Here is a 271,442-nt window from a genome sequence, read left to right on the forward strand (position 1 = left end):
CATTTTAGGTCAGATGTGAAATAAGCTTGATAGCATTTTAGTTCCTACAGGGAAAAGGCTGGTTGCAGTGTTGTCAATTTTAGTTACCTTTTAATTCTTGCTTGTACAAAGACCTTTGTGAGGAAAGATGATTACATTTCTAAATTTTAGTGTTTTAAAACACATTCTCTTTGTATTTTTAAAATAATTTTTGGACTCGGAAATTGAGGTTGTTTACCGAATTTATATGGTTAATATAAATAATATTGGTATATATGGACTAGCAGCTTTGAGATAGGTATTTACAGTACTGTATAAATCTGCAGTTGTTTAAAAAACTGCAATTGGATTCTGCAAAAATTTTATTGGAAAGTAATATTACTTCTTTAACTATATAAGAAGATATCGCTTTTCCAGTGAGCTTTCTTCAGTTTATTACAACTTGAGAGTGAATGTAAAACATTACTAGCTCCAAAGACACCATGTGATCATGAATAATACTTCCATAATGCTAACCAAGCAAGCAAAAAATGGAAATGACCTCAGCATCTAGGGTGTATGGGCATAGCTTATGCCCAGGAGCTTTGAAAATCTGAAGAATGGACATCTATTTAGAGTTTCTGTGAAACAGTTATTGCCATTTTTAATTCTACCACTGCTTTACTGACTCCTTCTCATTTTTTTTCTCCCTTCAAACCCCATTTAACATATGTTTATGTAAAGCAGTGCATTTAGCATCAGGAGCTATACTTTCTTGTCAGTGATATGCCTCCGGTGATCATTGTGCCAGAAACTAAACATTTCTGAGCCTACAGAACTTATCATAAAGTTATGATTTTTTTGTTCATAGCATTTATTACAAAGTTGATTTCCTGTAGATTTCTTATGTGTTTTTCTGGTACAAGAGTTTTATTTATTTTACTTATCTCCCTGCAGCTTAAAGAGTGGCATGAGCATCAGCTGGGATTACATATGAGTCATGCTTACAGAGGTACTTGGAATGGTATGGGGTTGGTATTTCCTAATCTGATGGTGGCTTGCTGTCTTGATTCTGTAGGAATGCTGACCACCTGTTACTGTTTTTCAAGCATAGTTTACCAGCACCAACTTGAGAAATAATAACTAAACATAGACTTCTCTATCATACATCTCTCTGCAATATTTAGTATAACCGCACCAGTCTGGTGTATTAGGGAAATGTTTCTGTTATACTAACAGAAAAGCATGAAACCACTAATTTCTTCTGCGAGCAGCTCATGGAAAGCAGTGATTATGCTTTCGTGGTCAATTTTTTGAAATTTTCACAAAATCAAGGAGATCTTTCAATGTTTAACAGAGAAAAATGATTGCTTCCAGGAATTTGAGGTCTATCTTCATCTGATATGTAGCAGAAATCTGAACCCTGAATCCAGATTTCAGCCAATTGCTTTCATTTACAAAGGAAAAGAAAACACAGTACAATAAAGGAAAATGAGAACAGTGATTTGTTACCCTCATTTGGATCTGATAAAACAATCCAAAGAAACTACCATCAAAATCAGTATCTTTTAAAGGTATATTCAACAACACCACCACATACTTCAACAGAAACAAAAATATTTTAAAAGCTTTAGAGTGTTCCCGGTATTTCAGCTATTTGGTTTTATGTGTGTTTCAGGAGAGATTTTATGCAGGAGAAGTACTGTTATCTTTTCACTGTATATTTAAAAGCATTTGTCTAGGAAAAAGACAAAAAGTTATTTGGATGAACATTTGCTTTCAAAATACACCACCACCCCATAAACATATAAGTTAGGTTAAAACAAATACTTCAGATGCATGAATATACAGACAGATACATACACACAAATATGCAAGCAATGGAAGTAAACTTAAATCCTATGTAAATTCATTTGTCATTTACTATAATACTGTCATAGAACCTCTGCATGCTTTCTAATTCAACTTAATGATGATATCCTACTGCAGATCCAAAAGATAAACTGACAGAAGGCATACCAAGGAAATCAGTGGGAAACAAAACTGCTGCAAGAAGGAAGATGCTGAAATCAATAATGCTGAGGCTGCAGTGGTCCTGCCCAACCCCAGGCTGATATCCCTTAGGATGGGAAAGTTTGCTTATTCCAGACTAAGCAAGGCATACAAGTACAAATTGAACCTGAAATATGCAATTTTAGGTAGCAAGGGGGAAGAAAGACACTAAGCTTAAATGAGTGAGAATGTAGACAGATATTGCGATGAGCAATCTGCTCACTTCAGTATAAAAATGAAAATAAGTGGGCTAAAGGGAATGTAAGAGAACTTTCTGTGGAAAAGTAAAGCAGAGAGCTTATTGTTTTATGATGTGTGCTACCTGTGAAAACAATGCAATACTGGTCTATTCAGAACCCGTCCTGTGGTCATTTCAGTCACTTAGTTATTCGTAAGTTCCTGGAGGAAAAAACAAATGACAGAACCTTACATGCACTGGAAACGTTAACATGCATGAGAAGTCAGACCAATACGTCTAATAATATTTATGCATTAGTAAGGCTGTGCAGTTCCACTGCTAAGGGAAATATAAGCAGTCAGATTTATAATATGTAGGTTTAAAGAACACTTGAAAGAGCCTGATACTCTTTGAAAAAAAAAAAATAGCCATCTGCAATTTGTGACCTGCCCATCACTATTTAACTTTTGAGCAGAGTCAGAACAGTTGTTTTTTTTTTTATTTTTATTTTTCCTGGTGAGTAAAGGTAGTGATTAAAAAGCCATTTTGAATACTAGTGTGGAGAACATTGTGCCACTAGAATTGTCATGATATATGTATGTCGTGCAGTGCAAGGTAGGGATTGCTGTCAGAATGACAGTGGAACTGAAGCCTAAATTATACTCTTCATTATTTTCATAGTTCAGATAAGACAATTTTATCAGGAGAAAATTTGATGAAATAAAGGGCAGTAACACCAACTTGTTCTGATGGAAGTTATCTTCAAACACTCCGAATTTGGAAAATATTCCAAATAAAGCAATGGAAACTTACACTAAACTATTCTTGCCTATTCCTTCAAAAGCTTATTGGGATTGAGGATGATGTCAAAATAGCCTGGTTACACAGAATAGGTACCTGGTCTTGATTAGTCTTTGAGATTTGATTTCAAGCTATAGTATGATTCTTCCAGTTAACTATTTATAAATGTGTTTGGTTTTTTTTTTACATGAGCTCTTTACATGCAGAAATACAAATACATTCATATAAGTTGCTCTGTCAAATCTTTCTAAACTTAGAATTTATCAGAGCAGAGAAAATTTTATCTGTCAGAGGAAAGGAGCTATATAAAGGGAATAATTTGCAGGAAAACAAGCTAGTTTCTTGAAGGAATTTCACAAATCGAACAAAACTCTGGAGAGGAAGGGTAAACTTGAACTTTTTCTTAGAAGCTTAGCAGTTCTTTGTTGAAAGTACATATGAGGGAGGTAGATCAAGGGAATTCTGTTCACATTTACACCAGCTCTTCAGAATCTGTTGTTTTTATTAAAGTTAAATGCAATAGCCTACTGACAAAATAACAAATCCTTTTTGGTTCTGCTGTACAACTTTGGGGCCCTTGGGACCTTCTTTCAGTGCAATGAACACTGTAAGTGGCTATAAATCTTTTACTTGACATCTGTTTTAATATTTTCCTTCTTTTAGTACAAAGTTTAATTTAAAATTTCTAAACTGGGAGTATTTACTAGTCTTTGAGCATATACAAACAAGTATATAAGTGAAAGAATTTAAAAAAAGAGAGGAGAGGGAGAGGCAATACAGTGGTAACAAATATTATTTGTATAGTACACTATATATAGAGAGAGGAGAAGAAAAGAGAATAGGATACAACTGCAGCCAAGCTTATAAACCTAATATTAATTCAAAAGGGTAAAAGGCATTAGCTACTGTTCTTACAAATCAAAAATATTAAGGAGGCTCCAAACAAGTAGAAGAGAGCCTGCTTTCTCACGCTATGTGCACAGTGCCACACTAAGTGAACTCAGAACATACTATCGGCCGCAGGCAGTACTGGTGTCCACTGAATCCCGCCAGCCTGTTTCTGTATAGAGATCAGTGCACATGAAAATGTTTTTTGTCCTTGCAATATAAAATTTTTCCTTCAGGCGACTAGGAAGAAAATGCTCTCTGTCCTCCAACAATAAGAAAATAGCCTCAAGGCCAAAATGTCACCTTTAGCCTTTTTAAACTTTCTATGAGCACTTAAAAACTATAATAGGTTTTATTTGTAGCCAAGTCATTTGACATGATGCAGTAGCACTGAAACTAGAACTCCAGGATATTCTATCAATGCTGGGCACAAAGTCAGGAGTTCAAAAAGTCACTGTTACTACTGGATATGAAGGCAGATGGATAGAATATATATTTTAAAATATATTTACATATAAACTTGTGCATACATACATGTATGTACATAGATAGTATCAAATAAAAATAGTCCAGTGAAAGATACTGAGATTCACTTACTGACAGGAAAAGAAGAATGTGATTCTAAAACATGGATCAATATAAAAAAAATACAAGCATTTTTTTCTCCTATATGAAGTGGGCTGACCCAGATGTCAAGTTCAGAGGCTCTCCTCTTGATAATCACCAGGAGATTAGCTGATTTTTTTTAGTGCAAATGTCACAGTATACCAGAATTTGAGATAGTTTCTCTACAGTCTACTTTTATAATCTGCAATGGAAAGTAGCTCTGTATTAATTCTACATTTCCATGTTCTCATAGAAAGGGAACACGTGAGCCTTGTGGAACTCCTGGAGAAAGGTGGAGGTTTGCCCTTTTTGGAAGAAATTGAATAAGCTCACCACCCAGTGGTTCAGGATAGATGACCTTACTTGCTCTAGTAGCTGATGCCAGGAACCCACTCATTGCAGTAGCTGGCACCACAGGGCCTACACACCTGGCATGACTCCAGGAGGTGGCATCAGCCTTCTCTCACACACACAGCAGCTGGCACATAGTCCTTGTAGCAGATAGACACCCAGGAGAGAGTACACAAAGAGTTCAGAAAAGATTTTCTGAGAAAATATAAGATGGTACAGGCTGTGGTGGTCAGCCACAGGGCTCAGTTTACACAGGCACACTGACAAGCCCTGTTTTATATGTGATCAGCCATCTTCTATCTTTTTTTTTTTTTTTTAAACCATTCCCCTTCTTTATTCCTCATGCTCTCCCTTTCCCCTGCACACAAATAGATTTGCTGAGCTCTGCAGTTACTGCACCAACCTAGTCTGGTCCACCTCCAGTTAATTATCAGCTGCAAAGGTCATCCTTTCTGGAAATGGTGCCTGTAGCTTGTTAGCCAATGAGCAAGTCTGTAAGGTTGTTTTTTTTAAAAACTTTTGGTTAGCCCTGAAGTCATCAGGCAGCTGGATTTGATGATCTTTGTAGGCCCCTTCCAACTGTTCCATTCCATTTTGTATTCTATATGAAATATTTACAATACATTCAAAAAATTAATTATAAAAATGACCCGTCTGCTGGGCAATGAATTACTCTGTATTGCATGAGCGGATTTAACATTATAGTGTGGCATTTGCCTTACAGAGCAGATAAACAGGTTAAAATAGTGCACTTTTGAGGCAACATTTTATTCACAATGGTCACAGCTCAAGAAATCATGTGTGTTTGTACATGAATGTGGGGTCTTTTAATCCTGGAATGTAAAAATCTGAGAAATAAAATATGAGTCATTAGGTGGGAAAAGGGGACATGAGCAGTACAATAACATGATATTAAGGTTTGTTTGGCTATTTCAATTTTAACTTTACAAATTAATACTCAGTGATTGAAGAAAAAAATTCCTCATCTTCCTTGCCTAATCCTAAAAAAATAATAATAATAATAATAATCATCCTGCCCTCCCAGATTAGAAAATGATTACAAAAGATGAGGACAATATGGATAAAAGGGAACACAGGTCTTTCAGGACAGTCTGTTCACTGGGTTAAGAGAAAGAGCGCCAACATGATGAAATTAAATTGTTTTCTTTTTTAAAAAATATTGGCATTAGCTATGAAAAACAGAATTCTAGAATGAACATTGAAGATTTAATTATTAGTTCATTTTTCTTAAGAATAGCATTATAGTCTTGCTCTAGGGACTATGGTGAATCTGAAAGAAAAAGGAAAAATGTTAGGGCTTTCAGCTTATCAACGCTTCATGCTCTTTATTTATTTTATGTGTAAGTCTGTGGCTTCCTGCCACACAGAAAAAGAAATGCAGTAGCTATCAGTAGCTCAAGGGCTGTCAGACTGCACACCATCTATTGCAGGGCAGTCAAAGTGACAAGAAAGCCATAGCCTACCAGAGGGTGAAAGGAAAAAGACTGTAAGAAAAGAGTGAATTAAAGAACGTATAAGAAAAAAAAAATGGTTGAGGGATTAATATAAGTTCAGCAATGACAAATGAAATCAAGAGGCCAAGTATTTCACTACCAAAAAATGAAAGAGGAGCAACACAGTCAAACTTAGCTGTTAGTAGCCAAGAGACTTGGTGCTACTGAAAAAATCTGAAAGCAAACACTCATTTGATTTGGCCACTGGATGGCCAGCACTGTTTAAGAGGGCCAGACAAATGTAGTGTGCAGACACAAACATGAAAAACAAGCTAAAAGGAATCATGTGAAGCATCATTATTTCCTAGAACTGGTTATATTGGTCAAGTAGAGCCAGTAGTTGCCTCTAGCAGCAAAAACATTTAAGGGAACAAACCCTTTAGTGAAATTACATCAGTGGTGGTTCAATTACATGAACATTTTCAAGACTGCCTGTGGTAGCAAAAACTACAATGCATATGCCTCTAGTTCCAGCCAGATATTACCAGTATATATTAAAAAAAAAAAACCAACAGAAAAGTGTGAAAAAGAAAAAAAAAGTTGTCTTATAAGTCCTATAAAATGAAATGAGAATCATGAGAATTATTCCCAGAAATCAATTATTCTGTATTTCACATCTATATTTACTGGTGTTTGTGAGTGATTGTGTCTGTTTTCTTTTTTCAAAAGCCACTGTGACATTAGTGACAAAAATATAGTGGCAGAAATGAAGTTAAGAGGTCAAGTATGTGAGTTTACTATCAAAAAGTCCAGCAGCAAGGAGGATAACAAAAAAAACAGCAATTAGAAATCAAGAGATTTCATGCCAGTGAAAAACACCTGGGAAGCAACCTACCTTTGGCATTACTGACTCTGGAAACGCTCTCTCTTAAGTAAGTTCCACGTTCTCTTGGGGAGCAATAGAAGGTGATGATACTGCCTTCTACCAGGATACAAACATGCTCATAAAGGTATTTGTCAAGACGTACTTCAGAAGGACAAGTAGCTTACACTTTCCAAAGATCACTGAAGTCTCCAAAAGGAAATCTTACTCCTTCAGCTGCTAAATAAGAGTGAGGAGGAGTGGACTCTCAGTCTGCCCCTTCCAATTAACCAAGTGCATTTCTTGCACCTGTGCTCCCTGAATTAGCCCTGCCTTCTCACCCGGTACTCAATCACTGCTTCAGGCTGTGACCTAGTAATCCCCATACATCTCTTATAAGCACAGTCATAATTAATGCTTAGGGGTCTATCAGTGATGTTGGAGTCAGATCAATTTGGATTGAATTAAATCATTTAGCTTTTTGCAACACACTAGAAAGTAAAGCAAAACAAAAGATATTGTCAAACACTGCACCACATTTTTGTAGTTGAGTGTGAGAAATTGCCCTTTATTTTTGAACATATGTTTTTTTTTTTCCTATATGCTCTATCGTCGCCATTCTATTTTACTGTCCTTCAAATTCAATGTACAGGTTTTTGAATTATTTTAGACTGTAGACATAATTTTTCACTTTCCCAAATAGGCTGCTTCACTGACAATCATTACAATAATTTTTGAGTTGTAATCGCAATTCATGAAATTAGAAAAAAAACCAAAACACTTTCTTTTTCATCTCATGTTTATACTTTGCCTTCAACAGATGCAAACTAACCAGATGCAACAGCTTCTTTTATGACCACATTTGTCAAGTCATAGCTACAACTAAAGTGTTCTTTGAATTGTTTCTCTTCATCAAGTCTTTGTTTTTATTCTTTGTGAGTGAATAACTACCGTAGGCCATTCTGCTTTCCTGTCCAATTCTATGGTTTGGACAATTAAGATAAGTAAACATGAAAGAGAATTGCTTGAAAAAAGATCACAAATAATTATTTTGACAAGGAAATTGGAAGCAAAAGAGGCTCTATCTTTAATCAAAATTGTCAGTTTGATGCACAAGGAGAAAGACAATACATCAGTGCTGCAATAATGACCTTAAAATTTCTTTCTTTGAACTGTGAGAACTTTGCAAAATTTTTGAATCCTCCTCGAATACTCTCTCTAGATTCCATGCTGAGGAGAAACATAAAAAATAAATAACATCTTGTTAATTTACTGTATTGTCAAACCTTGTTAAAGTAAACACATACATTAAAAATATTACCTCTTTTTTGATGCTGTGAACATTTTATTTCTCTTTCCTCCTTTCTTTAGAGAAGATTGATATCCAGTAAAAAAAAACTGGATTAAAATATTAAAGATTGATGTAGAATTTAAACAAAGCAATTAGTAAATGCCAGGAAGAGAAGTTCAGGGATTGGATAATTGATGAGAAGAATTGGTAAGACTTACAATTTATATGCAGAGCCATAATATGTAAATGCAATAACCAAGGGTAAACTAAGAATAATAATTGCAAACATTTTCTTCCACTTGTGTTTTGTTGTTGTTTTTTGTTTGTTTGTTTGTTTCTGGTTAGAATGCTGAATACTAAAGCAGTTTTTATGTAGAGAATATTTTCCAAATTCTACATTTTTTTTCCATGCATTGACATACATAATATGATAATATTTGTTGCTATGAAAGGCAAAAGAAAACTTTTTTTTGTTACATTAATAAATTGTGTTTCACAACTTATGAAGCAGAGTATGGGAAAATCACCTCAAACTTGTCTTTGCTATCAATACATCTGAGTGCTTTACACATTTTTACATGAGATAAATGAGTTTAAATATGATTTTTTTCCCTCCTCCTTTGTGATCTTGACAATTGGCAAATATTAATCAGTAATCAGTTAAATTCATTTCCACTTCATGTCAGTTCATTCTATTAAAGGAAGTGCTTTTAATCAGAAATTGTATCAGAGATTCTATCGCTGGTGCTGTTAACATGCCTTATGAGCTTATAACATTCTGCAGACTGTTCTAAATAATCCTGGGTTCTGAAAAAGCAATTCTGATGACATGCAGCCTGGACAGAATCCCAATGAAATGAGTTGTAGTAATTCTGCTGACTCAAGGAGCTATATCGTTGCTGGAGACTGTAAGCTGAAATTGCAAAATTTCTTTGTTTTGGCTCCTTTATGGAAACACATGAGAATATCTTTATGAATGTCAGCAGAACTGGGCTAATGGTCCCCAGGCTGGGAAATCCAGACCAATGGAATGTGGATCACATCAAAACCAGGAAAAATTGTGTGGAAGTAGTGTTGCCAATCACCATATATAATAGCTAACAAGCAAATATACAGGCCAAAACAAGACAATTTATCTGAAACTACAAAGTAATCCTCACAAATATGTAAAGCTTTAAAAATCAGACATAAAATACATCCTGCCCAAAATTTATGGGCCTTGAAATTACATCCAAATAAAACCACAAAGTAAAAGCTAAAATGAAAATTTAAACTCATCTCACTGAAAACAAAGAATACAGAATTCAAGACCAAAAAGGAGTGCTGCACATAGATGTGAATGCCAAACTTTTAGATTTTTAGTTCATGTGGTGAACTGACAACTAGACAGAGGGCAGTATTCCGAGCAGCTGCAGGTGGGGAGAATAACTATGAAATACTACTAATAAAATTTGTCTTGCTAAGTTATTAAGAAGTGACTTCAAGCAGTATCTCAGTTTCAGCAGAACCAAGTCTAGTTAATAGAAGAAATAATAGCTTTAAGCCACCACTGTTCTTTGATTCTCAAGAAATGTCATATAAAATTTGGAGCAATCTGGAGTACATCCCTACTTCTAGAGTTCAGCAACCCAAAAAAAACAGAACTGTATTTCTCACTAAGATTTAAAGAATAAACTTATCACTACTTGTCACTCCTTTTGTGTCCCCGAAATTCTAAGCGGTGGTCAGGGGAGCAAAATCCCTCCCAGTGCAAGAGTGGAGCAAGTCCAAGACCACCTCATGAGGCTGAATGTGTATAAGTATCTGGGTCAGATGACATGCATCCCAGGAACTGGGATGATATGTTTCCCAACCATGTCAGGACCTGGACATCCTTGAAAAGTGGGTATGTGACAATCTAACGATGTTTAACAAGGCCAAGTGCAAGGTATTGATCTTGGGTCAGGGCAATCCAAGATATGAGTACACACTGGGAGAACTCATTGAGAGCAGCCCTGCAGAGAAGAACTTGGGGGTTCTGGTGGATGTAAAGCTGAACATGGGCGAGCAGTTGCATTTTCAGCCTGGAAGGACAACAGTATCGTGGGCTGCATCAAAAGAGGGGTGGCCAGCAGGGGGAGGAATGTGATTGTCCCCCTTTACTCTGCCCCTGTAAGGCCCTATCTGGAGTACTGTGTCCAGGTCTGGTGCCCCCAGTACAGGAGGGATGTGGAGCTGATGGATTGAGTCCAGAGAAGGGCTATGAAGATGATCAAAGAGCTGGAGCACCTCTCCTATGAAGACAAGTTGAGGGAGTTGAGCTTGTTTAGCTTGGTGAAGAGAAGACTCCAGGGAGACCTCATTGCAGCCTTCCAGTACTTAAATGGAGCTTACAACCAGAAGGGCAACTGACTTTTACATGGTCTGATAGTGATAGGACAGGGGGAATGGCTTTAAACTAAAGGATGGGAGATTTAGATTAAATATTAGGAAGAATTTTCTACTCGGAGGGTGGTGAGGCACACTGATACAGGCTGCCCAGAGAAGCTGTGGCTACATCATCTCTGGAGGCATTCACAGCCACACTGCATGGGCTCCTGTGCAACCTCATCTAACCATGCCAGGCAGGTTGGAACTAAATGATCTTTAAGGTCCTCTCCAACCCAAGCCATTCTATGATTCTATGAATCTATGCTTCTACTCTGCATCTTATTGTTGTCATTAGAATTCATTTAATCATAGAATCATAGAGTGGCTTGGGTTGGTTGGGACCTCAAGGATCATCAAGCTCCAACCCTCCTGCTGCAGGCAGGGCCGCCAACCTCCACAGCTAATACTAGACCAGGCTGCCCAGGGCTCCATCCCACCTGGCCTTGAACACCTCCAGGGACGGGGCATCCACAACCTCTCTGGGCAGCCTGTTCCAGTACCTCACCACTCTGTTGGTAAAGAGCTTCCCCCTGATATCCAACCTAAATCTTCCCTCCTTCAACTTAAAACCATTTCCCCTTGTCCTGCCATTATCAACCCTTTCAAAGAGTTGATTCCCCTCCTGTTTGTAGGCTCCCTTTAGGTACTGGAAGGCTGCAATGAGGTCACCCTGCTGCCTTCTCTTCTCCAAGCTGAACAAGCCCAGCTCTCTCAGCCTGTCTTCATAGGGGAGGTACTCCAGCCCTCTGATCATCTCTGTGGCCCTCCTCCGGACCCTCTCTAACAGCTCCCTGTCTTTCTTGTACTGGGGGCCCCAGACCTGGATGCAGTACTCCAGAAGCTACAGACACTCCCTGCTGGCCACCCCAGTAACAAGAAGCAACTGATCTCATAGTTAATATTTAAATACTCATGTGATAATACACTAATACTTGGGCTGTAGCAAATCTGCCGTTTCTCTTTCCACTTTGATAAACTTAATACCACTACAAGAGTTACTTTTTGCTCTCTACATCTTTCATACTCTGTCTCCCTTTTAAAAGTTGGGTGAATCTTCACTTTCAAGTTGTACAAAATCAAGGTATGAAACCTGTGGAAAGTATTAATTACTACATATATATATGTAAGTTTTGACAGACAGTCACTTCTTGCTTTTCAAATACCAGTAGGACCAATCTCATTCTACTTTTTGTGTCTAAAAAGCCTCAAATGATAAATTTTTGAAATTATGAAATCTGTATAATGATTACATAATTCTTAGTGTTTCTGATTTACTCCAAATTAATCATTTCCCACGTGAAAGCTCAAATGAACATGCATCTTTGGGCAGTCCCATGAAACTGTAAATATTTCCCATAAGAGTTGTAGAACAAACCTTCTCCATGAAAAACTATTCCATAATGTTTTAATATTTAAATTTGCCAATAAGCCTTCAGCAAATGAAAAAGACATGGTAAAAATTTGGATTATTTCCCTGATTAAAGCATTATTTTCCCTCAAATTCTAACAATATATCACTTCCTAATTTTATTTAGGAAACAAAATAGTGCAGTACTGTTGTAACACCATCACCATCGACATTGTTCTTCAGTGAAAACTTCAAGCTTACTTTGACCATTCTTGGTTGAACTTTAGAAATCATTATGTGGCTCTGCTCCTACCTCTGTAAATATGTTATAAAAGGTTTTGCTTACTATCTTTACAAAAACAGTAATAATCTATATCTAAGCGCTGTATAAATTTTCAAATTAAATAATTATGTTTTCAGAGCATTTAAACAAATAGCTTTAAAGCAAAATCTTACCATGTTTATATGTGTTTTTTCTTTCTGGAGATCTAATCATACTTCAAAAAATATACAAAGAAATCAAATTCAGGTCTCTATTCCTTTATATTAAAATATATTAATATTTTTCCAGATAAATATAGACAATAATTTTCAGATCACTCCTGATAGCTTGTGGGGAAATTAGGAAATTACATGATTTTTTTCATAGCAATTGTCTTGCAAAAATTTAGTATTACTTGCATTAGTCAGGAGAGAATGAAGATTCCTGAGGGAAAAGAAAAGCAAAGACAGCTGGAGTGGAAGACTAGGTTTAATGAGTACTTTATTTCAGCTGCTGTAAAATTTCAGGCAATTACAAATATTTATAACTTCTAATTTTGAGAATGTTATATTAAACTAGAACCACTGTGAACAGTTTTGGGCCCCAAGTCTAGCATAGCTGCAGAACAGCTGCTAGAAAGTTGCCCTAAAGACTATACAGCCCTTCAATCCATGAAACAGTGGAAGTTCCAGTGCTTCTTAGCTAACAGAGGTTTCAACTGAAAAACTTACCATAGGTGTGTCTGTGCATGTGTGTTTATTAACACTTACGTAGCACAGAGGAGGCTTCAGGGAAAAACATTGCACAAAATGGCAGTGTAGGTCACTGATTGTAAAGGTAGTTATTCAGTTGTAATGGAAAAAAACAAAAAGGGATCCCCATTATATTAAAAATGGTACCAGGAAATATTTAGATTGGATATTAGGTATTTTTTCACAGAGAGGGTGGTCAAGCATTGAATAGGGCTGTCCAGGGAAGTGATGGACTGTTTAAAGAGACATGTGAACATGTCTCTAAAGGATATTGTTTAGCAGTAAGGAGTCAGGTCGATGGTAGGATTTGATGATCTTGGGGGTCTTTTCCAACTCAGATGATTCTATGATTATATTCCTTTTTCTCTTATGCAACTCTCTGTGTCTTAGCCTGATTTGCCATACACATATCCCCAACACTTTGGGCATAGCCAGAAAATTCCTCAGCGAGCACTATTGTTCAGGAAAATAAATGCAAGAACTCTGCACTGCATTTGCTGAACCTGATTTTTAAGACCAAAAAACATAGTTGTGCAGGTTCTCCAGTAATAGAATCGTAGTTATACTACTCAGCTCATGGACAAAATCTCAGGACAGGTGATATGTTGCTTTTTGTGTTGAGCCTGAGTTGCCTCACGCCGCCTCTCTAACTGGGTATTACCAGAAAAACCCATCTGTACTCAACATGCTTCCTTTCTTTACATATACTGCCTTTGTGGTATATAGTGGCACTAGACTTGAGATAATCTCTCTGTGCTTATGAAGAGGGAAATAAAGATCAAATATTTAATTAAGAGTTGCAAAGATTGGTGGGTGATGAATCTTACTGTCTCCAAGGTACCAGCCACTCCAGTATGAGAAAAGGAGAGGAAACATTGATCATAGCCAGCCAGATAAGGTGCACTAATTTTTTGGCAGCCTAGAGGCCCAAACAGCTCTTGATGTAGTCTTCCACTCATCTCCCCAGAGCAGGTCCCACTCACCAGATTGCAACCTGCTCTGAAGACAAGGCAAAGGAGAGACACACTTGACTGCTCTACCAAAGCCTGTCATGAGCATTTCAAGAAAGGGCAGTGAGCAACAAAGATATAAGGAATGAAACTCTAATTTCTTTTTCTTTTATGTTCACTAACTAGTGAAATTGAATAGGTTTCTTCATTCTCCACATACATATAACAACCCTGCCTTAAAAAATTATAATCAAAATGTCAGACACTCCAAAATTTGGAAATGCCAGATTAACTTTATCATGAAGTGTGTTTGTCTTAATAGCCTCTGTATTTTGTTCCTAGAATATGCCTCCTTCATGCAGTATCCAGGATACACGCCTAGAAGAACTGCATTAGAGTATGGAACACAACAGCTTGTGGCATCAGCTAACTTTAAGCATGGACTAGTTTAGGTGCATAATGCTCCCATTTGTTTTTTCTGATTGAACTGTGAAAACCACAAGAGAAAAGCATATCACATTCATCTCTTAAAAGCGCAGCCACATACTGGTGGACATGATGGTTCCAGCTATGTGTATCATGGGATATGGCTGTGAAACTTGATCTAAGAAAGGGAAGGGGAATTTCTACTGTGTCCAGTTCTGGGAGTTCTAGATACAGTCCAGTGAAGGGCTACAAAGATAATTAGGGGCCTGGATCATCTCCTATGTAGAGAAAGGGTGAGAGAGCTGGGACTGTTCAGCTTGGAGTAGAGAAGTCTGAGAGGGAATATTATCAATGCTTGTAAATATTTAACAGGCAGTTGTCAAGTGGATAGAGCCAGGCTTTTTTTGGTGGTGCTCAGTGACGGAAAAAGGGGCAATGGGCACAAACTGGAAAAGAGGAAGTTCTATCTGAACATGAGTAAATATTTATTTTGAGGGTGACAGAAACTTGAACAGACTAGGTAAAGAGGTTGTGGAGTGTCCTTTTGTGGAGATTTTCAAAGCCCATCTGGATGCTTTCATGTGAAACCTACTCTAGGGAACATGCTTTAGCAGGGGGCAGGTCTAGATGCTCTCCAGATCTCCAGCCCCTACAATTCTGTGATTCTGTGTAACTTAATGCAAGTGAAGTGAATTGTAACTCTCAGAGAATTCATATTGGGTTAACTAAATTTGAAAAAAATATTTCTACTTGATGCTTTTGAAACTGCATATTAATAGCATTGTTTCACTGAATTAATGCTAACTCTTTTTTAAAAGTCACTTACCAAGCTAGTAACTGGTGCAATACCACAGAGGTGGAGATAATTAATTCACTGGAGTTGTGCTAATTTACATCAGGCATCTAGGGTTTCTTCAAAAGCATGTATATGTAACAGTATATTTTTCTGGTATTTAATTTTTGTTTCAAACATTTTAAATCTTTTATCACATTAAATATTTATAACAAGATGTCACATCTATCTGTCAGCCTAGCATATTTTAATCATGTACATTATTTCACCTTTGAAATAAGATGATGTCCACGCAGAACTTTGTCTTGTCCCAAGTCCATTCAGCAGAAATGACAAAAATAAACAATGATACTCTCTTAGATACTCACCATCATTCAATGTGTGACCTGAAATAAAGCTGATAGATGGAACTGCCATTGATGGGTAAGTGCCCTCTGCAAACTAGAGTATCCTCTATTTTGTCAGCTATTTGATTTATTTCAGCTTGTTCAGAACCTACATAATACAATTTTCTGTCAGTCAGAATTCACTAAATTAACCACAGGCACTTTGGAAAACAAATGTGTGTGCTTAGCCATACTTCTTTCTGTTCTTTGGGAACAGCGAAAAAAAAAACAAACCTTATATTACTGGTGCAGGATTTGTCTCCTAACGATGAAAAATTGTGCTTGTTACTGTCTGTGGCAGATTTTCTCTCAGTTATATCACCCTCAGTGCCCCTGAAGTGGAAAAAAGTGGAAAAAAAAAAAAAAAAAGAAGGTCATCTCTGAATTCTGATTGGCTGAATCATTACCAGTTTGAAAGCAATAGTGCTGGAACCAGTAGAATATACAGAAATATGACATAGAGGGAGGGGAGACAGAGACTGTTACGGTTTTCAGGGACGATGATTTCAAATTGATACATGATATAAAGATGGGATCTAGCAAAAGAATAATTGTATTGACTTCTGTAGTGGATTTGCAAGATTTGTGCAACATGGTCATAGGACAAGTCTGGTGCCTTAGAATACACCAGTGAAATTGTTCAGTAGACTGTGATTTGGTTTGAAGTTGCTTGGCATCGAGACATTGGGACTTCAAGGCACCTCTGTTTCTGGGAGTATTTCCCCTGACATATTTGATTGTTTCTGCAGTAGAGTTATTGAAGCATGTCCCTGGACACACTAGCAAACAATAAAATACGCTGCTCTAGAAAACTGTAGAGCAGCTCTATGATTTCTGCCGCTGACATAATTGTTTACATCCTGCATTTTCTGTCAGAATTTCTTTGCTAGTAGCTACAAAGTATTACAATTAATTCTTCTTTGCTAGAATTGCTATCCTATGCCACGCTCTAGAGATGCTCTCACACTCTATGCATGTACAGTCCCAGTTTAACAAGCATTTTGTTGTGTAAAGAATTTCTTTTGAAGACAGAGCATACACAGTCTGAGCTCAAGCAAGAGAGCACAGAAAGGGATGAATCGAGACAGCCGAAGGTGCGTGCCCTTGGAATAGCATCCACAGAATGCCATCCATTATACAGCATTGCTGCTGTAAGGCAAAGTCATGACTGCAGCAGGTCACAACTTTTGGGCATCCACTTTGCTGTCATTACGGCATTTTACTTCTCCAGTTTCCTGATGTTTTCCAAGAGAAAATGGCGATCCTAAACAAACTGTTGTCGGAAGCAGTACTCGCAACTCAAATGCCAGTGTGTGGGACCAGTAATACTTTGAAAAGCAGCAACAAAAACTGGAGAGATATTTAGAAGTGGCTGTTCCTTCAGAAGTCCTAGTATAAAATTCACAAGGCAATATCAGAGCTTTAAACCGTGTTCTATTTCAGCTGCAGAATTTGCAGTTGGAAATGGTAAGGAAATTTCAACTAATAGAGAGACAAATGTATCCTTAGAGAATTTCATTTGAGGTCATTGGAACTATTCCAAGATTGATTTTTTCTTACTGTCTGTGAAACTTAAAGAAGTAGCCATGTGCATAATGATGAGAGAAGTAATCACTAATTTCTGAAAGCAAATGTGTAAGGACATCAAGTAAAAGTGAGAATGGAACAGATTGTAAGGCAAAAAAAGTTAGAGGAGACAGATGTTGAATATGAGAGGTTTAATTCTTCATCACGTGTCTGTCTGCTGTTCACTTCTGGCCAGAGTATATTACATGAAATGGCGACTATATGAAATAGGGTGCCTTTATATTCCCATTTTGTAACTTTACATTAGCCAACAATGCAACTAGAACTTTAAAAGACTTAAAAAAAAATATGCTGAAGCACCTCTCTACAACATTTATAATTTTAATTATAGTCAGATGAAGATTATATAAGAAAACATACTTGCAATCATTGAAGAGAACCTGTAATCCACAATCAGAAATAATGTGTGCTCAGCTACCCATTTTTTTAAAATGCAATTATGACATGATGAAGTAAGCTGAATTTTTAAACGTTAACCTTTAAACCATGTGACAGTGCTATGCTTCAGTTCTATTATTTGTGTTTTTTTTTTTAATTACATGTGTTACCATCTCACTTTGATTATTTGCTTAAACATATTTCTATAAGAGTACAATAAATAAATGAATAAGTAACGTATTCTAAATTATCAAAATCAGAGTCCAGGTCTAAAAAATTCCTCTTTTATTTTGTGTGTATGTGTGGTATTTTTTTTTTTTTTTTTGTTAACTTCAGGTTTGAGATAGCTTTCTCCCAGTTTTTGATAAGCACCTTGGAAGGAAGAGAGGAAGATTGTAAGAAAATGCTGTGTTTCAGGTAAAAAGATAATAAATTTTTCATGTTTTGTTGTCATTTCATCCTTTTGAAAGAGCTTTCAATGCATGCTGAATAATGTTAGGGCAGTGAGCCATGAATGGCTTTCCTGCAATGGAGACTGTTTTTCCTAACGATACATTAGATTCATTCCAACACAAAAAGTAAAAAAGCAATTTTATTGTCTTTTATTCTCAGTGCTACAGAAACGTTTGGGAGAGGGTGGTCACAGGAGAACTTCCTTTTTCGATGCAATATAAAGTAAGAACCACAGTAATTTCATAAACATTTCTATATAGTATTCTAACTGACATTTCAGTTAACGTCAGTGCATAGTATACAGATAAAAAAGCTAAGGACTGGGGAATGGTACAAGGTCTCTAGATTGAGCTATAGAAAAGAGAAAAGTAAACAGCAGTAAAATAGACAGATGCAGGAAAAAAACAGGGGACTTTCTATTAAAACACTGTGTTGGAATAATGGCTAAGGAAATGCGAGAATAAACTTCCAAACAGCATTACTATAAACAACTTTGAAGCTAGAAACATTAGGCTTCCTCTGACAGTGTGCAAATCTGGAGGTTTCTGTGCCATATTTACAATTGCAAGTTAGAGAAGAGAAGCCTTCAAATAAGTGAAGATTGAAAAGGATGTTTTGTATTAGCAATTTCATGAAATGAAGTTTTGCCTCATGGGCAAAACGTAATTAGCATCTTTCACAACAAGGACCACTCACTCTCTGTCTAGCACTATCCATCCATCATGTTTGTTATTGATCATTCTTTCAGAGAAGGAATAGCAAAAGCAATCTAATACCCTACCTTAAAACATCTGGGAGATAAACTGATGGCTTGATGGAATTAAAGTCATGTCAGCCTAGTTCCATGTAGAAATTCTCTGGCTTGACAGGGTATTCCCCTTTTCCTCCAAAAAAAAAAAAAAAAAAAAGAAAAAAAGAAGAAAAAGATGTAAATCTTTACTACTCTGAGTATGTACTGTGTTAAACACATAATAGCATTCAGACTGTCTAACCTCAAACTTCCATCAGGCCAATAGTATGATTCTATGATTCTATGATTCTATGACTTAAGTTAGAAAATTCTCCTGTTAGGTTTCATATATCTCTTACTCATAGTATTTTTTCCAAGAAAAATAGAGTGTTTATGCAGCACATAAGCAGATGTGGTAAGCAGATATCTGGGTGCGAAAGAATGCATTTCCATTGATGCAGCATCCAGATTAAGTGGTGATGTTTAACAAATAATGCTTCAGTAATTACACAGACTCAGAAAATTCTCAAAGGCTTAAATTATACTTTGAGTTTGTACTATGGCTGGAAATGTTTTTGAATTGATCATGGCTTGGCTTTGAGTCAGCTGTTTTTTGTAATCATGGAAAATAATGAGAAGGGATCTATTTTTCCATACTCTACAATGCCAGTGCAAATGACAAAAAGTAGAAGTATCAAGGATAAATAAAGGCTTATATTTTCAAACACAGCTTGCTCTTGCTAATATATTTTCATGACTTTTGTTGCCTTCCTTAATGGGAGTCCATGTTGTTAGACAACAGCTTTCTCAAAGGCCACTATCTTTGATCAACTTTTCTTTTTGCCAGAGGCTACTGAAAGTGGTTTCTTTACTATCCCACCAGATGAGGACAGGGCCAAAAGAAACACTTATCTGAATGAGAGAGCTCACCACTGTTTTATGTTGCTAGTAATGATTTCAGCTGACATAAAACAGGGAGGTAAGGTCAAGGGACAACTCTTCATCCCTTGAGGGGCTGAAAGGAAAGAGGTTGCCTTTCTTGAAATCTGCTTCCCCTTTAAGTATAAGTGGTTTAAACCTCTAAAATTTACCTGCGATATTTTGTCACTCACAAGGTGGTTGTCTTCTTTTCCTCTGAAGATTTTTATTTATCTATGGGTGAGAGTTAGAGACCCAGGTGCTTTGTGGCTGGGGTCTACTACAGGCTGCCTGATCAAGTAGAGCCTGCTGATGAAGCCTTCTTCCTCCAGCTACAGAAAGCATCATTCTCCCCTCTGTTGGGGGACCACAACCACCCTGACTGGAAAAATAGCACAGCGAGTTGCAGGCAATCCAGGAGACTCCAGGAATGTATCGAGGATAACTTCCTAAGCCAGGTAATAGACAGCCCCATGTTGCTATCCCCTCCCATGGCTGCCCATTCTCCCGACCCGAGGCTGTCCGTGCTTGCTCGGATGGAGTCTCTCAGTCACCGATGTGGTGGAAGCAGATCTCGTTTATTCCCTGGGACGCTCCCGGTATTATACCCGTACACCCGGCCACACCCGCGACACGCGCTGGTTTCGTAACTTCTGTCTAATCACAGCCTTGGTCACGCACTGTGCATGAGGCTCCGCGTCCAATCACAGCCTTGGTCACGCACCGTGCACGAGGCTCCGTGTCATGGGCTGCCCGCCCTCCTTCTGGTCGGCTCTTCTGTCTTCTACATCCTTCTTTGACCGCATCAGTACTTTCCTGACTTTCGGAGCTTCCGGGTTCATTCGGTCACGTGTGCAGGCGCAATAGCTATTCTTGCGTAGCAGCATTGAGTACTAATGAGCAGCTATTGCTTAATAAGCAGCCGTTGCAACCCACAGCCCCAGAAGGGGGCGTGCATGCTGGAATTGTTGCTCACCAACACAAGTGAACTGATTGGTGGCATCAGGATCGGAGGCTGCCTGGGCTGTAGTGACCATGCCGTGCTGGCATTCACACTCTTGAGGGATATCGGATAGGCAAAGAGAAAAATCAAGAAGCTTAGATTTAGCTAATTTTAGGAAAGCCAACTTCCAGATCTTCAGGGAGTTAGTCAACAAAACCCCCTGGAAATCTATCCAAGGACAAGGGAGTGGAGCAGAGCTGGCAGAACTTTAAGGAAGCTTTCCTTAGAGCACAAGAGCTCTCTGTCCCTAGGTGGAGGAAGTCAGGAAAGGAAGGCAAGAGACCAGCATGACTTAACTGGTCAAATTGGAGATCAAGAAGAAAATGCACAGGTAGTGGAAGTGGGGACAAGTACCCTGGGAGGAGTATAGGGATGCTGCTAGGCTGTGTAGGGATGGGATCAGGAAGTCCAAGGCCCAGCTGGAACTGAACTTGGCAAGGAGAGCAAAGAGAAATAAGAAAGACTTCTATATGTACATCAATCGGAAAACGAAAGTCTAGGGGGGCATACCCTCACTAGTGAGCAATACAGGCAGACTAGGAACAATGGACTAGGAGAAGGCTGAAGAATTAAACTACTTTTTTTGCCTCAGCCTTCACTGGTGACTGCTCTACACACAGTCCCTCAGTGTATGGTTTGGAAGACGGGTAGCAGGGGAGCAGTGCTCCTCCTGCTGTAAGTGAAGTTCAGATCCATGACTGCTGGAGAAACCTGAACATCTGTAAGTCGATGGGTCCTGATGAGATGCATCTCTGCATCCCAAGGGAATTGGCTGACATAGTTGTCAAGCCACTCTTGATGATATTTGAAAAGTAATGGTGGTCAGATGAAAACCCTGGTGACTAGAAAAAAGGCAATGTCATACTCGTATTTAAAAAAAGTAGAAAGGATGACCCAGTGAACTACTGATCTGTTAGCCTCACCGCTGTGCTGGGAAAGATCATGGAACACATCTTTCTGGAAGCTATGCTAAGACACATAGAAGACAGGGAGGTGATAAGGGCGAATCAGCATGGCTTTACCAAGGGAAGATCCTGCCTGACCAAACTTGCTACTTTTTATGAGATGTAACTGTGTCAGTGGACAAGGAAGAGCCACTGATGTGATCTATCTGGACTTTAGTAAGGCCTTTGACACAGTCCCCCACAATATCCTTCTCTCCAAATTGGAAAGATACGGATTTGGTGGATGGGCTGTTTGATGGATGAAGAACTCGTTACAAGACTGTGCCCAGAGAGTGGTGATCAATGGCTCAGTGTCCAGATAGGAGCAGTGCTCCTTAATATCTTCATCAGAGACACTGACAGTGGGGTTGACTGCACCCTCAGCAAGTTTACCAACCTGCGGTCGACATGCCTAAGGGATGGGATGCCATCCAGAGAGACCTAGACAGGCTTGAACAGTGGTCCCAGGATAAACTTATGAAGTTCAACAAAGCCAAGTGTAAGGTCTTGCACCTGGGTCATGGCAACCCCCACTGTTCCCCACTAACCCTGCTCCTAAACTGAGGAATGTAAGGATAGAGCACAGCACTGCCGAAATGGGCTTGGGAGTACTGTTGGATAGCAAGCTGTATGTGAGTCAGCAATGTGCCCTTGAAGCCCAGAAAGCCAACTGTAACCAGGGCTGCAAAAGAAGCATGGTCAGAAAGTTCCGGGAGGTGATCCTGCCCCTCTACACTGCACTGGTGAGACCTCACTTGGAGTACTGCATCCAAGTGTGGAGTCCTCAGTACAGGAGAGACATAGACCTGTTGGCCTGCATCCAGAGGAAGGCCACAAAAATGATCCAAGGGATGGAACATCTCTCCTACAAGGACAGACAGAGAGAGATGGGGCTGTGCAGCCTGGAGAAGAGAAGGCTCCAGGAAGATGTAAGTGCGGCCTTTGAATATCTAAAGGGGAGGTGTAAGAAAGAAGGGGATAGACTCTTTAGCAGAGTCTGTTGTAGCAGCACAAGGGGAAATAGTTTCAAACTAAAAGAGGGGAGATTTAGATCGAATGTAAGGTAGATGTTTTTTGCAATAAAGCTAGTGAGGCACTGGCACAGATTGCCCGGAGAAGTGGTGGAAGGCTCGTCCTTGGAGATATTCAAGATTAGGCTGGACCAGGCTCTGAGTAACCTGATCTAGCTATGGATGTCCCTGTTCATTGCAGGAGAGTTGGACTAGATGGCCTTTAAATGTCCCTTCCAACTCAAACAATTCCGTGATTCTTCAAATTCTTCCACTGACAAACAGGCTAAGAAACATAGCACCTACTTCCTTTTCAGACAGATCATGCTCATAAAGAATTCTCCCAACAAGGAATTAGTCAGTCAGAATTCTGTCCCTCAGAAAATATTCAGCTTTCACAGCATCTAGAGTTACTTTCAAAATTACTTTCTTCTGAAATGCTGCTGGACATATCAATAATGTTAGTATTTTTACATCTTTGCTTAATGAATTAGAGGTACTGGTATTTAGAGGCTTCAAGCTCTTTTTGACTAGCCTCAGAAACATGTTTCTTTTAACCAGAGCTCTTTTATGTGAAGATAAATCTTCTTATATTCTCAAATTGAATAGGGAGGATGGTATATATATTTTTTATTTGGATGGAAAACTCTGAAAAATAATTAAAAAAGTGATAAATAGTAAAAAGCAGATCCTAGATTTTATTTTCATGCTTTAACATACACATAAATTAGGTGAAATAAAACAGTTTGATTAGAGAGTTATTCAATATAATGAGAAAGCATCTTTCTGCATATTCATGCATCTTTTCCCCACTTATGCTACTGGGATGCAATTCATATATAGAATTGTATCCTCAAAATGACCTAGTCATGTAGAGCTTGAAAAATATGAAAGGTTATGATGATACATAGATTTTTTTTTTAGAGGTTCCAATTGGTTACAACAGAAACATTTCTAAGAGTCCAATTCTAATGACCTTTTGTCTTTCTTTAGTTAATAGTCATTATATCATGTCCGTAGAAAACTCAAGAGAATTTTTTGGAACACAAGTAATATCTAAGCTCTTTACTATTGATTGATAATGCAAGTTTGCTTCGTATCTCTGTGTTGGCATATTTTGATATCGAGAGGAAAAATATTTGTATGTATTTTAAGGAGACAGTATATAACAGTACAATCCATGCTCCTTAGATGATGAAGTAGAACAAAAAGATAAGATTTTCTATAGAGGATACTTATTAATCAAGATGTTTATTGTGTAATAAAAAAAATAACTAAATAAAATAGACTACGCTATTTTTAAGTCATTGGAATGGAGGTGGTAGGATTAGGATGTAAAATGTTAGCTTCTAAAAGGTGAATATCCTGGGAGAATTATCCACAGAATCTAATTAATTTTCAGAGACTGTATGAAAACAATATGTCATCATTTTTGTACCAAGGCATCTATTACATGCTGCACAAAATCAGTTGTCATAAATGTGAATCCATATGACAATCCCTTCCCTCCAGACACAGACTGAAGTCTAATTTGTATGGTTCTTAACTTCCTGTTGCTCAGTGAGCTACAGAACTGTGGAATTAAGATTGTTCAGCTTACTTGGCCTAAGCAAACTTCATTTTATCTAATCATAACAGAACCAAGCAAGTCCATGACTTAAACAAATGATCTAGAATAGATATGGCATAGCACATTTGAGAAAGGTCAGAGTTGTAAATGAAATCAATAGGTTCTTTTTAACAGTTTCAAGGGAATGAAGTAGTTTTCATAATCAGTATATTTTTTTAAACCTTTTAAAGAAACAGTAAGCTAATGCATAATGAGGAAGGATAACTCAAATAGTGAGCTGAAAAATACTACAAATATTGGCCTTGTGCAGTCTACAAGGTCTTTCCTGAATATACAGACTTAACCTGGATATCTACTAAAAGGGACTCTCATTATTCTGTTACTCTCAGGAGCGATCACTATTACAGTGAAACCTTGCCATCTGTTTAATCATATTTAATTCATGTAGCAAAGGCAGTGTAACAGAACAATACCTCCTGCTTCCTACCAAGAAAATGCTATCCAGAAAAAAAAGGTTATGAACAGGGCAGAGAGGAAAGCATTAAGTTCTGAGTTAATAAACAGGTTTTAAGCGTCTTTTGTGCTCATGTAAAAAGTAAGGAAGGACTAGCAATATGTCTCCAGTGGTCTTGGGAGCTAAAAGAGAATTGTATTACAAAAGTCTGATGTAAATCAGCTTCGCAGACATTACTGTAATGGAGAAGCAGTAGATGCTTCAGCTCAAGACATGCTCCACAAATGAATGTAGCATGTGAAACACAAATCAGTTTTCCATTTCCTTTTAAATTCTAGAAGGTTGAGAATGTTTCAGAAATCAATCTATGATTGGTACCTTCTCTCTAGAGAGACTGATTTCCCATCAGGTGAACACTGAACTCTCTTTAATAGAAGATGAATAGGATGTAATACTGTTGTTCCCCCTGATTTATGGTTTTACCATTAAATAAAACAGAAAACAGACTGGAATCACTTCCATGATGCTGTTTTCAGCATGCTCCCAGCAGATGCTTGGCCAGTGACAGCCAGCATGCCCTCAAGCATTGCTCTGATGCCAGCGAGGAAGAGCTAGAGCCAGAGGAGAGGCTGAATAAAGCTGAGGGGGAGAGAGTGTGAGTACCTGGCTGCAAGTGATACTGTTCCATTTGGCCTTACAACCAAGTGTAAATGACTTGGGTGTGCTTTGCTTAGAGATGTTGAATTTTTTACTATTTATCAGTCCCCAAAAGGGTGTATAAATGAAAGATGCTGTGCAACACACTGTGTCCACTCATCACTATGTGACTGATAATAAGTTTCCTGCAGGCTGCCCAAACTTGCAGAAAAACATATTCAGGCATATTGTGGTGTGTGTTAGTCTAGATGTCATGCATAGGAAATTAGAGATCCTTAGCTCTGGAAGGTAGGTCAAGGTGTTTCCAAAACCCAATCTTCATGCTCTCTATACATGTAGATAAAGATAACCTTGATCCTGAAATATTGCCAGTCTGTCCCCTAGATATACATTTGTCCACAAATAGTTTGCCAGATTTTCTGGAGGATATGCTATCAATAAGTCCTGAAAAGTAGCCTGGTCAATCAATAATTCAATTCACTCATACCCTTTCAGCATCAGTGTCCTCAATTCTATTTAAAAATTATTCCACCGCAGGCTTTTTGCAGCTAAAGAAATGTAAAAGAATACATACATTTCTTATTCTCTTTTTAGCATTGCTAAGATTTTTTCCCATCTTTTCTGTTAAATGAAGACTCTTACTCAATGTAGCCAGGACACATCTATCCATGTAATTAAAACAAGAGAAACAGGTGATCTCATTTTCCTTCACTTCATGCACTTAATGTTAAAGAAAAATAGAATTACAAAGCAATTTATTAAATTCAGTTTTTGACACTCATTCATGAAAATCTAATAAAAGAGTGACAGTGACTATAAGCTCAGAAGAAAATTTTAATTTTCAAATGCAACTGCAAAAAAAGGATAACTAAAAGAAAAAATCCTCAAAAATGGCAGCATAATATATAAATATTTCTACTTATTTTATCACCATACCAAACAAACAAGTAAAAAAGCCATGTCTGCACAAAAGAATTGCCAAAAAATTTTAAAATGCGTATAATTTAAACCTTTAAAGCATATGTACTCTGCACTATTTTTCATTTTTATAACCATGAACAATAATCTGGATTCAAAAGTGGACAATTATGGATTCATGTTAACTAAAAAATCAAAACAAATCAATACTACTATTTATGCAAAATATCCTCATTTCAATCTTTCACATCAATCTAAAAAAGATTTTTAGAATTATGAAATGAACTTTACTGATTACGTACCCCATCCATTGATTTTCTATGTTATGTGCTTCACATCTCAGATGGAAGGAAATCTGGAAGCCAACTGTCTTTACCTATGGCTTATGCTTTTCTTCTGACTTTTCAGAATTTTTAAGAGGCTGCATAGGAGAAATCATGCTGATGCTGAGCAGTTCAGATAATCTAGAATGTAGCATTTGCAAATCAGATTAACATAATACATGATAAAATATAAAATAATAATATGATAATAAACTAAAAAAATGATCTTTATATTATACAGAGATGATTTCATAAAAATATTCCCAATAAATTTGTTTTTTAAATAGCATTGGCACATTTACAGAGCACTATATTTTCATAGAGTGGTGTATATCTCATTTTAAAGACACCTTCTACAATAGATACGAAACTACACTATCCTGCACATAATAAAAGTAATGTTTTCTTCTTGAAGAGAAAAACAGAAGGAATATTCCAGTGAAAAGAAAAAGTAAAGCCAAATATTCAGATTTGATTTTGACGAATTCATGAATAATTCAATGAATTCAAGTAACAGAACATTTAGTAGCTGCAGAGCTAGCTGAAAAGGAGATGACAGCTCAGAATATTTCATAACTTATATAAAATGCTTCAAAAATAATTACAGTTCCCTCTGATTTTGTTTTGTTTTGTTTTGTTTTCTGAGTTATATATTGTGGAATAAGAGGAGAAAATAAAGTTTTCCACTTAGTTTTTTTACTGCCAATTGGTTGCCTCTAAGTGCATTAGGTACCAAAAATAAAAATTTGACTGAATCACCAATGGACTTTGATGTTATCAAACTTATATATAAGATTATTACTCTGCAATGTTTCATGTACAAACCAATGTAACCAATTGTCACTATTGTCTGGGACACACACTGAACTGGTTCTCAGAGTTTCCCCATCATACATAAACAGCCTTGAAATATAATTGAAGTGTTTAATAGCATATTATTTTTCTGATCAAAAGAGAATAATTCTGGATTGAAATATGAAAAGATCCCAGTACATACCGTAAGCATTGATACACTACATAAATGCATTAAGAAAAATGGTACATCTATTTATACATACAAATTTTCAAATATTGCAATGTCACTATAAGGAGAAAATTCAGACCAAAAAAGTTGAAAGAGCTATCCAAAATGTTTTCCATCAGCTATGATTCTAGAACAAAAAAATACTTTTTTCCTTTTTCCTAGAACTTCAAGGAAATCACTCATGATGATTTGTGGCTCAAGATCACGGCTTTCTCTCAAAATTTATCTCTAGAGTGCTATTAAAATATAATTAAAAATTGCTTAGTATTTTTTAAAGAGTAAACACAGTTTTCCTTACACTACAATTCTGTTTTTTCTTGGTCATGTTCCAAACCATGGTAGGCCATATCATTTTCCTTTCATTTGTTTGTTTTTGTGGTTATTTTTTTATTTATTTTTCAGCTTGATTCAAATTATTATGTTTTATAAGATGCAGACTTGGCAACTCTTCTCTGACTGTGGATAAAAAAACATAAAAAGTAAGTATAATCTTCAATGATAATTTGCACTTTCTGTGAACACTTTAATAAAGGTATAATGTGGCTAATAAATTATTTCCAGGAGGAATATATTTATGACTTTGAAGTCAATTACTTTTAACTACTCAGTCAACTTTAGTCAACTTTAACTACCCAGTACTGAGTCAAACATCCATTATGTGACTAGTTTGCTAGTATTGATTTGGGCTTGAGATATATTCTTACTCATGCTATTACATCTCTCATTTATGTGATTAATGGCAATGTTTACTTTCTGTAGCTTTCTGCATCCATGAATCCTATTTTATTTCTCAAATTCCCTCTGGCTTCAAAAGACATACGTTTTTCTGCAGGAGAATTAATTCATATCAGTCCTTAAGTAAAGCTTCTTGAAAAATGCACAGAAAGGGATCTTACTGCTGGAAATCAGGTCCGCTGCTGTATGACTATCTTGTAGGAAACTATGTGAGGTCTGTAGTTCACTTGTACCTGTATATATAAGTATCTGGAATTATGGTGCTTCCCTAAAAAGATGCTTAAGTAGATAAAAAAGCATGCTACTTAGAATCCATCAAAAGATCTTTATGATTTTGAAATTCATAGTTCTCAGAACAACAACAGAAAAATTTCATAGCACATCTTTCCTTCAGCCCAAGACCAGTTAATGTTCTGCAAGTGTTAAACCCCTCTCTTTTACTGTTTGTTTCATAGGTCCTGTCCTGTCCATACAAATAAATAAAACATAGTCAGTCTTGAGAGGGTATCACAGTTATTGTTTGTAATGCAGTCAAGATTGTTGTCTGCTGTGACAACTTGCTGAGTCATTGACATGGTCCTTCACACAGCCATGGGCAACATCATCTAGCAGGCTGCCATGAATTGCCCAAACACTTTGTCCTAGATAGAACATGCCAAGGACTAATCCAGAGAAGCAGTTCTGATGTTGACCTCTTCTTTTGGGAGGCATGTGGATGTGAGATATGCCATTTTTGTCTCAGAGACAGTGAACAGTTTTTGGCATCTTTTATTTACCACTACACTCAGACACAGGGACCAACCATTGTCCTTGAAGAGATCTGCTGACTCCTCAGATACTAACAATGAAAGTATAAGTGTGGTTTCACAGAGGTTTTGTACCCAGGAGACATTCCAGTCTCAATATCCTACTACTTTTTGACACAACTGTTTGTGAATGTATTACAGTTCTATAAACTGGTAATGAAATGTGATCATAGCTACAAGGTTACCACAAAGATAACTGGGGAAAAAAATGAGTTCTTTCAATGATTTTTAAAAAGTTGTGCTGCTTGCAAACTGCAGTCCTCTAACATGTAAAGTGATGGCTTACATGTCGAGGTTTTTGCAGCAGGGTGGCGCTGCAGGGGTGGCCACTGTGAGCAGAGCCCAGCACTGCCCCATGTCAACTCAGAGCTCTAACTGATCCAAAGGGGACCTCACCAGAGCTGAGCCACAAGTGTTGCTGGGGGTACTCTGGGAGAGCAGATTTCAGAAAGGAAAACAATGCCACAGAAAAGCAGCTGGGAGGGAAGAGTGAGAGACGTGAGAGAACAGCCCTGCAGACACCACGGTCAGTGCAGAAAGAGGGCAGGAGGAGCTCCAGGCACACAGCAGCAGCTCCCTGCAGCCCAGGAGAGGCCCACGGAGGAGCAGGCCGTCCCTCTGCAGCCCGTGGGCACTGTGCGGAGCAGAACTTCCCGTGCAGCCGCAGAGGAGCCCGGGGGGCAGCAGTGGATGTGCCCTGAAGGAGTAAGCAGTGACACTGGTGTCAAAAAGGAAGGTAATTTATTCGTATTTATGATGTATTAAATATTTTGCAATTATCTAATTTATTCCATTGTGATAAATTCCTTCTTATCAATGAAAAAAGGAACACTGTGCCAAAAATCAGACTGATTCCTCTTTTAAGGTGGAGGTCATATGAATTTGTACCAGATTTGGCCAGAAAAACAGAATTCTAATTAATTAAAAATTCTAAGTACTGAATATTTCTTTTTTGCAGAGTGTAGGGAATGGAAGGACTCCTGAAAAGAAGTGTATACTGAGAATGTAGCTCATGACTTGGTGCTTATGGCTGCAGTCTACCTAGTGCATGGCTGAGGTCCAGCACCTGTTATGCAGTATTTCAGTGAATGTGAGTTTGTTGAACAACTCCCAGAGCGCGCTAAATGTTTTAGCTGTTGTTGCCAATTAGAGATCAGTTACCCTGCTGTTATTCAAGAATCCAAATGTCATTTTCCCATTGGGCAAACCATAATAATTGGTACTGCACACCTGTAGAATGAAGACACAGAGGTTAAAATCATTTCAGTACCTCTTTCCTATGGTCAGCTCTACAGTTGTTGTTAGTGAAAGAATTCAGGCCTTTTGTGTTTCTGTCTCACTCCAATTTATAGGAGGGAGAGGAGGTTCTTTTAATATATGTATACCCGACGGCGAGATTAAGACACAACAGGTCAAATGTTAGCCCAACCAGTTTATTGCAAACCCTAGTTGCTTAGGGAGATGGGAAAGGGAAGGCGGGCGATAGAAAAGGAATAGGAAATAAAAGCAAGGAGTCCTTGTAGAAAGCAAGAGAGAGAGAGTCACCACCATGGGTCCAGCGTTGTTCGTAGTGCCTCCACTGATCTCAGGAACTTGTCCAATCACCACAGGGGATGAGAGAAAGCCAGGAAGTTTCGCAGCAAGCAGGCCCTGGGGGGTTCTTTCCTAAGAGGTTTCTTTCTCTTAGAGAATTCCTCCATCAAAGGTTTCTTTTCTTTTGGGAGTTCTTCTCCCCCAAAGGTTTCATTTCTCTGGGAGTTCTTCTCCAAAGTTCTTAGTTTAGTGGGGACATTTTATCCCCCGTTTCACGGTTCTTTTTTTTCTTCTTCTTCTTTTTCTCTCTGTTAGTGTGACACACCTGGGCCAACAGATAAGCCAGCAGGGAGTGGTGCCTTCATTGCCATGCGCAAGCATTATCACCTTTTGCAGTGGTCAGCTCCTTCAAGCCACACCCCCGAAAAAGCCTGCTTGTCCCACTTCTGCTTATCTTTACAATCACAAGCAGAAGCACCCTGGCATGGTGACACCCACTGCTCACCCCCCTAGATAATTCGCAGTTGTCAGTTAGAGTCTTATCACCAAAAAGGCCTCATGAAGCAGGTTTTTGTTTTTGAGGCAAAAGAAAAAACAGTTCTCGTCTTCCACAGTTTCTAGTCACTTGAAAATTTGTCTGATTATATTTGAGTACTATGAGATCTATTACTGGAGAGAGTGAGGGTTGTGGAGTTAGTTAAGTCTGAATCTCTGTTGGCTAGGATCATTTCGAAGTACACACACATCACAAAAAAAAGGTCATTAACCTTCTCTCTTTAGAGATATTCTACAAGAATTGAGTCCATTCTGCCCTTGTGAAGGGCAGAAAGTCTCTTTTGCCTCTATGAAATGTTGTTGTGGTACAACACACCATTACCTTACTTACACTGCTTAACTAAATGTTAAGAACAGCAGCAGAAACAGTTTCTTCTGTCTGATGATTCACTCCCATCTGAGATCCAGAGGCACTGCAGAAATATTTTTCATGCATTATACAAACTCAAAAAATTGATTTATATCCCAAAAGATGAAGAATTTCAGATACTATAGTCACAGACACCTTTTAGCTACAGACTTATAATACTGCTTTCCGCTTGCTCTGCTATAAGTTATTGTTATCCTTAATTCTACAAGTTTAGATACAATATTTCTTGGAAAAAGTACCTTGGAGAACAGGTATCTTGGAAAAATATGATGAATGGTTGCATTATACTACTGCAACTGGAACACACTTTTACTGCATGCAGCTCTGTTGATGGACAACGGGAATAATTCACTTTCTATTAAATATATCAGTCTAAGCTCATACAATGAGCTCCAAAGAATTTGAGGTCCACATGCCCATTCCCTGTTACAACACAATGTACTTGTATTTCAATTGAAATCATTTCCAAGTTCATTGAATAGCATCTTAAAACTCTGAAATCATGGCATCAAACACCTCATCACCCACATAACTTATCATGAGTTCATAAGAAGGTCTGAGGACTTTGTTCTGGTTGGGAAGACAAGCAAATCTAGTCAAATGAAAAGTTCTTCATTCCTATACCCTTCTTAGTAGCCCTTGTGTCAACGGTTTACGGGCGTAAGGAGATGGCCCTGAGAGCAAAGAACAGCGGCAACAATCTGAGGAGAAACAAACTAATTTACTAAATAAGATATCGGAATGCAAAACAACACATTATAACAAAATATAATTACAATTTAAACTGATAAATCCAATACAGAGAGAGAGAATGTCCCAAAATCAAGGTAGGCCTTAGGCCTTACTCTACTACCGACGATAAGACGGCTGGAGACCGAGGTGCTGCCAAGACGAGAGACGGCGGAAAAAAGGGACGAGGTCTCGTGATCTGCAAGTTTTTATACTGTGAGCTTTTATCTTTTCCCTCCGGCTGGAAAATGGTAACAGAGGAGCAAAGTGCCGTGGGGACTGTAGTAGTCCTTCTCTTCTGAGAACCAGGTACATCCACTACATGATGTTATGATGTGGAATACCAATAACCGAAAAATCACAAAACCATGACACCTTGACAGCAACTTTCCAATTTAAATCCTATTTTCATGAACATTGGCAAGTAGCATTGTACATAGCATTACAGATATTATAACTATTTATATATATATATATTATATTATATATATTATATATATATTTTATATATAATATATGTATTTATGAACAGCAAAGAGGTTTTGAAATTTGTTGGTTGATTCCTTGCCCTTGGCAGTTCAGACTTCATATATAACAAGATTTTGAAGAACGTGGTTAGTTCCTAAATACATAAATTTGGATTTTGTACTGCTGCATTTCGCTGCATTTGTATTACTTACATTCATCTGTCTCTTCAGAACTCTTTCATGTCTATACGGTATGATCATTTGGTTTGTCAAGTCTATCTTTGTGTTGTCAGTATTTTGTAAGAACACTCTAGATTTTGTTCTAAAACCATAAACAAGTCTATAAAACAAGCAAGACAACGGAAACAGTACTAGAGGAAAACTACTGGTAAATGCTTTTTACTTATCTCATTTGAGTTTTCAGTTATCTCATATGCCTGCAGGAGGGTACGCAGGGAGGGTGCTGTTGCTGCCCCTTCTACCAGAGGTCGTAACCCACTGGCAAGGAGCTCCAGTCATGGCACCCATTCAGCAGAAAGCAATGTCCTCTGCATACCCTGTGCCCTATCCAGCCCCACAGGTACCCAGACAGAGCTCCCATGGGAACATGCAGCGGCTGCTGCCTGGGGACTGGTTGGGCATCTGTTGGTGGGTGGTGAGCAATTGTGTTGTATATCTCTTGTGTTGTAAATGTATATTATATTGTTATAATTACTATTACGATTCTCCTGTTTTCTTCCTTTTCTGTCTTAGTAAATCGTTTCTATCACAACCCATGAGTTCTACTTCATTATATTCATTTCTGATTCTCTCTCCCATCCCACTGCAAGGGAGAGTGAGCAAACATCGGTGTTGTGGTGAGCTGCTGCCACAACAGCTGACCATGGGGAAGTCTGCTGCCTCCCTGGGGCCTGACTAAGAGATGTTACAAAAGTCTCTAACTTGGTACGGCCCTCTGATTATTATCCATTATTGGATTTTCATGTCAGTGGCAATGAAGCAGTAAAAAGAGGTCCAAGAGCAATCAAAATTTCCATTTTTTTAAATTTACATTCAAACAATGTTGTTGCAAAACATTGCAACTAAACTATACCTTAATTTTGTTGTGCTAGGTGATGTCAAACCTAAGTTTATGTATGCTGTAAAAAAAAAATTTGTATTTTATGTACTTATATCCACATACGTACTGTTGATCTAAAGGTTTGTTACACATTTCTCATTGATGGAAGCTTTACCTGAGTAAGAGTTGAGGCTGACAAGAGTTTTGTAAGTATAACAGTTTCTTTATATTCAGACTGAGACGCATTCACAAAGTTTCACTCAGCGCATCAAACTGATTGATATCAGTGCCTTAAGTTATCATACGTGTAATCAGTTTCTAAGATTGTGTGGAAGCAGAGTGGTTGCTGTGAAAGGAAGTGAGCTGAGATGTTGTACATTCCAAATACAGTTATATGTTTACCAGGTCCTTAATTTTTTTCTGGCCTTATTCTATCCTGAAGTGTTACAGTGCTATGCTCCACGAGGTAATTTTCTGTCTGTAGGCCTTATTGTCTTTCTTAGTGTCATACCTTTGGCCAGATGGCTTTGATGCACATCAGAGGATTGTATTCCTACATCACTTTATTAGGATACTTTGTATTTGTGTTCTGCACAACACTTTTTTATTTTAATTCAATATAAGTATATTACAAAAACAATATGCAGTAAAAGACTTAAGTCAACAATAACACTAAATGTTAAAATTTAGGACAGAGAACATAGAATTGCTACCTTAAGGAAGATTATAAACAATTAACTATATACTGTGATACTTCAGTAGAAAATATGTAGATCATTTTCTTGAGGGCACAAAGCCTTCTCTTTTGCAGTATATCTTTTCCTAGCGTGTATAAAATATATATTAACTAAGAATTGGTAGAATATTTTCACATTAAAAAACAAGATTTTCTTGGTGGTTTTTTTTTTTTTTTTTCTGAATGCCTGTGTGATTCTGTCTCTTACAGCCTCTAAATCAATATACTTGCATTAGACTGATATGCTTTTAAACTTATAGCATAGATGGTTACTACATTAAGGCTTAATTAGAAACTAACACTAAGAAGATACTTTCATTTAAAAATATATGGAAAGTTTGCTTTTGGCCAAATCAATGAAATAAAACATTGTTCCAACAGTGCTTTAAGAAATTATGATGAAAAAAAAGTAAGAAATGCTTGTCTTTTGAGATTTTAGCTTCTACTTTTTATTGTCTGGATATTAGTTAGGATTAAAATCTTTTCTTGCATCTCCCATAGGACAGTGCCTATGGAAAACAGTTACATTTTCACCGACCAATTTCTTTTTCTATTGGTGAAATGTTTTACTATGGAAAATCAGGCCTGGAGAAATGGCAGTTATAGATTTTGAGTTATACTATGCATTTTCCCTACAGGATCAGCTTATAAAAGATTTTTTCACAGCACAATAAACAAACTTTAGTCATCTTTTTCATGTGACTCTTCGAGGTTTTCGAATATTCATATTTAGAAACTGGCATATCTAGATACATAGGGAAGTGTACCTGACTTACCCAGGAATTGTCTCTGCCACCCTGATTATTTTTTCTCTCACACTTCCAGAATTTGAATACTTCTTTTAAGAATTTGAAATTTATTTCTTGCATTTCATCACAACATGACGGGTCTTGGTAGTTGTTATTGTGAAATTATTGTAAAATTAACTTTTAAATTATGCAGTACCTAGTGTTATGAAGAAAAATAAAGTTCTCTAGTGTTAAGGGTGGAGCTGAAATACACATGGTCACTCATGCATTTTTCTTTTGTTTTTATATTTCTAAAAAGAAGAGATATTGGAACATTCAGAACAAAAATCATGAATATCATTGACTTTCAGCACAGAAAAATCTATGTCAGATTAGGACAGATTCAGGACTCAGATTAGTTTCAAAGTAAGTACCAAATAGTACAATATAGACACAGAAAAACTTTAAGTTTTGAGAAAAGTGACGTGGAATACTTAATCTGATTTCCTTATAAAAATTCTGTTGCTCAGGGTGTTATGTGGACACAAGAGTAGCGTGTAGGCTTTCAGAATCCAAGAACTACTATGTCAGGTTCCATAGGAATAAACTTCATTTTACTGAGACATTTGGGAGGACAAAAATATAAATTAAATAATAATAATAAAGTATTTAAAATATCATTGCAAAATAAGTTCTGGGAAAAAAAATCACTGTTTTTCTTTTCCTTTATTTTTTTTCAAAGTTCCCAGGTTTTTCATAATAATGAGAAAACCAGTAAACTATCACTTCAACTTTCTTACAGATAGTTTTGAAATGTGGATTCTACTTTTATCTTTAAAACAAACAAACAAAACATAACAATTATACTTAAAATGATCAAATAATGCTGTTACATGCAACTTGTATGTTCTACTAGAGTGACAGTCACAGAACAAAATCTGAAATTTAGTTATCAAATGAAATTGTAATAATATTTTGTTGTTATTTGTAAGGAGGAACTACTGTAATAGTGTATGGGAGGTTGCACATGGCAGAAGTACTAGCTTTCTGCTTTTGTAGTTTCCATAATGAAGTTACCCTAGAAAAGCATTCTCTATTTTTGGTCTCCCAGAATCCTGAGAATAAATGAAATTCCGTCAGTAGAACAAAGTTGTATATTGGTATTGATGTACATCAATAAATACGTTAATGTAATCCACTTACGTGTTTACATGGGACTTGTGCTGCTTACATTTACTGTACAGTTTCAGAGAGCAAATTTTTGTGAACAGACAGTCTGCTCCAGAATCTGTTACACTATCTTATACATCTTAGTATGATTATATTTATATCCACGAAACCAGAAGTTTCTTACAGGAACATTACCATTATAGTATTAAAAATATGCCTCAAGCATATGAGTACAAAACTTAACTGTTTTTAGGATGCAAATTAGATTTTTCTTTTTTACATAATCACAGGTAAACCAAAAGTAGCTGAATATATATATGTATATATTTTTGGTAGAGTACACTCCTCAGTTTCATTGAAACATTGAATCATTTCCACATTCCTCACTAATCTTCCAATAGCACTTGACATAGACATGTCCTGAGAATGCAATAGAAGTACAACAACCTAATACACAGACATAATAAATATGCAAATTATATATAAAATATTCTCAAAAAGTATATCCAAGGTAAGAGTAGAGAAGTTGCACAGGCTTCATGATTTAATTTACTTTCATACAGGATTCTGCTAGGACAAAAATATTGAAAAATGAAATTGGCTGCATGGAGTGATTTTCTGCTCCAAGACATTGCTGTGGTTTTCAGTTTAGAGTCACACAGAACTCAGTACGCAATGGTTTGGAATAAATACATATGATACTCTGTATTAGAAATCACATATAAAATCACTTCTGCAAATTAGTTTAATCAATGTCATTGTTACCAGCCTCAGTCCAGTGTGATGATCAAGTACCAAAATTACTGGAAGCAGAGATGGAGAAGACAGAGAGAACAGATATATGTGGTATAGTCAGAATTATACAACAAGGAATTAGAGTATTCTACCCTGTTTTTTAACTTATGTATTGATTGCTTTTTTTTTTTTAATGTTAAAATGCGGTGAATTATCCCTAATTTTTCAAAATCTTACCTGCCTTTCCACATGTTTCCATATATGAAAATAAGGATAGAAAATTAAAGAAAGAAAATAGTAACTCTTAATTAAAACATTTGTTTCTTTATGCTGAGTTATGACTTTTGTGTTTATGTTGTACAAAGCTTAATTTGAGTTCTTGTTTCCTGAGAATTCTAGGGTGATTTTCAATTAAAAAGAACTGCAAAAATAGTCTTCTTTATAACATGTTCTCAGTTCTGGTTCTGTTTCCCATGAGCATATATTTTTAACACGGTTAAATTCTAATAGCCATACAACTCACGAGGCTCCCTTTTCCCTGGGTCCATTAAAGGACTCCCATTCAACACAGAGTTCACAAAAAAGTATTTTCTATCTCTCCTTTGATTTGTGTTGGAATGTATAATGGTACAAACTCTGAGAATGTTAGTGGCTTTAATTAACAAAATATGGAACATTTCATTTATTATCACTGATAATTATGGTGATTTTTAACTTTTGGCTCAGAACTACATGGCACCTCATTCTCATTAGTGAGAGTCCTGTTTAAGTTTCAAAAGTGTTCCCACAGTTTATTATACTTTATTATACATTTTAATTTCTTTCTTCTCTTAAACACAAATATGCAAAATAAGCGTCCGCAACAAACAGAAAGAAAAATGAATAGTAACAGCAGATTTACAGAGTTAACAAGAAATAAAGCCTTCCAGCTTAACTTGTGTTTCTTGCTTTCTTTTTTTTTAAATGAAGATAAGGATGCATTCTGATCTTGGTGAATAAACTCTCAAATTTTAACACTAGAAAACTGCAGTAGCTGCAATAAGATTTCATGTTTCCCCTTCGTACATCCAAAACACTTTTCCTCTTTTGTATTTAGTAAGTTACTGTTGCTGGTTATGTGTTACGTGATACAGGATTTAATAACTGAATAAAGCAAAGTTACTATTGTAAGCCATAATACAAATAAAAATAAAAACAAAAAAATTGACCTGTGCCTCTTGATGAAGTAATTTGCAAGTGATATCTACTATTTCTACAAAAGATGTTTCTGATGCTATTTGCTGATGACAGCTAATTGAATTTTAGGCTTAATTTGGCTGGACAAACTGCATCTTCTAGGATAATCCTTGCAACTTGTGAATATTTTGGAAAAAATATGTAATCTAAAATTTAAAATATTTCCTTAAAAGACGAAAATAAAATAATAATTGTATAAATTTATAGTGATGTCAAAGAACCTTTGGAATTTTTGTTTTTAAAGGTTAATATTTCAAAATACATGTCTGAGTTATGTCAAAAGACAAAAACTCTTTGTGTTTTTGTTTGCTTTACTTTTAAGGGAAGACATCTCAAAGTATGAAATCTGAGATCCTCTTTTATTCTGATTTGTTTTCCTAAAGAATTACAATGGCACTATCTACTATGGCTTTTTTTGACATCTAATCAATGCCATTAGGACGTTACTGAACAACAACAGTAGCCTTCAATAACACGTTGCCATTTCAAATCTCAAAGTTATGGCTCTTAAATTCTGTGTGTCTGTATATATCAATGAAGTAGTGCTATGTACAATGAGAAGCTGCTGAATCTATATTTTATTGACTATCTGGCTAGAAGGTCAGCATTCATTCATTGACAGAAATATTGTATGTTATATATGTACCATAGCATTTTATTCAATGTGTTCAGTGATGGACAGTATGTTAATACTTCTTCATTTTAGAATCTATTACTAGGAATATATTCAAAGATTAAAAGAAAAGTAGTGGGCCTTTATTTGTCCTTTTCTTATCTTCATTTTCTTCTTTTCAAATGTTAATAACTTTAAGATTTATTTTATTCAATCTCAGCATAAGCTCATCCGTTGCCCTTTTCTAATTACGATCAATTGGCTTCTGAAATGGCATTGCCTGGAAAATATCCTGTTCATGATTAAAGCAGACAACTGAATCACATCTTCACTAGAGCACAGTTATTTTCGTTGAACATAATGACAACATCCCTTGAAATAATGATTGATTTTTAGATCTTTTTTTTTTTCAAATTAGACAAATTATTAATATATTTTTTATTTCAGTTGAATAAAATTCCTTACCTTCTCCTTGAAGTCATACAATAAAAGTTCTGTACTAGTAGAGGGCATCAAAGAATCTCTGTAGTTCCTGAGAAATCATTACTTAGTGGTATATTTTTAATTTAGTATTTGAGGATTCTTTTCCCTTAAACTGAGGAAAATTACCCTTAGAGGAACCTTTAATTGTCATAAGATTTAGGCATGAACTCATGGAGGCAATAGGACTTGGGGAATAGAGAGGTAGAGATTTAATGAAAAAAAAATATTACAGCTTTTAATTAAACTCTGATATCACTACTCCTTGAGACGAAGCTCACATCTATTCAAATGCACTTAAGACATATTCCAGTGTTCACTTGATGGAACAGGATAAGAACACATTCTTTTGAAATATATCTTGAAAAGTGTTTGTAAAAGTACTCTAAAGGGAGGTTGAGACATCTCTCAGAAGGGTAGTATTTTATTTAGGAAGGAGGAAGTATAAGACAGCATTAATTTTATTTCTATATCCACTACTAAATGACCACTCGACCACTTTAATCGTTCCTTCCTATCTCTCTAATCTTTTGAATGTTTTTGTACCAATATGAAATAATATAAACATTTGTTGTTTTAACTAAGATGTAACACAACTTACCAGCTGTGAAAGTCATTTGTAAGTCTTTCTCTGTTTATTATTTGTTTGTTAAACTAATTGACATGCAATACATACAGTATCATCTCTTAAAAAGAATAACAAGATGAGATTTTTAATTCTTTTTCTAGAAGCATTCCACTATTTTAGGCACCGATCATTGCCTCTGAGAGACTGAGGATGGCTCAATGGTTTGGAACCAGCTTTAGGGTAAGTTTTCCTGATAATTTTTTCAAATATTTATCCTTAGTGACTTTGAGCAAGCCACTTCTTCTGCACAAATATGCAGTCTTCTCTGCCCACCAAGGGGAACGTGAAGGTGAATGGATGGGAATATCAGTAGAGAGCAGATATCATAGATGTATGTTTAAGATCAGGAAACATTCTAGTATTATGATGAAAAGGTCATAAATTAACATTCTCTGACATTCTCAACTGCAGTCAGGGCAATTATGTATTATTATATCTTGGATTTCTTTCAAGTGACTAATTTATGGGTATGCTTCTTCACAGAGACCTCTGAAGTTTTCTGTGTAAGTAGTTGCTGAAATAAATATTTTATGCACTTAACAGATGCAGATGTAGCTGAATTTTCTCAGGGAACAGGGAGAAATTATAAAAAACTGAAGTGACTTGTCTGATTATTGCAGTCTTCCAATAAAACTTAAGCACCACAATTAAGAAGAAAGCACTTGAAAATAAAATATGGTCAGTAATATGATTACAAGAATCATGTGGCATAGAGAGAATTTCCTCATAGAAAGAAAACATACTGTATCATTATTCTGAAATAAAATACTAGAATAGGTTCAATGATCTATCTGTTGCCACTATGAGCACTGGAATAGCCAGATATATCACACCAACTGGGAATTATAATACAGAGAAGTGAAGGACAAACATGTACTAAAGGTTTATACAGAAGTGCAAGTCAGATCAGCAGAAAGTAGCTCCTAGCTGTTGATTTCCATCAATATCCTTATTAGTCTGGCAAACTGTTACCACAATGATGTTCTCCAGCACCAATTAAACAATATTTGTTTTTCTTTCATGTTTAGAGATAGAGAGGGAAGGACAGAATCCTGGTTTCCTCAGTAACTCATGGAATTGTTTGACTTGATTTTTAGCCACAGGTGGTACTGTAGGCTTAAAGAGATTTTGCTCAATTGCTGAAACCCTAGAGTTTCATCTCTAAAAGACCCTTATTTCTTATGGCTTGTCAGAGAAAACAAAAATTGCTTGTATGTAGAGGTTAGATAAAGACTTTTATCAGTAAGTTGTTTTGTGACATTACTGTATTTTCAGGCACTTCAGTGTAGCCATAGAAGTACATTTGGCTGTTACAGCATTTAAAAATCAATAATTATGCACTTTCAATTTCTATTGCACACACTGACATTTTCAGTACTGTTATGTTACACAATGGGGTGTCATGAAGGTGCTCCAACTCCAGCAGCTAACAAATTCCTAGGAAAACATGATTCTTATATAATTGTAAACCTTTCATGTTTTTCATTCACGAACTTTACAAACCACCATCTAAATCTAAGCAAATTTTAAATTAGACACAATGTCTTCACACCAATTTCCACAGCAGGGATACCAGTTATGGAAATAATTATTTCTTTTTTCTATGGTCCTACACAAACTCAATGAAAAAAAAAAAGAAGAAAAAACAACTATATGATCACTGAAGCAGATTTAGAAGGAGTATGCAGTATATTAGTAGGGAGAGAAATATATTGTTAGATTTAACTACAGTATACCACTCTGATAGAAGTAGGAAAACTGAGAAATAGTTATTTGTGCCTTGCTGTATGAAAAAAAAAAGAAAAACAAAGCAAAAAGCATTGACTTCCATTTCAGACTCACTGTCTTCACAGAACCTTCTACGAAACTCTCTCCTTTGCAATGTACATTGTAATTTTCTTTTTTTTTTCCCCACAGATTAACTATGGGCTACATCAATTAGAATCCATCTTTTGCTTTAGAAGATGGCAATTAAGACAACTGAGAAGAAGAACAAACAGCAAAATATTCTAAGTTGGTGCACACTGCAGTACACATTTCTTTGGCCCTTACTGAAAATGTCAAATACATAGAAATAATGCATGTAGTGTTTCCATGCATGTTATATGTACTTCCACTGTTTAATTTTCCTGTAAGTCTTTTGAAGTCTTTAAGTATTTTGCTCCTTTTTTTCCTTTAAGCCTTGTTGCTGCAGGTAATCTCTCTTGTGTCTTCACTCACTGTCTTGGTGGAATCTCCAACAACATACAAGGAACTTTGCCTGGTCCCAAATTCTGAGCTCATTTTCTTCTGTCTCTTTAATCTGAAATGAAATTGTTTAAAAAATAAATGTGTGATGAGAGCACTAGGTGGAAAAGCCATTTCAAATTTAAAACAATTGCAGATCAAATTTCTTTTAAGAAAACATTTCAGGGGGAGACCTGTAGAACTTAGATGAGACTCAATCTTATAGTATTGTTAACTTTATAGTGCGTGCTGGATAATTTTCAATTGATTCTTCAATAAACAAAAAAAAAAGAGCACAAGGTTTTAGAGCAATTACTTGGAATTGTCTTTCACAGGGAGAAGCAGGCTACACTTGCTTGCTTCCCTTCTGATGACTCAAGCCATTATTTATTGACTGACAGTTCTGAACTGCAGTACTATTGATATTCAAGATACATTTACTGCACTCACATCTAACTCCTGAGTTGTTTTATTTGTTGGGTTTCTTTTTTTTTTCTTTTTTTTTCTTTTTTTTTAATGGAAGAAAGGAATGTGGAGAACAGTGAAGAATATCAAAGATATTTTCAATGTCTCATTTACCTGAATTCTAGCCACTAGTCCATTGTAAGAGGAAGTTATTTACAAAAACATGGCTATTATACTGTTCATCATTAAAACATAGTTATACTAAAAATATATCAGTTTTTATAAATCTTCCTTTGATAAGCCACATTTTCAATAGCAACATGCATCAGAACAAGAATATTCATTCAAGCTGGGAACCAAAAACATGTGTCAACACTCAGAGCACAGTAAACAGATATTCAATAGTTCTGCATAGAACAACAGTTTTACCAAGATTTACAAGCTCGGTCATTACCCGAAGTAGCAACACTACAAACTGATCCAAGAAGACTGCAAATAAAAGCAAATAAATTCTGGCAAACCTAAATTGTTTCTTTTTATTACTACATAGGTCACAGAATTGCAGGAGTTGGAAGGACCTCAAGAGATCATTGAGTCCAACCTCCCTGTTAAAGCAGGAACCATACACAGGTCACACAGGTAAGTGTACAGATGGGTATTTAATATCTCCATAGGAGGATTCTCTACAACCTCTCTGGGCAACCCGTTCAAATGCTCCATCACCCTTACCATGAAGAAGTTCTTCCACATATTAGTACAGAACTTCCTGTGTTCAAGTTTTAGGACATGACTCTTTGTCCTGTCACTACACACCACTGAGAAGAGCCTGGCCTCATTCATTTGCCTCCCACCTCTGTTTAGATATTTATAAGCATTTATCAGATCCCCTCTCCATCTTCTTTTCCTCAGGCTGAGCAGACCCAGGTTATTCAGCCTTTCCTCATATGGGAGATGCTCTAGGCCCTTTATCATCCTTGTCGCCCTCTGCTGGATACCTTCTAGGAGATCCCCATCTTTTTTGAACTGGGGAGGCCAGAACTGGATACAGTATTCTAAATGTGGCCTCATCAGTGCAGAGTAGAGGGGGAGGATCACCTCCCTTGACTTGCTGGCCATGCTCTTTTTAATGTACCCCAAGATCTCACTGGCATTCTTGGTCACAAGGGCACACTGCTGGCTCATGGCCAACCTGTTTTTCACCAAAACCTGCAGGTTCTTCTCCACAGAGCTCCTCTCCAGCAGGTCATCCCCTAACCTGTACTGATGCATGCAGTTATTGCTCCCCAGGTGCAAGACTCTACACTTGGTCTTGTTAAACCTCATCAGGTTCCTCCCTGCCCAACTCCCCAGTCTGTCCAGGTCTTGTTGAATGGCAGCACAGCCTTCCGGTATGTCAGCCACTCCTCCCAGCTTTGTATCACCAGCAAACTTGCTGAGGGTGGACTCTACCCCATCATCCAGCTCACTGATGAAGATGTTGAACAAGACCAGAATTAGCTTCCATCCCTGGGGAACATCACTAGTTGCAGGCTTTCAACCAGACTCTGTGCCTCTGATGACAACCCTCTGAGCTCTGCCAGCCAGCCAGTTCTCAATGCACCTCATTGTCCACTAATCTATCCCACACTTTCTAAGTTTCATAACAAGGATGTTGTGGGAGATGGTGTCAAATGCCTTGCTGAAGTCAAGGTAAATGACATCCACTGCTCTCCCGCCATTTACCCAGCCAGTGATGACATAATAGAAGGCTATCAGGTTGGTTAAGCATGATTTACTCTTGGTGAATCCATGCTGTCTACTCCTGGTAACCTTCTTCTCTTCCAATTGCTTGGAGAGAATATCCAGAACAAGTTGTTCCACTGTCTTTCCGGGGACAGCGGTGAGGCTGTCTAGTCTGTAGTTTCCAAGGAAACAACCACAGATGCAAAGATACACTATTTGATAGAGCAAATTCTCAGCTATAAGACACTATTTTTCACCATAATCACCACCATTGGGCATGTCTTTTTGCCAGCAATGAACAAGAGCCTGCATTCCATGCTCCTAAAAATCTGCATGGCTGTCCAGAATGTGGCTTATTTTCACTTTGCTGCTGCCACTGCTGAAATACACCACCCACCACCTCACTGTGTTCACAGTCACTGTTTGGTCTCCATAAACATTCAGCAAGCATCAGTGAATGTCAGTGGGCGCCATTTTTCCACATGGAGGAATTCAATTACACATTTTGCTCCATACACGCTTTCATGTCAGACACCAATTTGTCAGACTGCCCCTCTGCTGTCATCTGTCAAACTGCAACAAAATGTAAGGGAGTACTGGCTGGATGGCTCAACCTCTACTGCCCTACCACCAGCATCTGCCTCTGATGTCGTGGGCCAACAGAATAAAATAGGAGGTATTACTTTCAGAGTGGCTCTTGTAATTTATATCTCATCCATAATTAATTGAAAATTTCCTGTGTTTTAAATATACAGGTATACATCTCAGATTCTGTCCATATCATCTCTGCACTTTCACTGAAATGCTATCACAAATCACAGTGCAATTCCTATGGTTTTTTGTGTTTTTCTTACGTAACTTGATCAGGTTTTCAGAAAAGGGAATTCACAAACCACATGATTAGTCTTGACTCTAAGAATTTCTCTGTAGCTGTAGCTCAGTTCCTGTCAGTGAGAATGGGTCAATAATGCTACTACACATAAACATCTAACAACAAGTCATTTGCTTAGAAAACATGTAAGGTAATTATTTTTAGAAAAAAATAGCATCACATGTAAAAATTACTCTGGGTCAAGCAAGCTTAGTATGAAGCTTGTACAAACACTTGTACTAATGTATTAAAAAAATCAGAGCTATTACTGCAAGGTGATTGTTTACAATGGCACTGTAAACATGATGCTGCTGTCTACTGATGAACATGTCACTAATCTTTACAGATACAAACTAATTGCCAAGCCCTACATCAGTAAGAGTCAATAAGCTGGTAGATTCTTCATCCTGTTCGTACACAAGACTAGGCGGATCAGAAACTTAGCTGTCAGTACTGAGTTTCACAGGATTTTTTTTAAAACAAATTCTTTGAAGCAGCACTCCTTTCAATTACTTTAATTTCATAATGTCCAATAATAACTTTATTAAAAATTCTAGATAAGTCTTATTAATGATTTCTTATTATTAAAAGTACTTGTGAATATATTAGTGCAATGTCATTTATTGTTCCCTAATTTTCTATTCATTTTGCTAATCTATAATATTTTAATAGAACCTAAAATCACTAAAACTAGCATCTGAAAGAGTTTTAAATTAAAGAAACTAAAAATATCTAAAATATATTAACCATAGTGAGTGAGTATTAGCTTATTTTTTTCCCCTAAGAACACACATACTACATTTTTAAGGAAAATCATGTCACTTATTTTTAAATATTTCTTCATTAAATTAGAAACACTGAATCTGGTGCTTCTGCATATATTGTTTATCTACAATCTGTAAAACAGAAAGAGAGTTTCTTTCTTACTTCTACTTCCTAATAAAATTAATGAAGGTATGCATATCATGAGCTACTAATCAAGACAGTCCATGAGTACACAGACTGGTATTTCTGAATGCTTATGCAAAAGAAGACATGCTTGCCAGAACTCACTAGCATGTAGACAATTTTATTTAAAACAAGTCCCAGTCTGTAATGAACCACAATACTTTAGAGTGCTTATTGACAAACTAACATACAAGAGATTTCAGTCATTTACAGACTGGTTTTAAGCAATTTTCAAGCCTACGCACTCCTGACAAGACATAAGTGGAGTACATCACGCATATGTCAGAAGGATTTGGCACAGTTGTTTTACTCTTTACATGACATAATTCCTCCAAGTAGTTTTCTGCTATTGTACCTTCAATATATGTATTATTTGCATTATATGTGACAACAGTAATGAAAGGCTTTTGGAGTTTGTGTGACTATGTGCTCCAAAATATTGTCTACTCCTGATGGAGAGATGCTGCAATGAGGTCAAGACAGTAGCAACACAATTATCACAGCATAAACTTGTATTCCCATTACTGTTATTGCCAGTATAATAAATTCAAGAGCTTATATGTAAATAGGCAATAATAATTAAAAAAAAAACATGTTTAAGAAAAATTAATTCTATAAGATTTTATACCACAAGATAAAAATATTAAAGCTCTACATTTTCCTACCTCAACATTAAAAACATGACTATACTAAAGCTATGAATGTATCTGGGGACATCTAAGGCAGGTTTGCACTACTTAACTTTATAGAAAAGCACAGGCACAAAAACAGCATGGAAAGCTATCCATGTTAACAGGCTAATGCAAGAAGCCTCATAAAAACTGGGTGAAATGTTCTCTTCATATATCTATCAAAATTATTAGTAGGATGTCTGGAGTTTCTCATCCCATTTTTCTAATCACAGAGAGATTCAAGACTCCTGAACTGTGAGTTCTCATTACACCACTGCCTACTGTTATGTTTTTAAAGATATCATAGTATTGGAATTATGAATACTGTCATATTTTTTGACAGTTATTTATATTATCTGCACATATTGTTAAAAAGTTCAAAGATCTAACACTGTATTTCACCCAAACAATTCCAGAGTCATATAAAAAGATTGGAAGGGCCTTAAGGGTGTAGGAGGAAGAGGGAGGATTGTTACTACATTCAAGAACAACTCGTTATTCTGTGTTTAAATTTAGCATTTTTAAAAAAATACTTATTCTACACAACAGCATACATTTCTAGAATATTACATTTATATTAAATGGCTGATACTTTGCGAATTTGGTAAAGTTTCTGTCTGGGATATGATTATGAGAGTTACTCAATTTACATGTTGTTTCTAGGTAGAAGATGCACCATAAATGCAAGGGACTTTCCCAATGTATATTTTTTTCTTATTTTACTTTCTTATCTATGTTCAACAGAATCAAACTGAGCTGTGCTGTGTGAAGAAAGCTGAGAGAAGCTAATAGTTCAGTAGCAGGTTAGTAGCTGATGGCCTACTTTGATATCAAAGTTACCTTAAATGGAGAATAAACACCACAAACAACAAGATAACAGAGATAAAGGAAAAAAGAAAACCTGTCCTCAGAGAAAGAGGGGAGGAGGAAACATTACTTTGCAGTTCATCCAAACATTCACTGCAGACATAGTAGAATTTACACTGCATGTTAAAGATACACTTTCAGAAACATCAGTAAGAGTGAAGAAGAGAAATCCTAATGATATTTTATACTAATATTTATTAAATTAATATTTCTAATGTGCAGAAAAGTTTCTGTAAATATTTTTTTTATCTCACTTAGCTATTATTCACAACTCTGTTTAAACCGAGCAAGAGATTCAATCTTGCAGGTGGTTTGCTGCAGATCTGGATAAATCCAATTAAAACAAACGAAAAAACAAACCAACCAACCCCCCCCCCCCCAAAAAAAAAAAAAACCCAAAAAAACAACAACTGAGAAGACAGACTAGATGAAAAAATGAAATTAATATTTTTTTATTAAAAAAAAAAAATAAGGAAATCTTTTCCATTGGTATTCTGCACCAGCTGGCATTGACAACATCTGGCAGCCCAGAAGGGATGGAGCAAGAAGTTCTTCTCATCCACGTGGTGTAAAGGGAGCCAGGTGAAGTGGGAACCACTTCTGCTCCCATCTGCTAGTGCTCCCTGAGGCAGGCAGGAAGCATCTGACTGCACGTTCCCACAACGGTCATGCAAAGCACGGTCAACTCTGCAGTTGTGTGAGCAGTTTATTGGGCCAGAAGAGACTGAGTCAAAGGCCCTTTGTACATGGAAGGTCTACAGAACTGTGTTCAAAATTATTTCCTAAGAGGGATTAAAATTGTGGAAAAGCCTAACAATAAGATGAATATGCAATTGTGCTAGGAAAAAAGAGTCAAAATAAAATGTATGTCTTCTGAGATAAAGATAAAACATTTTAAAGTCTTTTTCTTAACAGCAGAAAAATAGAAGGTACTATCAAAGTCAGCTAACAGAATCATGGAAATGCACAGGCTTATAAACAGGGAGCATACCATATGTCCACCAATATCCACTACAACAGGAACATTAAGAAAGCCATTAAGATAGTGTCCCCATTGTGCTCAGGTATACAATAACATATGGCATATTTCCTGCTTCACTGTGCATTTTCTTCCTTTTGTTGTTCAGCACCACTAATTTAGAGCTCAATTAATATAGTTCGTGCATGTATTTCTCTACACAATATTTAAAAATCTTCATTTCTGCTTAAAATATTTTTAATGTATCTGTGTAAGAAGTATGAATATAATGTACGACTTTTCCCAAATCTTATTTAACTGGGAGAGATAGAGAAATCATTTTAAGGTAGCTACACATCATACTAAAATTATTACTAATTTTGTCCACACAATTTGCTGTAATGGTGCCACAGAGAAGCACTATAAAGTTGTTGTGTTAGTCAGCGAAGACTTCCCAAGGATAACAGGGGGATATCTCAAAAGTGCAGACTAGAGGTAAAATAGTAACTGACTAATGTAGCAGTGATAAAATATAACAAGAAATACAAACAAAATTTTTCTCCACATGTATGTGTGGAGAAAAGAGGGAAATCATGATGTCTGAGAGCCTTTTGTCCTTTGTGGATATTTATATCCAAAATTCTGAAAATTATAAAGAAATGTCAGAATTGTCATAAATAAAATGTAAATCATTTGAGATATACTGTTTCTCTCTGTGGTGCTTACAAATTCTGCGTGCCTTGTAGCATTTATCACCCATGACAGTAGGATTATGAAGTACTCTTTGGAAAAACATGTATTTACAAGACTGGATGGATAAATGAGGGCACTCTGATAGGAAAACAGATTAGGAAGAAGAAAGGAAATCATGAAAAACTGTAGTTTGTATCTTCATAATATAATCTGTGCATGAAATAACACATTTGTCTATTATCTTTCAATTATTTTTTCTTCTTGAAAATCATGCACATATTAGGATTTTTGTAATTTTATTTTTATTATGAAAATCTTTTTTGTGTGGCATATTAACTTTCAGGATTCTTCTGAGTATGAATTTCCCTGGTTCATTTCTGAATACTGTGCATTAGAATGGCTACCATAAAAACTTCCTTGTAAAAATTACTTGTAATATTTTCTCTGGAGTGAAACATGACAAAATACCTAATTTTTTCAGCAAACTTACACTACTGCAAATGGGAAATAGCGATTTGCAACTGAGTCACTGTAGTCGTACAGATCAGAACCTGAAAGTAAGATTTCAGGAGACTGAGTAGTTCATGCCATCTGGCAAGTCATTTAAGAAGGGCAGAGAAGAGCACTGTGCAGTGAGCATAAGGACTCCTTAAAACTGTTATTCATAAATTCAGATTTTGTTACCAGTGAGGTTTTCCAAAAGAAGAATCACTCTCATTTATAAGATAACAGTTTTACTCTTCCAGCAAATAATAAAAATTAAGATGACCTTTTAAAATGCCTGATTTAGCTTAAGCTATTTTTCCTTAATTCTCAGATAATCACATACTTCTGCTCCGTTGACTTTGCATAATAGCTACTTTCTTCAATTATATATTTTAGAATGTGATCACACCAAGGCTATGGCATGCATTCATCAGAAAAAAAAATTGCTTTTCTTAAGAAAAAAGTTCAACTATTTGAAAGGAGATCCATCCAGTCTCCTCTCACAAAAGGAAACAAGAAATAATTTAGGTTTTTAGAGAACTGACAGTAACCTCATGACTTTTCCGACTTTGATTTCTAGAATAACCTAAACCTACTAGAATGAACCAAAAATATACATATCATCTGGTTTAAAAGGGAAGAATGCAGAGAAAAGCACATTTTTCACAACGTATCTTACAATGTGTTTTCTCCATTTCCATCACTATTTATGGCTCATATAGTTGTATCTATAAATATTTAATTTCTTGCATATTACAGTAACAGATCTGAAAATGTCCTCATACATACATACAAAGGATACTTAAGCTCCTTTTTATTTATTCTTACACATACAGTAAGGCTAAATAGAAATCCTTTCTGACATTCTTCTCTGCAAATCATTGTGATTGACATTCATATCACAAGCACTCAAAATTTAAATTTAAATTTAAAAGTAAAAATTGAAAAAAAAAGATGTCAGAAATACTGAATAGTTATCAACTTACAGTGCAGTCAACTTTGTGTTTTTCATATAATCAGATTAACACAGAAAAAAAGACATGAACTTTTAGCAAAAAGACTCCTTGTTAAAAAACAAACTAAAGCCTACCTGGGAAAAGTAGATGTTTTAAGTAGATATAAGACTTATCGGTAGGTAGCATGAGACTTATTTGTGCAATGTGCTCTAATGTTTCTTGACAAAATGGCTTCTGGCTTTTCTAGTCCTACAGAGAATGTAGCATTAATAATACGTACACTTAATTTTCCTCTATGAAATATAATTTACATGGAAGGCTGTTTTTTTTCTTTTCTTTTTTTTCTTTTTTCCTTCTTAATAGATGAAAAAAAAAAAAAGGATAAGAAAGTACACTTGGCAAAACCTCTTTTCTCATTCCTCTTATATACATTAATTCACTTTCTTTGGTATTATTTTCAACTATGTAATCTTCAGACCAATGAAAAGCATGATCATCTTTCATCCCAGTAATTACATGCTTGCTAGCTTCAATTTAGTTCCATTTACCCTTTCAGAATTCTTAACTTTTAACAGTTGTTCAACATGCATCTTCATTACTTCTCCTTTACTTCTTCCAGGTATAAAAAGTATTCAACTCTGTAGCAGATATATTTTTTTTCCCTTATCCGCTTTCTATTCTCTGCCTAAATTTATCTTGAAATTTGACTCCATCTACAGTGATCTTAAGAATCATGCCAAGTCATTTCTTTATGTACTTTTTTTTTTTTTACTTTGATAACATTACACTAATATTTAAACAGAAAATAAAGTTCTTTTCAAAATAGGGGGAAAAAAACATGTATGCTTAACAACATAAACTATTTAATTCCTGAAAAAAACCTACTTTCAATGCAACATCATCAAATATTACACCTCCTACAGGAAATACTTCCTGAATACACTACTATAAATTGCTTTACAGTCACAGAATGAAAATTATATGAGAGCTTTGGGAAGCACTAGAGAGTTCTGCAATACACCGTGTCCTGCCTTGGACCATTGCTCAAAACACACTTTTCGTCTTTGACAGTATTACAGTCTGATATCTCTTGAACTGTCTGTAGTAGAAACAAACACTGTGCATCACTGCAGTACTGTGATTACAAGCTCTGCAACAGCAAAAGCATTTATTTTTAAACTTGTAAGGTTGAGAGAATGTGAACATGCACATGGCAAGCACTTACTCTGTCCCCTTTCACTCCTCCCAACTTCAAATTCCAGCATGATAGAGGCTGCTATCTCACAAACTGTTAAAGATATCATGCAGCTAGAAAATTATCTAAGAGGAAGTTCAAACCTCAGTTTTCAAACATCACAAAGCACAGATCTCTATCTCCATGGTTTGTAAGGTTTTTGCTGTGGAAATCATGTGGGAACTGACTTGGAAATAAGCAATGATGGTAATCTGCTGATGATGAACATTCTGTTATCTTAGGACTTATCATGTCTGATAAAGTATTCCAAGTGCTTTTAGGACAATTACCTTATATATGCAAAAAAAAAAAAAAAAAAAAAAAAAAAAAAAAAAACCAGGGAAAAGCAGTGATTCCTAAATGACAGTAAAACAGACCTAGCCAAAGACAACCAATGTTTTATCTACCAAAGTGTTATCATTCATAGTTTTGGTTTCATACTGGAAACATGAAAATAAGTCAAAGTTAGGTGTCTGTTTTTTCCAAAAGAATGACTTTTTTGGTAAGAAAAGATGCCTGAAATCTTCCACATCTCAATTATATCCATACATTATCTAATTTGCAATAAAATTCGGGACCAGTTAACTTATTGTCAGACATATATGCACATGATGGGGGGCTCATGCCCCTCTTTCAGTACAGTTGGAAGTTTAAGCTTTTTAAGGTACAGGCATGGGGAAGATTGTGAATTTCTTTTTCATCATTTACGATTCTGGGCAGTCTAGTGAATGCATTGCACAACTCCTTTCCTAAGCAATGTAGTTTCACTACTAACATGCAAAGAAAGAGGGAAGGAGCATGAGGAGACAGCTTCCCCTCTGTCAACCTCACTGAGAGTCTCCAGACATTTCTGTAGAGCTGCAGCCACCTTAGGATCTCTCTCTGGGTCAGCGCATCAGCTGTGTCAATGTGGTAGCTCCAAGGAGTGCTAGAATGTGCCCTGTGGGATATCATCACCATTGCTGAGAACCATGACGTACTTCTCAGCAGATCATCTGGCCATTTCAGTGCAAAATGTTGCACAAGCTGCTGCACATATTTGCTGCCTTTGTTAATTGTGCTCTCCTTCTGACTTCAGTGCCATCTAGTTTTCATATTAGGTCAACAGCTGTGTCATGCTTAGTTTATCCACTGACCTAATGATTCTGCAAATCTCACTCATATCCCTCTCAGCTCTTTTCTCAAGTAGAGTCCAAGACTTTAAGCTCTCTCTTTCAAAAGCTACTTATCCATAAGTTTGAACCATTCGGAAGCAGGAACATATCCAACTGTGCTTTTACTATTTATGCACAAACATTAAAAATTGTATTTATATCTAAGATGTAATATTAGCAGTTCAAATTGTATACAATTGAAGGTTAATTTTACATGTCTTGCCTTGAGTATTTTCTCTTTTTCTTCTGGGTAGATCAGTTTTATTGCTGTTGATATTCTCTTTCTGGCTATCACTTTACAATTATTTAGTATTTCATATCTCTCAATCTTTCACAACTTCCGAAGATCAAATATGTCAGACTACTCTTAAGACATTTGAAAACCTCTACTACTCAAGGATATTGTTGCAATACCAAAAAAATGATGTTTATATTTCTCTTTATGGCATCAAAAATTAATAGATTATTGGACTAACATGCTGTGAAATTCTTCTGTGAAGAGAAATAGAATCCAGCATTTTTTTATATTGCTAAATCAGGCATAACTTATTCCCTTTATTTCCTGAAAATTCACAGCAGGTGTTTTAAAAGAATCATCATTCCACTGGGATCAGAAATTACAGAAGCAGGTTGAAAAAGTGTCTGTACGGTAATTATCATAGATTTTAGGAAAGTCTACAGGATTTTATAAAAGGTACAGGATCCACATGATCATTATAAATATTTTTCTGGAAAACATGTAAAAGATACCACTACATGCATGTGTGTCCATATAAATTTAAAACATAAAGCCTTGCTAACTGGAAAGAAATGTCCGGACTAATAGGCATGAGTTTCTGTTTCACACAAAATCAGCACTAACGTCTCAAAGTTCAAGAGGAATGAGCACAGACTTTATTCTTTTATATTTCAGATTGTGATTTATCTCTGTAACAGATGGGCATAATTATGACTTCAAGGATGAAGCTGAAATACAGTTTCACCTTTGGAACATATGGAACTATCTTCACCATTACATTTCATTGCAATATTAATTTGTTCATGAATTTGATGAATTTAAGTCATTCAGACAACTATCACACATTTTATTTTATTTTTGACAAGGAAGCTGGCCTAACAAAATCTCAAAATAACATCTCTCTATTTCTCATTTAAGAATTTAAGTCCATTAAAGTAGCACTGGAGTCCAACAATGCTTGTTATAATACTTGGAACTGGAGGCATCAAAATTCTCTTGCACCTTTGCTATATGTGATATATTTTCACACAACACATCTAATTGGGCACAAAATTTGCAGGATTGCTTCTCCAGCTCTACCTTTTCCCATCTTCACATTAGAATATCTCATTTTTCAAATCTTACAAAAACAGCCTAGGCTGGAAGTTTCCTCTTTAAAAGAGGCCAAGACACTAGAATGTTAAAGTAGATCTTCTAGATATTATGAATTTAATTAACCACTCAAATGATTGTTTCCAGGACCTTCTGCAAAATGCATTATTGCTTATAAATCTCAGCAGTTGGTCATACATCACTTTCTAATTAGTGCACTTTCATATTATTTGCTTCATTTTTACTTCTCTATTGTATTTCTTTGCTGCAGCTGTATCAATTAATTTTTTAATTAATCTGAGTTTGTGTACTTTGCAACAAATGACAAGCTTTCAGATTGCTCAGTTTTGGATAGAAGTAAAAATTTTTCCCCTAGCTCCCAAATGTAAATTTTTTTAATGTTTCTGAATAATACCAATTTGTCTATTTAAAACTGGAGTGCAATACGAATATTCATCTAAATTTAAGAATTAACTTTGTAAATGAAATATCATTTCAGAAAATGTAACATCATCAAAAATGTATTTCTGTGTGTCCAGGAAGCAATCTGGCTTACATTTTGAAAAAATGTATTTCTTCAAAACCAAAATACTGCTCATCTGGTTTCCCCATATTAAGGTCACAAACACAGGAGTTTTACTGAGAAGGAGTTTTACTACAGCTTCAACTGTAATGAGAAAATAGCTGATGATTTTTCTCAGATTGTATTGGGTGAGATGTACTAGAACGTTGATTGGTAATGGTGTTCATCAGAGGTCTGTATGAGGCTTCAAAAACTTTCCATGTCTTTTGTTTGCTGTTACCTTTAAATGTGCCTCCAAAGAGGGTAAGAAGATCAAATCAATTTTAAAAGCTTTTCAAAAGCTTCTTTTAAGAAAAAATAAGTAACATCCTTTTTTTTTTTTTTCCTCCCATTTGATAGTATGCGCACATCACAGTAGAAAGATTTCAAGTGTGTAGATGATGGATGACCAAGCTACCACCTTAAAAAAAGTGTATACAATAATGCAATACTCAACTTTTTGGAAATATATTTCATATATATATATTTCATATATACACTTCACATACTTATCTAAAATTGAGAAGATAGTCTTTCTTCTGGTCTCAAGAATAAAATATAACTGAAATGTGTGTTGAGAAGTGATGAGTACATCTAAAAGATTTAATTAAAGCTCTCAGGAATAAAGAACAGAGCTACTGACACAGAAACTGACATGATTAATTATCTGTTGAAGAATCTTTAAAAACTGGAAAATACACAGACGAGCACAGAGAAAATGTTTTAGAACGCTTACTGGAGACAATTAACTAATCTGAGCCATGAGACATTTTAAAAATGTTCGGTATAAGATCATCCACTTACTCTGATACCTTCAGAAAAGCTGTAATTAGAAATGATTTCTTTCATAATCAATATGCAAAGAGTGTGGATCTATAAAAAATTTGTTTTTAAAGTTACATTTTAAGCTTACAATATTTTCTATTAGCAGAAAAACACCCCACAGCTAAATTACCAAGCTAATTATTCTATTAATCATTCTAAAAATGTTATTTGTCTTTGGTGACAAAACAATTTCAGGAAAGATCAATGATGCATTCTAAGAACAATTATGGTGATGCTCTGCTCTTTTTGAATCCTATATTTAACATAATCACCCACTAGTTCAGACTAGTTTTCAGAACAATATTTTGTAACAATACATAAGAAGCAATATGTGTGAAGCTGTGGACATTACTATGTTATCAGTATCAATAAAATAAAACTAGACTTGGCTAATTGTACAGCTAAAACAGAAGCTTCTCTGTTGAAGTAAAATCACTAACTTGAAATTTTTGATTGGAGAAGTATATAAGACATTCTCTTTGCAAAACTTATATGTCTCAGAGTTCTCTTCCTACACTTATTGTACATATCATAATGTAATCTCTCATGTTCATTGAAACAGTATCTTGTGATTCCTGGCTGCCAACATAGCAGGTCAAAAGTATGAATATTTTAATCTGTAGATCAGAGAGAGTGTTGCTATGGTGCTACAAGTTTAGAATCAATCAATTCCCATGATGTGAATCACTTCCCAAGATCTACTGATTCACAGCTCTTTAAATTTGTCACCTCCACTGTGATAAATCCATAAATATATCCAGCAAGAAATAAAATAAATTTAAATTAAATAACTTCTCAGGTTACTTACTATCCCTTCTGCAGCGGCAGCAGTATTACATGCAATTCTTTACACTCCTGCTGAGGGGAAATAATCCTTTTTTTAGGAGACAAATTCAACATAAACTTTCAAACACAAACCTTTAGCAACTTTGCTGAAGTTCAAATTTATTATTATTTATTATTTTTAAGCCATTATATCCTGCAGGATATAATACTGTAGAATATACACCAATCATATCTCATATCTTTTGGGTTTGGTGAGTTCCATATCTCAAGAATCTAGTTTTAAGGCACTGAAACCTTCACCTTTTTTTTTTTTTTTTTTTTTGAATTGCAGAATCTGCATAGATACATCTTTATTCTTACCAGAAAGATTTGTTCAAATGACTATTTCAAGAATTATTCTATGCATTTATCACTTAATGATGTAGGTGAACTAACCTATTATATAATTTAAAATGTTTTATTCATTCCCCTTGAGCATATATGTCTGAAGAAATCTGAGCAAATCCTCATTGAAGGTTTTTATCTAGTAAACACAGAACATGGCAAAAAAAGCAAACTCAGAGTAATTAATATCTAAATGTTGACTGCATAGCAATGTTTGATGTCTATTAGGGAAGGTAAGGGTTCACTAAAAAGTTAAACAAGATCAAGACTGTTGCCCCCTTCATAAGCATTTAAATAATTGATTTTTCATGCACCCTGAAAGCTGGGACCTTATTAGCAGATGACAAATTTCACCGCAAGAAATAAAAACTCACATATTCCTTTTAAACCATTCTTCCATAGAGCTAATAATAAATTCTATGTAAGTTCATGTAATCTGTCTGACACTATTTCGTCCAGGTTGTGGAAATAAACTTTGTCAACAGGGTAACATTTTGTATTTATTTTCTTACCACTTCTACTAGGAGCATGGAAAAGGTTTTTCTCACCTTGCCCTGTACACCTCTGAAATAGTTCACCTTAGAATTATAGAATCATAGAATCATTTAGATTGGAAAAGACCTCAAGTCTAACTGTAAGTTTAAACCTTTGCTAACTTAAGATAACTAAGTTAACTTGTGTTTGCCTATCTATATATTCAAGTATCTTTCTGATGCCCAGATTTTTTCTTGGTTTGGGAATATATCTTTGATAGCATTCTCAGGGCCTACTTTGTCAGTAGCCAAGAGTGACTATCACTGCAGAATCATTGAATGGTTAAGATGGGAAGGGGCCTCTGTGTCCATCTGGTCCAATCCCTACTCAAGCAGGGACACCCAGGGCAGCTTGCCCAGGCCCATGTCCAGGTGGCTTTTGAAGGTCTTCAAGGAGGGGACTCCACAGCCTCTCTGGGCAACTTGGGTCAGTGCTCTGCCACTTGCACAGCAGAGTATTGATTCCTGTTGTTCAGACAGAACATTCTTGTGTTCTGGTTTGTGCTCACTGCCTCTCACCCTGGCATTGGATGCCACTGAAAAGAATGGGGCTCCATTTTCTTTGCACCCCGCCTTCAGTATTTATAGACATTGATATGATTCCACCTGAGTTTCCCCTTCTCCAGGCTTCAGTGACAACTCTCTCAGCCTCTTCTCATAGGAGAGCAGTTCCAGTCCCTTCATCATACCGGTGTCAATCTGTTGTAGTACATCCATGTTTCTCTTGTACTGGGAGGCCCAGAAGTGGACACAGCTCTCCAGGTGTGTCCTCACCAATGCTGAGCAGAGGGAAAGGATTACTTCTCTTGACCTGCTGCAAATATGTTGCATAATGCAGCCAAGAATACTATCACCCTTCTTAGTGGCAAGGGCACATTGCTGGCTCATGCCCAGTTTGGTGCCTACCAGGAATCCCAGTTGTTTTTCTACAAAGATGCTTTCCAGCTTGGTGGCCCCCAGCATGTACTGGCACCAGGGGCTATTCCTCTCCAGGAGCAGCTTGCTATACAATAACATGAAAACTGTGCTTGTACAACAAAATGGGTTCCATTTGTTAGAACAAAACAATTCAGAATAAGCTTGAGACTACAGCTTGTATTCTAGACAGATTCTTATACTTACTTCAATATTTTTGGCTCTGCATTATGTGTCTTTTGGTCTTTAATTCAAGTCAGAATTCATTCTGCTATAATATTATGACATATAATATACATATATAGTATGAATATATATTCATATTCATACTGCTATAATTAGGGGTAATTAAAGAATGTCCACACCCTCTCCTAGACTGATCTAGCCTGAAGAAAAACTGCAAGAATAATTCTTTCTTCTTCCCATCCCAAGCAAAAAAAAAAAAAAAAAAAAAAAAGGAAAAATGAGTGGAAAAGCCAAACTCATCCTTTGTTTTTGACATACTGTAACTTAGCAGTTACAGTAAAGTCTGTACTGACAATAATCCCTCTCTTCAAATTATTGCAAACTTTTGTCAATATTAATTATTTCCTAATGCATTAGGTAATAACACTGTTCTCTCTAGTCAGCAATTAATAGTACTTCCAGCCTCAGTGACCTACATAGCTAGTCATACTAAACAGAAGAGAGTTCTTTGTGCTGACACTTTTTCTCTCACCATATTTGGAAATCCACAGCTAGAACAAATAGACTTTACCTACTGTTACAGAGTTCAGCAAAGGAAAACAAACAAACAAACAAACCTCCTACCAATATGGTAAGCTGACAGATATTAGGGTAAGCTGAAAAGTACATTTGTAGGAAAACAGCAGACTCTGCTGTGGAAAGAAAATGAGGCTTGCTGAAAATGCCAGCTAAAAATTTTTAGGAAGGTCCAGCAGAAGTTGTAGAAGACAAGATGATGCTGTGCATGATACCTCAGCATTTATCAATCACATTCTTCACTTTTTAATTTTTTAAAAAAATTTTTAACAAGGAAATTACAAAATGTTAGTTCACTGTAGTGAAGTCACACAGCCACCTTCTTAGGTGCTCTATGAAGTAATTTATACCTTTATTTTCAGTGATGTGCCATTTTAATGAACCTAGAACAGTCTGAGAAGCAAAACATTTATATCCAGAGATAAAGCTTGTAATACCTCTAAATTATTATTTGTTGCAATTTGGGATGCTATGGTTTGCTTTGGTTTTAATTTTTGTGATAGCTGCTGTCATTTCCAACATACCAACCATGAATAATAGAAGCAGACTAGAATTGTTGAAGTATCTGCATTAAAAACAGCAGCTAGAACTAGCCAGAGAAATGTCAAAGAATAGCATACCTATTCCATTATTAACGTGTCTATTCAGCAGAGGATAAAATGAATAAGTATCAAAACAGTAATGTATCTAATACTGTTCCTTGTCTATAATACAAGTATTGCACACGCAGGCATACAATACTTTTTGTTGAGTTTCTAGGATTTTTATTATATCTAACCTATGCTATAAACAATAGATGCTGAGATTATAGTGTGCAGGATCCAATCACCTGGAACTATATTTCAGACGTATGGAAATGTTGATGCTAAAGGTTACACTCTCAAATGCAGTAGGAAGGCTTAAAAGAGATTGGACATTTGTGCAGATAACCAGTCTGTACAAAACATTTGGAAATGATGTCCAAAGCTCTTAATTCCAAGATTAAGGCTAAACACAGTTTATTATGCAGATAGATTATTTCCTATCAAGCTTCTGCATATCTAAATTTGTTAAATGACTGATACTATCCAAGGGGTGGGGGGAATCATTCCCCTAAAAACATGCTGGTTTAATTAGCATAGACATCTTTTGAAGAGCCATCACGGGGCCTGAACAAGGCTGTGATATCAAGCACAAAATCATTTTTGGAGGAAAGTAAGTAACATTTTTACATCTTATTAGACAAAGTACTAATCCCACTTGTTCTGTTTATATGATGTATTGGATTTTCTAAAAATATAAACCCTGCACTGTTATAAAATAGAACACTTTCAATTTAAAGGACTTTGATGTTTTATCTGATTTACTGTGGGTATAGATCTTGGAGAGCCATCACAAAGATCCTGCCAAATTCAGAGGGCTGGAGCACCTCCCCTGTGATGAGAGGCTGAGGGTGTTGGAGCTGTTCAGCCTGGAGAAGAAAAAGCTCCGGGGAGACCTATAAGTGTCCTTCTAGTTCCTAAAGTAAATCTTGGCTCTACTAATTTTCAGGGGATGCAAGTATGAGCAATGCATATACAATTAATTCTTTTAAAATCCAATGTATAGATTTCAAACTACTATTGTACTCTTAGTTTTTAAAATAAGAATTGTTAAGCTCTTATTTGAAAAGTCCAAATTAATGAAATTTAATTGAAACAGCCAATAAGGATAAAATATAGCTGCAAAATAGACTAGGAAACTGAAACATCTGAGAGATGTTTCATGAAATAAAATGGTTAAAATTTCACATGCTAAGTTTCTGTTGGATACTACTGACATGTAAGGTTTTTAAATTAAAAAAAAAATAATAATCCTTGAATAAAGGAAAATCAGGTATTTCAGTCGTACTTGCATTTGTAGTGAAAAGATGAAATAACTGGGGAGGTGCTTCTTGAACTTGAACTCTAGCTTTTAATCAGGTTAATTATTTTGGTTTATTTTTAACTCCACTTTTTAACTGGTGAGAGTCTTGCTCGCCACTCTCAACTTGCCCACACAGAGGGCTACAGCGCAAGCATAGTATCTTATCTGTGCTAGGCATGTGCTTTCTCTGCCAGTGTCAGGCTTCACACCAGTACGCGTGCATACAGTCCAAGCAAATAAATCCAAGAAAGAGACGGAAGGTTATAGAATTAATAGTGGGGATGGACTCCACTGACCCTAGTAGTAAGAGCTTTTTTCTGCCAATGGATATAATGGAACATATATATAAGTAATTACACATACCTCACTGTTACTCACATTAGAGCTCTAAAATGAATTTAATAAATGTAAAGTGTTGTGGTTCTGTTGTAATTGACTTAGTATTTACTGCATGGGCCATGTTCAATAATCAACAATTTATAAGGATTTATATGCCAGATCCTTTATCAGTAATGAGCTTTATTTGACCAAATATTATTAAGTATCTTAATTAAATCTTCAATGATGGAATTTGTTTCTTAGGCAGTGCCGTTTTACTGCAATCCATTAGCCTGTTACTAATGTATGGAAGTGAATTCAGAGTGCATAAGGCAGCACACAGAGCTGGCAATGCTTTTCTGCATAGTGGTGTTGCTATTCTGAGATCTGGATGCTGGTGCTTTTCAAATAAAATTTTGTAATTGCATAATAAACATTGAAGTAGCAGAGGAAAAAAACTAGATAATTTTTTTCCAGAAGAAAGTCTCATGTACATTCAGATTTGTTTGCCTCTATTGAGATTACTATAGTTTGTTCAGTAGTTTAAGAGATTAAAAGGATAGCCACACCATGAGTTTTGTCAATTTAAAGTACTACAGTAGCAATATTGCAAGCAAATTGGGAAAAGGAAAAATGAAACCATTCTTTTTCTCCTACACCATTTGCACCACTCTTCCTCATATACATATCTACAATTTTAGAGTTCTGGTAGAGTAAGAGTTCAACAGCTAGTTGAAACGTCAATATCACAGAGCTTGGATCTGCATCACTTTTAGGCTCATCTGCTTTGGACTTCCAACTCTTGACTCACGTGATCTTTTAAATTGCTTTGTCACAAGCTATTCATCCAGTGTACCTATAGATATTAGTCAAGACTGAAAAGTTGGAAACCAAACTCAACTGAATGAAAAAATTCTCAAAGGAATTAGAGCAGTACTCAAATGTGTGTTATAATACAGTACAAAATACAGATGTGTTCTGGGGAAGATTATGTTTCAGACTCTGTATTTGCTTTTAGAAATAGTTCAATAAGAAAACAATGGGCATCCTCCTTCAAGATCAAATTACCTCTTTTGAAGACTGTAAGTCACAGAATTAAAGAATGGTTTGGGTGGGAAGAGGCCTTAATGATCATCCCTGCCATGGGCGAGGACCGCTCCTACTAAATGAGGCTGTCCAGGGCCCCATCCAATCTGGCTTTGAACACCTCCAGGTATGGGGCATCCACAGCTTCTCTGGGCAGCCTGTGCCAGTGTCTCACCACCTTCACAGTAAAAAATTATATTCTAATCTAAATCTATCCTCTTTTAGTTTAATACCATTATCCCTTGTACATTCCCTCATTAAGTGTCACTCCACATCTTTCCTGAAGTTTCCCTTTAAGTACTGGAAGGGCATTTCCTGGAGCCTTTACTGCACTAAACAACCCCAATTTTCTCAGCCTTTCTTCATAGCAGAAATGCTTCAGCCCTCTGGTCATCTTTGTGGCGCTCCTCTGGACCTGCTCCAACAGCTCCAAGTCTTTCTTTTGCTGGGAATCCCAGAGCTGAATGCAGTGCTGCAGGTGGGATCTCAGGATTAGAGGAATTATCTGAGGATTAGCAGGGAATTATCACCTCCCTTGACCTGCTGGCCACCTCTTTTTTGATGCAGCCCAGGATTTGGTAGATTTCATGACTGCAAGTATGTACTGCTGTCAGTTTTTCACTGATGAATCAACTTTGTCGTTGTCTCATTCTTTCCATTCTGATTTCATCAGTGGCCATATAACTGTGTTTTATTACACAGTGCAAAGGATTTCATAGCTTCATGTCCTTCTACCCTGCAGGTTACATGGGAAGGATGCCAAGATTTTAGCTCCTGTAATCACTTTAGACTTTAAGCCAGAGGAGGTCATGGAGGCTATTAAGAAACCTGCAGTTTTCTGAAATTAATGAAAAATACAGCTGTGCAATGAGTATAGTTTTATTTCTGTGTTTAGTAGATTAGAAAACAACCTCCTGGTAACAAAGGGAATTGCACAACAAATCCCCTGTGGACATCAGTAAAACTGTATCCATAAACATTGAAAAGCTCTGCTCCAGTGGGATAGCATGACTGAACAGCTCATAGACAACTCTTAGAAGGTTGCCTGCATACATAAAAAGATTATTTTAATATCAGTTTGCTTAAAGAACAGTTTATCCTTATAGCAGTCATTGTACCCGGATCTGATATTAATAGTAATCATTTAAACCCTTTGTCAATCATATACTTCTGTGGCAAAGAATGGCCTGGATGGACTATGAGTTCATATGTTATGGGCAAGACATACTGCTGTGGGAAGCTTACTTGTCTGTCTTTTTTAAATATGAAGACAAGAAGCAGAAGAATATAGAAGTAACATGTTGGAAAGCAGATAGATATGGCATCCAAATGTACATCGCACATTTCAAAGGTAGGATTACCTGAAGGGCATGTGATGTCAGTATAGTATACCCAGCAGGGATTCTCTGGAGAGGTAGTGTTAGATACAATGTTTCTAGGTAAAATAACACAATCTAAGTAAAGGAAAGACGATTTGCTGTAAGTTCAGGGGCTTCACAACACAATTTGAGAAACACCAAAGACATGGAACAGTCTTTGGAACAGAAAGTAGAATGCAGGCATTACAGCCATGTGGATGTAGTAGAGAGAGCAACAAGGGATACAGAATTATCCATCTGCAGCATACAAACATCTTGTGGTGTACAGCATAACAGAGAGCTGCTCATATCCAGTAGAAGTTTTCTTCCTTTCTGGAAGCTGTTACCATAAAAATGGAAATATATGTAATGTGACTACCAAATTAGTGAAATACATTGCTGAAGCAAGCTACCTGCTATTCAACTAACAGAATCTCCACTCCACGCCCTGCAATTCTACATTTGTGTCTCTATAAAAAAATTGTATCTCCTCTCCAGATTACGTGGCATTTTTATTTCAGATGCAGTGAGCCACAGATTCAAAAACACTCTAAACTTACAAATGTGAATACAATCTAATCATCTTGTGCTTTGAACTTTATATGTATATATGTACACATATTTATGTGAAGTTTGTGGAAGGCAAACTGAATGATTACAGAAATTAAAAATCAGGGACTTTAATGAATGGAGAATGCAGTAAGACCCACACTGGAACAGATCAAGGCTCATTGGTGCTGTTTGGCACCAAGAGAGTGCATTCAAAAAGAGAGGTGGAGGAAGCAGAGAGAGGCTATGCTCTTTTCCATGGGCTGTTTCATCAATTTGGCTTCAGCCAGATAATGCATCTGCAGTCTGAGCAGAAACTATTAGAATATATCACGAAGACGGAACAACTGAATGCAGCGCTCATCTCACTGCTGTGCCAGCAATTGAGATTCCAGGTCTGCAAGGTGAGTATAAGGTATATCCCAGAAAAAGCAGTACTGCTGCCAGATGCAGTAACCAACTTTAGAGTACCACACAGATGGCTCTTTGGAACAGAAGAGACATGCTTACATGCTGTTGTACCTTTGCTTCTGGGTCTGGGAGGCCTAGCAACCTGAGGCAGAACAGACCAGGATGAAATGCTACAGACAGCAAAACAGTTTATACTCTTGAGATTGTTTATACCACAAGAAATCAAGTCATAAATTAGCTGTTTAGGATTTTGTTTAAAAAGAACCAGGCATTAACTGTGGAATACAGGAACTGGCATAAGGGAAGGGGAGGGGAAGGAAGGGAAGGGGAGGGGAGGGAAGGAAAAGGAAAAGGAAAAAAAGGAAAAGGAAAAGGAAAAGGAAAAGGAGAAGGAAAAGGAAAAGGAAAAGGAAAAGGAAAAGGAAAAGGAAAAGGAAATGATTTTAGAACAATACTTGGGAAGCCAAACTTGAACCATGCAGGAAACTGAAATATGCAGAGTGACTGACAGCAGAGGACGCTATACTTTGTATGATACTCAGAACGTGTCCAATTGTTCTGCTTTCTGACCCCTCCAGTTTCTCTAAATGTGCACAGATCAAAATACTAATAAAGTCAGAGAATGAGGCTAAGGAAAGACTTTAATTTACTGTATTCTCTGCTCATTTTTGTCCTTGCTGACTCTTTCAATAATTAATTTTTGCAATAAAGTCTTGACCTGGTAGAAATGTCCTACACAAAACACAAAGCTCATAAATTGTGTAATAAAACATAGTAAAGGAATATGCAGAATAAAGGATTGAACTCAAAGCTTTAGCACATTAACAGTGAAACAATATGGTCATGTTTATTATGGAAAAAAGGAAACAATAAATAATATTTATGTATAAAATTGTTTATTTTTTATTATTCTCTGTTTTTAGTATTTTTTTCATAGATATTCAGTAACAAGAAATTTTAAATAAGACAAATTATTATTCTCAGAGCAAGCATTTCAGATTTCAGTTTACTGGAATTCCTTTGCTTCCTGTGATTTAGTTAGATATAGACCTGTTATATATTTGTAGAAACAACTGAAATGAATTATGTTTTATTAGGAGCTGATTAATTAAAGAAACCCTTAGTAAGGATGATATTCTGTACAACACTTTCCCACTTCAGCTACAGCATTATTGATATAGAATACAGATAGTTAAGGTTTTACCAATATTTTCTCACAGAAGACTTGGATTAGTTCATGTCACAATTAGAGACATACAAAAATGTTCTGATAATTTGAAGAGAAATATTGTTGGATAACTACTGCCAGCATGGTGGCCAAGAATCATTAACAATCTGGTGCTTATTTTTGAACAGGTGTACAATTTAATTATCAAAGCCAATGGGCAATATTAATGCCAATTTCACAGAAGCAAAACACTGCTGGAGGTTCTGAGCCAAAAAGTGAATAAATATCTCATTTCAGTCAGACAATCGACGATAATCAAGAGTAGTCAACAGTGCTATGGAAAATACTGCAGGCAAGAAATAGAAATGGTACTTTAATTCTAGAGTAAAATAAGCAGTACTTGTCATACTGACACATTCCTGCCAGAATATTTTGCCCTTCATCAACCCCTGAAATATTTCCAGATCTCATGCAGAATTACGAGGGGCAAGATATAAACAGGCAAGATCCACATGATTATGACATTATTTGGATTATTTTCCTTTTTTATTTAGTTTTCTTAAGATAAAAACTTCCAAGAGTTTTGATTTAGAATAGTTTCTCCAAGAAATCAAACTTAAATGCCTAGAAGATGCTATTTCCTTAGAAAAAAAAAAAATGCTTTTCTAGACTTAAGTTCTAGATGTTGATTTTTTTAAGGTTTCACAGAATACATTTTGTCAGCTATTTCAAAATCTAACATGAGCAGCACCACCAAAGTTTTTGTACCAATGAGATATCAACTGTAATTTGTTGTCATATTTCAGACAATTTTTCTCTTTAATAAATTGTTGAGCAGCTAAGAAATACACGCTTCAAGTAACAACACTGTGACTGTCTCCTGATCTTGAGACAGCATGAGTTTGTAAGATTATTTTAAAATACTTTGATGTGCTGTAGTTTAGCCACTAGTTGCTACTTATATACAGCCATGCTTTATAAGAAAAACAGACATTTTGGATAAATCAGCCTGTTTTAAATATTATTCATTTGTTGTTTAAACAGGAAAATAAATATCTAGTAGCTCTAGCCACTATTGAGATGATGAGTTCACCCAGAATTTATCAGAAAACCAAAATCTCTCATTTTCTATTCTTTCTCAATTATTTTATCATTCAAAATTTATTTTTAATGTATCTTGAGATATAGAAAATGTTTTATGGGAACCCTACTTTTGTTTGCTATTATAACCTTTATTAATCAAATTGGCAAATCATATGCCAACCTCTATAAATATCTTATTATGTAATTAAGCTTAGAAGGTACTTTATTGCACTGTGGTAGAGTGGTTGTGATTATTTTTAGAACACCGTATCATTTTTTTGTGTGTGTGCTATAATTACATTTATTCAAAATACTTTTCAGACTGAATATGATGAACTTTCCCACGGATCTTTTAAATATTTCTACATAAACTCAAATAAAGCCTGACTTTTTTTTTTCCAATGACCTATCTTAAAATTGATTTCCACAGGGTTTATTTTTTTTTGCCAAGAACCTATCACTATTAAGTCACATTTGATTAAAAAATAAGTCATTAGACATTTTTGGGGAGCGTAAGATATCACCACGGAAAGGCAACAGCAGAACTGTCAAGCAGCCGGTAATATAGTATGTTTTTTTAAAGATACAAGAGGACAACGAATAGAAAATTCTACTTCTTTGATGTGATGCAAGTCTAATTCAGTAACATCTAACTAAGAAGAGTAACAACTCTTTTTCTAATACTAACAATATTAACATGAAATAAAGCCAGCACCCTAGCCTTTCCAAAAACATTTAACTCTGAAGGACGTAATCTCAATAATGTAATCAGACTGTCTGGCAGTTAAATACGTAAATGCAGCTATTATAGTTTAGGAAGAAAAAATCAACAACAACCCAGAGTGAGAAGCCCAGCCTTCTCACTCTGTAGGCTGAGTAGTGTCACTCCTGACAGTAATTATACAGTGCTTTGCTACATGATGCACATAATTTTGTGTTTAGCTGATATTTGTAAATTACAAAAAAGCCAACACAGCAACTACGGGTTTGAGTCATACATTTTAATCATTGTTTACTTCAAGCATTTGCAGCTCGTATTAATTTTAAAGAATTGCATGAGCACTACATTTTCATTCATCAAACATTTAATTAAAATAGACAAAAACAAACAAACGAAAACCCTAGTAAAGTGACTTTATGTATGCATACATTATATATGTGCTTTGCAGTACTTAGACTTTGACTGTGACCTCCAGCACATTAAATCACATAATTCTAGAGCTTATTTAGTGGAAAGTCACAAGTATCTGAGAAAACGCTGACTGAAAACTCAAGAGTAATAGCTGATTTTGCAAGCCTATAAGACTACCTACTGTTCATCTGAGAGTCTTTTGTAAGCCAACACAATATCACAGTTTAAGAGAGCTAAACATTTGACTTTTCACACCTAAAAATATACCTTTTCAAATAGAGTTTTTCGGTGTGTTCAAATTGCTGCCTACATATTACAAATGGGAATTTCTCAGCACTACTAGGAAAATCATTGCTACGATCTGATGAGATTTCTAGATATCTCTAATGTAAAACAAACAAACAACCCCACAGAACAACTAAAATCCCTGAACATCACCTTCACTGCTAGTGCTGTGAGCGTTAAAGATCTTTTCTTTTGAAATAGGATGAAAACTATGACAAGGTTAATGTATGCTATACATAGTTCCTACTCAAATTAATTACGATTTAATCTCAAATCATATCACATTTCAGAATGTATGACGATCATTGCATAAAGACATGTTGAAGGATGCTATCCTGCTATAACAAGGCCTGTTACTAAGAACTTCTAGTCTTCGTTCTGAGAATCAACTTGGGCCAGAGTGTTGATCTGTTTGATAGTAGAAAGGCTCTGCAGAGGGATCTGGAGAGGTTGAATTGATAGGCTGAATTGACAGGCCAAATCCAATACCATGTCATTCACCAAGGCTAAATGCCAGGTGCTGCACTTGGGTCATAACAACCTTATGCAATAATATAAGCTTGGAGCAGAGTGGCTGGAAAATTGTGTGTCAGAAAATGTCCTGGGGCTGCTGGTCAACAACCTGTTGATAATGAGCCAGCAGAGTGCCCAGGTGGCCAAGAAGGCTAAGGGCAGCCTGGCCTGCATCAGGAATACTGTAGCCAGCTAGACGAGGGGAGTGACTGTCCCTTTATACGCGGCACTGATGAGACTACAACTCAAGAACCGTGTTCAGTTTTGGGCCCCATCCATAAAGGAAAGTGTTGCTGGAAGGTATACAGAGAAAAGCAACAAAACTGGTGAAGGGACTAGAAAACAAGACTTCTGAGGAGTGGCTGAGTGAACCGGGGCCATTTAGTCTGAAATAATAATTATCGATGTCTTAAAGCTATTCAAATATGTTTCCCTTCATCATCTAATTTCCTACCGCTGAGAGGATAGAAAATATCCAACTCCTTTTTGCTATCAAAAACAAAAGCTCAAGAGATGAACTGTCTCCTGCCTATGAATTAATCAAATGAGGAAAAATGGCTGACGTATCTGCCATTCAATTAATTTTAAAGCCCTTGTCCTGTGCAGTGAGTATTTCCATATGTGATCTATTTCTGTTTGTTTACATCTCATGTAAGTCTCTTCAGCATTACATTCCTAATGGCTAAAGTAAAGGAGATTTGAAGATAACCCGCTGTTAAAAGTACCTGAGATTTGGAGATCTGAAAATAACCTGCTGTACCTCTAAAATACATGCTACTAATTGATTGATAAACTACACCTAGCCTTGGGTTACAATTTAGTGAGAAAGATTTCTTGCTTTCTGCACTCCTAAGTATTTTTATTTGGATTTTAATATGAATAATTTCCCAGCACTTTTACCTATGAATTCTTGCAGTAAAAATGTACCATTCTGAAGAAACTGGTTATAATAATTGCCATTATAAATTCAAGCTGAAAGTCCCTTCATTAATGCTTGTTTCAATTCATATAGAGAAACCAGAGTTTTCACACTGGTGGCTATTCTAATTAGAAGGTAACAAGAATGAGGGAAATAAAACATGACACAAAAGGAAAAGGCTTCCTCTCAACTAGAGAGATAAAAAGTCTTGAGAAAGACAGTGATTTCAGGAGAGTGTTAGATAAAATAAATTGGAACCTAATTTTATGCTAGTAGAAATCTACAATACTCTCTGAAGAGTGGTTTAGCCAATATTTCTTTGTATTTTCTTGTATTTTGATGCTAATGCATCCTAAGATTTCAATCTTAGGGAAAGTATTTGTTAGGGTTTCTTTTGTATTTGTTAGTATTTTATGCAGTGACACAACTAACACTGTAGAATTAAATCTCGTATTATTATGCTATATAGCACTGAATCTGTTTAATATGTACAAATGTCAATTAGGTATCTGTTTTTCCCTTCCTCCTTCTGGAAGCATAATTACTAGAAAAAAACCTGTAGGTTTTCTTTTCATAGTCTTTCAGGTTTCTCCTTTTTCCAAGTGCAAATAATCAATCTGAATTATTTAGATGACTGCCTGTGTTATAAATTAGAAATGCCAAAGGAAAGTAAGGTTACCAAGCTATGAATATGATAGCAGTGTTGAAATATCTAGCTAGATGTAAAATTTGGATGTTAGGTCTTTCTCTGCAGAAGATCAGCGCTGTTCTGAATATAAATATTGCTTGTGGGAAACAATATATAGGACTGTTCAAATTCATTATTCACTTATGCCTTGAAGAACCATCTGACCTTCCTTTCTTGTGTGAACACTTATTTGACTACACAATTATGGGCTGAAGCAATTTTTGACCAGCCATGATAAAAACAAACAAACAAAAAAACCCAACTCAAGTTCGACTTACAAATATTCCCATTTTAGCCTTCATTTTCTGTTTTACCCCAGGTTCTTTCTCAGAAAAACTTTCCATCAGCCCAAGTTCATGCCATTACTTTATGTTCTATGTATAGGACCGCTGCATGATCTATTGTTCACTAGATACAGAATGTCTTCCAAACCTTATGCTAAAACAATGAGAGCTCTTTTAATTTAATACCATGTCCACGTACTACTTCCTAGAGTAAAGGTGTGCTTTCTCCAAAAATCTGTAACCCCTGTTTTTCTCCAAGAAGACAAGTAGATTTTTCCATAGTTACAAAGCCTAATTGCATTTTTGGAAATTACTCCATTTGAATTCTCACTTCAAGAAAGTTAACACTGCTGAACAAATCTGCCCCTGCTGAACTCAATGACTTCAGAAGTCTGGGATTTTAACATCTATTTTAACAACTGACATTTCCACATTACCTTCTCTCTTTACTCAGCCTGGTTCTAGGATTAAAAAATGCCCTTTATACTTTACCAGATTGCATACATTCCTTCCATGCGTAGATGGAGGTCTTTAATTTTTTTCCTTTTTTTTGTATGGTACATTTGCATTTAAATTGCTGCTAAGGAATATGGGGGACACACATTACTATTTAATTTTTATTCTCTTACAAAAAACTCATACTATCAATATTCAATTAGTGTGCTTCCTTCACTATTAGCACAGTAGTACTGTGAGTTAATTAGTCAATTTAATAATATGACTGTTCCTTGAAAAATAATTATTAAGCAGAAAATTATGGCTTATCAGCAAAATATTAGCTTTTCTTCTTGAAAATAATTTTAAATTTGATTTCTCCCCATAAAAGATCATTAGATGCCTTTAATTTTCTCATATTTTTCCATTATGATAAAAGTGGACTTCCATTATTTTTCCAATATACCCTTTATGGTTTATTAAGAAACCTTAGCAGAAATAACATTTTTACTCAGAAGTTATGCATGCTCATTGAATGCTGATGTAAGTATGTGGCTCCAGTTTTATAAAATCAACAGAATTTTCTGAAATTAGCAGTTCAAGTACTAAGTGGATATTTTTCATATTACCTTTTTTTTTTATTATTTGTATCCATTTTTACAATGGATACAAACCAACCTTCATCTACTCTGATGAAAATTGTCTAGAATTAGGAAGGATCAGCATTTCAGTAAAATTAATTTTAAACTTCCGTGAAAATATTCCTATTACCCTGTCTTATCACTTATGTTTGCACAGTTCTTCACATCTGTATTTTTAAAAAGTCAAGACAGCAAAAAAAAAAAAAAAAAACCCTTATGATAATACATTAATACTTAATAGCTTAGTGTTCATATTCATTTTTTCCTCATCTTTTGTTTTATCATTAAGCTTTCTGTTAGATTAAAAACTACAGATCAGTAATACAATCATAGAATAGCAGGGTGATATGGACTGGAGGGGACCTCTGGAGATCATCTAGTCCAACTTCTTGCTAAAGCAGTGTCAACGGTTTACGGGTGTTTGGCCCAGTTCCGTGACAAATGGGGCTGGGGACCCACGGACCCACACCCTGGGAAAGGGAAAAGGGAAAAAGGGTAGGGAGATGGGCCTGAGAACAAAACAGCGGCAACAATCTGAGGAGAAACAAACTAATTTACTAAATAAGATATAGGAATGCAAAATAACACACTATAATACAATATAATTACAATTTAAGCTGATACATCCAATACAATGAGAGAGTGTGTCCAAAATTAAAGTAGGCCTTACTCTAATACCGATAGTGAGACAGCTGGGGAGCAAGATGCTGCCGGGACGAGAGAAGGGCAGAAAGATCTCGTTATCTGCAAGTTTTTATCTTTCCCTCTGACCGGAAAACGTAACAGGGGAGCAAAGTCCCCTGGGGAATGTAGTAGTCCTTCTCTTCTGAGAACTAGGTATGACACTACATGATGTTATGATGTGGAATACCAATAACTGAAAATCATAAAACCATGACAAGCAGGTTATACAGGAAAGTGTCCAGGGAGGTTTTGAATTTCTGCTGTGAAGGAGGCTCCATAGGCTCTCTGGGCAGCCTGCTCCACGGCTCCATCCCCCTAAAAATAAATAAGTTCGGATGGAACTTCCTATGTTCCTGTTTGTGTCCATTGTCCTTTTTTTCTGACTCTGGGCATCACTGAAAAGAGCATGGCATCATCTACACAGCACCCACCATTTAGATATTTATAAGCATTGGTAAGATCACTTCTCAGTCTTCTCCAGGCTGAACAGTCCCAGGTCTCTGAGCCTTTCCTCACACAGGAGATGCTCCAGTTCCCCAATCATCTTTGCTGCCCTCTACTGAATTCTCTCTAGCTCCCTGTCTTTCTTGAACTGAGGAGCCCAAAATTGGACACAGTAGTCCAGATACGGTCTCACTAGGACAGAGCAGAGTGGGAGGAGAACCTCCCTCAACCTTCTGGCCACGCTCATTTTATTGTGTCCCAGGACATCATTGGCCTTCCTGGCCACAGGAGTGCACTGCTGGTTCATGGTCAACCTGTTGTCCATAGGGATACCTAGGTTCTTCTCTGCAGAGCTCCTCCCCAGCAGGTCAGCCCCTAACCTGTATTGTTATTCCTACCCAGAGCCCTCTCTGCCCTTGACCTTGTTGAACCTCATAAGGTTCCTACCCAGGTCTTGCTGAATGGCAGCCCAGCTTTCTGGTGTGTCAGCCACTCCTCCCAGCTTTGTATCATCAGTGAACTTGCTGAGGGTGCATTCTACCTCTTCACTGAGGTCACTGATGAAGATGTTGAACAAGAACAAGACCCAGTACCAACCACCAGAGAACACTACTAGCTACAGGCCTTCAACTAGACTCTGTGACACTGATCACAATCCTCTGAACTCCGCCAACCAGTGAGTTCTCAGTCCTCACTGTCCACTCATCTATCCCACACTCCTTAAGCCTACCTAAAAGGGTGTTATGGGAGACAGCGTCAGAAGCATTGCTGAAGTAAAGGTACACAACATCCACTACTCTCCCTCATCTACTGAGTTCATAATATCATAGAAGGCTACCAGATTGGTCAAGCATGATTCCCCTTGGTGAATCCATATTGACTACTCCTCATAACCTTTTCTTCCACTTTCTTGGATATGACATCCAGAATAAGCTGCTCCATCACCTTCACAGGGATGGAGGTGAGGATGACTGTTCTGTAGTTTCTTATCTCCTCCTCCTTGCCCTCTTTGGAGACTGGAGTGACACTGGCTATCCTTCAGTCCTCAGGCACCTCTCCCGTTCTCCATGACCTCTCAAAGAAAATAGAGAGTGGCTTGGCAATCACTTCTGTCAGCTCCCTCAGCACTCATGGGTGCATCCCATCAGGGCCCATGTGAAGTTTGCCTAGACAATCTCTGACTAGATCCTCCTCAGTCAAGGAGAAGTCTTCCTTTTTCTGGACTCTCTCTGTTATATTCAAGGTCTGGGATCCCCAAGAAGCAATCTTCGCAGTGAAAACTGAAGCAAAGAAGGCATTCAGTAACTCTCCTTTCTCAGTGTTCTCTGTTACCAGGTCATCCACTATATTCAGTAGTGAAACCACATTTTCCCTGGCTTTCCTTTAGCTATTGACATACTTGAAGAAGCCTTTCTTGTTGTCCTTGACCTTCCTCATCAGATTTAATTCCTAGTAAAACTTATCCTTCCGTGGTGCATCCCTGCATGCCCTGACAATGTTCCTATAGTCCTCCCAAGTGACCAGACCCCTTTTCCACATTTCATAAACTTTATTCTTCTATTTAAGCTTTTCCATAATACCCTTGCTCATCCATTTGGTACTCCTGACATCTTTGTCTGATTTCTGACTTTAAGGAATGATATGATATAGTAGTTAGTGTCTATGCTATGCTTGTATGAAGCTAAAAAAACATTACCAAATAATAAAATATATATTCTTTTATACATAACAGTATACAACTCTTTCCTCTCTGTATTTCTTAGACTCAGCTACATTCAGAGCATTTCACAGGGAACAATAGGAGTAAGTTAAAATATAAAATAGAGGTAATAACACAATCACATACCCGTTCTTGCCTTTTTTAATTTTAAGAAAGAAATTTTAGAATTTTAATAGCATTTTAATAGTATTCCTCTCTTTTGTGCTTTTTCTTTTAGTTTGCCTTTCTGTTTTCATTACTTTCTGTATTCTACTTTCTCAGCAAGGATAAATAATGGTACAAATGAAAAACAGGAACATTTACAATAGTAAGCAAACTAAGATATAAAATGCAAAATGTTTCCTCTTCACTTGGGTTTAGAAACTGTTTATATTTGCCAAACAAATTTGCCATGAAACTAGGTTTATAAAGTCTCTAGCTTCAATATTAATTAGTTAACAGTAATGGAAGAAAACTCACACTATTCAATACAGAATTAACTAAGTATTTCAATACTATTAAACCTGATTAAATCAAAGAATTTTAAATGGGTAAAACATGGTTCATTCCTCTGTGACATATAAGTGTGTTAACTGACTACTGGTCATGGCCCAGGACTATTACACTGTAATCAGATTCTCTCAGCATACTGCAGACTTTTTTTGTAATAATATAAATGAAATGCACATGTTGAACTGTCCTCATTTTATTCTTTAGTAGCTCAATAGAAAAAAAATGTATATACCTAATACATCAATAATTTAAATGTAATCATACATACCTTAGTTTGCATCAGTACAACCTAAATTTCTAAACTTTACTAATACTAAAATAAATTTCAAGCTTACTGGCTTCGGTTTATTGCCATCTAACTTTTCTATCACACATTTCTTATGAAAATTATTCTAAAATGCTGTTCTGAAAGCAAATTCTTCCTAATATATGAAAATACTTTTTAAAGGATACTATGTTATGTCTTGTTAACTCAAAACAGGAGAGACACTAATTTGCTTAAAGCCAACACTATGAAAACATAAACACCATTCATAATGTGTAAAGAAGAAAAAAGACTGCTTGAGAAGAACACGTTAGGTGCATACAGATTCTGCTCACTACTGATCAGTTTCAAGTCTTGAAGGAAACAACAATCTAATAAATTGCAATGGATTGTCATTATAATGAGAGTAAACAGTAAAATAAAACTACAGGATCTTAATTTTCTGGAACAGATGCATGCTCTAATCAAACTAAACAACACTAATTATTATACATAAATTTTTATAGCATCAAGATACAACGAAGTATAAATGGAATTAGTAGAATAGCAGCTACAAAAAAGTATTTCTTCCCCTTGATAAGCAGACAGCCAAAGATGCCATATAGTAGAAAAAGCACAAGAAAATACATACCACAGAAAAGATCAATATAAAGTATGCTGATACTATCAACAGAATTGAGAATCATAGAATGGACATTTTAATGTTTAGGACTACAAATAAAGGGAAATATGGATTTCTGTTAAAGAGAACTGAAGAATAAATATATACCAAGAAAGAAGAGTAGAAAATTAAATGAATAGTTTTATAAATTAATACAATACATAATTCTGGTGTTCTGTAACTCAGCAAATAAACCAGAAAGGCTAACAGATCTTTAACACAGCATTTAGTGAAAATATAACTGCATTTTAAGTTTTTCCTCTTCTTTTTTTTAACCTATCATATGTCAACTAAAACCCTTGAAAAAATATTAGTTCAATAACAATATATATTTAAATTGTTTTCTAGCTCACTAACCTCATACAAGCTTAGTGCCAATTGTTCCTCTTGATGATTAATAGGAGGAGGAAAAGATTAACAGTTTACAATGAATATTATTAAATAAATATCATTTAATCCAACATTATGATAATTTTTTCTTTTCTTACTGAGTTCAAGTAGTAGGATCAAGACCTATGTCATTATTAGCCATAGCAGGATTGAAAAACAGATGAAACACAGTAACCACGTAACATAATAGTTACAGTATATGCAAAAATTTAGATCAGGAATATTCATACTCAATAAATATGTAATATAATAGATGGTATTCGGGAAGTTACAAGTCTGCAAAACATTCAGACCAAAACTGTGGAATAATTATTTTAACAGAATTTCCAAACCGATATCATGAATTAAAGGCCTAATACAATCTTTGTACACATAAAAGGAAAATCAGATGAGAGAAATAGCATTTTAACTTTTGAACTTGGCAACCACTGTAATGTTCTCTCCATGTCTGATATAAGACCACAGCTATGATGTTAAATAAAAAACAGGACAAGTAGAAGAGTCAAGAACATGGCTGGAGTATTTGAAAGAATTGGGGAACAGAAATCTTAGTTTATCAGATGAGAGGCGGAAGTGGCCACAACCTGTAAGAACCTATGTGTTCTTAAATAGAAGTTTGACTTTAAGTGCAACAAGATACAATACTGATTGAAAGATATAATTTGACAAATAGAAAATATATTTATTTTTTCAAAAATCAGTAAGGTAATTTATCTTTGGAATTTTTGAAAATTCACCAGTTTTGGAGTTATTTATTTTTGTCAAGATTTTTAGTTTATAAAGGGAGCATTAACAGGAAAAAACTGTATCACCAATGGTTTAGAGTTTCTAGTGGCCATTTTGAGCTGTACAACCCAGTGAATAATTGTGTGAGTTTAATCCTGCCCATTAAGTTCTTAAACTTAAGTAGTCCATTATGAGTTTTACAGAAGTTTCAGAAAACAAGCCTTAACTGTTGTGCAAAAAAAGCAAACTAAAAAAAAATAAAATCAACTGAAAGTGCTTATCTTTGAGATATTACTATAACTTCTTTAATCTTCTCAATTTTAAATGTTTTAGACTAGAATAGCCGTAGGTACTATTTCAGAATTCTTGTGAAAAATGCAGTTCCATGTTTACCTTCCTATTCCCTAAGTTTGCTACTTACTTGCACGATTAATCCAAAGAATCTCTCCTAGTACTGGTATTCTCTCTAGTATACAAAGTCTACAGCATTTGTGTGTCAAATGACACGTACTGCGCATTAAGCTAGGTATGCTTGGTCTACCAATCTTCATTTAAGGTACAGTAAAGTAATTAACACAAGGTACAAAATACTAGAGCCAACTATGTTTTCATTTATCTATTTATTTGATAAATATTGATATTTAACAAAATAAATAATTACTAGTGATCAAATTACCACTGATTCTATTCTTTAGCTTCTCTAGCCAAGACTAGGGCACTGAGGCCCATCAAAGGGATGCTAGGCCAGCTCCAATGCAGATAAATTCTCATTCCCATGAGTTTTTTCTGTTCTCCCCTAGAGTCAGAGAAGCCATTGAAGAACTCTCCCCATCCTGCTAACTCTCAACATCTGAAACTGTCTGCACAGAGTTCCAGCCCATTCATTTGTTTACAAGATGCATTAAAAATACCAGCCAGAGATATTCACTCTTTTTTTTGAAACTTTCTCATCATTAGGAATAAACATTGACAGGGGAAAAGGGAAAAATCATAGGACATGTTGTTGTATGTTGTAATTTTGTATAATTTGAATAATTATTTGAATTATTACTAAAGAATTAAAAAAAACACCCTTCTTCCACGTTCATAAAAGTGTGAAAGGTAAAATGGACATGAGAAAGATGTTTTCAGCATTTCCTGCTTTGAATGTTTCTTCTCTTGTATATTCTACTTTAGTTTGCCATACCTTGACTGAAAGTAGCTATTAGCACAAAAATGTAACTAAGTATGAAATCAGTTTGCTATCACTGTTCAATTCTCATTTCAAAAACATTTGTACTACTGAAAAAGAAGCATTATGTCATTCAGCTTAGCATTTTAGACATCTCAGTCACAGTTCCTCTTATTAATTTTGAATGACAGCTACTAATGAATGGCAACTTCACTAAAATGGAATGGTAAATATATTTATGAAAATCATGTAATCATTCTGCAGATGAAACATTTAGTCTTGGATCACATGGAAAAATGATATTGTAAGCATCTATGATTTGGACAGCTGCAAAAATGATGTCTGTATATTTTGACTGTAAGTTAATTGTTTTGTTCAGAATATAACTCCAGGGTGGTTTGCTTTGTGTTGTGTTTATTGTTTTGTTTTGTTTTCTTTTGTTTTTGTGCTTTTCCCCTTATAGACAAATTTACTTTGACATGAGGTGAGAAACTATTTTGACCATAGAAAAGTCTACATAATGACAGCATGTATCCAGCTTCAGCTCAAGTCCATACCTACTCATCCTGCTTCTTCTCTTAGTCTTGGAGACACAGATCTTCCTTCACTTCCCTGAGTGCAGAGGAAACAGTATTAACCTTAATCCCATTTTATGGAATGAGGTATCAGTTCCTAACAGTTTCAGGATCTCATATACAAAAGAAAATTTTTATTTTATTATCACAAATTGTAGAAATAATGGAAACACCTTTTCACTTAAAGTTGCTCCTTAACCTTTTATAGCACTGGACCTTGAGGCCTGACTATAATTCTTTCTTTCAATATTTTCCATTAATCATTGTCATAGCAAGTACCAGTGAGAAAAAAAATTATCAAAATTATTCATATAAATAAGTAAAATATTAAATGATGAAATAAGTAGATGAAAAACCACAGAAAATTGAAAAAATAAAGAAAATACCATAGTTCAAGATTGGATTATAAGATTTAAGGCATATCCTCAGCTAAGATAAAAATTCATCACTTTGACTAATTCAATGTCATGTTTCCTTAAATCAGACATGAACTTATTTATTTGTCTTTTACCCTTTCCTTTCAGAATTCTCTTAAAATCTTAGCTGTAGTAAGGTACCTGCTATCTCAGCCCCATGGGCAGGATTTCCACCCACCAGATCAGCTGCCCAGGGCCCCATCCAACCTGGCCTTGAACACCTCCAGAGACAGGGCATTCACAACTTCTTTGGGCAGCCCCTGTCAGTGACTCACCACTCTCAGATAAACAAAAAGTCTGGATTGATATTAAAAGAAGAAATTTTGATGATTAGTCATTTGTAGCTTAATTACCCCTACAGATTTTACTTTAAATGTTTTCATAGATAGAGGCTGAAACCATGAAAAAATTAAATTGGTTTGAACAGTCATGAAAACATAATTTGATTATCTTAAATTTACATTAGATTCAGATCTTCATTGCTTATTAATTTCTGAAGGAGAATGGATTTAGATTTCCAAAGACAAGTGGCATTAATAAAAATCTGCCTTTTTTTTTTTTTTTTTGCTCAAAAACTAAGTTTAGAATCATTATTTAATTCTCATCCTCTTATGGAAATTCTGAACAGTTGATTGACATTTTGAGAATTCTGTTAACAACGTTGCCTTCTATAAATCCAATTATTTTTAATGTTTACCAACAATTCTTGTCTACTTTTATCATTTCTGAGGGTGAAAACAAAGAAAGAGTAACACAGACACACAGTGCCCTAACTTCTACTACAGGCATAGAACTCCCTTTGCATGGAGAATCAGAGAGCACTGAAATCTTCTGATGAGTACAGCCTGAACCACTCATTCCGTCCTCTTTCCAGCAATCCCAATAAAATAAGGAAGGAGCCTGGGAAAGCCTGGAAACACCTCGAAAATTATCTGCAAGTTTATTTAAAAAAAAAAAATAAAAATCAGTGATCACTCATCTTGATTAGGGGATAAGTAAATGAAAGGAACTACTTAAATAAGGTATCATGTAGTAAGCATACCTTTTAGAATACAATTGCATTTAAAGTTCTTTTTGACCCACATAATGGCAGCAGTAACAGAATTTTCTCAAAACTGCTTAGCTACCATGCATCCATGTGTTGTATCTTCTGATAATATACTAGCCTTAGGTTCCCCGCTGAGATGAAAAAATAAAAATAATAAGAATAAAAAATTATCAAATTATTTTATAGATTTATCTGCAAGAAAAAAAAAGAGGTTGACCTCAGTGGAGACATTATTTGGTATCATCTTTTCTACAATAAAGAACATTTTTGTTACTACCATAAAGATACAAAAAAGAAATAGCAGTGAAAAATATTCATATACAAATAAAATGAAGGAATCAGAGTTTTCTTGTCTCACTGACAAAAGATGAGAACGAATACATGCTCAGATGTATGGTTTATGAAGGGAGAACATGCATACATTCTAGAACAAAGCCAAGGTAAAAGGCTGAGAAGAAATAAATTTGTATTATTTGCATCCTCATGTACTAGCTTACTGATGAACCATGATCCTAAAACAGAATTTTGGTTCCAGCTTGTTTAGATGTGCTTTGGATCCAATTAGTTTATTATGAAAGCCACTAGAATTTTGAAGATGTGATGAAAAAGTCTCTTCAGAAAAAGAAAATATCAATAATCAAGACTCTTTTAGGTGACAATAGAAAAATACAGAGGTTCTAGCAAAGTGGTGTGCAATTAAAACTCCCCAAAAGTCATAAAGCATTATACTGGAAATAGACAAGGTTCACAAAGCACTTAGAAACACTTCACGTTCATAAGAGAGGCAAAAGCAAAGCTAATTTAACAGTGAAATACTGGATTGATACGTTTAAACAATGAGACTAAAATCCATTTTTTGGAAACACTGCTTTCTTGCACAAAGAAAAGCAGAAAATATGGATAATCAATCTGTACTGTGCAGAACAAATATTGAACTTGGAAGTCTTAAGTGCGAAAGTAGAAACAGTATGATCTTACAGCAGTTTAGACATATTATATTCAAACTGTTATGCCATAAAGGGCAAAGAAACATTGGCTCTATATACAATAAGTAGATCTACATAAAACTAATGATCTACAAAACTTGAGATTGGAAAGCTACAACAGCATGAACTGAAGCTGTCTTTGCAATTATCAGTACAGCATTTAATACTCTACGAGGAATGTCATTAAAAAAAGAATGCAATAAAAAATGCATGTAATAATTCTAAAGCAGAAATCTCCACTAGAAAGGGGGAAGGAAAAAATACACAACAGAACAAACAAAAACCCTACACATAAATAAATTAAATGCAATAACACAGTGCAAATAAATAATGTTTTCCAAGGTATAAACACTTTTTCATCCTTGGAATGAAAGAGCACTCTAAAATACACTGAAAACACTATATAACTCAATGTTATCCTTTTACATCCATCCGGTTGTCATTATAAAGAACTACTAAAAGTAGGAAATACATATGAATTGGGAAAAGATAATAAACAGAAGCATGATAATCCATGAAGTCATGAAAATCAGAATAAATCTGAATTAAATCGGAAATTTTAATTCTGAAGAGTTCTGTCATGAACAGGATTTTTTTCCCTGGCATTTATAATTCACAAAAGGATACCATAAAATACATAAGTCTTATGGATTCAGACTTCTTACCTTGAGCAACATTACCTTAGCAATATTCATTACCCTTAAGGGTTTGGAAAATATATACTACTTGTAGGGAGGCCCAGAAAGTCAGCTGTTGGATACATACATGCAGATAAATTATTTTGGAGGTTAGAACTCAAGTTTTAGATCTAGATTCAAGTCCCTCTGTTTTTGTGGAGTTGAACCCATATTTTCCATGTAATGGAACTCTAAGCTGTGAAGTAAATGTTTTAGTAAAAGTAACTAGCATTGATAAATTGTGTCAGAAGTTTGATTTTATAATGCACAGATTAAAACGAGGGCAATATTTGGCAGAAACTTCAGGCTAATGCTACTCACTGAAGAGTCCAGAATTTTTTATTCTGTCTCATGAGAAGTTCAACTTAAATAAACAGAAATGGGTAAGGAACTTCAAGTCTGCTTCTTTTCCCAGAACGTTAAGAAAAAAAACAAACACAAACAACAACAACAACAACAAAAAGCCAACAAAAAAACCAACCAGGCATATCAGGTGTTGCATAATTTTCTTAGTGATTAAGATCTGGAGTAAATCTGTTAAATAAAATACTTCAGTTAGTTTGATACAAACTGGACTAGTCTAATGCAAATTAGAGTGAAGCATCTATAGTTATGAACTTTTCTCCTCAAAGAAAGACCTAATAGGTCTTTCTCATTGAAAGACCTATTACAAGAAAATAAGGAATGACAACATAGACTTTGCAAAAAATTAAAAGTTAAGGCATTAACTTTTTAAATGGAAAATAGAAAAAGTCCCTGAGGAAAAACTGTTTACAAAAGTCTTCAGTGATTTGGACAGAATGGACACTCTGCATGTTACATTCCACTATGAGTTTCTGCATTTCTTTTCTTAGACAGAATTTTACAGGCGTTCAGTAAACAGTTTTCCTAAGAATGGTAAAAGAAAAACTGCAAAACCACTCGTATCTTCCTTCTGCTTATCAGAAAATTTTCAGTGATAGTACTTAAAGTAAACTGTGAATCAATTACAGTCCGCATACTTTTTAAAAGTGCATTAATCAGAGGATTGTTTTAGCTGGTAACTATTGCCTGTTCGTCCAGAGGCACAGTCATACATGTCATTATAACCATTAATATGCATGTTTCAGCAACTACAGGAAAAGCACGTGTATCTGTAGGTGTGTCACAAGCAATCTTTGTCTGAAGAAGTATATGCGTATGCTTGATAGAAAAATCAAGTTATGTCTCTGGGTTTTCTTATTCTTTTTGATAGATGCATTGATGAAAGCACCAGCATTGAATGCAACTCTTAATTGTCATTTATATAACTAGTAGTTTAGTAAGACGTTTTAAGCTTGAGCCCGGTGAAGGTGGCGAGAGGGGAGAAAGGTGGGAGGGTGTTGAATCAAGGTGTCCCTCTGGTGCACGTCCTATTTACTTACATGGGCTTATACTTTTTATAAGCTGTTCCTTACTCTAAGGAAAGTAGTCAAAATCTAGATTTAACCGAAAAACTGAAGAACGTTATAGAAAAAAGTATAGTGTAAATTCTAAATACCATTTTATAAATAATTTCAACAATATAACAAAGCTCCAGCTAAAAAATAACTCCAAGGTACGGTCATATGTAAAGTTAGGCTTGTTTTTTCCAAGCAAGAACACCTCAATTAATCTTCATGACTCATTAGAAGATGCTGCTTTCCAAAGCAGCTAAATGCTCTTTCAGTCAATAGCAAAGAAAGTATAGCATTTGTAGGATCAGACATATGAAATACTTGCAATTGTAGCATAAGAGCAAATATAAGTTTGAACATTACTGGATTAGCTTGAACATTGTGTTGTCTTATAGTGCAAGAAAGCATATCAAAGGGTTCAAACCCATAAGGTTCTGAAGTGTCTTCTCTCCATGCAATTCTGCTAACAATAAATATGAAAACACTTTGATGCATAAAAGATAATGAAATAATAAAAGAAATGGAGATGAGTAATAATTAGAATAGTGTTAGTAATGCTAATGTAAGCGCAGCATCACTGCAACCATGATTTCAAATCATTTTGTTATATTTTAGAAAAAGTAATTAAGATTTAAAGTACAACCTGACCATTCTTTCATGAGGCTTGACTAAATCTGATTTTTATTTTAATTCTTTTCTGACGCAAAGAACTTGGTTCACAGACCATAAAGTCTTTTACTTTATGGACTCTTCCCAACCAATTCTCTCAACAAAGCTGGAAAAAGTGTATTAAAAAAAAAAAAGGAAAAAGAAATAAACAAAAATAAATTTGTTAACAACGCTTATTAGACATAAGCAGGAATAAAAAGATTGTGGAATACAGGAAGTTGAACCACTTTTGTATGGTCCACGTTAAACATAACACTATTCAAACACCTGTATGGGCAGGACTTCAAAAGCTGAAACTAAAATATGCAAAGATACAGGAGCAACGCTCTACTATAAGAGTACATCAAATACTAACAGTAAATTATCCTGAAGTTCAGTTATCTCCCAGATGAAGCAGCATACCAGTCAGTGATTGCAGGTGCATTTCATGGACTCTGACCCTGAGCTCAAGGAAGAAAAATATTTTAGAACACGCTTAAAAATATATAAATGGCTGGCTATTAAAAAATGGGCTAGTTGGCAGAACAGTGCCTTAATGAGAAAATGGGCATAAAAGTGTCTCTGGATGATTTATTATCAGCATCCATTCTAAAATGAGATAAAATGCCTGGAGGGATACACAGCCTCCTCTCTGACCTTGCTGAGATAAGTCATTTGAACAACAGGATCACAAAGCAGATTCCTGAAGGATACAAATAATATATTTATGATTTACTTTACTTTATTTAATAGAAAAAATGGTTAGCTATTGTTATTGCCCTTCCCTGTGAATCAAAGTACTTTGGAAAGTTAGTAAGACTATATGGCACCACAAATTATTGATACATAGCTTCATTAGTATTACAGGGAAGGTTTCTACCTTCTATCAGTGAAAAACAAATCTAAATTTTGAGTAGATTATTTTTTCAATCAGGTGAGCAGAGTTGTAGCAAAGAAAGAACATAAAATTTAGCCATAGAGAGAAACTGAGCCCCTATTTAATTTTCTAATATTATCAAGCTGACATTTATTCCTCTTAAATCCATGGAAAATTTGGTATCAAAATACAGTGGGTCTCCTCGCTAACTGAAGTCCACCTTACATAGATAATACTAAGATAAGCCATACTGTAAAGCCAGAGGATAAGTTAGAAGGAGCATAAACACCTGAAATGTGCTAGATTGGTTGAAGATTTACACGTATAAGCTGTTCGTATTCTTACATTGTGTAAGTATACTAATCAAGATAAAAAGCAAGATATGCTATGATTTTGTTAAAAGTTTGACTCTTTTTGCCCATTGTCTCCAAATTGCCCACATACAGCAATGGCACAAGATTTACCCCATTCAAGTAAAATACTTTGTTATACACCTTGAACAGAATCAAGATTTAACTTTTCATAATGGGAATTACAGTTGAATTTAAACCTCAGCTGTTCTAGATATTATCGAGTGGAGAATGAGGAGTATTTCATAGTATAAAGACAAGAAACTAAAAAGAAAAAGAGAAAATGTGGAAGGGGAAGAACACGTCCAGAGAAGAATTGCTTGATCCAAGCTCTACTGCAAAGTCAGTGGCAGAGAATGGCAATCCCAAATGCTAATCTAATCATCAGAATGGTAAACCAGAGTAGTAGCACTCACATAATCTAAGGGAACCAGTCTTTAAAACAGTGCTTTCAATATATGATGAAAGTGTTCTGGTGTCAAAATGCAACTTTCTCATAAATGTTCTGATTCACATTTTTACTGAGAAGATGAAGGATGTTTTTCTAGGTAATGCTTACCTTAAAATACTGTCTAATCTTAAAATACTAATACCTATAATACTATTAATTCTAATCTTAAAACACTAAGACTAAAAGGAAGAAGGTAATGAGCACTTTCAAGATCCAACTTAAAATCCTAGTTAATACTCTGAATACTAGAATACTCTGATTCTGGCTACTCTATTGATACTCAATAACACATCACTCAAATTTGCATCTTGGGTGTTAAAAAATCCCTATGCTAGTCAAAAATCCTCAAGAGTTTGAAAAAGTCTGAGATATTTTTTGAATCCTTAAAATATTCTGACATATAGTATGTAAAATTTATAAATATTACAATAAATATAATTTGTAATATATGTGGGATTTATTACATATTTATAGTGTGTAAAAATTATAATACATAATTTAATTATATTCCTTTTCTTGAATTGGTGAATCACATGATATGACATCCCGTGTCATCACGCCAAGTGCTGTCACATCACATGTTGTCACCTGGCTACTCTTTAAGGATGCTTTTCTGAGAGCACAAGAGACAGGCTGAGGGAGCTGGGCTTGTTCAGCCTGGAGAAGAGAAGGCTGTGAGGAGACCTCATTCCAGCCTTCCAGTATTTAAAAGAGGATTATAAAAAGGAGGGGGACAGACTTTTTACAAGGGTAGACAGTGATAGGACAAGGGGGAATGGTTTTAAGCTCAAGGCAGGAAGGTTTACATTGGATGTCAGGGGGAAGTTCTTAATATGAAGCAGTGAGGCTGTCCAGAGAGGCTGTGGATGCTCCATCCCTGGAGGTGTTCAAGACCAGGTTGGATGGGGCCCTGGGCAGCCTGGTCTAGTACCAAATCTGGAGGTTGGTGGCCCTGCCTGTGGCAAGGGGGTTGGAACTTGATGATCTTTGGGGTCCCTTCCAACACAAGCTATGATTCTGTGATTCTATGTCAAGACATGACGACATGTAACCAACTGGTCATTGCTCCTCATTGAGCCTAAGATTTCTGTGAGGTTGTACTGAACAGCAAACACATTATCTGGGTTGTCAGAAAGAGATACATTTTAAAGGATCAGACTTTTCAATCACCATTTTCCATGCCAACTTCCTCTCAATCAGTCTTTTCTATTGTCGTGCAATGGACAATCTACATCAAATATCTTTCATTTTCTCCAAAACCATCAGGCACAGAATCTGCAGGCACAACATGCATATACACAGCATAATTACTTGTTCCTCATAAAGTTCCTTTCCTGGGACCTACATTTTTTTTTCCGTTTCAACACCATCACTGCTTGTAATTTGTTTTAATGCTGTCAACAAAATTCTAGAAACAGTATTTAAGATTTGAAATACAGGTGCAGAATAGCAAAACAAAATAATAATAGTTATTTCACTCTAAGTACTGTTATAAACTGTAAATCTAATCAATGCATAGTGCATCTTCACTTAATCTAACTAAACCCAGCTGTTAGTGTGATTTACATGCTTTCAAATGCCTAAACTGGAATTGCAGATTTTGTTTTGCATCTGTCTGCTTATCCAGGCACTGTTGTAGCTTTAGAATCTAACGTAGCAAACCATCAAGCTGAAAAAAAACCACTGATTTTTAAATACTCTAAGCATGTTTCTACCTTGATGTTACAATGCAATAAAGGCCAAGTAACAAAAAATGATTTTTGAAGCTGTCCTCTACGTGTGTACATGTGTTACTTTTTAAAATGTTTAACTTCAAAGAGTAGTATTGATACTCACAAATGCCATTTGAACAACAAGATATTATATACAACTTTCTTTCTAATCACAAACAAGGACGTTTCTTTATCTTAATGTATTTCTCCAGTTTGTGTGCCACTGTAAGTTAATTACATGTCACTAGACTTGAAAAGCAATATAAACAGAGATAGTTTAGAAACACGTTGTATATCTAACTTTCATTCCAGAACTGCAGTTTGAGCCCTATGAAACCTCTGCAATGAAAACTGATAGTGGATGAATTTATTTTTTTATGTTTTTGACAAATAAACAACTGATGTATGAACAGAACTTTTGTAAAGGCTTCATCAATAATGTTCTAAGTTTGAGCACATTCCTGTGTCCCGTGCCTTTGTGTACTTTTAAGGAAGAGTTGATGGACAGAGCCATGTATTTTTGCTCTCAAGAAAAGAGAGCAGTCTCAAAAGGAGAAGCAAATGTAACTTGGCAATTACATTTCTAAAAGGCATAGACCATGGAGTCAAAAGCCTGCATTTATATTTCCAAAAATAATTCAGAGTATAATCACGTGTATTCATATCCACAACGGTAACACTGAATAACTTAAGATTTTAAAGCTTTTAATGACACCGTTGATATTATGGTTCAGAAACAGTTCTGATTCAGGAACTTTGCAATGAGCATCAAGATACTCATAAAACATTCTGATTGAATTCTAAATAAAAGGGGCAAAAGGATACAGTGATTGATATTCTGCATTATTTCACAGTGATTAACAATATGCTCTTGGAACAGGTCCAGAGGAGGGCCACTAAGATGATCAGAGGGCTGGAGCACCTCTCCTACAAAGAAAGGTTGAGGGAACTGGGCTTGTTTAGTTTGGAGAAGAGAAGGCTCCAGGGAGACCTCATTGTGGCCTTCCAATACTTGAAGGGAGCGTATAAACAGGAGGGGGATCGATTGTTTGTGAGGGTGGATAGCGACAGGACAAGGGGAAATGGTTTTAAGCTGAGACAGGGGAGGTTCAGGTTAGATATTAGGAGGAAGTGTTTCACAGAGGGTGGTGACGCACTGGAACAGGTTGCCCAAGGAGGTTGTGGATGCCCCTTTCCTGGAGGCATTCAAGGCCAGGCTAGATGTGGCTCTGGGCAGCCTGGTCTAGTGGTTGGCGACCCTGTCCATGGCAGAGGGGTTGAAACTAGATGATCTTTGAGGTCCTTTTCAACCCAAGCGATTCTATGACTCTATGATTCCATGTCATTTTTGTCCAAGATAATGTAAAAGCATTTCCAAGAGATGCCACTATGACCAGTACCACATGTCCATTTTCAATAATACTACATCTCAAATCTCAATACTGATTTGTTTAGACATTTATTTCCCCAGGTTTCATTTTAAAATTTAATTGACAGTATGAATAATTGTATGAAAAATAGGACTTGACATACCTCCAAAGAGTTATGGTGTGATCACATATTTTTGCCTTTAATCTGTACTCCTCTGAAAGTACAAGTAGATTATCTATGTCTGGATTCAGTCTGGATTCTAATTCCAGTCTCTAGATTCCCTCATCCCTCTTTTTTCTTTTGCATAAGAACAGTTAACACTTGATTGCCTCAAAACAAGCAGCAAATGTCAGCACATAGGTTGCTTTATCAAATTATCTGCTCTTACATGCTGTTAGAAACTGATATACATCATCCATTTAAGTGTAAAATTGGAGTATCTGAAATCTTGTTGTTTCCAATCCCCCTGTGAAGCATTTACATGAAATTATCACATGCTAAAAGATAACCTATGCTCCTCTTTCACAAAGCTATCCTTCCATTTAACTTGATCAGAATGTAACTAGTGTGCTCCAAAATAACACTGCCTTTATCACTATAGAAAGAAACCCATGGTTAAACAGATAGACATATTTAGTGTTCAAAGTGAGAAAAGCACCTCGAGATCAAGGCTGATCAGCTTCAAGAGAGTTGAGCAAAGTCTTCTGGTTATGTATTTTTAATTAGTTTTGTATTGATTTTAAACTAAGGATTAATGAAATATGACAAGATCTTCCCTAGGTTACTACACACTGTTAATTTTGTTAATACTACAGGTTTCTCACATTTTATTAGTGTTTCCTATTTTCACAACTCTAAAAACTTGAAGGAGGAGTGACAGCATCAATGGACAAAGGAAGGGTAACTGATTTTCTCTACTGGACTTCTTCAGTGCTTTTGACATGGTCCCACACCACATCTTTATCTCTAAATTAGAAAAATGGATTTGAAGAGTGGACTATTCAGTGGATAAATAATTGGTTGGACAATCACAGCCAGGGGGTTGTTGTCAATGACTTTATGTCCAGGTGGAGGTCAGTCACAAGCGGTGTCCCCCAGGGGTGTGTCTTGAGACCAGCGTTCTTTAACATCTTTATCAATGACACCGTGGGATTGAGCATACCCTCAGCAAGTTTGCTGATGACACTGAACTGAGTTGTGCAGTTGACACAACAGAAGGGAGGGATGCCATGCAAAGGGACCTGGACAGGCTTGAAAAATGGGCCCATGTTAATCAAATGAGGTTCAACAAGGCCAAGTGCAAGGTGTTGCACTTGGGCTGGGGCAATCCCAGATATGTGTACAGAGTGGGAGAACTGCTTGAGAGCTGTCCTGCAGAGGACTTGGGGGTGCTAGTGGACAAATACCTGGACGTGAGCCAGCAGTATGCTCTTGCAGCCTGGAAGGCCAACTGTATGCTTGGCTAATAAGAGGGGTTGCCAGCAGGGAGAGGGAGATGGTTATCCCCCTCTACTCTGCCCTTGAGAGGTCTCATCTGGAGTTCTGCATCCAGGTCTGGGGTCCCCAACATTTTTTTCTATAACAGTAGATAGATTGGGCCCCCAACAATATTTTTCTATATTGGTATCTGACTCCTGTCAGTTGATAGTATTATCAGCTTTCGTAACAATATCCACAGCAATATCCTGTCAGTTTGGCTGTTGCACTAAATCATAGGAACTGATCTTAAAGATTAACTGAAAAAGAAAACCCAAATCCATATATAACCTAGACACTATAGAACAACCAAAAAATAAATAAATTTTAAAAAAAAGGAAAAAAAAAAGGAAAAAAAACCACCTATGATAATGTTAGATCATCAGTTCAGAGTATATTCACTTATTTATTTCTTTATCTTCTTTGAGTGAGCTCAGCCTCTTCTGCTGCAGGTGTTGCAAGTTACACGCTTCCTAAATAGAATTAATTGAAGCTGATTGTGCATAGTCAGAATGAGATAAAATAGGCTTTTGGTTCACTGTTTGGAAAAAAGGAAAAGACACAATGCCTAGAGGAAATCTAGGGATTGCTATTCAAATTATTTGTGAAATCATACTCAATTACAAAAAAATAAGACATAAATATACCAGAACTGAATTTAACAGAGTGCTTAAAAGTGGGTGTGAAGTGAAACTGATGGTTGTGTTCAATGTACGTAATTCAGGATAAGGAGCACTAGCTTTTAGGCCTATTTAGAACACAAAGAATAAACATAATTTCCTTGTTGTTGATCTTTGAAATTATTCTGCCTACAAGCAGAAAGCACACAGAATTCTTTAAATCTTCCATTAGATAGTGCAGTTTTATCAGGCTTCATTTCCAAGTGAAGTGCACTCTCATTTTTACATCTTGACCAAACTTGAATATATGCACAGAAACTGGGGATGGGGGGAAGGTGGGTTAGGGGAGGAGTTGATTATGTATTAACTATATGGGTCACTTTTGCACAGAGGTAGTAGTGTCTTTCTCTCGTTGCGTTGTGAACTAGTCCACAACTCACTGTTTTCATATGGGAACTAAATCTTGGTAAGGTTCATCACCAGTGCTTGGCAGAAATAAGAGTGACAGGAATGCTAGTAACATTATGAAGGCAGCAATTTTCTACAAGAGATTTTAAAAAACAGGATCACCAGTGGTGGTAATAAAGAGACAATAACTCTTCTTGTTTTCTAGAATCAAAAACAGTAACAAGGAAGCTTTTGAATGGGAGAGAGTTTGGACTATTTAGTACTTTTTTGAGAAAAGAAAGGAAAACAAATACAGTAAGTACGGGCAACCTAGACTTAAAACAAAGAAAATTCACAAAAATGTTCAACACATCAGTGTGGTACAGAATTTACCAGCTCAAACTGGAGACAGCACAAACCCAACCAAGGGTAACCACTTTGAAGCCCTCACATTTCACATCTACGTGTAATAGACAAAAGTTCAGCTTAAAAGGTCATACGTGCTTGTCTTCATTTCTCAAATTACTTCCCAAGAATTAGCAGGGTGATTCATCAGCCTGACCCAGTCTACATGAATGCTACTAACAGTAACTAGTGACACTAGCCACAGCAGTTAGCATAGTGGTGGAGGGAGAAGTCAATCAGTTCCCTCTTTATCAGTTTTCACTGTACTGTTCCTCCTACACATAATGTACACAGGAAGTGCAAAATACACCAAATAGCTTGTTTCCTTCAAAGCATGCCTGCATCATTTCCTGTGAGTTGTATTCACACTGGAATAACATTATTTTATCTGCAAGGATCTGTCATTATAGGTTTATTGTGAGCAAAATCCACAAAAATGAGCCATCTTAGCATAGTTCCTAATAACAAAACACATCCCAGCTAAATGGTTTAGTCGCAGTAAAGAAGACTACAGTGACTCTTCAGCTGCAAGGAATGGAATGCAGCCTCTCTCAATATCTCTGTGAAATCCCATGCAGAATGATACAGATGTTGATTACATCAACTAAATACAAAAGTTAAACTTGAACATTTGGTAAGGTGCCTACTCCATGATTTACAGTAAGGGATGATGTTAAGAGGGTATGAAGAATTTTAAAAGTATAAATAGGCAGAAACTGAAAAGTTGATATGTACTATAATGTGAAAGATTCTAAATCTCTTAAATAATAATTAGAACTACAAACTTTCAGGCAAAAAAAAAAAAAAAAATCTGAGATCTTTGTGTACCTTTGTGGGAATACAAAAATTCAGAAACTAAGTGGCTGTTTCAGTGATGACATGTTTGACATTACATAAACAGAGATCCCAAACAGGCTTTATTATTTTAGAAGTGTAATGAAGTAACTGGACTCTAAGACCTTCAAGACTGCACTGTTTTCTTCTGTTGTGTGCAAACAGATTCTTAGTATAATATGAATGAGTATGCTGCATTGCTATAAATAAAAACACTGTTCTAACTCTATAAAAGTATTATCCATACAAGCCATACAATAGAATTACAGACTCCTTACATACAAAGGCTGAGTAGAAAGGTAAAGAAATAATGAATATTGAGCTGAACTGAAAATAGAGGGGAAATACAATTACATAGAACATAATCACCCAATTCGGAACAAGGCTGGAGTAACACAAGGCAAATTCTGCCATCTGTTCAAATTGTACAATCTCGCCACAATCAAAGGGAAGAGCTTGGTTCAATATCTGTTAAAATCTGAGTCGCTGGTCTTAATCACTGCAAATAGTCAGGACCTTGGATCTGTGCCTCTTTTAAAGAGGGAATTGTGTCTATCAGAACATTTGATACATTACAGATGATTCTCTTAAAAAAAAAAAAAAAAATACCACCACCACAAACAACAATCTTCTAAACAGTATTACCACACAAATGGCTTAGAACACGACCTGCCATGCTGGGAAGTGTGTAGGAGAACAACCAGATATTCCATCTGAAACAGGTTATATTTTGATCTGGGAGAAGCTATTGACTCCTTCAAGAATAGAGAAGCCTTTCAAAGAGATCTTGACAAATTGCAGGGCTGGCTAATCACCAAACACATGAGGTTTAATAAGAGCAAATGCTGGATTCTATACCTCAGATGGGGCAGCTCTGGATCTATATACAGACCAGGGGCTGAGATCATAGAATCACAGAACTGTTTGAGTTGGAAGGAACCCTTAAAGGTCACCTAGTCCAACTTTCCTGCAATGAACAGGAACACCTACAGCTAGATCAGGTTGCTCAGAGCCTGGTCCAACCTGACTTTGAACGTCTACAGGGTCAGAACTTCCACCACCTCTCTGGGCAATCTGCACCAGTGCCTCATCACTCTTATGGTAAAAAAACTTCTTCTGTATATCCAATCTAAATCTCCCCTCTTTTAGTTTGAAACCATTTCCCTTTGTCCTGTCATAACAGACCCTGCTAAAGAGTCTGTCCCCTTCTTTCTTACAGCTCCACTTCAGATACTAAATGGCCACTCTCAAGTCTCCCTGCAGCCTTCTGTTCTCCAGGCTGAATAGCCCCTACTCTCTCATCCTGACCTTGTAAGAGAGGTGTTCCACCACTTGGCTCATTTTTGTGGCCTTCCTCTGGATGCACTTCAACAGGTCCACATCTTTCCTGTACTGAGGACTCCACACCTTAACACAGTACTCCAGGTGAGGTTCACCAGCACAGAGTAGAAGGGCAGGATCACCTTCCCCACCCTGCTGGCCACATTTCTTTTGATGCAGCCCAGGATGTGGTTGGCTTTCTAGGCTGTGAGGGCACATTGCTAGCTTATGTCCAGCTTGCCATCAACCAGTACTCCCAAGCCCTTTCCAGCAGGGCTGTGGTCCATCCTTACCTCTCCCAGCTTGTACTGGTAGTGGGAGGTTGCTATGACCCAGGTGCAAGCCCTTACACTTAGCTTTGTTGAACTTTATGAGGTTCACGTGGGCCCACTGCTCAAGCCTGTCTGGGTATCTCTGGGCGGCATCTCATCCTTTGGGCACTGCTGACTTGCTGATGACTGGGTGTCATCTGCAAACTTGCTGTGGCTGCACTGAGATGCTGAAAAGTACTACTGCAGGAAGGGATCTGGGCATTCTGGTTGACAGCATGTTGAATATGAGAGAGCAGTGTGCCCTGGCAGCCAATAAGGTTAACTGCACCCTGGTGCCTCAGGCACAGCACTGCCAGTCAATCAAGGGAAAGGATTATCACTTAAGAGAAATTAAAATAAACACACTGTTTTAACAAAAAAACTACAAAAGCATCAGGACAGAGTGAAAAAAGTGTGTAGAAGAGAAAAAAAAATGAGGATCTTTATACCAATAAGGAGCAGAATTTAGATCAAAACCGGGCAAATACAGCTAGAAAAGGAAACAGTCATGATGTTGAAAGTTTCACTCTGCTTTTCAGTGAAAGGTTAAAAGGCTTTTTCTTGAAATTTTCAAGTGATCAAACTAAACACCAAGACAAATTGCTTATCTTCAAAGTGAAAAGTAACAAATCATTTTTAATGATTGCAGTTTTTTAAGCACAAGGAGCTGTGAAAAGCATTTGAAAAGAAATGGTTGAAAGTACAAAACTGAGTACTCTAGTCTTCAACTAACAATAGTATAAAACCCATCAATGAAATTCCTGTATAATATATTGTCAAAGGTTTACGGGCGTTTAGCCCGGTTCCGTGATGAATAAGTAAGTTTCTCTCATCTAATCCACTCTTTTCTCAAATTATTTCTTTGTGAAAATCATCCTGTCAGTGCATACATAGGCTTTGGTTCAGACACCAATACTCACAAAATTAACATGTCATCGAGAATGATACTATAATTGATGGATTCCTCCTCCCCAAGTTGGAGCAGGTGCTTCTAACCAATTCATTCTCACATTCCTTTTGGACTGCCATCTAGATAAAACTGCTCTTTCCCTCTGTTTTGCCCTTCTGAGGACATTTAGCTAAGAAGCTAATTTAAGAGAAACATTTTACCACCCACAAAACTAAACTTCAGAACTGTGACTTCTTTGTAGTATAGCTCTTCATTTTTGCCAGATGATTCTTTCCTAGTACTTCTGAAATACTCAAAAGACCTTGTAAAACAGATAACTGTTTTATGTTCTGGTCCTGGTTCTAGCTATCTTAGAGTTTGCCTTCACAGAAAGAATGGCTGAGATTGTAAGACACCACTGGAGGTCACCTGGTTCAAATCCTCTGCTCAACTAGAACCAGTTGCCCAGTACAATGTTCAGATGGCTTTTGAATACCCCCAAGGAAGGAGACTCCATAATCTCTCTACACAACCTGTACCAGTGCTCAGGTTATTCACACAGTAAAAAGAAAAGTGTTTTCTCAAGTCGCAGTCTCCTTGGTCTCAGTTTGTGCCTATTGCCTCTTTCCCTGTCAGTGGACACCACTGTAACTTGTGGGGGTCCATTTTCTTTAAATTCTCCTTCCACAAATTTCTTTCTATGCATCAACATACATACACTATGTGAATTCTCCAGGCTGAACAGTCTTAGCTCCCTCAGCCTTTCCTTTTCTAGATTCTTTCCAGTATGTTCATGTTTTTCTTGTACCAGGGAGTCCAGAACTGGACTCAGTACTTCAGATTTGGCCTCATTAGTGCTGAGCAGAGGGGAAAGATCACTTATCTCAGTCTGCTGGCAACACTCCTCCTGATGAAGCACAACATACTATTAGCCATCTTTGCCACAAAAGCACATAACTTATTCATGTCAACTTGGTGTCCAAGTTCTTTCCAAAAATATGCTTTCCAACTCGTTGGTCCCAGCAAGCATTGATGCATGGGATTGTTCCTCCCCTGATGTAGAACTTTATATATTGCCTTTTTGTTCTTTGAGGTTCCTGTGCACATTTCTTCAGCCTTTACAGGTTCCCTCTGGATGGCAGCATGACCCTCTAGAGTTAATGGCCACACCTTCCCAGTTTTGCATCTTTACTAACCTTCCTGAGTGTTCACTTTGCCCCATCACCCAGATCATTAGAGAAAATTATATTACTGATTCCTGCTGTATACCAGGAATTACTGCCCTCAAACTAGATTTTCTTTCACTGTTCAGACATTTTTCAGTTCACCTCATTGTCCATCTATCAAGCCCATAGTTCTCCAGCTTCTCTGTGAGGATCTTAAGGGAGACAGTATCACATGTCTTACTGAAGTGTAGGTAAATATTATTCACTGCTCTTGTCTTGTCTACCATAGCAGCCATTTCATCTTAGAAGGGTATCTGCAGGTTGCTCAGGCATGGTGAATCTATGCTGACTACTCCTGATGACCTCCTTGTCCTTCACATGTCTAGAAATTTTTCCAGAAATATTTCCTCCACCATCTGCTCAAGGCTGACAGATCTGCAGCTCCCTGTTTCCTCTTTCCTGCACTTCTCGAAGATAGGAGTGCCATCTGATTTCCCCCAGTTCTCAGGTATCTCTCCCAACTGTCATGACTGTTTACAGACATAGTCTTGCAATGACAACAGCTAGCTTGCTCAGCACTTGTGGGTGCATTCCATCAGGGTCCATGGACTTATTTATGCCCCGATTGCTTCTATATTCCCTTACTTGATCCTCTTCTACCAAAGATGCATCTTCCTTGCTCCAGAATGCTCTCCATTATAGGTGACCAGGGGTTCCTGTAAGCCGATCGTGGTAGTAAAGACCGAGGCAAAGAAGAAATTGAGAACCTCAGCCTTCTCTAATCTCCTGTATTATCCAGTCCCTGCATCATTCAGCAGTACACTCGTATTCTGCTTAGTTTCTCTTTTGGTACCTACATACTTACAGAATCCCTGCTTGTTCCCTTTGATATCCTCTTGCCAGATTCAATTCCATTTCAACTTTGGCTTTCCTAATTGCTTCTTTGCATGCTTGGGCAGTATCTCTATATTCCTCTCAAGTAACCCATCACTGCTTCCACCTTCCACATATTTCCTTCTTGTATGTGAGTTTAGCTAGGAGCACCTCGTTATTCCACACATTTCCCCTGACATTTTTGTCTGACTTCCCCTTCGTTAGAATGTATCCCTCTCAAGCTTGGAGGAGGTGATCCTTCAGTATGAACTAGTTCTCATGGGCCCTTCTCCTCCTCAGGACCTTGTCCCATGGCACTCTGGCAAACAGATCTTTGAAGAGTCTAAAGCTTGCTCTCCCTCAGTTTGGTTTTTGGATCTTTTGGTTTTTGCCTTCTTCTCCTCAGGATACTGATCTCCACCATCTCATGGTCACTGAAGCCAAGATGACCTTTGGCCATATGTCCCCAATGAGCCCCTCCTTGTTAGCGAGTATGAGGCTCAGCAGAGATTCACGTCTCCTCATTGGCTCAGGAATTTGTCACTGATACTGTTCATGAACTCCTCCTTCACAAACATTGCTAATGCCATGCTGTACTGTCCCTCCCTCAGACAGTGAGGCAGTTCAAGTACTCCTTGAAGAACACAGCTTGCAGATTAGTCTGTTCCTAACTGTCATAAGAACACATACATCTGATAATCTAGGATTGCTAAAGCAAGATTTTAGATCTCATTTTCCATTCATAGTATTAACCCTGTCCCGTTGCCTCTTATTTTGTAAGTTCTGCCCTAACACTGTGATGTACTTTCTCTTCTTTTCCACACCATTCCATTTGTTGCTTTTCAAATTAAATGTAGAGCCCCACGCTTCAGTGAGATTAAATACAGTCAAGATGGCATCAAGCATATTTTCCGCCTTTGAAAGACTTATGGACAGGTTGCTCAGTGAGGTTGTGGATGCCCACTACCTGGAAGCAATCAAAGCCAGGCTGGATGGGGCTATGAGCAACCTGGTTTAGGGGGAGGTGTCCCTGCCTATAGCAAGGGGTTGGAACTAGGTGATCTTAAAGGTCCCTTCCAACCCAAACCATCCTGTGATTCTATGATATCAGTTCAGCAACTCCTGCGAAGCACAAATCTCACTGCATCCTGAACTGCAGATTACTATCAGGAATACCAAGATAGGCTTAACATTACTCTTGACATCTTCATACTTAACTTTTTTCTTGTTAAATTGAAAACAAAATAGTTAAAAATCTTTTGGAACAATGTAAATACATTTTTTTAAAATGACTGTAAGAATAAAATGTACCAATTATTTATGCATTAGTAAGGGAGATCATAAGGCATCAGAGACCAAATAAGAATTCAGGGCAACAGAATAAAATTAAGGAATGAAAATGTACCCTGAAACACTCCAGAACTGTTATAAAATAGCACTGTTTTTCCAATTTTGTTTACTGATTGGAAAGCATTTTTCAACAAAATTCTCTTCATTTCTAACCAATTCCACAAAATGTTGTTTTGGGGAGAAAATATACTGTTCAGAAATAGCTAATATTTCTTATATTTTGCTCAGCATGTAAAATTTAGTTTCTATATAACATGAAATATTTTATACAAATCTTTAGAAGATCATCTCTCAGAAGAAAAATAGTTTTCTGAACTCATAAAAAATAAGTACATACATGTACAACTACAATTTACAAACAGAAAAAAAAGGATAATGTAGTCCACTGTAAAGGAAGATATTATATTTGTGGACATTTTTCACTGGCATTTTGTTGGAAACAAGATCATATTGCTATTTCCAGCAATATCTAGAGCTGTATATACACAATTTCACATACAAAAATTAGGTGCTACATATTGCTACCACACATTGCAGAATTTATTTCACTAAACAATAAATCAAAAGATAAAATGAACTCCTTTATCCTTGTAATGGAAGAATTTACTATTAACTCATTGAGGACAGATTTTGGAATCACCCTCACTCCATACATGAGCTACTGGACCATCAGAGCATTTCTGAAGTAGTACATAATGTAATGAGAAAATCTGACAGCACCACAGATCACTGTATTAATCTGCATACATCAGATTTGAGTATTAACTGCATGTCAAAAATCCCTTCAAAACCTCCTAGGCTAGGCAACAGCTATATAAATGATCTCCTATGAGGGATTGTGAAAAATAATATGGAGAATAAAAAAATATAAAATAAAAGATAATAACAAAAAGAGCCAGAAGACAGAGATCTCCATATTCCTTTGAGCTTATGAATACAAATAATTAGATGGCACATTTCACCCCAATACACAGGACAGTTTCCTGGCAATGAAACAGAGAAAACAACAAACTGCTTTTGTCGTGCATTAAAGACACTGCCTGTTAAGTAATTCTTTTATGCAATGTATGTTAACAGCAAACATAGTGTAGTTAAGTTGTACTATCTGAAGAAAATCACACCAGCCTTTAGTCTTCTCCTTTTGTTCCTACCACTCAGTTTCAAACTGTAAAGAAATCTTTACGTTTTGTCAAATCACTTATAAGAGACACAACAGATCTAGATTTACCTTCCTGCTCAGGGCAAGATCAGGTACAGCAGGTGGCTCAGTTCCTGGTCCAGCTGGGTTTTGAACTGCTGAGGATGGAGACTTCATATGATCTCTGAGCAACCTGTGCCAATGTTTCACCATTAAGTGGGGGAAAAAAAGTATTTTCTTATGTTTAAATGGAATTGCTTGTACTTCATTTTCTGTCTGCTACCTTTTGTCCTTTTAATCCAGACTTTTATTTAAGGCTGTCCTGATACCATGCCTGTCTAGTAGAAACTGAATGATGATTCTTAATATGTTACTCAGACTTTAAATAAATTGGAGTCTGTGGTAGGTAAAGATCTGAGCAGTTCCATACATGCAATCAATCTACAAACAAGTCCTTATTTACTTAGCAAGGCAGAGTTAAGAGTCAGATTAAGACTAAGGACCAAGCAAGTTATGATGCAAATTTTAGTTTTTACTGACAAAGAGGAGCAATTACAGTTTTTCAACAGAAATACACATGCAAGAGTTTGAACTTCAAACAATAAACAACTACCGCTATCATCCTGTAATTTCCTACCAACCCTATCATTCCTTTCTTTCAGGTCTGTTCGCTTCAATCCGGTCTTTGGAAGTACTTGACTATCAGAAAGCCAATCACAAAAAATGAAAACAAAATCTCAATGAAAAAAAAAAAAAACACCGATTCATCAGCCTGAGAGAATAACTTATTTTGAGTCCATCCTCACTTGAGTTTTTACACATTGTGTTATTTTATAAAGGTTATATTGGTTGACAAGAAGATGCTTATCTCTACTTCTATTCAAGAAAGAAAAACACAAAGATGAATGGCAGGGAGAGGCCTTTTTAACAAAATAGCATATAACTACAATTACAGAGAAGATTTTAATAGGTGTCAAAACGCAGCTAGTGATTTACCTCTTTATGACCCTTCTCATGAATTCAGAAGAGTGAGAATACGTGAATTCCATGCAATTCTGCAGGGAAACTGATCCTCAAAAGGAAGCACAATAATAAGGAAGTCCAGCCACCTGGTAATTTATTGGAAGACAGCATGGACAGAAACTACAATTCATTCATGGGAGAAAATCAAGAATACATTTATTCCTATAATATAGTGATACAACAAAGCTCAATTGTAAATAAAACAGCAACTTAAAACTTGAGATAACAAGGTACAGTTAATTATTTACAGCACAGAGAATAGGACTGAACACACTAATCCAGGACACCCTCCTTATGAGTAACAGTATCTAGAGTGGGCCTCCTTGTTTTCCAAATACCTTAAGCCATAGAGGTAAGGAGCAGCTGAACCCACACCTAGTCTAAGAGTTGGTTGATGGTTTATGTCTGAGGGATTATATAAACACAATCTAAGATTAAATCTTAGCAAAATTAGCAAAACTTAAACAATCAGTCACTTACCAAGGATGTGTATTTACAAGGAATCTCTTGTCATCAAGGTGTAAGAAATTTATTCAGGAACCATATCTCAAGAATCATTGCTACTCAATAGGAGACCCTGTCAAACATGAGTTGCCATGCAGGACAGCTCAAAGGAACTCTTGGGCAGCTCACTATTTATGAGGTAAGAAGATTGACTCCGTCATGGTTTTAGTGCATGCTCAAATCGCCCTTCAGCTGTTGAACCGGCTGCCTGTTATCATTTCTTTCAGCCCACCAGTTTAAGACAAATTTGAGGTCATTAATCTGTTTTAGAAAGACCTTGGCTGTTATCAGTCCTGAGTAAACCCTTGGGCATCTCCTTGTCTCCCTGAATGAGACCTTGTCTGTAATGGCCAGGCCAAAGGAGGAAGCTGGGGGAGAAGGAGAAGCACACTATCAAAGAAAGACAGGTATTTTCATAAGCTATTTTATTTAGGAAAAAAAAAAAAACAAACAACTAATCTGAGATGAATAAGAAAGCATCTTTGAAACCATATTATTTTCAGAAAAAGAGAACAGAAGGAAGAATGCAACACAGCTCTAAAGACAAAGATTAATCTTTTCACAATGTCTCTTCTGAGAGAAGAATGAAATTAAATATTCATGAGGATCTTAAATCTGAATTTAAAGAAAATGCTAAAAATGATTTACAATTTCATTTAATTAACAAAAGTGTATTGCTTCTTTCCAATACAGTTTTCTAGATACTAAACTTTAATTCTCATTAACAGTTTAAATTAATAACTCCTGTCCCGTTCAAAGTAATTGATTCTGAGACACAAGCAAGAATTGACTTCTTTCATAATTTCAGGACTGTTGAGACTTAGTTAATTACATTTTGAAACATGTATTAACATTTTACCATCATATAATAGCGTTTTAAAGATTATTCTGTCACAATCTCAATGATATAATAACACTGACAAAAATCTGGAAATGTACACATTGGTAGGAAAGAACGTATGATAGAAAACAGAGAGAACTCTTCAGGGAGAACACTACGAACAGTGGCTTAGTCTGATCATTGTCTGTATTCAGAGCATAAATCTTGATTCATTTCCAATAAATATATTAAATGGAAAAATTATAATATTACTTTTTCAGTTAGTCAATTGCTCCTGATAAAATATTACACTATGTATGCCCTACTCTGGCCTAACTGAACTGTTGGCTGATTTAGCTTCTTGAGTCTTCTACATGAACTCTCAGTACTTTAAGTCCAGTTTCATACTGTTTTACTTTACTGTTTGCATACATCAGTTCTGCCAGTTTTTCTTGATACTCCTTCTTTTGTTTTGTTTAAGTATCCTGTTGATATATGGAGATCCCTTTAAAGAACAGGAAAACTACAAGCAAAACCCTATGACTTTTTTTAGAGTTATTCCAAGAAATCAGACTACTGCTGCGAAAAAAAAAAAGCATTAATAAATTTCCCAGTACAAAGACACAAGGACACGGTACATTTCTTATCCACACATGTATTGTTTTCATCTGTCTGACCACATTTACTCCATTATCTATGCTCCTAAAGTAAGACTTTCAGAGACAGAAGCTTATTTAAGAATTATTTTAAAAGATTCTTAGTTTATTTATACCAATGAGTACACTTCTGTATAAGAAATGTAAGCAATGGCAGAGATTATCTGAAAAAGAGACTGGGATTTAAAAACAAACAAAACTATGAAATTTTTGCAGCTGCTATAAATTGTTCAAGGCCACTGCCACAATTTATCATACGGTGGTGATTTTGTTGTTTCAAACATTGAGAAAGAAAAAACAGTTCTTTCAGCAGAAAAATTACAGAACTGCCTAGCTATCACTATCATCCTGTGCCTTCCCACCAATCCTGTTCATGGTATGCCATTCCTTCCTCAGCACTAGTACTGTATACATGCATTTAGACAAGATAGTATTTCCCTTACAGTAAAACTGGCACTTCTTCAGAAATTATAAAATCAGTGCAGGCAAGAAAATGACAGCAGAACATTTTATATTTTGGTTTGTAAAGTTGGGGCATCAAACCAACTCTCAAAGGAAGCAAAAGCAATACAACCTATAAAATAACTTTAAAATGTGACTTATGAACAAAAGCTAAAAATTCATATTATATTTGTGCTTGGTACCATTTGAATATAGTGCAGTACCATTACACTCTTGACTAAACAGAAGAAAAAATCATTATCCTGAACAACTTAGAACACAAAATTAAATTTGACAAATAAAATTCAAAGACAAAGTTCATCAGCTGTAGAGATAAATGAACAATTATTATTGAATGCCATGCTGAATTATTTTAATACTGATAAAAACACATGATTATATAAAAGAAATTGTCCATAATTCCTATTTCAACCATCTATTGCCATGATTTTCAGCCCCTATAGTTTCCAAATGGTCAACAATATGTCAGGATGGCATTTAGAATGACTGATTTGAATGATTTTGAGCCCCTAAGTAGAGTGCACAAGTCATTTCTAGATGTTGCACAGTCACACCTTATCTGCCACATTTATGTCATATGTGTGCCTTCTTGGATAACAGAAATTTTCAGAGACATCTACCTTCGGGTGAAAAGTAATCTAAAACAGCCCATTCTGCTAAATTAACTGAAATGAGCTTCACTATCTACATCCAAAGTTACATTTGAAACCTGAACTGCAGTCATGAAGTCAGAGAATCTGCAGGCATGCAGAAAAAGAACTTTTCTACTCAATTAAATGTAACTGAGAAATACTGCTATTATGGCGTAACAGAGTTAATAGCCTTACTAAATACTTTTTGCTTTTCAGCTATCTGCTCTGTTTCCAGCCCATATTCAGAAGACCAAGTTTGTACAAACCTGTGTACTTTCTGAGAGCAGACCCTTGTCACAGATTTTTAGTTAGCTACTACTGAGAATTCTACTGCTACTTAGTATTACCAATGCTTAATTCCCTCTCTCCCTAACTGAGATAAATAGTTGCAGATATTACTGCCAATAAAAATGGCTGGGAATAATTCAAAATCACAACTTGAAATAGTTTGTTGCATCTATGATTTTGAAAGTTGATAAAATTCACTTCATACACTTAAGTTTGTGCAGGTGGGCACGCAAGGAGGGCAGCAGGCAGCCTGCTTACCCCGCTATCTCTCTCCTGAGAGCAGCAGGAAGCTGCAATCTATTGAAACAAACATGGTGACCACCTACCACAACAACCACGCTGAAGTAGAAACCCAGACTGAGGGGCCACAACCATCCCAGGTTGATGCATGCACCCAGACGGACTTCTGGTTGTGGGGAACTCCTGAATTTGGAAGTCTTCCAAGGGCCTGAAGGCAGAGGGGGGTGTCATAGATGCAAGTGTACCCAGCTCAAGGAACTTTTTAGCCAGCGACTGTGTTACATGAGGAAATCACCAGGCAGCATAATAATCAGGAATCTGAGAGAGAAATTGATCCACGGTATTGCACAGTGACATGGGCAGACTGACAGCCCTGTCGTAAGTTCCTGCAAAGGGAAGAAGCTGAGCTAGCTTCCAACCTTGAAGAGACAGACCACAGAAACACACAAGAAGAAGAAAACTGGACAATCATCTCTGCTTGGAGCAAAAGGAAGAATGTCCTCCTTGCCCTCAAAGTACCCCTAAACATCAGAAATGGTGTCCTGGGGTTAGACAGAGGAACGAGTGCACGTAGAAGTTGAGACCTGGGAAGGGACAACCACATTGAGTTCATCCAACCAACGACCCAAGTCAGATCCAGTGCCACCAAAAAAACATGAAGAGTGTTAGTAACTGGGTATGCCTTGCTGAAGGGCACTGAGGCCATTTGCTGACTGGATAAGCTCTCTAGAGAGGTTTGCTGTCTATCGGAGTCCCACACCTTGAACGTCAAAAAAGAGGCTATCGGGTCTAGTAAAGCCAGAGGGTTACTATCTGCTCCTGCAAGCTGGGTCACAGCAGGCTGCAACAAGGAGACAAAAAAATATTAAAGGACTTTATTTCCCTTGGAAGGTGTTGAAGGGATTAGGAGCACAAGTAGTGTACTCCTCGATCCTCCCTCTTGGAGACCGGGACCCTGTTAGAAGAAGGAGAATGGATCACTGGCTGCATGGATGGCATCATACTCAGGGTTTGGGATACTACGATCTTGGATGCACCTTTAAGAGACTAAGCATACTGACATTGAATGGGATGCAACTGACCAGGAGGGATGAGAATGTTCTGGGAAGCAAGCTGTCTGGACTGATTAGTAGAACTTTAAACTAGATTTGATGGGGGAAGAGGAGGTACTTCTGAGTGACAGAGAAGAGCCAGAGAACACTGTCACTTTAGGCAGCAGCAGGGGAAAACTTCAGAATTATCCCCAGAGGTGGGGGAGCTATCCCCTATGTTACCTTGCCATACCTAAAGGGAGCTTATAAACAGGAGAGACAGAGTTTTTACATAGTCTAAGAGCAACAGAAAAAGGCGGAATGGTTTTAAACTAAAAGAAGGGATATTTAGGTTAGATGTGAGGAGGAAATTTTTCACACAGAGGGTGGTGAGGATCTGGCACAGGCTGCCCAGAGTAGCTGTGGCTGCTCCATCCCTGGAGGGGCTCAAGGCCAGGTTGGATGGAACCCTGAGCAACTGGTCTGGTGGGTGGAAACCCTGCCCATGGAAGTGGGTTTTGGAAACAGATGATTCTTAAAGTCCCTTCCAATCCAACCCACTGCATGATGATTCTATGAGGTGGCAGATGCTTGGAATCAACCTCAATTTATACCACCACTTCACATCCTACCTCCCTGCCCCCCCCCAATTTTATTTCATTTTGTTTTATTTTATAGTTAGTTTCCAGAGTATGATTTAGAACTTAGATACAATAGAGAAGGGAAAGAGAAAAAAAATCACTTTTCGACTAACTTGATCATGTAAGCCCCATGTGACTAATGGAGCACCATTTGCAGTTATAACTACCATACTTATGCCATTTTTGAGGGAAAACCTGTTTTCAGATGAATAATAATGCTTTGTTCAACAATTATAGTAGAACCACACTTTCAAAACTATGTCCTGCTTGACTGCATTGTGCTTATAGCCTTATAAAAATCCAGCTGAGCTTAATACCCCTATTACATGTACCGGAACAGTTATTCTTCCATGTAAACAAGTTGACTCAAGTGCAGAATTTACTAACGCTATTAACGAAGCTGGTCATTTGAAAATTGGTTAGACATCACTCATAGGCAAAAAGAAACAACAAAAACAAGTAATTAGTTACTCAGAGTATTGAAGTATGTCTGGTGTTTTTGGCTCAGTCTTATCATGCTCTAGCTTGAGCCAAGACTACCAGTATATATGAAGTAAATTAAGAGAGTTCAGGGACATCCATAAATATATATTAAAAAATGTTATCGAGACAAAATATTTTTAAGCTGAACTTTCTCCCACCATTAATACAAAATAGATTTGTTTGTATTAAAAAATTAAAATAGTCCTTTTCCATCATCATCTAATTTGAGAAAACCTACAGCGAAAATTCCAGAAGTGTCAGCATGGCAAGTCAAGGGAGCTGATCAGTGAGAAGTGATAATATGTCAGTCATCTCTCACCAAAACCTTTTTTTCTTAAACAGAATGATTAAAAAACGTTAAGTAAACTCACATTTTGTCTGCTTGCTTACATTTAAAAAGAGAGCACAAGTATATCACAGATTTATAGATAATTGAGCTAAGCTTCAGTTCATACCTTGTAAAATTCACTAAGTTGCTCAAGATGGTTCTCCACTTAAAAAAAAAATATATTGAAACATATCCCATTATTTATCAACATCAGAAGGAGAGAAATGGGAATAGAGGATAATCAAATGAGACAACCAGTTCCTACCAGTTGGACTGGATGATCGTGTAGGTCTTTTCCAACCTAGCTGATTCTATGATTCTATGATCCTCTGATTCTAAATGCTACTTGGGTCTTAATCCGCTGCATTTGTCACACTGTGAACATCCATACTAAAAGCTTTGTTTTTCCATTCTAGGAGTGCTTTAAAATTACTTATATTTAAATTCTCTAGAGCTCAGTTTTATGTTTGACTTTATATTTGTTGATTTGTGTCCTTTCAAATTCATTTCTCATTCCATATTTTGAAAGAATGTAAAGATCACACAATATTTTCAAAGTTTCCTTCAGTATTGTCTTCCAAAATTTTTATGGACCATTTGCTTACAGTATTTCCTTACATCATTCCATTTTAACTTTACATGTTGTGAAACCCCCCAAAACTTCACATGCTTCATGTGCGTTAAGCTGATACATATTCAGTGCTCCCTCTCAACTCTACAATGATGATATTAGCTTCAACATTTTCTATTCATTTATGCTATACTTAGTTTAATTCACATTAATCTAATGATAGTGACATGTAGGATCACAAGAAGCACCACAGTAGAGTAAATTTCCATTCATTTTTTCCATGTATTTAGCTCCTACAAGTCAGGTAATATAAGCACAGTGTGAAGCTGTACTAAGCATGGGGTTGAGGATCTGAAACCATTTTAGTTATTGTTCAGGGAAGACCAAAATCTCTTAAGTAGCTCAGCTGCTACATTATATCTATGTATTTTTTTCCTAAGTATCAGTTCTGTTTTTACAACAGAAGCTTTTAGTTCAGCTCTTAATGCTGTATACTGTTCCCCATCTCTTGTGAGAGTACTGTCTCAATTCCCTATTCAGAATGTACTCTCCATGAATTCTCCAATGACGTTCAGGCATTAAGGAACTGCTGATTTTAAGTATACACTTTCTAAACGTGCCTTCCTGGAGTCTAATCACACAGCAACTCAAGATAGCTACAACAGTTCAAACTCCTTTAAAGAAAATCCAAACTCTGGCAAATTCATACTGCCAAAATTCTTCTTGGATTTAAGAGGATTTCACCAGCAGCACTTCGTCTTCCAAATTATTATTTTTTTTCTCTGAACACTCAATTCAACATTTTACCAGTCTAGGAAAATTACATTCAGTGTGGACTTTTAAAATAAAAACTTGTTCAGAACATCATGCGTTTGTTGCGGTGGGCAGATCTGTGTGTCTTATAAATCTGATAAACTTTTCTACAACTACAAAGAGAGGATGCCATTCAAACAACAGGTATCAAAATTGTTGCAAGTCAATGCTCCAGAATTTCAGAGACAGCTGGATTAAGTTTCTTCAGACTTTTCATCTACTAGTTTACCGAATCAAGTTTGAACACTACCTTACACCAGCACTATAAGGAAAACAACACCAGTTATACTAGACTAAACGCTTCAATACAGCATGTTTTAGTGACAACTAACGATAAGTGTAATCTTTTTTTTTTTTCCCTCCTATATTCCATAGTTTGGAGACCCCAGGAAATCAGGTAATCTCTGGGAGAAAGAAGACCATAAGAAATAAGGGAAAAATAAGTCCATTTCTTAAAATGGTTCTGGTGATGCATTTTTATTTTATTTCTTACACCACAGCACACTGGTATTATTTCCCACATTTTCCCCAGGTTTCCTGTTACCACAGCAGTTGTGGCCCAGCACTATTCTCAGTAAGATCTGAAGAATGAATGATGTAGTTGGTAGAAGGGAAATGCAGTCACTGTCATCCTCGCTGTACTATATCTTTATTTCTGGAATTGATTTGTTTGATCAGTCTAAAGAGACATAGCTGTTGTTGTTGTATCAATACTACCACGCTAACATTGATTCCTGCCTGGCTTCAAGCATACCACCATGGTGACATTAATTTAAAGGGCTGCTGTTAAATATTTTGTATATACTGAGGATATTATCTATCTGTCTTCATAAGAACCTCTGCTTGACTCCATAATCTACTGGCCCTAGACTTCACACTATCTGCTAAGACTAAGTGCTCACAGCTAAAATGCATTAGCTTTATAAGATTATTTGTTACATTTGGTCACACTTCATGAAAACATTTTTAGCGTTTGTAATATTTCTGTCTGCACATTAAAAAGTAATGGATATCTCATTGAAATTTTCTCCTTTCCTGAATTACAATACTGCCAGATTTTGATGAAGAGAGAAAGTGAAAAAGGAAAAAAGAAAAGACTTTAAAAAAACAGAATGAAGTCCACAAGCCTTCACTCCACTCCAATCTCTTGCCAGTTCATAAATTTTTACTTTTTTTTTCTGATGGCCTCTATTACTTGTTTTCTAGAAAGTTCTCCCACTGTAAGTTATTTACTTTACACACGGTGAAAGTAAATGTATTCCCTCAAGAGTTGAAAAAATTGCTCTAAACTTACTAGTCTATTTCATATAACCTATTTTTCTGAATCCTTAAACTCCTTAGGGCAATAATCTGCAGTAGCGTCTACTTATGCCATCAATGATCTTTGGCTGATTCCTACATGTTGTGTGTTCTTTCCTCATAAAAACAATAGAAACAAGGACATTTAAAGGTCTCATATGCTATAGTAAATAACTGTCTGTTCAATGAGCTGTGCAATGCCTCAATTGAAATAATTACAAATGGTCAGTGACTGGAGTGTGTGCAGTATGCGAGAGCAGACAAGGTGATGCATGAAGTTTGGTGCTAACTTATTAATAGTAAGGTCAGGTCCAGGAGATGGTGTGGAACTGGACATATATCTCAAATGATTTATGTGATAGCAGAGTATGTGGACTGTGGATATCAGAGACACAGCTCTGACTATTGATGCCTCAGCCTCGCAAAGAGTCAGCTACTAGTACGCTTCACAGAAGTTATGATACCTGCTTCTAATATTATTAGCAAAGTAAGGGAAGTGTTACTCTATCCACCACTGTTATACATACGTACATAAATATCTTTACAGGAGGAAATATCATGTCACCATTTTAGTGTTTGTTGCAGTAGCCAATTAGACATCATGTAGACTTTAGTTACAACAATTTTACATTCTCTAGCTTTTCTTTTGCATTACAAATTCAGAATCTGAATAAAGCAAACCAGTTCAAGTTTATTTTCTTTCATTACATTCTCCAATGCTTCACATCCTTAAAATACAGTGTAAGTTACTTCCGCATTCACTGAACAGTAATATTTTAAGACTAAAAGTTTTATTACTTTATTCCCATAAATGGCTGCCGATAATACCAAAGAGGCCTTAGAGATAAGTACACAAGGTGATACAGATAGCAGTAGTCTAAAACACTTTTCTTATTACCTTGAAACAGATATTAAATCTGTCTTCCAATACTAATATTTTGAGACCATCCACCTCGGACAAAATTATCTGTGGATCTCCAGAATACTATTTCAAGATTACTATTTTTTCAAACTCTTATTTTAGTTATATAAACAATCTCTCTGCTAATCTCAAACACATTCATTTGGCCTGTTTTGATCTTAATGATCCATCAATGTTAATCAATGGAGTATATACGCATTCTCTAGCAAACAATCTTAATTTTGCTCTCCAAAACTATTCTGATGTTAATACTAATATGTAGCCTCAACATTGACTTTGCACACACTGGAATAATCAGGAAAAAAAGTCATACAATGATAAAAAAGGGAAAAGTAGTAACAAAACAATAATGAGAGCTGTTAATTAAAACTGCAGTCAGTAGATATTTGCAAGTGGAGAGGAAAAGAAAATCCGTAAAAACAAAGCTATATTTCAAAATCTTGCATATGTCCAGAGACCAAGCAGTGAAACAATCTCATGGGATAAGAAATGTGGTCTGAAAGATCATAGGTATTTTGTGGGAGACAGAAGAGGAGACTGCCACAAAACCAGAGGTACAAGAAAAACTATACAGTCCTGCTTTCACTAAGAGAGAATGAACTTTTCATGTATTATGTCTTATTTTAGCACACTATTAAAACCTTGAACAGACATCCTACCTTCCATTATTAAGGAGGCAGGAGGGTAACAAATGAATAGGCAGTAACACCTCATTCTCAACATTTAAGGCAACTTCTCTCACACTCTGTTACAATGCATATAAAACATGGTAAGAGTTCATCTCTTCAGATGAACTAAATTAGTTATTGGTCATATAAGTCCTCATAGCCATTTTGTCTACTTCCATTTGCCTACTTACAGTACATAAGCCGAAGTTCCACAAATTCATTTTGCTTTAATTTTCCAAAGTACCATTTAAAATATTGCATAGTACATTACACAGAAAACTAAACATAATGCACATGGATGGTCAAAGCGTACAGAAATTACTAGCCTTATCAACTCAGTTAGTAGAATAAATATTGTTTGCTTTAGAAGTGAAGCACCACAATATCTGAATTCCTACTATAAATTTTCATCAGTTTATGAAATCTTTTAGTACATCTAGAGATTCCCCAGCAGTCTCAAATGAAATGGTCTTCCTCTGAAGTGCTATTAGGATAAAAGAAACTTACTGAATAAGCTTTGCAAGACATGTGAAATCAATCATTGTAACTATTATAACCAAGACAAACTCCCATTAGAAACTATGCTACACTTACAAGCATCTATTTTAAATTTTTATATACTTGGTGTGCCCAATATAGCAGTACTTTCAAATTACTTTTATAAATCTAACAGATTTAATAAATTCACACTTAAATTGCTATTCAATTACTTACTCTTCTCTTCAGCAATTTTACAATCCAAAGCATATAGCAGAACAAGAATATAATTAAAGAGCTTATTCATTAAAGAAATACTTCTCTGCTTCTGAATCACCTGGGTTTTTCTCAAGATATTCAAGATAAGTAAAAATGTCATTATGAAAAACAGAAAATTATAAATACTCAGTAATACACAGAAGGGGACACGATTCATCATGCAGTGAAATTACAGAATTTTTATTTATCTCTCATGAACATACATGTTCATTACAGATGCTTTCTTAATGTTTATTAACTGCACATCCATGGCCAACTAGGTCTTCATACATTTTTCCAGTTCATTTAATTTTTTGATAACGTGCAGCTTTAAAAGGGTAACAGCTTTCATATAATTACGTACATAAATGATGTATAACTAAAATGAACCTGCAAATTTCATCTGCATGTAAAGCTACTCACAGCCGTTTACATGTCCTGTGGGTGAAATTTCTTAAAGATCAGACAAAAGAGTGGGCCAATTATTTGGCAGTGGTTGCAATACAATGAAAAAAGTATTAGAATTTTAAGTAGGCAGAGGTATTGGATATTAGGATCTTAAGTTTCTCTCTGGTACTATGGAGCCACATTCCCTAGAGGCCTTACAAGCAAAAATTTCTGCTTATATCTAACTAATAATATAGGAAAGTATAGTCCATTTTGATTGATGAGAACTCCAAAGCAGGGAAGTACTACCTACCTTCTTCAAGCCTGTACAAAACCAAACGTACACAACTGATCTATTAATCACTAGGACAATGCTTTGATCAAGACCAACACATCCTTTTTAGAGGAAAAAAAAATCAAGAAACATTTTCATCTTGAAGCTGCAATAAATCTTGCTAAAGTGAGATGTTACTCTTCCAAGCAGAGTCAGATTGTAGTTCCCTGCACAGAAATTAATCTATTGCTCTGCAATTCCAACCAACATTTTAGCATTGCTTAGAGTGGTTTCCTACTAAACTGGGAAACACTGGCACTGCTCCTGCATATGAGCAAAGCCAACTATTCCAAACAATAGCTTTGGCTGTGCTATTAGGTGGCAGTGTAACTAACTCAGCTTTCCTTACACCTTGTACTTTTTAAGAAAGGTTTTGTAGTGCTTGTTCCATTCTTAGAGATGTTCATACACAGATAAGGACTTGATACAGTTCTCCACATGCAATTTCTTAAATTGTATTTTAACAGAATCTTTATGGTGCTTGGAAATTTTAGTTAGATTCAGGAAAAAATAATCAATTAAACAATGAAAACAAATTAAAAAAACCCACAAACACAAAACCACCATCACAAGCAACAAAACAAATACACGTGGGAGACTGCTTTCTCTCTTCATGCACAAATGCAACACACTTACTGATTTCAGCGTGACCTGAACTAGAGCATTGAGTTTCTTAATTACAATCAATCCAAAACAAAATCAACTCAGAAATAATAGTTATACAAATTACCTACAACAGCATTCCTTACTATTTTACTAGAGAATACAGTCAAGTAAAAAAATTATCAACTTATCTTCTTAGCTCAAAACTAAAGCCCCTTCATGAAGTTATCTAATTTGTATCTTAATTTGTTTATGCTGTTATTCCCTTAAAATAAAAAAATGAACCATATTTAACTTTTGCCTAAATAAACCTGCTGAGGAGTATTAAATAATTTCCCAGTTTTGAATCACTTCACAAATGATACAGATGATATAGAGTTTTTAAGATGGGACTTTGACCAAAATTGTGTTAAAATCATACCTGACTTCTGCACAAAGCTTTTCAACAATAAATCTGCTTTAGAAAGTGAAAGCTCAGTGTTATCAGTTACCTTGACATTTTGATGTACCAGCATTTTTTTCCCCAGACTAAACAAGTTAAACTTTTGTATGATCTTATCTGACTGTTAGATAAATCTTACAAAAGGATTACTAGGGCAATGAGGAATGATGCTTCTGCTCTACTGAATTTGAATTGGACTATACACATGCATCACCTCTATGTGTCTGAAGAGCTGCACTGAAATATGAAGTACAGATTTCAGTGGTATACCATTGAATTACATGCAAGATAATGCACTTGCATCTTTTTTTTCCTGGAAGTTACCATGCTTAATTAGCATTATAATAACGTAATCAGTATGCACACATATACCCATAATTTTCTAATCAACACAGATATAAACATAAATACACTGGCTATTTTGTATGTAATCTTATAGAAAATTACAAAAGCTTTCTAATTGTAATTTAGCGGCTTTTGTTCTCTTTGACTTATCTAAGGAAGGTGACTTTCCTATCCAGAAGAGAACATGAGGTCACCTGCACACCCAGAGATGTTTTTTCTGTCACCACAGCCCTATGTCACACAGAAAAAGAGTAGATCAAAACGTTATGGAGGAAGATCTTAAAAAGATTCCTAAAAACAGTGTCATTTTCATCTGACATCCCTCACTCTCTCCTCCAACCTTTATGAATGAAAGAAATGATTACAGTATGATGAAGATGACAAACTGTTATTTAGAGAGAAACAAAACTGGAGAGAATTGTAAAACACTAAAATCGTGAGTCACAATTTTTTCTTCTTTAAACAAGGATTTAAGAGCTTATATGTGAGAGAGTAATGTGGTTCCTTATCAGAAAGAGTCACTTAGGTAGGACTCAAACTGCTAAGCCATTGTAGATCAAAGCAAAACATTTTAATAATCACTCAACAAACTGATTAGCAGTCAGCAGTGATTGAGAAATTCAGTGATATTTTGCCTGAAACACTATTTAGTAATTGCACTCCCTCTCCTTTTACAAGTCTCATCACTCACGAGAACCATGACAACATCTCACTTTCATTTCTTCTCACACAAGAAGCATTAGACCATTATATTCTGTTGAACTTCTACCAAGTAACTCTTACCACATGCAAAGATATATGAACCAGTAGAAAAAGTGAGATATAAACATTAACATTTCCACAGCCAGAGCCTGAACACTCAACAGTCCACACTTTATCATTCCCTTTTTTAGCCCCTGCTTGCCCCAATGAAGAGAACTGGTAACCAAATGCAAGAAAAAATGCTGTTACTTTTCAGACACATCAAGCAGAAAGCACAATCCTTTTGAAGTTAACGATTGCTTCTGCAGTCCCCAGTTGTGTCAGCAACATCTCACGCTTGATTGTTTCCATACTAACCAACAAACTATTAGGAATTGTCGGTACTCTGTTGCTATCTGTTGCCAACAGAACCTTGGTACACTACAGAGGCCTCTCCAGAAGTAATGCTTCCTATTTATTTCCATAGAAACTACAACAGCTACAAAGCAGACAGTAACACTATAGACAAAAAGCTACAAGGCTTCTCACTTCAGCTACAAGAAGCATCACGTACTCAGGCTCTCATCGTGATAGGGGATTTCAACCACACAGTTACCTGGTGGAAAAACAACATGGCCAGCTACAAGCAATTCAGGATACTCCCAGAATCCATTAATGATAATGATAACTTTCTGGTCATTAAAGAGGTTAACATTAGAGGCAGCCTGGGCTGCAGCAACCATGCCCTGGTTGAGTTTGTGATCTTGAGGAATGCAGACCTGGCAAAGAGTGGAGTCTAGACCCTGAACTTCAGGAGAAAGAACTTCAGGCTGTTTAAGGAATTACTGAATGAGATCTCCTAGGAAAATGTCCTTAGGAACAAAGGAACAGAACAGAGCTGGCAGCACTTTAAGGATGTCCTTCTGAGAGCACAAGAGATCTCCACCCCCAGAATAAGAAATCAGGCAGATGAGGCAGGAAACCAGCAAGGCTGAGCAAAGACCTGCTGGTCAGTCTGAGAGGAAAAAAAAGTATAAGCAGTGGAAGTAGGGATGGGTGGCCTGGGAAGAATATAGGGATGCTGTCTGGTTGTGCAGGGATGTGATTAGGAAAGCCAAGGCAGAGTGAAAAACAACAAGGGTTTCCTTAGATGCATTCAGCAAAGGAGACAGGCAAAGGAGAGTGTACCCACTCTAATAAATGAAAAGGGAGTGATGGCCTCCTCAGACATGGAGAAGGCTGAGGTACTTAATGAATTCTTTGCCTTCATAGCTAGTCAGGCTTTCCATACCTCTTGCACCCCTAAACTTCTAAGCAGGGGTTGGGGTAGCAAAATCCACCCCACTGTAAGAGCAGATTAAGTCTCAGACCAATTCATGAGGCTGAACATGTACAAGTATACAGGACTGGACAATACACATCATCCCAGGGTTCTGCAGAAACTGGCTGATGTGGTTGCCAAACAGCTCTCCATCATATTAGAAAAACTGTAGCTGTCAGGCAAAGTTCCCCATGACTGGAAAAAGGGAAACACAACTCCCATTTTTAAGAAAGGGAGAAAGGAAGATCTGGGGAACTATAGGCTGGTGAGCCTTGTGTCTATGCTTGGGACAATCATGGAGCAGATCCTCCTGGGAGAGATGTTAAGGCACATATGAGATGAGGAGATGATTCAAGGCAGCCAGCAAGGCTTCACCAAGGGCAGATCATGCCTGACCGATCTAGTCTTCTATGATGGAGTGATGGAATCAGTGGACAAAGGAAGGGCAAGTGATGTCATCTACTCAGACTTATGCAAGGTCTTTGACATGGTCCCGCACCACATTCTTAACTCTAAATAAGAAAGACGGATTTGAGGACTAGACTACTTGGTGGATAAGTAATTGGCTGGATGATCACAGGCAGAGTGTTGTCAATGGCTCTCTGTCCTGGTGGAGGCCAGTCATAAGTGGTGACCCCCAGGGGTCTGTCTTGGGGCCAATACTCTTTAACATATTTATCAATGATATAGACAGCAGGATTGAGTGCACCCTCAGCAAGTTTGCTGATGACACTAGGGTGAGTGGTGCAGTTGATTCAATAGAAGGAAGGGACACCATCCAGAGGGACCTGCACAGGCTAGAAAAGTGAGCACAAGAGAAACTAATAACATTTAACATGTCCCAGTGCAAGGTGCTACATTTGGGTCTGGGCAATCCCAGATGGGAATACAGACTAGTAGAAAAACTCATTGAGAGCAGTCCTGCTGAGAAGGACTTCAGAGCTCCGATGGATGAAAAGCTGAACAGGAGCCAGGAGTATGTGCTTGCAGTCTGGAAGGCCAATAGTATTCTGGGATGCATCAAAAGAGGAGCAGCCAGCAGAGAGAAGGTGATAGTCTCTGTTCTGCTCTAGTGAGGACCCACCTGGAGTAGTGTGTCCAAGCCTGGGAGCCCCAGAACAGGAATAATGCAGAGTTGTTGGAGTGGGTCCAGAGGAGAGCTACAAAGATGACTGAGTACTGGACTGGAGTACTTCTCCTAAGAACAAAAGTTGAGGGAGTTGAACTTGGTTATCTTGGAAACAAGAAGGCTCCAGGGAAACCTCATTGCAGCATTCCAGTACTTGATGTGAGTTTACAGGCAGGAGAGGGACCAACTTTTTACATGGTCTGATAGTAACAGAACAAAGGGGAATGGCTGTAAAGTAAAAGATGGGTGATTTAGGTTAGATGTTACGAAGAAAATTTTTATTCAGAGAGCGGTGAGGCATTAGCATAGGCTCCCTAAGAGAAGCTGTGGATACCCCATCACTGGAGGCATTCAAGACCACGCTGGATGGGATCCTGTGTAGCCTTATGTAGCAGTTTTCAACCCTGCTCATGACAGAGTTTGGAACTAGATGGTCTTTAGGCTCCTCTCCAACCTAAGCTATTCTATGATTCTATGATATAATTATATGATTCTAAATTTCTTCTGAGTTAAAATACTGGAGGTAGGTGATGCCACTACGCTCTCTGTACTTCTTATTATATTCTTTCAATTCTTCAATTTTAGTAGCAGTACTTAGCTGTAGAATATTTGTCAATATGAACAATATGTCACTGATGTTCACAGTTAAATTCATTTCTACCTTTCATGTTTTACCTTTTTTATGAAATAAGAAAAAGGCTTAGGAAGTAAATAAATTTTAAGAGTTCATCTACTCATTCTGGTCCAAAGGGCCACTGTATTTTTCAGCTTCATTTCCTCCTGTTTAAGTTGTAATCACTGTCACTTTATCAAAGTTATGATATTGTCAGCATGATCAATACACAGAATCCCAGGGAATTCAGTACAGTTTTTGTACATTTAAACCCACAGATTTATAGCCTATTCCATATTTTAAGTATGTTTGTAACTCAGTACTTAAATTGTTTTTTTAATCAAAGTTATGGAAATAAAAATCTTTACAGATAAAATTTAGTTAAGAATCCAAATTAAAAAAAAAAAAAGAACCCTCTCACAGCAGCTAAATGGAGCCTTTGGAGAAATCAGTGGAGGCTCACAAAGAATCATCTAGAAAAAGCAGAATATAGTAACTTCAGAACCTTATTCTTATAGTGAGAACCTTACAGCGTGAGAATCCCTTTCTGTTACAAAGTTATTCAAGACAACATCTACTGCTTAAGTAAAAAAATAAAATTATAGACTACACAGAAACTCTTATCCTAGGAGTCACCTATTTAAATAAACTATGCTGAAATGTAAATAAATGTGGAAGACTTATGATGATAACCTAGCATGATTAAAATTCCTAAAATGGAAGTACGTTTCCTGATTTCTTCCTTATTTACTTTAGTGGAACAAAAAGATATACAAATACATAGCAGTTACTCACACCAAAATATCCTCTGATCTTTTATCTTACTTTTTGCCTTTTTACAGCAGCACTCAGAAAACAGATGAATAATTCCTACATCGTAATAGGGACTGTAGCAGCGGCTGAAATTACCTACACAATCAGATGTTTAATACTTAAAAAATTACTACCTTGAAGAGATCTCCAGAGTTTATTGCAGTTACTTATAGAACAGTATCTCAACAGTAAAGCAAGTTATATCTACGGTTTTGCTTTTATTCTTGTTGCATCCATAGTCCTCTCTTTGCAATTTTTCAGCTTTGGATGATTTCTCAGCTATAGTTGCTAGATCGTATAAGTGTAAATCAAAATTAGCTCCCCTAAAGCACAGAGAACTAAACGTCAAATATGAGCTTTATTGGTGTGGAACTTGGTTTATATTCTTATTCAGGCATTATATTGTGGAGCAACAATAGATAAAGGAAATCTTGCAAATTATTTCATGCTAATCAGCTAACAGACTAAAACAGCTTTAGTATTAGACTAAATATTAGTTTTTACTGCTTAAGATCAAATTCTGAGCAGCAATTATCTAAATATTTAATCTTCTAATTGTACCCCTTAGGCCCTTTGTGTTCCTGTACATGTTTTGGAAAGAGTTAACTTCATATTGCAGTCAATTTTTTTGATTTGCAGTCAATTTTTATTGGATTATTTTATCCAACCACCAGAATCTGAGTCATAATGATAGATGAATTTCTGCTGAATGAATGATGTGCTTGAGATAGAGCAGACTCTGTTGATCCTTTAGGCCATTCATGAACTTTTACAGAAAGAAATTCAAGCAGAATTCATATATTGTTAAGAATTAATTCAGCATTTCTCTTCTGAATGACCACCTCATTAATGACTGCCAGTGAATGACATTCAACATGCAGCACTGTAACAGTTAATCCCCTCCATAAGATTATTGTGTCTGAGAGACAGAGGAGAGTACAGAGCTTGGACTAAGATTATAATACATGGGAAGTGAATTCAAGCTAAAATCATTCTGATGTTACATCTGACTTTTGCTAAACAAGAATAGGCCTCTACCGATGTAAAATGAAAAATAAATTCTGTTTGTGGAGCATGAAGGATACAATAGAATCAGCACTGCGCTGCCGTTATGTTCATGCTTTAAGCTACCTTTAGATAGTGTGCAGTGTGAGTTTATAAATGGTTAAACAGAAACCAGGAGTTCCAAGTAAATGGAGCCTCTCAGAAAGGAAATCACTCTATTCATCTCCCAGCATCCTACTCCTCCATTACAGACAACTAGATTTATTTCTTCAACATAAAACTGCCCATTGTGTTGTGTGATAAATTGGAGATACGAAGCGTGATTAGACATTTTAAATAAATGGTTATTTTATTTATTTATTTATTTATTTACCTCAGAAAGAGTTGCTTTAAAACTGATATTGTTGTGCAATTCTTGCCTCCCAGGAATATCTAAATAAAGTCATCAGTTTTTGCAATAAAGCTGAGAACACATTTTGTTAAAAAACGTTTTTTATCTTCTCTGTATTTTTAAATGTAATGTTCAAAGTACAGGCAAGATGATAAATACATTATATAAAAAGTATGCAAATAGTTTCATGCTAAGATGCTATTCTGGCTACTACTAAAATATCATCAGCAGTTTTGTATTGTTTGGTTTTTTTTGTATTATTTTGTTGTTCAAAAGCTTGACTATATGTGACAGAAAGTTTACTATTAGAAGCAGATAGAAATATATCAATTTTCCACAACTGCACAAATATGTACTGTATATATCGTGTGGCATCACCTGTTTTCTGTTCACTCTTTAAATTCTATCAACATCAAGAAAAAATATAAATTGTTGAAGTAGATGCTTTAAGCAGAAAAGTGCCTGATTATAAGCAAATTAGTACTGTCTTAGCTTGCCTTCAGAAAACAGAAAAATGTAAGCTGAAGGAATATTTCTTAGATATGTAACTACAATAGGATAGCTAAAGTAATTTTTAGGTTCTAATCATAGGGGCAGGAAGAAATAAAGCACATAAAATAAAGGAATATAACAGTCAGAAGCTCAGTGAAGATTATGAAAAGAAAGGGAGGAAAAAAATGCAAAACTGCTGTAACGAGCATCCACGTAGTGCATCAGTGTAGTTCTCAGGCATATGATGAAATCAACAGTTTTTTATTTCTGAGGCTTTATTGCCTGAAGCGTGACTTGGTGCCACAAAGGAAGAGCTACACTTATTTAAGGTAATAGAATCATGAAGAGAAATGGTTCAAATCATCCCCTGCATCATATCAAAACCTTGAAAATGTAGGAAAGCCACCCAAAAAGCATTTATTTTTATCACCATTTACATTTAAATTTTTTTTTGCTCTCAAATATTTATACTCCTTTAATGTTTATCAGCACATACATGTGTCCTATTCAGCACACGAGTACATTGAGTCCATACTTCCAAGAAGTCAGATCTGTTGGCTGTGAGGTGTGTAGAAGGCATGAGCACACTTAGGAAAGCCAATGCATTCTGCTCATGCCAAATTTACAGTGTATGATCAGATCATCGATTCAGAGCATCTTCAATAAAACATCTGCACTTCTCACAATACTGGCATCACTGCACAGGTCTTGTGAGGCTGATCTGCATGACTGACATCAGATTTCAATTTTGAAATTTTGTACTCCATTCAAGGTTTGTACCCTGAATAAGACAGCTCCCTAACATCTGTGATAAAGACCTTTGAATTCCACCTGAATACAGTTCGCAGCTGATGGGGCAGAGGGAAGAGGAGATGTATCTAAAATTGTCTGAACAAATGAGCACCTTAGCATAAAACATTAAGGTTTTTTTTGCTTGTGTGTTTAATGCAACTATGTGCAGTCTTGAGCTATATCTTGAACTGGATGCTATCACACTGATGAAAACATTCATTTTGCCACCTTATATAATTGCGGTTATTCTGTCTTAAGTCCTTCTGCCTTATGCTTCCCTATGAATTAATGCATATCTTAATCCAGTTCATTTCAGCAATTTCATATAACTGCTGCATACTGAACACATATGCAAAAGTTAAAAACAACCTTCCATCTGAATTATCTTACTAACTTGTCTAGAAAACATCATAGTTACCCTAAATATAAAGTAGCACACTATATTAGAAGTGTGTTAGTTTATTCACGCATTCTAATGAATCTGTTCTAACCAATTTCACAGTATTTCACTCTGTTTGTAAATCGAGTGCTGTCCATGCCAAAGTACTGTGGTAACCTTGGCAGCATGGTTGTTCGTTTGTTCGTTTGCTTTGTTTTGTGATGCTTTGTTTCTTTTGTTTATTTGTTTGGTTTTGTGTGTGTGCGCGCGTGTGTAATCTTTGCAGTAACCACACAGAGATGTTATTAGGCTCGAAGAACAAACAAAAAATTGAATCCTGCTTCATTTTGATACTTTCATAAAAGCTATTTAGTTTGTTCACTGTGATAGAAAGAATTCACAATAAGCAGTCTTCCGAGCACATCTAAAACCTTCTTGCAAGGTAATATCCCACTATGCTATTTCAGATCTTGAAAAAGAACGTATGAAGGATTATTCTTCCCTCAGATTACCTTAGAAGTTCTCTAATGTATGTCTTATGAAACCAGCAAGGCACTTCTGTCAGCTCTCTAGAGCAATTTGTCTGAGGACTATTCTAAAGCAGAATAATTTTCCTGTCAACTTCTGCAGGTGTCATCAACAGAATTATACCTAGTTTGACAGCAGGTTAGGGTAAAAGAGGAAGAGGACACAATACACTGAAAAAGTAGAAGTTTAGAGGTGGAAGTCTTACAGTACTGCTCTTGGTTTCTGAAGGATTCATACAGAAACACACCACTATGTTGTAAAGTTTCTGGTTAGTATGTTTATTTTATCACCATTTCTCATATATTATTTTAATATCAACTATTCCTCCTTCCCAGTCTAATCAAATCTACGCTTTCCCTACTTAGTAGGAATTCTTTGATCAAATATTCCACTTCCACACAACCATTTCCTACCATGCTAATAGCTCTGATCTCTTATTTGTTTCTCGCAACGACTGCTATAGTTTAAAAAACTTTAAAACCCACATTCACAAGTTTCGGTCTTATAGTATATGGGACAGATAACTATTACAGGTCTTCCTAAAATTAAAGGGAATTATAATGAATGAATAATACATACATTACGATAATTAAACATTATCACAATATAAGCAGTGGGTTCCTAAACATAGGTGCAAAACTTTCAGCTTTTTATGGAAAAAAAATAAGTAGGCACTGACATTTTCAGACAGGAGTCACACGAAGAGGAAAAAGTAATATACTGAATACTTATATTCAGTTATTGTTAAAACAGAAGACAGTAAGTACAATTTCACAAATAAGTTAAGACATTAACCTCTTTTCCTATTAATTTCTATCACATGTGTAATCAGAGGAAATCAATGATCTTGAAATGCAAAAAGATCTAAGTATGTTTAAATGGTGGTCTGACACCAATATTATGGTAAACGCCGGCCTAAAAATATGTTAATATGCTAATGCAATTAAGACCATAACAGACATAAAAATGAAAACAAAAACACAATAAACAACTCAAAATATGAATAAATAGTAAGCTACATCTTTCAGTTGTATAAATACTGTATAAATACTGTATAAATACCCTTAGCATCAACAACCTGTGGCTATTTCAGACCACACAAGACAGCAGGTTGCTCTGTATTCTTTCTTGATTTCTTGAGAAGGCATAGAAGCTGGATGGTATGTACATTCAAAAAAATGGAGCTTTAATCTATAGAGTACCCTGAAAACAAACTATTATCAACAAGCCTAGTTTAATACACATGCTAAAAGATCACGTATCTTAGAAAGAGAATAATTTCTTATTAGGTTTCTTATGCTTTAAGTAGGGTTTTTATTAAGTTTCTTACGCTTTAAGTATACTGTCAAATTTTTTGTTCAAAATGAAGTATAATCATAGCGCACAGACCTGGATGTAAAACACAATGAAGCTAATACTGATAAATCAATTTTTCCTTTCTCTAAAGACTGTTTACAGAGTATGTCATACTATGAGTTATTGTCATAACGAGAGATAATTCCTGAGTTTCTATAAAGGTAAATCTGCAAGTCCAATAATTTAATATTATTTGAAAAATAAAGCCTCCAAATATGAAACAGACTATATGATCATGTAAGTTCAGCTAAACACTTCTGAGCAAGAGGTTTTATTAACCACCGGATATACTAGAAAATGCCACCGTATCTTGAGTGACATTTCTAAATATCAGTTTGGCTGATTTTTATAAAATACAACTGCTATTTTTCTAGGGCCAAACTGAACAAACACTACTACAGCAAGAGAAATTCTTTAGACCGACAGAGCTGTTGAATAAAAGAAAAACAAAGCTTTATAATTTTGTCTGCAGTTTACAGACAGATATGAAATACTCCAACCTGCATTAACATCCAGGTTAGACTTTACCAGCCTACTCTTACTAGTCCAAACACAGGTTATATACACAGAGGGCTCCTTTTTCAGCCATTGAATGTAAGATTTTATAATAACACTCATAAAGAAACATACGCCATGTAGAATAAGGAATGACATAGTATCTATTTGGATTTATTTATTTCAAAGTCCACAAAGAGAACCTGCCAAAATAAGCATTTTGATGAATGATTCTATTATTATGCTGTTTAACTGCTTGGAGTTTTAAGAAAGTGAATTTGTACTTGAGCTCTGGAACTAGACGATTCATACTCTTCCAGTGATTCCCAGTGATTAGGAAGCATGTTTTCAGATTCAGATGTAGAGGTTGTACCATATTCATATGGTATGTAACGGGGCTTTATTTTACAGATTGCTTTATCTGTTATTCATATTAAATATTTGAGGTTAAGCAAAATTCCAAAGTTTTGTACTTTCCATGATTCATCTTCAATCAGAAGAACTATTTAGTTATTTTTTGACCTTCTGTTTAGGAATAATCCCAACAATCAAATAAAATTAAAAAACAGAACTTTAAACTGAAACAGTGTGCATTTTTCTATACACTAACTAGAAACCATTTTCATAAGAAATCCCTTTGTGGCTTGGAAAGGTATTCCAAGCCAAGCAGCTTTATTACAGCCTAGATATTAGTTCATATTTCTCATTTCTCAGGTGTTGTGGTTTAACCCAGCAGCAGCTCAGCACCACACAGCTGTTTGCTCACTCCCCCCAGGTGGAATGAGGGAGGGAATCAGAAATGAAATAAAACTCATAGGTTGAGATTAAAAACTATTTACTGAAGCAGAAAAGGCAAACAGAAATAAAACAACAATAAGAATATATACAGCTGCAATGCAATTGTTTGCCAATTGACATCACCAACATGGCACTCAACCACCAACACAAAGACTCACCCCTACTGAGGGACACATGACAACCCCCAAACAATGACCAGTTCCAGGTTTATGGCCTTCTGCATGATGCCACCTAGTATGGAATAACCCCCTGGGCCTAATTCACGCCCTCTTCTGGCTCCGCCCCACCCCCTGCTGTCATGAGAACGCTCCCATCTCTCAGCAACAACCAAAAACTGGTGTCCTATTAACACTAGAACACCAAGTTAATTTATTATAGGGGATTATATTTTTGCTCTTTCTATTTGTAGTGTATTTTACAAGAAACTTTGGATTTATGGAGTTGATATTTTCTAAAATTCATTTTAGAATTTAGAATGCACCCCAACAGCAAAACAGCATTATCAATAAACCCACATTCTACAATAGTTTTTATATAAGCAATTGTTATAGACAAGAAGAAAATAACACTGCTGTCTCATATCTTTAATGCCTTTTTAATGAGTATCCAGTTTTTAAACTGTAAGATACACACGTGATAAGGCTAAAATACCAATTCTGATTTAAATTGTAAATATTGTTCCTGTATCTATCAAACAGAACATTCATACTATACATAAACACAGTATGATGTATTAAGAAATCTTTAGATGTACCAACTACTTATAAGATGAAAAATAAGAAATGTATTCACAAAGAGAACCATATAATTTCAAGTAGTCTTTTCAGTCCATGCAAAAATGTTACCACACACCTTTCCATAGGATATGATAAACTCAAACATTAATATTAAAATTAAATATTTAATTAGATTGAATTAAATTAGATATTAATATTAAATATATCTTAGATATTTTACATTTCTTTCCTGAGGGAGATAAAAGCACCATTGAAAATCTATTATTTCTAACGGTTTTTCTAATCTTCTTTTTTTATGCCCCATGTTTACATATAGATAATTAGTTTAAAAACTTACATAATATTTAAATGTCATGATGTAAATAAAATTTATATGCAGTGTTGTTGGACTTGAATATAAACAATTGAGCCTATAATCAATTTCTCAGAACAACAATGAACATTTATTTGCCAAGTGGTGACAGTTAAAAGGTAAATCCCTTTGAATAAGCAGAAAACATTCCCTGCAGTTCTACTGATTCTCTGCAGAACTTTGATCACAACACTGCAACACAGAACACGAGAACGTATTTTTCATACCTTAGTGATGGAAAACACTGTTGAGTACAGGCTGAATCTCCAGTTGCACAAGTGTTTCAGCAAGCAGACCAAGAACATCATTCTGCTGTTTTGCCCTGAATATCTTTACTAACTGCCTGTGCAGTTAGTCTCTCATACACATCTACTTTCAAAATTTACCTCTTAATCATGCATTTTTAATTTTTTTCTTAGAGTAGTTCCCTTGGTAATCCATTTATTTTCCCTCATTTCAAACCATAAAGTTTCACTATTCCTTTTGACTTCATATTCTTTATAATACACATTGCATTTTGAAATAGAGAACAATTTCCAATCCCTTCCTAATCTCCATTTTATAATATCTGTTACCACAGCAGTCAGTACTATGAGGGAATTTTCCAAACCATATTTCTGTAATGCAGCCAGATTGCTTTCTGTTAGATCACTTCATCTTGTCATTACTCTCTTTGTTTCCATGTACTTTGTAAGCACAAGAGATTTGCTGCCTAAGTTTTCCTACATGAAAACTTTATTAAAGACAACCGTAAATGTTTGAAACAAAGCATCAGCAGCTTTCTTCTGAAGTTAGAGGGATTTTATAAGGCAGACTATTACGTAGGTGTGAGTATCATGATCTTAGAGATTTTAATAACAATATTCTTCATTTAAATTGATGTCATTTTAGACTAATGAAACCAAGGACAGAGAACTGCCAAAAGCATTCACTTACACTCAGTTGCAGGTTTAACTTCTTGTGAAAAAGCACTATTTTCAATCATAGTATGTGGCTTCTGTATACATGATGAAAGGTAAATTACTAAGGTAATTCAAAACTGTGGACACCGTTACACCTAGTAATCATAAAACCACAGGAGTGTGAATGTAGAGTAACCAATTTAAACTTAATCAGTTCTAGGCCATTAGACTTGGCAAAACGGTATTTCTGCTCAACTATACTAGAGCCTGCTACAGACATTTCCATTTGAAGGTCAGCGATTTCCACTCTTGACCTTCAACAAAACATAGAAGTTGATAAATAATTTATTCTAAAAATAAATCATATTTAATCAGCATGAAGACAAAAGGATCTTCTTGATATTTTCATGAATTAGATTGGATTGTGCTGAACCTCTCCCTGCACAAACACTTTGTAGCCTCTTAGCCATGGTCTACTGCTAATAGAATCATTTGGCACTGAGTGAAGAATATCAGGGCTCTAAGGGCACACTCCCTTCCTGAAGTTTGGCTGCCTGGGCTCAGAGTCGATTTGCAAGATAGCATAGCTGAGGGCCTGCCCCTGCTCCCCTCTTGGGAAGGACTTCAAGCAAAGCTCTTCCCTAAATCTCTGCTGGAAACAACTTCCTTCTCTTTGCAGCTTTTATGCTGAGGCTCCCATAGGCCATGCCTAAGCCCCAGCCCCACCTGCCATGCTGTGAATGCAGCCATGCCTGTGCTGGATCAAATCAACAATTAATATGGGCCCCAGCCCCGCTGACTGGATTACTAGTCTGGAGAGTCACTAAGAACTTATGCAGTGATCTTCATTTTCAGCTGATCCTGTCCACCACCACCTGAGCTATCTTTCCCATGGGCTGTGGGATGGGATAAGGTTGCTGGTTCTCCTAGCCTTGGCAACCAGGTCAGCTCTGGCTCCTCTTTTCCTACGGAACAGGTAGCCCTCTGACATACTGGGGAAGATATCAACATACTGATTTTGACATTGATACCAAAATTACAGTAGTACAACATAAGAGACACTCAAAATTCCAAACACTTAAAGCCACAACTTAAGTATACATGGGCTAATATATATATATATATATAACAGTCTCTATGGTCTAATCACCTTCCGAATTTCAAACATATCTTGTGCACTACAGTAGCAGACAGCAAAAATAGTTTCTAGAAAACTTTCAGAAACATTTCTACAACCCTGCTCAAACAGGTTATATTCACAATAGTGTATCAAATAAGGTATGCAATTCTGTACTAAATAAATGAATTCTCCTTTCAACATGGTTGCTGCTCAAACTACACATTTGGTAATATAATAAATGCCTTTGGTAAGATGCATGACTTAGGTAAGTAACAAAATGTCATCTCTCTGAAAAAAAGCGGAGAAACAAGTTGTAACGTGATGGAACGTGCAGCTCAGATGTAGGATTTTACTTGCCTTTTAAGGAACAACCTTTGTCTTCACCAAATATTAAACAAAATTCTGGACAAGCTATGTTAAAAAAAAACAAAACAAAACATGGGACTTTCTTTTCAGACAGAGATGTAACTTTGGTTACTTCTAGTATACCAACTCTTATTTTTTATCCTCACAAATTCTCTGGTACAGAGCAGGACAGAGATGCCAACATCCCTAAATTGAGCAAAGCAAAGCATATGGGATGTGACTGGGTAAGACAAGAGGTGTTCAGCTTTATAATTCAATATTTACACCATTTGAGGACTACTCGTCTCCAAAGTATACAAAAGACAGTTTTTTTTGTAAAACCATCCCTTGACAACATAACTTTAAACATAAATAACATATTTACCTTTTATTATTATTTCTTTGGCACAAGGTAATTTTAATACTGTTCTTAAGCTCTGATTTATTTAATACAGATTCAGTGAAGAAATATATAAATTGAAAAACAATAAAAAAATACTATAATGAAAAGATAATCCTCTTAATTACCAGTTTAACCAGAATTACATGGATGAAACAACCGCAACACTACTCAAATGAGCACAAAAGTCAAGCATCAGGCCTAAATTAGAATGCTTCTGATTACCATTGCTCATTCTATATACAGGGATGAAGAAAAAACAAGAAATCTCAGGAGGTTTTGCACATCTTCTACATAAACTTGGCAAAAAGATTTAGAAAGGCAGTTTCAGAGAGAGCTGAGAGCCAGATCTCCTCCATGAACATAATAACCCAAGACAGCTGTCTTGAAAGCAATGAGGAAAGTGAAGCACATCAAAACAAAGCATAGGGTAATTCAAACATCTACTGCTGGCTGTTCAAAGAACTGAGATTTTCAGAGCTGGAAACAAATACTACAACCCACATTTCAGAACTATAAGTACGTATTTTCAAGTGGAACACAGAATAACAACCTTTCTTTTTCCAGTACTGACAAATGATGCCCAAAATCTTACTGGAGGTTTAATTCCTGAATTAGCCCCTTTTTTCCTCTTTAAAAGGAATTTGTCAACAAACAAATCTGAAAGGCTGTTACTTCAAAGCAGCTGTTTTATTCACGTCTGAGTCATTTAATCAGAAATGTAATTAGGAAAAAAAAATGATATAAAACAACTGTATCCCAAGAGGTAATTCTGACAAAATATATTGTATTTGAAAAATTTGCTAAGGGAGCAAATTGTGCAGCCATTGCTGCTTAACCACCAGATTAACCATCCCAGAGGTCTGCATTGAAACAAAGATAATTCTCCATTGGATGAACAGTGCTAAGTGAAGTATCAATGTGTTTAACAATAGTACCATAATGCTCTCTTGAGTATTATTTTCTGACAAAGAGTAAAACTATATTAAAAATTCAACCCAAGAGATCTGTGACAGAACCAGGAATGAAACACATAGCAATTATTTTAACCCCTTACTACTCAATCTTCTCCTAGGCAAATTACAAAATTCCATCTGTGTACTGTGGTGCCTTGTTGAATGCTTCTGGCAGATCGCATGCATTAAGATAAGGGCTAGCCAGACCCAGACCTCTGAATGCTGTTGACAAGGTGGTAATTTGCATACATTTTTGTATCTGGCTGTATTCACACTAGTATGGCAGCACAGCAGAAGACGGTAATCATAAAAATATTAAGGTTGGAAAAGACCTCTAAGATCATCTAGTCCAATTCTCCACCCACCACCAATATTGCCCACTAAACCGTGTCCCTAAGTACTACATCCACCTTCTCCTTAAGCAGGCTGCAGCATTAGGCATAGTGATGAGGCTCATGCACAAACATGCAAACCTGGGTTTCACCTGCTCCTGTGACCCATTGATGCAGTTGAAGAAACTACAGTCTCATTCAGGATACTACCGCAAAAATGAAATCTTGCCTGTGAAGTGCACTCGCAAATCTCTGGCGTTGGGTTGGTGGGGACAGGGGCCCCTGCCAGGCTTTCTTCCAGCCTGGCTGCTGGGCCCAGCCATGCCCTGTGGCGGAGCCTTTGGAGAGGGCAGGTATCGACTATCCAGCACTGGGCAGCCCCAGCCCCATCTCACAGAGGAGCCTGGCAGCACCCTGCTACCAAAACTTGCCATGTAAATTCACTACAGGCATACCCCTACCATCTTTGTTTTTTCAAAGTATTTGTATAAAAAATGGAGTGCTTTCTAGCTTTGAAAAAGCAAGCTGGAAACACTGATGATTTAAAAGAAATCTTGCTAAATAATGTTAGTGTAGGATGGCTTCATAAAAATGCATGTTGGCCATAATCCCCTCTTTAAATCCATGCAACAAAATTATAGTCTTGTAATATTAAAATTCAAAGCTAAACTAAACAACTAGTCTATGAACAGTTTACTGTTCTGTACTCAGATCCTATACTAGTCAGCTACAAAACATTCACAATGAATAAAACGTTTAATAACCACCTACTGGACATAATAATTAGAGACAGTGCAAAACAACACTGTTCTTATTCCTCCTAATTAATGTATTAGTTTTTCTAAAGGTGATATCCACAGCTGAAATAGAAAATCTCTTTCCATAAAGGCCATGTTTTGAGTATTGATCGATGCAATCAAAAAGCTGTTTTTCTTCATTTTATCTCTTCGTAGATGAACCAGTTAGATCCACTTAATATTTACTCCCATGCTATTTGTCAAATAATACAGCTATTAATTTAAATGTTTTTCTCCATTTCAAGATGTAAAATCGATAAAACTGCATAGTAACAATGTCTGATCTCAACTGTTTCATCAATTCTGCTCATTTTGTAGGACAGGAGTTAACCTTTGAAAAACTGCACATGGAAACATTTTCAATCAACATACTGCCTGCTAAGAATGATGTTAAGGCTTCACATTTAGTGCAAAATATGGTAATAACAACTTTTGAGCACAGAAATTGAATTTGCACGAGTGGCAAGATTGCACAAATTCTATATTCTATAGATGTGTAAATATTAAGATAATTGTCAACATGAAATATTTACACAAGAACATTAGAACTTCCCTTCTGTATCTTGATACCAGGCCTAATATTCCTAAAACTGTTAATAAAGAAAAAAGTTGTTATTGTTTGCTTATAACCTTTCAAATTAAGAATCAGCCACACATCAATTAATAACTCTATATGTTGTCCTAAACAACTAGAATGGATCTCACGCATCATCTTACAAATGCAAGTTTTGGAGAAGCTGGAGCATAAGATAACCGTGTTTTCCTCTGCAGTTAATTCCACAACATATTACCTACATCCTTTTTGTCTACTTGGTAAGTAAATCCATAATCATCCATAAACATCTGATCAGCCATGTCTTACAAAAATCCTTGTGCTCTTCTAATCCTCCATATAACATGTTATTTTATTTGAACCCAAACTACCACCCAAGAAAAAATGGCTTTTGGATTAGAAACCAGTCATTCTTTCAGGTTATTGATGGTGTTGTTCTGAGATTCTTGTGAAACACAAACAGCTACAAATGAATCATTTCCTGTTCTTTGGATGATAACTGTTAAGAAGCTACCAGATGATGATTTACATATTTTCAGTTGCCAATAAATTATCATTTTTAATTTTCTCATTGAAACTGATAATCAGTTGCTTTGAAGACAGTCTTATTTTAAACCATGAAAAGGTAAAAACTGCATGGACATTCATTTTCATGACAAGAAAAGAGAGATGCCTGGACACCATTTTCTCCTTTTGACTTTGACAAAATAATGCAAAGTAGTCTGCAACAGAGCCATGATAGTAACAGAGAGAACTATCACAGATGTCTAATATTCTTACAAAAGTAACATTTTTTAAAAAGGCAAGAAAACAACATGTCTAACTGAAAGGTATTTGAAACATGGTAATATGCTGAAGCAGATGTACCTCTTTCTGGCCATATCTCCAATCTCAATAACTCAAATTACTTGCATTACAAAGAAATCACGAAAATCTTCAGGTGGTACGATATGATTTGATACAGTACATTTCACTGAAGGAAAATTAAAAACAGATGTCATTATATAAGAAGACATTCTATAAGGTTAAGCTATACTCATGAAATGCAACTTGCTGGTCCTGAACCATCACAGAAATGCAGAAAAATCATTTACATTTAAGAGCAGACCTCAGGTGCAGAACATTTTCTCTTCTAATCTTTACCAAGATAAATTACTTATTTTCTGTTTCCTAAGAAGAGATTCAATATTCAGAAGGACTGAAAAACAATTTGCCTCACAACTTTTTTCTTTGATCTTCATCAGAATCCTGTAGCTACCAAAATTTACTCAATCTCTTTAGTTCCTCTTGGTCATTACTTTTGCTCCCAAGTTTTCTTGTCTAACTTGTCAGTTCCCTGGTTCTTTTTAAGAATGAAGAGATTTTTCTTTCTATTTCTGTACCCTACAGAAACTCAAAGTCACTCTATTTTAATTGCCCAGGTTTGAGATGCACAAACACAGATCGTCTCTGAGATACAGCCCTTGTTTTAGGGACATATTTTGGCATTTGTCATTATGAAATAGCAATCCTACATGGGAATGCTCCTTAAGTAATGAAACAGAACAATGTACATACCTTATTTTTAATCAGCAGCTGACTTTGTGCATTTTCATGGCCGCAACTCAATTTAATTGGTACTGCTTTATTTTTCAGCTCCAGAAGTTCCTGAATTTCTTTCACTTGCAACTTCAACCTTCTGATCTCTTCTTCCAAACTTTGCTTTTCTACTTCAAGTCTCTCTCTCTTTCCCCATTCAGAAGTATTCTCAAACTGCAATCTTTCCAGCTAGGAAGTATTTGGGGGCAGAGTGGGAGAATGACCAAAAGAGGAAAAGAAAGAGAAGTATGATAAAACCTGTTTTTATAGGACGACGCTAGCAGCCTCACCTCAATGTAAAGTGGGCATCTTAGAAATCAGTCTAAGATATTAGATTGATATTTAATTCTCCAAAGAACAAAATACAAGCATGTTTTCAGTTTCTCTATATTTTTTACTTTAATTTTATAAGACGATTAACACAGATTAAATTAGACTAAAAACTGTGAAAATAAAAGTTTCAAGCTCTTTTAACATAGATGAAAAAAAGGACAGAAGAAAAATGTCCATACACAAAATAATAAAAAATAACTATAGTTTTCAGTTCCGAGAAGACTAGAATCAGCTATTTGATAAAAATATAGAGACTGACAACAGTGGAAGGCACTTCGTTTTAAGCCAAGAAAGGTTTGGAAAGAGCTGTAACAATTTGATTAACTAGCTAGAAAAAAACAACTTGTCTCTTCCCACCTTATTTCTAAGCAAATTTTCATTTTTCTAAGACTCTAGTTCTGTACATGTCCCATTAACCACATTGGAAATGTTCTCAGCAATGAAACTAAGGATTTTCAAAGTGTTTGTAATATACCAAGGCATAACAAAAATATTTAACTAGCTCACTCACAACTGAATTTAACTAATCTCAGAATTATGCTTACTGGTTTTAACATTAAGCATCACATTTTTAAAATTAGTTAAAACAAGGAGATCCAGCCCTCTAACTAACCTCAGAGGAACAGTGTGTTAAAAGTTCTCTAGATTGCAACAAAAGCCAGCTTAAACAACTTAAATGGCAGTCTCTATCTCTGCAGCTTTAAGAGAGAGCTCAACACAGAGAGGCTGATGAGCCCTCATGCAAAATAACAGTACATGGCACAAACAAATCATCATGTTTGATGCTACTAAAACAAATTTATGTGCATATATAAGGAAATGTACACATGTGTATATGTGTACACATGTAGATAGTTACATGCCTAAATATAATAGTGACCTACTCCAGGGAGTATAGAAATCATAGTTCTACAATTCAACAGATCCCAGGGAGGAATCAAAATTATTATTTCTTCTTATTTTTTTTTTTTGGAGAACATTTTTCAATTAGAACTGAAAAAAAAGCATATGTAAAAATGGAACAATTGAGAAATGCTGTGCAATCTTGCATTTAATTTTTTCTTATCCTTCTCCTAGGGCACTGATTATGAGTCAGCTCTTCCTCTTTCTCTCCATCAAAACCATATCAAGAAGAAACAACTTATAAATGTGGAAAAATTCACAAAAGAAATTGAATCACATTTTCTCTCAAAAGTAAAATAGCTTTCTGACAGAGGCTGAAGTGCATCCAGATAAGAAGAGTGAATGGAAAAGTATATTCCAGCATTTTGTCTAAGTGAAGTTCTCCCTAAGTAAAAGCAGACATTGACAGTGAGTCGCAAAATTTAATCTTTCTCACATCATTTCATTATATTTTTCATGCCATTGGAATTTTCTTAAAACAATGAGCAAAGGCATCCAGGATAGGATATGCCAGAATAAAAAGCTGAAATTGGCCTAAAAATAATATTCACTTAGTAGCATGATTCAAAATGAAAGTGAGTATGGAAAGAAACAAATCAACAATCAATGAAATGTTTGCTAGGATTCTTAGGAAAATATTTAAATTGTCAAAAAAACAAATGATCTTTTCAAATATAGGTATTGTATTAAAAATTAAATATAAAGTCCAAATATAAATAAGTCTTTTCTAACTCTCTTTAGTGAGGAAAAAAACCTATATTTGATAGAAAATGGGAAGTGATTGTTTTCTAAAGACAATAATATTTTTCCAGATGCTTCTTTAACTAGTATTCCAAATATGGTAAACTAGAGTCCCAGAAAGACTGAGCAAAGTAGGAAGAAAGAGAAAATAGTGAGGCTTTTTTTTTTTTTTCTCCACAAGCGTCCTTTACCAATAACAAAAACAAGTAAAAGAAAAACAGTAATACTTATGATTCACTGTTTCCACATATAAATTAGAACTCAATGATAAGCTTTTCTGTTTGAAAATGAGATTTGTAATACCCAAAGATTTATGTAATTTAGGCATGGGCTCTTTATTAACAAAAAGAATAATGTGAAATCAAAGACAAAAGAACTCCAAAATTACAAGAGAATAGGTATTCAGCAAATTCATTAGAGCCAAATCCAAATTCAATTTCTAAGTCCATTCACATAAATACAGAGGATGGGTGTGAACTAAAGAGTCAGTTGTCAAAGAGTTATAAACTGATGGATTATTTTTAAAGAGATTTCATCCTACCAACAAAAGCTACTTCCTCAGGCTGTTTCTTCTCATCAATGCTTACTCATTTCTCTTTAAAAACAAATGCCACTTAGGCACTCTTGAAACCGTGGTCAGTCTTAAGGGTAGTATTTGGAGAGAGGTCCAAGAAAGTTCTTAAAACTAAACAGGGCCTTTAATGTAAAATTAGGTAAAGTAACAAGAAAGAAAGAAATATATTCCTTTTGTGCTCTGCATCATATTAGCAGATTATCTGGGAACTAATTTTGATTTTTCAAACCATTATGCTATTCAGCAGTCATGGAGCTGTCTTTGTATACACAGCTACAAAACTAGACGCTTTGTTGTTGGTTTTGTTTGTTTGTTTGTTTCTCCCCATCTGGGTATAGAAAGATACAGCAGAGTGAAAAGCCTACATGTTTTACATTTATACTATCTTTGTGTTTAGTACTACCTAAATAAATAATCTAGAATGTGATAAGCATCTGCAATAAAATTATACAGGGAATTGGGGACTGAACTTTTTTTCCCATGTGGTCTTCTGACAAGTGACAAAAGGAGTCTAAAGATGTTAACTCCAACGCTAAACAGAACGTTTGATGCTCACATCTCTAAACTCTATCCACCAAATGTGTGTACAGTAACCAGAAAATAAAAGATCACATAGATCTATTTACCACCAAATTATTTTTCCCTCAAATTGTTCAGATTTATAGTATTCAATTACTATGTACTGTACTACAACCACAAAAACTGTATTTTTCTACCAAAAGAAAAATGTTCAGGCATAATGCCTTTAAACCAACCATGAAAGATTCGGAACACAAGAAAGCCCTAAGTTTCTCCAAAGCATCTGCCAAAAGACACAACTCAAATTCTAAGACTCAAAGTTCACCTTCTTACAGTGATGCTAATCAATACCAATTCATTTTTGGCTGACTTCACGTAGAAAGAAATCACAAAGCCATCCAAGGTTGAATTTCACTCAAGCAATTAAGCGCAAGATGATTTCTAAGCCAAGAGGTGATGTCAAAGATAAATTTACTTATTTGTGTCTGTAAAATCTGAATTCATTGCAGCCAGGATGTCTACAAGTTCATGTCTATAATGATAATTTTTAACATTTAATATACTAGATAAGCAAAAATCTCCAGAATAAAGTCACAAAATGATTTTGTTTATATATCTTTCATAGACAAGATCGGTATCATTTATTTTAGTATAAATCATTGCTCAGCAAATTACTAGAGCTCATATTTTCTTAGATATTATATTGGCTTATTTTCAGAGAGTTGGTAATTATGAATGGTTTATTGTTCATTAGAGTTCTCCCAAACTATATGCTTATCCCAAAGAGCATTTTTAATATAATGCTCTCCAAGGCAGTATTTGCTCTCTCCTTCATCTTTGGTAAAGAAAATGCAAAAAAAACAGAGGTGCCAGATCTCAGTTTTCAGATTTCAGCTTGGACTACCACCTTCACAAAGTCATCATGTGATTTTTGTCTATCTCAGTTAAAAAGATGAGAAAGTATCTCTGATACATTCACCATGCATTCCTAATTCCACTCAGGACCCAAGCACCCTATTAGAGCACACTTTCTTTCCAGCTCCAGGAGTTCAGCTTGCAGCATCTAAGGCCAACTAGCTGATGTGAGCTATAAAAAGCAGGAAGAAGACTCAGCAGAGGAAGTTTATTGATACTTCATGGTTGTTTTTAAACTAACTCTTTCACTTTCAGTCAGTACCTGAGCAATGCTTGTTACTGTTTTCATGCGCCACTGATCCAGAGCTCCACCCCAACCTTGACCCATGGCCTACAACAGCCCCAGAAGCTGTGGACTCATTTGATGGTCTGGACCCAACCGTGGTTACCATTACCAGGCCCGCTCAGCTTTCCTCTCTCAGGCAGTGTGGGATTAGGTCCTGGCCAGTGCCAGCCCTGCATCGGCCTGCTGTTCTTGGCTCTAGTTCACGTAGGGTGCAGCCTGCCCACCCACTCCCTGAAACTACCCGAAACATTCCTGTTACTCGTAACAAAAGAGCAAAGAGTTAGTTTATGTCAGAATTAGCAAAAACTACCCTTTGAGCAAAGTGTCTAATGAGTTGTGTTAAGAGAGGAAAAATTAGAAAAATAAATTTCAAAGACATACTAGACAAAGACATTTATTTTATGTTTCATTAAAAGTGAGTGTTTTGTCAATATTCAGAAATAATCTGAGTATAATTTTCCTAAAAGTGATGATTTCATTGAAGCTAAGAGCATTGAAATCATTTACTCAAATTTGCTTTTTAGAAATCTGTGTATTTTCATATTTACATTTAAAACAATGACAGAAGAGAATTATGTGAATGTAATTAGGCTGCAGGAAACAGTTTTGATACCTTTGTTATTTCAGGAGCAACTACACAGGTATTCCTGAACTAATGTGACTTGTCATTCTATATGAAATTTCTAACATATTAATCACATCAAATCAAATAATAATTATGTCTGAAATTATATATATAGACTTGTTTAGTGGAAAACTGAAATATTCCTGATAAGGAAGGAAGTGGTTTGTTGGTTTTTTTTTTTTTTGTTTTTTTTTCCTAAGTCTGAGAAAAAAATGACAAGAACAAAGTATTTTTGGTAATGTCTTTGCTGATTAATCTTTCTAAAGTAGGAAAAAATACACACATTTATTTTTGTGGCTATTTAAAAAGTATTATTTTATGTTAATTTTTCTGACTGTTCTATTTTAATAGATGATCTACTCAAGTCCTGATAACCTCTAATTAGGATAATTTTGGCTTGCATTTGCTTACAATTAAAGACATATGTCCATATTTGCAGAAGTGAAATACAAAATAAAAATATTTGCTATTTAATCTTCCAGTGAGATGCATAATTCCAATTTTCTCTCTCCTTTTTTACTCAAGTCATATTTTCATAGCAATTTTAATAATTGCAGCAGTATTGGTATTGCATGTGTGAGAAATATTTCCTATGCAAGTTCAACTATTTGTTCAATGAGTTAGCTTTACTCTCTTAACTTGATTGGGAAATAAAACACACTTTAAATAGCTTAATGATTGGTCATGAAAGAAGCAATTGTTTGTTCATTACAAAAGCCTCAGAAAATCTGTGAATATACAGTATCGTTACAGCTTTTAAATATGAAAAAAATGAAGGCTTCAGTGATGTATATTGATTTATTTTTTAAAAGAGTGAAGTAGAAATTATAAGGTTATGTTCTCTTGCTGTTACAGTGTACTTCAAAGATGAAATATAGATATTCACAGTCAGGAATCACATTACTACTTTTCTAATCTAAAGATGCTGTATTTTTAAGTAAGAGGTTAAGGTACATGCATATAAAATACATAATAAAAATCTTTGGAAAGTTGCTTCTCCATCATTTATGTTCTTCTTTTAAGATGAGTAGGGAGAGTAAAGCTTAGCAAAAAGATTAGGTCTGGTCAGCGGTTTAAGGGGCGTTTGGCCTGGTTCTGTGACGAATGGGACAGGGGACCCACGGACCCACACCCCGGGAAAAGGGAAAAAAGGGTAAGCAGATGGGCCTGAGAGCAAAAACAGTGGCAACAAGCTGAGGAGAAACAAACTAATTTACTAAATAAGATATCGGAATGCAAAACAACACATTATAACACAATATAATTACAATTTAAGCTGATAAATCCAATACAGCGGGAGAGAATGTCCAAAATCAAGGTAGGCCTTACTCTACTACTGACGATAAGATGGCTGGGGAGCAAGGTGCTGCCAAGATGAGAGACGGGTGGAAAAAGGGACGAGGTCTTATGATCTGCAAGTTTTTATCTTTTCCCTCCGGCTGGAAAATGGTGACAGAGGAGCAAAGTGCCGTGGGGAATGTAGTAGTCCTTCTCTTCTGAGAACCAGGTACATCCACTACATGATGTTATGATGTGGAATACCAACAACTGAAAATCACAAAACTATGACAGAATGTTATGAAGAACAAGAAACATTTGTATTTCTTGATCCCTCTTTTGCATTTTTTGCTGAAAGTCTTGCAGAATTGTTATGATGTTTCAGAACGCATTCAAGTCTGCTCAGCCCACTTTCAAATGCTGTAAGAAGGGTCTTTTTATAGCTTCTTCCTGTAGCTTCTGGAAAAGATTAAATGCAATGACTAACAGCAATGTTAGTCATTAACTCAGATTTTTAAGAACAAATCCTCATTAAAACAAACAAAATAAAACAAAACCAAAAAAGCTTCAGGAATCTGACTCCCTCTAGAAACAAGTTTTGGGATGTTGCTTGTTGTTTAACTGAAAAAACTAACCAGCTTTGTTTTCCAATTACAAGTCTTTATGGAAAGTAAGTTTTTCACTAAAACAAAATGAAGCAAGTAACAATACGCTGATGAGCTCTGTATACTGTTTCACAGCTGTCCTTCTGAAGGTACACCAAGAGACCTGATACCCCCCCCTGAGTTTAACACTACTACCACCCCACACACACTTTGGGATTGTTTGATCTACTCTATGCTGCATAGTTTCAAAAGGCTGAAAATCATCTCATCCGTTGTGCAAGTAGCTTGTGCAGACCTTCCTTTCCAATGCACAGCCAAAGACAGGTATTGTGAGACCAACACAGCAAGACAGGAAAGCAGCTAAAGGAACTTTTCTCAGTAAGGGAGCTGAGCCAAATGCTACTGAAAATGCAATGAAAGGCAAATGCTCAAGAAATGTTAGCTGTTTTAAAACTACAGAATAAAATTCCAGTGGAAAAGCATATGTATATAAAATACATGTATGAATATGTGTACACACACATGCACATCTATATTTCTATAAAGGGAACTTTGGAAAATAAGTATTTTAGATATGAAGGACAGAGATCCTGAGAAACACAGACAGAAACAGGAGTTTCTCCTAATATGGTGAAATAACAGAAAAAATCTTAAGGTTGTACTTCTGTTTAAGGCAACGTAAGAGTTTTTTAGGCTTAAAAAGTTTCACTGAAGCAAGACTTTTCTCCTTCCTTCTAAGGAGGATGGAGCAGGATGGAGGGCAATGCCTCCCCATTTTAATGGGAATAATGATAATAAACACAGGATGAGGAAGAAGAGATGTAAAAGTTTGGATGTGATTTCAAATGGAAAGTGAAAAACTCAGGAAAACTCTACACAAATCTCTCAAGGAAGTTTCAGAAAACATCATTTTGGAGGTATTTTTTTCTTTTTGTTCGTTTTTAGCACATGGTTTTGTTAGTTTCCTATACAATTTGCAAAAGCTGGAAAAGTATTTTAGAGACTTTAGAGACTTCAGACTGTCAAAAGAAAGTATTTAAAACACAAATGGACAAAATACAAGCATTATGCCTAGAAGCTATGGTTTTGATTTTGTCTGGTACACGGACTCACAGTGAGATCAGACACAGAAAAAGTTGGTTCAACAAGAAATTCTCTGTGGCACTTTTTAATAATAACATTTTCTCACAAAGATTCTCCAGACATCTGAACAACAACAACAAGAAAAAAACATTTCTTCACAAGATACTCCACATTACATGCAAGATCTTTTTCCCAGCAGAACTGGCTAACAACAGAACATATTTTTTTATTTACTTAAAGTCTAAGCCTCACTCCACCGCACTGAAACATCAATTTCTAATACTATCTGCCTTCATACTTACAATCTACAGGCAAGACAAATATGACCTATAGACCCATGACTCAAAGAAACATGGATTACTGTTTAATAAAAAGAAATCTCTTCTAGTATCATTCAAATACCTGGACAGTATTTGCAGTCAGACCTTGGTATTCCCCACCCTTCTCTCCTGATGCATCTTCCTGCCTTGGCCATGAGTTTACCCAGCCCCTGTGGACTTCTCTGGTGATAACCATGCTGGTGGCTGGCCTAGCAGCAGCCCCAGAGATGGCTCTGCTCTTCTTAGGTGCTGCAGCACTCTGCTCCACATGCACTCCCTCACAGAGCAGCCTGTCCTTGCTGAACCCTAGCAGTTCTGTAACAAAACCCCCAGAACTTTTGCCCTATCTTGGCAGAATTTCGTGTTCTCAAAATTAGTAAGAAAAAAAACACATTGCCTTTTAGTTGTAATTTACTACTTTTATATATTTTAATTTACAATTGAATTCTGTGCAATTTTAACTCTAAATTTAAAAAATGAATTAGACTGGTGGAACTAAAAAAAATCTGAATTTATGCAGTCAAGATTGTAAGAATGTGGTAACATTAAAAACCACTTTCCTAAAATCACCTCTGAAATACTTCTGTCACTGAACATTCATTATCTGTTAACATGTGAGATTTTAGTTCCTGCTTTAGTATTCACAGCCTTTCCTGGCTTCAGCTCTTCTAGCAACAGCAAGCAGCTCTTCCTCATTCCTCCCTAAGGCTCTCAGAACTCCACACCACTTGACTCAACTCTGTTTTCTATATGCTGAATTGCATTCTTTGTTAGAAATTCATTAGAGTAATACCACTTCTAATCTGTGGTAACACGATGTTTCTTCCTAAATAGAACAGAATTCTGCTGTCTGGGAATAATTTTCTATTTAATTTTTCTGGAGGGAATTTTTTTTTTTTTTTTTTTTTTTTTTGCATTTAGTTTTCTATCAGCATAGTCATCTTCTTCCCACATGGAAAAAATCTGAATTGGAAACAAAATTTAAAAAAACAACCATATTTTCAGAAGATAAAAATTGCCATTTGAAGGAAATTTATCAAAAAATCCAGGGGCTAAAACCACTCCAATTCAAGAAGAATTTAAAGGCATTACATTTGTTGATCTATTTATGTATTGCTTATTTGACTTACGAAAAAAAGCTTCCACTGAGCATGGCAGCAGTGATGCAGTACTATTCCAATACCTTCTGCTATATACATTAATACTGGCATTCAGTTTATATGGGAACTCAAAACTGTTTTGTTTCTAAACTACACATAGACTACGAAAGTAGAGCTAGCTGCATTGTTTCTTCTTTGTTTTCATATAAATAATAATTTCTTGATAAGGTAGAATTTATTTTGGAATATGTTTACAATATAGGATACATACAGTAGATTTAATAAAGAACTTTATACCAAAGTATGCCAAAACTTTTGTTGTATAGCATAGGTCTGGAGTTTTTAAACACAGCTGCTTCCTAGCAAATCCCTCCCATGGCAGAGCTTTAGTGTTCTTGTTTGAAGGTAGGAACCAGTCTGGAAAGCTAAAAATTAAGAAAGACCCAAACTCTAATCTATTAAACAATGCACTATGTTCTTCCTCCTCCATTTATAGCAAATACATTTGTGTAAAAATCCTTTTTAAAAATTCTTTTTTTAGTGAAGTTATACATATCAGAGATTATTAAAAACATTTTTTCCAATTGACAAAAGCTGCTCCAGAATCTATATTCTAATATCAATGAATTCTATCAAAAATTTTTTTTGCAACTCTAGGTTTAATTTTCTTTAGATGACTACAGTGCCTTTCCACTGCATCTCTCTCCTTCAGAAATGTGTAAGAAGATGACAGACTTCACCCAAGCAAAATGCTTATGTCCAAGTGGATAGGAAATACTTTCAGGAGTCTTTGTTACCTGCAATATGACTTTTTTGGTGCATTTTATTTCTTTTGAGATTGCTGTTACCAGAGGACTGTAAGAGCTTGGTGACAACTGCAAAAGCTCCTAGATCTGAAAGGATTCTCAGCTTCTTACCAGCCCAACACTACTGTGCATAGGTGCAATGGCAAGCAAAATCATTACAGTGTAACATGACACAGTTTTTTTAATGAATATTTACAGTGTCTGGGACTATTTATATAACTTTTTTGCTTGTCATCTTAAAAAAAAGTAATCAAATACTACTGGCATGAACAGCACTCCTTCCACAGGAAAGGGAAGACAAACGTTATTTCCCTTTTTATTTGACAAGTACCTCAATATTCAATATAGGAAAAAAAATTACTCTGCTTTATTTCTTATTGTAAGCAAGTCTGCCAAGAACCCTATTTAGTCCATCAGAAACTATACTGATAAATGAGAAACGTTATCGTGTCTGACAATATCTTGAGGCAGCAAGATCTGCAACAAACTGAACTTTTAATGAATGTTTATATTCATAAAAACACATTTATCTGAGCCCCAGCATGTTTAGTGATCAAATATTTCTTCCTTCTAGTACTACTCAAATGCTTAAGTCTGCTGCAAGACGATATCATTACACTATTTTGACACTCTGTTGACATTAAAGAAAAGTTGCTGATTTATTGGCGTTTATTTTCATCTTCCCCATCTGCTCACAGAGAAAGTACTTTTGGGTGTACGGCTAACTTACTGAAAGAGTGATTTCTGCAGAAATATAAGTCGTTAATAGAGGCATAAAAATATATAGGCTGAAACTTCACAACAATCGTGGAATACCACATTCAGAGAAGTATGAATAAGTTCAAGAAAAGGAAAATGCTTGGAGTGAGGTGGGGGAATCGCTCTTCATCTCACAGATCTTTCTATCCATGTTGATTCTGTCACTGCTTTTATAATTTTCGTTTAAATACAGTTTACATTACTATGTATTATGTTAAAATAAACAAACACGATCATAAAAAACCTAGAAACAATGTTCACATTACATAATCCTTAATGCAGCTTTAGCAGTAACATGCGTTACCATAAAGGACATGAAAGATAGGATTATTTGGATGTTGTTTGCTACATTAACCTCTCAAGTATATCGTCCATATGGATCATAATGTATCTGGTGGGGCCCCACTTAAAGCAAAGAATTTGTGTGAAGATGTTTAAAACCATTCTGCTGATTTCAGGAGAATCTACTGTGCATTCAAAAGAATACTATTTCCACTGAGTGGAATCAGAGACAATTATCTATAATGTCTGTCCAAAAATCTACAGTCATCAATTATCTGAAAAACTTCAGAATAACTACTTTGATCAGTACATGGGATCAGTAACAACACCATCAAAACATAATGCACTATTTTTCACCATGCTTTACCTTATTTTAACCAAAAGAAAAACATTTGTATTTTTCATATGGAAATAAAAATAAGGAAGATGACAAGGACATGAAACATATCCACATGTTCTGATCATCTAGGTTACTAATGCAAATGTGAAATGAACCATGCTCTTTTTTTTTGTTTGTTTGTTTTGGAACAAAACTTTTATACTTTCAACAATCTGAAGTTCAAGCTGCAAACTTCATACATTCCCAGTCCATAAGAGCACTTGACATTTTTCCTATCAAAAAGCTATATTACAGTTGAGAGAAATCACAAAACTGATTCCTAGGCCGAATGTCTGTAAGAAAGAACACTTTATTACTATGAAAACTAATGCAGTTTCTTTCTGAATGGAAATTTAATTAGTAAAACTAATAAAAAAAATTTAAACATGACCATTTCCATACACTTTGCAAAACAAAATAGAATATCAGCCTCATCTCAGTGTTCATTCTTGGTGCAGTTCTGTCTCATATTTGTTACTATAAATATTTCAATATTTAATTACCATTCCTGGTTGGGGAGATCTCAGATTACATCCATATTTGCAGTCAAAAGGTAGCAGGCCATATATTTACATACATCAAAATAAAATATTTGAGTAAGGACTTTTCCTAAATTTTATCATTAATATTGATGCTGACTGAAGTAGTGAGCGCATTTAGTAAGTAAAGGTCCCAGACTGAAGTTGAAAGTATTCAGCTAAGTCTCTCCTTGAGTTACTGGGCACTTGATCAGTGATCATCTGAGGAATCTGTGGGTGCTGCTGCTGGACTAACTGTCCCTTTACTATCAAACTCTCAGACCCCGACAGAGCTTCAGAAGGAGCATGCAGCTCTACAAGCCTGAGGTGAAAGGAATCCCTGAGGCCTCTTACTGGGGCACACAGTCTCTGAGTCTGCAGGATGTGAGCAGAGAGGCTGTGCTTCCTCTTGGAGGAGTTTCGGGGAACTGCAAATAACTAGAGAGGATGAGAAAGAAATGGATCAGATCTTCCCTGAGTCCCTGAAGAGAGGTTGAAGGGGCAGGAAAACCTAAGAACTGGGAAGCGGAAGAGCCTAAGAAGCTGGAAAGTAAAAAGGAAAGTAAAAAGGAAAGTAAACAAAGGCAGCAGGAAGCCTGCAAGGTCTTTCAGGTTATCAGATATTAACTACTTGGGAAAATAAGGTCTTCCAACCTACTTCTTCCTCATACTAGCCCTTCTAAATGTTTCACAACTCCTTTAAATTGTTTAAGAGTCATACACTCCTCATTCCATCTTGAGCATGCATACAAATCTGAGAACACCGATCCTCAGAGCAGTTCATGACAGCAGAAATCAAAACTGAAGTCTCAGTACTCCATAGGAAGAAAAGTGTACACATTCAAGACAGTACTTACAAAAATGTGTGAATATAAAATATTTCCAGAATTCATTAAATCTACACTCAGAATTTCCATATTAGCCATTCTTTAAGCATCTTTTGACATGAAGGATGTTTTTTGAATAATGACAAAAAAATTCAAGCGCTTCCTGTAATTGGAGACTGAATCTAGACTCCTTTGGATGCATGAGGCATCTACAGAATCTTTTTGTAGAATATTTAGTAGTGCACATTCTTCAAATAATCATTTTAATTCTTGTTGTTTAGGAAATCATCAGTGATTAGCTAAGCAGAATAAGCATGATCTCATAAAAATGGCATGTATAACATGCTCATTTGCTACATTACTTCATGCAAGTGATATCTGAGATGGGGTTAATGACTTAATTCTCAAACTACATTTCATTTTTTGCCTAGAGCTGAATATAATGATTATAGTTTCAACTAAGCATAATCTAAATGTACCAAAAATGAATACGAGTAATCTAAATGCAGCCATTTAGATTATTTTAAATTGTTCTGTAATGTCACTCAAGAAAGGAATTCACATTCCAGCTAATCCCTTGGATAATACTGATTGAAATTCATAAAGGATGCAACCAAAATTCTCAAACCTTGACAATCCATCAGTCATGTGGAGAATCAGAATGCTGATGTGATAACATATGCACGGTTGCTTTTGCTACAATTTATGAAGAGGTGGAATTTTTAATTAAGAGAGTACACAAGTAAATCTCTCATATTAGCAATCAACTGATTCATGAAAGTTATCTGAAATTAATTTAATAAAAACTAATAATCATACTTTAATTTGTTGTGTTTCACTACTAAGCAAAGGGATGTTAGAACTCAACATTCAGACACAAACATGTTTTATTATTTGCCTGCTTTGCAAACAGTATCATGCTTTTCTTACAGTTGATAAGATTGTGACAGAACACAGTGGGGATAATGGTGGTAATAGATTGAGCAAACTGTGTTAAAATCTAAGTAAATGGCAAAGATTGTTTTAGGCATAGGGATTACAGCAATTACTTCTCCTAATTTAATTTTAAATCTCAAAGGGCATCTGGTTTGGAGCATTCTAAACCAAAAGATCTGAGGCAAAACATGAACTTTCATTCTTTAACTTGCCTCAGTGACCTCTTAGCTTTATTTAAAAAAAAATAATAATAAATCAGAAACCCTGTTCACTAATACCCAGTATGCTTAAATGTTCATTATAGACATTCTGGTTTACATTTCAAAAGAAAATATAACAAGCCTGTACTGAGAACATTTTATTACAACGTGAAATATTTTATTAAACTGTGCTTATTTTCCTTTTCATCTAAATAGTGTTAGAAGGGCAAGCTGAAGTTTTCCAGTTTAAGATTTTCTATGATCTGAGTTTAGTTTACTTCTGTTCCTGTTACCAAGGGAAGGAGGCTGAAAGGAGGCAGCCTTTTTTTTTCCTCTCCAACAACCTTAAAATGCTTGAAAAACAAACATATTGGAAAAGAAACTAATATTCTGCGTTGTTCTTGAAGGTGGCCAAGGTGAAATATGACAAATTCCAAAAGTGAAAATATTTACAAGATTCTGTAAAAATATCTGTCCACTGACTCTGTGCAAAGAAGGCTTAGGGAATAACCACAAGTACATCTGTAATGCTATAGTGGGATGGAAAGTACCACAATAATAGCGGAGTGACAAAGTCTTTGGCTACAGCAAATGAGAAATAGCCCAAATGCAGCAGCCATGAATACAGAAATGAAGGAAAAGAGCTGCTTATCTTTGGAAGGCCTCAGGTAGGCAGGAATCTCCAGAAAGAGATGCCCTCACCTCCACTGCCATCCCTTAAATGAGGTCTGGGAAGTGGTGGATCCTGGCTTCATCCCTTCCTGTCACTCAGGTACATTGCATGCATTTGAGCTCCCCTGGGTTGGCCCTGCCTTCCCACCAGGTGCTCAGTCACTGGTTCAGGCCATGACTTAGCATTTCCACTACAACATTTCAGTACAGTTTAAATTTATGTTAGAAACCAATATGGAGGGGAGGAGAAAGGAGATAGGCTTTCCAGCACTTTCTGAATTACAGTTGTTGAAAAACAGCCAATCAAATGGAATCTTGACATTATGCATCTTCACAAATTATACTTCATGGTGGACAGGAAAACATTCACATTAAGTAGATAATTTCTAAAGATAGCACTAAAAATGTACTTGGGGTACATTTGGGGAAGATTTATGGAAACTGGAAGGACTGATTACTGTTCTGCAATTTTTGCTTAGGCGGGACTTCAAAATTGTTCCCTTGCTCTCAAACTACCTACAATATTATTCAGGCAAGAGAAAGAAATGTGTATATTTGAAGTCATTTTTTCTGTACTCTTATCAAAACATCCATCAGATGTGTGCATCATCCCATTTCACTTTGAAAACCACTCTGGTCTCTCCAAAAAATGAACAATAGAGCCCAGTAAGGAACACTCCAAATTCTAGATCAATTTCAAAAATAACAATATCTTACCACGGGGAAATTACATGCATTAAGTTTCCACCCTATTCAGTCATTTGAGTTCAAAAATAAATCAGATGTGGTTTTCAGAACATTTCCTAAAGATATTTTACAACTCTGCTTTGGGAATTCTGATATCAAAATTGGTATAGACTCCTTTAGTTATTCAAGCAGACTACTGGTTATTCTGTAGTATATAAAGCCATCAGAAATTTTATTCTTGGGCCCTCATTTTACTCCTATGATAGCCATGTACCATAAGCAATATTTCTGTTCATCTTAGTTGGCAATTGAACAGAACAGTTTGTAGTAGCTAACATAGTCATTTGACCCATTGTTTTATATTCAATAATTACTATGTTTCTGCAGGACCCAAGTGGAAGGTAGAAGGAATCTTGGGGGTCAGGCAAAGAATAAGAGTTAAAACAGATACTATGTATATCTAAATTTACTGTAAGATTATCAGAGAAAAGTTGTTTCTTCTTCATGTATGCACTAAGTGACTGAAAACAGCAACTATGGAAAAGTAGCTCTTCAGCATCTTCACACTATAAGGAAATTTCAGAATAAAGATTTCTGAAAAATAGACGGAAATAATGTGGAAGCTCAGTTTAACCAGAATTAGCTGTTCCAAAATGCTATGCCATTTTAAATAGCATTTAAATGTCTAAAGCAAGATTCAGATATTGTGTCGATATTTCTTTGGCTCTAGTATAAAATCAGCAACACTGGTGACTTATCTTTAACTCTGTTCAAAAAGTGAAGGAACAATGGTGAACCAATGAGGTTTTCCCATTCCTCTGCCTAAAGATTTAAAATACTAATTTAGCTTATGTTCTTTCTCATCAACAGGTTTGTTTTTTTTTTTATGTTGATCTTCCAATAGCTTTAAGTACCAATTAGAGTAATTTTTGTTTCATATCCCAAAAACTGGTCTATAAATTTCCCTTATTAATTACCAACACACTAAACAACCTAGAGTAAGAGTACATTCTGTACTTCAGCTAGCAGCAAATGTTTCTGAACACAGAATTCATTACCTATAGTGGCATTTGTAAGTCTACAGTGCACACCAGTGGAATACAGCAGTATGTGCATGCTTTCCACTATTCAAAGGATAATGCACAATTGTTTCGTAAATAGTCCATCTTATTTTACTTTTAAACCAACAGATACGCATGTACTTCAGAAACGATAAAGGGAGCTATAAAATGTTAAGGAAGACTTGCAATGTGTGTAAACAATAAAACATTATTGTGCATGTTATAAGATAAAATGAGAACTCCAAAAACTAATTGCTGACTATAACTCAGGATTTGAAAACATCTGGGTAGCACACCAAGGATTTATACTGTTTTACAAAGAGCTCAAAGATCAGGCTTAGTTACACTATTTGTGTCTTTCATATTTTAAGGTCAGTTAATTGACGTAAAAACTAAGTTTTATCTAACAAAACTGCATAGCACATTTCCAGGGATGACTGTGAACATTCAGTTAGAAACTTCACTAACTGCAAAGTTTTTATGTTGTTCAGAATGTTTCCAGAAGTTAAAGAAATTAAGGAAAGGCAGAGACTAAAACAACTAAAAGAATGTGGACGTCTGGGTATCCACACACATAGGCTGCTCTGAATGCAAAGTTTCCTAGTTATTTCCATGGAAAGTACAACAGATTCAAAGAGCATAAAAACTGTTTGATAGAGCAAATTCTCAGCTACAAAGCACTGTTTTTCAGCGTAGTCACCACCACTAGCTATCCATTTTCGCCAGCGATCAACAAGAGCCTGTATCCCATGATCGTAAACCTCTGCACCAGTAGAGGAAAACCACTGTTGTTGCCATCGCTACCAAAATGGAATACCCACCGCCTCACTGTGCTCACATCCCTGGTTTGGTCTCCATAAATGTTCAGCAAGCATCGACGTATATGAATGGCTGCAGTTTTTTTCTGCATGGAGGAATTCAATTACACATTTCGCTTCATACACACTCCCATGTCAGACATAATTTTGTCAGATTGCCCCTCTGCTGCCATCTGTCACACAGCAACAAAATATAATGGGATATTGTCAGGAAGGTTCGATTTCTACTTCCATGGCACCAACATCCACCTCTGACATTGTGGGCCAACATCATAAAACAGGAGGCATTAGTTTTGGAGTAGCCCTCATAGGAACAGACAAAATTGTATTCTGTAAAAAGCACACAATTAACTGCCTGCTAATAAAGAAACTATGCTGCCAATCATTAACCAAAGTTTGAATAAGTTTTTTGGTATAAATCTTCTTATTTCAATATTTAGTGGCAGAGTGGACCTTTTATAACAGAAAAAGAAACAGTTTCAACACTAAATGCAACTTCGTGGTGCATCTGTTAAAATAACCTAATTTATGAAGATAAACAGGCCAATGTTACAGTCAAAAATAAATTCACTACTCATTGTAGTGAACTCAAAATTTTAAGTTGATGCAGCACGCATCTATGAAAGAAAATATGATTAACAAGATCATCAAGGTTTTCTATATTTATTTTTTCTTTGAGGTAAGTGAATATTCATATTTTAACAGAACATAATTATTTGGAGCACTAATTCTCATATCTTGGCAGCTGTGAAGTTTCTAACTTTGCACATAATCTCACAGTTTTACAAAGGGCTAGCAGAGCTAGACACTGTTAAAAATAGTTTAATTTGCTGTGGCACTGACAGTGAGAATCTAATTTTTTTTTCACATAACCAATAGAGCTGTCAGGTGATCAACAAAAGAAAATAACAACTTATGCTTTACTCTGAAACAAAAAACTCATGGTCGAGGACACAGAAATAATCCTGAGGTAATTATTAATGTTTATCTAGAAACTCCTTTGTACTTTAATATTGCAAGTGTATATATGAAAGAGATTCCATGTTTAGCCTAGTGTGTGTCTGCATTTTCCTTTATCTTCCTTTTGATTACTCACTGTGAAGAACTTTGTATGGGGCTCAAGCAACCACTTCTCATTGATGGCATTCACATGTATGTTCCCAACACACAAGATTTGTATATTTCAATAAATGAAGAATAAAAAAGCAACAACATCAAATATAAGCAATTTCATTCACATTTGCCAGATTACTATAGATCAATGTTTTTTCTGTAATTTAAAAAGTAGATGTCTTGTAAATCTCAGAATACAAACAGAATGCTCAAAATATCACCTTCTGTTAACAATTAAAGCAATTCAGAATGTCCCCCATTTAAAAAGCAGCAACACACATGTATATGTATGCATGCACATAAATAAAAATTGGAAGCTATTGATTTCCAGCCTCCTCTCAGGAAGTTTCTAATCCTTATTGTTCCACTCCTGCTGACAGTGCCATAAAACATGAAGACTGCATTTCTTAAACAAAACAATTAAATACAGACTTCCTCTGTTATATAATTATAGTAAGATAAAATCCTACTTCATGAGCAAACAAAATAAAGAACTAAAATCTGAAGGAACTCAAATATGACAAAGGTGTACTTTTGTTGCTATGGATACTCATCTGTGAAAGAAGCTACATTTTTATATGCACTATCTTGTAATTGGATTTTGGAATTTAATTAACTAATCAAGATCTTTCCCAAAATGTGAAAAGAAAGTTAGTTTTCCAAGATTTTTCCAAATCTCATATGTTAAATTTATAAAAAGTAATTTTGTATCAATACTTGTATATATATACATATACAAATTGAGTTTTGTTGGATGCAAGAGGTCCTTAACTAGTTTTTATGAAAGCTAAATCCTGAAAGATGCAACAACAATATTTACTAGTCTTCTACTCATTAAACTTGATTGAAATGAATGTGGCTTTCCTAACACTGTTCACAAAACCACAGAACTGTGAGGGTTGGAAGGGACTTTTGGAAATCATCAGTAGGTTACACCAGAAAGCATCCAGGTACGTTTTGAATCTCAGAGAAGGACATTCCGCAATATCTCTGGGCAGCCAGTTCCAGTGCTTTGTAACCCTTGCAGTAAAGTTTTTTCTCATGTTCAGATGGAACTGTCCCATGATTTCATGGAACACCTCCAAGTAGATCCTATGCATGTTCCCATATTTCTCCTTTGTAGCTCGATCCCCTCTAAAGTATAGTCTTCTGGCATCAGAATTCCACCTTGAGTTCTCTGCTAAGCTGACGCATCTACCTGAATATTAGAACGGACCTCTTTTCACTTGGAAGATGCTGTCCTTTGAGACCTGCCAGCTTTGACGAACTCCTTTCTTCACCAATCAGAGCTCCTCCCATGGGATTCCATCCACCAGTTCCTTGATTAAGCAAACTTTCTGTTTTCCTTAAGTTCAGGGTTTGTATTATCTTACTGCTTGCCTTTCTCACTTCCTTCAGGACCACAAACTCCTATATTTCAAAGTCACTACAGACAAGGACATTATTCACAATCACATCTTCAACTAGTTTCTTTCACAGCAGTTAACAGCAGACTTAGCTATGCATCATCACTAATTGGTCTATTTAATGCCTGCAGAGAGCAATAATTCCTGAAATCCTCCAGAATTAGATTGCTTTGCATCCAACCATGATGCCTTTCCAGCAGCTGTACTGTCAATCCCCCATGAGAACCAGATTCTGAAATTCAGAGACGTGAGTTCTTTAAAGACTATAATCTCTACCTCATCAGGTGGTCTGTAACAAACTCCCATCACAATCTTGTCCTTACTGAGCTTTCCTCTGATACTGAGTCGCAAGTTTTTAGTCCAGCTATCAACTATCACACAGAAGAGCTCAGAAGATTTGGATTGCTTTTAGATCTGAGGGCAACTTCCATCCCCTCAGATTTCTCTGTTTTTCCTGAAGAACCATCAGTCCTTCACAATACTCTGAACACAATACAGCTGAATGAACTGGGACAGTATTTAAATTGCTCCAGCAATATTCTAGTTCTGTAACTAAACACAGCTCTTCCTGCTTGATTCCCAGGATGCATGCATTTCTGTATCAATTCTACCCACACAGATGAACAGCTGGGAACACTGCTCTAAGGTCTGGACTAGCCTTGGCAGTCTCTCTGTGATGTTCTGGATCAAAGTCCACAGCAAGCAACATAATCCTCAAAATGAAAACTGAGAGACATAGGGGGCTTCTATCCCCACATAATAGATTCTCCCACTTGCTGCTACTGCCTCTTGCTGTTTTCTCCTAGTGTTAATGCACCATTCAGGCTAAAGCTGGCTCTGATTTCTCCCCAGTTATGGCTTTCTTTTCCGGTTATGCTACCAGACTTTTGAAACTGTTCTGCAGTAGCAGATGTAGAGGTGGAAAAAGAGCCATCCTCCACTCTCAGGAGATGACAGCTTCCCACCTTCAGCACCGTGGATCTCTCCATTTACCCTACAAAAGACTGCAGCCTCTTGCAGCCCCTCCTCTATGTGGTTCAGAGTTTTCTGTCCCTAACGATCACGTTGCTGCAGCACGTTTCCAGCCCCTTCATGCCTTCCTGTGCAAACTGCTGAATGAAACACTGCTGGCAGCCACCACACTCTAGGAACTGCATTATGGGCCTGGCCTGCATTATTGGAACAGGCACCTGACTCTCCTCCACCTTAAGCCACCCATCCCAGCAGCAGCCTTGATCCTAGAATAACACAAAGAGCTTGATGTTAAACCAGAAGTGGTGCTAAAATAGTGCTGTACAAAATGTCAGCACCGCTTTGCTAGCATGAGGACTGCTACATCTTGGAAAGCCAAGGCCCAGCTTGAACTGAACTTGGCTAGAGATGCCAAAAAGAACAAGAAAGGCTTCTATGGGTACCTCAATCAGAAAAGGAAAGTCCAGGAGGGCGTGCCCCTCAGTGAATGACACAGGCAGGCTGGTAACATCAGACAAGGAGAAGTCTGAGGTACCTAAATTTTTTCCTTCTGTCTTTCCTGATAACTGCTCACCACACAGCCCTCAAATGTTTGTTTGGTAGGAGGGGGTTGGGGAAACAACGTCCCTCCCACTGTAAGCGAAGATCAGCTTCATGACCATCTGAGGAACCTGAACATCCAAAAGTCTATGGGTCCCGATGAGATGTACGCCAGAGTCCCAAGGGAACTGACTGATGTGGTTGCCAAGTCACTCTCTACGATAGTTGAAAAGTCGTGGCAATCAGGTGAAGTCCCTGGAGACTGGAAAAAAAAGGAAACCTTATACCCATTTTTTAAAAGGATAAAAAAAGATGACCTTGGGAACTAACAACCTGTCAGTCTCACTTCTGTGCTGGGGAAGATCATGGAACAGATCCTCCTGGAAGCTATGCTAAGGCACATGGAAGGCAGGGAGGTGATACGGGAGAAACCGCATGGCTTCACCAATGGTGTCATGGTTTTATGATTTTCGGTTGTTGGTATTCCACATCATAACATCATGTAGTGGATGTACCTGGTTCTCAGAAGAGAAGGACTACTACAGTCCCCACGGCACTTTGCTCCTCTGTCACCATTTTCCAGCCGGAGGGAAAAGATAAAAGCTCGCAGTATAAAAACTTGCAGATCACGAGACCTCGTCCCTTTTTCCGCCGTCTCTCGTCTTGGCAGCACCTCGCTCTCCAGCCGTCTTATCGTCAGTAGTAGAGTAAGGCCTACCTTGATTTTGGGACATTCTCTCTCTCTGTATTGGATTTATCAGCTTAAATTGTAATTATATTGTGTTATAATGTGTTGTTTTGCATTCCGATATCTTATTTAGTAAATTAGTTTGTTTCTCCTCAGCTTGTTGCCGCTGTTCTTTGCTCTCAGGGCCATCTCCTTACCCTTTTTTCCCTTTTCCCAGGGTGTGGGCCCGTGGGTCCCCCATCCCCTTCATCACGGAACCGGGCTGAACGCCCGTAAACCATTGACAAATGGCAAATCCTGTTTGACCAACCTAGTGGCCTTATACAATGGTGTCACTGCATCAATGAGCAAGGGAAGAGCTGCTGATGTCATCTATCCGGATTTCAGTAAGGCCTTTAACACAGTACTCCACAACATCCTTCTCTCCAAATTGGAAAGATATGGATTTGATGGGTGGACTGTTCAACAAATGAAGAACTGGCTGCAGGATCGAGTCCAGAGAGTGGTGATCAATGGCTCAATGTCTGGATGGAGATTTTTGACAAGTGGTGCCCTACACGGGTCGGCGCTGGGGCTGATACTCTTTAATATCTTCATCAATGACATCAACAGTAGGATTGAGTGCACCCTCAGCAAGTTTGCTGATGACACCAAGCTGTAGGGTGCGGTTGACACACCGGAGGGACGGGATGCCATCTAGAGGGACCTAGACAGGCTTGAGCAATGGGCCCAGGTGAACCTCATGAGGTTCAACAAATCTAACTGCAAGGTCTTGCACCTGAGTTGAGGCAACCCCCATTACCAATACAAATTGGAGGATGAAAGGACAGAGAGCAGCCCTGCCGAAAAAGACCTGGGGGTACTGGTGGATGGCAAGCTGGATATGAGCCATTAATGTCCCCTCGCAGCCCAGAAAGCCAACTGTATCCTGGGTTGCATCAAAAGAAGCATGGCCAGAAGGGTGAGAGAGGTGATCCTGCCCCTCTACTCTGAGCTGGTGAGGCCTCACCTGGAGTACTGCATCCAGATGTGGAGTCCTCAGTACAGAAGAGGCATGGACCTATTGGAGTGCATCCAGAGAAAGGCCACAAAAATGATCCTTAGAATTGAACACCTCTTCTATGAGGACAGGCTGAGAGAGCTGGGGCTGTTCAGCCCAGAAAAGAGAAGTCTGCAAAGAAGACCTGAGAGTGGCCTGTCAGTATCCAAAGGGGAGCTACAGGAAAGGAGATAGACTCTTTATCAGGGTCTCTGGCAACAGAACAAGGGGAAATGCCTTCAAGCTCAGGGGTGATAGATTTAGATTAGATATAAGGAAAAAATCTTTTACACTGAGGGTGGCGAGGCACTGGAACAGGTTACCTGGTGTTGTGGTTAATGCCCCATCTCTGGAGACTTTCAAGGCGAGGCTGGATAAGGCCCTGGGCAACCTGATGTAGCTGTGGATGACTCTGTTCACTGCAGGGAAGTTGGACTAGATGGCCCTCAGAGATCCCTTCCACCTCTAAGGATTCTATGATTCTATGATCTCACAAGCCCCTCTCTGCCCTCAGGCCTCCTTCCCTGAGTGCTGTCCCATACTGTTGGCCTGGTCTGCTAGAACTATTGAAAGGTTTTTGAGGGAAAAATGACCAACAGTGGATGAGGATATGTCTGGGATTATTGGAGAGATCTTGGCCAGTGGGACACAGTGAGTTCACCAAAGTGTCCTGAGAGAGCTGGGCGATGTCCTCCAAGGCCATTCTCTGTCAACTTTGAAAGGTGATAGCAAACAGAGGTCCTTGACAACTACATAAAGGCAACTGTGACAAACAGCTGCAGATAATGACAGAAAAGAGCACTTGATCTCTGAAGAGAGGCTGAAGGAGTAGGGTTTGATCATGCTGGGCAAGAGATGGCTTCAGTGGGATTTAATAGCAGTGGCCCAGTACTTATGAAAGGATTATCAAAAAGATAAATCCAGATTCTTCACAGTGGTGCAAAGTGGGAGAACAACAGACAATAAGCATATACTGGAATGAGAGATGTTCTGACCGGGCACTGTCAGAACCCAGAACCTTTTTCACCATGAGTGGAGTCTACTAGTGGGACAGACTACCACTTGGATCAGCAATTGGATCTGAGGTTCCTTCCAACATGAATTATCAGATAGTTCTGGTGTGAAAACAGTTTTCAAACTTGGATATTTATTTATTACTTTCATAAAGACTAAGTATAATTTAATTCTTAGTTAAAAGAGGAAAAGAGAAGTTTCAGCTCTGTTTCTTAGTCCACATGATAAACATATATTGCTAACATACCTGGTTCAGACTTTCCAGTTTAGATTGTCTCAGTTCTTCATATTTCCACTTCCAAAGAGCTAATTCATTTTCTGTCTTTTCCACTTCTTTTTCCAGAAATACATTCATTCTGAAAGTGTTTTAAAAATCAGAATTACATTTTTTTTGAGGATGACAAAACGTAAATGACATTTAAATTCTATTCAGAGCTTCAGTTATATTTTACTGCCTTTTTCAATTGCATATTTTTTTAATTATTTCAAACCTGTACTATAACCACATAATTATTTCAAGAGATTTATAAAAACTAATGGGTAAAGAGAATAGACAAGTCCAGTGGCACAGAATTCAAAATTTTAATTAAATAAATCCTCAGCCTAAACTGAATAAAATTTGGAAATGAACTTCAATTAGTGATTTAGGTCACATAACATATGGTAAGATAGCAAAGATCCTCAGAGGACAGATACTGTTTCACTTTATTTGACTACAGGGAAAAGATTATTTTAAGTACACACATATATGGGAATATATGCATACAGTATGTGCAGAGCACTGAAAGAAAAGAATTCTTGAGAGAATGAGATAAAAACATTTTGGAAATATGGATTATTTATCTCAGAGATACGACATTCTCATTAAAATGACAACTCTAAGGATTCTGCTCTGGAATGTTATTTGAGTAAAAAATTCATTACTACATTCTGGAAAATGGTCAGAATACATAGTTCACAAAGAAGGTTTCCTACTGAAACACTGAAGTTTGATTTTGACTTTTACCTCTTTTCAAAACACAGTTATTATCAGCAATTCACGATATAATGAAAGAAATATGAAGCACTGCAGATGTTCCTGTCTTTGAGACCCATTAAAAACTTCATTTCTGTGCCCACAGCAGACTGTCAGCCAAAGTCCAAAGATAACTATGATTTTTTCATAATTTATATCCTTGCCTTCTTAATTTCATTTCATATTTGTGCAATACACGTATATCATTTCGCAATAGTCTACTAAAATAGAATTTGGCCCACAACAAAAATGAAAGAAAAAATTAATTACAAATAAAAACTTTCAATTTATATTTCTAACTTTTTTTTTAAATGAAAACAGGTTATAGTTTATACTCCCAGAATATTCAGTTGGCTATAAACACCAAAGTAGGAATATAGCATATAAAGTCAGGACCCTGAACAAAGCTGAAATCTGAAAAACAGAAAAACTGCAGAAGTAGTGTTATGTTGGGAGAAGACAATTTTATATAAGTTTTATGATACCACAGGGATAAAATGTGAGTATAACAGAAAAGATAAGAATATTGAAAATGTAAAAATGAAAATTCAACTAGCAATGTAAGATACTGTTGTATGTCACAGTAGTTATTTTCTCTTCTGGGACTAAAAGAATTTGTTAACCCTTTGACAAAAGGTATTATTTCCACATTGACTTTAGCTGCATTCAAATCTTTCTTCCACAGAAACATTGTTAAACTTAAGGAAATCAGCCAAAGGGTATTTGACAAGACTTGTCTCTGGGGCATGTTCACACAGTATGCTGTGGGCTTGTGCAGAGACACTAGAGTTATCACTGAGTGGTCTGGCCCAGGGCCTGGAAGCAATGTTAGCTGCGTCAGTGAAGCAATTCATTTGAGTGAAGTATCTTCTTGTTGCCTCTTCCTTTCACAGCTAAACTGAATACTCTTGAACCAGAACCACCTAAATTACTTATGGAGAGGTTAGTCAGGTAAGTAGGGGCATGTCCAAATGCGAACTCTGCATGAGCTGGTTTGAGTTTCGAAAAAATCTAGCCACAACTCTAGAGTACTGAAAATAAACCAAAAAGTTCTGCTGAGAGGTTCTGCACAGAATGAGCAAGATCATACTGGCTGCCAAGGTAACCTTTGGCTTAGGGGTTCAAGCTGTCTGTAATCCAAGTTTGCTTTTGATGTAGCACAGCTGTGCCCTTGGCTTAAGTTTACTGAGAACATTTCTAAATTGTCAGGAAGAATCTGTGAGAAAATACTTAAGCTAGAGCTATGCAAACAGAGATGAGATTGTTGAGATAGTGATTATTAGCAGATCCAGAATCCAGGAGCAAAAATACTGATGTGAACAAGTATCAAACTTGAAGAGAAAAAAAAATGGGAATCTGAAGATGTCAAGTCATCAAAATAAGCCTATTCCCACGAGAAGCATAGACAAAGCCTGCCTGAACTGGTGGATGATAGTCCATCCAGCAAAGACTCATATGGTGACTCAAGAGACCAGTGATTGCGTTAGTGCTTATCTAGTAATACTATTCCTAGGTATCCACTGTGCACATAGCCAAAAATAATTGCTTCATACAGCTCAGTTGAATACATTTTGCTTACAGAAGCTCTTTGTATACAGGAAATATTGCCCAAAGAGACCTAAAGAGGAAGTTGCACACAAATGCCTACTATTATGTGAAAATTGCTGCTCTTTGAGCAGTCACTGCCTGAGGTTAGAACTGCTGTATGTTGCATCGTATAAACATACACCAGTTTTTATCATGCCCCAGTAAATTTATTAATGTATACCACAGTGAAGAACAGTCAGTATATATCTAGGGATAAATATCAAAATCTGTCATCTTGAAGTACAGTTACGAACTGTTTGGAGAGGCACAAAAACAAACACAGACCAGAAGGTAGAACAAGATTTATTAAATTTTTGTCAAATAAGAGATTTTATAAAAAAAAATTGTTGAATGATTACCTCCTTTTTAAAAGGAAATTTCTACATACTATGATCACTGTTGAACAAAAAAGTGCATAGAATCCTAAAGATTTCAATCAGAAGAGAGTGGATATATGAGGTATCAGTCTCTTAACTCTCATGAAATATCATACAAATTTAAACATTTTTGGATTTTGGCTTCAATAAAAAATGAAATATTTTTTAGTAAGATAGAACATAGTTCTGGTAACCTGCTCCAAAATGATTTGAGAAAAGAATGCGTTTTCTACAACTTCCTACTCCATGTAACAACACAGTAAATACTAAGAATTTAAAATAAATGCTTTTTTATTTTAATATACTTCCGACTTGAATTATCTACAGGAAAATTGTAAAAAGAAAGAAAGTGACAGGAAAGATTCATCATAGTCTATTATATATTCTTTTAACTGAAACTTGATAGTATTTGCAAGAGAAGGGGTGTTTTCTACTTTTTCTGAGTAACTTCAACCAGTTTAGAAGTTTCAGTCACATTGAAACTGAAGTCTTCTACTACCTCACACACTGTACATGCATCACATACCGCATGTTTCCTTGCAAAGAAATTTTGGTGTAATTCAAAAATGGCCTTCATCATTCTGCAGTTACTGATTACTAGCAAAAATTTGAAAGAGTCTATGAAAATTTCTTATAATGCTAGGTTGTTCCAATAACTGTGCATAACATAGCTTAAATGCCAATTGGTATCAAATCTCTGGTAAGAATAGTATTTTAATTAACTGTATATTCTTAACAGTTGTGTTATGGAGTACTTTTTTGTGCTGATGATAAACAAGCCAAGGGAAACAAGAGACATACGCACTACTGTGAAATGCTTTCAAAATACGTAATTACCAATTTCTGAAACTATTTAAAAAATACATATTTTCTGAATTACTTAGAGCTTAGAAATACCTAGGAGAGCATATGAGCTGTAAATGCAAAAATTCACTATATTTACACTAGAAAGTTTCTTAAAAACTTATTTCAAATAGAGATTTCTCCAAGGAGGATATATTTTGCACTTACTCTCTTTCTTTGGTTAAGATTTTCTGTAACTCAGCCAAATGCAAATGCAAAACAGAAGCATGCATTAAATCATTCTCTGATGTCTGAGCTGCGCTGTGCAGACCTTTTTTAGGTTCCTCAAAATAAATACTAGTAACTCCACTGGGAAAGGAATCAAGATGCGTTGAAGTTATTTTTTTATATTGATTGCTTCTTAAAGGGTGTTTGATTACCTCCACATCCTGAGAAAAGAAAAAAAACGTGGCATTTGAGAAAAACATAAATAAAGGAAAAGTCTAAATATGAATTCTGTCAGCTACCTAAGTCTGTTCTAAGCATTTAAACCATGTAAGGGGAAAAAGGAATAAATATCTTGTATACTTGCAATAAGATACAGTTAGAATGTTCTCTAAGGCAAAAAATGTCATTCTGATGGAGTGATCACCGTTTTGTGATATCTCACACGTTTTGAATGTTTGAGACTTTCCATAACAAAAATATTTCTCATGTTTCTCTACTAAACACATAGGTTCCAGTTATCACTAGTTGGCTATAACTATGGTCAAGACAGAATCCTGGAGTTATTAAAAGCAGGAAAGCCATTTATATGTACAGATAAAATATTGAGAAATTCCACGTAAGATCTCTTAGACTTCTAATGTAAGTCATGTTGAGACACATGATGGACTTTAACAAGTTTTATGTAAGGACCAGTTACATGCATAACATACTAGTCTGGGTCCCAATCAGAAACAAAATGTGCTATGTTGTCTATTTTGAGGAGACAGATTTTGAGTGCAAAACATAAGCAAAACTAAAAACATTTAGAAAAAAATGATTAGGAAATACATCTGTACTAGGAGTTCTTTTGAGACTTTAATTGCTCTCTTTGCCAAATGAAAAACTTGTCATGATGCAGAAGAATTCTCCTCACCTCTTTCCGCATTTCAGAAATTGCAAGTAGTGAGAACTAAATTTTATTTTAGATATCAGGAGCCTGCACTGCTTTTTTTTTTTTTTTTTTTTTTTTGGAGATAATAGTACACACAACAAGGAGATTTCAGAGATAACCTGATAACGTCTAACATGAAAGATAGTTGGAACATTAAGTTATTGGAGATAACAGCCTTTTACTTCTATGTTTAGCCATAGCTGAGGGATTTGAACTGTTTTCTGTACTTCTCTATATTAGGATTATAAAATGGGTGAAAATAAAAAATGTGTTTTTTATTATGGATCAGATCACATTATATTTTAGTGAAAACCCATGAAAAATTCCATTTTTAAATACATATCCATAATCTCCTTCTTTTCATGAACTAAAAAAAATCCCCATTCTTTACCTTGTTTGAGTCTTCTGCCCAAGGAATCTTGTTGGTTTTGTTCAATTCTTTCACAGGTTCTTCTTCCAGAAATGTTAACTGGTTTAAGTCTCTTTTTATATGAGATATTTCTGAGGAACTGTAATATTCTGTTTTCCAAGCAGTTACATTTTCTAAATTTTCTTTCTCACTTACTAAATCTTGGTTTATCTTTCTAAGCATACTCAGTTCTTTTACAGCACCATCCAATTTTATTCTCAATTGTCTGACTTCCTCTCGGGCTTTATTTCTTTCTGTTCTAACTTTGCTCCATTTCTCCCTCCAATTAGCAGTACAATCTGACCACCAGCGCATGGTTTTCTCCATTTGAGCAGCTCTGGCTTTGACTTCTTCCAGTTCTCGAATTCTTACTGCTTCAAAAATTTCCAAGTCGCTGCCATAATTCGTATGCATACATGTATAATGAGATGAAAATGGATATAAATTTTGAGATGGAAGATTTGAATTACACAGATTGCCATCTGTTTGGCAAATTCCAACTAATTTATTAGGCTGTCCTGGTTGGTTCCTAAAAATCTGTGTCTCTTCCATTAGTTGCTGAACAGATCCTATGTCCATGTTTTGATTCATAATCTGATATCACCCCTAAAAAAGACAAAGAATAATTTAACTTCCTTCAATAAAAGTATGAATTAATTAATATTCAATTAAATAACCTCAGGCAACAGTTTATATTACTGTTGAAATAATGATATCTTATTAATAATAGTGTTAGACATTTTAGAAGTGAGTACAGAATAAACATATTTGTTACTTGACTAGGAATTGTTAGCAAAGGAAATATCATTCACTTGCCTTCTTTCTCAAACTATGGAACCTCATACTAGACAAAATTTAACTTACAGCTTACCTACATAAATAAACAAAATACAAAATCAACTTTGAATTTTTCCTTTCAAAAGAAAAAAACTCAAGCATCTTTACAGTGGGTTTTATTTTGCTGTTTACATTCCAGAAATTAACCAGGAAGTATATTTTCATATTATTCTTGAAAGGATAACACTATTCTACTATATATTACCTACATTGTGATGATATGACTGTTACTAAATCCTGTGTCGCTCTTTTTCATTGTTTATCCACTATTACTCATTTGCTCAGACAAAAATCAGGCCCTCAAAAATTGCTTTCTCACCCCAATATTGACAAAATTATGATATAGACAATCTGCCATTGCTTATATTTGCTTATCTTTTTTCCCTTGGCTATCATAACATAACAAAACAAAACAAGATCTTGCTATTCCAACAGAAGAGTAAGTTAACAAAATTAATTTTTTTTCAAATCTTCCAACATCTGTCATTAAAAAAGCATGTTTATATGTTTTAGTGAATAGAGTTAACACCTGTATTTGAAATGTAGAAAGCCAGTGCAGTAAACAAAACACTGAAGTGTAGATAGTTATGGCATTATTCATGCTTCATTTCAACTGAATAGAAGTTTTTGCACTTTCTGCTTCCAGTTTCTCAGTTTTTAACTGCTGCTTTTCAGCTGTTTTAAACTTTTCAGTGCTTTCTAGGATATTTATTTGCCATTTGTTAGAAATTTCTGGAGAACTGTGGTAGGTTAGTAGGGATATGACAGAAGGAAAAGGATGGAAACAGACTCCAGCTCCCTCCGTTATCACTGCCTGGTGTATCATCATCAACCCACACAGCAAAACATAGTTGCATCACAGCCACTGCCAAAGCACCATCAGTGCTTCCAGAAATTGCATTTGAATAAACTTTACATAGATATCCCAACACATTAATTTGAATAAGGCCTATTAGAGCCAAAATAATTAAATATTAAAATCTTGCTGTAGTTTGCTACTTTAATTTTTGGTTTGTGGTAATGCCTTTTTTCCTGTCCCAGAGCAGTAAATATCTGCAGAGGCACTTATTACTGTGTTTATAATCAGTAGGGTTTTTTAGTGGATTTTGCTAGTGGCTTTGCACATTCACTGAAAGATGGAACATACTCTAAAGTATACAGTTTACAAATCTTGAAAGTTGGAGAAAAATGGATGGAAATATTTTTAGTTGGCTGAAGCTTTAGAAGTCCTGAGAAGAGTACAACAAAACTTTTATGAATCAAAACAGCCTGCTTCTGTGGTTCCATTACTGGCTTTAAGGCAGTTTAACCGCAAACTGATGACCAAACTAATGGTCTTATCTACTGTCCATGAATTCTTGGCCAATCTCCACTGTGTTGGCAGGGACACTGCTGATAAAATCAAACTTGCCAGTCCAACTTAAAGCTGGTAATTTTTGAAGTAGACTTGCAGTTTAACCACAGTAGCCTAGTAGGCTCCTATCCTGCAACAGTTTTGTGAAATACTGAACTGTGCCTGCATTTTTCATCCTGGATAGCTGATTCTGAACCTGCACCTAACCTTCCAAAAAATTAAATGTAATTTAATTAATTAAAAGTAATGACTCTTTCTCCAGAAAATATTAATGCTGACTTAGTCTGAGGTGGTGAGAAATAGAAGGTGTTCATATGTGTTTTAACTTCCCTATGTGCTTTTCAGAGAATGTAATCAAACCAAAGGAGACTGTAAGACTGTAGGATGCAGAACAATGTCTTAGCTATATAAAGATGAGCAACATATAAAACACTTCCCCAAATAAAAGAATCTTAGCATATACCTAAGACCAATTTATGAATTCATTTCTAAAGCCAAAAAGATCCATCTAAATAAATAAAACAGTGAGAAACCTAGAAAATCTGACAGCATTTGTTAACTCTTCTTTAATTGATTTGTAAACTTTTAGAATACAGCTTAGGTACAGAAAACTTCCTTGTTTATCATTTCATAGTGATGGTAGAGTTGATGTTGCCGATGTATAGCAGATACACACTTGATTCAAACTACTACAGTTGTCACTTAATAACACCCATTATGCTTCCCCAAGGTTTCGACTGCTCCAAAAACTTCTAAGTTCAACTTATCTTGGTTGAAAAGAGAATACTGGTTAACTAGAGCACAGACAAAGAAGATTTTTATTGTTACGGAGACCTCCAAACATAAGAAATTAGTCAAGACTGAAAACTGAAGGGGAAAACACAGCTCTCTGTAGCAAGTTTGAAAGTTACCAGCTTGAGTTTGCAGCAGCAAACTACCTAGCTCAGCATGAGGAACTCAAAGAGTAATAATTTAAATAATTTACTTAATAGAAGATAATTAAATGGAAAGATAAGATAGAGTTAGAAAAGCAGATGAAAGTGGGGGTTTTCTTTCCAGTGTAACCTTTTGGTTGTTCCACCTGTTTAATAATTCAGGGATGAGAAGTAACACAAAATCCCTCTTAGAGTAATCTTTCTTAACGGAATAATTTAAATTACGCCCAAAGTATAGGAAGCAGCATTCACAGTATTGTTTCAGAGGGGTGAAGATAACATAAAAGAGATCTGATTGATAGAAGAAGGAAAAAAGTTACAGACATTTAGCAAACAAAACAAGGAATGTGTTCTAAACCATATTTCATTATATTACAACTTTGCTTATTTACCTAATGTTCATAAACAATAGTATTGAAAAGAAAGAGATCTTGATTTGTTGTTCCAAGCTATTATTGTTGGCAAAGAGAAATGTATTAACTTCTGGTGACACACAAGACAAAATCACCAGAACTGAAAAGAATTATTATACTTCACTTGTGTTAATACTTGCTCATTGAGCTTGAGTTTTCCATGAACTCAGCTGCTAGACCATCAACTTGAGGATACTGTATTAGCATCCTTTTCTTAATTGCATAACTTAATCTTTAGTTTCATGTCTCCCAGTTATGAAAGCCCCAGCCAAATATTTTCTAAAAGGGATTCTGTATCTTTACAGAAAGTATCTACTTCAGATGAAACCAGTTAATTTTCTTTTGTATAGGCTGTAAATGTAATAGAAAAAAAAGAAGTCCAAACTGCACATCATCTTTCATAAGTTCTACAGGAATGTCAGAACTTCACGTGATGTTGCTGCAGCTGTTTCAAAAACAAGAAAAACAAAAGGAACAGTAAATTTAATTTACTCCAGGAAATGCAAAACTGTTTCAACTTTTATAAAATATACATATCAGTTCCAAGGGAAAAACGAAAGTTTTGTAAAAATTTGTCATAGTTGGAAGGGGTTTTTGGGGGTGGGTTTTTTGTTTTTTTTTTTTTGACTTACAGGTGGTGTGAGTTAGTTTATTTTAAAAATGATTTGAACTGTTTTAACTGGAAAACTGCTACCATTAGGACTGAAAAATCTTGTGGAGCTGTGGGTTTTGTATGACATCAGCAAGTAACAAATAGTTGGGTAAATAACGAGAGCATGGCATAGGTTAGAATATCAACTGACTCCTCTCATCTGCTTTTCTCGGCTGGCAGTAGTGTGGGTCACAGATGGGAGTGCAGTAAGTGGGAATTGAGCGAGAGGTAAAGCTGCAGCCATACTGGTACAGACTATAGGGAAGCCCCCACAGCAGGAATTGCTGGCTTGGCTCAGCTGGCAAAGCAGAGCTGAGAGGTGTGGAAATGGCTTTGAAGCACAGTGCCACACATGCCTGTGCAGGCTTGTACACCGTATGGAATTGTTTGACCCTGTTGCTAGAGAATGGGGTGAAAAAATTGACAAGTAAACAGTAGAGATGTCTAGGAATGAAAGCAGGCCAAACATTTATTGATGATGTAATTTAATCTAGGAATATGTACCTACTTACAAAAAGCCCAGTCAGGTGGCTGGTCATTCTGCACAAAAACCTAGAGACAGAACAGGTAATAGGTTACAGGAATGGCTAGGGCACAATGGGACTCATTATTTGCTTTAACAGGATGCAAAGAGATGTTGTACAGTGGCATGCATCCTCTGGCAAAACAAATTTCAAACTCTATTCTGTTCACAACTTCCAAATCTCTGCACCTACCAAAGTTCATCACTACCTCAAAATTGGCCCTAAACATCTGGACGTATGTGACTTCACACCTGAGATCCTGCTGAGTATACAGCTCATGCTAGCGCGTGGGAGCCATTTGGGCAAGAGTAACATACAGAGGGCACAGCAGACAGGGAGGTAAGGGGCACTTTGCAGCTATCTTCACCTGCAGCCAGCTGAGCTCTGTAGCTACCCTCTCTTGTATCTTTGTAAAGGCACTGTCTGGCAGTTTCTTCAAAATCCACAAACTTACTGAAATGGTATAGTTTAAATTCCAATCTGGTCAGCATACTCAAAAAGCTTTGGAATCACAACTGGATTGCTGAGGCTTTTGAGCTTCCTGGCAACACCCAAACTGTAGCAGCAGCGGAAGAGTGAGCACTGACACCATCATCTCAGAAACTATTTTGCTCATAGGTGCACTCACTGAGAATTAGAGAACTTGTTAGCTACAGAATTAGCTACAGAATTCGTGAAGTAATGAATTTATGTAGTCATGTGTTAGACTAGCCTATGTAAAGAGGATTGAGCCTTTGTTTAATGTTTCTTGGGTTTGGGGTGGGTGTTTTTTTTTTTTTTAAAAAAAAAGGTAATGAGCACTTAAAGTGCAATTTACAGAGTATATTTGTCCTGTAAATTTGAGAGATTTTAATGGACAGTGTACGCACATTCTCATACTTCCACAACCTGGGTCTGATCATGGTCTCTCTGAGCAAGAGAAGGAAATTGTTATTTTAGTACTAAAATAAAAAGGTGGTGATTTCAAGACTTCTGAATGCCAAGGATCACTGTGTTTATTTTTTTCCATAGCTATAAAATATAACAATATTAAACCATATGGTATATTTATAAGCAGTTGATGTTGTCTCCAAACATTATATTCCTTACATGTGTCATAACTAAAAATCAGCCAAAAAAATGTCCTGAAATAAAGACACAAGCAATGCAAATTATTTCCTGTCATAAATTATCTGATTTTTTTCCTCTTTACAGTTATGTAGCAACATTTTTTAATATGAAATATTTGATGCAACTCTCACTTATTTGAAAATTCCTATAGTTACTACTCATGTTTGTGTTGTAATAGGCGGTTGCGAGGATACGAGATGTAACGAGAAAGGCCCCCCATAGAAATGCTGAGTGAAATCTTACACATTTCCTAGGCCTGGCCAAACTAAATTTTGGGAAACCTGAGTATCACTTTTGTGCTCATAATTTCCTTATGGTATAAAAATCTTTGCTTTTGAAATAAATAAGCAAACAATCCCGGTACTTAAAAAGAAAAACAGATGTAGTACTACAAAGGAGTATGACCAATTGTAAGTAAATGTTAGTAGAACACAGAACCTGTTCAAAGTGGAGTCAGATTGCAGTTCTGCATTAATAACAACCAGGTGATGGTAGGGAATAAGAGTGAGAGAAAAGGTAAAAATAAAAAAAAAGACCAAAATTTTCATTTGGTCCTCTACTGAAAAATACGGAAAAAAAGTTTGTTAACTACTCTAATTAAGCTCCAAATGTTCAAAACCTGAAAGTAACTTCTTCCTGCAGGAAAAAAAATAATTTTTACCAGGAAATAAAATGGTGTGACAGACAATGTGTTTCTAAAGCACTCCAGAAAGTGTGCTATTATATTAGTAGTCTGTGTATAGCTTTATTCTCAGTAGAAAAAGTAAAGGATGAGCACATTAAAGATAGCGACTGAAATGAAATAAACCACAGAGCAATTAGTAAGTGAAAGGAAATAATTTTTCATTCAGGAATTTAGTCTGAGATGGTTTATGGATTTCTGATTTAGTCAGAAAGTAAACAGAATTATCCAGAAACCAAATTAAAATCAAGAAATGACCACAGAATGTCAGGGATTAGAAGAGACCTCAAAAGACCATCTAGTCCAATCTCCCTGCCAGAGCAGGAACACCTAGATTAGGTCACACAGGACCAGTATGCAGCAATAAGCATTTTACACTGTCAAACAATATTAAGTACATTGCTACCTGATTATTTCAGTATTCATCGTAAGAAAAAAAACTTCTGACTTTGGAAGAGAAATCCTTTGTATTATTAACAGCAACTTCCTTCTCCTGAATGTTTTCACAATTTGCACAAAGACATGAAGGGTAAATTTTTATTTTTTAGAAAATAAAAGCCAGCCACACCAGTCTCACTGCCAGCTTATCCTCATTTCCTATCCTTCCCAATACATAACATACTCCAAACATTTGAAATAAGATTTACAGTTCCAAGTGGAAGTGGTCCTGCCCAACTTTAGGGAAAACAAAATTTCTGCTCTAGTAGATAAAACTGCAATCCTCTTGAAATAAAGATATGCCATAGAGAAGTCCCAAACAATCTGCTCTACTTGGCCTGCTTCAAGCAGGGGGCTTGGATCGGTTCTCTAGTGGTCTCCTCCAACCTCATCGCTCTTGGAGCGATGAATATCCACTTCTCCCACTTTTAACAACAGTGCCATAATATCAGTGAGAAGAAACCAACATCAGGAATTTGAAATTTCTCTGAATACATCTTTCAGCCAAACAATGTGCAAAATAGCACGTAAGCTGAGGAGCACATCTTACGAAATTACTAATCTTAGAAGCAATATTCCTCCATTACTGCCACAGACAGCACAGTATATCCACAGTTTTGACATCTACAGCTCCTACAGTTATTTTCTTTTTTAAAAAATATTTTATTATGTTAACTGAATAACTGTTAATAGGAAGAATATATGAATATCTTGATTGTTTTTTGTGAACATACTCATGCCCTAAAACTTTTTTCTAACCAACCTGATTTGTGACCTTTTTTTTTTTTAGCAGCAGACTATGTAGGGAACAACACATTTTGTATATTATTGTTATTAATAAAATAATATTGTAATAGTGTTAATGATGTATTTACATTAAAGTAAATAGCAATAAAATTGTCATTCCATCATATTTACTAGCAACCAAATTCTCTCATGCAATTAGATAAAAATGGACAATATATTGCATTTCTGTAAGAATTCAGTGACATTTGGAAAATATTTTTTTTTCCTGAACTTTTTTCCTACTTAAACCATTTTCAGGATGCAGCAATTGAAAGATAAACCCAGAATGACTGTCTCAGAAAGACTGCCAAGTTATCTTTACTACAAGTACAGTAATGTATTTTGTTGGATTTATTTTTCTTCCATTTCAAATTTAAAACAGACAAAAGTCACCACAATGCATCCAAGAGTTATCACTGATGGGTTGAAGTGAGCTGCACTCCTAAATGTCCAATTGGATAAGAGATGATATTTTAATAAGATTACATCTATATAGCTTCTGTAAGGGCCTACACACTCGTCCACACATTATATATATAGATTTTAGAAAGTAGAAAGAAATGCATTTTATCACATATTGAGATACGAACCTTTATTGCATATTGACAACATATGTTCAACTGTGCAACTTTTCCACTTCTATTACTGCAAGTTTATTTGTTCCTTCTTTCCAAGAAATAAAGCAATAAAAATGCTGGCAAACGATGAAAAAGAGTTCTTAAAATACACATGCAGAATGCAAGAGAAACTCAAATAAATGAATATCTACTCCTCACAAGCCAGCTAAAATTCGAATATATAAATGTGATGAAATACTTAAATTTTGTAATTCACTAGTTGGCTACATTGGAGTCAAACAGCAAGCAGCTAGACTGACACTGGAATATACAAAATCAGAGAGATTTAATTAGTTAAGTACAGGTAATGTCAAAGACGAGTTAAATAAAAAATAGTACAAAATAAGGAACTCTTCTTTGAAAATAAGAACTGTTACACTGTATCTCACCTAACTTCATTGTTCTTGAGGCTGAGAGGCAGAAAACTGTTTGTTCAGATCCAAATCCCTATGAAAGAATACTTTTTTCATCTTGAGATATTTATCTTCCTTTCTAAGAAAAGATCTGTGACCCATAACTAATTATTCTCAGGGATGCACACAGATTATTAGAGATAAGGTGTAGAGGTCTAGGTAGAGATGAGTGGCACTCCTAAGGGGTTAGTATGGGGGCCAGCACTACTAAACGCCTTGGTCAATGACATAGACAGTGGGATTGAGTGCACCCTCAGCAAGTCAGCAGAAGACACCATGCAGGGTGGTGCAATCAGCGCACTGGAGAGAAAGGGTGACATCCAGAGGGATCTTGATAGGCTCAAGAGGCAGGCCCATGCAAACAGCATGCTAACAACAAGGCCAGGTCCTCCATCTGAGTTGGGGCAATCCCAAGCAGACTCTATGATGAGTATTAGTATGGTGATGAGAAAGTAACCCCACAGAGAAGGAATTAAGACTACTGGTTGGTGAAAAACTCAACATGAGCTCATGATGTGTGCTTGCAGAATAAAAATAAACTAAGAAAAAAGCAGCACTATTGCTTATCTGCCTTCTTTCATGCCTATACGTTTTCAAATCAGTTGAAAAACTTCCTACGCATTTGGCAGACGGAGTAAGCTTTTAACCAATAAATTAGCTCCTACAACTTTTCTAAAAAAAAAAAAAGAGGCTGGGTAGAAAGTTAACTATGTATCCCTTTAAAGAGAAAAGATGCTATATACACTCGAAGATTATTAGATATCAGAGAAATTCACACAGGTTTTCATAACATACGCAAACATCCATAACTTGAACAGAAGCCTAAAACATTAAGCAAAATTTTGTGGTGGAGCGGGGGCAGAGGCTGTGACATTCTCTCAAAATAATTATTTTAGTCTTTCTTATATTACTGTTGTCAACTGTCTTGTCAGGGATTTCTACTCAAAATGAATAACTATAGTTCTTTTTGTAAAAGGATCATGGAATCACAGGGTTGGAAGAAGGACCTTTAAGATCACCTAGCTCCAATTCCCCTCCCATGGGCAGTGATCACTAGATCAGGTTGCCAAAGCCCCATCCAGCCTGGCCTTGAACACATTCAGGGATGGGGCTTCCACAACTAAAAAGGATGCACCAGAAGAGAAACAGATTTCACTTCCCTGCAATCCTACCTGCTGCTCTCTTTCATCATTATTTTCCCAGGACTGAATAGATTTTACTGTAAAAAATATTTCACTATTTTTGCCTTTTTAAATGCAGGAATATATTTTATATTTTACTATAGAGGTGATATACATACCATGCACATACATATTCATAAAAAGACAACTTGGAAGGTAGTCATAGATTATAATAAAGCTGAAGACTAAACATATTCTATTCCTTTTCCTTTCTGGCTGCCACTTCTAGTATAAGCAGTTTGTAGACTTCTTCAGGATGAGAGCCAGTACTATATGCTCAATATGAGTTAAGTCTATTGGTTAGACTAAGTCATTACATATCATTTCAATATCTTCCAAATTCTTTTACAGCAGCAAGCTACTATTTCTTTGTCTTTGAAGTTGTGTTCAAATACTTAGTGTTAAATATGGACAGCATGAATTTGTACATAAAGATGTTGTCATTTATTACCACTACTAGACCACAAAAAGCTCAGAAGTACTTAAATCATTTGCAGTATTTTTTCCCACATGAATGTTTTGTTTGATTACAAATGTTCATAACATATTAACCATAATTTCTATACACTTGAGTCTGTAGTATTTATATTAGTTTCTCAGTCACTACACTTGAAAAGAAAATGTATAATAAGATTATGCAAGGAAAATTGAAACTGTGGTGGTGTTCTTAGACAAATTCAAACAAAACCTAGTATTAGACAGAATCCAAGATAAGCCTAACCCCTTATATCAGCTATTTGTGGGTTCTGTGACATGAATTTGGCTAGCTGGTTCACAGCTGAAGTAATTATTAACTGTGAGCTTTTATTAGAATACAAATGATTAAAAAAGAGGGAAAATCAAGTTCCTAGGTAATTAGGATACAAATGAACAATCAGCGTTTTAGAAATATTCAAAGTAAGTAACTTATAAAGAAGTTTACAAAACCTAGTGTAAATTTACGGACTACACAAGTAGCTAAGTCACCTTAGTTCTAATCTAATCCCATTCATTCCATGTATAGGCACCTACTCTTTACTAGTCAACTGCAATCATATGAATTCAGAACAATTGAACAGTCTTCCTTTGAAAATGAAAAGTGATTTTTGTTAACAGCCAATCTAGCAAACTTCATATGATTTCGTGCTTTTGAGAAGTCATCCCTTACATCTTCCTACAGTATCAGTATATTACTGCACTATGACATCAACAGATGCAAGGACAGAATAAAAGCTCTTATTTCATAAAGGTATCATTGTGGCTCATTACCAATTTAACAGCAAAAGGTATTGACAAGAGTTATGGCAGGACAGACAGAACTTTTATAACTGTGGTTATATTAGACAACCGGTCAACATCTGAGGAAAAGCATCTTCGAGGTCAGTCCATTTGGACTTGTACCTACTTCTTATTCAAAATTTTTGTGGAGGTCTTCGACTGTGTAGGTTTCCATTCTATTAGACTAGACGGGCTTCCCATCTTCCAAGTTTGATCGATAACTCTGTCACCTTGGGAGATTTCTCCCTTTGCAAGGATAACTGAAGATCAGTCTTTTCCAAGATGAAGGGTTGCTGCTGTATAATTAAAATTTCTTTGGTTATTCTTGTGCTGTTAATAATCAAGATCATGTGATGAATTAAGCTGTATGAAGCCACAGGTTAACTTGGATAGCCCTTTGACACAACACTGATCATCTTTTGTGGATTTTCCCTGAACTTTTGAGGGAAAGCTCCCTCTTCTCCAGAAAGAAATGTAGAAGGTTTCAGAAATGTATGGGAGTAAATATCCAAGACTTCATCATCCACAAGGCCAGATCTGCCTTTGAGCATGATATTCATAATCTGTTTTAGCATCTCTTTAAAACTGAATAAGTAAAAATCAAAGGAGAAAAGAAAGCTAAAAATATTTTCTTCAGCTGTTCACTTTAATTCAGGAAGCCTATACATGAACTGAAACAAATATCTTAAGAGAGCTTAAATATGTTTATGGTAAGCTATTGAAACCAAAGATCATTGTGTCGTAGTTAGGTTTTCAGTAATTGGTTTCCTCTCTCAGCCATTAAGAACATTGGCAATATGCAATATATTATATTTCCTACTCATCTTAAAATGCTAACTTAATCTTGCAGATTTTGTGAGAGCCTCTGTAGTTTGTGATTGGGTACAGCCAGAATTAAAGATGCTCAGCTACTCCCAAACAGCTCTGAGGGCTTCAGAGATCTAGTTTTGCTCACTTTCTCAGATTGTCATATAGATCAGGTCAGAGAGCTCCTTTCAGTTTCAGAAGGATAGTGAGGCGCTAGAACAGGTTGCCCAGAGAAGCTGCCCCATACCTGGAGGTGCTCAAGGCCAGGTTGGATGGAGCCTGTTTCCAGGTGCAGCCTGTTGGATGAAACACAGACAGCTGCATCTACTGGGTGGCATTTCTCCCCACAGCAGGGGTTCTTTACAACCCAAGCCAATCTATGGTTCTATGATGCAAAAGGAAGTTGAAAAATGCAAAGAAAATAGACTTTTCAATAGCCTGAATAAGAATTAGGTCAAACACTGACATCTGTTCAGACATAGACAGTTTAAGGTCACTTAAACATACAGAAAAGCTTCATTATATAAATAAAAGTATCACCAGTTTAATTTTTTAAGTTTGTATCAAATCTCTTTACATTTTATGTTACTCAGTTAAAAACTGACTTTAAACTGGATAGGTCCACTTCCTTCTGTAGGCTTTTTTTCCTCCCTTGTTAACAAAACACTGAGTGGAAATTTTGGTTTCAGTGTGAAGATGTAAAGATCTAAATGGCCCTAAAAAAATGTTGTTTTAAATCCTGCTTTTAAAAAGTTCTTGACAATACCTGAAAAGTATATTCTGATATAAGAAATAGTTATGTTATACTTGTAATTATTTATGATCTTTTTGTACTAAAAACTTGACCTACTTTCAAAAGCAATTTCATAATACTGGGAGAAGGACAAAATTAATCACAGATATCTGATGCATTTTTTTCAGATAAAGCATTCCAACAGTTAAGACACAAAACAATTTTTGTTCAAAACACTGCTCAGTGTCACTCTGGAAACTGGTGATTTTCCCACCCACGTAAGAATGCTCAAGAATATTTTGTTTTCTCTGGGACAGAGCCTATTCCCTTGACTTGTTGGCTTGTTCAACTACTCCAGTACAGCTGGATAAGAATTAACAGAATTCTGCTGTACAAAGACACACTCACTTTTATCAGAATAGTTTTAGAAGCCATTAGGTCTTTAAAGAATTTTTCTTTAAGGGGATTACTTCTTGGACACTTACATGTAATTAGTCTCAGTTATCCTTAACCATTGTAGTATATTAACACTAATAATCTTCTCTTTCAGTAGATCAAGTGATGGTGTTATTTAATGCTGTCACATTATTTTATGATGATTCCAACTCCACTAACATGAAGGAAATGTACTTAAGAGATTATTTATATCATCACAAAAGCCATAGTTCCACTGTTACTAGAGCAACATAAAATAATCCACAAAGTACCACATATTGTGCGGTACAAGTCACAAATTCATAGAGAAGCATGCATCTCTTTATCCTCCCACTGCCTACAGTAAATGTTGTAGTCCCACCAAAAGAGACAAAAACTAATTGCATACATAACAATTACTGAGCCTGGCTCCTCCTGCAAAATTTCTTTTGAATATTTTACTCCAGACAGAATAGAAGTCAGCATCCTCTTGCCAAAAATCATATCTACAGAAGTTATGGAGAAGCATTCAAGTAAACCAAAAATAGGTTAAAAAGCATTAAAGCAAAACAATAAGAGCTTTCAGGGCACTTCTTTCCTAGTATTCCTCCAGTAATGTGATTGACCTTAAATAAGGGATTTGGCATGAAACTTCTCTAATTTAACCTAATGTAAATCAGACCTAGGAGCAGCATGAGCACAGAGAATCAGGCTGTTCATGGAGGATCATTTTCACAATAAATCAGTCAATGATATATTACCACATAGACTAAAAACAGAACAGGAAAAAAGTGTACTTAGCACAGAAACCTGCTTTTCCAAATTTACATGGAATATGGTTTCTATCATGTCGTAGCAGGAAATTAATTTCAAGATAGCATTTCATTTTCAATATGTTAATATATCTCTATGTCATGTCAATAAAACAAGGATAAATTGACTTGTACAATCCTGTTAATACCTCATGAAAAAAAGTCACAGGAAAATATTTCTTAAACAACTTGGAAAATTAAAGACCAAGTCCAAACCCTCTAGAACGGTTTGTGCAACAGGAATGCACTATAATAACAATAGAAGTGTTGTGTAGGAACTAAATTGCATTGTCTTTATTATATATAAACTTACCCAAAATAACTGTAACTGCAATAGAGATCTGATTAGGAAATTTGGGAAAACTAACATTAAAGCAGCCCTCGCAAATAAATGAGATTAATGTTTAGTTTGCAATTGCAGTTGTAACTCGCTGAGTTAGAGCAGAAGATTCAAAGCTGACAAAGTGAAAAGTAAAAGCAAGGAATCTAAAGAATAGGCAATTGTTACAGAGATGGACTGTAAGAATTTGTAGGCACATGAGCTACAAATCAATCCGTGCCAGGGAAACAAAACACACAAACTGAAATTGATATTTCAATTTCAGTGTTACTCAGTTTGCTTTAGTTTCTCCATTTGCTACAATATAGTTTAATATAAATGCAAATAAAGTACTCATCTCTGTTTTCCAAGGTGTTCCCTTGGAACTGCTGTTTCCACTTGCAGTTTCATGCAGTTTCTGCTTGAAACTCCATCATAGAAGAATAATTGCCTTTAGATCTACTGACACCTACTTATGAAATGTATCACACTTATGGGAGTGAATAGTACTGAATAATCAGACCCCCTGAAATGATAATGACATAAATTAACACCAGCTTTCACATCTATATAAACAGTTTACAGGCAGAGAAGGAACTGCTTCTTCCTCCTAGAGGAGACAAATCTCATGTTCCTCTCTGAAGCAGCCCTCTGTCTTGTGTTGCACAAACAGGGATCCTTGGAACAGAAAATGAATGCTTGTATGGCACTTTTTAAATATATATTTAAATATATATATATTTATATTAAATATATTAAATACAAACAAACTTAGTGACTGTCAGCAGGACTAAGCAACCTGAGAAACTTATACTCACACCACGCTGTAATCTTTTTCTTGACATCAGAGTGCTCAGGGGGTTTGCTTGCAATTGGATGAAAATAAACTGAACACAGAAAAGCTACACTGTACACTCCAGAGCACATGCTCATTTATAGAGGTAATTAATGAAGCCTGAATATTAATATAAGGTTTGTGTTTCCCTTGGAATTCTGCTAAATACTTCACTCAAGTGTACCACTATTGTGACTTGCAATGGATATTTAAAAAAGCAAGAAAAGTAGAAAGCAACATTTCAATTCAAAATATGTACTTCATTGTCAGAATATTTTTAGGCTATACAAATAAAGCAAGATGAATTAAAATTTGCACTAGTAGTTTTTCTAGATAGAAAGATGCCATTAATCTCCATACATACTCACCAGTGAAAATTCAGAGGAAAAGAGTTGGCTAAAAGTGGCGGAAGACAAGGGTTTTTTTTATTCTCAATGTATTTTGGAACATGAGAATTTATTTTTTATCTTTTGCAGATACTAAAGGAATAACAGTTACTAGTACGGAATTAATGTGGATCACAATTGCCAGTCTCTTCAGCCAACAGATTAGTCAACCAGTAGAATAATAAAACTGTATGATTCAAATGATTCCAAGATCCACCCCTCTTGTTGCTGAGTTCAATGACAGTACTTTCAGTTTGCCCATGACCAGCTTCTTTACAGTATTCATTTTCTGATGAATTTATTTCCCAGGTCTACCTGAAGCCAATATTTAATGTGAAAGAATGCCTTCAGTTCAAACCATACTACACACACATACACGAATGTGATGGACTTTTTTTTTCCCCAATTCTTTAGTAGAATTATCTGGAACATTTAATGTGGAGAGTATGACTATTTCAATTACTGATACCTATCATTTTATGGAAATAATTTTATCTTCAGTATATTATGTAAAGAAGTACATTCAAAAAACTTCAGAAATGTAAATTTTCTAACATAAGTCAAGAACAAGAGTTAGGCTTCTAGCAGTAAGATTATTTATTCTAGAGTCTGCTTTACACAACAGTTTTAAAAATATGTGCAAAGTAAGACAGACAAAATACAGTTAACTGTATATTCAGTAGGAAGCCTGTTAATCCTGTCTGCTATATACATTCATTTAACTAAGAATTACTTTCGAAATTTGGCTCTTGGTTCTCAGTGGTGATGGATGGTCCATATATTCTCACATCATCTGGGATGCAGCCTTTCAAATAATGACAAACTAGATATCTTTTTCCAGCATCAGCAAATTTTAGGATCAAAAAATCATACTTCATTGAATTATTATGTTATACAGCTGAGACCACTTATTTCCCACCCTTCTTTCTTATGCTATCTGATATTTTCTGACAGAAATGAGGATTATATTCATTAGAAAAAGAGAAAAACTGAGAACACCCATTCCTTACAGTAAAATGCAATACAAATAGATGTAAATAGTTCTCATTACACTAACTTTTATAACATCAATGATTAAAAACTACTGAAGATTTACCAGTTTACTCTATTCCAGATATATTCCAGAGTGATTTAAAATAGATTTTCCATATGGAAGAAGTATAATACTTTTGTACTCTCCATATTTGCACTAACTGCTAAATTAAAAATAAGAAAAACATCAAGTAAACTGCCACTTGAAAATTTAAAGACATACCTTGTTATGGTAATTAAGGATCCTATATCTGGGGAAAAAAGCAAAAAGCTATGTTTAACAGATTGTCAGTATTAATATTACTTGGTGTTAGTAAAAGGAAAGAAGAGAAAGCTAAATCTAATTTAGCTACTTTTCAAATACTGTTTTCTGATTTGCAATGCTTTTTACTCAGTATTTCAGATTGTTTTCGTCTCCTCTATCAACACGATAGAAACCCAAAAGAGAAATATAAGAATTAGGAAGTCCACAATCTTAAGAGCCCTTACCCTCTGGATTTTCTAGCCTCCTCTTGCTTCTCAGAGTTATAGAGACATGTATAAACAACAGAATTTCCTGCATCCTTTTCTCATCTGCACAGTATTGGGACTTGGCCAACAGTATTATTTACAACCTTAAGGCCACTCCACGCTAACTTGAAAATGACTCCTATTGGCCAGGTTTTATCAAAACTAAAATCAAAATATTTTTCTTTTATGAACAAGCCATTTATCCAACAAAACATTATGATATGTTGTCCCTTGCTAAATACTGCTTTCTTCAATTTTTATTCCTTATATCCGAAGACTATGACCCCAGCCTTCTAAATATTATGCACAAGCTAAAACTAATTGTTCTAATGCCAGTAATTAAGCACATGCACAAGACTTAATCATACCATATGGATTCTTATGCTACTCCTCACTCCTATACAGATCTCCTGAGTTTTAAATACCTGATGGTGTTTCCCTCTGGATGACTATCATATAGCCAATACATGCATTTTGATAATTAACTATGTAATTAACCAGACATTATGCAAATTTCTATTTTAGATTAGCAGAGTTAAAGAACACATCAAGGAAAAGTTGATAAAAATAAAAGCTCATTTCTGAAAAAATGAAACAATTCTCATCAAAATTTAGGGTTGTAGTATTAAAATAGAAGGTAAGAAATGTTTCTTCAAATAAGCACAACATTTTTTGCAGTTGACATGTAACAATGCATGATACCACTGGTATTCTGAGACTCATACTACAGGGAAACTATGTGGCAGGTCCTAGAGGTATAAAACTGATATCATTTCACACAGCTTATATGATTTGCCATAGCTTTGAACACCTAAATATTTTCAGTTATAAAAATCTCATCATATACAGAATACTGACAACTCCTTTGTCAGGATTTCACACTGAGAAGCCAAAGTTCCTTACATATAGCTTTAAGGAACATAACTCTACTTCCCTATTAATAGTTCAGCATCTGTTAATAACAATAAAGCAGTCTTTTCATAAAGAGTAGTATCTATAGCCTCAAGACTCTTCACTTAAGAGAATTCTCTGATAGTAGATTTACTCTGAAGAATTGAAATACATATCCTCCCACTTCTATCAACAGGCATTATGTGACTTCTGTGATGCAAAACCTCTACTGCACTGACTGGAGACAAGTGGCACTCAGTGAAAAAATAAAAAGTGGGAAAAACTAGACATCTCTATGAAAATAATACAAAAACTTGTATTAAATTAAAGAAATAACAATTAAGTAATAATAAGACAATAGTTACTTTATACATCTTCCATGGCTCTTCCTGCAACCACATAGCTCATATCCCACTAGAATATTCTCTAATAACCTCACCTATCCAGTTCTCAAATATAAATTATTTCCATTTCCACCCCCCCAACAGTACATGAAACCTCATAAATTACCTATAAAATAGTTCTTTCACTAGAATAGCATTACTGTATATACTCAATAGTCAAATAGCAGCAGTAACTGCCACAGAAAAAAATCAAACACTGTAAATAAGATTACTGAGTTTAAATTATTATTATTTTTTTTATAAGGGGATATAAAACATAACAGTATCACTCTGGCATTACCATTCTCACTAATGGGAACAATTTGTGCCTTCTACATTTTAAGTTACAAAAATTGGCAGTATTGAAAGCTCTATGTAACTAATAAAAAGAGTATTTTCATTTAGGTCTCAGATTGTCTGGATTTCATCTCTATCCATTTCAGAAAAGGAACTCTCATAATTATGTCTTTAAATCAGCAGAAACACAAGTATGTGTTTCTGATTTTTTCTTGTAGTCCAAAACCAAGATGAACACTGGCTGCACGCAGATGGTGAAAGTGTCTTAGTAGTACTTATAGGCTTATAGCAATTAAAGAGGCCATAAAAATATGAATATACTTAAGACCTTGTGCCATGCTCTTGTCATGACTTTAAGTCAGTTGTCCTTACTCAAGATTAAATCAAAAGAAAAACCCAGATCACAGTGTGGTTTTTTTGTTTGGTTGGCTTGTTTTGCTTTGTTTGTTTGTGGTTTGATTTTTTTTTTTTTGGAAGTGATCAGTGCACTATTTTTCCCATTTTTAATACACAATAACTACAGCAATACAATCATTTTGTCTTACGGTAGTATTCTTTATTCATGTCTATTCATTGCCTTTAAATATTATCAAAAATATACTTTTGGATAATTCAATAATGAATTTTAGTTAACAAGTATTTTCTAAGTTAGCAGCCTAATTAGAACCACAGGAAATTCTCCTCTACTTGCAAGCTTTTGCTCTATTGTTTGGGTTTTTTTCAACCTAACATTGTTGCAAAAACTCACCACAGCTTTAAAGCAAACATTATTAATCACCTAAGACTATCATGTACAGAATGAGACAGTACCATGAAGCGATATGCAAACTACTCCCAAGATTATGGAGAAGCATAAAAAAATAACTTGGTCTGGGCAGAGTGTCAGGCAAATGTCTTGAATTAAATTGTAGTGAAAAATCACTTTTCAATTATGGTAGAGGGAACAGCATATGTGGATGTGCTCAACCATTACAAATAACCAGCAAGTATTACAGCATTCCATACCCAATAATTGGTTACGAAGAAGGGATTGACACTAGTCTAAAGACAACAACCTTTATTACAGTTTTAAAATGCTCTCTCATTAAAAGTACTTTGTCCAATTTATTTGGTTCTACACATGTAGTCTCAAAGCCATCTTTATCAACATTTCAAAGTTTAACTGCCAGCAACAGTCTGAACTGATAAAACCCTCAGTTTTGCAATGGGCATAAGATCATTGCAAGTCTCTTGCATCTAAGATAATTCTAAATAAGTAACAAAATCACTAGCTTTCTTCTACACAATGCTTCAGTAATGAGAAGCCCCTTGGTAAATTGAGCCATTCTAACAGCATCTGATTGCCCAAAAAGTTAACACATACTGAAGTGACTGCTAGGGGTTAGCCTGAAACCTACATTCAACTCCACGGAAGTTAGTAATATCGCTACTATTGAGTTTTACTTTGCATGATTATATTCAATGGGAAAAAAATGACTGCAGATATGAATGGGTACACAGAGTCCAATGCTGACTAATATTTTTCATGTTAATGAGAGTAGAGCTTTGGCTACGTTAGTTTTATGATATTTTTACAGAAAAGAAAAAAGACATTTCTTACTACCTGCATTCTGGGCTTAGCATGTGCTTTTGTCATTTTCAAAAGCATAGAAAAAAACTGAAGATACAACAAAAATACTCTCTCAACACTTGATTTTACATTTTAACTTCATGTTTTTCAGCAGCAAACTGCTCAGCACAATCTTGCACTGCTTCATAGTATCCTATCAGTAAATTACTTTGCTTAATCTTTTTCTATTCTTAGTAGCATTTTGTCATGCTTAAGTACAGGAATGCCTGGCAAAAATAAAAAGATGCACTTTCCCAACATCCAGGACCCTATTGCAGATAAGCCAAAGATATACATACATTCTGTACTGTTTAACTTGACTCAAGTTGATGGCACAAATTTCTTCAGAACAAAATGAAAAAAGACAGTAAAGTAAGAAAGGAGCAGAATAAAAGCTATTACATATGAACTTCTAGTTACTGCAACTAACACCAAATGTGAGCAGCTATACCAGTCATTTTCAAAAATCTAAAATATTAATGACAATCCTTCATTCAAGTTTCTGGGAAAGTTTAATTGAAGTGAGAACAGCATTAGAGAAGTGTGTTGGGGGAAGCTAAAAAAAATTTACAAATGTAAACATCTCAAGTAAGGTTCCCTTCACACTTATAGAAGCATTTTCATTTGTATCCTAAGATATATATATTTGTACTTACTGTGCAAGCATCCACTCAAAGATATTCTTTGGCAAAACTTCTCCACTTCCTTTCTATGCTAAATCTCCACTCCTTGCTTAAGGAAAGTCATTGCTAGAGTTGAGAGAGACATCACTTCACTTTCTAAGCCTAAAGAAGTTCGTTTCTCCACCCACTAGGCTTTTTCCATAATTTATCTATGGCAATTGAGCTTTAACAATTGCTGAAAACAATGATGTTGTGAATTAAAAATATGCTTCAAAAATACAGTTTTGCAATGAGAAAAAAATATGCAAGCAAATTCTAATATCAGAATTAGAAACTGAAACCACCAATAAACTAATTTAGTAACTTCAGCAGTTTTAGATTATTGCTGTTTAGTTGGGTTTTTTCTTTTTTTCTTTATGATGGGTGGGACTACCACTAGTCTATCCCGGTAATAAGCCCTAAATCTTTTAGGGGCCTTAAGAGCTCAGCTGTCTATCTTGTTTACAAACAGATTGAAAAATAATGCTTGCCTAGTACCTAAAAAGGTTATCTGCTTTCACCTGTCAGAGTTTGGCTAAGGTTAGCATCCTTACAGATGACTGCATTAGCCAAGAATTAATCAACTATAAGCTTCCAACACAAGCTCAAAATGTTCTAAATAAAATAGTCATGAAAAAATGTTGACATGAATGAATTACGCAATGTTAAAAAAGCACCTTTGGGCTCAACTACTTTCTTTTTCTCCTCTCTCTCCATGCTCTAAGAAAGTAATGAAAAGAGTGAAAGCCAAATAAAGGAAGTTTAAGTTAAAAAAAACATTTTACCTGTGTCGAGGTTTGGCCTGGCTCAGCCTGATTCCATGACCAAGGGGGCAAAGGGACCCAGGGACCCATGCCCTGGGAAAGCGGTGAAGAGAAAACTTAAGGAGATGGGCCAAGACAAGGAAAACAGGCAACGAGCTAAGAGAAAAAACTTAGTTTACTAAATATAACAGAGAAATGTAAGATAATACAGTATAATACGATATGATTGGAATTGAAGCTAATAAACCAAATAAAATGAGAGAGAGTTTCCGAAACTTAAGTCCTTACTCTAATGCTGTAGGCAAGATGGCCAAGGAGCACAGAGAACAGAAAGAGGCACTCTCAAGACTCCCAGTCAGTTTTATCTTTCCCTCCAAAAAGAAAATGGAAAAGGAAAAAATGAAGTCTTATGGGAGTTGTAGTTCATTCAGTCTCTTTTGGTGACTGAGAGACCAGAAATATCGACAATCCATGGAACTGCAGCATTAACTCTTTAACTTCCGGTACACTATATGATGCTATGATGTGGAATACTAATCAAAAGTCATAAAATCATGACAACATGCTTAGTATTTTTATGTATTATATAACCTATTGTAACAACTATTGACCATAATGAAAAGATTGTGACCACAGGAATGCTTTCCTGATTAAATGTCTAAACTATGCAAGTGTCTATCTTTTTAATGCAAACTAGATGAAATAAAATGCAGATAGAATTGTGAAGGGATTATATTATCCAGTGAAAAAGAAATTTAGTTTGACTTCACAAATAAAACAATAAACAGACCAAGAAAGTGTTCATGTGACATCTGGAAAAGCAGCCACAATTCTGCTCTCAGAACAGAGAATATAACATTTTCCGTAAAAAATGCCACTTTCAGTTAAATTTTCAGTACTAGCTTTTTTCAGATAGCAGTAAGTTACTGCTGAAGAAGGTAAACAGTAAAAATTCCACAAATTTTCCTTTGACTAAGTATATCTGTTGGCAAATCTGAACTCCAGTGACTAATTGCTAACAGTCCCATAACTAGAATAACAGATAAAATACAGATAGCTCATTTATTTTTCCTTTTTTCCTTATGCACATAATATCTATTTAGTGGGATTAATTTTCCCCCTCTGTGGAGGATTTTAATCCCTTGAGGTTGTTCTGAACAAGGCAACCTGTTAGTTTAAATTATGTGCAGTTTTAACAATGTCATTTTTCAAAAACTAACAAGTGCAGTGTTCTATTACATAACTTGTGGCTAAACTCTCTACCTAAAGCAGAAAAAAACCACGATTTAGTTTACGATTACCATTCTTGAAGGTTGTGTGTACAAATAAAGGGAGAATACATAAATATACAAGGAAGACATCAGTCAAATTAATGAAAATGTATAGTCCATGAGTGTCCAACCTTTTGGCTTGCCCAGGCTGTGTATATGTAGGTTGATTTGAAAGTAATGCCTCCTATCTATTTCCATGGAAACAACAACAGATACAAAGAGCACAATAACACCACATAACAGAGCAAATTCTCAACTACAAAACACTATTTTTTCCAACATTCACCACTATTCACTGTACATTTCCACCAGCAATAAGAGAAACATAAATAAGAAACAAAATCCACCATCTTACTGTGCTCACATCCACCATTTGGTCTCAATCAGTGTTCAGCAAGCTTCAGTGAAGGTCAGTGGGCACCATTTTTTCTGCACAGAGAGATTCAGTGATACATCTTTGCTTCATACACACTTCTATGTCAGATGCCATTTTGTCAGACCACCTCTCTACTGCCATATCATCAACACCCTCCTCTAACATAGTGGGCCATCATCATAAAATAGGAGACATTACTTTCAGAATAGCGCTCATTTCTTGGATAAATTAGTACTCTAGGCATCAACTTATACTGTAGGAAAAAATAATTCAATAACACTCCTCATGAAATAATTTTTAAATCTAACTTCAATGATAACTAATCTCCTGAATACTCTCTACTTTTCAAAGAAGAAAGTACAAGACATTAACCAATGAACGGAGAGAAATCTCAAAACTGCACTGTTGCATGTTTAATGGCTGAAAGGATTGCAAACAAGAATAAAAATCAGAAAGTATTTGTCACAAAAAATGAGTGAAGAAAATTTTATTAATCTTTTGAAAAAACATTTGATATATCAGAGTCATTCTTAATTTCAAATGAATTCTTGATTATGCTCCTTATCTAATAAGATATCTTTCAGATTAACATTACTGTTAAGTTGAAGCCTAATTCAGCAAAGCATTCAGGCCTTGACAAATGGATATGGCCAGTACCCTGTAATCAAAGTTGTGTACTGTGTCCTGGAATCTTTTCCAGTTCCTAATGGTTATTGATTTCAGTGAGGATCACTCTTACTACAGTATACTTCCATTCTGCTCCCAGAAAGCCATTTGCTAGGGTTAAATCACACTTCCCTACTTCTTAACTTTCAAGCAGTATATATGAAACTTTATGTCCAGTTTACACAGACCAGAGATGGTTTGTGCAACTCACAGTTGCAGTCAAACTACAGAATTTGAAAATGTATGTTGGGGAGTAAAGCTAAAATAAGCATAGATGGACCACTACAGGCATATTTTATGTTTTGGTTCCTCAATTCTGTGTAAAAATGTATTCTACTGTAGGCAAAAACATCTGCTTTTAAGGAATCTGCCTACAGCATATCAAAATGTCATATGCTGCACAATTTTAACATTGAAAACTAAATGAAAATACTAATGGAAATTATATGTATTGCATTCTGATTTTCAAATACTTATTTAAATGAAGGCCAAGGAATCTTCATTTTATTGACATAGAGTATGCAATATCAGAAAAAATGCAGAAGTAATGCTTACAAACAATCCCTCCCTTCTGTTCTTTTCACATCTCTGTAAATTCTATGACTTACTGCAACGGCTTCCACTAGTAAAATGAAGTAAAGCAAAGCTAATTTTTCACTTGATATAAAATGAACAGTTAATACATGAATATGTATTGATGTCTTGCCATTTAACCATATGGAAGTTTCCTACTGTTTGCACTGACGTAGAACTTGTTTTCATAGAATCACTAAGGTTGGAGAAAACCTCCAAAATCATTCAGTCCAACCATGCACCCATTACCAATATTTCCCATGAAACCGTGTCCCTCAGTACAAGATCTAAACGTTTCTTGAACACCTCCAGGGTTGGTGACTCCACCACCTCCTATGGCAGCCCATTCCAGTGCATGACCATTCTTCTGTAGAAGTTTTTCCTAATGTCCAATCTGTATCTCCCCTGGCATAACTTGAGGCCATTCCCTCTAGTCCTACCACCTGTTACAAGAGAGAAGAAGCTGACCCCCACTACTCCACAACCTCCTTCAGGTCATTGTAGAGAGTGATATGGTCTCCCCTGAGCCTCCTCTTCTCCAGACTAAAAAACATTATGTTTAAGAATTAAAAAAACTTATGTATCTTAACATTTATCTTGTATGTAAACAGTTAATAAGATTAAATAGTTTAAGACTTCAGAATTACATACATAATATGTATATTCAGAAATATATTTTTATATTACTGATGATTTTAGCATTGGCAATCTAAACATTGTGTAGTATTATCACTATAGACTACAGGATTGTTTGAGATTACACAGGAAACGAGAGTGTTTATCGGGATATATATGCAACTTATAAAGTAAATATTGGTACTTAGTTCTGTGTTTCTATTCTCAAACTGTTTATTCTGCTTATGAAGTCTTTTTTTTTTGCTTTAATCAGTGCTGCAGCCATACAGCTGTACAGTACTTTCTGACTAAGCAGACTGACTACATGGTGGAAAATCAAAACAACCTTATTTATGAGTTTACATTATTTTTTTAAGAGGAAAAGTTTTGCAAGTAAAAGAACTCTATAAAGGTTTATGACAGAATTTTAGAATATAGAATTTGAGAGACAAGACAAAAATCCCTTGCTTATTCAAAACCACAGAGGTGTCAGGACCTCTTTTGACTTCGAGGAAAATGGCAATACACAACTAATACAGAAAGTAAATTTTTTTTATTTATTGAGATATGCCTTACATGATGGCTAGAGAAAATGGTGATTCTCTTGGTTATAGGGATGATTAAGGCTGTGCATAACATTCCACAGCTGTTTTACAGATGCCGTAAATTAAAACTGAACTTCTGTTTTGCTGTGTGAGAAATAATGTAAAGATAACTGGAACACATTAATGATGATGCACCTTTGTATAGGAAGTGATCTACACTATATGAAGTGATCAAAAAAATCAGTGCACACTGCTTGAACAGGGAAAAAGAGAATGGAGGAAAAAATAAAAAACATATGATGTAAAAGTATTCTTTCAAGATTAGGACAATTAGCTATAATAACAAAAATAGATAACATTTAGAGGGAATATGAAATTTAACTGAGGAACAAATAGTGAGAATACACTGTAATTGCTTAATAAAAGCAAGCTGCAGGACACAGCTCTACATAGAGTGGCTTTCACAGCCCTTGCTGGTATAGATATGGAACAGGATGAGGAGAATTGCAGTTTTGCAGCAGCAAACTGAGATAACATATCAATTCTTACTTCATCTACTAGGTTCTTCATAAAACTGGTAAAAGACTGTTTCAACGAGGTGTTGCTTCATTGTTTTGTTGTGTTTTTTTTTCCCCCCTCAACAGCACTACAGTATTGTTTATCAATATTGTTGGATCAATGAACATTACATCTTTATTCTAGTTTGGAACGAGAAAAAAGAATTCTAGTATTTGCCTACAAAATGAAACTGCAGATAGGAAAAAGGTGTCAGAAGAATTGTTTGAAATATAAAAAAATAAAAATAGAACACAGATTCAAAGAATAAATTCAGTCATAGAAATACACCTGAATAGAGCACATACATCTCATGCTTCCCAGAAACTTTAAAACAATTTATGCATAACCATGAACAGGAACAACTTGCAAAAGTCATTTGGAAAAATACTTAGCTTTGTTATTACCTGCTTGCTTCATCCCTCAACTGAAAACAACTTCAGAAGAAAACAAAAACAGTGAAGTCCTTAAAAAAAAAAAAAAAAAAAAAAACATAAAATTATACTTCCTCTTCAATCACTGGTTTGAAATAACCTCTGAAAACCTATTCCCACTCCTTTTACAAAACTATTAAACAAAAAAAAAACAAAACATAGCAAAAAGAAAAATCCTGTAATAAGATGTTTCTGCAACTCATCATCTGCCCCCTAAGAACCCTTACACAGGATTTTTTCCAACACCAATCAGAAAAACACTGAGCAACACTGCTTATAAAGGTGCCTCTAATTAAGGCTGATTGATAACAACAAATCTTTCTCAAACGGAGTGCACCTGGCTCAACAGCTGAGGCCAACTGATAACCTACCATATAAATAGTGGGCTGAAAAAAACCCACTCCCTCATGCACATTGGAATTTTTTTTTTTTTTTGCATGTACAATATTGGGGGAAGGGAAGATGTTATTTTTGTTTTGTTTTGTTTTGTTTTGTTTTGTTTTGTTTTGTTTTTCCCCTCAGGTTTGCATCATCAGTAAACTTGCTGAGGGTGTTTTCTATCTTTCTGGGTCCTTGATTAAGTTGTTGAGGCTGTGTTGAATGTCTGATTGTAACTCTACATGTTCTTTTTTTAAAATTCACAAGTAACTTATTTATGTCAACTGAAAATGGAGTTGTAAATATACCCCAAAAAGACTTCTTCAGAAATCTTGATACATGTTCACAAAATTCCTTTATCAAACCAAAACAATAGCTGCATAGTTTTTGCTGTTCACAAGACTGTGTTTAGCCAGTGTGTCAAAGTACATAACATTATTTGCCATAACCTGAGTTAGCACTGTGCTGCATCCTCCCTTTGTCCTGGTTTCAGCCCAGACATTGCCCAGTGCACACCAGTGTTTGGTTGTGAGTGATAGGTGTGCACCTAGGGCTGGATTGGGCTGCTCAGTAGGGCATAGCTGCTGCCATGATAGTGCTGGGCAGGGGGTAGCTGCAGAATGGACTGGGCTGAGCTGAGCTGTATGTGGCCTACAGGTAGTGGGTTGGACATGCCTGAACTAGTCCAAGCTCCCTTCTAAAGCAGGTACTGTACAGTAGGTTGCACACAAAAGTGTTCAGGTAAGTTGCGAATATCTCCAGAGAAGGAGACTCCACAGCCTCTCTGGGCAGCTTGTTCCAGTGCTCTATCATCCTCTTTGTATAGAATTTTTTCTTGTGCTCATATGCAACTTCCTATGTTCCAGTTAGTGTCCATTGCCTCTTCTTCTGTCACTGGCCACTGCTGAAAAGAGCTTGGTCCCATGCACTTAACTCCTGCCCACTTGATGTTTATAAGCATATGTGCTCTGGTATTTTTTTACACATTTATGTGGTACATTCTAGGCGTGATTTTTCTAGGTACTTAGGTAATTTTTCTAGTATTTTTCTAGACATTTAGAAAAATATTCTTTGTCAGCTCTACTCCATGCAACTCTATGTGGTAGAAGATTAAATCAATTCCTATATCAAAACTTTTGTGATTTATTTAAGGTCCTTCCCAGTAGATTATTCGGATTGGAGCTGACTAATGAAGTTGAAAGGATGGATGCTAAAGGCATGTGTGCTTAAAAATAACTTGTATCAAATGAGGGGTAACAAAGAAATATAGATAAACGGTGAAATAACTTAATAAATTACTTATCCATAATGATGTTTGCAAGACTGAATAATCAGTAACAAGCACTGTTTGGTGGAACATAATGTTCTTTTTGCGCTGTGAGTCAGACTATAGTATCCAAACTCAACACTGCTGTATGATCACATACATCTGTTGTACTGTCAAAATAATATGAAAAATCGAATGAGAAATAAATTAGCCAGGCCAGCTCCTACCAACCCAGCCAGGAGGAGGGCAGATGGGTGGTGCATCAGAGAAGCCCCCAGGCTAAGGCTGGGCAGAGACCATGGCTGGGCCCAGCAAGCGTGTGGAGCGGGGGTTGGAGCCTAGCCCTACTGCGGCCTCCCTGGGGCAGGGGCTGATGGCCCTGGGTCTGGTGTGGTGGCCTAGGCCTAGGCAAGAAAGGAAGGAAGCAATGGGAATGGCTTGCAGTGCCTCAGAGCGTCGTCTAAATTATGTCTTTTCTTTCCCCTTCAGTCAATACTGAATATTTTAAAAGAATCAATATAAAACACAAATGTGCTTTTGAAGTGAAATTAATTCAATATATGAATTCAAAAAGAAATAATTGTCTTTGATATCTTAAAATCTTGCTGATTTGATACCAACAATATCTTTCATATATTTGACAGTCATTCTTCATCGTTTTGCCACATTGTACCTCCATACAGGGAAATGAAATTCAAAGTTATACTTGGATTAGATCCTATTCATACAATTATGTTTAACATCTTAAACCATTCACAGTGTGATCTTCTGCCCATCTTTCCCATATCTAACTGCAGGTCTCTGTTCCACTGCTTTCTCGGCTTCTCTACCAGTACTTCCCTTTTGGTAGCTTCTCATTCATCACCGTATGTTCCTGTGGTAGGGTTTGGCCATCTGAGAGAGTCATAGCCCCTCCGGCTGACCTTGGCTCTAGCTTGCTGGGAAAATACTTGTTAAGATGTGAGAAAGTGAGTGAGTGAAAATGAGGATTGATAAGGAAAGTGAAAACAGATGGAGTGTAACTGTTGAAGCAGCAACAGTTAACAGCCCTGGGACTCAAAGGAAAAAGGGCTGACTTAAAAACGTTACAGCCTTCCCTTGCTTTGGAGGAGTTTGGCTCTTCCCCAGCTGACTGATGGAGTCCAGGGGACTCAGATTCTCTCTCTCAATCCAGGAGCTTGCTGCTCCTAGCTGATCATCACATATCATCCAACAAATAACCTCTTCCTACTCCTCAGTATTGCTCACCTTGCTACAGCATCTCCGCTCATGGTGAATGCTGTCTGAAGTAAGGGAAGAGGAGCATGTACCATTTCTTAAAAGGTTGCTGCGTCCATAGCAAAGCTAGTGCAAACTTGTGAGAATTTAGAATAAAATATATTGATTACCCAGAAAAATCTAATAATCAAGTGTAAAAAAAAATATAGAGGAAACATTTTGAAAGAATGAAATGTGAACACTTTATGTCCTTATGTAATCATCTCAAATGTCAAAATTAGGGACTGAAAAAGTAAATCTATTTTATTCTCTTCAAAACAGGTCCAATTTTTTAGAATTTAACACCCCCTCTTTTTCTTTTCATGAATAAAAATTTAATTGAAAAGAATGCTTTTGAACCAACAGTTCTGTTGCTGATGTGTATTTTCAGTAATAAAGCATTTTGCTGAAAATTCATACTGAGTTATTTGTATTTATACAATGGGTATTCCATTAAAGTAAAGCAGACTAATGCATAATAACTGTAGAAAACTGAAGTTTTTAGAAATTGCATATTCATCTAACAACACTGCTAGAGAATCTACAGAAACTAATTTGCAATTACTGGCACCAATGTTCTCAACGTAAGCAGTTAATAAAAGTATACATAAATCAGCAAGGAATGACAGAAACAATTCTGATTAAATCTGGCTAAGAAACTCCTGCACATCTCTGGAAACATAAGTTTCTCAGAATATCTAAATTCTTGCAGATTTATGTTAGCACATTATTTTCCATCCTTGGAACTATGACATTAAAACACATTGGCTGTGACTTCTCAGAAGGAAAGTCTCTGGTAGAGCAGGATATTAAGTTCTGTCTTTTAATTCCTACTCCAGACCCCGGGAGCCTTCCTCTCACACTTTCCTTGATGTTTGTGGATATTTTAAATTCATTCATAATGTATCACGATGCTTAATGTTACAACATTTTTATAAAGACTTTATAAAAAAAGACAAATATAAAAATTATGCTAAACTGTATTTTATAAGCAATGATATAAAGTGAAAATTAGTATCTCAGATAAAGGAGTAACACAAAAAAAATTACTTCATGCAATGTGTCAACTTCTCACATGTTCCCTTTTAACAGTATCTGAAGTTCAACACCTTAATCCTTTTTTCCTATTGGTATTTGTACAGTACAGGCAATGTCTGTGAAACTTCCATAGTATTAGCTTATTTAATTCAAGGCAAAGTAAACCTTCCTGAAGTGAAGTTTTTAATTATATGCTTAGTTTATTAGATGTCCACATTATTCTGAGGTAATGTGGAAAATAATACACATTTTCTCTCGTGAGACTTTTGAATAAAATAATATAGTGTGTGCTCCTATAGCGATCAGAAGGACTAATGCAATGGAAATAGCATTACAAAAAGGTGGAAGGAAAATACACCGCTCGCCCGGAACAGAAGATTTCAGGTTCGCAGGGAAAGGCTCCCACCAAGGAGTGATCTCCAGGCAGAGATCCTTCCTCAGGGGGCAGTCAGCCCTTAAATGAGGCCTAAGAGCCAGGCTCCACCCCTTCTGCTTGCACAGGTGAATTGCCTTCACCTGTGCTCCCAGGGCTGACTGGGTCTTTCCTCCAGGTGCTCAATCAGTGGTTCAGGCCATGACTCAGCAGTTCCCATACAGCTTTACAAATATTAGAGCTCACAACATCCTTATGATAATTACATGTAGGTAATACTGGCAGTAATGCCTCCTATTTATGTCCATGGAAACTGCAACAGATACAAAGAGTACAATAACATTATTTGATAGAATAAGTCCTCAGCTACAAAACACCACTTTTCAACATATTCACCACCATCAGCTATGCATTTTCACCAGCAATGGATAAGAGCCTGCATGCTCTGCTTGTAAAAGTGTTCATGGCTGTTCAGAATGTGGCTTATCTTTCACATTGCTGTCACCACTGCTAAAACGTGCCACCCATCACCTCACTATGCTTACATCCACTGTTTGGTCTCCATAAAAGTTCAGCAAGCATCAGTGAATGTCAATGGGTGCCATTTTTTCTATGTGGAGGAATTCAATTCCACACCTTTGCTTCATATGCGCTCTCAGGTCAGATGCAATTTTGTCAGACTGCCCCTCTGCTGCCATCTGTCACAGGGTAACAAAATGGAACGGAACATTGGAGGGAAGGTTCAATGTCTACTGCCATACCACCAGCATCCACCTCTGACATGGGCCAACATCATAAAATAGGAGCAGCCCTCATATATTTTATGGGTTTTGCAGATGAAGTAAATGCATACAATGAATGTTACATAGGAAGTAAGTGACATAGATGATATGGAATTCAGACTCCTAGTCTCTGTTAGATTAGAATCTTTAAAAAAAAAAAAAAGTGTGGAAACACAATTCTTAGATATAGTAGAAAAAGAGAGTGCCAAAACAAGCAAATAAATTTGAGAGAGTTTAATGAAAATGCTGAGTGTTGGTTTTTTTTGTTGTTGTTGTTTGTTTGTTTTGAAATTTAATCAAGATTATCTGACTGACTACCATAACACGTTTTCAAAACAATAAAGGCAGAATAACTTCCCAAATGCTACAAGAATGGGAACAGACTAAGAGCAACATTAAAAAATATTTTTACCAGATATCTCATACTGCTGCTGCTAATAATCACAGGATGCTGACATGTCTACAAGTAGTTTCTGCCAATTCAAGCAAACTGTAGTAAGTATGCTGTAATTTACAGTCCCAAGATGTTGACAGACTGATTCATCAGCCAGCAAAAAAACATTATTTTTTTCAACTTCAAAGCTCAGAAGGAGGACAGAGAGTTCTGTGAAAATCAGTGGGATGCTGGGAAGCTAAGGAATAAGTTAAGCTGTTGGTTACAAAGATGCTGGCCACCATTCCAGAGGGGATATCACAGAACTAACTTCAACAAAGCATCTGGCAATAGGGTTGTTTTCTACACAGGCTGAGAAAAATAGCCTCAGTCTGGTGTCCAGCTGTGTGTCATTTTTGTGCACTACTTGTTATGTGCAACAATAATATTTATTTATATAGAATGGTCTATACAATTTCTATATCTTCTGGAGGTATTCTCCTGGCAAAATGAATATGCTCTTTTGAAACATTGGTATTTCAGGATAGAATTTACAAAATTCTGTAATTTTATTTCTATAAATCAATGACGTTGGAATCCCAAAATTATGTCTAATTGCTATTGAAACTCTTGTCCAGCAAATGCTGAATATGTGTATATGTAATTGTGTCAAAAAAAAAAAAAAAGAGTATGTAATGTTTTAATACTTTTAGATGATATTAAAGAAAAATAAATCTTACTTGTGAGCCATGGGAAAACATTAACCTTAATTCTAAGACTCTAACCTCAGGACAATGGGAAATTACAAACAAAGTTAGGGTGGAGCAAAGGTCATCACAGCACAGCACTGGATGACTACTGACAGAAAATATCTGTCTCTAAAAGAAAATTAATTATACTGTTATGTTCACTTGGATGTTTAAAATACTCATAATGATCTGTATGAGTTCTGCTATATCCTTCAATTCAAACAGAACAATCAAATTTGTATGCTGCAGCCTTATCTCTATCACAGAGCTGATGCAGTCTGAGGTTTTTTGAAGTAATCTGTATACTTGAAGAAACAAAAATTCTTCTATCATTAAAATAAATCTTCTTGCATTTACATCCTAACTTGTAATAACAGCAATAATAATAAAAACAATTAGTCTTAATATTTTTTAATCATGCGAGGTAAATGGCAAAATTCCAGAAAAATAAAAAAAGGAAAGTTATCACAAGGTGGCATAACCTCTGAAGTTAACCTTCTGTAGCTCAGGAAGCTCGACACTAATCCAAAACAGGGTAACACTGTCTAGGAGCAGGACAGCTCTTCCAGTCTAGGTTATTTTCTCTGCTTTTCTTCTGTTGGGATAATTCTTTAAGTAAATTCATGACCTAACTTCACATTAATTTTTTTTTTCTTTTGGTCTCCAAACAGATTTTGAATGATTTATCAGTGGTATTACTAGAAAGTAAGAAGAAACATCAGACCATCTATGACAAAGAATACACGGTGTAAGAAGTTATTGGCCTTGATTTGTATGTTACATGGGGTGAAGTTTTTATTTTTTGGTCCAGAAATTATGTTGTGGCATATATCAAGGAAATGGTAGACATGATCACACCTGGACCTCTAGACATACCCAGGTCTGGTTGAAGTTACCATGCATGCATTTACGCCAATAAGCCCAAAGCTTCTGGGAACTGCCATGGCCCTGAGGCTCTCTCAGCCCTGCCCACCTGGTGTTCTCATCCACCCAGACGACCTGGGCCCCCATTTCAGTCAGAGGCCATCAGGCCCTGCCCTAGCAAAGCTGCAGAAGGACTGGGCTCCAGCTCTCCTCAGTCCTGCCCTTCCCAGCTTGAGTGGTTTATGGAGATCCTGGTGAGAGTTGTTGGGAAACACCCCAAGTTTTCGCGCCCCAACAAGAGTCTCTTTAGCTGCCCATGTGCAACCACGGAAAGACATCAAAGCTTTTGTTGATGTCCTGCGTGTAAGATTATGAATGTAAAAAAGTTCTGTACGAGATACAGCAACTCTTTCAAAGAAGACAACTTTCCTTATGCAGACAGTACACAGAGAGGGATACAAGACTGAAATCAAAGTAGTTAACAGCCAAAGAGGTTGGTTTTCTTTAATTCAATGTCTGTTTTTTATCACAGCAGACTGGTAACTATATTAGCACCCCACAATCTACTTGCATCCTGTGAGCTCTCCGAAGAGACCTCTGCAGATGTTTGCTATTACCCATAATTTAGAAACTATTTCACCAAAGAAAAAAAACCCTGGGAAAAAAACACCCTCTTTGTCAACAGGCCCTTGAAGAAGCAAGAACATCAGCATTGCTGCAACAAATCAAAATCTGCTTGCATGCATGCAATATACCATTCTTACATATACATACATGCCATTATATATGTATATAATTATATATATAATTATATGTATACAGCATTCTTATATATATATACCATGTTCTTATTAAACAAAAATTATTCATTTGCCATATAGGCATACTGGACCCCATGCTACAGTTTGCCTATAAAAATCCTCTTTGGGCTCTTCCTCATCTAGCAGGAGAACGAAAATACTTAGGTATCCAGAGATACATGGACATGTGCAGGCCAAGTGTAGCAAATGAACTGATTCAAATTCAAGGATAGTGGTCATCATATATTTAATGATATAAAGATTTCATAAAGTAAATGGGATTATTCTTGTTCTGTTAATGAGATCTACTGATACTAAAATTACAGTGGTCAGTATTAAACTTTTAATAATCAATTAAGTTTTTTACCCATAGCTAAGATAGCATGCTGAGCTGAAATTGCAGAAATACATGTTTATTAAATTTTATTTTTATGCCAATAGCTTTGATATTTATACACATTTGCTTAGTAGTGACTATGAAAATTAATTTGGATGCATAAAAATTCAAAATTGGTTCAAATATATTTTAGGCAAACGAATTGAGAATGAAAACTACTAACATTGCATTATTCTCCCATTGTGAATATAGTTTTAATAGTTTAATAATTAGAAAATTTTACTAGCTACTTAGCTGCTAAAGCAGTCTGCTCAATTTCACAAGCATAAATAATTTATTCAGATATAAATTCTATAAAATTATTGTTAGCTTGACTCCTCACACACAAAATGTTTTTATTACAGAACAGGAGCAATAAGAATGAAGTAACGTAGCAAAAAGCAGTAATTCAGAACAGGAAGTGCAGTCTTCATATTGCAAAATGTATGTATGTTTTCAAGGTGGTGTACTTATCACAAGAGACAAGATCTTTCCCATCATTTTGAAGATTTCTCCCTTTCAAGTAGAACTCCACCATCTCATTTGTGTGTATCTTTTTTTTTTCCCAATGAAATGTATGTCCTGAACACCTAGCTGAGTGGCTACTTGATAGCATTAGTGCTAGCTGTGACTATTGTCTTTTATTTGTTTGTTTACAGGACTTCAGGCTTTCTTATAAAGTTGCTGTGCATAGATAGGTTGCTTTCTATTTTTTGTGTCTCAGTTTCCAAATCTCCAAAATGGGAAAATGTGTTAGGACATTCTGAGAATTTTATTATGCAGAAATAAGGTTGGTCTACAGCATGTCTAGACAGGGTATTCCTCAGGCGGTATCTCAACACTGCCAGATTGTTAATTACCTGCGATGCGTCAACTGGTTAGAAGACGATTTTGCCCAGAGGGAATTCTTGGCCGCTTGGGACAAGCTGAGGTAACACTGTTCTGATTTGTTCCCGGTCCCTAGAATATACAGACTGGAATTTTTACGTAGTCTGCAGTGTACTTCATTTAGTCTATTAGTTTATTGACCTAATGATCACTCCAGTGTGATTTGTGACTGATACTTGAAGGTATAGGGTACTGCTAACAGAAGCAGCCAATAGCCACAGCAGTCGACACAGAAAGGCTGACAAGAGCATGCGTGAGCTCAGCAGTGGTGGTGACATAGTCCCCAACGTCCATGAGAAGAACAATGCCAGCACAACGGAGACTTTGACCTGGAGCAAGCTCCCTTAGGAGCTGCAGCTCTGCGGGGTTGTGGCTGCAGGGATACATGGGGCCTCATGCTGAGATTGGGGCGGAGGAAGGTGGACTCCTTGCCTGCCTGCTCTTACCTTGGATATTTGTGGAGGATCTGTGTGTTGGAGTAAAAGAGGTGCAGGAGGATGTCACCAGGCTGTGCAGTACCAGAGTTGATGAGAAAGACTGGTGTTGCGGTATGTGGAAGGGGAAAGTGCCTGCTTCCTTTTCGTCATCTGATCAAGGACTTTTTCAGTGAGAAAGGTGATAATGAGTAAAGGAAGAAGTAATAAATGGAGAGACAAACCTGGTCACAAATGAGGAATAATGACAAGGACCAGAAGACTCCAGTTGCTAATTGATTGGCCATCAAGAAACTGCAGGTAGTTTTGGAGAGTGCCAACCTGTACCTTGTAACTGATAACAAGCGGGAAACAAGAGAAGCATAAGGATTTGGGATATTCAAGGGTAGGCTGTGAGACTACGCAAAACTTTCGAAGGAATGTTTTAGAAGAGGGGGGCGAGGAGGAACAAAGCAAGGGTAAAATGGGACCGTTCATTTATAAAACATGGCCAAACAGTACCTGTGTCTGACCAAGCTCTGCACTTGATTTCTGCAATCTGTCCCATCTTCTAATTAGATCCTTCCTTAAATATCTTTGTGTGTGACCTCTCAAACTATCTTGCGTATGTGACAGCTGTGTCAGTATTTGTGCTCGTCTGTGTGTGTCTCTGGGACACACATTCAGCTTTGCTGCTGGCTGAACATGCAAATGGGAAAGCAGCATCTCCATCCATCAGCTCAGAACAGAAATCTGTGGCAGTCTGGGCACACAGGGTGGGGCTCCAGCGGACAGGAAGGAAGAACTTCTGTGCCCAGAGCTGGCAGAGGTGATGGTCGTTTACAGCATTCCTTAACAACTGGATCTTCTCCAAAATCCTGGAGATACTAGAGCATGAATGTACAACAGTAATGCAGCAGGTTGAGTCTGCCATTACTGGGGTGGAAAACCAAACTCTCTGCTTCATGCCCCGCATCATGGTTACATTTGTGTACTAGAATTAAATGGAGAGATAACTGATGATTGTTCCTGGGTATTTTTGTTTGTCAGACTGATTTTTAGTATTGTTATCGCCTTCATGAGACTATCCAAATAAGAAGTCATCAGGATGATAGAAAAAGCTGTGTAACATTGTTTGTCGATGAGGAACCACTGCTTTAATAACTCTATTATGTTGTCTACTGACATAATTGAAAAGTCTAAAAAAAAAACCATTTTAATTACTAATGCTAAGAAATAATGAAACTTTCTTTCTTTTTTTTTTTTTTAACTGATACAACCTAATGGGAAGGTCTATTCTAGTTTAACTAGGTTAACTAGTGCAGGTTCAGAGGGTATGGAACATATAAGTCATTTACCCTGTACCATGGGAATCATTCCCTTAATAAGAGAGTGACAATAATGCAAGCTCACTCTCAGAACATGGAGTTAACACAATTATATTAAGTTAAAGAACTTGCCAAATGAGTCAGTGTAAATTCCAAAAGCATCATTTCTTTGGCTGCAACTGTTTCTCTCTGTTATTGAAAAAAAAAAAAATGAAAACAAAACAATTCATTTTTTTCAGACCAGATGTAAAAATCATTAAGACATACAAGTAATCTTTAATTATTCAGAACCAGGTCCTTATGAATTCACAAATAACTTTGTTTCATTTCAACTATTTGCCAGTCCACTAACCCAAACTACAAGGTTCCTATTTGTCAGGCAGCATCTTGTACAACACGAAGAATAGTCCTAAATTTATCTGACTGCACCATTCCTAATATGTTCTGACCTAAATTATACCATTGACTATGTTAACTAACAGTAATTCAAAGTGTATTTGATTTTCTTGTTTTTTCCCCTTAGATCTAGAAAATGATGTGACTAAACTGGGGAGAAAATTGTACTGAGTAACTTCTTTTTACTTTTGCTGTGTATCTCCAAAACCACCACAAATCTGTTTTATTCGTATAGTCAGGATGATAGGCTAGTTTTCTGGTAGCCAGCAGAAGAGTGAAAATTAAATATAATAAAACTAAATACCTTGTTTAAGACAGCTCCCTGGAGTTCTGAAAGTGCAAACCATATACTTTTTTTTTTTTTTTTTTTTGATGAATTATTCTCTTGGAGCTTCCAGCAATATCAAATCACTGTTGCAACATCCAGAAAACCACTGCATTAAGCAAAACTGAAATTTGGGAGTGAAAACCACTCAACTGAAGTGAAACAACCGTTAGCGTTGCAGAAATCACTTCAAAGTGTCTTTAAACTTTTTTTTTTTTTAAGATTGCACTATAAACGATAAAGGCAGACAAAAAAAAAAAAAAAAAGGAAAATGTTATTTTTGTAAATATTCTCAAAGACCACCAGAGGTCTCTATAATAAAAAGAATGTAAAAATGTAATGTTAAAAATGTTCTCCATCAACCCACTAGAAACAAACAGATAAACAAAAAAAAAACCCAAAAACTACTGAACAATTTAAACAGTTATAAAAACTACAGCTATATGGAAAAGAGAAATGTTAATACAGGTTAGACAAATTCTGTTGCCAGTGTCAACCGTATGTATTAATGGCATCAAAATCAAGATTCTACTTCATGTAGCAGTTTACAAATGCATTCATGAAAAGCATGCAAGAAAAGTGTAAAGAAACGTGCAATTATCTATTCTTCACATTAGACAATAAATTATTTCACTACAAAATAATCATTATTTTGAATCAAACTCAGATTAATAACAACCATATTAGTGATTCAGTTACTTTTTTGAAACAGACTAAGGCCAGAGTTGAAGTGGTACAAACCCACTATCATAGATGCAGTTATTATGGCAAGGTACTATGTATCAGTGAAACTTATTCCTCTAATGGAAGAACCAAACAAAGTTACCCAGGGCAAGAGCGGACAACCTGCACAGTCTGAAAATAGTGTAGCACCTGAAAAGCTCTGACTGAAAAGCAGCCTTTACTAGGCCAAGCAGCAAAATTTATCTTGCCTTTGTTGAAATTACCTATTAGATTCAAAAAAGAACTATCCAGGAGGACTATTCAATCTTCCTACAGAATATGAACTGGAGCCTTTGAAACCTTGTATGTGAACATGTGTTTTTAATTTCCAGTGCTATATTGATTGCTGACTTCCCAACAGTATTCTCTGTGTTTTTTGCTTCTTCATTCTCTTTTTTTCATCTCTCCTGCTCAGTTTCTTTATTTTCCAAGTCATTCCTTTTCTTGTCTAATTACCTTTCTTACACTGAGCTCCAGTGAGTTAAAGTAAAATACAAACAGTAATCTATTAATCCTTTTTTTTTTTTTTTGCAAATGAAATGTTCTCAGTAGATATAATAAACAGAAGAAAACCTTGAATTTTCTCTAGAACACACCTATCATTATCCTATTTATTTCTTTTGCATTTTGCATGCTTTTCCCAGATGCTTTGTTACTTGCCTTCAGAGCAAGAACTTTTATGTGCATATCACATTTTAGGGAATAAACCTGCACTATAAATTGTGTAAGTAGATCTACTGCAGGGTTGTGTATGTGCGTATAATAAATTAAGTTACAAAGAAGTAAGTACAGTGACTCCTTAAATCTCAAAATAATCTAGTTCAAGAACAGCGCATGTGATTGCCTAATACAAAATTTAGCCCTCAAATGCAAAAAGTCAGAAAAATGATATTCTGCTGCTTGCAGAGAGAATAAACTTCAAAGATGACAAATAGGATTTAAGGTTGTGCAAGTAGTTTTCATCAACTCTACACCAAACTATACAAAATGCTTTTCTTATTTTATAAGTTACTTAAAGCAAACTATGAACAGTCTGGATAAGAGAACAGGATTATACTAACTTAAAGTTATCTGGCTAGTCCCATTATCTCCTGTATGGATTTTTTGCTAAAGGATTGATGAGGTAAATTGTTTTCATTGTCTCAGTCTAGACAGCAGCTCGATTGGGATCAAGACAGACATCAGTTCTCATTTGGTCAGGCATATGCCTGTGCTTTGTGCAGTGCTTAGCTAATGCTGGTATACAAAAAGTGAAATGCTGTGGAACAGAAATTCTATGTATTCTGTGAATAATTCTCAGAGATTATTCATTACAGATGTTAGCAACTCATTAGTTGTCCCACTACCTTTATAAAAAATAAAATATGAAATAGTCTTGTTAAGGTGCATAACACCGCATAATTTTTCAGACAAACTCAGTAAGAAAAAGATATGTATATCACAGGCCAGAATCAGATAATTCGAATTTTAATGTGAGCTGTGACGTATGTTCTCAGGTCTTGACCTATTTCTCTGTCAATAAACCAATGACCCAGTAACTGGCCTATCCAAAGGGCTGGACAATTCTGCGGATCATTTGATGAGCCCAATATGCTAAACACAAAAGCCATTAGATGAAACAGAGATATTGAATAGCCAGTTTGCTTTTAGGCTAGTGAAGGAGCACATGTACCTATATGTATACCTATACATATCTGGCTGACACACACAGAAGCCCAAAAGTGAGGCAACTGGAATGTTTGCTCCTTGTTTGTAGATCTCTCCATTACAAAAAGTGACTTGAACACTGAAGCCAGGGAACTGAATTCTCACTGGAAACTATCCTTCTCCTCCTCAAAACCTCAAACATTTGCTTGTACAGACTAGGGAAGTAATTCCAACATGGAGGAGAAAGGTACATGTAAGAAGTTTGACAGAAGAAGGCAAAACTGAAAAGGAACAGATATGAGAATCCCAGAATGGCTGAGGTTGAAAGGGACCTCTGGGTACCTCTGGCCCAGCCCCACTGCAGCAGGGATACCCACAGCAGAGTGCCCAGGCTCACATTCAAGTGGCTTCTGGAGATCTCCAAGGAGGTGTCCCCACAGCCTCTGGGGAAAGCGTGTCAGTGCTCTGTCACCTGTACAGCACAGAAGTGCTGCCTGGTGTTCAGAGGGAGCCTCCTGTGTGCATTTGTGCCTGTGGCTCTTGTGCTGTCTCTGAGCACTACTAAGAGGCTGGCTCTGTCCTCTTTAAAGCTGCAGGTGTTTGGATACAGTAATAAGATTCCCCCAAACGTCTCTTAATAAGACTAAACAGTTCCAGGATGAAAAACTTCCTTCCTAATGCTATTTTTTTTATTTTTTTTTTAAGAGAGGTTTCTTAGCTGGATTACTTGCCCTTCCAGGATCTGCAAATTCGTACTGAAAGCAAGCTAGCAGAGGATGGGAAAAGAGGAAAACTATAAAATTGGTATTAAGAAGCACAGAGTGAGCCTGTGTTTTTCATATATGTGATGGAGGACTGCTGGCCTAACAGTAAGTGGTAGAGTATGGGATTCTACCCCTCAAAGACCTCTGGATGGTATAGATACTGTTGAAATTCACATTTCAAGGAACGGGAGCGTTGCTCTTACTCAATCAGGACACCTGGAGGCCGCTAGGACATCACAGTACCAGGTTTGTTCAGAAGGCTCTGCTGAGTCCTGTCCAGCAACGCACTGAACAGCCTCACAAACAGGCAGAAGCTTTTCATCTGCGGCTGAAGGCAGAGACCTGGAGACGTCTACAAGGCCGGCGAGGAGCCCTAGCTTGCGTCCGAGCTCCCATAGGAGCTACTCGATCGCGGCGGCTTCCTCGGGAAACGCAGGAACGAGCTCTACCAAGGCCGCGGGCGCACACCAAGCCGCATCCAGACACCACGCTAGGATGTCAGGATACCCTCTTCTTCTTCTTCCGCCTCCCCAGGGCGGCTCTCCAGAGCCCTGAAGGACGCAGAGATGCAGACAACCGCCACTCCACGCCGAGCCGCTGCTTGCCCCTTGCCCCTCAGGCAGAGGTTACGCTGCGCCGCCCGCCCATGCGCAGTGAGGGAAGGTCGGCGCGGCGCCGTGCCGCTTCCCCTTCCGGCCGTGCTTGGTCTCCTGTCAACATGGCAGCGCTGGGCGTGCGGTGGTGGTGGTGCCTGTGGGCGGCAGGTAACGGCTCTGCGGCTCCGGCTGCAGGATGATGCTCCCGGCGCGGGGTCCGGGGGAGAGCGGCGGGTCCTGAGGCGAGAGAAGGGCCGAGGGGCGGCGGGCAGTGCCTCGGCGTACGGAGGAGGCGGCGGCGGGCGGGGAACGGCGGGCGGTGCGGGCACGGGGAGCTGCGGCTGGGGGCGAGGGGAGGCGAGGGCTGAGAGAGGACCCCGGGTCGCGGTGGAAGAGGGCGAAGGACGCCGAGCGGGCACCCCCAGCCCGGCCGCGGGTCACTCACTGTTCTCCTCACCCAGCAGTGGTTGCGCTGGCGTTGGCATCAGAGGCGGCTTTTGTGGAGGATCTGGATGAATCGTAAGTACTGGGTGTGACTTGCGGTGTTAATTAAAAATCGCTCGTGTTTTTTTTTTTTTTTTTTTTTTTTTTTGTGGCAGGACAGGGGAAATGGGTTTGGTTCCCAGGCCAGCAGCTCTGTGCAGTGTAAAGCTGTCCAGAACATTACTCAGAAAAGGTATTAATCCCCTCAAAAGAAATGGCGGACTGATAGCTGCCCTGAGTTAAAGCTGACTGTGTTCAACTAAATTCTTCTTTTCCCTCACCTGTGTAGCTGCCTCAAGGAGTTGGGAGAAAAAGTGCATTGATGCATGGCCAGACAGGGAAGAGGAGTGAGGCAGGCTTGCTGGACTGGTTCATGGAGTGCTGCGTATGTTCCTGGGCAAAAATATGCTTTTACAGCAAGTTTAGCCTTACTACTGTGGGGGTGTTGAAACGCCTAGTCCTGCCCTAAACTTAGTTATGTACTGCCTGTACTTGCCTTTCTGTGGTAGTTCTGTGGCAGTGAACTCAGGCTGCTCGGAGAGGTGGTGGAGCCAGTGTCCCTGGAGGTGATCAAGAAATGTGTGGATGTGGCACTGAGAAACATGGTTTAGTGAGCATGGTGGGGATGAGCTGATGGTTGGACTAGATGGTCTTAGAGGTCTTTTCCAAACTTAATGATTCTATGATTCTACTTGCAGTTCCCACTAAAAACTGACTTTCTAAAAGTGAATATAACATTTTTTTTTGTTAGATCAGGAAGTTGGTCTGAAGTACTATAAAGCAGCACAATTACTAGAATTGAAATAGAAAGTATGGAAGGTACGTCCGGAGGAGGAAGAGATGGTATTAGATAGATGTTTTGTGATCAATTTAAGTCAGTCACAAGTAGTGTTTTCAAGACTGTTCAGTGCATGATTGATTCCTTCATTTAGCTGTGCAGTCAGAAAACTACTTTTTTTTTTAACATTCTGCTGATTCAGCTGGAGCAGTTAATCATAGGATCAAATGAGGTGTAGGGAAGTAATGGGGTAGGAAATGAGAATGTACTGAAAGCGTATCAAAGAGAGATACCTCATCATCTCTGTGCCGTGTTTAAAGTGTTGTGAAAGAACGGCTGAAGTAACTGCTTGGAGTTGGTTTTCAAAGCTTGTTTCTGATTCATGCCTCAGATTTTCAGAGACTGAAGATAAAGAGACTGAGTGAATAAAATAATGTGTGTCTGTGCACCCATATCATGTTCCCATATCATGTTTCTACAGGTGTAAATTTAAATGTAATTGTTGTTTTGAGTAAGGAAGCATAATTCTGTAGTCATGTGACTTTTGTGAAATAGGTGATAACTGAAAATCCAGTTTTAGAATGCTTTGATTTTTCAGGTATTTAGCTATACTAGTTTCTTTATTTTCTGTTGGAAATTGGAATTAAGTTGTGAGTTGTTCAGCATGGTCTTTTCTTTTTAGCTGCTTGGCAAATGGAGAGAAAAATAATAACAAAAAAAGGTTGGGAGCAGCATCTGGTGAAAGCTTCTGGTTTCCCACTTTACAGATACGTAAATGTTATGGAGTTCTTGCTGATAATGAAAACTTATTATTTTGTTAATTGTTGGTTTAATTTTTTTTTTAATTTTTGTAGTTGCAAACAATGCCTGTTAGAACAAGGTGCAAGTCCCTTTCCCAGGTTTATAGGATGGAGGTGAACATGTAGCAGGGAATAACTAACAGAGATGTGAGTTACTGTGCATCATCCAAATGGGCCATTGAAGGCATGCAAAATAAGAGCAATGGTTCTTGTCAGTTTGTTCTGATCTTATGAGTGGCTACTTCAGTTCAGTGCTCATCCTGCAGTATTTGCAGAGTTGTTCCAATGTGATAATGAACCAGGTCTGTAACCTGACTCAAAAGTAAGTATTTTTTCTATCTGTGAGGATGCTGTAGGAGCTCAGCCCAGGATCAGAAATGGTGTAAGGGTAATGAAAACGGAGAGGAAGGAGTAGAAGCAGCAGCTGGGTTAGTTTTAAGTCTCTTGGAATTGAGTCCTTCATCTTTAGTTCAGTTTCATGCTGATTTCTTTGTACAGTAAATATTTCAATGGGTATGTATACTAAGTGGAGGTTGAGGTAGTATTTGATCACAGAGTGCAAAGTGTTGAGAGGTTATGTGTTTTTGAGACAAATCATTTTATTCAATGAAATGGGACTCCTGTATCATCTTTCCACCAGTGTGACTGTGCCTGTGTCTGCTGACTGCAAGAGGGCTGTGCAGGACAGTTGACCAAAAGCACTGGCATTTCCTTTTGGAAATGTGTTTACGGGACCTGGTAACAGCACCTTCAGAAAATGCTGAAATACCTGTTTGTACAGATACATCAATTTTTCTTCAACTGTGTAGTTAGCTTCTTTAATATGGTCTAATAATTTAATCATTAACAAAAAAATGACTGTCTGAACTCAAGCTTGTTTGGGTAACGTTAAGGTTTGGATTTTTGTTCCGTGAGTTGATTAACTAAATAGATGCCTTAAAATGAGTTGTACAACTTATACTATAGTTTTAACAATAATAAAGTTTCTCTTACAATATCTTAGGCCCAATGAATGTGCTGACAAAATTATAAAATTCAGTTGGAATACACAGTCTTCAGATAATTCCTTTCTGTCATTCTTTTTCTTGCTGTATACTGTCATGTAAGATTTTGGCTTACCCTCCTAAGTGCTTTAATGTTCTGTATAATCTCCTATCGAAGTACCGTTCCTCGGAATACAGTCATATGTGACAGGGTGGAGATAAATTCATTGTAAATTCTTGTTTTACGAAACAAGGGTGACATTCTAAATATGTAGGTTGCTCCAAAAATAATGCCTCCTGTTTATTTCCACAGAAACTGTAACAGATACAAAAAGCACACTAACACTGTTTGATGGAGCAAATTCTCAGCTACAAAGCACTATTTTTCAACATAGTCACAACCATTAATCAATTTGTATAGATGAGCTGATAGAGATGTTCTTCATTTCAGGGTATAATAGATGTGCATGGCCATCCAGAATGTGGCTTGTCTTTAACTTTGTTGTCACCACTGCTGAAATGCACCACCCAGCACCTCACTGTGTTCAAATCCACGGTTTGGTCTCCGTAAACATTCAGCAAGTGTTGATGAATGTCAGAGGGTGCCATTTTTTCCACAGGGAGGAATTAAGTTCCACACCTTTGCTTTATACATGCTTCCGTGTGAGACTGACCCCCCCCTCCTGCCATCTGTTACACGGAAACAAAATGTAATGGAATACTGGTGAAAAGGTTCAGTCTCTACTGCTGTACCACCAATGCTTGCCTCTGACATTGTAGACCAATTAGTAAAATAGGAGGCATTACTTTTGGTGCAGCTCTTGTACAAATGCAGCCCGGTATCTGATGATTCAGTGGCTGTTTTCTACTTCTTGCATCATGACTTATTCTTTGTCTTTGTAATGGGAATTTAGCTAGAGCTTCATCAGAGTTCTCATGAGACGCTAGGCTCCACCTAGTTCTTTTACTAGCTCTGTTGCACGTTTTTCATGACGTATATTCAAGCAATTGTGACTTAAAAACTGTTTTCCTGAAGTTGTTAGTTTTGTTAGTCACTAACCATACCTTTTCCAAGGGTTCAGTTAACCACTGAAATTCTGCAGTTAAAAGTTTCAAAAATTCAGCTCTGTAATTTCTCCCAAATCTAGTCACTTTTATGAAAGCTCATATCTTTATTAAAAGAAACAACCTTACATAAAGATTCTGGTTTATTTCATTTTCAACATAAGAACAGTTAAGTTATAATTTCCATGATGTTGTAGTGACAAATGTGTGGTAAAATAAGTAACATTTCAAGAGTTACACAGAGATTTTGATATAGCATGTTTTATTTTATGGGGGGCTTCTGCTTTTAATGACAAGTTTATAGTTAAAAATAGTCAGTTCATTAAGATGCTCTAACTTTAGGAGTATGTAATAGTACCATGACTTGTAATATTTTATTTTCAAATTAGCTGTCTTCCAATAAGTTCTTCTGTGTAACTTGTGTGAAAAGCTGAACTGATACCCCTATAGTAGAGCAGATGAAATAGAGAGGTAGAACTTTGAAGTAAGCTGAACAAAAATTGCCTTGCATGTTAACCTAAAGATAATTTAGTGGTTGTACTTTCAGTAAAGCTAAGATTAAAAGTGTAAACCACTGCTGCAGGAAAGTGAATACTATGTATTCTGAACAGTTACCAACATGCAGTGTTTAAAATAACTATAATACCTGGAGAATACTTTTATCCCTTGGAACACATTGTAATCCAAAATTTTTTTGGAATTTTGGTATGCTTTCTGGGTTCTATGTGGTTTTGCTGTTTGTTGTTATTTTGACCTTGGCAAATAACAATTATGAGTTGGGACTATTTAATGAAAAATAACTCCTCCTCCACCTCCGCTTCTCTCTTCCAAAAAAAGAAACACAGCAATCTAGTATCTGTAGCTTTTTTTTATCTAATTATAGACTTTTACAGATATATTAATTTTATTTTTTTCCCTCCTAGGTTTAAAGAAAACCGTAAAGATGATATTTGGCTTGTAGATGTGAGTATACAAGGAAAAACTGGAAAAGTTGTACATTATTTCACATCAAGCTAGTGGAACTCAAAACACAAAATGTACGTTGTTAAACTCTGTAGTGGGACTGCTTCATCATTTGGAAAAACATTTGTATGTGGTGCAGAAAAGTTGCACAACTAGCTCTTTTGACAGGATGGATAAGCAATTGTCCTTCGTTGTTCAGGATGAACCACAATTTAGACTGAGTACTGAGTACAGACAATGTTCAACCTATATTTTACAGCCCTTAAAAAAGGAAAGCAGATTATCTAACACTTAAAGAGGTAATAACCTGCTTGCTGAATTTTTTACAATTCTAATTATATCAACTAATTTTTTGCTAGACATTTAGCATTACAGCATCAAGTATATGAAAGGGTACATTCTTTCCAATATGTTTGGAAAGCAATGTGATACTTTTCAGTGGGGAAAACCATAAATGCAGTTTCAAGATTGATTGGTAATGTGCAGGGAGATAAAATCCAACTTTGTCAACTTGTTGCCTGATCGTGCTTCCAAAACATTGGAATCTTCTCTATTAATTTTACTGAGGTGTTGTAGCAAGATAGACAGGAAGATAAAATGAAGTTTCACATCTCTGTTTGACCTTGAGAAAAATGGAATTGATTTTATACTGTGTTTGTATAAAAGTAGTTGCTTGAAAAACAGATCTGGAGAAAAGCTTTGGATGTATATGTGTGTGTGTATGTAAATATATATGTGTGTGTGTATATACATATATACAATCTCCTTTTCAAAGAATAGAGTTCTTCTTTTTGGCGAATTAAATTTATACTCCTGGATGGATTGATTGTATGTTTTAACTTTCCAAAAAAAAGAGGAAAGTACTTCAAAAGAGTTTTTATGTTAATACATTGCTTCTCAGTCTATTTTTTGGGGGGGGAGGGGAAGAAGGCATAATAGTGCTACAACTGGGTACATTCTTTTATAACTCCTGCTTTCATATTAAATTAAAAGCTCAGTTTATTACCTTGTCTTTGTAAGTAACTTTCAGGTTTGTTTTCATACAGCTCGAAGAAGAACACAGTTGGAAAATAAGCCTTTCTAATGTATCTGACTTCTTATTTAATTTAATGTATTTGCTTCTCAGTTTTACGCACCATGGTGTGGCCACTGCAAGAAATTAGAGCCTGTGTGGAATGAAGTGGGTATAGAAATGAAAAACATGGGTTCTCCAGTAAAAGTTGGGAAGATGGATGCAACTTCCTTCTCTAGTAAGTATGGTTTGATTGGAAATAATTTCCTAATGGCTTCAAAACATAAGCTATTCTTACTTTTTTCATTAATCATTCTATTGTTCTGTAACAAATTCATGTAAAACAGTTACTGGGAAACAATCTCCTGATTTTTCTTGAAAGTGACAACATGCTGTAGTGCATACTTTTTTAGTTCTACTTACTGCTGTTTGTGTGGGGAGTTGTTATCAAATGGAAGGTGAAAGCTTTAGGAAGATATCTCTTTTGATATGCTTCTTAGAAGCGCTTGTATAAGGTTATTCTGAGTATTGTTTCTCTTGACCACATCCAATTTAACCATGTTTTAGGTTCCTTGTATTACTGTTGGGCAAGTGTTTGTGTTCTTGCTGTTATTCTTTTTAGATGATTTCTCCTTGAAATGTTAAACCAAAAATCAACTGATATCGCTGAAGTCATTACATTAATGTTGAGCCAATTTCTCCCCATGTTTCTCTATAAATGTATTCTTGAAGAACCATTTTGGACTATTTTAATGCTTTCATTTCTGATGATACTTTTCATATGTACTGACCCTAGAGTGTTTTCAGGAATAGAAACAAACAAAACTTGAGGTGTTCTTAGAAGTGGTTTTGGTAGACATGAGAGACTTTTTGCCTGCTTTATAGTATTTTCTTATTTTTAATGTGCTTGTCTGTTGTCATTTCACTTAAATCTGTGAGGGAGGACATAGGGAACAGTAGGTCCATGTGATGCCTGTGTGCAATAACTCTGTTATTACGTATGACATTTTAGTAAATATTCATTAAAACCAACTATTCAGGATTGTTATATTTGCATAAAATTTTAGGCAGAATATTTCTTCAGTGACAGTTGAGTTTCTTCATTCTTATTATAGCAGCAGTGCACATATCTGACAGAAAAGAATATGGAGGTTGTGTGTAACTAGTTGGTGTTTCTAATAGGAACGTGAAGCAACGTGAAAAGTCTGAATTTTGGATAGCTTGCCATCAGTGTTGTGATGGAAACTATATAGAGCATCTAATAAATTCTGTGGTTATACTAACAGAACCGTCACCTGGTGTATCAGTTGAATTTTTGTTCAAGTTTTCCTTAAAGTCCACTGAACGTGATCAAAGCAGAAATAAATTGCACTTAGTGCTAGCATAATTGCTGTTATTTGCTTCTGCAGTGCTGTTTTTATCAACAAGTGACACTGGTGCTGTAGATAAATCACTTGAGAGGATTTCAGTAATCTCCATGGATGGGATGTTTTTAAAAACAAAACAGAAAAACAACCTGCGTATTCTGTAGTTTTCTTGAATGTACTAAAGAGTTCTGTGAGGAGAGATAAACTATCTAGTTACAGCCCTTGTGATTGAACATATTAACACGCATCTTAATGGATTCTAGTTTTTGATAAATATAAGAGGAAAGGATCAGAATGAAGTGAGCACAGACCACGTGTTTCTTAGATCAGTCTCCTTTGAGTGAGACACTACTATGTGAGCTGCTGGTTTAATTGGCAGTTCTGTACAGTTAGCGTTAACCTCAACAAACTATTTTAGGGTCATGCATTCTAAACTGTTATTCAGAGTCCTACACACAGTCCTCCCACATCTGCTCCCCTGGCATGTGGTTGGTAGCTTCAGAGTGTTCATGTTTTAAAATGTTTCGGTGCGTTTTTAGCACTTTTCTCCTTCCCCATCCTGCCAGGGAACTGCAGAGGCATTATCAGAAGTTTAGACTTATTCTAGGTTTTTCTTCTTTTCTTTAAGGAGTACTTATTTTAACTTCTGGAAAACACTGAATTGTCTGGAAGGTATTGTTAAAGGTGACATTTGCTGTATTCACAATTACAAAAGATGTTCCAAATGTTAGGAGTAAGATACAACCTTTTGAGCAAGTATGAGGCAGGGTGAGGATGGTTATTTACAGACTCTACATCCACGATGCTTAATTCTTGCCTCAAGAATTTCCAGCCAGTTGTATGTATGATGCATATTAAATGCTTATTACGTTGTAGTGAAAATTGACCAAACACTTATATTTAGAGGATTCTCATGCCGTTTTATTTCTGGCATTTAAATTGGGAGCCTCTGTGTATATTTATGTGGCTTGAACAGGAAACTGCTTAAACCTTAAGGTGGGAGAGTGAGCACGACTTGGTTCAGTTTGGCATTAATGCATGTATTTACACTTCAGGTATTGCATCTGAATTTGGAGTGCGAGGCTATCCAACAATTAAGCTGTAAGTTGATGTTTCTCATTGAATTATTTTGAACAGCTACCTTTCCCAACACTTATCAAATAAGTGTGAAAGATACAGTTTTATATTTTAAAAACAACAAAGCAAACAGAAAACACCATACAAATTGTTTTTAAAAAAATAGCGTAGTAGTCGGAATTCATTTAGCTGCTGTTTTATATGCACCTTTAAAAGTGGGTACATACTTATATGAAATACTAAAAGAAATTTCATGCAGCAACTTATTTGAAGTCCTGAGAGTGATCCAGGCAGTAACTGCATACCGAAGACTTTCCATTAACTTCTCTAAGCTATTAATTTCACTTTCTTATTTTCAGTTACCCCTCTCTTCTCTTCAGTGTTCCAGAAAACCTTATGTAAATGACAGTGGATGCATTTGTAGCTTTTTCTCTTGCATCACTACCTGAAAAATTAATGGGGGATAATGTTTAAGGAAAGAAAAGAAAAAAGCCAAGCCATAATGGTATATGTACTCTCTCTTAGTATATATAGTGTATAGTCCAGTACAAGGTCTTATTAAATAGTAATTTTGATCACTTTTCACTGTATATATAGGGCTTGTTTGCAGCTAATTGTTTAAGCATAATATTCATTATATATATTAAGTTTTTAAATTAGATTTCTCAAAAATGACTCAGAAATATTGAGCATATTAATTGTTAGGGATAAAAAATTTATTGGCATATAGAAGCGTAGAAAGCTGAGTTTTATGACTGTTTTCTTCACATGGGTTTCCTAAACTTACTTGAATTCAAAGAAAGCCTGTTAGGATGTAGTAAATCTTAATTAAATACACTCATGTCAGCAACGTACAATAAATTGACAAGCGCTTTGTGGAATCTTTAATGCATACATTTAGAAAGTTTTGCAAATCATTTGGTGCTTCTCAATTACTGAAAAAAAAATGATTGCTGCATGATAGAAAAAAATCATAACAGTATGGCAATCATTTTTAGAAGTTATTATTAGATATAGTATAAATAGGCTTTTACTCCATAATTACAGTGTATTGCGTTACTGATTTTTCTATTTTGCTAATTGCTTGTTTTTAATAATTTGAAAATTAATTTTGCTTATCATTTTCTAACGAGTGACTAATAAAAGTTTGAGTAATTCTACATGTATGGATAAAATTTGATTTTAATTCTGTTCTTCAGAATCTGTGACTTCTTAATATAAGCTAATTTTTTCCCCCTTTTTTTTTTTTTTAACTTTTCCTTTCCCATTTATCCAGCTTAAAAGGTGACTTGGCATACAACTATAGAGGACCTAGGACCAAAGATGATATAATTGAATTTGCTAATAGAGTAGCAGGGTAAGTATATGTTTCTTTGAGACTACTTCTGACTTAAAACTTCCATAGCATTTTGAGCTGGGCAAAAATGCAATTGATTAAAAAATGATAATAAAAATACCTTGACTTTAAAAATCCTATGCAAGGTGCACACGGTTGCCTGTGAGCTTGGTGTTGAGTGGCACAGAGAAGGCAAGTAGAAACCGACTAGTCATACTTGTAATTCTTTTTCTTTTGCAAGGTAAAATTCTTTGCAGAAGATAAAGAATTTTGTCTTTTTATCTTTAAGATCTTTTGCAAGTGGAAACTAACAAAATTATTGGAAGCCACAGACAAAAATACTGACCTAAATGTGGATTAATATATGAACATCATTACAAAGACAAAATCTGTTTAATACTCCAAGTTTCCTTAAAAATCTGTAAAATATATGCTTTTGCATCAGCAAATCTGTGGCAGTTAGCAACATAAGGAAATTACTTTTACAGAATTGTTCACAACAATTTCTGATGTTGATAATTTCTTCTTTCCTTCTGGGGGCCCATGGCCTCAAAATCTTTCAGCAGAAAAAAAATGACGTTTCTTCCTTTCATTCTTAGACATAATTGATATTCATATAGACATATAATACTAATTATATGAAATTGTTGAAAATTCTATAGTTTAGGAGTATCGGTGATCTCTAATAGAAATATTCTTTAAAAATTTTAGTAAGCTAAGACCACATCATCTATCTGCTATACTTCCATTCTGAAATTTTTCTTTCCAATGATTGTACAGCTGGTAAGTGGCTTGAATATTAACATCATAACAACATTTTGTTCTAAGATGCTAATCTAAAATGTAAGTGTACTATTCACGGAACATAGTTTATTTTGAGGGACTGGATTTTTTTCTAGTTGAAATTGAAAAACTGAATGAATTCGGATTGGGGAATTTAGGAAACAAAGCTCCCTGTATGGCATTTTCTTGGGGATTTCTACTTGTGATTTGGCAGACTGCAGGAACTAAGATTTTTCTTCTTTCTTTTTTTTCAGACCTCTTATCAGGCCACTTCCTAGCCAGCATATGTTTGAGCATGTGCGAAAGAGGCATCGTGTACTTTTTGTATATGTTGGTGGGGAATCTCCTTTAAAGGTTTGAAACTAGATTAAATTTATTAAAAAGTTATTTCTTTTGGCTCTCCACAGACATACTGTAAAATAACTTATAGAAAGTTCAAAGACTGGAAGTGATTTTACAATCTTGTGTCCTAACAATATTTCCTAATGAATCTTTTGAAGATAAGGTATGTTGCAAAACTTTAATTTAAAGCATCCTAAAGGCTGAACTGTTAAAAAAAAAAATTGTTTGTATTTTTGCAGGAAAAATACATTGAAGTTGCTTCCGAACTAATTGTTTATACGTACTTTTTTTCTGCCTCAGAAGATGTTCTACCTGAGGTAAGCTGTTCAGTTCCTACTATTTCCTTAAAGATGTTACAGTTCTTCTTTTGCTGAGATGACTTCCTACAGTACATCTATCTTTGATTTCGTGTAATTTCACTGTAAAGTTTTTGAGTCTACATGCTTTGTATTAACCAAATGACTTGCTCAGTAATATTAATAAACTTACTAAATCATGTTAATAAATTAAAGAGTTGTACAGACATGTACAACCCACACTGAGTTCTGCATAGCCAGCTCAAGAATATTCATGCTTCCGTTTTTATCCATTACAGAGATCTTGCTGGTGAAAAATTTTTCAGGAACAACCGCTTTTAGAACTAGTTGAAGTGCTTGTAGCATGGGATACTGCTAGAATCAGGGAGTTCAGTGAAAAGATAAGTTCTTTCCAGCTTGTGTGATACAGCTGATCAAAAGTCTGATCGTCTGCCCAGGTATCAACCAGTCCAGTGTGCTGCCTGCAGAATCCTGCTGTACTCTCTCTTGGATGTGGTCTCGTTATCTCCAAATAGGAGCTGAAACTGCTGAGAGTCTGACAACACATGGCCTTGAAATTAGTTTAGGATTAGCCGTGTGAGAACTATTCATTTTTTTTAGATATCATAATTTTGGAATATGTAGATAAGTAGAATTGACTTCATTATGAATAGCATATTGTTAGATTTTCAGGAGCCTTTCATCAAAAATTACTTCCATTTGAATATTGTGGTTTACACTTTATCCCCAGTTGACCTAGAATGTAAAGGACAGGAACTCCTTCTGTGATGTAAGCAGTGAACTGTTCTTTCTACCAAATGTAGTTTGCCACAAATGTTACGTCATTATAACTGAAGTAGTGACAGTACACAGTTTCCTTCCAGAGTAGTGAAAATGTTATGAAGTGACCAGTTGCTACTTGTAATGAGGCTTTTCATGATGGGACGTGATATTCACTATTGGGCTTTGTTTTGTCACCTTAACTAATCTTGTTTCAAGCTTTAGGCATATTTTGCAAACCGTAAGGCAAGCATAAGCTGATTTGATCTTTAAAGATGCTAAACTATGCTTGAGGTGAATAAGAGAATAAAGAATTATCTAGAATTAATCTTCTTGCTCATGTGTATGAGCTCTTACATAACAAACCTACTGAGTTTGAATTTCTTTCTGAGATAATATAGAATGATTACAGAAGGTATGTTATTTGGAAAAGTACTTATGATACTGTTCTTATATTTCCCCAAACCATAAGTAAATTAGAGAAGTGATTCAACATCTTCATCATAACTAAAATTGTGACAGTCTTTTATTAATCACAGGTTTTATTCTACAATTCTAAATTCTAAAATTTTAACTTAGAATGATAGCTAACAATAAGGACTAGATGCAGTGTTTTTTTGTTGCATTTTATTGAGTTGACTGTGACTCTTAACTTTACCTTTACAAGGTTTTTGTACCTTGTGTATTTTGGAGTACATTGCTGACGAAACGAATCCTTGTGCCATGTTTAGGATGGTGACGTATGCATTCATTGTTCTGTATGCTTCTATAAGGGCTGTTTGCAGGTCTGTCTGCTTTATGTGTCTTTGTATTTCCATCAGCCTGAACCACAGGCAATGGCTTGGATTTAGTGGGACATGTTATCAGTATAATACTTTTTAAGTCTCCTATATTATTGACTGTCCATTCAGTAGAAGTTTTTGTGTGGCAGGTATACTGACAACAGCACGAATTGAAAACAGTGAATATTGCAAGCTTGGTGAAACCCCTCAAATTATGACCTATTTAAAGTTCATGTGAAATGTTAGTAAAACTTTCTGATTCTTCTGCAGATACTTGTAAAAATCCTGTTTGTTTTATACTTTATGAGACCTACCTGTTGAGAATAGGTTTATGTTTTGTTACTTCATGTATTGCAGAAGATGGAATGTTTATTTTTATAAATGTAAGCAGAATGTGTTTAAATGTACTTCAGTATTTTCCCCCATGGAGTATATTTCCACATTTATTCCAAAATGTGGAAAAAAATCCACATAAACAAAACTTGCAATTTTCCATGGATTAACTGAAGAACACTTCTCTTTCAGTATGTGACCTTGCCTGAACTACCTGCTGTTGTTGTATTCAAAGATGGAACTTACTTTGTGTATGATGGTAAGTAAAAAGTGTACTTAAAGAGAAGATTCTGAAAGCAAACGTGGAGAAACTAGAACAGGTGGGGTTGCTTATTTCAAGTCAAGATGGAGCAGTGAGAAATGCACCAATAATTTTGTGATTAGTAACAGTTTTTTCATGACAGCGTAGGGAAAGATTTGATTACTTACAAAATAAAATACATTGAAGGAGGAATTGTCTTTATCAGTACCGATGTTGAAGTGAAGAAGTTTACTTTGTTACTCAGTGAGATGCAGCTTCTAGTACTATTGCTTTGCCTGCACCAAAGCACTTAAATGTTCTCCTTCACTCACTGTCCAAATCAGAAAGTAGAAGAAAACTTGCTGAAGGGGAGTCACACATTAACATAAGCTTTGGGGAAATCCACATACAATGAACTACAATCTAAAAAAAATAGATGACTTTTACTGTTCAAAATATATACTAATATTTCAGGAATGAGAGTGAGGTACTGCTCAACATATTAACAAATCTGTTTCCTCATGTTACCCCCCAAAAATGGAAAGAAAAAAAGTGGTGTTTTCTCATTCCCACAATGTGTGTTTAACTTTCAGCATGTTTTGTATTTTAGAGTATGAAGATGGTGATTTGTCATCGTGGATAAATCGAGAAAGATTTCAAGGTTATCTTACTGTAGATGGCTTTACATTGTATGAACTTGGAGATACAGGTGAGATGCTGCTGTTTGAACACTGTCATCTCTGAAACTGAACATAAACATTAAGAAAAAGCAAAGAGCACTAGGAAAGGATACTTTTATGAAACAAAACAAAAAAACCCTACTTAATCTGAAAGTTAAGAACTGATGATGTCCAACCAACTTCAAAAACAGGTGACCTTTTATACTTAGTAGAGGCTTCATCCAAGCCTGCACTAGTCCCTTAATAACAACAACAATAAGTATGTCTAATTTTGTAGTCTAATTTTGTAGTAGTCACAAAAACTAAGCAAGGCTTTCAATTAAGAGTGATTTAGGTTTTTCATAAATCATAAATTAAGTCTTGAAAAATCAACAGTGTTATAAACAGATTTTGAAATGTCAGATGTGGATGGACTTACTTATATAACGTACTTACCTGAGTTACTCAGAACGTAGCTGATTCGACTACCTCTAGAGTAAATATGGTGAGGTAGGGAGAAGGTCTATCGAAATGGACCTGTCCCAGAATACTTCAGTGTTTGGTAAAATTTCTTGCAAGTCAAATGAAAACTTTGCATCCAAGTGACATCTGTAATAGGTAAATAATCTGTACTGCTCTTAAAGTATGCATATGCTTAGGAAGCTGTGGATATGCTGTCTGCGTTGATTTTTTTTCAGGTCAGGATACCTTAATCTACCTCCCACTTAACAAGTTTATACTCGATGTTGCGTTGATTTCTTTGAGGTTCTAAAGATACAAAACCCGTGGGTTCTCATGTGTTTGTGAAAGTAATACTGTTATATTTTTAAAAGTCATTTACTGAAGTGCTATTACAAATTGTTTAAACATTGGCATATGTTCCATCTGAAAATATAATTGAATGAAAATGACTTCAAGTATTGTATTCTTTATTTTAGGAAAACTCGTGGCTATTGCAGTCATTGATGACAAAAACTCTTCAGTGGAACATACCAGGTACAGAGTTGAGTACTGGTGGTGTGGTGGAAAACTACTTCATTGACTCACAGCATTTTGACACCTGGAAATTTCTTAAAAATTCAGAAATGCTAGACTAAATGAAAGGTTTTAACTTAATGTTCTCTAGATTATGACTTCATTATGATTTTATTTATGCCTCTGTTGAAGTCCGTGTAGTTTTAAAGGGAGACTTTCAATGAGCTCACATGAACAGTGATTGCAGCATTTTTTAAGCTATTGTGTCACCTTTTTGAAGTCATGTTAACTCAAATATCCTCACCTTTTTAATATGGAAGAGAGTACTTAAATTTATCTCAAAATGATCTGAACTTATTAATTTTAAATGAGAGGCTGTTCTTCAGTTCAGCTGCATTAAAATGGATTTAGTGATGCTTAGCTATTGTGCGCAGAACGTTATTGAAAATACCCTTTCTTAAGGTGAGTCAGAATTTGTTAGAGACTATGAGGAATAAGACTTGCCTCTGTTACTATCTGATTGTATATGTAAGCTAAGAAAATATTGTCCAAGTAGTGTGTATACTGTTTTGACAGATCATCTTTGGATTTTCTTCAAGGTCACGGTGTCATATATTCAGAAGATAATAGATGGAGCAAAGCAGCCTGACACTGTTTTTCTCATGTTGACACTGTATGCTAGGTAGCCTTTCAACCTTTAAAAATCAAGCAAGATGAACAAAATGGTTTTTTGTTGATCAAGTAGGCAATTCTTATTGCTTATGAGATGCTGTTTACTACCTGTTGGGGAAATCTAAATGTTTGAATTTTGGCAGAGTATGTCTTGGATTGACAGATTGTTGGTTTGTTGTTATTTTTTTCCCCTTCCAGACTGAAATCTATTATTCAGGAAGTTGCTAGAGATTATCGGGATCACTTTCACAGGTGTGCACACATTTCTACAGTATGCTTAAATGAACTTCTGTGTTAATCTTTCTAAGGCAGCAGTTATTTTTCTTTTTTCTACCTGAGAAATGATATACTCTGTTTTTTTTAACCATACACTGACATTAGTTGGCTGTTTCATTAATTGAGTGTGTTTTGCATAGCTGATTGTCCTGCATCATTGCAATTTTTTTTTTTTTTTGCATTATAGTGCTGGCTGCGTACTTCAGTTGCAAAATAATGTTTAGGACAAACTTGTTTTAATGCTAAGACTCATTGCTCTTTGTTTGTTTGTTTGTTTTTATAATGTTTTTCCTGGCATTTCTTACAGGGATTTCCAGTTTGGCCATATGGATGGAAATGATTACATCAATAGCTTACTAATGGAGTAAGTACATTTGTATTTCATAGAATCATAGAATGGTTTGGGTTGGGAGGGATCTTTAAGATCATCTACTTCTAAACCCCCTGCTATAGGTAGGGACAGCTCCCTCTAGACCAGGTTGCTCAAAGCCCCATCCAGCCTCGCCTTGAATGCTTCCAGGGTGGGGGCACCCACAGCCTCGCTGGGCAACCTGTTCCAGTGTCTCAGCACCCTCACAGTAAAGAAATTCTTCCTGATATCTCGTCTAAATATACTCTCCTTCAGTTAAAAACCATTTCCCCTTGTCCTGTTGCTGCATGCCCTTACAAAAAAGTCCCTCCCCAGCTTTCCTGTAGGCCCTCTTCGGGTACTAAAAGGCTGCTATAAGGTCTCCTCGGAGCCTTCTCTTCTCTGGGCTGAGGAGCCCCAGCTCTCTCAGCCTATTCTTGTAAGGGAGGTGCTCCCACCCTCTAATCATCTTTGTGGCCCTCCTCTTGTCCTACTCCAACATCTTCATGTCCTTGTGTTGGGTGCTCTATAACTGCACACAGTATTCCAGGTGGGGTCTCATGAGAGCAGGGTAGAGGGGCAGAATCACCTCCCTCAACTGCTGGTCACGCTTCTCTTGATGCAACTCAGGATACGGTTGGCCTTCTGGGCTGCAAGCGCGCATTACTGGCTTACATTCAATCTTTCATCAATCGACACTCCCAAATCCTTCTCCTCAGGGCTGCTCTCAAGCCATTCTCTGCCCAGCCTGTATCTGTGCTTGAGACTGCCCCAACTCAGATGCAGGACCTTGCATTTGGCCTTGTTGAACTTCATGAGGTTGATATGGGCCCACCTCTCAAGCCTGTCCAGGTCCCACTGGATATCGTCTCTTCCCTTTACCATGTCAGTATTCCAGTATTCTTTCTTCTCTTGTAGTTGTTGCTGTTGTATTTAACTTAAAACAATCTTCTGAAGAATTCCTGCCTTTTGTGAATTTAAAAAAAAAAAAAAAAATACTGTCCTCAGAACTATAGTATCATTTGTTAAATTAAAGCTACATAATTTAATTTTAGAGGTTTGTCTTACTGGTAGTGCTGAGTGACAGAGTTTATCTTTTAGGTTTACTTTATTAAATGAACTACTCTACTAGAACCGTATCTTGTTTTTTTTCCCCATCATTGGTTAAATTTACAGGGCACTATCAAAATTAGAAGTTTTACGTTTCCTGTTACAAATTGATATATGCTTACATGTTAGCCATGTTTTTTTGTTTCTGGAGAGGCATATTTTATTCTTACTAGGGCATTTTCAAAACTGAAGCTTGTTAAGGTGGATCTTGCTTTATGTACCTGTACTTTCTGAAAAGCAGTTGAAAAGTACAGTATTTGCCTGAGATTGTGTAAGAGGTCTTCCTAAAAACAGAGATAAGTATCTATTAGCATTTTAGAAGCTGGCATTGAAGTATCACTTAACAGATACCATAAATTCCTCTTTTCACCATGGATTTGTGGAGCTGAAATGAAGAGATACATGCATCTGTAGAGAAGCAGCATAAAATGCATAAAAGATGCTGTTTGTCTGCTCGTGGTATGTACTTATTACCTTTTGAAATATATAAATAACCTAACAGGGTGCTTAACATTTGCCCTTACTGTCCAAAGATCTGTCATTAGAGAGTTAGGTTGCTTGGTGTTTACTGTTGACTTGTTCTAGTCTGGCCTTCTAAATAAAGGAAGGGGGTAACAGGAATAAATGTGGCAGCTTTGTAGTGGAAGAGTATTCTGAGTCCCATTCTTGTTGATTGAAGCACAGACCATGAGCATCTATAGAATCCATCTTCCACAGTGTTTGTCTTGTATCTGTCTGGTTTTGCAGCTGTTGTGGATGCTAGATCTAAGGCCACAAGAGGACTACAAGGTCAAGAGTAGCAAACTGATACAGGTGTGCAAATGCTCTTTTCTAAAACTGTGCCACTAAATGTTCTAGGAGATTCATGAGGAGTCTGGAAGTACTAGGTTAGTATTTCTGTGGAATGCCTCTAGATTCAGTTTAGTACCTGAATGTAAGTAATTTGAAAACATCTGTCTATCAGTCGGAGTAGAATAGTGTGATTACTGATTCAGTGCTTTCTAGTTGCCAAAAAATGAGACCCTCTGCTCTTCATTATTTCCTTTCCTGTGTGGGCTCTGCTCTGTCTGCTGAGCTTTTTCAGCTATGTGGCATAAATAAGTTTCATTTTCCTAGTTAGGAGAATAGGGGTGGTATTTTACTGATCCAACAAAACCTAAATGTTCTACTGCATAGTCTGCTGAGCACTGGAACTGATGTGCAAAGAAGGTGGGGAGGGAGATGTGTTCCCGGGGAGGAAGAAAATGAAGATGAAGAAGTGTTATTTACACCAGTAGTGATCTGGTAATAATTGTTAGATCTGTTTAGTTGGATTATTTAACTTAATCTACAAAAAGCCTGAATTTATAATTTGTTGTGTATGGAAAGTTGCTGTTGAACTATTTGCAGTTTCATAGTTTATTTTCTAAATGGAACATGTATTTCCAGTGTAGCTGGAAATCAGCAAAATACATCAAATAATAGAAGTAGTTGCTGTTTACCTGACTACCTGAATATTTTGAGTAAAACGATATTGCCAGGCCTTCAATTTTCCACTAGGTGGCAGCAAGTGGAAAGAGGTTGGAAAAGCCTCTTGAAACAGGAGAAATCTATTGCAGAATACTGTTTATTCTTCCAGATGTGCATAACAACAAATGCCCTTTCTCCACAAAGGACAAAACTATTCTATCAGTAGTCCCTAGTAGAAATGCACTTACAGACTTAAATGTAAAATCATAGAATGGCTTGGGTTGGAAGAGACCCCAAGGATCATCAAGTTCTAACCCCCGCCCCAGGCAGGGCCACCAACCTGCAGATCTGGTACTAGACCATCTAATACCACTAATAGTTAGGGTCATTTATCTCTGTCTTCAGCAATGGATGAGAATGCTTCTGTTGAGTTAAAAATGATAGTGCTTAGAAGTGTGTACAAAAGAAGAAAACAGTATATTATGTATTTTACTGAAAGCAAATATACATATTTGTGGAAGGTGAGGTATATAGCATCATTGTAATGTCCGCTGTAGGTGTCTGTACATCTTAATTCCTCAGCTCTTATAATAACCCAGTTAAGTATGTGACTTCATGAATTTCTGGATAGCGTATAAATTTGATATATCAAGTTTAATTTTTGGTTGCTTTTCAGACAACTCCAAGAATTCAGTTACCAAACTGGTAAACGTGGTAGAATCACTGTTATTTGGTGCCTTTTTTCTTTTAGGGATGGGAAGTGGTTTATACTGCTTAGTATCAATTTTTTTTTCATATCCACGTAGTAAAACTTATTTTGGTTACGTCCAGAGTGATGCATTTTGGCAGCAGTTGATAAGTTGTGATCAAGCATTTGATTTGATTGACTCCTTACTTACATTTCTCAATTATTCCTAAGAAATAGAGAATAAAAATGTGTGGGGAAAAAATGTATTAAGAAAATCTTATTACAAGCTTTCACTGTTGGCAAAGCTGGTTTTATGGATTTTATTGAGTACACTCAGAAGGATGAAATTATTTTGTTATCTCTGTAGTAGATCTTACATTTTCTGAGGTGCATCATGCTTTATACTTGAAATCTAGGAATATGGTCTGCACTTCAAGTCCTAGAGTATTCTGTTTTCCAGGAGCTTAACATTTGCATGGAAAAAAATATTAAAGTTATCCAGTGCTAAGTTTGGAATTAAATTTAAATTTAAAAGATTACTGTGTCAGAAAATCTACAATAATTTCTGTGATGTGAAGAAAAATTAGAATCTTGAGTAAATGCTAAGTATTTTTTATACAATTGATTATGGATTATTATAGCCACAGTGAAGGCTGGAATCATCATCAGTATTACTTGGATTACAAATGTACATGGGTGAGTCACTGTTAGACAAGAGTGAAAATGTAGAAAATTAAGTTTGCGTTATTTCTGCTGTGAAGGAAAGCTACTTGTTTCTTAAAATAAATTATTGATAGAAATGTTGAAAATTGGTAGAATTGTTCACCTCATTTAATGTGTTTTAAATCTTGTTTGTTGAAAAATATGCTTGCATAGTATAAATTTTTTTCTTAAATCTGGTCTAATTTTGAATTTAGTCCTACTTGGAGAAGTAGATTATACTGCAGTATCTCTAGAGATGTGCCAACCTGTTTTCTTTTATGTTTTTGTATTCCTTAGTAGTGATTATACATTTGAATGTCAACTAATAAGTAGTAATGGTTTAAAAACTCTAGCTTGTTTGCTATACCTAAAAGATACTTGAAGAAAAGTCAGTATATTGTATTCTTTTGACTTAATTGGCAAAGGTTGATCAATTAGAGCTGATCAGCTAGGATTGAATTCTTGGATTATAGTTTTGCATTTGTGCACAAAAACAGTGTGTTGTGTCACTAATACATTTCAAATGCAAGGCTGCTGTCTGAGATCTCTCAGTAATTGGGAAGTCAGAAGGTACTTTATTTGCAGTCACTATGGGTATGTAAAATACAGTAAGCTTCAGTAGCTTCACTGACAAAGATGAGAAGGAAAAGTATTAATGAGAAACATGCTTGTACTATTACAGTGATTCTCTTTCTCCTTCCTTCTTTTATTTAAGGAACTGGTATTTGTAGTGCACATTGAGAAGATCAATGACATGAGTGTCATTAAATGATGTAGAGGTCATTTGAATTGCAATGTTGTAGACAGTATTTTTTTTTTTTTATGTCTAACCTTTTCATTTTACGTTTCCAGTGACTTGACAATCCCTACTATTGTTGTTTTGAATACCTCCAATCAGCAGTATTTTCTACCAGATAGGCACATCGAGAACACAGAAGACATGGTTCAGTTTATTAATGATATATTGGATGGTACAGCTGAAGTAAGTCTTCATTGTGACTTCAAATATGTTGTTGGTGTTTATTTTGTAAGATGTTGAAGTAGGAAAAAAAAGGTTGCTCTGACTGTTATGTCATATGCTTTATCTTCTTTTCTGTCTTCTTGTCTCAGACACTGTCAATAGAATCATAGAATGGCCTGGGTTGAAAAGGACCATAATGATCATCTAGTTTCAACTTCCCTGCTATGTGCAGGGTTGCCAACCACTAGACCAGGCTGCCCAGAGCCACATCCAGCCTGGCCTTGAATGCCTCCAGGGACGGGGCATCCACAACCTCCTGGGCAACCAGTTCCAGTGCGTCACCACCCTCTGTGTGAAAAACTTCCTCCTAATATCTAACCTAAACCTCCCATCTCAGTTTAAAACCATTCCCCCTTGTCCTGTCGCTATCCGCCCTTGTGAACAATTGTTCCCCCTCCTGTTTATACCCTCCCTTCAAGTATTGGAAGGCCACAATGAGGTCTTCCCGGATCCTTCTCTTCTCCAAGCTAAACAAGCCCAGTTCTCTCAACCATTCCTCATAGGAGAGGTGCTCCAGCCCTCTGATCATCTTGGTCACCCTCCTCTGAACTCATTCCAATAAATGTGTGATTCTGAGTTCAAGGTGTGCCTTTGCTCAGATTTCTGACTGCAGAACCTCCAATAGCAAGCAAATGTAGTTTTATTGTATAGAGCATGTTAAATTATCTTGAGATTTCTTTTACTGTTGTCATTGATAAATTGAGAGCTTTTTATACTCTTCCTGGTTTCCTTTAAATTTTTTCTGGTGCATGTAATTTGTGCTTTCTTTTGGGCAATGACTAAGTAAATCTAGTAGATTCAGGAATTACAGGTTCAGATTGAAAGTGGTGGTGTGCTTCCTCTGCCTATTTTGTACACAAGCTTGCTCTTCTCTAACTGCTCTTAATGGCCTTTTAACAAACCTAATCAATCCACCTGCAGCTGATGGCTTGGACAATTTTTTTGATGCTAGCAAAACAAACTCAGGTTTGCTTCTACCCTCAGTGGACTGCAAGTTGAGCAAAAGGCTATGTTATGGGAATAAGGAAAGACTGTGTATTAGAGCTCTCATTTGTGCTCACAAGGCAAGATGGCTTCTCAGTGAAAGAAGGCAGTGCTGACAAATTGTCCTGCAGCCTCCTGGAAGACGCCTATGTCCAGTTCGCTTCACACTGAAGGCTGACTGAGTTAGCTGAATCTCGCATTACATTATGCCAACAGTTTTAGGATGCTGAATAGTAATAACAAGTAAGGCTGCAGATTGTTTCAGTCATATGGGATACTTTGGTTTATTTAGTCTGACAGATTGATATATCAACAACACAGTGTGGGTGGATTTGCTTGCTGTTGATGACTTTACTGATCAAGTATCCAGTTGCAAGGCAAGGGATATTCCAAGTAAATTCTTCAGTTCCATTTTTTCTTCAGTTCTCAATTCTTTAATATTTTTTAATTACACTTGAAAATTCTGAATTATGTTTTTATTAGCATCTATTTAATTTTGTTTAAATATAACAGATTGAATTAGTTTGTCTGGTTTTTAACTTTGAGTAATTCCGTATTTGTGATGCCTTGTGTTTTTTCTTTTACTATCACTTGTGTCTTTGTATGTTTTATTTACAGTATTTTAGCTAGAATGATTAAAGGTCTGTCTGAATGCACATCCTTTGCGTGTATGTGAGAGGGTAATACAGGATGGGATTTCATTTAAGCTAAATAATGTCTGTAGACATAAAATGGCATTACTACAGATATGTTCAGACCCAAGAAATTGTACAACTTTTGATGAATGGCAGACTTTAAAGTACAGTAGTAAACTAGTAATAGAACGTAAGCTTTCTGAACCACAGTGAAATTTCTGAGGAATGTGACAATCCCTACCTCCTTTATTTGGAAGGTGTTGGAATATTCACCTTGTTATTCTGTATGGTCTATTTAGCCTTCTTTGAGTGCTTCATCTTTGTAATTTGCAGCTTTGGGGGATTTGGTCAGGGTCGCTTTCTGGTCAGTTGATTTCCTCCAAAATGTAGATTCTCATTCTATTTTTTTCTCTGGCATCTTGAGATGAGTGAAGACTGGTCTTGATCAACACACAAATTAGCTTCAGATTCATGTAGTATTTTGGAAGCTCTGCTGATCTAGGTGGTAACACGAGTAGTCTGTCATTGCTAGCCACAAGCTATTTTTCATTACACCTGTGTATCTGTTTGTTATTTTTTAGATTTTTCTAACTACTTCTGTTATTGTCCATAAATAGATATCCATCAGCTATAGGAAGGTACAGAAGGTCTATTCAATTTTATAATTGTTACATTGGGATAGTTGTTAGTTTTTCTTGCTGTTTCTCTATGGTAAGAGGTGTTTAAAGAGTGCCAGTTCACCGTTAACGAGTTGTTTAAAACAATTGTGGGAAAATTTTTCATGAGACTACTAAAATGTTTGTCCATGCTTGAGAAGTTGGAGTGTCTGGGCATCATGAGATGCAAGAATAATTACTTTTCATTTCCTTCTAAAGGGACTTAAGATTTCAAGGTCTGAAGAATGAACTTTTGGAATCATAACTGAAAAGTGTCAGCAGTTTTGACATGGTTCCATTTGAAATTTCAGGCACAAGGTGGTGATGGAGTTCTGCAACGAATCAAGAGAATAGTCTATGATGCCAAGTCTACTGTAGTGGTAAGTTTTATATTTTGTAAATAAGATAGTGTGGAGCAATAGAAGGCAATGATAATGCCTTCTACTAGGAAAGGAGCACACTTAAGAAAGTATTTGTTAAGATTTAATTTAAAAAACTGCTTAGAAGAAGGTAGCTCACCCTTTCCAAATACTGGTGACATCTTGAGAAGAGCATGATCTCTGAATGGAGAAGCTGTTCCCTCAGCTGCTAACCCATAAATGAAGGTAAGGACGCTGGGTCCACCCCTTCTGGCTGCTCAGGTGCACTGCTTGCACCTGAGCTCCCTGGGTTAGCCACGCCTTCTCACCTGGTGCTCAGTCATTGGTTCAGGCCATGACCTAGCAATTCCCATACAGATGGTAACCTTGTCAATCAAGATGCATATATTTTCAGAGGTTGTAGAAAAAATTTTATATAAATCTGTTCATGTATATGCTCACTCACATACATGTATGCATTATGTTTAAGCCTAACTAACTTCTTGATGAAAGTCTTGAATAACATTTTCTAGCGTGCTAAATATTCAGCATACAGAGTTTCTTATTTATTCACTCCCTTTCTGTATTAAAATCTGGTCTGTATTTTAAGAGAGAGAACAGGAAGAATTCAAAATGTTTTTTTTAACCCTCCTTTCTTCCTTTTGTTGAAAGTGATAACACTTTTACATTCTGAGGAAAGCTATTTAGGGCATAAAGAGATTAAATACTATATGTGATGTGGTTTTAAAACAAATATTTTATCATTCTTCTTAGAGGTTAACAATGCTTAACAGACTTTTATTGGGCAGGTGTACGTAAATTTTTCTCAGCTTGTTGTACACAAGCAAAAAAATCTTTGCTGCGAATTTGAATTTACATTTGCTTGTTTCTTTGTGTGACTTCCAAACTTCTGTCAGCATGCAGTATTCACACATCAGTTTCTGAAACCAAAAATCTTTCCTCCTGTGAAATAAAGTCTTTCAAGCTACTCTTTAATAGGAAGCTCCCTAATAGCAGATGGCTTCTCCAGATTCCTTGTGATGACTCAAACTCATCTTTGAGAATGAGACACAAATGAGAGTTTAAACTGGTTGTTTTAAAATGTTATTTTTGTGTTATTAGGACAATGGTTTCTCAAGCTTCAAACAATGAATAGAATATGTAGTTAGTATGTTAACATTAATCATCCTATTGGAACATTGTAATATTAATCTGAGACTTGTTTTTAATAAGCTTACAGTAGGAATGGCTAAAATGACTGCTTTGCCCTTCTTAAGAAAACTGACTCAGTTCAGATGGTAGTAAATGAATGTGCAGAGTAATAAGTAACGCGGTAAATTTGTATGTTCAATGAAAGTGTTGATGACTTCAAATCTGCGTTTCAACAGTCAGTGTTCAAGAGTTCACCACTTCTGGGATGCTTTCTCTTTGGGTTGCCCCTGGGTGTCATCAGCATTATGTGTTACGGAATCTGCACAGCTGATACAGATGGAGGTGTAGATGAACATGAGGCAATTAAAAAGGAAAACAGCGATCGGGAGCTCACAGACGATGGCAGTGAGGAAGAACAAGAGGAGGAAAAGAACGGAAAATATACAGAACTTTCAGATGGAGAGCTTAAACAGAAAGACCTATTGGAAAAGAAAAAAGACTAATTTGTTGAACAAAAAAGTCTCTAGAATTTCCAAATAGACTTATTTATTGAAGGTAGTCATTTATTGATGATCTTCATGAAAGAGGACCTCTTTGTGTCTGCATTGTGGTAGTTTTGACTTGCATGTATTCAAATTTTCTCAGATATTGACAGGAAAAAGAACTGAAATAGGGATGTTCTCTCAATTGTCTTTAATGGTTATCAAAGGAATATGAAGGAATTTGCAGGTACAATTTGGCACTTTTTGGGAAGTTTTGTATTGTTCATTTCTAGAACAGTGAGATAATGCTACTTGACCTTAGTATACCTGATGACCTGATAATAATGCAGCCCAGCTGAACGCTCAGAATTAAGGCTGTATACTAAGAAAATTTAAGAGATCTGTAAAGTCTTTCAGAACCTTGATAGTTAAAGACAAGTTACGGTTTTCCCAGGAACTCACATGTTCTATTGTTGCACATTATTTTGGAAAAAATACTTTTTTGTTAACAAGTTAAATGTGAATTGTTATAAACCAGAAAACTGTTTTATTACGTACTAATGTAATGTAATTATTGGCAGTCAAGAATACCTACATGATATATAGTATGTTAGCAGCTAAAAATTATTGGAGAGCTACATTATAAAACATTTCAAACAAGATTACCTGTTAAATTGTTTTGTGCTTACATAAAACCTATAGTACAACTTGGTAAAGGATGACACAAGCACCCTTTAACTGTTTTGCCAAAATCCCACATGACAAGCTTTTTGACTGATGTAAACATGTTTACAGTGTTTAATTTGGATTGTTGTAAATCTTTGAGGTGGTTGGTGTTGATACTATTTGAGACTGTTACCTAGAGAGTTAATGGAGCATAATATTAACTTTCATACAGATTGATCAGTACAATGCATTTTTATTATCTGTTTAGTCATAAAGGTCACTTTTAATACAGTCCTGTGAAAGTGACTATTTTGTGTCCAGGGTTAAAATCTCCAAGGATAAGCTTATAAAGCAGCCTTTGGCATTCATGTTATGAAGAGTACCGTATCAACAGAACTTCTGTTGCTCCTCATCTTGGTATTCATGCTGTTTGTTTTTTTCCTCTTTTAAAGTAATATTACTGTACAATACAGATCAAGTCCTCTGCATAAGGCAGCTAGATCACGTAAGAAATTACTATGCTGTAACTCTAAGTTAAGGCATTCTTAATTAAGACATTGATAAACTTAAATAGTCAAGTTCTGTGTTGGAGCAAACAATGATAATATAAAGCATAACTAAGGAAAATGAATTGCATCCTTTTTCCTTGTAGGAAGGAAATTTGGTTCTTCGGTTTAAGTAGCTTGGTAACAGCTGGCTTCATGTTACGGCGTAGGGTACAATAAGTAGATGACTTATCAGTGTAATAAACAAGGTCTAAAGCTAGGTATTTTTTTCTGAAAAGTATTTTCTATCTGACTTTGAGTCATCTGCTTTTTCCTTCAAGACAAGAAGAAAAGACGAGTTCATAGAATTTTGAATAGCAGGAGTCAGAGATGCTTTTTTTTTTTGCTTTTTGTTTTCTCCTTTTTCCTTCTGTGAATTGTATTTTTCCTTTTTTCTTTCATTATATTTGCAGAGCTGGTGGTTGTAAATAGTAAGTTGAGTTTCCTTGCTTTTTTAATGTTTGTGTTTTGTTTTTTTTCAATCTGCAGGATACTTTGAGGTATATTTTAGCATATATATGAAGAGAGAGATGCTTAAAAATGTATTTAGAGTCATCTTTAATATGATATAGAGCTGTTCAGTTGCATTTTAAAACAAAAATCACTCAAGGACAAAGCTGTAAGTTCCTTTGGAATTCAACATAAGTCAGTGCTAACAATCAAAATGTAGGACTAGTAATACAGTACAGTTAATTTGTCTGTTGTCATGAGATTTCAAGAAAACAATTACATATTTAATTTTGGCTTAGGCTGGAGTCATGCAGCTTTTGACTAAGAAGGTGGATGCGATCAGTGGAAGGCCACCCTTCATTCTGTAGCGTCTAATTAAGAAACCAACCAAAAACCTGACCACCAAAACTAAAAAGAAACACAAAACCCCATGAATTCTGCTGCATTGCAAAGAACTGTTTCATTTGTGACTCTTCATTTTTTTTGTGGTTATTTTGTATGTTTGTAATCAAAATAGTAGCCCAGTATCTTGCTGAGAAATCTTCTGTGATACAAAGCTGAAAATGATAAATGCTGTGTAAGATACACATCACACTGGGTTCTGATACAACTGTGACATTCAACTGCTGAAGATGAAAACGTATCTCAGTCACTTCTGAATTGTAATATCAATCTGATATGTATTGAGCTATTGAAAATTAAGCTTGAAATGAACTGCTGTTTTCACCAAATCCTTTTCTCAGCTATGTTCAACAAGGCACAGGGAAAAGAAGAGCATATGAATCACAAATGTGAGTATAAGAAGTGATGTGCAATTAAGGAAACTTACTGAGGTCATGCAAATAGTTTTGAATGTTGTCTGAGGAGAATCCGTCATTTTATTTTTATCCTCAAATGTCTCAAGGTTTCTTAAAGCAACTTCACGGTCATAACTTCTGAATTCATGAAATAATGCTGCTTTTTGATTCAAGTGTAAGCCTTTTGTTTTTCTATAATAAAAACACATAAAAGTGCTTGTCTCTCTTGCTTAATTTATGTTGTGTTGAGATGCTGCACGTTCTGTAGGAGGCAGCATTTCCTGCAACTTCTGTTGTAAGTATGTGTTAAGCCTGAGTAACTCAGTCCAGAACTGCAGGTGGCAGCTTTTAAAAAGCTGACACCTCTTCAGTACTTTGAAACAATTCTCTAGTTTTAGGAGTGAATAGTTTCTTTATACTGCTGGGATGCCCACTAAGTAAAACAAATGCATTTATGAAAGAAGGAATTTTAATACCAACACATTCCATTCGCATACTTGCAAATCTCTACAGCAGTTACTGTAGCAAAGGGAACTTGAGATAAACTGTTCTATAATACATTTCCTTCTGTAAGAGCTTAATTTTGAGTAGTGTTGACATTTGGCCACGTGCAGTGTCATACTGCTTCGGTGTTTGAGCTGCCTTAACAGGAACTGTCCACGCTGTGGTGCTCACTGCTTAAAGGATAGTGGGATTGTATTTTGATAGATCCGATGTGTCAAAGACTGCACAGAAGCGCTTCATTCTCATGAAATGTTTAAGGAAAAGGTTTAGCTGGCTCTGTTTTTGTCCAGAATTAATTTACCCATTTCTCTTTTGTCAGCACATTTGTAGAAGCTCTGCTTGGAGGGGTGGAAGGGCGGAGCATTCAGAAGATCATCAGTGAAAAGGGTGCAGAACCAGAATATACTTCCCTTAAGCTTTCTGAATGTCTAATAAGAGTACAGATATTTCAGCTTGTATTATGCTGAGAGACAGTGGTTCTGGTTCTCAAATTTTTTCAGGATGCACAGCAGTTTTCTGCTTTTTTGTTCTCATCTTGGAATACACTGAATCACGTGAAACTGCTGCATGTTGTGTTGGTATAACCAGTAGAGACAGTTTTGACAATCTTGTGTTGAATGCTTTGTTGAACTCTTAAATTGAAAGGTTTCTGTGGTCTGCCGAGGCAGCGTAAGTATTCCCAAAACAATTATCTTCCTCTGGTTTCTGAAATTGTAACCATTTTAAAGGATTACTCATACTAACCTGTATTTTGATTCTCTGACATAGAGCACCATTTAGCAGCTGATGCGAAAGGGTCCTGTTTCTAGCAGCCTTCATACTGCTTACAAGCCAAGGAGCATAGAAGTGATTGTAGTAGTAGAATAAATAAAACTATTTTACACCAAGGAATTTTGAATGGAGGGTTGTGTCTTTTAACAGCAAAACCTGAAATATTTTCAAGATCCTTTGAAGAGAAATGAGTAAACCATAAAGGTTATTATTAGTGAGAGGATAATGTTTTCTGGCTGGGTTTGCAAATAAGTGCACATTGAAGAAGAGAGAATATGACTTCACTGAATTAGTGTGCAACTTGTCAGCAAATTTTACTGACATACAGTGTTCCTTTCTGAATGTGCCACTTCACTTTCATTGCATCACTTCTGGTACTCAGCTCCCTTTATTGCTAGTTAACATAATCTTTGTCTGGATTAATGATTGTCCTGACCAAAGCAGGGGGCAGTTTTAAACTGCATTAAGAGATTGAACATTTGAGGGCTGACTATGAAGTGGATAAAAAAAAACATGGACAGGAGAAATGGGAATGGAGCAGGGTCCACTTATTCTACTATCCGTAATTTATGTTTTGATATAGCTGAGCTACATTTGACATACATTGTATAGCTAATAGACATTTAAATCTTATATCTCTGCTTACTTTTTGTAGTAAAATTTTGGGTTTTTCATTCTGTTTTTACTTACAAAGTAAACTTTTGACTGGGTAAATTTGCCTGACGTAGTGGGTAGCATTGCAACCTGATCACAATTGTTTGGGAATGTTTATGCTGTTTGTCCAGAGAAGCATGCACTGCAAGTCATCCACAATAATATAGCTTTGTGTTCTTCGTTTGAGACAAAAACAAAAACCAGCTCCTCTGTTTCATGTTAAGTTGCTACACCGCTGATTTAAAGGAATGGTGAAATAGAGTGTAATTAAATATTGGCAAAGGTGGCAACTTGCAGTCTAAATGCTTTTAGGAATTAGGGATGTAATCAATAATGTGAGATTTGCATTTTCATCTTAAAAGCTTGCTACAATTTTGTTCTTGTTACTTGCATGGTTGGTGTTGACTTCTAATCCAAAGCAGGCGATGTACTGTTGACAGACTAAAGACTGAAGTGATTTAGTATTTAAATAAATAAATAAAAAGCTGTGGGATTGGCTTAAAGCCTTAGGGTAAAGAAAGGAATCTGACTTCATTATCAATGTTTCTGAACTACTTCCGAAGTATTTTTTTTTTCCTTTACCATTTTTGTTTACGACTGACAGCCATTTTTGGACAGGATAATACTAAATAACTCTAAAAGAATCGGAATATACCTGACATTACACTGTACTTTAAAAATAAATAAAATTGAAATGCAGACTGTTTTGGATGGTCACTGGCTAGTTTTATTTTCTCTTTGCTTTTGTAAAATGACTTTGTGATCTTTCACTTCTCCATCAAGCCATTTGAGCTCTTTAAGGCCTCTTGCAGGACCACTGAGCTTGTCATATATTAATATGGTGTTGTCTTCAGGTCTGTGTTCAAAGTAATTAAATGAAATTTTATAAAAATATTTATTCTCTACAGAAATGAATAAATAAATACATTATATTACTTAGAAACTATCAAAATATCAATATTTTCATAAGATATTTGTGAAGATGGTTTTTGTCAACAAACATTTAAATCTTTGGCTATCAGAGTAACTTTTCTGTCTCAAAATAGATTATTTGGGAGGAATTAGAGAAAAAGTGGTGGTCCTATAGTAGACTGCATCTCAGGAAGGTGAAGACTTGTAGATGTTCTTTATAAAAACTTGTTTTCTAGGAAGAGAATTTCCATTTGGGGTAAGAGATTTTCTGTTATGTAAGCTAGCTTTAGCTTTCTACTTTGTAATCACTATCAGATTTACATTTTGGGGTATTCCCTGGTTATACAGAAGTTGGGAGAAGTACGTGTTGGTCCAGAAACGTCCCTGGCAATTTGTAAGTTTCACCTGAGATAGTGAAAGAGACTAATTGTCTTCCGCAGATTTACCATTAATAGCTGTGTCCGAGTTTCAGTATTGCAAGCTATAAATTATGCTATGCTGTCATGCAAAACTGTGACTTATGCAAAGATAAATATTTAAGTTAATCCTTGAGACAGCAGTACTACAATGCATATCTCACCTTTCCCCCTCAACCTTTTACAAGTATGTAAAAAAAAAAAAAAAAAAAAAAAAAAAAGACCATAAGGAATGCGTATTTTAATTCTTTGTCTCATTTATGAAATCCCAAAGCACTTTAATCACATCCTCACATCCCAAGTGCCACAGATTGCAAGAGATAAGGTAGCATGTTGTATTATTAACTTTTCAAAATCTACCTGGTCCTGGGAGTTATTTCATGAAGTAAGAAGCACGATGAGCTTATCAAAGGGTGTTGAAAGAGAAGAATTATTTTCCACAAGGTAAGCAAGTGTTGTTCTGTGGTGAATGTCTCTGACAGATAGTTGTGCCACAGTTTGAAACATACACATTTAAGTAGCTGAGATCTTCTTATACTGTGTTGTTATGCTTTGAAATAAGAGGATTTTTAGCAGAGGAAGCGTAACGCTTGGTTTTTAGAATAGGTTTTAAATGCAGATATGCATCTTGGCCTGAGTATATTATACTTATGTATTTACACTTTGCATCATGCTTTGTCAAAATTTAGTTGGGTTTCAAGATAAAAGTTGTCAATGCATTCAGTTGAGCTGTGTTAAGTTTGTTTCCTGTGAGCTCCTGGAATTCAAGCCTGGTGCAGAAATGTGATATTTCTTTAATGGGTCATAACTGTGCACTGGCTTTAGAAAATGAAGAAATAATCTACTGATACAACTATTGTCAGAAATGTAAATGCTTAGATGTGCTAGAAATAAGACCTCCATTTTCTTGCCTAGTTTTGCGAAGTCTCAGGCCACATGTAGAAAATTAATAAAATTGCAGGCATTGTGCTAACTAATGGAAATGATTGTCTCCAGCTTAATCCTAAGATAATACCAGGGAACAAGTCATGAGCCTTTTTTCACTTTTATAAATAATAATTGTGAGATGGGAGAAAATGTTTCATACTGGTATCTGTAACTGTGATGTTCAAAAGGTGTGATCTTGGCTAGAAATGCGCAGCAAGGCCAAGGGGAATGAAGCTCCCAGTGAGGGCTAACTGATTATTGAAAGTAAGAATACTCCCCATATTAAGGTGCTGTGGGGACTTGGAAAGAGTTATAGTAACCGTGTGTAATAAAATAATAAAACTTGTAACATTCATATTCAAATAATACATCATGCCAGTCCTCTTAGAAGAATGTTTATAAGCCTGAACCTATATCAGGATATTGTGCACTATGCTGGAAAGAAACAGTGAGATGTTTCCATAGCAGTGGCAGTTCCTTTTCCTTCTTTTAAAAGAAGAAATGCCCCAGTGCAGATCCTTGGTGTGAGCCTCAGCTTCAAAACTTAATTCATGTCCCACATCGTTCCTCAGAACCAGGAGCTTCTGCACGGGCTTCATTAGCCTCCACCATAGAGGCACTGGAAGCCCCAGTGGTCTTCAGAAAGTGTTGGAAGTTGACCACAGTGAGCCAGAGATTTCAGGAGCCTGAGCTTTGACACGTAGGCCGTATGCTGCTCTGGGTAGTTTTAATGACTGATTTAAATTTTTGATTTCAGTTTTAATGACTGAAGACATAGGGAAATGGACTCTTAAAAAAACACTTGGAATAATCATTGCATTGCTGTGATGATGTATCATAAGGAGAGGAAGAACGTATGAGCTACGGAGATGTGCAGGCACAAAAGCCTGTGGGGTGTTTCTGCCGTTCAGGCCTGTACAAGCTCAGCTGACGCGAGGACAAGGCCACTCTGCTTTGGGGACAGTGAGCTCATGATCACAGATGCTGGCTTGTCTTTGGGCAGTAAACTTGCCCTGTCATGCTTAAATTAGTGTGTAGAGATGCTGTGAAGCATTGAGCCCAGTTTCTGGTCATTTTCTTTTGACTTGGAGTGCAGTTTTAGGCAAGTTACTTAGGCTGTAGTTTCATTATACAGCAACTGTAATGACAATGCTGGCCTCAGGAGTTACTGTCCTCCTGCCTTTGTACGCTGTATTTCAAATTAGGGCCATACAAGATGTTGGAAATGCAATGGTGTGCATGGGTAAATGAACTGATCCGGGTCAGTGTAGCTCCTTGGACAGAACAGCGTGGCAGGGTAAGAGACAACATAATGGATTTGGAAGAAGCTAAAAGAGTGGGAAACTCCTTAGGCGTTTTTCATGATAAACTGGCTTTCTTGATGTAGGTATTAATTTCCTCCCTTGACTATTCCATCCAAAAAAAAAAAAAAAAAAGGTGATTTGGCTGAGTCTCTACACTAAGGAATCTGCAGGTTGGTATTTCACAATCCCTCTCAGCACTGCAGCAGTATGTCTCTGCTTGCTGGGAGGTGGTTAAGATGGAAGAGTAAAAATATGAGCCCTGTCATATTCAGCAGAATGCATCTTGCACAGAGTAGAACAAGATTGAATGGGAAGGACACACTTCACAGGGTGTAACCATGGGCTGTCACTGTCATAGTGACAGGATGACTCACTGGGTTTTACATTGGTAGACAAGTTCTGCTTTACAGTTTTGCAAGTACATTTAAGCCCACGGACTTCTGGATGTCTGAGGCTAGACACAGCAATCTTTCCCATTTCTGCATGGCTACCTACGCAGATAACTAAGAGAAACAGGAGTTGCAATATTAAAAAGAATAGAGTTTTCAGACTTGCATTTTTACAAGGGAAACTGGTCTCATATATAGAGAGAGAGAACAGTTTTTGGTGGAACTTCCTAAATGAAAATCTACGAGCTTTGTGAGGTGGATGGGCTTAAGAATTGGTGCATGGGAGGGTGAAATAAAGATCTCAAATATCTGCAGTGCTTTGTTTTGGAAGAACTTTTCCCAGGTTAGTTGAGAACATTGCGGTTGTTGTAACCTCAGAGAAGCATAGGATACTAAAGTCATTATGTTCCTAGTAACTTGACAGGAAATCAAAAGACACCATTATCCATCAGCGGCCAGAGATATATGGTGATGAATTAAGCGGCAGCCTCTGCCAGTCCTTTGGGTGAGAACACTTCTCTTCAGCTAGTTTTTCACTTGCCTACTGTGTCTATTATTCTCTTTAATTTTCCTTCCTTTTCTTCTAATTTTCAGAGAATCATGGAATGATTTGGGTTGGAAGGGACGTTTAAGATCATCCAGTTCCAACCCTGCTGCTATAGGCAGGGACACCTCCCTCTAGACCAGGTTGCTCAAAGCCCCATCCAGCCTGGCCTTGAATGCTTCCAGGGTGGGGGCATCCACAACCTCCGTGGGCAACCTGTTCCAGTGTCTCACCACCCTCGCAGTAAAGAATTTCTTCTTCATATCTAGTCTAAGTCTACCTTGTTCCAGTTTGAAATCATTTTCCCTCATCCTCTCACTACATGTCCTTATAAAAAGTCCCTCTCCAGCTTTCCTGTAGGCCCCCTTCAGGTACTGGCAGGCTGCTACAACGTCTCCTTGGAGCTTTCTCTTCTCCAGGCTGAAGAGCCCCAACTCTCTCAGCTTATCCTTGTAAGGGAGGTGCTCCAGCCCTCTAATCATCTTTGTGGCCCTCCTCTGGACCCGCTCCAATAACTCCATGTCATTTTCTCTTTCTTTTGTATTGTACCCTCTAACAATTTTGCCATTTGTTTCCCTGTCATTTTCTAAGATTTTGATTTTCTTTTATTTCCTTCTCTACACATCAGCAGTCATAAATGCACAGAAAACATAAGATGATGAAGAAACAGTCTATAGTTATAGTCTATAGTATCTTCATTTGGACTGCTATGTGACCTTTCAGGACACATCACTTCATAATGATATTGCTTTATCAGGAACCCATTGTACTCAGTATTCTGGTATCTTACATAGGTTTGTGCATTAGTTTGGACTGGCAAAGATGGAATTAATGAGATATTTTACTAAAATGAGGGAAAAACTTATTATGCATAGTTTACACATATGGATTTGAGTTTTAATATATTTGTGTGCAGTACAAAAAATATTTTTCTTTGAGCCTTGCCTTGGGGAGTTGTCAAATTTTAGCTCTGTATTTAGAAAGCTAGAAATTGAAAATCTTCTTTTGAATTGGTACTACATTTAATGAAGACTTTAAGACTCTTTCAATGCAGACCATGCAGGTAAGCAGTTGCTGATTAATTCTGTCTTGACTTCAGATGATAAACATGCTGGTGCTTATTACTTCCTTCCTTCTAACCAATTATTAATTTATATAATTAAAATACAGTGGATACAAACTTATGTGGTACTCCTGTTGTTCACATGGTTAAATTTTGGATCTGCAATTGATGTCCAGTTAGTTAATTAGAATATTGATGCAAGGAATGTATTTTTCGGACTGAAAAAACACTGCTTTTATTCAGAGAGCTTTTATTTCCTCCTTACCTCCTGTTTTTATGAGAAAGAAGATATGAATGTGATCTCAAAGTGAGTCATTTTAATGTAATGGCATACAATGTCTGTGGCAAACATAGTGGTTACTATCGAAGTTCATACGCTGAAAATAAATTATATTCTTACCTATTCCAGAATGCCATAATGGAACTCCAGTCCGAAGTATATTCGTTGAAACATCTTTCTCCCATATTTCTTCCCATATTGTGTTAAAGTAAACATCAACACAGAAATAAACTAATGGGCCTGTACAACTGATAGCTATGTAGGCAATTCTCATAATGGAAATCCCTTTTGTTACTTGTTTTACACATGTCCAATGCTTCTGTAATATTCACGAGAATAACTCCCAATTAACTCACGTGCTTTATATTTGAGCAGAACTATAATATCTTTATGGATTCTTCAAAGCTTTCTACCACTGTAGACAAAGTTTTTTGGGAATTGTTTTTTTGTCAATGGCACTGCATTAGCCAACTTCTAGTTGTGCAATTTCTAAATTTCTGTTTGCCTACAGAAATGGAACAGCAAAAATAATGATTCTGCAAACTCTCTCTTGTATAATTCAAGCCCTAAACATCACAAATTAGAAGTTAATTTGGCTGTGATTATTAAAACTTAGGCATTAGGACTGCTGCTTGTCAACGGTTTACGGGCGTTAGGCCCAATTCCGTGACAAAGGGGACGGGGGACCCAAGGGCCCACGTCCCGGGAAAAGGGGAAAGGGGAAAAGGGTAGGGAGATGGCCCTGAGAGCAAAGAACAGTGGCAACAATCTGAGGAGAAACAAACTAATTTACTAAATAGGATATCGGAATGCAAAACAACACACTATAATACAATATAATTACAATTTAAGCTGATAAATCCAATACAGAGAGAGAGAATGTCCCAAAATCAAGGTAGGCCTTACTCTACTACCGACGATAAGACGGCTGGAGACCGAGGTGCTGCCAAGACGAGAGACGGGGGAAAAAAGGGACGAGGTCTCGTGATCTGCAAGTTTTTATACTGCGAGCTTTTATCTTTTCCCTCCGGCTGGAAATGGTAACAGACGAGAAAAGTACCGTGGGGACTGTAGTAGTCCTTCTCTTCTGAGAACCAGGTATATCCACTACATGATGTTATGATGTGGAATATCAATAACCAAAAATCACAAAACCATGACACTGCTTCACGTAATTTCCAGTTAGATAAGTGTGTATGTCTGCTGCAATGAGCTGAAATGGTTGATTTAACATAAACAAACTAATGAGTGAAGTTTAGTCTGCGCCACAACTCAGTTCTCCCAGAAAAAAAGTGTATTTATCTGTTCCTCAGCACTAAGTCTGACGTCTGATTAGCCGTAGTTCATTTAAATATTTGAAACGTGGTCTCCAGAGATGAAAGACTAAGGTAATACTTAAATTTAGCAGAAGTTGATCTACAGATTGCTAAAGGAAAACACCCTCTCCTTGTCAATTCTCTAAAACACAGCTGTAAGAAACAGAATTTTAAGATATTGCACTTATGTCTCTTTGCTTTTGGATCCCAGAGTTTGCCAGATTGTTCAGTACTGTTTTAGAGTAACTCATTGTGTAATGGTAAATAATAATAAATAATAATTTATAAATTTATAGGCTCTGTCTGTGTATGACTACGTGACTATCACTATGTGATTTTAGACAAAATCTAAAATTTACCACCAATGGAATAAAATATCGTACACTATAGATCATCCAAGTCTTGTTGTTAACCAGAAATGATAACATGCTTCTTTAATATTTATATCTTCTTGGTTTCATATATTTGTTCATTAGGACAACATTTAAAAATTGTTTAATTATCCATTCTTTCAAATGTCTGAGATCAGGAAAATAATCACACTGGTGAATAAAAGGGGGAAAATATTGTAACTATCAATTTCCTGTGTATTTCAAGTTTTTAACAGCATGTGACTCAATTACTGAGAAGGTTAATAGGGAAAATGTAGATTGTATTCCCTGACAAATAGATTGAAAATACCATGGGTGGTCTGGTCCACAGAAAATTAAAAGAACATCTCTGAAGTTAACATTATGCATTTTTAAATAACAACTAAGACAGTTCTGGACCATTCCTTACAAAAACAGGCTATTGAATTTAATTAGGATTTCAAGTCCTAACCTTCCAGCAGTGCTTCTCTGTTAATATGGTAATATTAGTAAATGCCAAGTCTTGAATATAACTTGGTATGTTAATGTGAGTTCTTAATAATTAACAGCCTAATCCAGTCCTTCTGGAGCAAGTCCACTGGAAGTCTCTGAAATATAATTACACATTTAGAAATAATTTGATGGGGAAAAAAACATAGTGTTTTTCAAAAGTTGTTTTCAAGCCTCTGCCTTTAATGCTTTCTCTTTGCAAACGTTCTAACACATTCTCCTCTTGAGCCCCACTGCTCAGTGGGGTAGAAAGTGTTTTGTGACTCAACATTCACTACAGATTAGTAAAACTCAGAAGTGGATGTCAGTGTTTTATATTTGAAAATAATTAGACTATGCAGCATAAAATTTTAATACATACATTTGGGAGACAACAACCCTACTAATCAAAAGAGGGATTATGTTACGAAAAAATTCTTTACGGTAAGGATGATCAAACACTGGAACAGGCTTCTTAGAGAGGTGGTTGTTGCCCCATGCCTGTCAGTGTTCAGACACTTGGATAATGCCCTCAATAATGTGCTTTAACTTTTGGCTAACTCTGAAGTGGACAGATAGTGGGACTAGATAATCTTGGAAGGTCCCTTCCAATGGAGCAATTGTATTTTTTTACTATAATGAATCATGGGGTTAGTTCAGCTCTATTGTATTTTGATGTATGCTGTGTTTAACTGACAGAAGTTTTACCCAGTGTAATATTAGTTGTAGAACCAAGTTATCTGCTGCAATTCATTTATATGATTTTTATTAACAAATTTTCTACTATACTCTGATTAGCATCTTGAGCTGTTGCTAGACTAACCCAAAATAACACGTTACTGTAGACAGGCAATGGTAATTTTGCTTAAAAATTATTCTGCTGTGGGATTCCAAGTGAACTTGCAGTATGTTGAGGAGATTCCATTTCCAAAAACAAACAAAAAAAACAACAAAAAAAAAAAAAAAAAAAAAAAAAAAAAAACAAAAAAAAAAACCAACAAAAAAAAACCCCAAACTATAAACTAGTCACAATTTCTTCTAGAGAGTTTGTCTACTGTAACTTCATGCATTTCTTTTTCTCTTGTGGCCCTTCCATGAACATATTATTTTTCTCCATACTGGAATACTCTTCAACTGTCTGTTTAGAACGGAGGCAGTGAAACAACGTGGACTATATTTAGATAGCTATTCGTTTCAGTATTTTTCTACTCAGCTGAAGTTTGTAAACACATATTTTTCTAATATAAATATATTTCATCCTGTTCTAGAAACGTTTGATCCATCCTGGATCCTAATTTGATAAATCACACAATTTTTACAAACCTGAAATTCCAGGATTCTTAAGTAATATATGCAACTAAAAATCAGCTTTGTTGGAGCTACCTACTAATAGTTTTTGCAATTTGAGATAATAGAGTAGTGGCTACTGTTGTTTTTTCCAACAGAATTTTTAAATTCCTTTTCTGAGAACTCAGTAGAGCACTATATTTTATGCTAACCTTCCTCTAAAACAGGGAAGGCCAACTTAAAAAAGCCAACAGTCAGCTACTCATGTGTCTGAATGGTGTTCATACACTGTGTTTTATGTCTGTATCATGCTTATAATGCATAGCAGTTAGACACTTCAGCAGTTCGGCAATGACCAGTGTATGACTTATCTATAGCACCTACTGGAAAGATAACATAAGCATTTGAAATAGTGAAAGGTTTTGTTTGTATTTTTTTTATAATGCTTATTTCTGTGCTGGTTTCACGAACATTTTCTGTGTTATGATCATTCTCAGCTTCCTCTTTCAAAATGTGTAGTAACCATGGTGGATAAGGAAGTCACCACAAAATTCAACAGTGTGCCCTATATGCCTTAATTAGCTACGTTTTTTTTCCCCTTCTGATTATAATGAAGACATATTATTGTATCGTAGCTTTTTTTAAAAGGGAATTTTTATTCTAGTTGTTTAGATTCACTTTTAAGTTCAGTGTTGTATTAAAAAAAGAGAGAGAGAGAGAGAGGGAGGTTAAATTTAAATTCTAGTTTGCAATCTAATTAGCATTACATGTTGATAATCAGTAAATTGACTGCTTAGTCTCTTTAAATTTCTCTTTTCCAAGGTGTGGGAAGGAAAACTCAGGTTAATAACATCTGGTAAGGAATAATACTATTTTTATCTTCTGTATAGTCATTTTTAGTTTTATTACTCCAAGAATTTCTGAATGTATCTATGAAAATGAATTTGAAAAAGCATCAGCTGAGCATTTCAGAAAGTGAAGTTCTTAGCATGCCAGAAATATACAAACTTTTGTATGTTTTATAATTTGCTGATGGATTGTCATAACAGATACTTTTCAAAGGCTAATATAGAATACAGAATATTAGAATATATTAGCTAATGTAGAATACAGATTTAAATGCAGATTTTTCATAGTATAATCAAAGACAGATAAATTTATATCAATAAACACTGAGGCACATTATCTAACTTTTGGCAGCTTAAAAGAATCCAAACCAAATAACTGACACATAGCTTAATCATGGTTTTGCTGAACAGTTAATTAGAGGTTGAAAGTGTACAGCAAAATTATGCGAAGAACATATTTTAGCAAGGGATACAGGCCGTATTTCAGGGATATATTGAATTTACTTAATTAAAAGATTTAATAAATCTGTTTTTCAGTGTGGAAAATCTATTGCAGCTTTGTTACATACACAAAGGAGCGAAAAGGGCACTGGGAGTTGCACATTCATTCAGTATCGGAAAAGATGGGGTAAAGCGTGTATCTGTCCTAGTATAGCATATATTACGTAATATACAATGTGTTTGTCCATAGAAATATATTATAATTTTTTAAATATTTTCATAATGACAAACCAGTTTTCAAATCCAGATCTGCCCTGGTGTTTTCTGAGATCGGAAGCCCTTTGATGTCTTGATAAAGGCAAATTGAATCTTGGTGTAAGTGTAGGACCTGTTCTACAGGAATCCTCTGTTGGCCATGGCAAATGACAAATTTTAGATAGCAAAGACTTAGCACCTCTTTCAGATGTGTCTGGACCTCTTCTTTCTGTGCATGAAGCTTTTATAAAGTGTTTGCTATTGCACACAGCTAAAACAAAATATCTTTGTAATTACAGTTTTGTATGTTTGACATCAAACAGTTAAAAAAATATATAACTCTGGTTATTGTGATGGGATTAAACCATGAGCTGTGTTACGAGCTTGCTCATAGAACTTAATGCAATCTGCAAGGTGTTCGTAAATCTTGCATAATGCCTTAACACATTATTATTCTAATCTTGTGTCATATCTTTTCAGAAAATTTTACTGGGCTGTTGTTTAAATTATGTTGCTGTGGAGTGTTATCACTTTTAGAAGTTTTTATATCATGAGTTTCAGGCATCTCATCTTTGGAATTTCTTCAAAGTGAGCAGTAACCTGCTTCAGGGGTACGTACAAACCTGCTTCATCATGGTGAGGTTGATGGAAATATGTGTTGCTTTGTGTCTTAACATGCCTGTGGTTTTCTTCATGCACTGTATTGGTTAATAAATGCAAAGCCATAACTATATTATTGCTTTCAGGAAGAAAAGCAAATGCTTGTAAAAGGAACCACTTTAAACTGATTCCTCATCTCTATTTGTTCTAAAAAATTAAAAATAAAAAATAAAAATTGGCCAAAGTATTTAAAAAGAAGGAAATATCTTTTCTTATTTTAATTAAACAGTATCTCTTTTTCCAGTGCAGTGGAGTAGTGATGAAGCACAGGGAATCTTTCACATTCTTCTTGCAATTAGTTCTCACTAGCATACAAGTATTAAAAAATGGTCTGATTAAAAAAAAAAAAAGGAATCTGGCTATGATTTTTAGTTTCAGAGATAGAGAGGTACTTATGTGCCTGTGCTCTTAGGTGTTGATTTAAATTATTATCAGAGATCCATGGCTACTTTTGTTATGTAGCAAGTATTTGACCCTCTTTGCTCCACATGAAAAGGATGATCTAATTTAGAGATGTTTTTCTCAATCAAAAAAGGGAGATGAACATGGATGGTTTGTCTTTAGATAACACCAATAATAAAATACAAGATAAATTAGATATATTCATTTTTTTCCCCAAAGAACAATGAACAATTTTAACTTTTGCCTCCTCGCATTTTCTCTTAGGAAGGAAGAAGACTGAGTTTGGAACTGGTGCACAAGGCTGATGACAGTCTCTACCCACACCCTTTGCCATTTTCCTTTTAATGATTTTCTCTTTGGATGATCATTAGCTGTAAAGGAAAAAAATGTTTCCATAAGCATACAAGACATCCAGGCTCATATCCCTAATTACTATTCTTTGGAAAGATGACAGCACATTTCACTGTAATTATAGCTCAGCTGGATGTGTTCTTATGAAAAAAGGACTCATTTTGGATTATTGTAAAAGATGTTAGCATGGCGTTCTCTAACGCATGTTGTGTGAAGCCAGCAAAGAATAGACTTGATATTCTTTCTGATTTCTAAGGATAGCAAAATTATTTGCAACGGATCTCATGAATATTTATTTTCCTTGTACAGAAACTGAGGAACTTGATGTTTTTTAAAAAAAATTTAAAGTATATTGAAAAAGGGACATTAGACAAAGATATTACTGAAGACAGCTCGTTAGCCGAAAAGACAGCAAACCAAGACTATAGCTACTGTAACTTTAATAAGCAGAGAATCCACACTTGTATGCAGAAAACTAGCCCAAAGCGTTTTAGTAAGTCCTTAAAGTACAGTCCTATTTAGACTAGAAAAACTGGAAGGTGCTGCTTGAAATATGGGCGTGTAGATGTCTCCCTGCTTACTTTCATGATGCAATTAAGTTGTCATTCCACTTTTTTTTTATTTTACTAGATTACTAAAGTATTTTTCACTGTTCTAATAGTGAAGTGCTAAGAGCTAAAGCTATGAGGTGGATTTGTCTCTCTGTAACAACTGAAATTTGGGAGATTCATGCACTTAGAAATCTACTGAAACAACTATAAAAGTATAGGAAAGTGGACCCTCTGTCTTACTTTCTGTTGAAAATAATTTCATAAATGAACAAATCTGTATTACAATTTTTTTACTCAGATGTGTTAGGTGAAGAAGTTGCCCAAATACAGTGAGGAACAGCACTCAGACAATCACATCTGAATCACCGGTGTTTGTGGTTAAAAGGATACAGTCCTGTGTCAGTTTTCAGGACAAATCAAATCATGGCCAGATTAAGCAGGCAGCTTACTTTAGTCTTAACATCTAAAATTCCTTCTAGTGAACATAATGACTATCTACTGCATCCTGCTAAATAAATACAAAGCCCCCAGAGCAACTATCAGATTTTGAACTTTCTTCCATGCTTTGATAGCATGAATTGATGTGGAGCTAAGAGTAACTACCCAATGTTTTGCCAAAACACTTGCACCTCATGTACTACAGCTTTCCTATGTATATTGCTTCCGAGTCTACATTGAGCTAAGGTAATTCCATGTTACGATATCTTTTTCTGAAATGCTGTGAAAACAGTAAAACTTATATAGGATATGTTGATGATTATTTTGCTTAGTAAGTCTTTACACATATAAATTGAAATGTATGTAAAAACTGATTAGAGAAAAGATAAAATTCTATGGAATTGTCTTGTTAAAAATCTGATAGTAGTAGCTGCTCTGTTAAGGTATTAAATGACACTTCAAGGATCATCTTGCCAAAAGAGAGAGACCTCAAAATCAAGATTTTTTTTTTATTTTTTTTGAAGGAAAGAAAGCCTATTGGGTCAGGATTTTCTAGTAAATGGAGATCGAAGCCTTCAAAGAGAAGCATTGGTGTTTATACCTGTGGTTGTACAGCTGTGTTTGTAAAGAAGTTGGAATTATTTGCTATATCATTCTCACACGAAGTATGTACCCCATGCTTTTTACAGGAGCTGGAAACACATACTGTTTGTACTTCATGTGGAAGGACAGCGGCTGTCGGCATGCTGACCCTGGCTTTTTTTTTGACCATTCTCCAAACATTGCCATTAGTGTTTGAGCAGAGTTCCTTATGACATGGTAATGAACTAGTGGCAAAAATCTATTAGAAGAACAAGATTTGCACTGGATGAGCAAGAAAAAGTGGAATGGAGCCTATTACATGTACAAAACCAATTCATGAAGGCAGTTCCAGCATCAGAGAGCAGCAGTTATCTTCAGCTTACACCCTGCCTGCCTCCACCTCAACCAGTGCTTCCAGCTCCCTGTTCTGCTTTAACACCTTTCATTCTGTATCTTGCACCGTACCTCTACTGCTGCAAAGGAAGCTCCATGGATCACTAAAACCTATTCCTAATCCTCCACCATTGTGAAGGCTCTGAAAGCTCATGCAAAAGTCATTAGAGCTACACCATTGCATGACATTCCACCATGTGGAATTCCAAAATGTATTAGTTTGTCCACCCAAACTTCCTGCCCATTAATTCCTGAATGAGAAGAGTAATCGCTATCCGCAAACAAACTGAAATATATTCGTGTCTTTATACCCATCACGCCCCCCTCCCCCCCCCCCCAAAAAAAAAATCTTTGTAGTATTGGAGCCTACAAGAAATTGTGCTATTTCTCCTTAGTTCTTTCACTCTCAAGTGCTTAAAATAGAAAAGATCTGCATTTTTTAAACCTCATAATGAATAATTCGTGAGAAATCTTGGAAATCCTGAAAAGACCATGTAAGACAGTTACTGAACTCAGGTTGTTAGAACGAGAATATCTTGGCTCTGTTCTTAAAATTAGACAGTTCCCAAGTGAGAACGAATGGTGTTTTTTTGAAAATATTTCCTTCTATTTTTTTTCTTTTTTTTTATCTGTCCTGTGCCTTGGGATTCTGAGCTCTAGTCTTACATAAGGAAATTAAAAGGAAGATTTAGGAAAAATCGTTAAAGGACAAAATAGATTTGTAAACAGCAAGCAGACTTCATTAAAATTTGAAGCCTTAAATTAGGGAGCAGAATAGGAGCCAGCTTGTGTTCTCCAGCATAACACAAAACCTCCCATGAATCCAATTCAGTGAATGTCCCTCTCTGTTTTATTCTTTGAATTCACACTGTTCAAACTGAATCTTTTTCCACTTAGCATTGCTTGTCCAGGTAAAAGATCCATATCTCCTTCACTGCGTGGCAATTAGACCCATAGGTTGTAATCACAAGCCTGGTGATTTTTAGATTTCTTTGTGTGGGAAAGTTACTGTGCAGTGAGCTGGGGTTGGAATTTACTACTACTCTCTTATTCCACTTCCGTTTTTAATACGGTTGTGAACAAACTCATGTAAAAGTGAGCTTACAGTGCTCAGAATACTCAACCTGGCAAATAACTGAATTATAAATTCCAGTTTTAGTTTGTGACATTTTCTTTTTAAATAAACAAACAAAATTTTTCTTTCTGTTGAAACGTGTTCATTTCAGTTTGTGCAATGTTCATAGTTTTTTTCTGAGAAGTTAACCCAGTCACCATTGCTACTGTTATTAAAGTACAGGTTAAAAGAACCAATTAAAAAAAAACAAACAACTGTGGAAGTACTACAGAGTGAAGGTGAAGCAGAGAAGTCAGGTCTGTGGTATGACTCAGGCTAGTATTTTAGCTTGGCTCTGTTTAAAATATGATGACATGATGTCTTAAACACAAATGATGTTGTTTCTTCCTCTTATTAAGTGCACCTTCTAATTGCTTGACCTTTCCATGTTCTGCATGTACTCAACATTGTAGATGTGTGCCCTACACAACAACATTGTGGATACTGGGTGAAAACATCCTATCAAATGAAGCAAAGGAAGTGGCTGACAATCAATATAAGCCCAGGGTAAGGCTAAGATGGAAGAGAGCAAACATCTCCAACACAATGCAAGGTAAATCATAGTGTCATTAAGATTGGAAAAGACTGAGAAGATCATCTAGTCCAACTGCTCACCTATTACCAATATTGCCCCCTAAACCATGTCACTCAGCGGCACATCTACATATTTCTTGAACACCTCCAGGGATGATGACTCTAACACTGCCCCAGGCAGCCTGTTCCAATGCCTCACCACTCTTTCTGAGATTTTCCCTAAATCCAGCCTGAACCTCCCCTGTTGCAAACTTAAGGCCATTGCCTCTCATCCTATTGCATTTACCTGGGAGAAGGTAGAAGAGGCCAACCCCACCTCACCACAAGCTCCTTCCAGGTCGTTGTAGATGGCAATATCATCTCCCCTGAGCCTCCTCTTCTCCAAATTTCAATCCCAGTCCCCTCAGCCACACCTCATAAGTCTTGTTTTCCAGACCCTTCACAGCTTTGTTGCCTTTATTTGTATGTGCTCCAGGGCCTCAATGTCTTTCTTGTAGTGAGGAAATCCTGCAAACAATCTCTGGTGGGAGCTGCCTTGAAGAAGTTATTGGTTTCTCCATATGAAGACTGGTGGTTTTGTTATTTTAGAAACCACCTATAATTAATAATAATGCTACTAATTTCCTCTAGCTTCTAGAAAGACAAAGCTGCTGTATGCATCTTAAAACACACTGGTTTCTTGTCTAAGGCTTCATTTGAAGCATTTCTTACTCCTAATCCATTTATAAGTAGAGTGCTGTAATACTTGCTCACACTCAGCAGAGTAGTAGCCAGTGCTTTCAGGTTCTTTAATGAAAGGGACCCTCATCACAAATTGATAAATGATTTTTAAGAAACTTCTGGGTGTGTGCTGGTACAGAGTTCATGTTCTTAACAAATTATTGCCCTTGCAATATGAACCTTCTAAAGGTCAGAGGTACTCTGCGTGGATTCCTAACAAATTTGTGCTTATTTTAGGATTACCTTATGGCATCCAATTGTTTTCCTCCCTATTCCCTTTCTCAAATATTCCTGAAGCCTTGGCAGCAGATGCTGATGCCAGTTAATGACTTCCTCAAATATTCCTGCTTGGCAGGTAACAATTTCTTCCATCGTTTAATGTTATTTCTGAAAAATGTAGGTTTATTAATAAGGCAAACTCCATTATTAATAAGGTGGGCACCTTATAAATAAGGTGATCAAATGAATACAATTATAAGACTAGTGCAGTAGGGTGAACTTTAGGGCTGTGTACTGTCATGTCCCTAGGCTGAGTAGCTAAAATATCTTTTAACCATTGTAGTTGCCCCAGTATCCCGCTAGATGACACTTTCATCAAAATGCTTTAATCACAATTCACATGTATTCTGATTCTTCCCTTTATCCCCTGCTCAGCTGTCATTTTGCATTCCTTTTTTCTTGAAAGGATGCCTTACATACTTGATCGCTGTGACTTCACTCTTGTGTTCAAATACATTAATGATGCTGTGAAACTTCACCAGCGCTGTTCACAGGTGTTCCTTCTGTGATTGCAATGCCCTCTTCTTCAATTCTTTCTCTTTCCTAGAGGCATAACCAGCAATTGAAAGCTATGAAGATTTCTGAGCCATAGCAGGCACACCACTTGACTTTGTCAATGCTCAGCACATGTCACCCTACCATAATGCAAGTCATATATTTTTGAAACTATTATAAAAGACAAGTGTGGTCCGTGCTACGGTAAGTAGCAATTAGTCCATGTATTAAGAAATTCTCTCAAAACCATAAATGTATAGATACTTGTACAGAGTCAAGATGTTGAAAGAAATTTAATAGCCACTTCCTGAAATTAAGCTATTTAGACAAAAACCTCATTAATGTTCTATTAATTTGTAGGATTTCCAGGCCTGCATCAAGCCTACCAGCTTCTTTGTGCATTTCAGGAGGCTGTTGGATGTGCATAATAAGACACTGTAGTGATGTGGAGAGGACAGCTTGTGTGAATGAGGTGTGAAATATTAGGGAAAGAGATGGAGGCGAAGAGAAAAAGCATACTGTCCTGGGACCAAGGGACTGTCAGTGTTAGCTTGGTGCTCCTTGCTGCTGGGCAGGGAGGGAAGCTGTTTCTTTTCAGGAGGAGACTCAGCTCCCTGAGAAGTCAGCAATTAGGGCACATCAGCTATTTAGAGAGGCCATAAGCTGGGTGGCAAAACCTTTCTGTAACACATATCACTATTTCCTGTTAGTGTTCAGTCTCCCATGGCCCTTTCTTTAGGTCAGTGGCCCTGTTGCCTCAGTGATTTCGCTCCAACTCATTTGATGCAGGGCTTGGAAGGCAAGAGGGATAAGAATAGATTGAGAGCATCTAGATAGCTAGTATGCTATGATTTTCTACCTTATTAAAGATTCTTACTCTAGGCACTGGGGACTCAGGCTGGAGTGAGAGGACCAACCAGTTTGATAGCTGTGAGCTGGCAGTAGCAATTGGATGCCTTGGCAAGTACAGATAGGCAGGAGCCTGGGCATCTGGGAGACTGATATTGGGCTGGGTATCTGTACAGCAATCCTTCAGAGACAGATAGGCTCCAAAGGATCCAAGCAAGCATACTTACTACAGTTAGTGACTCATGCCCATACAGAAAGTGTTCAGCTTCTGATTCAGTCTTTTATTATTTTAAACTCTTAATTAAATCTCTTTGAACCTACAGGTGCAACAACTTGGTGATGCTTATTTGTTTTCTTTTATTTTTCACAGGCTTTCATTTACCAAAAAAATTTAGGCAGGCAATTGAACTTGATTTTGAGGGGTGTTTGAGGGGATTTTAATATACCTTTGGAAACTGTAACCAGCTTTAGTAATTTTCTGTTTATAGGCCTGGGACTATCATTTTGTCATCTGAAAAGATGCAACAAGATCAGTTTTTCTCGTAAAAGATTAATGCTAAATAGACCATAGTATAGTTATACATTTTAAAGTAGATCCCCAGTGAAGGACTGGACCACTTCTATTCCTATTTTACTGGTTGATTTAAAATGGATTATGTGTTTACGTCTATATTATTTTCTAATTTAACTAAATAATTTCTTATGGAATAGTATTGCTGTTTCTTTTTTTTTTTCATTTTTCAGTAAGTTAAATTTGTTAATAGTCAAATGACAAATATTAAGAAAAAGATATTTGGTATCGCTATAACAGTTTTGAGATATGCACTTTCTCATGATTAATGAAATAAATATTAAGCATTCACATATATTTTCATAGCTGCCAACAAAATAGCCAAACACTTAAAAGTTTCAAATATGAGGACATTGACTGTTATGTTCACTTACTAAAGAATCAGTCATAACAATTTCAACCACTCCTGTCCAGAACCACTGCTGGTACAGGTTCTTTTCTTTGCTATAGTTTCTTTGAAATTATTTCACCATATGTATGCTTAAATTATGCTTACTAAATTGTTTCATGGTAAGTGAGGCTGTTTCATTGTATGATTTCTTACAGAACTGACTAGAATCCAGGCAGCTATCCAAATCACCAAACTTCAGACATTCTGTTCTTTTTCTATCAATTAATTGTTCTTGTTTGTTATTCTTTTTTGTTTTAATCCAAATTAGCATAACTTCAACTGGAGGAATTGCAGTGGTATCTCATGGATTTAATCTTCAGAGTGAAAGGCATAAGAAGGATAAGAGACAAATGTTACAAATGCTCATTCTTGTTTTAGAAGAGGAAATTTGAATCCATCTCTCCTATTTGCAATTTGATGTCCTCATCACTGAGTAAGCAGAGAGCGCAGTCTTGTAGTTGTTTTGTATTCTCGTATGAAATGTGTCTGGGATGTAAATAAAACAGTTTATCAAAATATGTAAATGTTTTCTGTTCACAGAAACTCTTGGAAAACCTCAAGTGCTTTTCAGAACTTTTGGGGAAGGAAGAAGCAAAGAAACAAGCTGAGAAATTGACTGTGTGCTTTCACATAAATATGCACAAAATATAAATAAATTCTGTAATTTTTAGATTTAACTTTAATGTCCATTTCAAAAACATTTAATGCTTTAATGCAGCTCCTCTGTTTCTTTTGTAGTTTGCTGGAAAAGTTTGCAACCATTTATTATACTGTGATCTCCACTTGGAGATAGTATACCCAGACTTTCTGGAAGCTGGGATTTTTGCTTATATTATAATAAAAGTATCCACTAGAGGTTTAATGAAAAGAGTTTAAATTCAGCTTGAGCCCAGTGTTCTTCACTGTTTTCCTATGGGTGTCTGAAGGTGTCTAGTCACTAGGTGCTGAGATCTATGGGATCTGTGAATGGTTAAAAATAACAGCTTGTGCTGAAATGTGTTCAGAATCATCCTGGTCTTAAAATATTTTTGAGACACCCCGAGTTGTGAGATGTTGAGAGTTCCATGCTACAGGTGAGGTACCAAGATCTCTCCTTCCCTTCAGCCACAGGACTCTCCCTAATAATGCTGGAAGTGAAAATGAATCATTTATGAGCATCAGTAGACACATGGGTGGGGCCTCTTTGTAAACTGGTATTTTGTTGATGCAATATGTGTGACAGCCTTTTACTTGTGAATATAAATGTTACTGAGAGGAAATTAGGTTGGTTCATAGAGGAGGAGATCAGCCGGACCTTGCAGTGCTTCTTGCTGAGGAGCAGATACCTCTGCCAGCGCTGTGCTTCAGATACCAGTACATGTAAAAGGAAAATGGAAGGTGAGTGCTTCAAAACTTTACTATCACTTGACTCAGGACTGAGAATGGAAAGAATTAAACAGTCAGGTATAGGTATATAAGAAAAAGTGTACCTACTGCTGTATGGAATCAAGCCAAGAAAATAGTTCCATGGTTTAGATTTTTTTATTTGTGAACTTAGAAACAAAAGAGCAACTTTTGGGAAAAGAAAAAAAAAAGAAAAAAAAACAACCTTTTTCCAAAAATAAAAGCTCTTTAAAAAAAAAAAAAGAGAGAAAAAGTTGTGGAGAAAAGCTAGTGAAACAGACATCTCTGAGGGTAAGAAAGAGCATGAAAAAGAGTAAAAGAGTGTATTTTACTTCCAGCATGAAATACAAAGTTCTAGTTTCCACTACTGTTGTGCTAGGAGCAACTTTTTCACAATGTTTACCTGAAGTACAATTTCTGGAATGCATGCCAAATGTGAATTGATAGAGAAAACCGGGTGACTGGTATTAAGGGTAGGGTTTCTATCATAGAACTAAAACCCATAGGAGATGTGAAATTGATTAGCCTTCAGTATTTTCTCTGAGCTGACTTTGCTAAAGAAGGCTCCTTCGTGATCCATCCATGATAATTAACTCTGATAAGTAACCTGTGGGCTGACTTTAGACAACATCCTTGGGAAACTTGTAATATCTCAGCTCCCTGATGTTCCAGTTTAGCTGGATTCATGAGTCAATGAAATGTAGTTGTCTTGTTCTATAAAATCCTCCAGAGGATGGGTGAGGATCTTTTAGGTTCTTTCAGTCAGCGTTCATGACCACAGGAATTTGTCATGTGTGCTGTAAGCACTTCTAATCTTTTCTGTTCAACCAGAACACTTAGCTAATGAGACAGCTCTCATTCAGATACAAGATTTTCAGTGATTCTGTTACTCTTTCTTGTTCAGCAGGCATGATACACTCATGCATCATAATGATGCAATGTATTTCCCTGTGAGTTTTTGTTGTTGTTTGGGGTTTTTTGAAGCATTTTTTTTCCATTTGTTTTGGATAGTGTGCATGTTTTAACTTGGGTAATGCCTAGGTTGCTTTCCCTGTTGATCTTTTCTTTAGAGCTAAATGACCAACTCAGTATCAAAGTCAGTGGTGAATGAAATATTTAATGATTTTGTTTCAAGGAAAAAAATCAATTTTTTTTTCTCCCCCAGACCTTCCTTCCCCAAGTCATGTCAATTATGATTTACTTCAAGATGTGATGTCGAGAAACCCCACTGGATTGTGTTAGAAGTGCCCATGTCCCATGGCCTTAGCTTTAAGTCTTCTTGTATGTGAATACACCCTTGATTCCATGTGAGAAAAATGAGTTTCCCCTACATAACGACAGTCTGTTTGACTTAATGCGAATTTAGCTAGAGAAGTTAGTTCGGTTGTTCTGCAAGTTTTGCAGACCAAACTTTACCTTTCAGAATTAAAATAGTATCCAAGTCTTTGTAGTTCAGTGAGCTCAATTTCCAAAACAGCTGAGAATTTTTGGCTCCCCTTGTCTCCAATTAGATTAAAGCACTTTTGAAAATAACATGCTCTATGTAAATAAGTAAAAATGAATGTTGCCACCCATCCTTCTGGCACTAGATCATAATTACCCCTGGGAAATGACTGATATCCAGACAGGATGCCTGAGGTGGGCGATACAAGATTTTTGTCAAGGCTATCATAGCATTTGAGATAGATTTTCAGCAATTTTTTAAAACCATAATTTGTGAATATCTCCTTCTCCATTCATTTTCTCAAAGATGTCTCAATTTTGGTAATAAAACGGGTGTATCCAAACTTTTTATGATTTGGAGACATATAGATAGATACACACACACATACCCATTCAACATTATTTGCAACTTGGGGGTGATATTTATTCAGTTTTTTTCATAACTGATTTGGAGTGCCATTTAAGCTTTCAAACACATGCATTTCTGATTTTTGTTTATTCAATTTATTATTTTACTATTTGTATAAATGCCAACTCTCAACCGATGGCATGTGAAAAAAGTTTGCTGTTTAGCTGTGGTTGAAATCTAACTATTTCAGAAGACGGGATATTGTCATTTAGTGAGACTAATACAGTACAAAACCAATCTTTTGAGTAGAGATTGTAACACTGTTCTTTGACATTACTTATTTATAAAGCACAGAAGTGCTATAGAAAAGAAGTGAAACTTGTAGTGCAGCTTTATAAATCAAAGCATTATACAAGTTTCTACCTGCAAGCTATGGAAGCAGTGAACTTCTAAGGATACTTTTATGAATGTGTATCTCATTATATAGTTTTGCAGTGTTGCTGAAATTTGAACAAACCCCTTACTGATTTTTTTTATCAAAGCTATTATCTCTTTCATCTTTATCTCCTGTTTCACACAATCTTGACCTCATCCTGCAATGAGGTCATCATCAGATCACCTCAGTTATCAGTTTTTTCCTTTATGTTTCTTTCTCCATTCTGCAGTCATTGAACTTGGAGATGTTGACCTGAACTGTCCTTCCAACTGCCAAATTCATAACACACATTTCTTCGGAACTGACAGACAGATAATAAGGAGAGGGCAAGCCTTCAACTTTTATGCTAGTTTCAATAATCGGGAATGGGATGACTCTGTGGATCAGGCCACTTTCACCGTGGAGACAGGTATCACTTCCAAAATCTGTGTAGTTTTTCTCAGTCATTTTCTGCTAAGTAATATTTAACATAGACTTCAGTGATAAATGCTATCTGCTCATTCATCTTTTATGTGAACAGACTACTGTCCTCTAGCTCAGGCAGTGCTTCTACCATGTAAAGTTTTCTCACTCTATACGAAAGTGACAAGTGAAAAAGAAATCCACTCTTGGGAGTTTTGCATTGCAAATGATTGCTAAACAAATTACTTACCTTTTACGTGTGCTTTGTTTACCCTGATTGAAGTTGTGCTTATTTTCCTGAAAAGGCCTCAGACCCTGCGAGTCAAATGAGACAAAATGCACCTTTCCAATGGGTAGATGTTTAGATCAAACGTGCTGGAGTGCTTCCTACAAAACTCATCAGCCAAAATGCATCAACATCAGTGTATTTCCTCCCTCCAATGCCTGCATTGGCCGTTACATTCTCAATATGCAAATAACTTCTTGTGGTCACACATACCAGCGATGTCTTGGAGATTTTTATGTCCTTTTCAACCCTTGGTGTGCAGGTGAGAAATCCCGTGATATTGAGGTAGTTTCAAGAAAAATGCTAGTGCTGAGAAAAAATGTTGAAAATACAAATTACTTAAGTGGTGAATAAGGGATAGAGTCTCAGAAAGCACAGAAAACAGAGAGAAATTTACTTTGCTGTGTTGTTGTTGTTTTTTTTTCCTGCATGTTCAAAGTTGTCCCAAACCAGTGTTTTGATTTAGCTTCTTAGTGGCAGCAGTGATGTAGTAGAATTTTATTTTCTCCACTTTTACAATGGCTTGGCAGGAGAAGAGGCAATGTATACAAGCTAAAACAAAGGAAGTCTCACCAAGAAACACCTTTTATACTGTGTAGGCAACTGAAGTATTGACCTAGGTTGCCCAGGGAGGTTGTGAACTCTCCCTCCTTGGAGATATTCAAAAGCTGTCCAGACGTGGTTTTAGTTAACCAGCTCTTGTTAAGCAGGGGGCTGGTCCAGATGATCTCCAGAGGTCCCCTGCAATCTCATCCGTTCTCTGATTCTCTGAATTCTGTGATATCACCACACAATAATACAATACAAATATGAACAAAATTCTGTAAATCTGGTTTGAGTGGCAACTGTGGAATTTTTAGACCCTTGCCAAAATAATTACATGGCAAATATTCACATTGTCCATTAATTTGATCAGAATTAGATAGCCAACTATAACTGCACAGTGCTTGACTCCTAGAACAGCTCAGTATGAAAAGAATTTGTAAGTCTGTAATCTGGTGTATCACAGAAGGGTGAGACCTAGTAAAGGGAAAATAAAGAAGTAAATAAAAATGAATTAAACATGTTTTAAAGTATATGTTTAAGACAATAGGAAAAGAAAGAAGTTCCAGAGAAATAGATATAGAAGAGCGAAAAAAGAACCTATTGTCTGATAGTTCTTGCATCTTTTCCAGATGATCCTGTCTACCTGGACAATCAGGCCCAAAGAGAAGAATATATTCTCAACGAACATGGCATACTATATGAAGGAGTTCATAAGCATATTACCTCTAGACCATGGCACTTTGGACAGGTACATTTTTAAGATTTGTTCAGAAGCAGCCATTCATCTCTCTACAAATGAAGTGTTATCTATATTTTTTCAGATATATATCCTCTATTGTGTGCACCATGTTGCTAGGATGAGTCCAGAATACACGAGTGGAACAAAACTTTTAAGAATGTTGCTGTAGCCCAAACAACTGCAAGGAATTTTTATATATCACAGAATTACAAAAACTGCAGAATGCTTTGGAAAAAGAGAAGCAGAAAATTGTGCATATGAATGAAAAATGATTCCATTAATTAAACATAAGCAAAAATAATATGATTTTTAAAAGAGATTATATTTGAAATTCCTTCAAATATTTGATTTTTAAAAATGATACTGGAGAGGAGAGGACAAAGACTGCAGTATTGACCAGAAAGATACCTTTTCAATGTTAGAATACCTACGTCACTGTCTGTCAATGTCTATATTAACTCTCTTTTGGCAGTTTGAAGATGGGATTCTGGACATCTGCTTGAAGATTTTAGACATGGGTGCAAGTTACCATCATGGTTCTGATCGAGACCATTGTTGGCGCAATGATCCTGTGCACGTCAGCATGGTGGTAAACCACATGGTAAGAACTAGTGGTGCATGACCTCTGAACAGATATGATCGCCCTGCATTTTTTTTATAGAAAGATAAACTGCACTATAATCTAACACAGTAAGGAAAATACTTTTCTTTTTTGTGCTCAGATGCACAGGAAAAATTAACTTGTAACATTGATCTTTGCTGTGAGATGCTTAGGGTGTGAAGAAATGGCCAGATATTTGAAAAGATTGCTTTTCTTTTCTCTCTCTAGATAAGCAACCATACCACTAACAGTATCATGAAGATTCCAGAAAATAATGATTACCTGAAGGGAACAAAACCATTTTCCTGGAATGGAAGTGTGCCTATTCTTCAGCAGTGGTACAATGGTAGATGCAGACCTGTCAGATATGGGTACTGCGGGTCTCTTGCTTCAGTAATGTGTACAGGTATATTTCAGTCTGCTTTTACCTATCTATCAAAAATGCGAGAAAGAAAACTGGGATCAGAAAACTCGGATCCTAAAAACTACTGCAAGCATATTACTCATAAGTGTTTTACTAGAAATGAAATTGACTATTTTATCTTTGATATGGAATGGCTGCCTTCATAGTGTTCATTATGAACCTGCTGCTTTCCTATAAACTGTGAAGATCAAAAAAAGTGATACTGTCTTTTCTTGGACCCTTACGGAAAGTAACTCTCACTACCACATCTTTTATTAAAACTCAGAGCAAATACAGCTTCATGGAAGCAAAAATTTAGCCTTCAAAGAGGTTTGAGGGATGACTAAAAACACAAATTATGAACAAGAATAAGAACTCTAGCACTGCCTCCTGCAAAACAAGCAGTAGGCTACAGTCTTCTTATGCTAAAAAGGAGATAATAGTGAACTATACGATAACGATGAAAAAGAAATTACGACATTACACTGTTTGCTTACTGAACCTGTTTCTGCAATGAAGAAAATCAGGTTGATGCTCTACAGACAAATCTATAAACACTACACTCTGTTTGCCGTAGGTATGGAAATTTTTAACAGGCATTTTATTAATGCAGGATCAGGAATTATTTCTGAATTTACAGCAGTCTGTTTTTTCTTTTTTTAAATTTGGAAGGGTAACCATTCCTTCCCAGTATGCTCTTTTCAATTTAATTTTCAACCACTAAAAATAAGTTTTGAAAACAGAATCACTACATCTCAAATATTACCTCCTATACGTTGTGTTTATATGATGACAAAGTAGAATACTGGTGAATCATTTATAAAAACAGTAAAGGGCATTACTATTTATAATGACTTATGAAGACCTTTTTCCTTACAGTGATGAGGTGTTTGGGAATTCCAAGCCGTGTTGTCACAAACTTCTGTTTTCCATGCTCAAATGAGAATCCCCTTGGTATCAATGAGATTTTTGACTGTACAGGAAAAAACCTCTGTGGCAAGGACAAGCTATGGTAAGTAAGAAATAAATAATAAGCTCCTTTGGTTTTGTCAAAAACTAAATGATAGACTAGTGTAAATGTAGCAGTTCAGAGTATCTATTTCTTTGACATGGCATAGCTGATCATTTCATAGAATCATAATCATAGAATCATAGAATGGCTTGGGTTGAAAAGGACCTCAAAGATCATCGAGTCTCAACCCCCCTGCCAAGTGCAGGGTCGCCAACCACTAGACCAGGCTGCCCAGAGCCACGTCCAGCCTGGCCTTGAATGCCTCCAGGGACAGGGTGTCCACAACCCCCCTGGGCAACCAGTTCCAGTGCGTCACCACCCTCTGTGTGAAAAACTTCCTCCTAATATCTAACCCAAACCTTCCCTGTCTCAGCTTAAAACCATTCCCCCTTGTCCTATCGCTATCCATCCTCACAAACAATTGATCCCCCTCCTGTTTATACGCTCCCTTCAAGTATTGGAAGGCCACAATGAGGTCTCCCTGGAGCCTTCTCTTCTCCAAGCTAAACAAGCCCAGTTCCCTGAACCTTTCTACATAGGAGAGGTGCTCCAGCCCTCTGATCATCTTGGTGGCCCTCCTCTGGACTCGTTCCAAGAGCTCCATGTCTTTCTTGTACGGAGGGCCCCAAGCCTGGACACAGTACTCCAGATGGGGCCTCACAAGAGCTGAGTAGAGGGGGGCAATCAAATCCCTCTCCCTGCTGGCCACTCCTCTTTTAATGCAGCCCAGAATAGTTGGCCTTCCGGGCTGCAAGTGCGCACTGATGGCTCATGTCCAGCTTCTTGCCCACCAGGACCCCCAATTCCTTCTCTGCAGGGCTTCTCTTGAGGATTTCTTCCCCCAGGTTGTATAAATACCTGGGATTGCCCTGGCCCAAGTGCAGCACCTTGCATTTGGCCTTGTTGAACCTCATTACATTCTCATGGGCCCACTTCTCCAGCCTGTCGAGGTCCCTCTGGATGGCTTCCCTTCCATCCAGGGTATCGACTGCACCGCTCAGCCTGGTGTCATCTGCAAACTTGCTGAGGGTACACTCGATGCCATCGTCTATGTCATTGACAAAGATGTTGAAGAGCACCAGTCCCAAGACCAGTCCCCTGAGGGACACCGCTTGTGACTAGCCTCCATCCTGACACAGAACCATTTCCTGTCAATGCATTTCAAAAGCATACAATTACTGAAGAGGCAGGCAGTCTGCTCAATCTCTTAAAAAAACAAAAAAAAATAGGAAAAAACTTTTGAGAATTAATGCTACCTGCTTATACTTTCAGTTGAAACAAGAAGCCATCTCACTTAGTAGCTGTAAAAATACAAAGTAGATCATGAAATGGAAATTATTACCGTTAGTCATAATCACTTTGTTGAGATTTCTGTTGTCTTTCTGACATTTCTTATTGTGGATTGCTTCATTCTTGTTAATGTTTCGATTCATGTTCATATAGCTACAACATTATCATTCAACACAACAGAATTTCTTTTCACCCTTGGCCTGCATGTTCATAGTTTAACTGCACTAGAATTTTGCTTGTATCTAAGTCTCAACCATAAGAACTTTCAGTGGTGGTTTTGTTTTTTTTTTTTGACCTTTCCCATGTGAAAAAGATAAGATCAAACTGAAATGCCAAAGCAGTGAGGATCCCATTTTAGTAGTTAAGTCTTAAGGATTGTGCATGTTCTCTAAAGAATCAGGCAGAAAATAATAGGAAAATATTCTGTTTAAACAAAAGAACTCTTGCTGGTACATTATAAAAAGAGAAAAAGGAAAAGGGCTATAAAAAGATTGTTTTGTGAGCAGACCTGCAGGTTCTTGGTGCAGATTTTCATTCTTGGGTATATAAAGAAGAACAAATAACTCCTGCCCCCGATGTCATTACCAGTGTTAAGGCAGAACTATTAAGTTGCTTAAAAGACTCTCTCTGATATGGTTTTCCTCCATTACAAAGCATTGAAAATAATGACCATAGAGATGTTTTTAATCCTATGTTCCTACATTCTACAGGAGGTACCACTGCTGGAATGAATCTTGGATGGCTCGTAGAGATCTAAATCAATGCTGTGGTGATTGGCAGTGTCTGGATCCAACACCTTTGGAAACAGGCAGAGGTAACTGAATGTTTGCTATAATTGTCAGCTTTTCATCAGCTCATATTTCTAAGTATCTGTACAACTCATGTTACATTTTGTTAAAACATTTTTATTTGCTGGCTTAGGTTCAGCTTGCAGTGGTCCTACTTGGGTTCGAAGCATCAGAGAAGGAGACCTGGACTTGGACTATGATGGTCATTACGTGTTTTCTCGGCTAAACTCAAACTATGCTGGATGGCTTTCTCAAAACAATGTCAGAAAAACAAAAGTTTTCTGTGACACTTGGCCATGTGGACAAAAACTAATAACCAAGAGTGTTGGCAGTGAGCAATTTGAAGATATCACTGGGAGTTACAAGTATGAGCTAGGTATGATGAAAGGTCATTAATGGGGTTAGAGGATATTTAAAATGCTAGTCAAACAAAACTATCAACATAATTTGTACTGTGCTAAAATGAGTAGAGCTATCTAAAGCAATTTGTTTATTTCTTTATTTATTGAGAAAGTGGAATATGTCTTTCTCTTCATATAAGATCTAAGCATATTTAGATGAATAATACTAAACAAATAGCAATTGCTTCCATTTAATCCCATTGCTCTTGTGCACATGCTTTGATCTCACCTATATTCTAGTTTTGAATATTAGCAGATTTTAGATAATCTAAAAGACTTAATTTTTTTTTAAACCAGGATTAACTTATTCCTTGTTGCCTCTTGCACTACCTCTATCAGGCAATACGCTCATACTAAATTCATGTATTATAATGGTATCCTACTGTTTTTACTTTTGGTCCACCAATTACTGATTTTCATTTTCCAGTTGTAGGGAAGAGTTCAACCAGCAAAATTGCTGACAGGAATGTAGAGCAGATTAGATCTGATTGTAATAGCACAAGTTCTGTTTTCTGAGAAAGGAACAAAAAACCACACTTGACAATGTTTTTATTGGAATGTTGTATTTCACTTTTTGAGGGAGATGGTAGCATTTCATACTAACCCTAGCACTTACAAAGAGATATCCTTTGAATTTTGCACTCTACATTTTGAGATTTACATTGCCATTTTGAAATTTACATTGCCATTTTGAAATGTAGTGAATGACAGTACAATACATTTTATGATGTTTATTTTGAAATATTTATGTAGGCCATTCCAAAAGTAATGCTTTCTACTTATTTCCATGGAAATTTATTATTTAGGTAGATATGACTTCCAGTAGACTCATTATCATATATCTCCTTCAATAGGTTCTGTGAAAAGCAAAGAAGCCTATTACCGGGCTTACAGAAGAATTCACCCAGGGTACTGCAATGCTTCCAACTGTCAAATAGACAGAGAGTTATCATCTCTGAAAAACCCATTTTTGAGTGACAGTGGTATTAACATGAGGCTAAAGATGGCTAACTGCCCAATGTATGGTGAAGATGTCCAACTGCACTGGCTGCTTGAAAATTTGCGTAGCGAACCCAAAAACCTGAAGTTTAATTTGAGCGCACAGATAATAACATACAATGGTTGCCCAATGGATCAGTTTTGGAAAGATAGTGTGACCGTTGCATTAGGTCCAAGGGAAGGTAAGATGGTGGATTTGTCTACTGTCCTTATGTCCTCTGTTCTTTTCTGGAGACAGACAGCTTCTTTTAAGGGTTAGTGGAAACTTCTTACTTCTTAATACTGGTGAGAAATGAAATTAATATGATGTTAAATATTGACAGTCAAATTGTCTTTAGAGCAATCATTGAGGTCCCTTCCAACCCAACGCATTCTATGATTTTATGAAAAGCAATATATGAAAGCAATTCATTTCCTTTGGCCAGAAGATATTAGCCAGAGTAAAACATGTATTTTGAGCACTGAATTGATTATTTCCAGACACACCGTATGCTGGGAAGTGCAATAAACAGTTGTTTCAACAGTTCTCTCTTTTTTTCAGAATGAAAAAAGACCCCTTTACTTAAGTCACATATCACTTATTACCATAAGAAGAAGTTTTGTTCCTGATATTTATATTCTCCCTTATCAACCTTTAATTTGCCCATATTCCAATTATTGCTTTAAGAATTACATTGGAATTAAAGTTTCAAAATTTAAATAAATAAACTAACATTTCCCTGTAAGTGCACTAGTATAGTTACAGTAATAAGTGTGCAGCTATATGTTGAAAGCAGCAATGTATCATATTAAGCCAGGAAAATTTATGTCTGATTTCAGAAATACTGTGAAAACTTAGTTTTTGATTAAACTATTGTCATTGCCAGTCAAACTTTAAGAGAAATAGAAGTAGAAATATTAGCCAAATAAATAATAAGAATAATAAAAATAATCTCTTTCTGCAGTGAAAAAAATTCCACTGTATGTATCATATAGTCAGTATGGACCTTACCTCAGCGATCACAACATTATGAAAGTGGTTGCTGTCTCAGATCCAGAGTGTGGAGAAGTTCTGATGGTGAGCAGGGATGTTGTGATCAACAGGCCACCTGTTATTGTTAAGGTAAAGAGCTTTAATTGTGAGCTTTGTGACCTAAGGAACATTTAGGGGTTTTCGTTGTCTAATTCCTAGGTATAATGCAGAAAAATTTGGATCTTTCTTGGTTCTTTTGTTTTTTAGCAGGATCACTGTGATTTTAAAGTAATTTAGAGTGATGCCTAGAGAAAGGAGAATAATCTCTCCTTTTGCTCTCATTTATTTAACTTAATACTAATTTTGTTAGGATTAAATACATATATATATATATCTTTTTTTCTTTTAACTAGCTATTGAGCCAGCCTAGGCTGAAAGTACCATGTACAGCAGAGATCTCTTTCTGCAATCCTCTCCAGGAAGACATGAAAAACTGCATAATGACTTTAGAAGGCTGCGGTCTATTCAAAGAGCCAATGACCATTGAGTAAGATCATCAATTATTTAAACTGGGATATTAAGAGTTGACTGAGGTCTGTTAGGTCAGCAGATTTTTGAGGAAGATGACAGTTCTTATATTTTTGGTGTATAGGACCTGAACAGGACTACATGCCCCTTACTACTTTGAGACTCCATTAGAAACCTCACTCCTCTTGAAATGAATGAAGCATTTAGAGTTGGTAATATATACTGCTGCTTCATTTTAACTATGATTTAAACTGTGCAAGTTAAAAAATTCTGTCTCAAAGGGAATGCACTGTTTTCTTCATAAGCAATTTTAGCTATGTACCCCAGGCCTTATAATACCACTGAGTTTATAAAGAACTCCTCTAAATACTCGTGAACTCATATCACATATGTAAACAATTAGAAAAAGACAGTGAAAAACAGCAATGTGCATTCTAAACTCACAACATGTTAATCACAGGAAACTAAATTTCCAGTATGCTATAACATCCTAGGAAAAGGAGTTGTTCATTAGTATGCATTGCTCTTCTTCATGACAAGGACAACTGACACAAGTATGACTAGTTTCAAGGGGAAGCAATCAGGAATTCTTCTCACTGAATGATAATAAACTCAATGCCACAGAGCTCCCTGATCCAGCTTAGATGGCTGCAAATGGGAAGGAGCAAATATACCTTTGACGTAGAAGGGTACTATGTTTTTGAAGAATTTAAGAAACAAATTTTCCCAGACAGTATCATGAATGGGCTTACAGCTCCAGAACTGACATGGGAGTTTTTCATGGATAAAAGTAACCAATCTCATTTTGAGAAAGAAGGAAATGGTTGCTGCTCTATTCAGAATCATTTTTGGGGAGCAAGGCAAGAATAGCAAACTGGTCATAGCAAATCAGAGCTAATAATGTGAGGTTATCTTCAAGCACTTTAGGTCTCTGAGCTTCCTAGGACACTAATTCTTTCTCTTCTGTTGGTGCAGTTTGGGAACGCTGGCTTCCAATCAGCAAGCACGGACCATCGTGGAGTTCACACCATACAGGTTGGGCAGACACCGGCTCCTAGCCAACCTTGGATGCCAGAAGTTTGCCTACTGCAAAGGATGTGCCAAGGCCGAAGTGTGTAACCATGTGGGGCAGAATGGCTCCCTGCCTGTGAGCCAGAACGGGTCACTGCCAGTCTGTGAGAATGGGTCCCTGCCTGTTAATAGTTCTGGGGCAGCCCCTGCAGGGGACCCTGGGATCAACTCCACGTGTGAATACATATGCATCCCTGTGTGCAACCCAAACTGCAACCCTGGGGGACCACCTGTGTTTGACTTCGTGTACCTTCCTGCAGGCCACCCATTATGCAACTCCATCCCAGGCTGCAACCCAAACTTCAACACTGTGTTTGACCCTGGGTGTGATCCTGGCTTCCGCGTTATATGTGAGACTGTGCCTCCTGCTACGTGTACCCAGATGCCTCCAACCGTGTACAGCTCCATGCCTGTCACAGCATCCAACCCTGCTGGCCCCCCTATGCCTCATGTGGTGTTTGAGACGGGGTCTGCTCCTGCACACCAGCCTGGAGGTGGAGGGGGGCCCATGCCTTATTCTGTTTCTGTCCCAGCAAACAATGCGGTGAGTGCCCTGTTGACCCACTTCATGGCCGGCTCCAGTCCCACCACAGCAACCCAGGGGGTTCCCACCCATATGCCATCACACCCTGTGTGCTCTCCAGTTGCCCATGCTGTCAGCAATCCCATGCCACAGCCAGCAGCCATTTCAGTGCCCGCAGCCTCCCTCTCTCATGTTGTCTGCGGCTCCGCACCCTCTCCCATTGCCCAGCCTCTCTGTGGCTCGATGGCCACCCTACCACCCCAGCCCCTGAGCACCCCAGTAGCCCATGCTGTATGCTCCCCAGCCCCTTGCCCCGCGGCTTCCCCATTGCCCCATGCTGCACGTAGCTCTACCCCTGCAGGGCTGCACCAGGCGGGCTCCCCAGCCCCCCGCCCTGTGGGACCCCCGGCGGCCCACTCACTGTGCTCCCCAGCCTCCCGTCCTGTGGGACCCCCGGCAGCCCACTCACTGTGCTCCCCTGCCTCCATCTCTGTGGAAGCTACAGGAGTCCGCTCTGCGAGCTCACCTGCCCCTTGTCCCGAAGACTCGTCGGCCACCTGCTTCACATCCCCCCCAACTCCCCAGCCTCTGGCAGCTACCACTGCCCGCTCCCTCTGTAACCCTGCCTCTCACTCCATCTCCCGGGTCGTTTGCACTCCAGGGTCTCGCTCTGTCTGCGGCCCTCAGTGGGGGCCTTCCTGTAACACCACCACCACCACCACCACCACCCGCTCAGGCTCCCTGTCAGTGTGGCCTCCAACCTCCCGCTCAACATGGAACCTCACAGGGCGCTCAGGCTACATCCCCTTCTCCCGCGGCTCCTACAACACACTCTCAGGCCCTCCCTATAGCTCTTTGTCTCGTTCCTTCAACACCTTGTCCCGCTCAGCCTACAACACCCTGCCCCGCTCTACCTCTCCCTCTGCCTATGCCACCCTGCCACGCTCCAGCTCGCGCCCAACTGGCAGCGCTCTGACCCGCGCTGGGGCCCGCTCCCCCTGGAGCCCCAACAGGAGCACTCTCTCCTACTTCAAACGCAAATACCTGTAATTGGGAGCAACCTGCTGGGGAAGAACCAAAGTGAGTGAACTACAGCCTGCATGCAGGTGCTTTGACAAAAGGTTAGAAATAGGATGATGGAGAGCTGCCAGCGTAGTCCTGAATATTTACCCACACAGTTGAGATGCGTTGGAAAGCAGGCTGCTAGCCAACATCCAAGAGGTAACATTTGATGCAGTGTTCATGTGCCTTGAGATACAGCCTGGTGGAACTGGGAAATGAATGTGCCCTCCCTTGGAATCTTAGTGACAACAGTCACACAGTGCAGATAGTCAGACTAGATTGCTCAGTCAAGCTCTTTTATAAATGATCTGCTTTCACACTCTCTTCTCTTGATTTCCTGCACTGTGTATTTCTCAGATCTCCCTGGGCTACAGCCCTCGTAGCAAATCTCTCTCCCTGCATAAGATGCACTTTCCTTAGGGTTCTGCTACCACAGCGACGGTTGCAGAGCCACCTGACAACTGCCCAACCCCTCTTGGCCCCCCAGCCCCGATATTGTCTTGACTCAGGTCAGTTCTGCATGCACTCAAATTTCCTTAGTTTTGAGGTAATGAGAACTGATGAAAAAAAAAAAAAAACCTGTTGCAAATCAACCAAAGTGTTCAAGAAAAGAAGAAGAAAAAAAAAATAAAAAGGGCAATTACAATAGATTTGGTATTGCTATTCTAGATATACTACTGGTTCAGTATCAGGAAGAAAGGCCAGAGTAGAAAAGCTCAACGAATGTTTAATGCCAATTTATTGTCTTTCAAGGCTGTTTTTTTGTACAGCATATCCCAGTTTTTTCCTTTTATATATTGCATGCATTTAAGTTCACAGAAAATGCTCTAATTTGAAGCCTATGCTTTCATGACTCAATACAGCTGGGGAACTTTTGTCGACAGACCCAAATTAGAGAATGAGGCATCCTTTCTTTCCAACACCCAGCCCTTCCAAATGAACAATTAAATGAAAGAAAATGTATTTAGAACTTCTTTGGTTAACTGGTACAATTTCAATGCTAACCTTCTCCCACAGTTTCTAGAATCAAAATAACATACTGTCATAAAAGAACTGTCCCCAGATTTTACCTTCCCTTTGTCTGTTCCTCACAAGAGCTTTGGATTTGCTGACACATCTCCCATCCTTCCATTGTTTTCCTCTAGTGCTCCATTATTTTTAGTAGCAAGTGTTAGTGGGGTTTTGCGGTAAAATAACTCTGCTGGTGCTGCAGAATCTTTGGTAATGTAGCAATAGTATCTCAGTAGTACCACTATAGTTCACATGCCTATGCTTTGTGATGAGATTGAGCAACCTTCTGGGAATTTTGAAAAGATGTGGTGTCAGATGCTAGCTATGAATGTACCAGCTATGTCAATTACTTAATAATTCTGAGCATGGTAGAGGTCTTTGCCTGGAAATTGTAGTGCGGTGGTCACAGTCCTGTGAGTTGTTTTTTCTGCAATTTCAGTAGTTTCTATTGGGTATTTGCTGACAATACTCTTGCCTGACAATAAAAATAGAAATTTAGGAAAAAAAATGGAATTGTGTTCTTGGTGTTTGGTGGCTTTTTGTTTTATTGTTGTTTTCTTGTAATAACTCTTCAAACTTGGGGGGAAATTTCAGTGTCAAATCTTCCATTCACTCGGTGTCCTCTTTTTTCATGTCAAGTCCGAAACCAGGGCTCCAAAATAGGTTCTGAAGTTATAAGAAATTCTTATTTTACCTGAAATACTCCTTCTGGTATTTAGAGAAAAAAAATCAGCCACCTTCACTAAAGCTTTCAACTTGCAGATGCTGCAGGATTTTTCCCTTTGCTTTCATGACCTGCAAAACTTGCCATCCACAGTAATGCCAAACTGAACAAAACAAAGTTTAAGCATTTTTTTTTATTTTTTTTCATGTTAATAGTAATTTGCAATGACATATTATGGAATACTATTTCATATTTGCTTTCCTAGTCATGTTTTGACTTCTTATTTTTCTCATTTCTAAGAAGGAGCATGAATCCACGTGCCAGGAATTCCAAAGATTTGTTCCCAACCTTTCAATGTCACTGCAGTTTTCAATGTTTGTCAGCTTTACTCCCCAGCCCTTCTTCCTATGCATGCCAAACCACGTTGTTTTTGAAAAATATAGCAAGTTCATTATAACTAGAGCCATAGAAGATAACAGAAATCCTCCAAAATTCAAAATGATTCTAATACTTACAACATTATCTACAGTGTGTTAGTAATGGGCTTTAGTCTCCTAGGAAAGTCTATTTCACCACTACATTCTGTTCAGGGAAAGAACAAAACAAACAAAATATACCAAAAACTAAAGTAACAGTATTCTGCAATGCAATGTGGTAGATAAAGCTTTAGTGAATAGGAGGCCAGCTCAAGCGCAATAGCTATCATCCTCAGATACTGAATTCAGTAAGGGTAGTTTTTAAATGTTTCTAATTTTAAACTCAATTCAAACAT

At 36.4% G+C, this 271,442-nt stretch overlaps 2 protein-coding genes and 1 long non-coding RNA gene across 11 annotated transcripts; 2 read left to right on the top strand and 1 right to left on the bottom strand.

Annotated features, from left to right (window-relative positions):
- On the bottom strand, window positions 40,098-189,562 carry CCDC102B (coiled-coil domain containing 102B). Of its 7 annotated transcripts, XM_021388199.1 has the most exons (10): window positions 189,544-189,555; window positions 189,290-189,348; window positions 185,908-185,981; window positions 184,303-184,374; window positions 179,389-179,416; window positions 162,611-163,234; window positions 161,289-161,509; window positions 157,546-157,654; window positions 133,279-133,488; window positions 40,098-42,619 (listed from the first exon to the last, which is right to left on the bottom strand). In XM_021388199.1, exons 6-10 carry the CDS (start codon window positions 163,217-163,219, stop codon window positions 42,530-42,532), a joined length of 1,239 nt encoding a protein of 412 aa, XP_021243874.1. In that variant the 5' UTR covers window positions 163,220-163,234; window positions 179,389-179,416; window positions 184,303-184,374; window positions 185,908-185,981; window positions 189,290-189,348; window positions 189,544-189,555; the 3' UTR covers window positions 40,098-42,529. The 7 variants fall into 7 exon arrangements, with proteins under 7 accessions (XP_021243874.1, XP_021243870.1, XP_021243871.1 ...); XM_021388195.1 differs by lacking the exons at window positions 184,303-184,374; window positions 185,908-185,981; window positions 189,290-189,348; window positions 189,544-189,555 and adding exons at window positions 166,558-166,612; window positions 167,332-167,371; window positions 179,655-179,891; XM_021388196.1 differs by lacking the exons at window positions 184,303-184,374; window positions 185,908-185,981; window positions 189,290-189,348; window positions 189,544-189,555 and adding exons at window positions 166,558-166,612; window positions 167,328-167,371; window positions 179,655-179,891.
- On the top strand, window positions 156,800-178,338 carry LOC110394383. Its single transcript, XR_002435585.1, has 3 exons — window positions 156,800-157,006; window positions 159,207-159,264; window positions 178,224-178,338. It is a non-coding gene; the product is annotated as an uncharacterized LOC110394383 (long non-coding RNA).
- TMX3 (thioredoxin related transmembrane protein 3) lies at window positions 204,016-232,917 on the top strand. 3 transcript variants are annotated; one of them, XM_021387131.1, is made up of 16 exons: window positions 204,016-204,821; window positions 205,118-205,172; window positions 209,686-209,725; window positions 210,852-210,975; window positions 213,160-213,205; window positions 214,458-214,538; window positions 215,555-215,654; window positions 215,882-215,959; window positions 218,026-218,092; window positions 218,685-218,783; window positions 219,672-219,729; window positions 220,579-220,632; window positions 220,964-221,020; window positions 225,807-225,936; window positions 228,562-228,630; window positions 229,998-230,264. In XM_021387131.1, the coding sequence occupies exons 1-16, from the start codon at window positions 204,704-204,706 to the stop codon at window positions 230,262-230,264; spliced, it is 1,443 nt and encodes a 480-aa protein (XP_021242806.1). In that variant the 5' UTR covers window positions 204,016-204,703. The 3 variants fall into 3 exon arrangements, with proteins under 3 accessions (XP_021242806.1, XP_021242805.1, XP_021242807.1); XM_021387130.1 differs by having other exon boundaries at window positions 204,704-204,821; window positions 205,115-205,172; window positions 229,998-232,917; XM_021387132.1 differs by lacking the exons at window positions 204,016-204,821; window positions 205,118-205,172 and having other exon boundaries at window positions 209,690-209,799; window positions 229,998-232,917.

This window comes from Numida meleagris, chromosome 2, assembly GCF_002078875.1.
Source record: "Numida meleagris isolate 19003 breed g44 Domestic line chromosome 2, NumMel1.0, whole genome shotgun sequence".
NCBI classification, from domain to species: Eukaryota; Metazoa; Chordata; class Aves; order Galliformes; family Numididae; genus Numida; species Numida meleagris.

Excerpts from the sequence above, each read along its gene's own strand:
- CCDC102B (XM_021388197.1), bottom strand. The coding sequence starts at position 163,219 with ATGAATCAAAACATGGACATAGGATCTGTTCAGCAACTAATGGAAGAG. Across the intron at positions 157,655-161,288 it reads ATCTTAACCAAAGAAAGAGA|AATGAATGTATTTCTGGAAA; the intron begins GTAAGTGCAAAA and ends AAACACTTTCAG. Across the intron at positions 42,620-133,278 it reads AGCTGCTGATTAAAAATAAG|ATTAAAGAGACAGAAGAAAA; the intron begins GTATGTACATTG and ends ATTTCATTTCAG.
- TMX3 (XM_021387130.1), top strand. The coding sequence starts at position 204,704 with ATGCGCAGTGAGGGAAGGTCGGCGCGGCGCCGTGCCGCTTCCCCTTCC. Across the intron at positions 214,539-215,554 it reads TTTGCTAATAGAGTAGCAGG|ACCTCTTATCAGGCCACTTC; the intron begins GTAAGTATATGT and ends CTTTTTTTTCAG. Across the intron at positions 218,784-219,671 it reads GTATGAACTTGGAGATACAG|GAAAACTCGTGGCTATTGCA; the intron begins GTGAGATGCTGC and ends TCTTTATTTTAG.